At 34.7% G+C, this 242,338-nt stretch overlaps 5 protein-coding genes across 13 annotated transcripts; all 5 read left to right on the top strand.

Moving 5' to 3' along the window:
• Positions 1-5,805: 5,805 nt before the first annotated feature.
• Positions 5,806-32,114, top strand: Myd88 (myeloid differentiation primary response protein MyD88). Its single transcript, XM_069815975.1, has 10 exons — positions 5,806-6,053; positions 6,156-6,285; positions 13,893-14,077; positions 17,311-17,406; positions 18,599-18,726; positions 21,258-21,426; positions 23,113-23,278; positions 26,307-26,478; positions 29,122-29,277; positions 30,403-32,114. The coding sequence occupies exons 1-9, from the start codon at positions 5,996-5,998 to the stop codon at positions 29,245-29,247; spliced, it is 1,230 nt and encodes a 409-aa protein (XP_069672076.1). The 5' UTR covers positions 5,806-5,995; the 3' UTR covers positions 29,248-29,277; positions 30,403-32,114.
• A 9,421-nt stretch (positions 32,115-41,535) lies between these two features.
• On the top strand, positions 41,536-57,830 carry LOC138692554 (uncharacterized). 3 transcript variants are annotated; one of them, XM_069815508.1, is made up of 6 exons: positions 41,536-41,849; positions 43,784-43,949; positions 44,659-44,885; positions 46,729-46,928; positions 49,385-49,705; positions 57,696-57,830. In XM_069815508.1, exons 1-5 carry the CDS (start codon positions 41,661-41,663, stop codon positions 49,674-49,676), a joined length of 1,074 nt encoding a protein of 357 aa, XP_069671609.1. In that variant the 5' UTR covers positions 41,536-41,660; the 3' UTR covers positions 49,677-49,705; positions 57,696-57,830. The 3 variants fall into 3 exon arrangements, with proteins under 3 accessions (XP_069671609.1, XP_069671610.1, XP_069671608.1); XM_069815509.1 differs by lacking the exon at positions 57,696-57,830 and adding an exon at positions 52,463-54,450; XM_069815507.1 differs by lacking the exon at positions 57,696-57,830 and having other exon boundaries at positions 49,385-51,591.
• Positions 57,819-132,514, top strand: MFS10 (major facilitator superfamily transporter 10). Of its 5 annotated transcripts, none has more exons than XM_069815503.1 (11): positions 71,010-71,207; positions 71,299-71,511; positions 93,555-93,757; positions 100,481-100,717; positions 102,774-102,861; positions 103,492-103,712; positions 109,460-109,615; positions 111,204-111,336; positions 112,361-112,602; positions 113,739-113,895; positions 115,343-132,514. In XM_069815503.1, exons 2-11 carry the CDS (start codon positions 71,415-71,417, stop codon positions 115,354-115,356), a joined length of 1,548 nt encoding a protein of 515 aa, XP_069671604.1. In that variant the 5' UTR covers positions 71,010-71,207; positions 71,299-71,414; the 3' UTR covers positions 115,357-132,514. The 5 variants fall into 5 exon arrangements, with proteins under 5 accessions (XP_069671605.1, XP_069671604.1, XP_069671603.1 ...); XM_069815506.1 differs by lacking the exon at positions 71,010-71,207 and adding an exon at positions 80,011-80,145 and having other exon boundaries at positions 71,429-71,511; XM_069815504.1 differs by lacking the exons at positions 71,010-71,207; positions 71,299-71,511 and adding an exon at positions 57,819-57,947.
• Positions 132,515-138,105: 5,591 nt separating this feature from the next.
• Cp110 (Centriolar coiled coil protein 110kDa) lies at positions 138,106-172,935 on the top strand. Of its 3 annotated transcripts, none has more exons than XR_011330216.1 (7): positions 138,106-138,657; positions 143,563-147,033; positions 148,045-148,233; positions 152,037-152,209; positions 162,515-162,622; positions 167,648-167,745; positions 168,170-168,201. XR_011330216.1 is itself a non-coding variant. In XM_069816602.1 (7 exons), exons 2-7 carry the CDS (start codon positions 138,574-138,576, stop codon positions 168,289-168,291), a joined length of 4,137 nt encoding a protein of 1,378 aa, XP_069672703.1. In that variant the 5' UTR covers positions 138,110-138,446; positions 138,530-138,573; the 3' UTR covers positions 168,292-172,935. The 3 variants fall into 3 exon arrangements, 2 of the variants coding, with proteins under 2 accessions (XP_069672704.1, XP_069672703.1); XM_069816602.1 differs by lacking the exon at positions 162,515-162,622 and having other exon boundaries at positions 138,110-138,446; positions 138,530-138,657; positions 168,170-172,935; XM_069816603.1 differs by lacking the exons at positions 162,515-162,622; positions 168,170-168,201 and adding an exon at positions 167,923-168,146 and having other exon boundaries at positions 138,107-138,657.
• A 12,121-nt stretch (positions 172,936-185,056) lies between these two features.
• On the top strand, positions 185,057-240,996 carry LOC138693077 (leucine-rich PPR motif-containing protein, mitochondrial-like). Its single transcript, XM_069816662.1, has 15 exons — positions 185,057-185,377; positions 191,442-191,581; positions 193,778-193,900; positions 200,554-200,815; positions 206,026-206,257; positions 209,923-210,111; positions 210,527-210,740; positions 215,997-216,209; positions 220,053-220,273; positions 223,871-224,050; positions 229,966-230,302; positions 232,642-232,852; positions 238,111-238,375; positions 239,658-239,817; positions 240,673-240,996. The coding sequence occupies exons 1-15, from the start codon at positions 185,175-185,177 to the stop codon at positions 240,912-240,914; spliced, it is 3,192 nt and encodes a 1,063-aa protein (XP_069672763.1). The 5' UTR covers positions 185,057-185,174; the 3' UTR covers positions 240,915-240,996.
• Positions 240,997-242,338: the final 1,342 nt, after the last annotated feature.

Raw genomic sequence — 242,338 nt, 5'->3', positions numbered from 1 at the left:
GTAATGTAATTTTCCCTAAGATAGGTTACTAGCCTTATCGTTAGGTGGTCCAGTAGTGGGGCTGCCACTTTTAGCCTCTGGACAGGCTTGTAATGCAGCATTTCCTCTGCATATATATTCATAATTTAATTTCATATAAAATTTTAAAATACATGAACAGAGACATAAAGGAATCCGCCAAGATAAACCCTTGCCTCAAAATAGAAACATTCCTAGACTTTTACAAAAACTTATGGAACAATCCTACTTTCGATTCAAAATTCTGGGACACAAAAAACCCAGATGAATAATGCATTACAAAAGAAGAACTACAAGAAGCATTAAAGAAGACGAAAAATAGTAAATCACCTGGAGAAGATAACCTAAATTCAGAATTGTATAAATATGCAGGAGATCTATTTCAAAAAAGATTACTAAGATTTCTGACTGCCACTTTACCGGAAGAATGGAAAAATAGTGTAATTATTCCCATATATAAAATAGGAGATAAACAGAATGTTGAAAACTATAGAGGGATTAGCATCCTCAACACATGTTATAAGATATTTAGTAGGATTTTAAATGAAAAATTAAAAAAACATGCTGAAACTTTCCTTCTGGAGTGTCAAAATGGCTTTAGAAAAGGAAGATCATGTGTAGATCCATTATTTAGTATCAAACTATTGTTAGAAAAAAGAAGAGAATTTAATTTAGAACCCCATATAGCTTTTATTGATTTTGTGAAAGCTTTTGATAAAGTCCGAAGAGACCTTTTATTCGACATATTACAAGATAAAAATATTCCAAATTTGCTATTACAAAATATAATAGAAATCTACACAGACAGCAAAATAAGTGTCAAAATAAATAACTGCATATCCGAAAGAAAATTAGTTAATAATGGAGTTCGACAAGGTTGTCCACTATCACCAACTTTATTTAATATTTATATAAATGAAATTATTTTAAAATGGAACCAAATCTACACATCAGGAATCAAAATAACCAGTGCTCTAACATTAAATACCTTACTCTATGCCGATGATCAAGTTATAATTTCCAATTCAGAGGATAATTTACAAAGAGGATTGTATACATTAAATAAAATACCGGTATGCCTGCTCGAGCAAAACTCATATTCAGATGCTATACAAGAACAGAGACATAGTATGTTGTACAATATAATATAACAAATCATAAAACTAGAGTTTATGAAAAAACATAAAACATGACCAGAATTAAAGAAAGAAAATAAATAAAATAAGAGCAGTAAGATATCATTGGTATAGCAGTTATTCATAGATTTCAAAAAGACATATGACTCCGTTAAGAGAGAAGTTTTATATAATATCCTTATTGAATTTATATTCCCAAGAAACTAATTCGATTATCCATTTTGAATCTTGCATACACTACTTTTAACACTTGAATATAAGTACCGGTAATTGATTAACTAGCGGACTTACTCGTGTTAATTATGTAAGCCACACGGACTTACAGAATTAACACGAGTAAGTCTGCTAGTTAATCAATTACTTAATTCGATTAATTAAAATATGTCTGAGTGAAACTTACAGCAGAATCCGTATAGGCCAGTTTCTACACTCCATGTCAGACCAGCAAGTAACTATGCATTTGGAATAGGGAACTATTTCGCTCATTTAACAATAGCTCTTGGTTGAAATATTTAAAGGACCTTTGTATTTTGCAACTCAGCAGGTATAGAATTGTAAGCTTAAAACCACCACCGCGTCTTGATTGAGAGTTACCGCTTGTCGCTTGGCTCATGCAAACATATTACTATCCTGTTTGAAAGTGTCGATTGCCAATCTATCCGCTGTTGTAGTTTGTGTAAATATTGCGTGTTTTTTTGTATACAAATAGTTTTAAGTTTAGTTTAGTTTAGTTTAGTTTAGTTTAGTTTAGTTTAGTTTAGTTTAGTTCATCTTCAAATAGCTATGTAAGAATAAGTCAGTGTAGTACCTTCAATTAGTTTGTTCTTTCTTGTCGTACTGAAACAATGGAGAAGTACAGGGGCGGCTTTCGAAGGGGGCTGCAGAGCTGCAGCACCCCCAGACATTTGTGACTCTTGTCTCGTTTTATGTTGTGAAATACATTTATTATACAATCTCTATTTAGCGGCTCGAATTTTAAAAAAAATTTCGTCTTCACTGACATCCACGCAATCACTTCCTCCCATGGTGCTGCCAGAGCAAACCGAGAGACAAGGATGGATTGGTGAAGCCACTTCCTCCCCTGGAGCTGCCAGTCTCGTCTCGGATGCTTTGCGCGTTAGTTTTACCCCTCCCCCTGCTGCCCCTCGCCATGAATCCAGAGTTTCCAGGCGCTGCAAAATTTGCAGCAGTTTGTCAGTAGCGCGCAGTTTTAAATACATTTTCTTTAATGTTGTGAGTATAACAAGTGCAACCATGTTTCATTCTGTACAATATTTACAGTCTATTCAGTTCAGTACCTTAACAATTCTGGAGAAATGTGAAATTAAGTGCCCATCAGTTGAATCTCATAATAGAAAGAGCCGCTAAACAAAATAGCCTACAAAGCTGGCATATTTTTTGCTAATTTATCCAGTATCCCTGCTTTCTTCTCTCGATCTCTACACAGCCTGTATTAGATTAATGTGTTTCAAAGACAATTCAATCAGCTGGGGCAACAAGATGGAGTTTTAAAATAAGAACAGTAAATGTTGTTAATGAGAAAGAGCCATCGCTAGAATGTTTTCAAAATATAATGGAATCTGAAACATGTAACAATATCACAATAAATGAGGCAAGTGTCCTGGTGCGTACTCTTGAAGATCCTGAATTCAATTTCTGGCTCAGTTTTTTTCATTTATTGATGTATCATGTAGATATATTATACAACCAACTACAACATCGCCAGTTAGATATTTCTAAGGTTCAAATTAGGTACATATAAAAAAATTAAATTATGGTTTATTTCACGACACTCGCAACTGCAGGGGTTATATTAGCGTCGCCGGTGTGCCGGAATTTTTGCAACCTACAAGACAGGGCGCATGGAACTAATCTTTAAATAAGGTAAGTTGTATGGTTTATTTTTGTATGCAGCCCCCCTGAATTGAATACCCACGAGCCGCCACTGGAGAAGTCGCCAGAATGCTTAAAAAAATTGCGAACCCGGAAAAGAATATTGAGTTCCGATGAAAGAACTATGGTTTTAAACGTGTAATTTGTACTTTCGTACTGCCTTTTTATTCAATGTAACTGAAGCTCCTAAACATGTGGCGTTAATCACAAACATTTTCTTACAAACTAGTGCTAACAATAAGAAAGGAGTTTAAATTGAAGGGGAAACTTTCAACACCCGTGAAAAAAGCCCAGGCATTCAAAAGACGAGAATGCAGAAATATGACTCAATGACTTAGACTGCAATAAGGCGTCTTACTGTATGCATTCATTTTACAGGAAAAACACACTGCCAATTTAGAAGTCACTCCTCTTCCTGATTTGTGGTGTTACACTCATTTTATTATTTAATTCAATTAGTTAAATTGTGTGCGTAATGTAAAAGAAAACATATTTTTATAATGGATAGTATACACAAGGAGCCAGTACGCTCTGCCGTACTTCCCTTCCCCCACACCCCTGGACAATTACTATTACTGATTGTTTGGCTGTGGTTGTGGTTTGAGGGTTTGTTATTCCCATAAAGCCTGCAGTAACTTGCTGGTCTGACATGGAGTTTATCTGATGCTTTTCCAAATCTCTGCAGGCTAAAGCAAGGAAATGCACTATCACCTTTACTTTTTAACTTTGCTCTAGAATATGTCATTTGGAGAGCACAGGATAATAGACAGGGTTTGGAATTGAACAGCTGCTTGTTTATGCAGATGACGTGAATATGTTGGGAGAAAATCCACAAACTATTAGGGAAAACAAGTAAGGAGATAGGTTTGGAAGTAAGTTCCGAAAAGACAAAGTACCGGTACGGTATATGATTATGTCTCGTGACCAGAACATAGTTACAAAATGGAAATATAAAAATTGGGAATTTATCCTTTGAAGAGGTGGAAAAATTCAAATATCTCGGAGTAACAGTAACAAATATAAATGGCATTTGGGAGGAAGTTAAACGCAGAATAAATATGGGAAATGCATGTTATTATTTGGTTGAGAAGCTTTTGTCATCTAGTCTGCTGTCAAAAAATCTTAAAGTTAGAATTTATAAAAGTTATATTACGGTATCAGTTGCTCTGTATGGTTGTGAAACTTGGACTCTCACTTTGAGAGAGGAACAGAGATTAAGGGTGTTTGAGAATAAGTTTCTTAGAAAAATATCTGGGGCTAAGAGGGTTGAAGTTACAGGAGAATGGAGAAAGTTACACACTGCAGAACTGCATGCATTATATTCTTCACCTGACATAATTAGGAACATTAAATCCAGACATTTGAGATGGACAGGGCATGTAACACGTATGGGCGAATCCAGAAATGCATATAGAGTGTTAGTTGGGAGACTGGAGGGAAAGAGACCTTTGGGGAGGCTGAGACGTAGGTGGGAGGATAATATTAAAATGGATTTGAAGGAGGTGGAATATGATGATAGAGCTGGATTAATCTTGCACAGGATAGGGACCGATGATGGGCTTATGTGAGGGTGGCAATGAATCTGCGGGTTCCTTAAAATCCATTTGTAAGTAAGTAAATGCTCAAACATTTTGAAGCATTGTTATCACTGACAGCTTCATTACAAAAAGAAACTGATAAAAATGCCTGTTCCAACGGGTAGAAGACTCCATTTAACGTCTTTGTACGAACTGAGAAAAGGAATTCGTTGTGAAGAAAAGTAGAAAAGTCTATTTTTTTGTAAGATGGCTTCTATACATATTGTGGCGCCATGAGAAGATTCTGGTAGCGTCAGGGAGTTGCGCACGCTTCTAGCGAGAGGGAAGACGCGGGAAAACGGAAACACGAACCCTTGACGCTAGCCGCGGTGCGGATTGAGGGGGAAGAAAAAACGACTGTGACTGGGCGGAAGTAAGGAAGCATCTGGAGACCGATTGTTGCGGAGATCTAGAAGCTTCGAGACGCAGTACATTCTAGATGTTCGTGGTAAATAAATAACATCGTGAGTTGCCGACGAGAGTCAGTCGCAAGTTAGTCTTCAGTCAGCCTTCAAGTCTTGGAGCAAGGTGGACCTGAGTTCGACGTGCAGTGAACTTGAGTGAGTCCGTAACTGTGGCAGGGGCCAGGCGAGGGCGACGTACCCGATACGAGTTCAACAGTTAGCTAGAAGAACTAGTCAAGGCAAGCGAATTGTGAATTGAAAATTGACAGTTTTGTTCTGCACTTAATGCTTTGTGAACATTAATTGAAATTAGAAGCACAATGCTGTTCTTCTCAATAATACACGTTTATTGTCATTGTCGTCGTAGTGTGGAGTGCAATAACGACTCTTGTGTTGCTGTGTTGAATGGAGTACCCATTGTTGTAGGGTGAATTATTAAGAAATAAAAGTCACATTGTTGACAGGTGTTGTGGTTAAAAGTAGAATAAAAAGTTAGTATTATTAAATCATTGGTTCATTGCCAGAAGTTTGACTGAAGATGGCTCTGTCTACAGTGACTGTAGCTCTGTCAAGGCCCGTAGCCATCTGTTGTTACGTCCTTGAACTAATTTTGTTCTTAATTTGCTCTGTGACTACTTTTCTCGGACCACGTTCTGTTTATGCTGGTTGATTTTGGTTACCATGTTATCAATTATAATGAGCACTGGATATAATTATAACTATAACATCTTTTACTGGAGTGTACTCGAAAGACCGAAGCTGCTAATCGAGTTAATAATCATGCTATATCGAGTTATAATTACTGTGGTGTGTGTTGATTTCTGCTGTTGATGTGGGTCTTCGTTTGTCAGCTATATTCTGTATGTCACAGACATGGAGAGGTTAAGATTTGCAGGTGTCATGAATTTGAGATGTGAACAGAACTCACGTTAGACGTTTCGAATTAATGTTGTGAAACAGTTTTGGAATGTTGGATAAAGTTACATTGACAATTACTTGTGTCACTGTTATCAGTCCTGTAGTAGGTAATGATAGTGTGTCACCTATATGTTTACGTTAAATGTGAATTTATAATTGCAATATAGGCGTATATATTAATCATACTAATATATATTTGTCTAATTCAGGTATGGCGGGCATTCCAGATGTTGATTTGTTCCAAATTCCTCTTATTGCTCTTCGTACCTCTACAAGAGAAATCGTTTCAACACTTCTGAATCCAATGAAAGTTATTCCAAACAGTGAAGGTTTGCCTAGGTAAGTTGTATTTACCCTATGCACACAAGTAAGTTAATCCTTGTCAAATTTCATGTCTACAAATATCAGAAAATCAGAGCTCTTCATAAAATAATATTTTAATGTTATAACTAAATTACTTTACATATAGGCTATTTCAATTAAAATCTGTAAAGGGAACGCCATTAGGGGAAGTTATCTCCACTCACACGAAATGTGCATTCGACACAACACTTGCCTATCACCTAGAGTGTCTGATAAGTGAGTAGGGGAACAGTGGACGGGGTGGTGGGCGGAGCTTCTACGTTCTGCTTATTGCGATTTTCCCAAAAAATAATCTATCACCACCAAAAGATAAATTACATTTCTTTACAATAGCGTCAATTGGCAGTGATAAAAGTGTGCAATATTCGTTTAGTCGCCGCTGATACTGTAGCCATTTTTCTCTTCTTTGAGGGGGGGGGGGCGGAAGGAACTGGCAGCCCTACCCCATTATCTCCTAGTTTAATTGCCTCATGAGTGCTGCCTTATTAGTGTCACTCGTGAGGTTCAAACCTGTCTTCGGACAGTTGACTAAACAACTGTACATAGGACTCAACTAGTAACCAAATATATAAATGCGTTTTTACCTTAACGTGGTAACTTAATTGTAAAGAACTGTCAGATAAATACTGTAATATCAAGTTGCTCAACTGTTATAATATTTATATTATAATAGGTATAAGTTACAGCAAGTCTTTTAAAACTACTATAAAACTCAATTTACTTAGGCAGTTTAAGTTAATAAACAAATGATAATGCCAGTGTTTGTATATTTTCATGTATATATGAGTGAATATAAAAAAAATGTAAATATTCTCATTTATAAATGGTTGTCTAGGGGTAACATATGAATAGCAGAAAAATCGAACAAACTAGCCTAATTTAGTTTTAAATAGTATCACAGTGAACTAGTGGCTAGAACATGGATTTATAATTCTATGAACCTGGGTTCGAACCCCGGTACCCCTGATTTATAATTTGTGTAGGGCGATCGTATGGCCCAGATAACAGGTCCGGTTCCCCTGTGAAATCCCAACAAATCTGTATCTTCATCTCATGTCATCAAGGGTGTCATGTAGAGCAACTCCCTGTGGTGTACCCTGGGCAACGACTTGGTCGGTAAATTGGTCTACACAACTGTCTTCAGTGTACTTTTAATTTAATTGAACTGTCTTTGCTTGTTGTAATCTACATAGATATGTGTACATACACATACACACTGAGGAGCAAGGAGCAATTGAAGGTCTCAGAGGCAAAGGCAACTAATCACAATTACCACAAAATGAGAAAATAAGAGTGGAACATTAGAAAACCCCACAAAAATGAGTACGGTATTGATTTCTGAAGTTATTTTCATTGGTATAAATTGAATAAATATACAAAATTATCATGAATCTATAATAACGATGTAAAGTTCAAAAAGAAAAGCTTGATAATGAACTTTCAGCTAAAGATCTTCACTGTGAGTCCATGTATTGCTTGTCAGTTCTTTTCTTCGAGATGTGATCTGAAACCACTGTCTTCAACATTTTGGTCGCTTTTCAAGTTTTGGTAAAAGGGAGTACCTGGTTAACAACAGTAACATGTTATAGGCCCCAAATTTTCTAGGGCCTTCAGTAGAAAATAAAACATTAAATAGGCCTACATTAATTGAAAATAAAAAAATTAGATGTGCTTGTAAACTGTCTAGTAAAAATGGCATGCCAGCGTATTCTGATATTCTGACAATGCTGCTGTTTATGTGTCAAGAGAAATGCATGCTGAATGGTACTATTTACCATATTGTGGGTTCTGTGTTTGTGTTGACTCCTTTCTGTGTCGTGTGCTGTAGGATTGTTCTTATTGGTTTGCAGACTACAAAATGAGAAACTTGCAATTTTGAATTAGATTGTGAGGTTTAATACTCTTGCTACTTGGTGGTTGTGTGATTCATATACTCTGTCACAACAGTCACATAAGTTTGTGATTGTTCACTAGTCTTTGTGATACCATTATTTAGTAATATAAACACTGTTGTTATAGTCTTGACTTACGGTTTGGAAAATAAATTACAGACCTACATTTTCATTTCCTGAAGTTTACATCCTTATGTTGAAAAAGTGTCGATTACCATCATCTAAAATTTATTACTACATAAGCTACAGTGCTAATGTTCTAATTGTTTAGCGGTCTGTCAGTAATCTGTTTCTGCTTTCTTAAAACGCCAGGAAGCTTATCAAAAGGTGAATAGCTTATTAGGATTCCTTCTTCAATTAGTCATTTACACCTGAAGAGATTGTAAAGAGATAACCATAGGCCTATCTAATGAAATCACATCCGGAAGATCTGGAAGAAAGTCTTTATGAATTTGTGCAGTTTGCTGAACTATTGAAAATTTATCTTGCTTCTCATATTGGCGCCAAATAAGACATTGTAGAGTTACATTAGTACCATTTGATAATTGACAATTTTGTGGAGTTTCCTTTTCCAAATATAGAAAATTATTTGCGCATTTATTTACCGCTCATGGTTACCAACTTCAGAGAAAAATGCTCATTTTCAAAACTGAAAAGGATTAAAAGTGAACTAAGGAGCACCATGGATCAAAATAGATTCAATAATCTCACTTTAAAGAGCATGGAACATGTATGTACTTCTGCATTAAGCAGACATTTCCAGTATCAACAGATTTTCTTATCGTAAATCTGAAAAGTTAACTTTTAAATTTGTTTTGTTATTTTTGACATTTGGCATTGATACTTTATATAGCCTATATGTAGCTGTTCTATAGGCTTTAACTGGGGGGTGGGGTCATATTTTTATATTGACTGCTTAATTTTTCATGCATGATTCTCTTACAATAATGCGATGTTTCTATTATGTAATATAAATTTGAAATTGAACTGGCAAAAATGTCTTTTCCACTACTTTATTCATCACACACATGTACTTATTATTTTTGTGAAAACCATGCAAGACTAGAGCTGCCTGTGAACAATGTATTGACGTTTAACTGGCTGAATAGCAAATTAAAATGTTGAATTAGTTACTTTACTGTTCAATTAAATGACATATCTTATATATAGGCCTATATATGTGTGTGTGTGTACTTTTTATAAATTTTGGGCTCCTATATAATATTATGCTGTGGACCCCGCACTAGCTTAATCTGGCACTGAAAACGAACGGTACACTGGAAAAATATACTGAAGCAAGGTTATGAGATCATTGATCCTCTCAATTAATAATTTCCTTCCTGTAATGTTTAGTGTGTCTCTTGCTTTTTGTTCATATTGATTTTCATGAATTGTTTGTCTTCTGAATCGGTGTATTTTATTTTAGAGCTGTTTTGGGTTTCTTTTTTCCAGTCCCAATTGATTTATGCCACTCACTCCTTAGTTCCATCAATACTTACTTTGCAATTGGTAATATCCTCCTCAAACTTTGAAGTAGGCTTACTGAAAAAAATGTCTTGCTGAAGTAGGCTTACTGAAAAAAATGTCTTGGTCCATTTCGTTGATTCAAAAAGGGGTACTTCTTCTCTTTCCCCTCCCCCCTCCTCCTGATATTTTACCAATTCCATCTATTCATCTGTAGTAAAGATATTAGGTTTGTCGGCATTGATTTCTTAATATTGTAAGGTCCTGATCACACAGTGAAAATCTGTATAAAGAATTTCTGGTCACTTCATTTTGTAGTATTCATTCTTTTCTGCCCAAGGACAGGTCCTTCACTCCAAACTCAGCATTCTCCAATTTTTCCCTTTTCCATCTTCCTCTTAATCTTTGCATATGATTCATTTATTTTAATGTTGTTTATCATCTGATATTATCTTCTGTCACGAACTTATTTCCCCATTCATCATTCTTTCGAATGCATTCTTCAGCAGACAGTTTCTTCTTAGTCAATGACTCAGCCAATTTCTCTTTCTCTTCCTGATCAGTTTCAGCACTATTCTTTTATTTACGAATGATCATTCATAAACTAATTTTCTATGTTTGTGTTGTAAGCAAATATTAGAAGAATCGGTTTGTCCCTAAATAGGAAGGTTTGCCCCTAAATAGGAAGTGATATGCATGTTAGACAACAAACCTGGAAGTGAAGTTCTGCACGATATTTTATGCTTATGAGACTGTTACGAGTATTAAGAGCTATAATAGAATTTTTAAGTTATTCCGAGATTATCAAGTCAAGGATACAGTGTCAGGTTCTTTGGTGAAATCTTGTGTGAAAACTATTAGGTAAAACCCAGTTGTTCGTAGCATAAATACAGAAATAGTCTTATCATATCCAGTACTTTCCCATCTCAAACAGGACACTGTGCACTCTTTACTGTTATTAGATTACTATTAATTGTCTTCTATGGTATGACAGGAGTATTTCCTTTGTTTATGGCCATATCTGGTAAATTTTCTATCACTTCCAACATTTTGCTATTGTTTTCCTTTTGAAAATTTTGTATGTTTATTGTATATTACTGATCTTGTCTGTCTGCTTTGATTTTGTCGTTCATAAGAAGTCAAATGATGGCATATGTTCTTTGCTGTGTTCAGAGACATATTAATTATTCGTTTCTGACAATACATATGAGCTAGTAGCAAGGTAGAAATTTTTTTTTATATTTGCAAACCATTCTTTTTAGTCTTTGACCTCGATTTGTGAATATGTTAAAATTTTTTACATCAGTCTATCAATAGTAATGATATATATACCTAAAACATGATAGATATTTTATAGTTGAAATATATTAAACATTACCAATAACAAAATTTGAGAGGTTTTAAAAACATTCTGATTTGTGAATGAGTATAATATTGCCTATACTATATATATTTCAAACATTATTTACTTAAAATTTACGAAATTATGCTTTCTCCATTAAAGTAGTTCATTCTCTACAGTTTCAATGGCTACAGATTTCCTGAAAATTTGAAACAATTTGAACAATACAGTATATAAAACTAGAAACAAATATTTACATACAGAATACTTGATAAATTTTACAGGAGAAAGAGTTCGTCCAAAGGGCTGGACTCGGGAAGAGTACCCAAAACGCTCATTGCATTTCCACGTTGAATTGCAATACTTAAGCATTGACGCAAATAAGTAGTAATGGAGATTAAAATTTGTACCTAAATATTATATTATTAGGTTGATGCAAAAGTTAGCAGTGTGTTTTCACTGTGACAAAAGTTTTTATTTGTGATGAATAGAAGATTGAAATTAATCTGTAATATATTCTCCTATATTATCTATGACTCTTTGCCAACACTTGGATAGTTTTTCGATTCCGCATCTGAAGAAATCTGCTGGTTTGGAGCCAAAGAAGTCACCAAGCCAAGTTTGTAAAACATCTTCATTATCAAAGAACAAAAAAGTTGGAAATCTGAAGAAGCGAGATTGGGAGAAAATGGAGGATGTGGAATCACCTTCCAACTAAGCTCCTAGATGGCTGCTTTCATCATGTTAATGGTGCAAGCATGCATTATCGTGTTGCAGCAACACTTGATGCAGTCTTCCCAGTCGTTTTTCTTCAATTGCGACCACAAGGCGTCTGAGTTATTGACAAATGTCAGCAGTTACTGTTATATTCCTGGGAACCATTTCATAGTACATGTCTTCTCATCCTATCAGACTCATAACATCATCTTCTGTGGATGGACACTAACTTTTATACAGGATATTGTGTGTTGAAACAACAAAACCATTTTCTTGAAAGCTTTCTCCAAAGGCATTCTCCCCTTACGCAGCACACATATTTCGAGCCGCCTCCGCTGCCTTTGCTCCTCTATTAAAATCATACAGAAGAATATGTTGGAAGTGTTCGTTTCTTTCCACTTGACACTCCATCTTCTTCAGTCCACTAATAGCACAAACTTTCTTCAAATCCGGAAAAGTCAAGGTGTATTTACAAGCACAACACTCCAGATAACAAATGACAAACAATAAATAATCTCCTAACTATGTAGTGCTGTGTTAACAAACAAAAATGCCATGAATTCACGCATCAACCTAATATTAGACCTATATACATTACAGCAGAATGATATATACACAAGCAACATGTTATATTTGTCAACAACACGTGTATTTTCAATAAAATCCATTTGCAGTATCAAATAAAAAAAATTGACGAACTTACAGAATTCAAAACATTGACGCACAAGCAGACTAATCACACATCACTGTATTCATTTCAATTTTAATATAAACTTTGGAATCCAAATTATGACGTCTTGCAGAGATAAATCTGACAGATATAATTGCATTTTCATAGTAGCATAACGAGAACCGATCAGAGCCTCCTTAGAGAAGTATTAAAAACATTTTAACAAATCTTTCATGATCTTTGCATTGTGGGCACGAAATTCACGTCAGTGTCTTGTCACCCGAAGAATAGCTGATATATATATTATATATATATACAAAAATTGAATATTGAGGTCCCGGGATCGATACCCGGCCCCGGAACAATTTTTCCCTTGAAATTATTCAAATCTGCTTTACAGGAAGCTTTACCTGAAAGATTAGATTTGCAAGAATTGAATATGTACCCTCATCCCTGGCTGTTTAGTTAGTAGATTTCATACTGTTAGGTGCTTAGAGGATTCTAAAACTTGTGCAAATGTATCAAAAGCTTGTATTTTCCATACTGAGAATACTCGTACAGGTCATAAGTCCAGAATCTTCCACACTTTTATATTCTCATTCTTGTATCATTGCATCGAATGTCAAGTTTCAACCTTACCTTCTGCTTTATGAAGTCAGGCATGTTGCCCTTGAAATCGACTATCCAGATATATTTTAAACCTCTTCTTTATGATTACTGAATGCCTCTGCAGTTAATAGTGTTAAATTAAATCATGAAGTTTGTAACTGTTATTTCCTGGAAATGAACTGTACTGCTTCGTTTGTCAGTTTATTTCACATGATACAAAAATAACGAAGAAAATCTTTACATTTGGCTTGGACTAAATTGCCATTGTGCTTTTGATTTTCAATGAGGGTCATTGAGTTCTTTACTAAGAATTATTATATTTCATATGTATAATTTCGGATTAAATTTATTTGGTGGGTACTGAATATGAATAAAATCTGAAGGAAAAATGCTTGTACACAGATAGATGGTATATCCATTACTGCTGCTACTGAAAATATCGAAATACATTTTTTCTACGAAAGTGCGTAAAGCGCAATTTCACGCATTGTTAGCAATGTGTGAAGTGAGCCTTTTCAACACCAGTGCATGAAGTGAGCATAGTGTGCGTGAAGTAAGCAAAGTGTGCATGAAGTAATAATTTGAGGCTATTGAAGAAAAAACATTGTATGATACACATTCGTGAAGTTGTATTTTGACATTTATGTATTTGAGAAACGAGGCTTCCCTTGTTTCTCAAACCTACACTCCTGTCAAAATACCACCCACTTCACGAACTTGTATCATAAATAACTATTTGCATCATTATAATACTTTCTTTTTATATAATTAGGAAATAAAAATCTGAAATTAGTCTTCATATCATAGAAAGTCTCGTAAGCTTAAGGTAATCCGGAAATAGATATGTAATTTATGACTAATAGATGATAGTGATTTTTTATTTATACAGGGATTGGCGAGGATTGGCACAGCTGACTGGTATGAATAATCAGATGGTGATACTTATTGGCTCAAAACCAGACCCGACTGCACAGGTGTTGAGTCAGTGGCGACAAGGTTCAATAGGCCTTTTGAAGTCTTACTTAGGTCAGTTGGATCGTTGGGATGTGGTAGATGATACAGAAAATGAGATGGGTAAGTATCTTAATCAACCAAAGTAGTGTCATGTTGTTGTTGTTGTTTTCTAATGCCAGGCATTTGTCAATGAAGTCATTTGACCTCTTGCACTCCAATATTTTTCAAAGATATTATCATGACCAGCCACTGAAGCACAGATTTTGAGATGTTCCGAATCCATTTCTTGGTTTGAGTTGCACAATGGACAGTTAGGGGACTGATATAGCCTATTCCAATTCTATGCAGGTGTTTGGCCAAACAATCATGGCCTGTTGCCAATCTAAATGCAGCTACAGACGATTTTCGTGGTAAATCGGGAATTAACTGTGGATTTTGATGCAGAGAGTTCCATTTTTTCCCTTGGGATTGTGTTATTAAATTTTGTTTGTTGAAGTCTAAGTATGTAGATTTAATAAATCTTTTCACAGAGTAATACGTAGATTTAGTAACAGGTCTGTAAGTAGCAGTGCTGCCCTTCTTTGCTAAAGCATCCGCATTCTCATTTCCCAGGATTCCACAATGGTAGTGTCATAATTTGTAAGAAATTATCCTTTTCGTTTATGGTTATTTTAGGCATTTCAGCATTGTTTCTCAAAAGCGTTGGGACAAGTGTATTAATGCACATGGGCAATATTTTGAAGGGAACTAAAGTACTGTGAATGTAGAGTTCAATAAAAGTGCAAAAAAAAAAAATTCCAGTTATTTTTGGGTCCCCCCCCCCCTCATATGAGTTGCCCTTGCTTCAGCTGAGAAGTGCTATCTGTTCCTTTCCAACACCCGTACCTTCTTGGAGAGGGAGACTCTTATCTGACTACTTTACTAGACTAATGCAACCAAGAAGAGTACATGTTGACAAGGGAGCTGAGTGTGTTACATCCTAGTTGTTTCATTACTGTACTTGAATCCTTCACTTTTCTAGTGTCAACCCTAAGATTATAATGAATTACCAGTAATTTGTGTAAAACACTGAGGGAATATTGGCATGGTTGATGTTGAAAGAGAGTGGTTTCAAAGTTGCACTCTCTCATGTGGTCCTGAACTTTTCAGCTTCACACGGTTTTTCCTTAAATATTACACTTCTGGGTGAGTTAAGACGAAAATAGTCGCAATAACTGAATTCACACTAATATCATACACCAGTACCCATATTATGTCCAAGAAACCATTTTTTTTTTTTTAAGAGTTGCGTCTTGGGGGGTTTATTTCTCATACTTTCCAGTCACATATTGTATAGTCTAGTTCTATAGCCGATTTTAACTATCTCTTAGCGAAAAGACTGTCTGTCCACAGTAACAGATGTTAATTATTATTAACTAGCTGTACCCATGCGCTCCGCTGCACCCGTTAGAAATAAATATAAAGTAATTACATAATTAAAATAGGATGTTTGATCCAGGGAACATTCGTGTTTGATAGAAGGATAAATCGTTTAATATGTTACTTAATTTAAATTGTATTTAAAATATTAAAATGCGATCATTTTGATCCAGAGAACCTCATTTGGTGCAATGACAATTCCTTTAACATGTTATTAATTGTTATTACCAATTATTTTTGGAAAAGCGAAAATTAACAGAAAAATTTTGGCTAAAGATTTATTATTATGTTTATATTGTATTATATTATATTATATTATATTATATTATATTATATTATATTATATTATATTATATTATATTATATCATATCATATCATATTATATTATGTTATGTTATATTATATTATATTATATTATATTATATTATATTATATTATATTATTTTATGTAAAAAGTGTGTTGATAACGGATGTACTCGAATTAGAAAGTTTTTAATTTGTTGTGGGAGCTCTTGAATCTCAGGAGGAACAGCTTTTACAACAGCGCAACATAATCTGCTTGGTTCATTACCCAATTTTTTTGCATTGCATTTATTGCATATATATTTTATGTATTTTAACACGATTCAATTGAGCATAGTTAAAATTTGAATTATAAAATAATGGATTGCTAAGCTAACGTACTATTACTGCATAATAAATTAATACACTCTCGTTGTTCGTTAATTCTCTGAGATAAAAATGAATATGTTCATAAACATTATTTTCAGAAATACAGGAAATGAATATACAGAATAACCTATCAAGTTTTCTGTGCATAAGAAGCTATTTTAATCTTACCTGTCCTCAATTCACTCACAAGTTACTGTAATAACATTATAGCGTTATGTCCATCCAGAGAAACTACACTTTCCAATGATGAAATAATAATTAATTATACAAATCGGTTAATTTAGCTTCCTATATTACTTCATACAAACACAGAAACATTGTCTGTAGGCTATGTTTCATAGCTTTCGATTGTTGTGTCCAAGGCCCCTTATAGACGAAGTCATTTGTTTTTTATTTCAATACACCGCCTTAGATGACAGTTATTTTAATTTTAAAACTCATTTATCTCATTAAATATCAGTCCTATCAAAATTTTTCAAAGAATAAAACTTACCAGAAATCATTTTTAAAGAAACTTTTGTTATGTAACATTTTTCACTAAAATCAATAATAAGCGAGATATTTCGATTTATTTAATTCAGGCCCCCTTATAACACCCCTTTTAAATAACGTATTTTGAATGCTATATAGCCTAAAATCTAAGTTACAACGAACTTAATTTATATTCCAATTTTCATCGAAATCCGTTCAGCCATTATCGCGTGAAAAGGTAACAAACATACAGACAGACAGATAGACAGACAGACATACAAACAAAAATTAAAAAAAAGCGATTTTCGGTTTCAGGATAGTTAATTATACATGTTAACACCAATTTTTTTAGAAAATCGAAAATTACCAGAAAAATTTTGGCTACAGATTTATTATTAGTATAGATTAAAGACATCAGCTCAAAGAATTTGTGTGACCACAAGGGTCCTGAATACAATAAACGTGTACAATATGATGTGATTTGAAATACTGTTAATGTGAATTTAAATACAAAAATGAAACATACGAAAATGGTGCAATAATTGTGTCAGTGGTAGCTAAACAAACATTGCAAGAATCTGAACTTTCAGAAAGACTTCTTTTGCTCATTCAAAGAGCTACAACCTTCCAAATATGTCATAATTTTAGAACGTTCATAGCTATTGAATGAGATGAATTGAAATTCTTTCAGTGAATGATGATGATGATGATGATGATGATGATGATGATGATGATGATGATGTTTATGATAACACAATTCAATCTATGGACATTTTTGTTATTTTTGTAGAACTTGATGCCAGTCACTTTTTAAAGAGGAAGAACGAAACAAAGGCTTCAGCAGCAGAATTGGATGCTGAGATTGATAAACAGATCCTTACAATTGGTATGTATGACATTTTTAAAAGTAGAGTCTCTTCCTCTCTGTCCAACTATTGTTAGAGTACAATACAAAACCTGGAACTTTTTGTTTGACCCATCAGCAGTCATTACTGCTGCATAGTTTGCTGGAATTGGCTATGAGATCATACTGGAGTGCCAAAGATGAAGAAGATAAACCCACAGAATTCCATTAGGACAAGGACCTTCTGCATGTGCAGAGTTAACTTTCTTTGTTACTTGCCAGGAAAGCTACTCCTGGCAAGGAATAATTCATAAAATACATAAAATATAAATAATATTTACTTACTGTTGATTTAATGACACTGTTGGAAATTATTTTCTCTCTTGTCGATATTAACTCTGGAAACTTCACAAAATAAATTAGATATCTCGCATTCTACATCCAATATATATAACTTTTACACACTTTTTCTTTCAAGATTCCAAGTAAACAAAAAATGCATACATTTAGATCTGGAAAATGATATGACACAATCCTAGATCAAAAAATTTCCTAAAAGATTTTCCATGAAAAAAGTAAGTCATGTGAGACATTGCAAAGTTCTGTTGGAAGCAACAGTGCTATTTTTCCTCCAGCGAGCATAACAAAAAAGGATTCAAATATAATTTACATAATGCTCTGTATTTACTTGTCATGAAAGATATTGGATAGATGATCCTACTAGTACACTGACTGTACCAATCTCCCACTTACACTGATAGAGTGCCAGTCTCCCAATTTTTCGTCATGTAATGGAATCTGTGATGAATTGTGTGTGGGTTTTCAATATCTCAGACTCGCAAGTTTTGAAAGTGAACTATTGCATTTAAATAAGACCATAGTTTGTCACTAATTAATGACAGTGATATCAATGTATACAGATGTAAACATGTATTTACCTTATTCGGCTGCTTTAATGCATGCACTAGAGATTTTACCAGGGTGAAATTTTAAGTTTGTAAGTTCTTCTAAAACTGACATTTGCAAAATACCACATTCTGAGCTAATTGACAACTCGATTTTTTTTTCTTTTTTGTTTATTTTTATTCTTGCACTTATTTGTTTGAGCATTTCTTGAGTGATAAGATATCTTCTTGTTACAAATTGATCCATTTCCACGTAACAAATTCAAAAAAGTTCAACATAATAAGATTTAGAGTAATGTAGCTCACTGTGAACAAATTTTATATTTCAGCTGATGTGTATCAATTAGAACAGGGTTTTGAACCTCAACATTATGATGCATTCCTATTGTATGCAGAGGAAGATCAGGATTTTGCAATGCAAATTGTAGATAAAATGGAAAGAGATTATGGATTAACGGTAAGAATAACAGAACCGTACATTTGTACTTCTTAAGCGGTTCTTTTATTGGTCCTTTCAGTTACATTGGTCATATTATGATGAAGTGAAAAATTTGTTTAGTTTGCATTTGGAGTGAAGGATACTTGAAGGGTTAGGGGAAAAAATATGTCGATGTCGACCTTTTGATATTTTTTATTTAAGTAGTACACTCTGTTCTTTAGAGGTACTATGAGCCTGTCAAGTCACCATATGCTAATAAGCATCGTAGTCCTTGTGAAACAGATTTGAAGATATGTAATGTGGGGAAAGAACAGTTGATGTCAACATGTTAAAACGTCATTTTCTCGGAACAACTTATTATGGACATCGATGTTTCCTTCCCCCAACCCTTTACTTGTGTCTGTACATAAAATTGTCGCCTTCATGTGTGCCTTCCTCTCTATGCTATTCCTCCTATAAATTGTAATGATATGGTAGACGTTTTCAGAATCTTCCAAACAATGACAGAATGATAGGATGTGATTTATATTTTCTGATTGGAACATCAAAATAGTTATTAAAATATGCAGAAACTTCTTGCTCACTCAAAGAAGGAAACTTGGGCAAGAAATGCTGTATGTATCAAATGTACTGGTACTATTGATTATTGAAAGTTGATTCGATATTTCAGGCCTCATTATCACAAAATCCACTTCAAAAGTATTTCTTAAAAACAGGATTTTCCTTAAACCGGTTTCTTTAAAAGCGGAAATTAATTACATTATTCTTATGGTATTTTGGCTGGAACTTAACAGATTATTCCTTAAAAAACTGGAACATTAAAACAGGCTTTTATTGTATGCAGTTTCATTTGGACTAAATCACTACAAAGTATTGTTGATTAAAATAAAGATCTATTAATTTCTTACTGAAATTGTATATCATGTGCATCAATCTCCAATAAATTAACTTGTAGGCTGGGGCAGTTTATTGTGTCTAAAATTTGATTCTGTGTCATTAACTTTATGAGAGTGATTATGCAATGAGAGACAGAATTAATGTGAACACAGAGTATGCTGAAACAGAAACAATAACAAATGCTGCTGTGTTCATGATATTCAAATAAGAATTGCAGCAGCAAACGGAGTATGTGATGTAATTACCACACAAGCAAATCTCTGTTACAGACTTTCTGTATGTCTTTGCATTGCTTTACATATCTAATTTCGAGGGCTTCAGTAAGAATTTTTTCCTGCAACGAACTAGAAGAACAAGTAAATTTTTTCTCATTCTTTGACAACAAAAACCTACACACTGAACTTGTAACATGCCTGTTCAATTATTGTGTACTATTTTTGTATTCCAAATGTTTGCATATTGCAGAAGAGTTTGTAATCTTGATGAGAAAGGTGGAAAGCTAAAGCTCAGGCCAGTCAGTGAATAGTAGCAGCAACAGCAGCAGCATGTCTTCACATGCATCTTGACATGTTATGTATCTTCTTTCATAACTACAGACATAATCACATCTTATTTTTCTACACTACATAGATACACACTATTCTATTTCTCTACCTTTTTTTTTTATCCAAGACATAATACTTGTGCTAAATGACAGACTGGATATAAATATGGTCTTGCACAGTTTATGTACTACAAAATCACTTGATATATTATTATTTTAGCTACTGTGTACAATTTCTAATGACTTAATGAGAGGTATGTTGAATTTCGTATTACATTCTCCTTTCGAGAAGATTGCACTTATTTATACAGGGTGATTCAAAACCTCTGCGACAAACTCTGAGGGATGATAGATCTAACAATAAGGAATCTCTTTTGTTAAACAACTTATGTCTTTTGACGCGTCGTTTCGAAGTTACCATTGAAAATGGTTTTGCACGGGCATATGTCAATGTATGCAAATGTGTTTGTTTGTTTGTTTATTTGTTGAGATGTTTGTAAGAGACGAGAAGGTTGTTGTTGTTTGTTTACGTTTAATGTTCAATGCCTTTTCCTTTCAGTTCAGTCTAATCATCAATTGAGAATGGATGTCTACACTTTTCCCGAGTTAGCCAACATGGTAATGTGTTATGGGGAGCGGAAACGGAAGAAGAGCTCTCCACATGTACCAACAACAGTTTCAAAACAGAAATCACTCTTACCACACAATGTTTGCTCGACTTTATCAGCGCCTTCGAGACGATGGGTCTCTTCGTCCTTGGTGCATTGGTGGAAGACTGCGTAGACATCCATTCTCAATTGATGATTACACTGAATTGAAAGGAAAAGGTATTAAACATTAAACGTAAACAAACAATAACAACCCTTCTCTTCTTTTACAAACATCTCAACAAACAAACAGGGGTGCACACATTCGCATACATTGATGTATGCTCATGCAAAAACACTTTCAATGGTAACTTCGAAATTATGCGTCAAAAGACATAGGTTGTTTAACAAAAAGGGTTCCTTATTGTTAGATCTATCACCTCTCAGGTTTGTCGGTGAGGTTTTGAACCACCCTGTATTTTATGCACGTTTTTAAAACAACTCTTTTCTTTTGCAAACAGCTCTGCTTGAAAGATCGTGACTTAATTGGAGGCTTGACTTTCGAACATGAAGCCATCATGCGCCTAATTGCCAAGCGGTGTAACCGACTAATTGTTGTAGCTTCACCAAACTTTCTCAAGAGTGAAGCAAATAAATTCTTTGTAACATTTGCTACAGCTGTCGGAATTGGTGAGTAATAAGATGAATGATGTGTGCAATATTTTGTATTTTAATGTGAAGAAAATCAGCATAAGGTACAGAAAGGAATTAATAACATGATAACATTTAAACAAGTAAAAATATTTCTTTAATTCAATCATACAGTTGGGTGTTGTAGTTCTAATAAATGTAACAGAATTGGATTGGGAAAAAACACACTGAAATGATAGACAATATAGTAATTTTTCCAATTCTGAAACTATATCACAATGAAAAAATACTCTGGAACAGTATTACAATGAAAAAATACTCAATATTTAAAAGAAACGTTTTCCCTCTCCTTTCTCTTCATTTTTATTCTCTTTTTACTTCGGAGCATCCTACCCCATATTAAGTCATGTGGTCCAGTTACGATCTCGAAGCTTCTCTTGATTGAATTTCTGATTTGTCTTAATATTTGATTTATATTGTGAAAGTTTTGCTCTTATCTATTATATTAACATATTTTCTTAAATTTTTTTCAATTGTTTTCTGCTGTCGTGAATATTTTTATGGAATGTTACTATTATATGTTTGGTTTTATATCATATTATTCCAGGGTTTTTCCTTAACCCATTAATAGCAAATGTTGGTAACATTCTGCGCCAGACCCTGGGCTCATGTCACTGTAATTATCATCTTCATCCATCCTGCCTACTTCCATACTCAATGTTATCCTATCATATGGGACAAACAGATTCTGAATCCCAACATCAGAAAAGGATTCTTCATCATAAACTCCAAAAAAGTTGGCAGAGGTGCAAATGGCTACACGCCAGGCATTTGACAGTAAAGTCGTTTGACCTCTTGCACTCCAATATTTTTCAAAGATATTATCATGGCCAGCCACTGAAGCACAGATTTTGAGGTGTTCCGAATCCATTTCTTGGTTTGAGTTGCACAATAGGCAGTTAGGGGACTGATATATTCCAATTCTATGCAGGTATTTGGCCAAACAATCATGGTCTGTTGCCAATCTAAAAGGAGTGAAAATGGCAAGTTGTAGCCGATTTAAGTGAACACCATATTTTAACGTTTTGGTGGCTACTTCATTCACACACAACCCCCAGAATGTCTGGAGGACCACACCTGCTGTTGGTCGACGGGTCCATTGGACCTAGCTGGAAGATCTTGTTGATCACCAGCTTTTCCTCCTTAAGCCACTGGAGGACGACTTTAGTGCCATAGCAGGTCAGCACTAGGAACAGAAAAATAGAAAGAGGAGGAAGGAAAGGGAAATGAACACCAAGGCCTCGAATGCTCTAATGCCTTTGGGGTCGAAGAAAGTAAGAGTTCAATGAGAGGACTGGATGGGAAAGGGTAAAGAGGGAATTAGGTATTGAATAGAGGAAAATTATACCAAATTCGGTCATTAACTCATCAAGCTGACCAGTGCTAATTGATGAGTAGCCCCTCCCTTTAGTTCAGCTTGTAAAATTATGCTTACTAACAGCTGCACCACGGGAAGGTAGGGATGGGACATTGGATATTTGTCCAGGTTGGTTCCTTAAAGCCTTCAATGGGAAGGATTATTGGCTCTCCCCCCTGTATCCAACAGATACCCTTTTGCAACCATAACAATATTGTATGTCTAGTTTAAAATAACAAATTGTACTAAAGTAAATCTTTTTTCATTTGCATAGGATAATTTTGTAATACATCCTCTTTCCTGTCTAGATCAAAGACTACGCAAAGTAGTTCCAGTTATGTACCAGAGATGTCAGTTGCCTTCAGAATTGACGTACTACTTCTGGCTGGATTACTCACGTTCTGGAAAATTGTACGATTTCTGGACCAAGTTGCACAACTCCATACTTTCTACCACAAGTGCACAACCTGTTAAGTAAGTGAACCACTTATTTGATATTTCTATTATTTGTTTGTTTTCTTTATCAAAGTGGGAGAACTCATTTTTATATTGAGAGCATTACAAAACGTAGTCAGACAGGAAGATGTCTAGCTACACATGCATGTTTTCAGTCCACTCTCACGCTTGTCGCAACCCTACCTTAAAGTACACACTAGTGAAGAATGTTATCAGCTGTGTGTCTATTACCTCAAATACTGTCATTCCACTTCAAAATTAGAAGTTCATTGACAGTATCAAATCTGAAATCATAAGCTCCCCTTCCTTTCTTCTAAAGCTCTTTTTTGCCCTCTAGAGGATATTTCTTCATTCTATGTTCACAAATCGTTCCTGTGGTCTTGAAACTTGAGCAAAGGTTACACATGATTTCGAAAATTCTGAAAAAAAAAAAAAAATTGTCGAAAAATATTTAATGGCTTAGTAAATCTTCTACAACTGTGATGAGGCTTTCTATAACTTCTGTTCCTAGTGGAATTTTATCATTCTTATTTTGAGTCCTATGGCCGAAGTAGAAGTCAAAGTTGAAAAAAACTGTATCCATTTTCTCCACATAAGGTCCAAAACTTATAACCAAAGAATTGATTTTCCTTTCATGAATTGTTTCACATTATAATGGCCAATGTACTTTACGATCTTTTCATTCACTTATAAATGCTTCTCAAAAACTTCAGACTTCGGGAAAGCAGAATTTGCCATGTCTAACATTGGACGGACTTCGAAATTCTTGTCAGGATTTTGAGCCTCTAACAGTGCAGTGTCATTCAAATGCAGGTAAGATTTCAGCTTCTGGAATAAGGTGTATGTGTATTACTTGGCTCCAGTATGACTTTGTTTTGTTTGGCAGTCAATGTTTGGCAATGCCACTATTGTGTAGAACAAGGGGGCGTCATTTTTAATCGTTTCTGTAACACAGTACGTTGTGACTAGCTCTTGCATGAATGATTGGCTACAATACCGATGCAAAGACAGGATATGCATTGCTTACAAAGTTTGTTTTAGTATCTCTGTCTACCATAGACCTATTCTTCTGCAACATAGTTCTGAACCACTGTGTATTATATATATTAATATAAAAAATTAGTAGCAACAATGAAAACAGACATATTATAAATTCACTACTCCAATAGTGGCCATAAGTATCAAAAGAATTCTATCGTTCAGATATCCACTGTCCTCAATTGAGAACAACTATTTTTATATGACCAAAACAGACGCTGAAATATTCTTTTTCGCAAATATTTGTATATTAGCTCTATCTGTAATTCATATTGGTTATATTTATAGATTAATAATTGCGAAATTATAGCACTCCTCCATTTTATATGATATTTTCATGATAACTGTGTAGTTGCATTAAATAATACGAAAAAATGGAAATAAATTACATGAAGATATAAACTGAAATTAAGTTCATTTTTATTTCTAAAATAATGTTTAGTTACTGTCTCAAGGTTCAAAAACTCGAAACAGTTTTGAAATCGTTATAACAAAAATTAATAAAATATATCTATACTGTACTCGTTTGGGACTAAATAGGTTAAATCTATTATTGTTTCGTTGTAGTTATTGTTTTGTTACTTGCCTTTATTTTATAATTTTGTTCTTGCGGCATGACATTCATTTAGTTTTTTAACACACGAACAGATCGCGTATGTGCATCAAGTATTGGAAGAGTGACATATATGGCAACATTGCTCTCAGTATGCATCAGCTGGTGTTCACAAAGTATTTTTAATCAAAGTATAATGACCAATGCCAACAACATTATAAAATTATGCTGTTGTTTATTTACTTAAATATTTTTCACATTCAAATTGTATAGTTGTAGGAATGTTAATTTCTGATTCCCTCTCGTATTTTACTTAACTGAAAATTACTTGTAAATTTTCGAAATTGAATTGTCTATTTGTTATCAGATGTAGTCTCTTATCATTTTAGGACTAATGGAAGTGGGAAATCTGTTGTGATAGGTGATGGACGTATCAGTTTTTAATTCTTTCGTCTATGTAGAGTAATCATTAGGCTAGATTTTTATATAACATCAGTAAGTGAAATACGTGCAATCATGTATTTAAATATATAATGTCATGAAAAAGATTTTATATATATATACACACATATATATATATATATATATATATATATATACACACACATATATATATATATATATATATATATATATGTAATACTGATAAGTGGAAAGTATTGTTATTCTTTGTAGGCCTACATTTTATTGAATGCAGTTAGTTGAATTTTATATTAATAGTCTGTCCTATATTGGAGAGCAAGAGAGTTAATGGCTTTATTGCCATGAACTCAGCATTGGTTAACAACACATTAACCCTTTCATTCACTGTGTCCTCTACAGAGGACAGCAACTTCAATGCCGCTTCATGGACAATGAGTTGTTGAGAGCGAGTCCTCTCAAGTGGGACAGTTCATATCTGGAAATCCAGGCATCATGCTGTAAAAATAAGACTGTGGGCAATTCACAAAAACTTAAAAGGAGCCAAGAACAAACAATTAGATTTTTCCAAACAAAAACATAATTCGTGACTGAAAGGGTTAATAGAGCCATATTAAAAATTAAAGTACAAATACTGAATACATGAACAGGAAGATGTTAATAGTGCGTTATAGAAAGTTTGATATAATGAATTTATTTAGGAATTCATGAAAGTCACTTTCAGGTTCTACAAAAGAAAGTTTGCAGCTACCGTAACACGACACATATCCTTAAAAAGTCCACTTGTGAAAGTCAAAGGCTGTGTATTGAGTTAAAAGCATTTGCTTCTTAGACAAATTTTATTGCTACTGTTTGCTTTTACTTTGGAGATCACTACATACATGTTCGAGCTGAAATTCCATTGTGCACGAATTCTTTTATTGTACTTAAAAATTACAACCTTGTGAACAGTTGTTTACAAAAGAGGAGACAACGACCATGTTTTGAGAGAAGATAGCATTTGTGACTATTGAGTTGTGTTTCTGTGGTTGACAGGACACAGGTGCCAGCAATTAAGGCAAATGGAGAAGAAAGCATCAGCTACAAGGTTCAACCTGCATTGGAACAAAATAAAATAACTTCGCCAAATTGTGTAGATGAAAGAGATGAAAGCTCTGCAGATACTTGCAGTTTGAATACTGAATTATTGAGCATTCAGAGTGGACGGGTGAGTTTTCATATATTATTTTATTCAATTGCAAGTAAAGTAATTATTTTATAGGAATATGTGTTAGACTATTGCGTTATATATTAGCAGAAATTCTGATGAACTACTATGACTAGTATCTCGATAGAGGACATGTTCTTTTAACGGATTTTATTGATTGTTCAGCACTGTAACATTATACAGATCTATGAGAAAAGAAATAACATGACAATAATTAAATAACAGGAAGGAGGTCAGCCAATATGAGAACATGTTTTAAAGTATACTAAATGTCTGTCAAGAAGACTGAAAGCTTTTACATCTGTCTTGATTTCTCTCTTAAAAAGATAACTTTATATTAATTATTGTGCATAGCTATTTGTGTTGATCTTTTCATGATCAAAAACTTTTCCTAAAAATGTTACTAAAATTATTCTTTGAAGTACATGGTGAGTCAAAATGTGAGCGTCCCTCCCCCCCCCACCTCTCCATTTTGCGAAGAAACTTTTGTTAATACGAAACTGCAGCATACATTGTTTGAAACAGGAACTCAGAGTTTTCAGAGCACGCATGTGTTTCGATAGCTGCCACTAGGGTACAGATATAACAATTCTATTCTATACAGAAAGACAAGATAGCAACTGGACCAGAGCATGCATTACCATTGGAGTGCAGACATTACAATTCCATTGTATAGGAAAAAACAAGATAGCAACTGCACCAGAGTGTGCATTCGCATTTATATCTGGCTTGACTTGGCTTTTGAGGATCAGATCAGGGATGGATTCATGCATTTAGGCTTATAGTGGCTATTGTGCAGACTATATATGCGATAATTATGCAAGCTCAATAGGCGGCCTTGGTGGCATTCGTGAATCCGATGTTGACAGGTGGGTCATCCTTCTCAATCCTGATAAGCCAAGTTCCATCCCCATCTGATAAACTCCAGGGTGCAACGGCCCAAACTCTTCCTTTATCAGCATCAGAAATCTGTACTACTCCTAAGACTTAACCTATTTTTAACTACTCAGATGGTAGATAAAATGAGGGGGAGGTGAAGATTGTTCGTGGAATAAAAGAGGGAAATGGGAGTACCCCGAGAAAAAACCATCTGCAGGTTTGCTTCATCCACCACAAATTCCATCATGACTTGGATGAGGATTGAACCTTGGCTGCCTGAATGGAAGACTAGCGTACTAGCACTGGAATTCTTACTGAGTCACGAAGTATGCTTTTTGATGTTTAGTGTGTTGGATTTTCCTGGTAATTATTTGCTGTAAGCTCCACATAGGACACGATGCATGGGTTTTCCTTGTTAGTTTACACTATGCCAGCTACACAGTTCTACTGACACTTCATACTGTGAATCTATGTTAAAATTTCTTTTGTACATTTCACACTTATGCTTTTTCACATTTTTTTTTTCTCTCCTAAGGTCCAGGGAAAAGTGCTATACTTTTCATATTAATTTATTTTGGATATACGTTTTTCATTTATTCGTTTTTTTTTTTTTTTTTTTTTTTTACAGTAATATTTTAAACTCCATGAGTGACGAAACAATCATTTATAAATATGTTTTAAATCAATTTTGCTCGAAATCAGGTTTGTCGTCAAAATGTAAGAAACCAAAAATACAGCACGTGTTCATTGTTAAGATGTGGTCCACTTTGCAATTCGTGGAAATTCGAAATTGCCCATGCTTGCCTCCAATAATCTTGTGTCCTTTAATGATGCTGTTACTGCTTTATAAAAATGAAGCGTTTCATAACTATCATGATGTAACTGAACAAATTATGAAACAGTTATCACAATTTGAGGACATGATTTATTCCTAAGGATCAAGCAGTCCAAAATAAAAAAAAAAATTAAACAAATTCCATGTTAATAAATGCTATTTCATTTTATTAAATTAATTTCAGTTATATGGTGTTCTCATTTATGTCTTTTTTTCTTCAGATCGCCACAAAAATGTATTGATGAAGTTTTATATATATTTTTAACTGTAGTTATACAGTACAACAACGTTTCCTTGTTGAAACGTATCTACTGAACAACAAATTTTACGATTTGTTTACTCAAGTTTCAGTGGCGTTTTTCAGAGCTACACAACCATTTAAAAAGTTGTTATTTTATTTATTTATTTATTTTTTTTTTTAATCCAATGCCACCAGGTTGTCTTTTCGACATTTCTGGTCTTCTCTCCTGGCCGTGGCTTAGTTGTAACCCACTTCTGAGGTTGGGGCGCCTGGAAGGCGGAGTTACATTACCCCGATGATGTGATAGGATGATTATGATAATAGTGGCAAGAGACAGGTTTGTTCTCAATAAGAAGAAACATCCAGTGTGATTTAACAGAACGAACACTTGAGGATGTGCATGAAAGCATGAAGTTGAGCTCAAGAAAAAGAACCCATGGTCTTGCCAAGTAGGCCTAATGAACATTTCAGTACTCTGTTGTAAAAGGTTTGACCTTAGCATTTCTAAATATTGTAAGAAGAGTTCTAGTCGACTACATGCAGTGATGAAACAGTTGTTTATGTTGAACAGTTACACACATGTGTACTTATAAACAATAAATTTTATAATTTTCGCCCATGGAGTAGGCCATTTGAACTGTTTAACCGCCATTAAATTATATATTTATTATACTATTTTGTCTTACAGTTTGATATACCATTATTAAAGAAGCATAAATCGCTAAGTGTGGAGTCCCTCAAGGCCAAGTCACCCAGAAAATGGTTGAAAAAGATTCTACCAAAAAGGAAAGCACAATTAGCTGAAGCAACATGATGATTACTTTACCTGTTTATCATCATGTCGGTAAGTTCACCATCTTTAACCCTTTTCCACCAGAGTTTATAGTTCAGATCAGCTTACTTAGTACCCTGAGGGTGCAATCTAAACCATTTTCCCCCCAATTACTACATATGCTAGTGGATTATAGTGATTTTCTAGATGTCAGGTTGAATTTTCTTTACCAACTTTGATAAGTTTTACTGAATATGTATAAAATGTCATTACGTTCGAAATAAAGATATGCTGGTAAAGGAATTCATTTTTGAGATCAAAACTTCAGAAGCAATTGATTCTGTTTTAATGCAGACGAAAGTATTCATGAGGTGGAAATTTTCATTAGTCTTTCTTTTCACTCTAGTGGTTACCATACTTGCCGTTGATTCCAAAATCCGTGAGCTAATACTCAGCTGGGGGTGATGTATTTGTACAGAGTACAGTAGTGAAATCAAGGTTTATTATTGTAGATTTATGATATATGTAGAAACTCTGACTTGGAAAAAACTCGAAGTAACTCTTTTTTGCTCCACCAAGTTCTCTGTTTTGCAAAATAGATGTGTCTGTAGGATGTTTCATGAAACTACAGAAGCTTCTGACAGGTTTTAGGGAACAAAATAAAATTGGCCTGAACTCTGCTAGTTTCACAGTGTGAAGAATTTCATTTCTGATACAAGAGCCGAAGGTACAATTTGTTTCTCCTGATGATAAGACTATGTACCCATATAGAGAAGGTCGCTGAACTGCAATGTTAAATTTTTATGTGAGCCAGAAATGGGCAGTAAATTTTGCCTGAAACACTCAGATTCAAGAGCAGCATTCTTTATATGCTGTAAATCTATGGCCCATCCATTACAGCTTTTCTTTTCTTAAAGTGGAAGTCATTCCTTTAAGATCCATCACTCTGAGACAGGTTTGAACCTTTCAACCTTACACCTAATAATAAAAATAATAATCATTCTACAACCAAGGATGATAATCAGAGGTAAATATGTAGTATAAAGTTCATAAATAGGATATAGCTAATATATCTAGTTAATTGCCGAGCATCTGATAAGATTTGTTATGATTAGATTGTGCACCATGAGAGTAAAGAATGAAGTGTCGTAATTAAGATAAACTAATATATTACTAATACATTTTTATTCTTTCCAGTTTGTCATGTTTACAAACAGGAAGATGGCATATTAATTTTACGAACTTCAGACCTCAGCAGACTACTGTGGGAGTCCATATTTGTACAATTTGAGAACAGAAGAAGTGACTTTGATTAAAACCTGGAATTGGATGCTTTGGAGATAAAACAATCATGTTTTCAGTTTTAATTTAAGTCACGTAATTTAAAATGTTTTCTGTGTAAAGAGAACTAGCAGTTGTGAAGTGCCATGCAAGTAAGAGTTCAGAGGCTACTTGTTAAGAAAGGAAATAGCTGTTATCTTTGCATCACTGATGCTCTTTTGCATATTTCTACTTTGGCTAATATGTCAAAAGTAATATGTATGAATGGGAATGTGTGGATCTCGAATAATTTAGGTTAAGTTATCCTGCAGAATTTGTATGTTAAATAATAGCTGCATACCTTTATACTGGTATTTTAATAATAACTGACTGAACACATAGTCAATTAGTAGACCTGATATAGGAATCTGTTTAAATTGGGAGAAAATATTCAATACTGGTACCGTAAATTGCTCAAATTCATTAATTACAAATTTGATACAGTTTTATAGAATAGGTATCATTCAGCCCATACCCACTAACTCAACCAAGTTAGATGTGAGTTCAAAAAACAAGAATAATATTGGAAAAAGTTGAAATACTGTATATTTTTATTTTTATACTGACTGAAAATGTGCTAAGAAATTGGTGTCTTAAGAAGTACATAACTTTAATTCATGTAATGACACAAGAATGTCTTTATCTAATATTGCATTACTCATATTCATGATTCTGGTTTCTAGTAGTTCTGACTTTCTGAAGATCAAGTAGGTATAATTAGTGTGGTCACCGTTTCATTTGTGCTGACTACTTAAAGGTAATTTAAAGTAGGTAATTATTTGTTCATTGTTGTTTTATAAACCGCAATTTATCCTTCTTTTTTTCTCTCTGGTGAGTAGCATATTAAGTTATTTACTAGTGCTGAGTTCACAACTGGTAAAAATAACGGTCATTGATAGAAATAATTAGATTCTGTTATTAACATTCTTTTTTTTTCTCTTCATGAATGAACATTTAAGAGAAATGTTCTTAAAATGCTGAAATGTTGCATGTTTGTTCCTATGTTATACTGTTTGGTATCAAACTCACTTTGCTTAAGGTGGCCTAGATAATATACCTACTTCATGTTAGTTGATATATACATTGTTTTATAATAGTAGCTTGTGTCTTTTCTTGTTCTGTGACATAATGATTGACTTGTTCTCGAACAAATGAGGACATTCTTTACATCAACAATTTTCAGACTAAGACTTACATTTTAACATACGGTAAGTTATTTCTCCTACTGACATAATGTGAAATTCTCACGTTTACTTGTGGCTTACTATTCATTAATTTCGTATGAGGCTTTGAAATAAAAATAATTTCTCCCATAACAGAGTCGTATTTTGGTTTTTGAGGTGACAGTGATGAAGAATTGTTTTACATCTTCGAGGATATCAGTGAGACACATCTGTCTGTAAGGCAGGGAATATGGTACACCGAGGAATAATTAACCAATAATAAATAGATTCAAGTTAAGAGCCCTGCTGTTACAAAAAAAACATAACATAATAATACTTTTAAATTTTAAATTATTTTTATGAAATTATAAATAAGATGATTATCCTTGTAAATGATTGAATTCTGTAAAGAAATATTATCTCCGATTTTTTATTAATTATTTACTTATGTTTTTATTATATTATTATTATTATTATTATTATTATTATTATTATTATTACTACTGTTACAATTACTATTATCGTTATAATAATATAAATAATATTATGTCAGGGTCCTAGGACCTCTGATTTTATTTTCTGAAGAAAGAAGCTACAGTATAATAATTATTTTTATTGCATCTTAAAAGTTCATTACTCTCAGCTGGAGTTGAACCTGTAAACTTGGAGTCCAATGCCAAACATGTTGTTGTTTAGGTAACTGTCCGAAGACAGGTCTGAACCTCACAAGTGACACCAACAAGGCACCACTTATGAGGCACTTAGGCCAGGAGATAATGGGGTATAACAGCCAGTTCCTTTCCCCCTCCATTGCATACATCGCCAATTAGCTACATATTACACTAATCAGACTTCAGATGAATAGAAACAATTGTTCTTCCTATAAAAAATACATATATTTATATATATATATATATATATATATATATATATATATATATATATACACACACACACACACACACACACACCAGCCAGAACCTCAATAAGAGGTAATGCCAAACATGGTAGTTTGGGGTGAGTTTCAAAGTTCAGAAAGAACAAATAATCAGCCATTTTGTTATGATCTTGCATGACTTTGATGTGCTGAATTCAAATATACCACCAAAAAGTCTCTATCAGGCTCAGTTTTTTATGTATAATACTGGTGAAAACCACGCTGAAACTAGTCACAAAAGTATAGTACCTTTTAAGTTTGAACAGTTTAACACAGTTCATTATTAAAATTTGTTAATTTAACAAGTTTTAACATTTAATGACTTATTTTGTTCTCTGAATAAGTGCGTAAGTCACAAACTCAAATGTCATGAAAGAAAAACATTATAGCCACAATAATTACAGCCTACCGATCCGGAGTTTAGTTCGGGTGTGGGTTCGATTCCCGCTTGAGCTGATTACCTGGTTGGATATTTTCCGAGATTTTCCCCAACTGTAAGGCAAATGTCAGTTAATCTATGGCGAATCCTCGGCTTCATCTCTCCAAATACCATCTCACTATCACCAATCCCATCGATACTAAATAACCTCGTAGTTGATACAGCATCATTGAATAACCAAAAAAAAAAAAAAAAAAACAATAATTACATGAGCTAACTCTACTTTGACTACCTACTGAGTGACTGCGACTAGCTTTGGGCTCTTCATGGTTGTTGTCATTCTTGCTTTGCAATTTTATCCAAGTGACAGAAGAAAGAAAAAGAGTTTTGGCTTTTGCACTATCTACGATTTCATGAAAACATAAAAGTTTCATGACTGATTGTTATTTTGACTTTATGAATATTTCAGGATTTACTATTAAAACCAAGCATTTAATTATTTAACCTGGAATGGTGTCAACTTCGAAACCAATAATACATAGTGCCAGATTCACATTGAAGGGGTGGGTTTCAGAGTTCAGAAACATCCTGTCTTCAGTTGTTCATTCTACTTCAGAGGAAGAGTACTGTTCTAACAATAGTAGATCTCCACATCTTATCTAGCAATGTGAACTAAATCTCAACATGTCAAAGCAAGCCTAATTGCTTCAGAATTGCAACAGTGGAACTGGTTATAAGTGTTGTTGTGTACAGAGATCGTAATTAAAAAAGAAACTTCTTTTCACGAGATGCAAACTCGATTGTGTTGAAAAGTCATAAGCTGCTTAATGAAAACATAATTATATGAACCACAGGTGCCTTCTGATCGATTCACAGAACTGAAGTTTCAAACCAGTGCTACTACATAATGGTAATGAGATGTCAGCTATTCCTGTTGCATACACTAGAAATGAAAGAAACTTATGAGAAAGTATGGCTATCAATTTGAATGCTATTAAATATGAGAAATATTAATGAAATGTTTGTTGAGATGTAAATGTACAGAGCTATTATCATCATCGTACATCCCAGAAAAGAGTGGCTGGCCAGCTGCGCCCTGCGTGGTTTCTGCCGAGCACATAACCATTTCTTCGGCTCGTCTCCAATATATAACAGTACTAACAATTAATGTTCAATAATTTGGACTTACTATGCTCACAGCCGTTACTGAAAATGGCCCTAATTTGCCACCACACACAACTGACATCTTCTGATGAATGAATGAACAACACTGTGAAGTTCCACATCATTGATAGCTTGGTTTTCTTCTCGTATATAGTATTTTAATAATAATAATAATAATTGTTTATTTTAACTGGCAGAGTTAAGGCCATTCGGCCTTCTCTTCCACTAAACCAGTATGATAGAAAATTACTACAATGCTATGAATATAACATAATTAATACAATACAATAAAATTCAAAGCAATATAGTACTACAATACAAGACAATATAATACATAATTAATATAATACAATAACAATTCTTTTCATCTTCACAACACCAATAAAATAATTATGTAATAATAATAATAATAATAATAATAATAATAGTAATGATAGTCATACCTAAATTAAATTAAATTATTAAACTCAATCACAATTATAACTTCAATTTGACTGCGCCCGTAAGAAATCGTTTAGCCTTTTCTTGAAAGTGGTTATTGTCTGGCAGCCCCTAATCTTCTGAGGTAGAGAATTCCATTCACGGGGGACTGAGACAGTAAAAGAGGATGAATAGTGGGATGTTCTATGGGCAGGAATTGCTAGGATTTGGCTCTCCTGTGACCTGGTGTTTTTTAGTTCATCTATAGAGTGAGGATTTTTCCTATAAATCCCATCTTTTAGTGCTCCCCAAATATAAATGTCACAGATTGTTATATCTGGGCTTTGTGGAGGCCACAAATTATTACTGATTAGTTTCGTACCGAAAATACACCTCAATTCCCTCATTGACATGGTAGCTGTATGAGCAGTTGCAGAATCTTATTGGAAATAAACTGACAGTCATTCCGCATAATAACACTACGTTTTCTGCTTGATTTTCGATTTTTCACTGATCCTGTTTCTTTAAATCTTTTAGCAAGTCGTCTAATTGTTTTGGCAGAAGGCACAGGTCTGTTTGGAAACTTTATTCGAAATTTTCGTCTTGTTTTCACACACGACCTTCTGCCTTTTATGTACGTATTATACATCTACACATGTTCACACAGTGAGAATTTGTTGCTAGGCATTACCTAAATACGCAATAATCACTAAACTTTATATACTAACGTTGTACACTTGAAGAATCGAGAGTTTCATTACACGATTTCTAAGCACACTGAATGCCATATGGCTACTCGAGCTCGATTGCTCGAGAGAAACAGCTAGCGTGCGGCAGAAACCACGCAGAGTGTGGCCGACTGGCCGTCGCTCATTTCTGGTATGTATGATAATAACAGCTCCATAGTTGCCATATTACTTGGTTTGAAAGGTGCATTTACTAAAGATGTTTTCTGTGTTTGTGAAACAGCTGAAACACAAAAAAAAAAAAAAAAAAAAAGAAAAGAAAGAAAAAAACTATGTGTGTTCCATTGATTGATCTGGCTGAAATAAACTTACTCTCTCTGCTGCACTAAAATTAGGTCTGTTAAAATGTTTGTTAAGTTTTTAAATTAAATGGGTACGGATTTCTGCATCTAAGAGAAATAGTTCCAGTCGCTAATGATGCCAAGTACAAGGAGCACATTCTGATTTGTCTACAAATCAGGAAGTGTTAAGAACCAGGCTTTTGATGTAAAACTGAATGAACAAGAATTACCTGCCTGGAATCTTTAGAAAACATGAACTGCTGGATTTTGTGGAGACACAAATTATGTAAACTTAGTGAACAATGTTCTACAGCAGTGGTTCTCATACTTATTAGCACTGCGGACCCTCTTTTCATAGATCAGTATTTTCGCGAACTCCTTCAAAGTCGTCAGTGGAATGATGGGTAGGATAAATTTTGAAGTTAATATTAAGTGACTATTAGTAGTCATATGTCTCTTATATTTTCCAAAATTGAATCAGTAATAACTGTATATTTTAAATAAACAAAACGTAAATAATTGTAAGTCAATACTGTCTGAAAAAATAGTTGACCTTCATTAATATGTTACAGCAAAATTGATTTTAAAAAATAATAAAGTGAAACAATACTCTACTTTCATTACATTCTTTGTACAATATTATTGTACTGGAAAAGAAATCAAGTATACAATTTTTTTTTTTACAAGTTTCTCTGTTTCAGCGAGAATGATGGAACTGTTTGTTTTTTTCCCCTCTTCTTTTTTGCTTAAAATGTTTTTATATTTAGACTCAATGTTAGTTGTCCTTAATCTTCAGTCTATTGCCGTATTTACTCGATTTGTGTTAACAATTTTGATAATATTTACGGGTTATGTATTTTTTTCTTTGATTATTTTATATATAATGATGATTATATGAAGGTAATTTAAATACTAATAGTTTATTTTATTAGTTCTTATCAGAAAATACACACTCATACAAGCAAATCGTGGGAAACGACATTAAATATTTCAAGGCTCATTCTGATAGGTCTTTATGTTCTGCACAAAATTTTAGCCAAAAATAGAAAATTATAAATTTATTTAAAGTTTCTCAGTCACATGATATATCATTTGTTGCAAATTAATATTTGCTAATGCATCTTACTAAAGAAAATATATGAACGTTTTCGACTATATATTGATTGTCTTTAATAAGATGTATTAGCAAATATTAATTTCTAACAAATGATAAATCATATAATTGAGAAACTTTGAATGAATTTACAATCTTGAACTGATTTCTCTGAAAATCAAAATGAATTTTAAGAAAAATAAGTTGACACTGTAAACGTTTTTCCAAGAAGTGTCACATAACTCAACAAGACCTTCCTCCTTCTTGGTGAGATTGTAAGTCTCCATGCTGATAATGAGATTTTGAATCCATATAATATTAGAATTAAAAACCGGAAAATAATCTCTGAATACATCTGACATTCGTTTCAAGTGGTATGCAATTATGTCTTATTTTCTGAAGAAGATATTGTTCAAAGGTAAATATAAACTCCTGGAATATATGTAATGAAGCATAGGACTTATCATCACTTGGTTCGCCCACAACTATGTTCTCTTCAGTTTTGCTCTCCATTTGGAAATCATCAACATTTCTACCTAATAGGTCCAAATTAAGTCCATTAAAATAAAATAAAATGTCCGCCAAATATGCTACATTGCATTACCAAGAAAAATCACACTTGTCACTCATTTTGAATTTCTCATTTTTCTTCTTCAAATCCAAGACAAAGGAGTTCATAAGTTGCACCAATAACATTCAATGCGCTTCTGACATTATTGTCATATTAAAAATAAATAAAAATCCTTTTGAAGGAAAAAAAAATGACCTATCCAGAATACTTGTGGACCCCTAGACTGAGCTTCGGGTATCTGCAGACCCCACTTTGAGAACCACTGTTCTGTAGAGTGTTATAAAAACTTGGGCTTTTGCATCATATCTTTCGAACTTAATTTTCTACAATAACACCTCGACATTTTCCCTGTAAATTTGGGTTGTCAGCAATGAACAAGGAGAATGATTCCATCAGGATATTACTACAATAGGAAAACATTATTAAGGGCTTTGGTTCCCAGTTATGATGTGGGATCACTGCTGGTTTCTCAACCAAGAAACGTTCAATTCGACCTACAAGAGACAATAACAAAAACAGAACACACTTCTGATGTAATGTATAAGTCATGGTTTATTGTATGTTCCTTGCATTCAGGATGAGGTTTATTTTATATTTTTAATTAATTTATTCAATAATAACCAATATTATGAAATATGAATTGCTTATATCTGTGTTCTTAAATTTATGTAAATTAAGGCATATTATAGAGATCCATCGATAATCCAAGAATGTGACCAGATAGGAAAATTTGTTTATTTTTTCCGAATTTAGAGACTCAAATTACTTCTTAATCACATATTTTGATTAGGATTATCGAAAAAAAAAAAGTTAAAATTTGTTGTCTAATATAATTATCATAAACATTTTGTTAAAAAATGGAAATAAATATTACCAGAAAATTTCACCTGAACAAGGCATCCAACTTGTTGCCAAAATGTAATCAGTAGAATTCTCACTTAACTTCTAAACAGATCACATTTTTTTCATCATCATTACGTTGCTGTTAAAAGGTAAAGTCAACTCCATTACAGGCCAAATCAGCCCAGAGGTTGGTGCAAGGTTAAGACTCACTTTCACATACATTCAGCATTAATGGCAGTAGGAATATCGGAATGTTAGTCCTACGTGCCTGCTGCCTTTACCCCCCAAGGAAATGCTCCTGGTACGTATTTCTATAAGGGCAGAGTAAACACCAGGGCCATAGTAAGGCCAAAAGGATTAGATCAATGGAAACTCTATCGGGAATTAAATCCGTGACCTTCCATCTTTGCAGTGTTATGCTTTAACCACGATCCTACCTTGCATCCCGCATAAAACTATCATTTCAATAATAAAATTAAACTCTGTACAGTACAGAACAATTTTAGAAACTAGAAATGTCGTCATTATCCTCCTTGATGGTTAGTTCTGTTTGGATCTGTTCTGACTTAAATTCATGTGTAGAATTTATCTGTCTGTTTTCTTTTTGGATATTCCTGCTATTTCCTGCCTTTTGAGTTGTAATTTATTGCGAACTAAGTAGTCTTGTTTTGCTCTTCTTTAAATGTGTGGCATCCATTATAGTCTATACTGTAGTCTTGCAGCCTTTTTTTGCACAATATTCGTAATTATGTCTGATCGAAACGTTTGTATGAAGAGTGCTCTTTATATATACAGTATATATTTTCTGTGATCTGTTCCAGCTGAGTTTTCACAGATTCTTTCTCTGCATTGATATTGCTGTGCCACTTTGGTAGGTGATTATTCTCCATTCCTGAAAGATATTCATTTGTATCTTCTTGCATTTTAATATCCCTTTGTTAATGAGTTCAAGTTTGAACTCTCTGTTCCTAATACGATTTAACTGTATATGTCCTTCTGCTGCAGGTATAAATTTGGTTTCAGAGGACTATATAGTACTAAATGTATGCTTTTCAATATCTCGTATTCACTTTCATATAAAAACTAGGTGCTGTCATTCCTTTATAACCCTTTTTTTTTTTACCACATTTTACTGGAATCCTGATAAACTTGTTTGTATGTATTTCTCATAACTGTATTGATTTATCAGGTATACTTGTGCAGGGAGGAAAGAAGTCAATAAAAGAATTACTGCCTTTCACTATTTTCAATGTGTCTGTTGTTTTTAATTATATGTTAAATGTGATAGGAGAAATATACTGTATCTTTTTAAATGTTTGCTACATCTTGTACATAAATATTCTGTACATAAGAATTTTATTTTGGTTATTTAGTTTGAAAAATGAATTGTATGAAGTTTCCAATAAATATTACTTATGTTGAAGTTTTCATAATAGATTTAGTAATTAGCCAAGCACCCAATAATATCCTTATTGAGGTGAAGACTTTATGAGTAATATTGTGCTGCAAAATTACTCATACAGCATAGCACTACTTTCAACTGTTTATTTCTGTATTATACCGGTACTGTATTTGTATGAAGGTCTCGCAGAAAGTTTCCAGGCCTGAGTAAACTATTAGTTGTGAAGTTTAGAAACATATGTCAAGTGAAAGCTGGTCCTTTCATTACTTTTAAACATACTTTCCAGTCACTCCTCTTACTGCACCTTTAGCATTTGTTGGAACAAAGCAGAATGTCAGTAATTTGCTTACATATAATAGAGCTGGATCTCGAGCATTACCATGCAATGAAATTGTTCAATTTTAACACTGATTTAAGTCGAGTGCAGTACCTTGAAAGAATTAGATAAGCTTTCCAGGACCTTGCTCCTTTACATACAACAGTTTTCAGTTGGTATACAGAATTTAAGAGGGGCAGAACTTAAAACTTCTTAAAGCTGAAGAGAGGAGTGGAAGACTTTCCAGCAGTAACTAAAGAAAACCTCGTAGTTGTGGAGAAGATGGTGTGAGAAGACTCCCAACTTACAGTGATTTAGAGGCATTCTGTAAGGTCGGATCATGAAGTGTCTTGAAAACATTGCACTAATATTTAAGGGTTAAGAAGATTTCATCCTGTTGGGTGCCCCACAGTCTCACTGAAGATCAAAAGGTCGTTCATATTGAATGATGTTATGGAATGCTAAAACATCATGAAAGTAGGAACTTTCACCATGTGTCTGAGATCATTACAATGATGAAACGTGGATCTACAAATATGATGCAGAAATAAAGCGAAAATTGTAGTTGATAAGCCACCTACAAAAGTGAAGATGGACCGAAGTGTTGGGAATAAAATGGTGATGACTTTCTTCTCCAGTAGTGGCCATGTGGCAACATTTTTACTTCAGAATCAAAAGACTATTACTTCACAGTGGTATATCACAGCATATGTTCTAGAAGTGAAAAAGTGCGCGAAAAATGGCCAAGAACTGGCCTGAGAGGCATTAGGTTCCACCAAGACAGTGCCTCTGCCTACACAGCCTATGACACACTTAAAGTTTCTGGAAATGACTAATGAAGCTTTACCCATTCTCCCCATAATCCTGATCTGCTGTGTACTTCTTCCTTTTCCCTATAGCAAAGAACCGACTGGGGAAAGCTGTTTTCAAGCCCAGAAGAGGCTGTTGCAGCATATCAGGAGGAGTTAGCATCATTGAAGATTATGAGTGGTGTGAGTGCTTCTAGTCATGGTTCAAGAGGTTGGAAAAGTGCATAGAGGCTGAGGAAGAGTACTTTGAGAAGATGTAAAGGTAAGTTTGAAAATATCTTTATTATAAGGACCATACCCAGAAACTTTCTGAGTGATCTGTACAGTACGATTATTTAGTCCTGACAGTCGCCGGAGATGTGCGCGTGGGACAGGCGAGTCCATTTAATTACGTCAAGTGGTGTTTGGGTTATTCACTCGCCTTTACCGACCACTCTCCTTATTTCTACTCCTATTGCTTCCCTTCTTTCGCGTCGCGTCGCTGAGCTGTCAGGAGTAAATAATCGGTCTGTACCATGAACTCCACATAACGATTTTTTTTTCTTTTATCTTCTTACGTTGGGTTACACAATTACCTCTTTAAAATATTCAGCTGTCAAATAGTGACATTGGCAGCACCGATTGAGAAGAGCGATATTACGCAGTGCCGCCAATTCAGCGGTTTTCCCGCTAGATGTGACTTTTTTTTTTTTTCTGTTCAGTGTAAAATTGCTGATTCCTGATCAGAATGAGTAGCTGACTAGATCATATAGGGTCGCTTATACAGAAATTTAGCGAGTATTTTTAGCACTTAGCGGGAAAGTGATCTCATTTTAGATTGGCAATATAACAAATTTAGCGGTTTTTAAGAATCTAGTTGGCAACAAGCAAAGTGTGACCATAGACCAGAATGGCGGGAATTATTTCGGAGAATTAATATAACCATCTTAACACGTTGAAATTCGGCTGAATAGGACGTCTATAAATAAATTAAACACACACACACAACATAATTGACAGTTGTGACCAGAAATGATTTCTTCGAATGTTTTAGATATAGATCATAACCTTTCAGAAAATAGTGAATCTGTATGGGGGAGAATTGTAATGAGTGATAAAATAAGGCTTGAATTGTCGGAATTAAAATGCAGACATAAGGAAGATGAAACTTATTCTTTCAGGAGATTTTTTCGTAGGCCTAACCAAGAACTGGAAAAACAGGTGAGATGGGATCCCAAAGTTTTAAGTAAAATGTTACAATACATTGTCATCTTCTGCACCAGTCTCTCTCTATTATGATAGTATCATTTTACAATATATTTTGACAATGTTATACATGTATCACGGGTGGGCAGTGATGTGGCATTTCTTCACTATAGCGTTACCACGTTAAGGTACAAGATATTTACATTCTTGGGTCCTAGGCGAGTCATCGATATAGTAAAGAAAAAAAAGGGTTGCAAGTTGCTGTGAAAGTAGGGGATAGTGAAGAGATGCGACTAGGCGGGGTCAGTTAGTCGAGGTGGAATGAATAGACGGCATTTCCAGAGAAAAAGCGTGTTTTCATAAGGTTGAATGAGTGACAGATCAAAGTTAGGTTAGATTAGTTAAGGATTTTTCTATGCCTTGCATATACTCACAATTGTCTAAGAATGTGCCCTTTCTTCCAAGGCATACCAAAAGCTTAAACTAACTTAACCTGACACTGATTCAACCTTACGAAGATTCGTTTTTGTCGAATCATTGACAGGTTAGGTTAGATTATGCTTTTTCTATGCCTTGCATATATAGGCCTACTCACAATTGTCTAAGAATGTGCACTTTCTTCCAAGGCATACCAAAATCCTAAACTAACCTAACCTATCATTGGACCTAATGAAAACTCGTCTTTTCTCTGTGAATCAGTAAGGAAACCCACGGAAATGAGATGCATGTTTTTTCACTCCCTGTTGCCTACCCCTTCCACCTCGCTCGAGCAATCCCCCTACCCGCACGTCTCTGCCAGCCAGCACTTTTACAGCAACTTTTGACCCTTATTTTCAGTGTGAAATTGGCGTTGGCACTAAATTTTTTTCTCGTATACAATACGTATGACTCGACTACAACCCAAGGATGTAAATACATTTGTACCTTAACTTAGTAACGCTGTAATAAAGAATCACCAATAATATTTTTATTTGTGTATAGGTTAAATTGCAATATTTTATCAGCTATTGAGTTAATAGCTTGTTAAACATGTTCAGGAGTTGTGAACGAAATTAATATCATCGAAAAAATATATTTTAAATATATAAGTTAGTTCTCATTGCAAACTTTCCATATCGCAATTATTATTGATATATCGTAACCTCAGTGACATTGATCACTGTAAGGCAACTTAATATATTGTGGTACTTGACTGTCATTATGTGTTCAGCACATCACCGCCACTTCGTAGCAATGCCATATTATATGTTTGGTTCAGGAAAAGTACAGTATGGCTTTGCTCTGAAGTATCCCCTTATCTAACCCACTCTAGAACCTTGTCACAGTCCTTGCCTCCTGTCACTTAACTATCCCCTCATCTAATTCCCTGTAACCTTGTTATAGTCCTCGACCTCCTGTCACTTAGCTATCTCCTAATTTAACTCAAAATTTTTCACAGACTTCAGCCTCCTGTCACTTTGTCTAAATCTAATCTTATCACAATCCTTAGCTTCCTGTTAAGTACTTAGCTATCAAGAATCTCATAAATTCTATATCACATCAAGCTGTAAAAATTTACATCAATGGAAGTAGACTGGAAAATGGGAAAACAGGTAGTGGACAAAATAGAAGAAATTAAAGCTAAATGTCAAGATTATGCGTCAAATTATATAACATAACTTATTGCTATACAAGAAGTCCGCCGTAATTTTTCAAAATATCCCACACCTAAGGAAGTATGGATACTCATTGATAGCAGAAGCTCAATTCGACGTCTTGAAAATTATCATGCACTATACGACAGCTTATGTACAAATCAGCAGAAATACATCTACGGTGGACTGAAGGAATCAGTACTTGGAGGATACTCATCATATTTTATGATGTTGTTATTATGTAGTTTAAGAAAAGGTTCAGAAAAATTGTTTCCTTCCACTGTTCCTGTGTAACACCCTTATATGTTGTTTCAGATTTGCTCACCTGGTAGCAATGTAAGTGGTATTTCATTGGCAGACAACAGTTCTGAAAATGGTGCAGTGTCATTGAATGTGAAAACTGAAGCTCTTCCTGTTAATGTTAAAAATGAAAAGGAAACTGAAGAAAGAGGGGTAGAAATGTGTCTGGACCGAAGCATAGGTAACTTTAGCTAGCAGTTATCCTGAAATTAAATGTTACTTATATTAAAATCAGTTTGGAATTTATTCTTTCATTTCTTCTTCTTTTTAATGTCTTACGAGGAAAATTTAAAGTATACTTCGAAAGAAGGAAGAACAATTTTATTCTTACTTAATGAACACTTGTCAAATTGAAGCGTATTTATTCATATAATATTAATGTAGGTTTAGACATTTATATCACGGTGACACCATGACCCCAGTTTCAAAATTCCTTCTAGCCTATGTGGATTTCACTTCTGAATTGGATGTCTTCTTTCTTTTTCTATGTCTTTATCGAAAGCGAAACATTTTTGTGGTAGGCTTTCTTCTCACGTACATGCTAAACTTTGAAACCATGAGAAAGCATTCCAAATAGTTTATTGCAAATTTTAGATTTTGAATGTCAGTGAATTTATTTTGGTAAATTTTACATTTTATTCAAGAACTTAATTACTACATATACACTTAAATTATTTTTTAAAGCTATCAACATATAATCTCTACAATATGATTTGTAAGAATGAATTAAGCTTTAAATCACTGTTATTTTTTAGTTTGTTATCTAAAGACTCTGTATCAGCTACTAGGTTATTTAGCATCGAGTGAACAGCATAAAATTAATTTAATTTGCTTACACAGTAGTTTCATTTTTGTGATTCGATGCTTTTATTTATTTCAATGTTATTAAGGTACAGGAGACCTGCAAAGTGAGGTGCCACATTTGGTGTGCACTCTGAATGAACAGATGGCTACAAGTGAACAGTTGGTTGCAGTCTCTGACTTGCAGTTGGAATCCATTTTGTCTAAGCTTTCAGACACAGGTCTGTGTCACATATGTGCACTTATGTGCCTGATGTCACCATCTGAGCAGAACAGACTTGGGTCACTGGTATGCCAATACCTTCTTGTACCCAGGGTATGTAGCATCAATTTATAACAATGACAGTTTCAGTTTCTATTTCATAGATTGATTCAAACTTTTGGTCAAAACTTCGGGATTAATTGCATCAATCATTTTAAAATCTTCATTGAATATCATCAATCAATATTCATCTTTATAATATCATAATATTCATTGTATATTATTTATTTTTCAATAAATTTTTATTGTATTGATAGCTACCACATCTTGTCGCTGATTATTAATTTTTTTTTTTTAATTTCATTATGTATTTTTCTAACATTAATTTAAATTTTCTTTTTTGTTCATTTGAAATGCCGATATTTTAAATCCAAGATTTGGACGGCTATCAATATGATGACTCTCTCCCTAAAATTCGCTCACCAAATGTTAATAATCGTATATTTATGAATACTTAACCTTTAAAATATTTTGTTGAAATACTCCAGCTGTTCAGTTGCGCAGTCTGTCAGAGGGTTCCCATACTAGCATAATTATTCTAAACAATTTATTTTGGCACGCTGTAATATAGTGGCACCACTGGGTGGCAAATGGTGGTACTTTTTGGAGTGATAGTTCTTTCAAGTTGTTAATCACAACAACCCTGTGACCAAAGACCACCATTAGGTAGAAAATATCCATCCTTGCTCTCCATCCCCGCACCAACCTTGAGACTTATTCATTGTAAAACAGTATGGCATGAGCAGTCTGCCATGGAAATGTGAACAACTCATGTTGCCAAATTGCTACAAGTGCCAGTTTGAATCGAAAATAAAGGATAGAGGACGTGAATGAAAAAATTCAGAACTAAATAAAATCACTCACTTTTATTTCATTTGCAACTGGAAGGGCACGTGACTATGTGATCTTAAGGTAGAGCTGCTGCTGGTTAGAAGGTGATCCAAATTCATAACACAGTACTGAAAATAGAGCATCCATTTGTTGGAAGTATTCCTTCCTATTTAGATGTTTAGCTAACACTTGAATAATAATTAAAATTCATGAATTGTTGATCTCGTATTTTTTAGTGAAATTGAAAAATCCCTTTTTATACAGAATGTCAGATACTGTTATAGGCCTGTTGTAAGAAGAGAAAGAAATTTTTTCTGCACTTATTTAGGAATGAGTTTGCTGCTAATCATGCTGAATGAGTCTCTCACAACCTGAACAGTTTGCCAGCAGATATATTACTCTGAATGTTGGGGTGTTTCAGATCATTTATGGAAATATATTATTGTCTGCTTGTATTTTAACGAACATAATTAGGCACTTGTTTTGTTAAACAGTTTTTATTTGTTTCCATCTTGATATGCATGTGTGGTTATTATGTTATCAGATTACACGAAATGCACAGACATATTCGTGAGGTTTCACCTGAAAGTGAGAACAGTGTAATAACTACTTTGAGAATGGTGTTTAAGACAATTTTAAGTTGAATTTTATAAGATTATTTTATATGACTGAAATTGTTTCAGCTTTCCTTCCCTTCTAGTAGAAGCAGTAGGCCCTACTTTGAATTATTTCTCTAAAAAATCATTTGGCTTTGAACTGGCAATATTTGAGTACAGAGACGAAGTAGGATAATCATTGACGACCAAGGGCGACATGAAATTGTTTTCTGTCGGGTTTTGGTAATGATGGAACTCTACAGAACAGAGCTGCTTTTTCTGTTCATTATGTTTGTGCACTCTTTCCAGTAATAATCTTATAGTATAAAAACCAGATACAGTGAAGATTTTATGAGATTTAATTTATTTTCATTGATGAATTACATGTACAATTGTAATTTTAACATTATCTGTACAGAACAATTAAAAGCAATGTGTGACAGTAATATTTCAATTTACTTGTTATCCAGCTTCAAGAAAAGAATCGTGAAGCATGCAGTCGTGCAGTGGTGGCAGCATTAGTCGAGTTCACAAAGACTTTACCACATCTGAGTTGTGTGGAATTTTTCTTACCTCTTTTGCTATCATCACAGCCTCTTAATGAAGAAAATACATTACTCCATATCATAACAGAGGCTCTGAGTCCTCAGCATAAAGAAGACCTTCTAAGGTAAACTTATGACCTAAAAGTCTCCAAAATATGCAGTATAAAACATGCACTTATGACCTAAAAATTCCAGAAATATGCACTATAACTTAAAAAATACGACCTAACAGTATTATAATTAGGAATAATTTCAGTTGCAAAATAAATTAGTAAATCAGTTTAAGATAATTAACTATTTATTTAAGAATAAAAAGCTAATGAGAAGCAAGCTAAAGTATGGAATTTGATATTGTAGTATGCTTTTTATTTTATTAAAATTATCAGTTGTTGGCATATGCTATGATTGCTTCGCATGCTTCTTTTAGTTCAGTTTATGAGTCCTGAATTGCAATGTACAATGAATATCTTGTGCAAATTTTCAAATAAAAAATATTTTCTATTGTCAGCCAACAAAGCCTTGTACTTCGAAAAACTTCTTTCTACTTCAGCTGACACAAGAGGAGCATATTTAAAATGGGCAATATTATTTGAATCTAATTCTGAGTCATTAAGAGAAAAATTTTCTCCCGACAAAATCACTGAAATGGAACACAATGTTGTTGTTGTTTTCTAATGCCAGGTGTTTGACAATAAAGTCATTTGACCTCTTGCACTCCAATATTTTTCAAAGAATGGATGCTGCACAATATATGATACCCTTTGTTTTTCTCTAACACCTTTTCCATTTTCTTTGATACTTCTTGCCCCACTTTACCACAAACAACATCAAAGTTATTCACAGTTTTTTTTCACTAGTTCTATCTGCTTCACTAGTGACACTTCTGATTGCTCCAAAGTAGTTATAGCAGCAGAAGAAACCCAGAATTGGATTTGATATATGAAAGTTGTCCTGAAATGTCGGAATTAGACATTAATTCTTGGGCTAGTCTAATTGAAGCGGCTTCTCTGCTGTTAAACGAATCATTGATGTTTTTCACAACCTTGAAGTTCTGGCAGTAATAGTTGCAGGCATCAATCCAGGACCTCCATCTCGTCAAAATGGGATGCAACTCTTTGTAAGGCATGAGCCAAACAAGTCACATGCACCATTTTACTATATAATGCTTTGAGAGAATCTGCAGCTTTCACCATATAAGGTGCAGCATCTGTTACAAAGAGTAATACGTTGTCATACTGAATCCCTTCGGGCTATATGACTCCCATAGACCTGTCGAACAGTTTACTAATGGTGGAAAAATTGGCTTTTTCTAAATGTTCACAGTTTATTAGAAAATTTTCACCTGGATCACCTTCCAAAGTTCTCACAATAACATTTGTATTTGCAATCCGTTGTCTAATCTGTTGGCGTTTCTTGTTTTGTAATGCTTCCCTCTAAGTGGCTCTTTCATTTTGGGGAAGAGATCATGATCGCATGGACTCATATCAGGTGTGTATGGAGGATGTTCCAGTACTTCCCATTGCAGCAGCGTGGAAGATCCATCACAGTGCTAGCAGTATGACTCCTCACATTGTCATGAAGGTTGATAGGAGTCGTTTCCAGAAGGTACTATTGCTTTCTCCCTAAAGGTGGACGAAGATGATATTACAGAAAATTGCAGTATTAGGCAGCATCTACTGTCTGTTTTGGTGGTATACAGCATGGTGCAGTATTACCCCACAGATGTCATATGCCACAATGAACATCACCTTCGCACCACCTTTTGCAGAACTCACTGTCCTTAGGCGAAGAAAGCTGGGATGCTGCCATTCATTTGATTGCTGCTTCAAGCATATTTCGTATGAAAGAGCCCACATTTCGTCTGTAGTGAGGATCCGTCCAAGGAAGTTGTCACTTTCCCTCTGGTAGTGGTTTCAACAATTCCTGTGCAATTGCATAGCGCTGCCATTGTTGCACTTCACTGATTTGCTGGGGTATCCAATGCGCTGCAGTTCTGCATAACCTACGGATATCATGCAGAATGTGGCATATGCCTATCTCTGCGGCCAATTCACGTGCAGTCCATCGGTGATCAACATGCAGCAGGGCAGCAAGAAGCTGAATAGTGTGGTCGTCAATTTGGGCCTGTCCTGAACAACATCCCTGCCTTTACGAAACACTTTTCACCCATTGTGCTACTGTACGATATAACAACGCTGCATCACCACATGCTTCATGCAGTCCCTAATGACAGTCTTATGCACTACGATCTCATGCAACTCCAATTTTGATCGACGAACATTGTTCAGTATGTCGTTAGGACACTTGCACTATCCTCTTGTAATTGAAGGTGTCGCCATATTTAACTGAATATTGTACAACTGATACCATTCACTGTGTGCTCATCTGACCTTCTGTTCTCAGCTCCACAATACTCTAAGACTCTCTGACTTATGTGGCTGAGGTAGCAACAATGTTGCCATTACTTTTTATCCAACCCCGTACATCAACTCCATCCCTTGGGATTTGAGATGTGTTCAGTGCTTTGGGAATCTTTGAAATAGTCTGTTATATTGTTGTATTATTTTATCCTCTGTTTCAGGAGTTTCCTCAAATGTGAACCAGGACGGCTAGAGGATTGGCAGTTACCATTCATCCAGGAATTACTGTCTTCTGTGAGTGGTGATACTGTCACACAGGAATTGGTGCATTTGTTGAGAAGATCTGCTGATGATTTGGCTACCAATATTTGTTTTGCCAAACTACTTATCAGCGTTATAAAACAATTGGGTCCTGAGGCCCCATTAGAAATTAAAGAGCATTTGTCATCAGCAGTCAACAGTCTCAAATCACTCTTTAAGAAAGCGGCAAAAAAAGCTTTGCAAGAATTATAGCATATGGATTACAATTAGGCAATGTTGAGGTAAATAAATTTTACTTTTTCGATATACAGGGTGGAAGTTAAATAACCTTGCCAATTTTCAAAGTGAATAGCTCATGTTGTATGTAACAAAGAACTGTAATACCATATTGGTGGAAGGTTCATGGTTTTTTTTTTTTCCAGAAAAAAAAAAAAGCTTTTTCCAGAAAAAAAAAAGCTTTTTTCCCAAATGTTTAACAATCTTATTCAGTAACTATTGCGAGTAGGATCGTGATTTTTGTCCATATCAATGTAAAATCTAATAAAGAACCATTTATCCTTCTGGTGTATTTCAATAGCATGAACGGTTTTCATGTAAATTTAATTTAAAAACCACTAATTTCAAGCCACTGAATGATGCGAGCAGATTGCACCAGTAACTCACCTAGGGAGGCAGAGTTCATTGACCTCTTACATTTCTATTACGAGAAGATCGTGTTAATGGCAATGTTGCCAGACTGGTGAAACTTCCAACTTAATTTCCTAATTAACTATGCATTTAATCACAAAACGTAATATACTGTAAGATTTCTATTCATTTAAGGTACCTTAGTGTCCCTTTCAATCTGCAGGGTTATTTAATTCCATTCTATATATGAGTAGCTTAATATCAAAGACGGACATCTGTCATCTCCATAGTTTTGATCTAGAGGCAATTTTTTAATTCACAGTGTTCTTTGTAATATATAACACAATTTATTTTATAAATCTAGTGTTAGAGTTTGCATATGGTTTCACTATAACTGGAAAAAGCATGAAAAATTGTATAAAAAACCACAGCTATCTAAATTTCGATTGAGGTCAGATGTCCGTCTTTGATATTAAGCTACTCATATATTTTTTCTTTAAAGTAATCTGTATATACATATACCTATGGCATGATACGAACTTCTATGATGGATATAAAAGATCAAAAGAAGCAATGTAACATTAGGAATCGTTCAATAATGTCTCTTGCAAGGTGTAAGCCAGTATCAGGTAATCAGGCTGTCATTATTGCTTGAATTTTGATAGTACATTCGCTTTTCAAATGTTTTATGTCAACTTCTTTCTGAGAAAAGCAGTTGCTCCAACTGCTGGCTAGTAGTCAGGTAACGACTGATAATTGGGTGGTAACCTGGATAAAATTGATTTGCCAGCGCCAAATTGTCTGTTTGGCCAGAAAAAGATTGAGAAATAAATCTTCATTGATAATCCTGAGCATCAGAGACACACTCACACCCATGCATATGCTTGCACACATATGCACTTCTTTGAATCACAGTGAAATTATCACACACTGGCTCAACCATGTCATCAAGGAATGGATTTGATCCTCAGTAGATATTGTAGTTATGGTTTAATTAGGCAACTGTGAGTCAATTTTTATCTGATTACTCATCTATGAGTATTTCTGCGGTTTTTATTTATTTTCTTTAATAAAAATAAATTCCTGAATTTGAAATAACCAAATTGTAATTAATTTATATATTCACTTATGTATATGTTTACTAGGGTTGCCAAACCTCCCATATTTCCTGAGATCTCGCGTATTTAGCAGTAATTTTCAATAGTCTCCCGGCTTCTATATGTTTCTTCTCTTCGAGCATTTTCCTCCCTTATTTTATCATAATGTAGTAGCTTTATTTCAAACATTTAATTTTGCCGTGAATGAAGATGATTCACATTATGAATTTTATTGTTACAGAATTGAATTAAAATGTGCAGTCTCTATAGAAGGTAATGCTTGGCAGAAATGGGTTTCAGTGCTGACCAGATTAAAATAAAAAACGTTAATATTGGAAAATTGGTAAAATTGGTGAGTTTTGTTTTGAGCTTACCAGATAGTAATGCTGACAGAGAGAGAGAGATGGTGTGATGGTGTTTTCTCTCATGAACAATAAGTGGACAGATGTTTAAACAGGAGCACGACACATCTGAGAAAACTGCAAATCGCAGTCAACTTCAGTTAGAGAGGATTTTTTCAATTTGTGTAAAAAAAAAGAAAATTAAAAACCACTGCACGAGGCAAAATCTGTCTTGAAATACTCTTAATTTAAGCTTAACTATCAGAGTATAAAATAACGTTTTTTTTTTTTAACTGAATTAGTTGTCAGTTTTCTATGTGAAATTCTGCTGATTCCTTAGTCTCCCGTATTTTCTTCAAAAAAAGTTGGCAACCCTAATGTTTACATATTCTTTTATTTTTTTCCTCCATTATAAGTGTCCTGCTCTTTCTATTCTTTTTCTACATCTTATCCTTCCCTCATCTTTTTGTCCTCTTCCTCTATTTTCGTGTTTAATCTTAGATAAAAAAAAAAGACTGGCTGGCATATGCTAAATCCTCTTTGGAAGACTTTGGTTTCTGTGAAAGCTTATGTTTACACGTGAACGAATTTTTTATGCACAGATCCTCTCTGTTTTTCCTTTGTTTTGTTTGTTGCTTTTTCTGTCTGTTTGTAGATCAAGTGTTATAACTAATCTATAGAAAGATATATTCGAGGGGTAAATTAGGTGCAAACTAAACATCCTTTCCATAGTCTTGTGAACCAGGTGCTGCCCAAAGTGGACTTAGATAAATTCATGCTACAGGAGACCGGCAATTTTTTGTATATAAGGCTGTACATCAAGGATTACTTCTCTTGACCAGTTCCATAATTTACGAAGTATGTCCACAGTTCTATGAATTAATTAATAATTCTGTATTTACTTTTCTAGACGACTTTCTTTCATTTTTAATACATATATTGATATTTTCACTTTCTATATTTATTTTTTCAGTGAGAATTTTCTCCATATAACTGCATTCTTCGTCCAATCTGAAAATGCAGCCGACAAGGGGTCACAGTAACCTGATCTTCTCAACCTCAGAATTACATTTCTGTAAACAAAATTTTAAAATAGCCTACATATATTAATATTGGAAGTACCATAAGCTTATAGATATTTAGCTGCTTGTCACATGTTGTTTTATATGGGAATGTTTTTTATAATACCGTGTATTGCTTGCAACTTATTTAATTAATTAGTGACCAAGTTTGTATCCACTGCTTTAGATTGGGATGTTAGTTATTTGTTGGCTTGGATCCCAATATTTCCTTACAATAGCCTCCCTAATACCTAGAATTTACAAATATTGAAATGGTTTGCTTTCATATATTCAGATTCAATGCAACTAATAATTGATCTGTCTCGTATTGAATGTAAATTAGGAAAGGATGCTATTATTCAGTACGAAAAATTGATCCAACTTTCATTTAGCAATTGAAAGCTAAGAAATTTCATAGTTAACTTTAAAACTTAGGAAAGCTTTTCCTCTGAAGTGCATGAAATTAAGAAAAAAATAAATCTTCCAACGAGTAAAGAAACTCTAATTTATAAAATTAACCCTACACAAGTAATTTAAATAGAATATTATCTTCAACCAGATACCAAGAAAAGTGACACTCCAAAGGATGTCCTAAAATTGCTAACATTGGAAACTATTCATAGTAGTTTCCCTAAGAAAGAATTCTCCATATTTTCACAGATGGATCCCATCTATCCAATCAAAATGGAGCAGGTACTGGTGCTATATGTCCAATTTTCTCGTTTTCTAAATCTTTAGGTTATGGAGCTACAAATTTTGATGGAGAAGTTGAAGCCATATATTCGACACTTTAAAATCTGTTGTACCAGATCTCTTTTCAACAAGCTGTTACATTCAGTGATTATAAATCAGCTATTACTGCTACAACAACATTCTGTCACCTAAAAGTAACAAAATAATTGATGGTTGGAAAATTATACACCATCTGATGAGGCTTAACCAAAGGTTTGTTTTATAATGGATATTGGCACACTGTTGATTATCTGGTAATGAAGCTGCCGACTGTATTGCTAAGAAAGGAAGTAAAATCCTACAAAACCCTATGTCAGTCTTATCATTTAAAAGATTAATCAACTCAAAATATCAAGATATAATATCATACCACTTCCTCGAAATTTCAAATAAAATATGGAAGTATCTCAGTAAAATATAATTCCTGAGTATCCAAGGAAAAGTACAGTTGCATCCTTTCGATTACTTAAAGGATAAGACAGTTTGTCAAAACACTTGAACAAAATAGGAACTTTTCTTCACCACTTCGTCCATTGTGCAGTCTTAAGAAGAAACGGATCAGAATAATCTTCAGTGATGTCCAGCCCTTTCCTCTAAACTCACTGTATGTGAGAAATATTGGATAACAAGAGAGTTAATGGCTTTATTGCCAAGAACTCGGCATTAGTTAACAATAGATATTCAGATTCGTTACATGATACATAAGACATAAAAATTTCAACCCTATATAGATATTTTCTAATGCATTCATATTCGGTATACATTTAAATTTTGCAGGTGCCAATCTTTCCAGGTGATAAGGAGTCATGTAGCAGTTCCTGTGATTAAAGTCATCTTTGTTAGATGTCAAACCATTCTTTTGAAAATTTGTAGACAGTGTTACTTATTTAACAGTTGCATTATTTAGTATACAAACAATATATTTTTAACAATCCCTCCATTTGGATTTAAATTTAAAACTGTATAATTTTGAATTAGTGTTTATTTTTTTTCATATATGAAATAATACAGCCATATTCTGTACTCGTTATATTATTTTATTGTTTACAGAAATATTTCATAAAAATATGCTTTTCTAAAGAAAAATGACTTATATTCTATTATAATTTTAGTGTCTGTGATATTTTCAAATGAAATAATACAGCCATAGACTGTACTCATATTATTTTATTGTTTAAGAAATATTTCATAAAAAATTGCTTTTCTTAGATTCTATTATAATTTTAGTGTCTGTGATATTTTCAAAGGTTTCTTCTCCTCCTTCAGTTATGCTTAGAATGTTCTACTTCAGTCGTGTCCAACATAAGTCCCTACAGCTGCGAAAGTTGGCCATTTAAACTTTAAGATTTAATTCATAAATTTATCTTTGATATAAAATATAAAATAAATGTTGCTTGGAGTGACAAGGAGTCTTACAAAGTACTCATATGTAGTATGCAGTTGTTGCAAAATATATTTTTCTCACTTAACGGTTTGTACAGTTTTGTCAGGGACAAAAAAATATTGTAAGTAAAGCTTAATGCTCTGAAAGAAAGCTTCAGAGGGTGGTTGGAATATTACTCTTAACCTCACCCCATTTTGTATCTCCATGTGCTTATGCATGATATGCTGCCAGAACCTTTAGTCAAGTCAGTCAGTTGTATCAATTGATTTGCTGGCAAAGTATAAAGATAATATATGATGTCATTATTTTTTTATTATTTTGAACATGATGGAAATAAATCCTCAAAAAACCCGCTATCAAGTGTTCTCCCTGTGTCATTCTCAGCCAGAGTTTAATATAAAGATTGAGGGTGAATGTATCTAATGTAATGATTAGCCCAATTAGCTAGGCATCTGTATGGACCGGAAATTAAACTGGAAGACTCACATATACAAAACAGCTGAGTAAGTAGAGAACAGACTTAATATATTGAAATAGTTTGCTGGTAGTAAACGAGATTGTTCAAGATTCACCCTTAAAAACATGTTGTTGTTGTTATCTAATGCCAGGCTTTGGCAATGAAGCCATTAGCGTTCTTGCTCTCCAATATTTCTCTGTGGTGGATCCATCAGGTAGAACTTCACAGGTTTGTAGATGATCTCCCTTAAAAACATACATATAGCCTATTTTAACATTCGATTGTGAGGCACTTGTCACAGCTGCACTCAGTGACATTAACAAATTGGAAGTCGTCTTGAATCAAGCATTAAGAATTATAACTTGCGGAGTTAAATCAACACCTTTAACATCTATGCAAATTCTTTTAAATCAACACCTTTAACATCTATGCAAATTCTTTTAAATCAACACCTTTAACATCTATGCAAATTCTTTTAAATCAACACCTTTAACATCTATGTGCAAATTCTTTTAAATCAACTCCTTTAACATCTATGCAAATTCTTTTAAATCAACACTTTAACATCTATGCAAATTCTTACTGGACTTAAATCTATTGAAAGAACTATTAATAGAATGACACTGCTACAATATAAGAAAATGGTAAGATTGCCTGATAATTCTCAGTGGTTTTAAAGTACAATGATACTGATACTACTGGGCAATTAAAAACACAACTTGGATTTGTACAAAAAAGTTAAAAAAAATGCGAGAGCAATATGATTTACCAATATTTTATATAGAAAATTTAATCTTCCCATTATCACTAGTAGAACTCCCTCAGATAGAATACAGAAATGAATTAATTGAAAAGAGTGAAGAAAATGAATTACATGTGAGAGAAACTGCAATAGAAACACTACAGATGAGGTATCCTGAAGAAGAATGGTTACATATCTATACCGATGGTTCCCTGATGGAAACAGATGGACATGTGGGGTTAGGGATCCACAGTAGAATATTTTCCTTCAATCAGACTTTAGGCTCTTATTACACAAATTTTGATGGAGAAACAGAAGCTATCAGAATTGCGCTTATCCAATTAAATAACTTAAAAAAATATATATATCAAAAAGCAATCATCATCTGTGACTCTAGAGCTGCATTAAATACAGTAGCCAACATCCATGACACAAAAATAAACCACTTGAAGAATATCCAACAAAAAGTTTACTGCTTACAGAAGAAAGGCAAGGAAATCATAATATGTTGGATCCCAGCTCACTGTGGACTTCAGGGAAACAAAAATGGAGACTTGTTAGCAAAAAGAGGCACCAGAATTAAACAGATCAAGAAACCGACATTGTCATACCGTACTTTGCAGTCAAGTGTATGATTAACACAAAATTTAATGATGAATTAAAGTAGATCAATCTCATCTCATGTGAGGGAAAACTTTGGAGAATGCTAATGGACTACAAATCACCAGTATCTGAAGGACCAAGAAGAAATTCTGTGCCAGTATTCCGAACATCAACAAGACATGACTTTCTTGCTGCTCATCTACATCAGATCTCCATATTTTCTTCTCTAGAGTGTGTTTTGTGTTGTGAAAGTGGCTCAGTTATGAATAAAGATCATCTTTTTAAGTGTGCGAAGTTAAAGGACTGCCCACAGAATTTAACATCATTGTACTGTGAAGCAAGAAGGCAAATGACATTATATCAAATGCCTCGACATTAAATAAATAAATATATAGGTTTGTAATATATAGTGCTTTCTTCTGGAGAAAAAGGTGATGAAACTCTGTGTAGGATGCATTATAGCGGACAGGGAGATGATTACTGTCCAGTATGCGGGAATTTTGTCATTTTTAACCTTCTTTTTGTTCACCTTTAAGACTTTCAAGACCTAAGTAGAGTTCAAAGGAATAATGTTAAAAACATAATTTTGTTATTAACTCATTTCTCGGTTCCATGATGAAAATACAGTGAAAAGGTGCAAAACACTTCTGGTGCATTCCACCAGAAAAAAAAAAAGACACTATGTATATATAACTTAATGAGCTAGTAGTATGCATTTTCACTTTTAAATCCAGTTCTATTGAGTTGGCCCTTTGCAAATGTTGAGTTTGATATAGCTGCTGGTACTTCTTTTTTAGGAAGGTTTTTGTCTTAAGCCATTGGATTAGTGCTGTTTTCTATTATTCCTCTTTTGTCTGTTAGAAAGTGTAGTCCTAAAATGCTTTCCATAAATGTATCTAAAAATTTCTTTCTCACTAATGCTATTTAAAAGTAATGAAAATATGTGTTGTTTTACCAAGATTTACTTACTTACAAATGGCTTTTAAGGAACCTGGAGGTTCATTGCCGCCCTCACGCAAGCCCGCCATTGGTCCCTATCCTGTGCAAGATTAATCCAGTCTCTATCATCACATCCCACCTCCCTCAAATCTGTTTTAATATTATCCTCCCATCTACGTCTCGGCCTCCCAACTAACACTTTTACCAAGATTTACATGAGAAAATTTAAATAATCTGATTTTATCCATGTTGGAGTATTGGTCATTCATTTCAAATCTTTGTTCATAGGTAACAGCAGAAACAAGGAACTTTCTTCTTTCATCATAATTTATAGAAATATTCAGATAACTCAGTGTTCTGCATGATGAATACTGTGCCCTACTTTCCTAGAAAATAACATTAATGGGCAGGATGATGACAACACTTCTCCTTGTCATGCTTTGGTCACTTGGGTCTCCATAGACTTGAAGCACACCTCTTCTATGCTTCTACCTCGTTTGAGCTGCAGTTCCATTTGCTTGGAAGGAAGTAATATATCAGGTAGGTCTACACATCAATATAAACAGTATTGGAGTGATGGTTTATTTATCTAGTAGAGGCAGATTCACTGGACGAAGAGGAATTTGATATATATTTCACTCAACATATTTGGTCATGCTAGCCTTTCACATTTCTATATTCAGCCCAGCAATCCCTTCCTTATACTATTTACAAACATTATACATTGACATAGTGACTGAGTGCATGCTCTGGATTAGACTTTACTTGTCTTTTCATTTTCACTTACTACTCTCTAGAATTCATATCACTTACTATCGTACTATTGCTATCTTATTCTAATTCTCACCTACTCCTAACAACTATGATTACTATTAGATTCACTTCCTACTTGACTCCCCTATTTCACTTTAATTAATATTAACTGAAACTAACAACACTTTCCAGAACACACAAGGATAATAATACTTAAAATTCACTCTACGAACACTGACTTAACTTGATTTAAGAACTTTAATCTTAGGTTCACTACATTTATAAAAACTCCGTATTCTTGAGAAAATATATCTGTGATTATAATTTAAAAATTTCCTATACCTTATTTCTCCCTTCATCATTTATCACTTCGTAATTCCTTTTACCATACTCTTTAATTCCTTATCATATGCATTAATCCTTCCTTAAAACACAGTGTTCTGTTACTGTTACTCATAGATTATATACTGGCTTTTTTTAAGTACTACTTTAGCCGACAGATTTTTTTTTCTCCATTTGAAATTCATAGACTTTGTGGGAGAGCATGTTAGTTTTATGTTATTGATCAAATTAATGTAATTATATTCAATTATTGCGAAATCTACAGGAAAAGTAAAGTTTTTTTTCAGTAGCTAATGTAAACAATTTTAGTTCTTCTAGAAACATTTGTTTGTTCACAAATAGTTACTGCCAATTAGTGTAATCTATTTAGTTTAACGTAAAATATATTAAATGGAATTTCAGAATGGAACCGAAGAAACATGTGGTATGAATGTGTTAAGGTCCACTGTTAAAAAATAATTTATTTAGGCTCTTCGTTACCTTTAACTCTGGAAAACACTTTTACATAATATTCTCGAGTATAATATTAATAAATGTACCATAACATAATAATAACTACTACTACTACTGCTACTGCTACTGCTACTGCTTTCAAGGAATATCACTTTTGTTGACGTACAAAATTTTGTCCAATATTCTTTTGAGAAAATTAACTACGTATATGGATGAAATATCTTCTGAGGTTCTGGCTGATATGTACATCTGTTATTAGGCGGTATATCTCACTTGACGATATGTGTCAGAGGAAAACATTTGTTTGTATGCATCTAAAGTCTGACTAGTGTAATATGTAGCTAGTCGGTGATGTATGCAATGGAGGGGGAAAGGAACTAGCCATTCTACCCCATTATCTCCTGGGCTAGTTGCCTCACAAGTGGTGCCTTCTTAGTATCACTTGTGAGGTTCAGACCTGTCTTCGGACAGTTGATTAAACAAAACAATGTGGTTTTAGGTGTAATAAATCGACTATTGATCAGATTTTTTGTATTCGACAGATATTGGAGAAAAAATGGGAGTATAAGGGCACAGTACATCAGTTATTCATAGATTTCAAAAAAGCATATGATTGTAGAGAGAGAACTTTTATATAATATTCTTAATGAATTTGGTTCGATTAATGAAAATGTGTTTCATTTAAACTTACGGCAGAGTCCATATAGACCAGTTTCTCTCTGATGCTTTTCCAATTCACTGTGGACTCAAGCAAGGAGATGCACTATCACCTTTACTTTTTAACTTTGCTGCAGAATATGCCATTAGGAAAGTCCAGAATAACAGGGTTTGGAATTGAACGGGTTACATCAGCTGCTTGTTTATGCAGATGACTTGAATATGTTAGGAGAAAATCCACATACTATTAGGGAAAACACGAGAATTTTACTTGAAGCAAATAAAGAGATAGATTTGGAAATAAATCCCGAAAAGACAAAGTATATGATTATGTCTCTTGAGCAGAACATAGTACAACATGGAAATATAAAAAATTGGAAGTATATCACTTGAAAAGGTGGAAAAAGTCAAATATTTTGAAGCAAGAGTAAGAAATATAAATGATACTTGGGACGAAATTAAACGCAGAATAAATATGGGAATTGCCTGTTATTATTCGGTTGAGAAACTATTGTCATCCAGTCTGCTATCAGAAACACTACTAATTAGAATTTATAAACAGTTATATTACCGATTGTTCCGTATGAGAGACAGACACACATATCGTGTGAAACTTCGAAGAACTGGATTCATGTATATGGAATCCAATAACATAATTTAGTACCGAAATATTCTTTTGAGAAGATTAACTCCATTTGTAGATGAAATTATTGGCGATCATCAGTGTGGTCTTAGGTGTAATAGATCGACTATTGATAAGATTTTTTTTGTATTCAACAGATATTGGATAAAAAATGGGAGTATAAGGGTACAGTACATCAGTTATTCATAGATTTCAAAAAGGCATATGACTCGGTTAAGAGAGAAGTTTTATATGATATTCTTATTGAATTTGGTATTCCCAAGAAACTAGTTCGATTAATTGAAATATGTCTCAGTGAAACTTACAGCAGAGTCCATATAGGCCAGTTTCTATCTGATGCTTTTCCAATTCACTGTGGGCTAAAGCAAGGAGATGCATTGTCACCTTTGCTTTTTAACTTCGCTCTGGAATATCCCATTAGGAAAGTTCAGGATAACAGAGAGGGCTTGGAATTGAATGGGATACATCAGCTTCTTGTCTATGTGGATGACGCAAAATATGTTAGGAGAAAATCCACAAACTGTTAGGGAAAACACGGGAATTTTACTTGAAGCAAGTAAAGCGATAAGTTTGGAAGTAAATCCCGAAAAGACAAAGTATGTGATTATGTCTCGTGACCAGAATATTGTACGAAATGGACCTATAAAAATTGGAGATTTATCCTTCGAAGAGGTGGAAAAATTCAAATATCTTGGAGCAACAGTAACAAATATAAATGCCAATCGGGAGGAATGGAGAAAGTTACAAAATGCAGAACTGCACGCATTGTATTCTTCATCTAACATAATTAGGAACATTAAATCCAGATGTTTGAGATGGGCAAATCCAGAAATGCATATAAAGTGTTAGTTGGGAGGCCGGAGGGAAAAAGACCTTTGGAGAGGCTGAGACGTAGATGGGAGGATAATATTAAAATGGATTTGAGAGAGGTGGATATGATGATAGAGACTGGATTAATCTTGCACAGGATAGGGACCGATGGCGGGCTTATGTGAGGGAGGCAATGAACCTCCGAGTTCCTTAAAAGCCATTTGTAAGTAACTAATGGTGCCACTTGGTGTATCTATATCTTTATTATTACTTTACTAGAGTTTATATTTATAGATTTTATTATATGGTTTGCTGTTCCAGTAGTTTTGGTAGTACAATTTAGGTAGGCAATGTTTTATAAAGTTTATCCCGCTTCCCAAATTCAAGATCATCAACCTTGCATTTGGTCCCACAAACAAAAATGATGATGGGTCGCCACTGGTCTCGTAATTAAGTGATGTTTGGAAAAATGAATGTAAAGTTTGATTTTCCACACTTACAATTGGTTATGGAAACGATAATGTTGAATATAATGTACCATTTGACTAGTTTTATTATTACAGAAAATAGTAATGAAATTAAATCACTAATAAGCATGCATTATTTGGCACCACTGGAAAAGGAGTGATAAAGTAATATGCGGATTCACTGTCCATGCTTTAACACTGCCACTAGTAAGAAAATTTATTGCTGTTACTAATATAGTGTGTTATAAATTATAGTAATATAACATAAAGATTATTAACCATTGACTTGTGACAGTTCGAAAAATTAGTTACGCAAATAGGCAGGATGTGGTGCTGTTTAGTGTCATTTACAAGAAAGCATCCATAAATAATTATAACACATGTTTACATTTAGGCGGTGAGTCAAATGTGAATATATATTTCAGAATGACGTGTGCAACAGTATGAATAACCAACGAAACATAAATTTCCAAGTGAACTTAGTTTTATAAGGTATAACAACAACTATGCTCGGTTACTATGTTGTAAAACTGGGCCATAATTTTATTACTGGACTTTAGAATCAAGTAATTAAATCAGCAGAGGGAATTTTTTATACAAGTAAATGGTAGGAGCAAGAATTTCTTAATTTATTCTACATTATTATTATTATTATTATTATTATTATTATTATTATTATTGCATCCAGTAGTTCTTGAGTAAATGGTTCATGAAGTTAGCAAATTTAGCATTCATACTACCCTTAAAAGTATTTGGAAAAACTCAACATGACTCTAAGGATAAGATTCGAACTTAATTTTCACAGAATATGTTACGAAAAGTGTTTGAAGATGTGTTGACAGGAAAGAGCCCTTAGAATATCAAGCCCAAATCTCTTTTTAAAGTTCTTATGCGGGGACATATTGTAGAGAAAGAGTGATTTACAAAAAAAAATTGTATTTGCCAGTATTAACAGTTATACACAAAAAAAAATGTTCAAAATATAGCGTAAAATGTTCTTTATATTAGTACTTGAATAATCAGTTTACTTGTTAACGAAGGTAAGACAGATGAGTCACATGTTAAACTACAGATTGGTCACTTATACGAGTAACTCACAATTTAAATATAGTATGTAGATCATTGCCTGCTATAGGCCTACTACTTGGTATCAGTAGCTAATCCAGTATGATAAAGAACCTAAAAGGCGAATTAATTGTACTCCGTATATGACCTGCTCCCACGCCGTGGCGTCGTGGTCTAAGGCATCCTGCTTAAGACTTGCGTTACGGAATGCGCACTGGTTCGAGTCCTCATTGGGGAAGAAATTGTTCATGAAATTTCGCCAGTGTATGGGACCGGTGCCCACCTGGCATCGTGATGCATTTGGGGAGCTACGATAGGTAGCAAAATCTGGTTAAGAAAGCCAGTTATAACAGCTGGGAGATTATCGTGCTAACTATATGATACCTGCATTCTGGTTGGATGATCGTTCACTTCTGCTTCGGAATGTGGACATGAGGCCAGCAGTTGGTCATGGTCCTTCATGGGCTGTCGTGCCTCGGATTATTATTTGACCTGCATGTCTGGCTGATGAGAAGTGAAACATCACGGAGAGCTATCCAAGTAAGAGTGCTTCAATGGCCTGACAAAAAGCTACTCATATGCAGATTTTATGTACTCTGCAAGTTATTTTTTGTGCTTGACATCTTTATTGGCAGCACAGTTTTATATTTGTTTACTTTACAGCACCTCCTTGTGTACTAGATTATAAGACGAATATCTACCTGATTATTTTGGAAGATTTCCTTGTGAGATGCTAGAAATTGCACACAATCGGAAATTCAAGTTTTGATATGATCACAGAATTACACGAAATAACTGCAATCATAAATTAAAATTCTGATGTAATATTCCCAAAATTACACGAGATAATAGTATGAGTCCATATGTGTGGGAGTAACTGTTAGCGCGTCTGGCTGTGAAACTAGGTGGCCTGGGTTCGATTCCCGATTGGGGCAAGTTACCTGTTTGATGTTTTTTTCGGGGTTTTCCCTCAACCCAATATGAGCAAATGATGGGTAACTTTCGGTGCTGAACCCCAGACTCATTTCACCGACATTATCACCTTCATCTCATCCAGACGCTAAATAACCTAAGATGTTGATAAAGCGTCGTAAAATAACATACTAAAAAAACTAATAGCACGTGGTTAAGAATCAAAATGATAACATGTTCGTTAATCTAAGGAGATAAACGTAGTTATAGAGTTCAGTGCAAAGTTATAGATATTTACCAAATTACGGAATGGTTTCCTGAGCTCATTTTGTCGTAGAATATATATAAATTCTCCTTCCCAACGAAAAACTTAAAACTTTTGCTATGTTCACTCATTGTATGTAACCGATACGGAATCCAAAGGTAAACGACTGCTGAACGAAGAGATTATCACACATTTGTAACTTAATGCAGCGTTTCGGATATTAATCAGACCATGACTAATTACGTCACTGCATTTACAAGTATCTTGAATGCATGTATGACTTAAAAATTCCATCCTACGAAAGAAAAATATGGGTTAAATGCCTTTGATAAAAAAAAAACTTGTTTCGTTATCTGAACATAGTGGTCACAATCGGGAAGTAATTAGTAATATTATAGGCTACATGAAAGTGACTAAACGTGCAACACATTATATACCAGTAATACAGGCTTATCTCTAGCTTTCTTCTATTGTTTTGTAAATGTAATATAGTAGACTACATATTTCAGTTAAATGTATAAGAATCCAGATAAATTTTTATTGCAGAGCTTCCTCTAATACTTCTCACAGCATAATTCAGATTCTCCCCACATTATTTCCATAAGATAGGAGTCACAATGAATTAACTTCATCTGCCAATGTGTTCGTCTCTAAACTTTAAAATATAGGGTACTGTACCAGTATTTCAAAAGTCAGTTCAAACATTAAACCGCTATAAATATTATAATATTTGAGATAAGGAAAAAACAAAAACATCACAGTGTTGGGCAAATAACGAAGTTTACAAAACACTGGGAAGATGTCCGCCGTTCTCTTGTTCAACATACAGCGTTCTGTCTGCGATACCATGCACAGCATTTTGCAGATAATGTCTTGGAATATTAGCAATTTCTTGCGAGATGGCATCTTTCAGTTGCAGTGTGGTTGTTGAATGTGTCAGGAAAACTCGTTCTTTAAGGTAACCCCACAACCAAAAGTCGGCCGGATTGAAATCTGGAGATCGCGGAGACCACATTGTTGGAAAGTGCCTACTGATCACACGTTCGCCAAACATCTGTGTTATTGTTTTGCAGAGATAAAGATGTGGGGTGGAGCGCCATCTTGCTTGTAGATTATGTTTTCCATATCGTGATTCCTCAGTCTAGGGATGACGAAGTTCTGTAACATGCTGTAATAGCGCTCCCGTTTACTGTAACAGTCTGTCTTATTCCATTATTGTCCACACCTGTGAAGTAACAGTGCGTCTGGCCGGGAAACCAGGATTCGATTCCCAGTCAGAGCAAGTTACCTGGTTGAGGTTTTTTCCGGGTTTTTCCTCAACCCAATATGAGCGAATGCTGGGTAACTTTCGGTGCTGGACCTCGGACTCATTTCACCGGCATTATCACTTTATCTCATTCAGACGCTAAATAACTTAAGATGTTGATAAAGCGTCGTAAAATAACCTACTAAAAATTAATGTTGGAGTTAACACGCGTAATTGGGGTTCGTTTTCCGACCAAAGTCATCAGTAGGCACTTTCCAACAATGTGGCCTCTGCGATCTCCAGATTTAAATCCGGCCGACTTTTGGTTGTGGGGTTACCTTAAAGAACGAGTTTTCCTGACACATCCAACAACCCTACTGCAACTGCCATTTCGCAAGAAATTGCCAATATTCCAAGACATTATCTGCAAAATGCTGTGCATGGTGTCGCAGACAGTATGCTGTATTGAACAAGAGAACAGCGGACATCTTCCCAATGTTTTGTAAATCCCGTTGTTTGCCCAACACTGTGATTTTTTTTTCCCCCCTATCTCAAATATTATAATATTTATAGCTGTTTAATGTTTGAAATACCCTATATATCGAGAGGAAAATATGGAATTTCTGAAAAACACCTAATGATCATTTCCTATGCATTTATAGTTAATCAATAATTTTTAAAATAAATATTGAGAAAGATTTTTGGCTCCATATTCAAGAAAATGAACAGTGGCTAATTAGGAAGAATAGGAAACCTTGTACCAGAAGTTGTAGCACTAGTTAAAAGTAGAAGACTGAGTTTAACTAGGACATATAATAAGAAGAGAAGAATAATCCTTGATAGAAGTTGCTCGGGAAGAACTACCAGATGGAAGGAGACCTTTAGAAAGATCCAGATTCCGCTGGAATGACTTAGTGCAAAGGGATCTGGAACGAATGGGAGGAAATAGGACTATAGTGGGAGATACAGAAGCTTGGAGGAAAATTGTGATTGAGAGCAAAAACCTGAGGTTTTATGCGCCACAGTGATTTATTGATTGAATGAAGTAGATGGACATTACTCGAAATATTTATGTTGAGAAACATTACATTCCCTCCTATCATTTTAAAATAATTAGTATCATTGCAGATCCAGGACCATACAATAACGCACGTGCTACAAGACACACATTGAAATCTATCATAACAGCAGCCTACATCAGAACTACCTACCCAAAAATCTAGTTCTGATCACATTCACCGTGAAAACCTACAAACATGTAACAGTACATGTTCAGAATCAATATTTCCATGTAATGTCGTGCCAAGTGCTAGTTGACTCCCACTTAACTTGTTTCAGACAATTGGGATTTGCATAATCTGTGTTGAAAGAAATACATAAAGCCAAGAAATAACAGGAATTTCGCCGTCGAAAATACTGGTAGATTTTAATTTTGTTTCTGAATATCGCTGCTATGTTTGTCTTCAGCCAAGAAGCAATGCTATGTTATCACTGATCATCGTATTTATCAGTGGTGGCTCGTGGCTGAAAATGAGAGTGTGCTACAATATATAGTCCCATCGCTCTTATTTCCGGCAGCCAATCACGTTGCAGGTCGGCTACATTTAAACGTGTGCGTCATGTGATTCACTGCTGATGACGTTATGCACTTCCTAAGGCTCGATAAATACTTAGACCTAATATAATCGCTCGCCATTTTGGCTCTTTTGTTGGCATTCGCAGAAAGCACACGAGGACGTTATTTGCCGCCCAATTACAGTGCGTTTGATTTATTATCATAGGATCTATGACATGATACCTTAATGGTGCAGCAAATAGATCCCTCATTTGGTAGCTCGGCAACGAAAGAACAAAAATGGCGAACGATACTACCTACTTAAACTTTATAGAGCCTTCACTTCCTAAGGCGTAAGCAAAGAGGAGGAGTCACATCGGAAATAACAGCGACGCGACTATAATAAATTCACTTTTAAAAAAGTCGTTAAAATTTGGTTGACCTACTCGCTAATGGCGTAGTGTGAAATTCATGCTGTTCTTTTTATTGCTGCAGAAGCTATCAAATGTCAGTTACTTTGGAGTTGATCACCTCCATGTCGGCAACTATTATAGCAACCAAAATTTTTAATTCGAATAGCATTCTGGTGCATTCAGGCCATCTGTCGGAAATTGAAGGAGTACAATAGGAGTACAGCATCTTTTAATTAAATTTTATTAAATACAGTACATATTAATAAGCTAATAATAAATGTTATAAACAATACGTTTCAATTTTACAGTAAAGTTTAATAATTAACATAAGAATAAAAAAGTCGTCCCTACATTCTGTGATCAGGACTTGTAAAGTAGACAGAAACTCTCAAATGGTACACTACTGCAAATAGTCACTCACTCTTGATTGGTTGTAGATTTTATAACACGCCAATGTGAACGAGTCATTTCAATTCGCTGCTTTCTCTAGCATGGTTATTTAGTAAGTCTATGTTCTCTAGCAGCTCTCACTATTATAATGGGATACAGTATATTACGTCATAGATTAAGAGAATGTAACGAGTTGGAAAGAGATTTTCTAACTCATTGAGAGAATGTAAGCTCTGTGCGCATGTGCAACTTGTGCAAGGTTCGCTGCATTTCACTGTTGTTCATTGCAATAAGGAAATCAGCACACATTACCGACTCGGACTTGCAGACGACGTACAAGCTATAGCCCTGGTCACTGACCCTGATGTATACTGCAGTATATAAAGAGCTGCCACCACTGGTATTTACTGTTCTGAAATGTACTGCCACCCTATTATGAAAATGATATAATTTACTAGACTCCAACTTGGAGTCAAGTTCTCATTTTCAACAGTCACTATACAATTTGCTATAAATGTTTGTGTAGAGCAGCGGTGTACAACCCACGGCCTGCGGGTCACATGCGGCCCGCCTCTATATTTGCTGTGGACCGATAGTAGAGTTTCAAATTTAAAATTTGAAAAAATATTGTTAATTACTATAAATTACAGCAATCACTAATTAGTAAGACATTTATGTAAATTCTATTTTATTATTGGAGGATGTCTGCGGCCCTCCAAAAGAATATATATATATTTTTTTTTTAATATTGGCCCGCAGTATTTATGAGGTTGAGCACCCCTGGTGTAGAGTGTAAAATGTGACTGTGAAGACAGGTAAAGAAAGGATTCTCTTCTTGATATGTAGGAGGTTAGAAATAACCTTGTCAAGGCAAAGAGGTCCAGTAAAAGGTTGTTACAGTTATTATCCTGAAGGGGGTGGACGAACTCTAGTGTTATGTCCATAGAAATGAACTTTTACGTTGACCTTCAGGTAGATGCATTCCCAACCCCCACTTACGATATTAATTTCAAATGTCATTATATACAATAGAACAGAGATACAGAACTGATGAGAGAGGGATGGAAAGCATGGGGAAAGCGTTGGTTCCCCGTCCACAGTCCACCGGCGTTGAGTGACTATCTGTGGCCCGTACGCAATCACATAAGACAGACACTGAATACAAATCTCCTCTTCTACCAAGTCCATGACGCGGGGATATTTTTTCACCATAATTTAAAAACTGTTATATTTAAATATGTTAATTGAGACTTTGTATAAATAAATTGGTTAAAGTAAATTTAGCATTTCATGAGTTACGTTATACAGTTAATTAGGGACTACGTATATTGATTCTTCAAGTCTTTCAATATTAGTAATAAGGTGCCCCTGTTATAAGCAGATTTGCATTCTCATTTATATACATTTTAGAAATTTATGCAAGATTTATTACAACTTACAAAATGGCTTTTAGAGAACCCGGAGATTCATTGCCACTCTCACATAAGCCCGCCATTGGTCCCTACACTGAACAAGATTAATCCAGTCCCTAGCATCATATCCCACCTCCACCAAATCCATGTTAATATTATCCTTCCATCTACGTCTCTGCTTACTCAAAGGTTTTCTTTCCCCCACCAGGCTCCCAACTAACACTATTTGCATTTCTGGATTCGCTCATCTACATGTCCTGCCCATCTCAAACGTCTGGATTTAATGTTCCTAATTATGCCAGGTGGAGAATATAATGCGTACAGTTCTGTGTCGTGTAATTTTCTTCATTCTCCTGTAACTTCATCCTCTTTACCTCAAATATTTTGAATGATGGGTGGAACGGAGAAAAATTCTCTCTGGCACTGGGACTCGAACCCGGGTTTTCAGCTCTACGTGCTGACGCTTTATCCACTAACCAGGTGTGTTCCGATACTGGATTGAATCCTCAATTTAAGTTCCACCTCTCAGTTTCCCTTTAGTGGCAAACTCTCACACACTGTGTCACAGATGTGTGACAGTGGCACAATGTCCAAAACACTATGTGCAGAAGTCCGAGTGACTAAGTGGCCGTGATCCGATGGAATGAGTGCTGTCTTAAATCACAAAATGATTATTTACTCATATATTATTGTGATGTACCGAAGTACATATGATATTTTCGTGCAGAAATTCTGTATTACATATGATGAAGGATGAATGCAGAATTCCATAATAATTATACAAATCGGTTAATTGGCTTCTGAGATTACTTCATAGAAACACACAAACATTCTCTGTATGCTAATATTGATAAACATTTTATATATTCCTATCATCCAATTATATTCGTATAAAATAGTGTTAAATGAATAGGTTCCATTTGTTGTTATCCAAGGACCCTTATAGACGAAGTCATTTGTTTTCATTTCATTACAACCCGTTAGGTGGCGATAATAAAACTCATTGTTATTTAAAATTCATTTATCTCATTAAATATCAGTACTATCACAATTTTGCATAGAATAAAACTTATAGGAAATCATTTTTAAAGAAACTTTTTGTTATGTAACATTTTTCATGAAAACCAATAATAAGGGAGATATTTCGATTTATTTAATTTAGGCCCCCCTTATAACTTCCCTTTTAAAAAACGTATTTTAAATACCATATAGCCTAAAATCTAGGTTAGAATGGACTTACTTTATATTCCAATTTTCTTTCATATAAATCGGTTCAGCCATTGTCGCGTGAAAAGGTAACAAACATCCAGACAGACATACAAACAAAAATGTCAAAAAAGCGATTTTTGGTTTCAGGATGATTAATTATACATGTTGACACCAATTATTTTTGGAAAAACGAAAATTACCAGAAAATTTTCGGTTACAGATTTATTATTAGTATAGATTTACAAACTCGTTAGCTGCATCTACACGGTTCAATTTTCCATGCTCGTACGCATGCAATCTGGGAAGAATATTGAAGGGCAATCTGGGAAGAATATTGAAGGAATTAAGTTTAAAACGCGCATTCAAGTAAGATGCATGAAGATTTTGTGTCTACATGGCAGGGACGACGCTAGGGGGGTGCGAAAGGGTGCGCAAGCACCCCATAAAAATCGGAGCACCCCTTTCCGCACCCCAAAGGGCAATTTATTAAAAAAAATACTAGGCATAAGTTATTTTGAAGAACAAAAACAAACAATTTCTTGGATGTGAAAAAAACTACGTCCCTTAATATATCGTTATGGATATGCTGACCAATAATAATAATAATAATAATACATAGGTAGTAATATTAATAAACAGATGTATAGTATGCGCGCAAGTGCATGAGAGAACATTTTGGATTTTTTATGTATCACATTTTTACAACTCTCACCCCATTTTTAAATCTCGCACCCCCCTTGCCCTGATCCTGGCGACGTCACTGCTACATGGAGTGTCGTTTTGAACATATATTTTGCTTGAATGTGTGAAGTCTTTCGTTGTCTATTCATTGTACTCCATTGTAGATTGTAGAATAGAGGTCAGTGTGTCTACTCTACCGCGTCTCTGCCCACTAGATATAACACTGATGTTTTACTATTGAAGATTATTTAGTAGGCACTGCTTTCATTCATGATGGACTTGGGTCAAGAGGAGTAGAAATATATTTCTACTCCTCTTGACTTGGGTGTATGGCATGAAAACAAATAAACAAAATGATTACTCAGAATTGTATGATCTGTGGTTATGGTCGAAAAGAACATGCGGCAACAATTTGAAACATGACTTTATGAACGAAGTATTCAACTGGCATATGTTGCGAAAATGTCAGCTGTCAAGAGTAATAGAGTGGGAGTCGTTTCTGACGTTCTAGATAACTGAGTCACATGGTGTGCGGAATAGTTATATCAGCGAATAGGAATTATAATTTTCTATACGCTGGTTATATGGCATAATGATACATGTTTGTGTTATTTCAAGGCCAGCAGCAGAGTTTTAAGTTAAACGTTGTATAAAATAGACGGACAGACAAAAGGAAGAAGTTACACGCACATCACTGTGTTAATATAATAATAATAATAATAATAATAATAATAATGGTTAAGATAGATGGAGGTACGAGTGATAGCGAAAGAGAGTTTAATAATGAAGATGAGTTGTTACTCGATCCGTATGAAACGCAACGAATAACAGGTAGGCCTATAGTATTGTAAAGAATTGGGTATATGATATTGACATGACAACTTGTCAGTTCCATACAGGTGATGTTTGAATACAATGTATACATAGACTATTGACACCATATAATCTTTCATCAAAGTAACGTGAATATAAATAAGTTTAATATGACGAGTTATCGTTAGGCTAATGCCCAATTTTTTTTTATTCATCCACCAAGTAGTACGACTGAATCCATCTTTCAGTCCATTGTTATCATTAACGCATGTCTAAACATTGTCAGATTTATTTAGGCCTATCTCGCCACTCTCTGTAAACAGTCATATCACCATTTTCAGATTTTCCCGTTATTTAATTAGTTCCGATGAATTTGATCTATCCGTTAAGTCAAAATCATACTCCCTTTCATTTTAATTAATAATGTAATATGTTTCATTTCACTGGATAATTTATGAAAGCTTCTTAATAGCCTAGTTGTATTTTATAAATTTTAGTCTTGTTCAGTGCTTTCAAAGAATCTCGTCACTAGGCCTATTTTAAACGTAGGCTAAAGGTATTTTGATAGTCGCTTTTCATAGGGCTATTTAGTTCATAATCATTTTTGTTTATTTTACGAAATGTGTTGTTTTCTCTGGGTGCTCTGGGATTCTGGAACAACTATTGTTGCAGAGGTAGTGAGTTGGGTTTAGAAAACCTATGCTCATAAATCTGTAATAAGATACTTTATGCCTATAAATTCCGTTTATAACTTAGAGTGTGTCAAAAAATGGTAAAATCATGAAGGTGTAAGCATTTATTAGGCCTACATACGTTATTTACCAGTACATGCTTAGAGTTAATGTAAGTTAATTACAACTTAATTTATTTTAATACATGAAAGTGGTTATAATAAGATAGCCCCCTGTCCTCTTGTGCACTGCCATGGTTTCATCAGATCAGTATACGAGAGAGGAAATTTTAGATCAACTTTTATTTAAGAATCTTTATTCATTGAAACTAATGGTAAATAGAAAATGACCAAATAACTATTACCATTATTATTAAACAAACCATGGTTTACAATACTCAGTAATTCCAATTGTTACTTCCCACGAAAGATAACCACAGCATTTTCAGATTAAAAAGAAAACATCGTTTTGCAGTCTGTTTGCATAGGTAGTTGTTGTTTAGTCAACTATCTGAAAACAGGTCTGAACCTCACAAGTGATACCAACATGGAACCATTTATGAGACAACTAGGCCAGCAGATAATGGGGTAGGTTGGCCAGTTCCTTTCTTCCTCTATTGCATACATCACCAATTAGCTACATATTACACTTCAGATGTATACAAACAATAAATTGTTCTACCTCTGACACATATCGTCAAGTGAGTTGTATTGCTTGATAATAGATGTACATATAGGGTTACCAGAAGTAAAAAATTAAAAGCAGGAATTTTTTTTCTGAAAAAAGCAGGATTTTCCACAAAAAAGCAGACATATAAAAACGTGACACTAATTTTGAATGATACTGATAAGAATGTAAATTGTTGAACTTGGTTTAAACTATAGAACTGATACAAGACTATTAATAATAATAATCATCATCATCATCATCATCATCATCATTCAAACAAGTATTAAGGCCCAATGCATCTGCAAAACCAAACCTTGTGTACAGTAGTGGCAAAAAGAACCGGACCAACCCTTGTAGCTGATTTCAGAGCTGTGTTCACAGTGACAGCACGATAGACTGGTAACTAAGACTTTCGTGGTTCGAATCCTGCCTGGGAAGAAAACTTTTTTCGTTCCTTATTCAAATTTATTCCGAATACTTTTCGATTGCAGTGATATTTTACTACTTAATTAACTTATTCCCAGAACATGCATTTTACCAGCTTATTTTCTAATGGCTTTCGAAATGGACTACGTCAACAGTCGAAACTACAACAATTTCAATAGATTACTCGCTATCTTGTGAATGCGGGCATGGCATGTGCAGTGGCTCATTTCGGGGACTTTGATTATTCCTTCGGTCCGGTTTTTTTTTGCCGCTTCTGTACACAATTTTACAGTCTTCAGTGTTGCCACCAAAGATATAATATGTTAACTTACTTGTGGCATGAGATAGAAGCTGGCGATAATTAGGGTGATTTAGTTTTTTATTGACCTGTTTTTACTTATCCTCCGGACCCTTTACATCCGGAGATTACATTTGTTGTTTTATATTTGATCTTACATATTTGACATTTCGGACCCTATATATCCGAATATTTTATAAAATTTTATTGTTTTGAAATGTGATATACAATTTATCTCTGATGGCCTTAATTTTATTATTTTATTGGTTCGTTTTGAATACCACCTAGGGTCGGAGAATTGCTTACTTTCATGATTTTTTACAAATCACCTTGTGTATGCTGCATTTGTGTGCCTCGTTTTTATCGTGACAACGCTTTTTAGTTCTTTTAGCACTCTGATTATTGTATTCTTTGTGTATTTGTTTATGAAGAATTTTAGATAAGGGCGCAAATAGCCATAGTAGCTGACGTGCCCTTTTTAAACCCCACTATCTAGCTATCTAGAAGCTGGCTTGGATTCATCTATATTTACTTCAATGATATTTGACAAACTATTTAGAGGAGCATCCACTAAGAAAATCAAGATCTCTAGTGACATCCATTGTGATGGTAACTACTTCTGCATTATTTTCTTGAGATTCTTGTTTATCTTTTTTCTTTTCTTCTCGGGCTTCCTCTTTAAGGGTTTGATGTTTATTATATACATCATCACTGCTATGACCCAAATCGTGACCTACACATATGTCGCATTGATCTTTCTTCTGTGTGAATATTGAAAGATTGTGTTTGTTAAATTCTGCCCTGACAACTAGCAAGGATAGAGGTTTAATATTTTCTTCAGCACATTTCCTTTCATATTGCAAAAATAGATCAGAAAACATTTTAAGTATTGGCTCAGAATACTCTTTATTTGTCCTTGCTCGGCAATAGTGGGAAGGAAGTTTTGGAATATTTTCTAGAAAAGTTGACAAGTGAATTTTGCTCATTGATATTTCAGCAGTGACTCTACTTTTTCCAGGAGTGTCTACTAGTTCACTAGCCTTGTGCATACCAGAACCAGGCCCTAAGGCTCCATTCTTTAAGATCAAATGTGTTTAAAAACATAACTGTACATACTTGAATCTTTCTGAGCCATTCTTTAAGAAATATTTCAGTGAATTATTGCGCCTAGAGTCTTCTATACCGACAGATATTGGAACATTGTCTACTAAAGAGGCGATATACTTATGTCTTTTTCATATCCCAGTTCATATTTTTCCAAAAATTATTAAATAAGTTATTTCGTGTGTCTTCAGTAATCATATTACAATGACGTAATTTGGACTTCATACATTTAACAGATGAACATGTTGGACCAATTTTTCTTACAGACTGTTCCTGACAAAGGAAAAACTTTCTTTCATCTCCAGTTCTTTTGTAGCCTATCCCATATATGAATTACCTTCATTCTGAGACGTTTATTTTTCTCTCTAACTGCACGACTACTTGAATGACTAAAATGCTTGGCAGAGATTTCATTATTGTTACTTTCTTCATTATCTGCTATATAGGGGTCGACTTCTGTCTGATTATCATCTTCACCTATTTTCTCTATCTCTGTAACCCTTTTGGCTGGCAGCTCTTGGACCTCGGTCATTTCTATAGCTACCGGTACATCATTTTTTTTTCAATACCTATGTCTAATGTGATAAGGTCTTCTTCCGTCAATACTGGAATGTCAACTAGCAGTATAACCTTATCTTGGTTTCCTACTATCTGTGTTCCTAACTCCATATTCATATTTTCATCATCTACAAAAATTGAAAAAGTTTAAATAAATTAGAACAGCTGTGTTTCATTAAAGTCTAGACATATTATATTGCTATTATGTACATTAACCACAAATAATTAACAATTAAAAACCCCTGTTGTACATGTAATAGTTAAATCAAAATAAATTTGATGTTAAACGTTTGTAACTTTATTTTAAAAATTCATATTTTTCCGACTAACCTTATTGTTTTCACTGCAATTCGGAGGATTTTCAGTGGCACACACTCCTGCAGATACATTAAGATCTTGTGTATCTTTCACAATGTTATTAGAATTGTTTGATTCACATATTTCTTTACCATTAAATTCACAGTTTGAAGTAAGATGTAATAATAAGGAACTTCTATTGGTAAACACTTTGTTACACTTTTCACATAATAGTCTGAAAGTTACTTCACCAGTGGCCACATTAAAAATGAGTGAAGAAATGAATGGTACATGAAACCAAACAATAACAATAAATTGGTGGCTGGCTGTAATAATATCGCCAAACAATCTACAAAGGGACTGACCGGAGAAGGTTATTACGATAATAGCAGTAGGCTACTGTATTATGTCAATGAAATTAACTCCTTGCAGCTTGTATGGTTAAGAACACATAGGCCTATATATGTAAAAAGTTTTATGAATATTGTTGAGCAAAACCTCGTATTTCACTTGAAAAACATATACAAAGTTTTGTTCATAGGGCGCTATAAGTGAAAAAACTCTTATCTTAGGATCATTGAAATACGAGGTTTTGATTACTCCTTTGAGATACGAGGTTTTGAATTTACTGTTTTAACACTGACTGTGAACTTTTTTTCATAATATCTTTTCGACAAGTTGTAGATAGAGATACGAGGAATTGCTTGGCATGAAAATGTAAAAATTGCAAAAAATTCGAGATACGAGGTTTTGCACTTTCAGTATCAAAATTACTTAATATACTACTAGGTTCAAAAAGTTCCCGGAATTTTACTACCATTTTTCGTATTAATATATAACAAGGGATATTATACATTTGTTTTGTTGGTAACATTCATGATGTCATTTTCTTTAAGTGTGTTGATAATGGCGATAGTTGGTTTTGAGTTGTAGGCAATTGTTTATCATAGTGTTTTGTTTGTTCGTCGCATTTTGTAATTATGTCCACAGAGCAACGTACAAACATCAAGTTCTGTGTTTTGATACACAAAACTCCTGCAGAGACATTAAGATTGTTGGAAGAAGCATATGGCGAAGCAGCTCAAGTGTATGCCTGGCATAAACGCTTTTCTGGTGGCCGCGATAGCATCAAAGATGACGTACGCAGCGGCCGACCAACAACTGCAACAAATGAAGCAATCGCTCAGCGTGTGCGTAATGTTGTGAGGGACGACCGACGTAAAACCATAAAAGAGATAGCAGCAAAGGTCGGAATATCAGTCGGAAGTGTACACAATGTTCTTCACAAGCATCTCAACATGCATTACGTGTCTCAGAAGTTAGTTCCGAAAATGTTGTCGGCAGAACAGAAAGAAACAAGAATGACTCTTGCTGGGGACATGATCAGTATGGCTGATGAAGATGGTGATTTCTTAAACAAAATTATTGCTGGTGATGAAACTTGGTACTACTTGTACGACCCAGTCCCTAAACGACAGTCATCTGAGTGGAAATCGAAAACATCTCCTCGGAAGCAAAAATTTCCTAGGGACACTTCCAAAGGCAAAGTTATGTTGGAAGTTTTTTTCGACTCTCAGGGTCTCATCCACCATGAGTTCATTCCAGAAGGTCGTACTGTAACGAAAGAATTGTACGTAGAAATCTTCCGTCGCCTCCTGGACGCAGTGAGAAGGAAACGTCCAGAAAAGTGGGTAGAAAACAACTGGTTCCTTATGCATGACAATGCACCTGCTCATCGCGCAATTATTGTAAAGAATTTTCTTGCCAGGCACAACATAACTGCTTTGGATCACCCACCATACTCTCCTGATCTCTCACCACCTGATTACTTCCTGTTTCCCCGTCTGAAAAGTCATCTGAAAGGACGGAGATTCAATGCTGAAGAGGTTATCGCAAACGCGACGAGAGCACTAAGACGGGTCTCACAAAATGGCTTCCAGCCTGCTTCCAGGAACTCTACACGCGTTGGCAAAAGTGTGTTGTTGCGGAAGGCAACTATTTTGAAGGGAATACTGTGGAATAGTGTTTAAGGTACGTTGTTTCTATGATAATAGCAAATTCCGGGAACTTTTTGAACCTAGTATGTATAAGGTTTTCCAGTTAACTTAACAGAATCAATGGGTAAGCAACAGAATGATACCTTTGTTTAATATACCGGAGGCTGGAAAGAATGATATGAAATTCAGCCATAGCTGCCTTGGTATTAAAGTTGGCAGATCACTACAGTTGGAACCTGACAGGAATGCCTCGCAACCCTACAGTTCGCGATAGTGACTCCCATTAGTAATGTTAGCCTGTTACCAACTGTCTAAAAATTATGTTACCTACCTTGTTGAGGAAGTTTCATATCAGCATCACATTCAGGTGCAATATCACTGGTTTCACAGTGTTATCACAGTCTAGTATATACAGTCACGAAGCTCAATACGTAGTAAATATGCATCCATAGATAGTTGCTACCCACTAGGATTGCTAATATCGTCTCATTACAGACAATGTGAAATAGTACCAGCACAGTCTATTGTTCCTAGCACCCTCACAATGCAAGCTTCGTAACTGTATATATTAGACTGTGGTGTTATCTTGTGTTGTGTTGTCACTGTTCTCACTATCCTTACTGCCATCATCGTCATAAGTATTATTAATACTGTCACTATCACAATCACTGTTGTCAGTCCTTAAATTTATAGTAATATTATCAATCAATCTGATATAAGTCAATCTTTTTCCCAGTATTGTTTTTCTATATTTTCAATGTGTCTACAAAATCCTTCTCATCTTATTTTGTCACAAGTGAAAGTGCAGTTTTTGTCACTTGCATTAATTTCTGTAAATTTAAATCATCCATGACATTATTGTCCCTGACAATATGTTTCACTTTAGCCCAAGCCAATTCAATTGGAATCAACTTGCACATGTAAGACGGCAATCTGAGAACTTTGTGGTAATGTTGTTCCAAAATGTTGTCAGTTTTGTAATTTTTTTGCTTTGGCCTTGGAGGTAGAATAAGGTTATAGAGGTCGTTCTTTTTCATACTTTCATCACAGTTCATTCCTTTCTTGCGAAGCCAAGAGATCATGTCTGTCTTTATTGCATATGCAGATGGTAGTTTGTCGATCTGAAGATAGTGATACAGAGTATAGTCAAGAACAATAATTGAGGAGGAAGATTGGGTATCAGTTTTTGTATTACCCATCTTTCAAAATTTTCGGCGTTCATCTGACTGTGATAATCTCTCATTGCACTTCCGGCTTTATATATAAGTTCTGGATTAGGAAGGAAGCCATTAATTCCTCCTACATGTACCACAATCAATCTTTGTCCAGACTTTACATTCGTGTGGACACTTACAGTTTCATTTTGCCAACATTTTCGAAATGTCATATTGCTATTCACCCAGGTCTCGTCTATATAAAAAATTGAATGTTCCTTGCTCTGGAATTCATTTATTTGCACTTGATAGTATCTCGATCTCTGCTCTCTCGATTAGAATCTTTCTTTTGGATTGCCATTTCCTCCGTTTAAAACCCACACGTTTCATAATTCCTTCCAAATGCTTCTTCCCCCATGGAAAATCGATCTTCTGTTTTATTATTGGCAGAAGTTTAGGAATTGTTGGCACTCTTTTTCTTGAATGTAAAAATTCTTTATTGCCCTTCTGATGACACTCTTATCAAAGTCATCTACAAAAGTCACATTCCGTGAATGCTTTCCTCTCTTCTTTCCTGATGATTTGAGGAGTCGAGTAGGATCTGAAATATTAATTTCCTTGTACTTCTTTCGTATTCTTATTGTGGACGACCAAGATTTCCCCGAATATATACCTGCTGTCTCTGTTGTCTTGCTCAGCGATAACAATAACTGTTTTTTCCTCGACTCCTCGTCACATTTTTAAATTATGTTGGCAATAATTTCCATGCCTTCTTGGTGAATGACAACATTTTTAGGCAGCGACATTTCTCCCAGTGTACCCATGCATGTCTCTTTACCCTAAGATTTGTATGCTAAAGTTGATGTAATTCAAAATGAAAAAAACACACAAACTATCATTTGTTACTACAACATATAGAAAACACTACCGCACTGCATTTGTACACATTAGAAGAAAGAAACTAGTACTGAGGGTGAAATTATTTTCAGAACGTCTTGTAATATTGAACGCATGCAATGATGAAACACAAGCCTCAGCATATTATCTGTTGTTTTTTATTTTCTGCTTACACCCCTCTTCCACACACTGCGGGTTTCAAAATTAGAGTCTTCAGCAGTAGCTTATGATGACTGTAGACCTGGATTCATATCCTGGTGATGGTGGAGTCGTATTTATCTGCAATTTAAGAAGGGAAGAAACCAGAATTCATAACTGGGCTTTTCCTCGGTATTCTCCCTTTCTCTCTAAATTTCACTGTCACTCCTGTTTCACTCATCTTTTATCCATAGCATTACATACCCAAAGTGGTGCCTGCATGATGTAGTATTGTGACTGGCATGCAGATTGCATCAACCTGAGGAGGCTGCAGTATGCTTTCGGGGTGATGGAGGGCACTGCAGTGGGACTCCATCGGTACCTCAAAGACTTGCAAACTGAATCAACAAAGGCACCATACAGCTGAGTCACAATATCTACAGGTATGTGATCTCAAATATAATTCCTACAATAAGAGTGGTAGGGTACAATAAGCCCACTAGAGGATACAGTGCTAGTCTTCATAACAGAAGAGTAAAGTTCAGTCATCATCATCAGCATCATCACAGGTACATGACCCTTAAAAAACTCGTGTTTACTTGAAACTGATATTCACGGTATTCTTTCTGTTTTGTATCTAGTTGCTGCATTGAGTAATCAGAATTTCTCAATATCATATTAATATCATATCATATTAGATAGTGATTTTAATATGTATAGGTTGTTTTTTTTAGATTAGATTAGAGTTTTATTAGAATTACAAACATTTATGGCTTCATCAGTACACAAGAAAAATGACATAACATACAGTATAATACAAATAAACTTAACTCTAAATAAGCTTAACAAATTAATATTAAATGACATGAAAAAAAAAAAAAAAACATATAGGCTAAGCTAGATCTTCAGTCTTCACTATTCCATCCAATCTCTTCTCTGTTTAATTTTCCCTGTCTTGTCTTTAACTCTGGGTTACCTGAAACATAAAATCAAGGGCAGTATATTCATGATAGGTTGAATTTGTTTTAAAGGAATCTATGTTTTGATGAATAAAGCACACTATTTCTAAAAATATATACGCAGGGTACAGGTAAGATTTTTAGTTCTGAAAACGTTTATACTTTCATTCCGAATAGGAATTTGTTTAATGATGTTAAGTAGGCTATTCTTTTCTGCAATTTGACGACTTTTGTCACTTTTATTGAAGATCCCCAAGTAATAATACCATATGATAATATTGAATGAACATATCCAAAATAGATTGATATTAAAAATTCCATGGATGATATCTTCACAAGAACTTGAAAAGCATAACATAAGCGACTCAGCTTCTTACTTAGATGTTGTATATGCTTTCCCATGTCAGACTGGATCCTATCCATATATCTGAAAATCTAGTGCATTCTACTTCCTTAATTATGGTATTATTAAGTACGATGTGAATCTGGTCAGATGGATATTGATTAAACAGTTTTATTTACGTTTAATTTAAGCTTATTATTTGCTAGCCATTATTCTAGTTTTGTTGATGTTGCATTAATTTTTATTTGCAAATTCTCTTTTCTATTATCACTCAGTATTATGTTTGTGTCATCTGCAGTAAGACAGTTTTTTCCTCCAGTTATATGTAATGGGAGATCATTTATATACAGAAGAAATAAGATTAGACCAAGAATTGAACCTTGAGGAACACCATGGGGCATAGAAACTGATTTTGATTTTACTGAGCCAACTTGTACAACCTGTTCCCTATTGCTAAATATGATACAAACCAGTTCCCTGCTAATTCCCTTATGCCAAATTGATGTAATTTCCAGATAAGAATTTCGTGATTAACCATGTCAAATGTTTGCAAAGGTTCAGAAAAAGTCCAACAGTTTGTTCATTATTGTCTTTAGCATTGAGGATTGATTCCATAAACGATATTATAGGATTATTGATTCCTTTACCTTTTCTAAAACCAAACTGAGAATTTGACAGTAGGGCCTATATTATTATATTCTAGGAATGAGACCGATTTGTTGTACATAACCTTTTCAAGCACTTTCGAGAACCCAGATAATAGGGATATAGGCCTATAGTTCTCAATGTTTTGTTTATCTCCCTTCTTAAAAATTGGGCAAACTTTTCGTACTTTAGATCTCAGGAAATTTACCAGCAACTAAAGATAAATTACAGATATCTGCTATTGACAGTGCTAAAAGATGAGTACAAGCTTTTATTACTGCATCTGGGATTTCATCAATTCCAGATGTCAGGCTGTGTTTTAGGTTTCCCATTATTTTATTAATTTCTTCTGTGGTTACTGGTTTAAAAAAAAAAATGCATTTTTGGCTCTTATATGTTGAAAGGTGAAAGGCTGGCTGTGGATTTCTTGTTGGTGCAGTTCCTAAAGTTTGTGTAATATTTGCAAATTAGTTATTAAATGCTATATGTATGTGTTTCCAACCTATATAGGCGCTTAAAACTTAATTTTTTAGAGCCTAAAGATCTGTTGTCTATCACTATCACCTTCCAAATCACTCATCGACTATTTTTTTTTTTTTTATTTTAACCTGCCTAGTCTCGAAGCATTTTAACCTAACTTCATATTAAACCATCTGCGCATGCATCAACAATTCAGAATTTCCAGTTCTGCTCTTAATCGAGAACCAATTTCACGCATTCCGAACGAGTTGGAACAGGGAACTGGGAATTCAGCATCAGTTCGGAACCAGTTTGTCTTGTTGGAGCACACATTGAGCTACTACGCATGAGCAGGCAGTTAAGAATCGATTCCGAACCGTGCTCAAACAAACCTATTATTGCTCGGTACAAAATGGATTTGGGTGAAATATGGTCTATGTTGTTTCATTTGACATTAAAAAACAAAGAATGAAAAAAATTGATTTAAGCCACATTGTTTACACTTTGATTCTTACCGAATGGCTTAAATTGCCCCAGCAAAATAAACCAGATATAGAAAATATAAATAAAAAATACAAAAGAAATGTTTTTAAATAATTTCATGTAATTGCCCTTGGTAGTATAGTAGTCACCATGATAACATTGAATTCTACGTTTGCAGATTCAGACCCAACTGATGAATCTTTAAGGACAATAAAAATCCTTGCCTTAGCTTCGTTCAGAAGTGAAGTAAAGCCAGGACTCTCCTGTCTCTGTATGAGGTGGCGTCAGGTAAAGTTACCTGCCATTTCTTCATCCAGGCTGTTTCTCAATTAATATTCCTGTTTATATGAAGACCTTAAAAAATTCTGCAAGGTCATTAGAACTTTCACGAAGGTTTGGAACTGTGTTAACAGTGTTAGGAATTCAGGATTAAAATGGCAGGCACAACAGGTCCTTTGAGGCTGAAGAAGTCCTACTCAGAGTTAATATAACCTAACTGTTGGTCTATTTTACGCTTATTCTATTTCCTATTGTGTCTAGAGTAATTATATTTCATGTGAATATTTTCTACATGAATCGACTTACAGTATATATGTAGAATATGAAGATAATTCATCTAGTAATTTATGAGAAAAGACTGTTGATAGACGGTCAGACAGATTGTGTCAAATCCTGCCCCCGTTTTTTCAGTATCAGGGATGCTAAAATGTTAATATTTTCGTGAAAATCTCGAAATTTAGTTTGTATATTCTTATAGTATTGTTTTCTCTGTCCTACGTACGAGTACAGCGATATAAATAAGTTACATCAAGGACTTGCTGACGTAGATGAGCCTTTTCTTCCTACTCTACCAACACTAAACTTATATTCTGCCTGAAAAGGGATTAGATCTGGCATCCCTGATATTGATAATACAAGACTTCTTATTAATAAGTAAAACATATACTTAAATCGTAAATATGTCGCCATTGATATCTTTATAACCTTCAATGTCAGTGGATCACGAGTGAAGAAGTAAATGGAACAGGAAGTGTGACCACTTTTGACTTTACCGACCTTTGAGTTGTTTTTCATAACAGTCACTGATGTGTAGCCTTTGCATGTGTTTATCTGTGACCTTGGACTATGAAAACTGGTAGTATTTATAGTATCACTGCATTATATGCATAAGAGTAGTGCAGTGACATGCTCACAAAATGGAATTTACACCATATATTCTGTATTCATTAACTGATAAAAATACATACTTCTACACCTTATGTCTACCAATCTTCTTACTTTTCCTCTGCTACATGGCTAAAGTAATTATAAAAAAAAAATATTTTCTAGTTGTTATTTTGATGGCATGTAGGCGCACTTTTAGCCAAACAGAGCATTGGCTTTCCATGCTGGTAACCTGAGTCCGAATTCTGTCAAGACCAAGTGGAATTTGTAGTGAACAGAGACAGGTTTGGTGGTAGGTTTTTGCAGGATATTCCCATTTTCCCTACTGACATTCTACCATGCTCTATTAATCTTCATCATGAGGTACTATGTAGTTTGTCTCCCATATACATTGAGTACAACACCTATAGCAGCAGAAAGAACAGCTTCGACTCATCATTCCTACATGGGAACACTTGAATGAACACCTCGAAGTCAAGTACCCGCCATTGAATTAAAAGAAACATTTTGAAGGCATGTCTTCACTATTCATTGATGATATCTGTGTTATTTGTGTGTCTATAATGAAATCTTGGGTTGATAACTCAGATTACACGTCATGAAGGTGCATGGGAGACATGGTGATAGAGCTCTACAGTATGTTTTTATGATTAACACTAGAATGAGGTGGTGTGGTCAACACCACGCTTCAATTTTCTTTTACCCCTGAGAAAGATCTGGTACTGAATTTGAAAGGATGCTGAGTGGGCCCTGAGGCTGTTCTGGAAGTTTTGGCGAGAAAAATCCTACCTCCATGTGAGATTGAACCCAGGATCTTTCAGTCCATAGTCAGTTGTTCTATCAAGTGAGTTACCTGGTTGCCTACTCAGACAGTAAATAACCAGATTCTATTGAAGACTTCTACTGTACTGTGTGTAGTTACTATTTGTCCAAGACAAGTGTTTGCGATGAGAGGAAAAATAGGAAGTGTAGCTTTAGTGAGTAATAGTTGTTATATGAGGTGACCTATATAGTTAACGTCAGTAATACTGCACTTCATTTCAAAGAGTGACAGTGTCTAATAAAGACGTAGAACTCGAGAAAATATGACATGATAGTTATTTCACACAATGTTGAGAAAGCTTCATAATTACTGAAGAAAACGAAATTGTAAACAGACAAATCATTTTGGAAAAAATTAAAACTTCACTTAAACTTTCTTCTGCTCGACATATCAGACACCAGAACGAATTTTTTTATTCTTGTTGGTTATCACAGGTGAATAGAAAGTTGTTTGAAGGTTAGAAAGAGAGAGTGGCTTGGAATAGGCTTGCTGTTATCTAGAGACAAAGTGAGACAACACTTGTTTCTTGCCATATATTTTAAACGATTTATATATAGCCTATATATAACCTGAAATAACTTACGTTGGAAGAATAATTGCACCATACTCTGTCATGCTGGTATCACTTGCAGAGATGATTTGAATAAGTTGGTATGGTGATGTTTTCTCCGCATCTGTCATCTATTTCACATAATTATTTTATTTCATCACTGCTTTATTATTATTATTATTATTATTATTATTATTATTATTATTATTAACTTACATTTCTTCAGGAGCAAATTAAGATTTGGTAGTAGCTAAAGCCACTGTGGGTGGATTGTCTGTGACAACTTTGGTTCCTCATTCCACTAATTATCAATGATTTCGCCTCATCCTCTTCCACTGTGGCTTATGAATTTCATTCATCAGAATATCTAGCTAATATAAGAAACTGAGGGAATTGATAAAAAATCATAAGTAGTTTTTTTGCCATAGTTTGATATTAAAAAATTGGCGATTCCACATGAAATCCTGAATAAATTGATTCATATATATTTAATGTAAACAGAATTCATCTGGTAGCTTAGGGCTCAAACCAGAAGTAAATGTTTTAAAGACAGAGCTTTCTGCAATCATAACATACTGTATATGGACTTGTTTACATTTAGTTAATATATTTCTTTACTGGCTGTACCCGTGCACTTCACTGCACTTATTAGAAATAAATATAAAGTAATTACATATTTAAAATAGAACATTGGGTCCAGGGAACATTCGTGTTTGATAGAAGAATAAATCGTTTAATATGCTACTTAATTTAAATTTTATTTAAATAATTAAAATGCTATCACTTTGGTCCAGAGACCACTCATTTGGTGCAAATATAATTCGTTTAACATTTTTCTAAATTAGTCTTCAATGCATCCTTTAATAAATCACTCCAAATTAATAGAGGTGATTGTGTACGAAGATCATTTTTATGTTAACCTTACTGTGCATATATATATATATTTTTTTGTTAAGTTTATTTTATTCACGCCTTAACATCTGTGGTCATGTCGCGTGTTTAGAATGTGTGGGTATATCAGCAGGCCGTTTTTACTCTTGTTGAGTTCCTTTTTCTATTGTGTGTTGTAGATGGCTTGTGTTCATGTAACTGATTACAGATTTTGATTAATGTTTTTGTTATTGGTAATTGAGGCAGTGATGAATCATGGCATGCATCTTTCCAATCCGGCATTTGCCTTTATGACTAAGGGAAATCATGAAAAATCTCAGTCAGATTGGTCGGCCATGGGGTTTGAACCCGGGACCCCCGAATGCGTGTCTCAAATGTTACCGCCTGAGCCAACTCGCTCGGTTGTATATCATTGTTTATGCAAATAAAAAAATGAGGTACCCTACATAAATATTATTTAAAAAAACACAGGAAACGAATATGGGTAAATTATGAGCGCAGGAACGCCATTTCATGACACCTTTTAAAATAACTCAGCTCCAGTAGTCTCTATGGTAAAATGAGTGTATAAAATTAGAGTATTTTATGTGGACCAAATAAAGTTGCAATAATCAAGTCATACAATATTTCGACAAGTTTTCTGTGCGTACAGATTTCTTTTCATCTTACCTCAGTCCTCATTTGTAGCATTACATCCATCTAGAGAAACTACAAATTTCAAATAGTGAAGGTTACTTAGCTTCTGAGATTACTTCATACAAATACACAAAATATTCCCTGTATATTAATATTGATAAACGTCAAGGCCGCCTTAAATAGACAGAGTCATTTGTTTTGATTTAACTGTAGCCATCGTCGTCGTTCCTGCAATAACTCCTGTGTCACATATCGATTTTCAGATTTTTGCTCTATTAAATAACTTAAATAGTGATGCAGCAAATAATACAATGTACTATATATAACTTAATTATATTTCTTTCTTTCGAAAATGTAAGAATTCACGATCTCCTATGCACTACTGCCATAGAATGAATAAATTTGTTTTTCTTCCTACTAAAAAATTTAATATTGTAAATTTATTTCAACTCAACAACAATGTAACTTGATTATCTCAACAATAGGATTTGCTCTCCACACAGTAACACAGTATTCGTTAGTGCACTCCACTGACGACAATGACAATTTACTTGGACTATTACGAACAACAATGAACTGTTAATCTTAACTAATATTTACAAAGCACTATTTACAACACAGAACGGTCAGTTCTCAGTTCACAGCTCGTTTGTCTTGGCTAGTTCTTCTAGCTCAATCACTCGCGTTCGCAGAATCTCGAACCACAGACCTTCAGAGACGATCCGCTGAACTTCGAACTCAGGTCCCCCAACTGCGGTCCACTGCACTCGAACTCCGGGCTTCAGGCTCCACAGTTACGGACACAACTCAAGTCGCACTCTGGTCTCAAAGCTGGCTTCACTGCTACACAAGACTGGCTTACTGAATAAACTGTCCCAAGTTCACTCGCGTGCGTAATTTATACTCACACCACAGTTTCTGGAAAGTACGAGTTCTCGATATTTCGACGCGCGTCCAGAGAGCACTCCAGAGAAAGCACTCGAACAATCCGGACCCCTCTCCTCTCCACCGCGATCGCTCTTTCCCCTGTCTTCTCTCCGCAGCACATGCCACAGGGAGCAGATGCGCGCGCAACCCGCCCAAAACACGGCCGACTTAGCACTTCCTTCTGCTGGTCGTGAGTTCGAATCTCACGTCGCTGTCACATTGCTCCCTCCTTAGGGCTGCTCGTCCCGGTCAGTCCCTTGGTAGGCTGCTAATCGGTCCAGATGCACCACCATCATCTTCCCTCGGGGTTGTCGCTGGATGCGGTACACCACGTCATTGATCCGGGTCACCATGCGGTATGGTCCATCCCAGGCACACTGCAGCTTTGGTGATTTTCCTTTGGTCCTGGTAGGTCGATACAGCCACACCAGGTCGCCCTCCTGGAATCCTGCAGAGTTGGCTAATCTGTCGTAGTGCACTTTCATCCTGTCGCTGGCCATCTCGAGGTGCTCTCTGGCTAGTTGGTGGACTCCATTCAACTTCTCTGTGAGTTCTTCCACATAGTCAGTTGCTGGCTGGTCGGCGCTGGGTGGCGTGCCAAACAGCAGATGACAGGGCAGGCGCAGCTCTCTCCTGAAGACCATGTTTGCTGGTGTCATCCCTGTTGTATTGTGGACCGAAGCTCTGTAGGCAAAGAGGAACAGTGGAACTCTGGCATCCCAGTCTTGCTGATGGTTGGACACCACCTTCCACAGGTGCTCCTCCACGGTTTTGATGTATCGTTCCACCATGCCGTCGGACTGTGGGTGGAGGGGAGTGGTCCTGGTTCTATGCACCCCGAGACGCTCGAGCAATTCTCCCATCAGGTTGGATTCGAAGTTGTGCCCCTGATCGCTATGCAATTCCCGGGGCACCCCGAATTGGCAGATGAAGTTGTCAAGCAGCGCGTCGGCCACCGTCGAAGTCTCTTGGTACACTTCTGGCCATTTTGTGAAGTAATCCATGGCGACTAGCAGGTAGCAGTTCCCACGATCCGTGACCGGGAACGGTCCAGCAACGTCGATGGCGATCCTCTCAAAAGGAGCTCCCACGTTGTACTGCTGCATGGCTCCCCTGCTGCGTGTCCTTGGTCCGCGACTGGCTGCACAGGTGTCGCATCTTCGGCACCATTGTTCCGTGTCGGTTCTCTGATGTAGCCAGTAGAACCTCTGTCTAAACTTGTCCAGCGTTTTGTTGGCTCCCAGGTGGCCTCCAGTCACTCCAGCATGAGTCTCCTCCAGCACTTCCTTCACCTTGCTCTTGGGCAGGATAAGTTGTTCTATGTGGGTGCTTCCATCGGCCGACTCCCAAATTCTCTTCAGGATACCGTCCTTGACAGTGAAGGATTCCCACTGGGCCCAGTAGCTCTTGTAAGTGGTGCTACGGTTGGCAATATCGGCCCATACTGGTCTCTGGCCGGACTCAGCGTTGGAATGTTTATTCCAGTGGACGGACGAGGCGGAGTCATCCTTCCAGTCGCTGAAAGAGGCGCTCTGCACTGCTCCTGTACTGGGATATCCCATCCCCGGAAGGAAGTTCATGCTCGACACGGACGCTAGCAACGTAGGCATCGGCGGAGTACTCTCTCAGGAACAGGACGGGCAAGAGAGGGTGATTGCCTACTTCAGCCGAACACTATCCAAGGCTGAGAGAAACTACTGTGTGACGCGTAGAGAACTTCTTGCCATTGTGGAAGCCCTGAAGCATTTCCACAAATATTTGTATGGCCAGGAATTCCATCTGAGGACAGACCATTCTGCACTCACCTGGCTATTGGGCTTCAAGAATCTGGAGGGGCAGACCGCCCGTTGGGTTCAACGTCTGCAAGAGTACAATTTCACCTCTGAACACCGCCAAGGGAAGAAACATTCCAACGCTGATGCCTTATCACGACGCCCGAGCCCGGATGGCTGCAAACACTGCCTGAAAGTAGAAGAGCGAGATGACGCCCACGCAGTCTGAGCAATTGCCGCCCAGCCGAGCCCAGGAGGGATAATGCTGCCATAAGGAGGGAGCAGCTGGAGGACCCAAACAATCCGGACCCCTCTCCTCTCCACCGCGATCGCTCTTTCCCCTGTCTTCTCTCCGCAGCACATGCCACAGGGAGCAGATGCGCGCGCAACCCGCCCAAAACATGGCCGACTTAGCACTTCCTTCTGCTGGTCGTGAGTTCGAATCTCACGTCGCTGTCACAATATTTTGCACATAGAAGTTACGGAACAACGACACTATAATCTGAGGCAGCGGTGGAAATGTATTGTATTGTTATTTTAAAACTCTTGTATATCCTTAAATATCAGTCCTATCAAAATTTTGCCTGGAATAAAACTTATCGGAAATAATTTTTAAAGAAACTTTTGTTATGTAACATTTTTTCACAAAAATCAATAATAAGCGAGATATTTCGGTTTATTTAATTCAGGCCCCCTTATAACCTCCCTTTTAAATAAAGTATTTTGAATGCTATATAGTCTAAAATCTAAGTTACAACGAACTTAATTTATATTCCAGTTTTCATCAAAATCCATTCAGCCATTATCGCATGAAAAGGTAACAATCTTCCAGACAGACAGACAGACTTAAATATCAGTCCTATCAAAATTGTGCCTCAGATAAAACTTATCGGAAATCATTTTTAAAGAAACTTTTGTTATATAACATTTTTCACAAAAATCAATAATAAGCGAGATATTTCGGTTTATTTAATTCAGGCCTCCTTATAACCCCCCCTTTTAAATAAAGAATTTTGAATGCCGTATAGCCTAAAATCTAAGGGTGCTATTCATAGACATTTCGCAGCACGCGCTACGAGCGTACTAAGCTAGCCCTGGCTATCGACTGGTTACTAGTACAGAATTCAAATCATATCCTATCGCTAACACTGGTTTATGAATACGAAAAGTGCTGATCATCCACCGGAAACCCGCGCTAAAGATGTCTATGAATACGGCCCTAAGTTACAATGAACTTAATTTATGTTCCAATTTTCATCGAAATCCGTTCAGCCATTATCGCGTGAAAAGGTAACAAACATCCAGACAGACAGACATACAAACAAAAATTTCAAAAAAGCGATTTTCGGTTTCAAGGTGATTAATTACATATGTTAGCACCAATTATTTTTGGAAAAGCGAAAATTACCAGAAAAATTTCGCTTACAGATTTATTATTAGTATAGATAAGTTAGACCAATTTTGTTACTTATATAGAACATATGGAATGGAACTGAAATATATTCATTTAAAATTTAAATCCTTAATATAGTTAAATTTTAAAATGTTAAAATAATGGAAATTAAGACCAGAAAATTTGTATTTTTATCTTAAAATTGACACTTTCTAGCTTTTCTACTATATAAAGAGTGTCCCAACAAGAATGCCGAATTTAATAATGTGAATAAATACAATAAAACGGATAACAGCGCCACCAAACCAAAAAGACAAACAAGACAATGGTGCAATGTCTCAACAATGTCTTGTTATTGTTGGGTTGGCGGCACTGCTGTCTGCTTTGTTATCTGTTTTTGTTGCATTTACTCACATTAAATCTGACATTCTTGTTGAGACACTCTTTATGAAGTATAATTTGAGACAGTCTAAAATAAAGGCAAATATGTAGTGAAATGTATAAATACGTAGTTTAATTTGAATATTATGTTACAGTTAACACTTTACAATAGCAATTATGGGTTCCTTCGTATATTGTATTTTGTAATCACAGAAAAAAGAAAGTGCATATTTGACCATAGTTGAATTATTATAATCATTAATTACTTCCAGAGATGAATTAATTTTTGTTGGGAAGGAAAAATTTTCGCCCTAGATCACTATTTGAATTTTTCACTGGTTATACAGTGACACTGTTTTGTTTAGCTGCATGGTTTTAATTTTCCCGTCACCCACCGCTAGAAGCATATCTGCGGCCACCCGGTCTGCTGACATTGAAATATTTAGTATAGGAATTTGTACTTACCCAACTCAAAGTAGGTGTTGAAAATGTCCCCCACCAACTGCTACACACTGTTGACACTTTATGCAATTGTTAATTACTTTAAGAAGTTGTGCTTCACTGATTAACTCGTTTTCAGCTCTTATATAGTCTTTAAGCTCATTTATTGTATGCAGGTTTTTTTGCATAAGCTTTATTTTTAAATCCCCCCCCTCCCCCCTCCCCTATAGATAGAACTCGCATGATGTTAAATCTGGACTTCGTGGGGCCCACAAATTTTTACTGATAATTCTCCTTTCGAAAATTTCACGCAATTCTCTCATGGATTCTTTGGCAGTATGAGCAGTGGCGGAATCTTGTTGGAAATATACAGAGGTACATTCTCCATAAGTCAGTTCATCTGAAAATAGGTCAAGGATCTCATTCACATAATGCTCACTGATAATTGTGCCCTGAGTGAAAATAGGCCTAATAATTCTGTATCTGAAAATCTAGTCTTTCAGGTAAAGCTTCCTGTAAAGCAGATTTGAATAATTTCAAGGGAAAAATTGTTCCGGGGCCTGAAAGACTAGATTTGCATAATATATACGTCACTGTGTATGTTAACAGGAAACCACAATTCCAAGTCACACAGAGTTTGTGTGCACTCGATGTGAGTCTCTGGCATTTCATCAGCCCACGCGAGTTGTGTGGATATAAAGGGAAAAGTTGAGAAGGTGTCAGGTAGAGTTCCCGGGTAGCTCAGTTGGGAGAGCGCTGGTACGTTCAACCAGAGGTCCCGGGATCGATACCTGGCCCTGGAACAATTTTTCCCTTGAAATTATTCAATTCTCTATCTGTTCATTGCACGCCACACGCCTATTTTTTCACCATACAAAGATGTTTCAAGTACAAGATTGGGTTTCTCCTGACTTAATATCGATGATACATGTTCACTTGAATGAAAATAGGTCTCATCAGAATAATAAATTAATGCCGGATCAATTTCCTCAGAATTTACTTTCTCTAAAATCCCATTACAAAAAATGCAATCTCTTATTGGGATCTTGTTCTTTTAACTTTTAAAATACCGGATTTCTTTATGGCTATAATTTAAGTAATTCTGTTGCTTGACGAGCGGACTCGTAACTTCTGTTTCCTGCGCCAAATGCATAAGACTATAGAAGAGCGGAAATCGAGTCAATCAGTGCAGCAGAACTTCTTAAAGTAATTAATTTCATAAGAAGGTGTCAACAGTGTGTAGCAATTGGTGGGGGACATTTTCAACACCTACTTTGAGCTGGGTAAGTACAAATTCCTATACAAAATGTTTCATTGCCGGCAGACCAGGTGGCTGCTTTGCCACAGATAAGCTCTTACCCACGGTTGACAGGAAAATGAAAACCGCTCAACTAAACAAAACAGTGTCACTGTAGAAAAGAATGTGCATAGATGGATATTAAAAATCACTTTTTCTGTGTAAAGCACGTAATTTACTTTTAAATCGAAAAATAGCATCAAATTAGGTAATAATAACATATTTCTTTTATTACTTTTTCTAAAGTAAAATCACACCAAACAATTATCAAAATCATTTTCTCAGTGTAAAGCACGTAACTTACATTTAAATCGAAACTTAGCACCAAATACTTATTAATGATAATAATATATTTCTCTTATTATTTTTCCTAAAGTAAAATCACATCAGGCTATGTATTATCAACCTAGTGTACTTCTGATTTACAACTTGTGTTGGGCAAGCCCGCAGTCCAGGTAACATAGAGGTTTTCTCTGGAAGCTCCGGTATCATTGTGGCATCCCAACAAATCTCCATCTTCATTTCTTATCATCCTGGGTGTTGCATAGAACAGCCTCCTATGGCACACCCTAGGCAACAGCTCTCTTGATAAATTGATCTACACAACTGGCTTCATATGAGTGCAAGTACCTGCCATTAGAAATAAAAAAGTTAATAATGTGTATAAACTATATTCTTTGTATTTCAGTTCAAGATACCACAGAATGCATAAAAGCACGTTACATAATGGCTCTAATGGGCTTCCTGGGATTTGCCAATGTTTATGCAATGAGAGTGAATCTGTCAGTTGCTATTGTGGCGATGGTGAACAATACTGCCATTCCCAAATCAAATAGTTCAAACTTCTCTGATGTCTGTCCTGTAGAGTACTCAAATGCAACAGAATTACAGGTAAGTTCACATTTTGAGGCTGTAACTATAATAGGCCTTTCCAGAGGCTATGTGAAAAGGGAAACATGTCACATTTAGTATTGCTCATATCTGATGAGTATGTGGTTGGAAACCATGGATTCCTAAGCCGAAATCGACATTACTTCCATTTACGTCTTTTCACTTTTCTGGTGTCACTTGACAATCTCTTCTTTTCTTCTGTTCTGATATCAGGTTTCGAGGGCTGAGGTATATTTTTCTTTTCTATCATCATAGACATCATAGTTATAAATGCTCACGCCCCTACAGAAGAGAAAGACGACCATATAAAGGATAGTTTCTATGAGGAATTGGAACATACTTTTGATCAGTTACCTAGATATCACATGAAAATTTTATTGGGGGATTTCAACGCTAAAGTAGGAAGGGAGGATATTTTTAGACCAACTATTGGAAAAGAGAGCCTACACGTAATTAGTAGTGACAATGGAGTTAGATTAGTCAACTTTGCCACATCGAAAAATTTAATTGTCAAAAGTACAACATTCCCCCATAAGGATATACATAAATATACTTGGACTTCTCCAGATGGATTGACACACAACCAAATAGATCACATCTTGATAGATAAACGGAGACATACTAGTATAGTAGACATTCGAACTTTCAGGGGTGCAGACTGTAATTCTGACCATTATTTGGTAATTGGAGAATTAAGAGAAAGACTATCAGTAGCCAAGCGAATAGAGCAACAAGTTAATATTACTAAATTCAATATTTTGAAATTAAAGGACGAGGAAACTAAGCAAAATTATCAGGTCGAAATTTCGAATAGATTTGCCACGTTAGAAAGTTCCGATGAAGTTGAGAAAGAATTAGATTTAACAGCGTGTGGGAAAATATCAGAGATAGTATCAAAATTGCAGCTGAGCAGAGCATAGGTTATTATGAAACTAAGAAAAAGAAACCGTGGTTTGATGAAGATTGTTGCATTGCAGTAGAAAAAAGGAAACAGGCAAAATTGAAATTCTTACAGGATCCAGTTGAGAAGAGAGATAATTATTTCAATGAAAGACGGGAAGCAAGTCGTACACTTAGGAATAAAAAGAGAGGTTACTTGAAGAAAAAACTGAATGAGGTAGAAACAAATAGTAAGAATAAAAACATTAGAGATTTATATAAGGGTATAAAGGAATTTAAGAACGGATATCAGCCATGTAAATGTGATCAAGGATGAGAATGGTGACTTGCTTGCAGACTCTCCATCAGTCCTAAACAGATGGAAAAACTATTTTGCGCAACTACTAAATGTACATAGGCCAAATAGAAATGATCGGGACGAAATTGAAATACAAACTGCTGAGCCATTTATACCCGAACCCACGCATTCAGAAGTCGAAATTGTGATAGAAAATCTGAAAAAGTACAAGTCTCCAGGTATCGATCAAATTCCAGCAGAATTAATACAAGAGGGTGGAAGTGCATTATATAGCGAAATTTATAAACTTGTACTTGCTATTTGGGAAAAGGAAATTGTACCAGAACAATGGAAGGAGTCCATAATTGTACCTATTTTTAAGAAGGGGGACAAAACCAACTGTAGTAACTTTCGAGGAATATCACTTTTGTTGACGTCGTACAAAATTTTGTCCAATATTCTTTTGAGAAGATTAGCTCCGTACGTAGATGAAATTATTGGGGATCATTAGTGCAGTTTTATGCGTAATAAATCTACTATTGATCAGATTTTTTGTATTTGACAGATAATGGAGAAAAAATGGGAGTATAAGGGTACAGTACATCAGTTATTCATAGATTTCAAAAAGGCATATGACTCGGTTAAGAGGGAAGTATTATATGGTATTCTTATTGAATTTGGTATTCCCAAGAAACTAGTTCGATTAATTAAAATGTGTCTCAGTGAAACATACAGCAGAGTCCGTATAGGTCAGTTTCTATCTGATGCTTTTCCAATTCACTGCGGGCTAAAGCAGGGAGATGCACTATCACCTTTACTTTTTAACTTCGCTTTAGAATATGCCATTAGGAAAGTTCAGGATAACAGGCAGGGTTTGGAATTGAACGGGTTACATCAGCTTCTTGTCTATGCGGATGACGTGAATATGTTACGAGAAAATCCACAAACGATTAGGGAAAACACGGAAATTTTACTTGAAGCAAGTAAAGCAATTGGTTTGGAAGTAAATCCTGAAAAGACAAATTATATGATTATGTCTCGTGACCAGAATATTGTACGAAATGGAAATATAAAAATTGGAGATTTATCCTTCGAAGGGGTGGAAAAATTCAAATATCTTGGAGCAACAGTAACAAATATAAATGAGACTCACGAGGAAATTAAACACAGAATAAATATGGGAAATGCGTGTTGTTATCTGGTTGAGACACTTTTATCATCTAGTCTGCTGTCAAAAAAATCAGAAAGTTAGAATTTATAAAACAATTATATTACCGGTTGTTCTGTATGATTGTGAAACTTGGACTCTCACTCTGAGAGAGGAACATAGGTTAAGGGTGTTTGAGAATAAGGTGCTAAGGAAAATATTTGGGGCTAAGCGGGATGAAGTTACAGGAGAATGGAGAAAGTTACACAACGCAGAACTGCACGCATTGTATTCTTCACCTGACATAATCAGGAGCATTAAATCCAGACGTTTGAGATGGGCAGGGCATGTAGCACATATGGGTGAATCAAGAAATGCATATAGAGTGTTAGTTGGGAGACCAGAGGGAAAAAGACCTTTGGGGAGGCCGAGACATAGATGGGAGGTAAAAAGGTATCCCCATAACATGCCATGAAGGCATATGGGGGCATGGAGGTAGAGCCCCATGCTTTCCATGACCTCGGCACTAGAATGAGGTGGTGTGGTCGGCACCACGCTCACGTAGATGGGAGGATAATATTAAAATGGATTTGAGGGAGGTGGGATATGATGATAGAGACTGGATTAATCTTGCACAGGATAGGGACCGATGGCGGGCTTATGTGAGGGTGGCAATGAACCTTCGGGTTCCTTAAAAGCCATTTGTAAGTAAGTAAGTAAGTAAGTATCTTTTATCTTTCAGTTGATCTTTCTAAACTTTTCGGTGTAGTGGACTGCCTATTTGCAAGTCAGAGAAGGTGCCGAATTCAGAACAGTCTACAATCTTTGCTAAATGTTGTGAACTAAATATATGAGTAGCAGTAAATTTAAAAGAAACTAGTAAATTATTTTGGGAATGCTTTAACTTAATTTTTAATATTTGTATGGAAGAGGGGAGATGAAGGCAGATAAATGGATCCAACTAAGCCTCTCTATAGGGTTCGTCTCTTCTTCCAAACACAATGTAAAATAGTTGTAAGGAATGTCATGCCTATTGAAATGGAACCCATTAACTGACATTCAGTATTTTTATAACATTCCATATACTGAACTTCACAAATATACTATAAGAAACAAGTTCAATTGGAATTTGAAGATAGTGCAATTAATTCTCATCTTACGCAATTACTGGTGACCTGGGTATCAGTGTCAACTCTATAAAGATTCCTTTATTCTCTGGAATGTTTGGCAAAAGTTTCCTTTGAAGTTGGTCTCCTGAGAAGATATGTTGCAGTAACCAGTAAATTTCCTATTGCTTTCTACACTGATTGAATGTGAATTATGGAAAAATGATGGAAGTAATACAAAAGATATGGTACCAGTAGTATCCCAAGAAAGCCTGCCTTCAACACTGATTGTTGATTTGTCCATCACATATTCTTCTTAAACTCGGGAATTACATTTCATGCAATGTTGAAATATTAATATTCTTGTTTCAATCCTTTACTGACCTCTGAATTCTGAAAATGTTCATAATTTCCAAATAGGAAAAAGAAAAAACTTGTATTTTTGCCGTAATAACTTTATAAATGTCGCCATGTAGTAACATTGTCGATTTTGTACCTTTATGATTGTTTGAAGAATCACGAACTGTTTTCATTTTAAGTTATGTTATTGGCCTCTATATTCCCTATTTTAATGAAAGAAGTTTCTGGAAAATAGTACTAGAATCGACATGCTGTGTTCTGTGTGTTAAAATTTGAACTAGAGTTATGGGTGTTTTGGACAAAAATACTTAAATAGGGTTTCCTTCAGGAAAGAGGTAGATTACGGGATGCTATGTGATGATTTATAAAAGAACTTGATGGCATTTGCGTTACTAATATCGTAAGCAAAATTCTGAGTGCCCTTTGTATTGTTCACTTACAACTCCTACTTTCAGGTGCAGATGGCTGTGTTGGTTAATTTCTGATGGTGTCCTTTGGTATCTAAATCAGTGGTGACGGCTCTGTTGGCTAATCCCTGGTGATGTCCTTCAGTAACGAAATCATGTGCATGGCTCTGATGGCTAACACCCGACGGTGTCTTTCGGTATATAAATCAGATGCAGATGGCTCTGCTGGCTAATACCTGATGGTGTACTTCAGTATCTAAGTCAGGTGCAGATGGCTCCGTTGACTGGTCCCCAATGTTGTTTTTCGATGACTAAATCACATGCATGGCTGTATTGGCTAATTTGCAAAGATGTCCTTGATATCTAAATCACATGCATGCCTCTGTTGGCTAATCCTGAATTACGTGCATGTCTGTTGGTTAATCCCTGTTTTTATTCCTTGGTATCTAAAAACTAGTAATTATCCTCATTTATCAACTATCCTTAGGATAATGAATTCTGCTTTACAAGTAATCCCATCTCAGAAATAGATTAAAATTCTGTTTCACTAGTAAAATTTAGTTGCCTATGTTTGGGGCCATTGAAAAGCAACATGTATCTTTTACCTTTCTGTAGCATATTTTGATCACCTAACTTTTTTTTTAATAGATGATTGAAAATTATTAAGCATTTCGATACATTAATATACAGCTGTCAGGCATTTAAATATTTTTCATTATCCTAGCTGCAGAAATTTTCGTAAATAACAATCTACGAGGATTGTTTGGAAAGTTCATTAGAAATTAAACTAGGATTATTTTGAAACAATCTTTATTTTCAACGTAATCTCCCCTGAGAGTCACACACTCAGTCCACCAGTGCTGCAATGTTGCTGTACCCATCTTGTACACAGATTCCTTGAGGTCTGAAAAAAAGCCTTCTGCTGCTGTGCTAACCTTCTCGTTTGACGAAAATTTCTTCCCAGTCAAGTGGGTTTCAGTTCGGGAAAAGAAAGAAGTCTGAGGGTGCGAGATATGATGAGCAGGGGAGTGTGCAGGAACAATTTTAACCGTAGTTCGTATTGTTTAGCTACTGTGATTGCAGACGTTGAGCAGGTACATTGTCGTGATGAAAGAACACTTCTTTCTTGACCATACTCGGCCTCTTCTCGCGAATTTTCCCTTTCAATGGCTGCAGGAGATTTGAATAATTTTCTCCGGTTATTATTGTCCCCTTTGCTCAATAGTCAATCATGATTGTTCTCTTAGAATCCAGAACACAGATGTTATGACTTCCCCAGCCAATTGAACAGCTTTTGCTTTTTTGGAGGTGGAGAATCACTGTGCTTCCATTGTTTCGGCTGCTATTTTGTCTCTGGTATGTAATAGTGTATCCAGGTTTCACCAGTGATCACAAACTGCCTAAAAAATCGGACGTATTTTTCTCGAATCTGACCAGAAAATCCCTCAAATTTGACATCGGATATGCTTTTGTTCCGGTGTTAACAAACGTGGAACCCACTTTGCAGAGACCTTGGATATGCCCAAGATATTGACTAAGATATGGCGCACCCATTCAGCTGAGTTATACATACTCTTGCTAATTTTCCGCACTTTCAGTCTATGGTGATTCAACATCATATCGTGGATATTTTCTGTGGTTTCTTCACTTGTTACTGTTACTGGACGTCTGTCAACTGCAGGAGTCGTCTTCCACACTCTTTCGACCATGTTTAAATGGTGCTGCCCATTTTTTCACATTCGAAAACACTAGAACAGATTCCTGCAGTGTAGCATCCATATCTGCTTTAATTTCTGTTGGACTTCCCTTTTTGCGAAATATTTCTATATACCAGAGGTAAAGGGCACTATGTCACAAATATTGAATTTTACAGGAGAGACAATTGAAAGTGCTCTTTACCTCGATATCATATGGCACATAGTACCCTTTCCAATAGGCTAAATCACTTATTATTATGCGTAGGAGTTAGTGCTTTGTACCACTGAAAAGAGCGCGAAAAATAAAATAAAAATATACAAACATCTCAATTTCGTAAAAAAAAAAAAAAAAAAGACATAATATCTTTACCTCCGGTGCACAGATTTAATGACAGCATGAACTCGATATTTTTCATTTTTGCCAATCTGTTCTGCGCACTAACTTCAAAATTAAACTGTACAAAATGTAGTCAACAGAAAACTATGATTTTTCGTGCTTAAAGTAATGTAAAATGGCCACTAACAATGGCGGCATTGTTGACACGTTTTCAATGCCATCTATGTCTCTGGCCACGAACTTTTCAATTTCACCCCATAGAAAGAGTAAGAGAAAGATTGCATTGGTTTATAATTATTATATCCATTACATTTTTAATCTTAATTTTTATCTTTGTTTATTGTTTGAATATATTAAAATCAATGTAAGTAAATATAGAATATACATTAATAATAATCAGTTATTGTAATGTAATAAAATGAAATCAGATTAATAATTAAAAGACGTAATTCAGTAAGTAGCTAACTAATTTATATATTTTTTTTGTTACAGCCAGATGGAGAATTTGTATGGGATGAATCTACACAAGGGATAATTCTTGGTTCCTTTTTTTATGGATATGTTTTGACTCAAATTCCTGGAGGACGACTTGCAGAGCTTTATGGAGCAAAGCTAGTGTTTGGTCTAGGCGTTCTTATTACTGGCATCCTCACTATCATCAGTCCATTTGCAGCCCGACTAGGAACGTCGTTTTTTATATTCATCCGTGTTTTAGAGGGACTTGGAGAGGTAAGGCTTTAGAAATTATCTTTGTTATAATATATATAACTTAGATTAAGATGTTAGTAGAATGAGGAGTACCACAAAGAACTTTATCAACTTGAACATTTAGTGTCTACCATTACAGCTTTTCTTGATTGCTATTACATTTCTGTATAATCACCTGCTGGATAATTGAAGGGCTTGGTAAAAACTATTCTTCTTCCGCCAAAAAGAGAATCAGTACATTGAACTCGTGAACGTATACACTAGATTGTGTCTGCTATCATATTTTGCAAAAAAAAAAAAATAATAATAATAATAATTTGGTGGAAGAGTAGGATGGGCCCTTATTTCACCAAGTCCTTCAATTGTAGTTTCTTTTTATAATTACAAATGCCAACACTAACAATTAATTAAAATCGAAATACAGGAATCTGTGTACTTCTAAGAAATTGATTACACAGTGCAATACTGCTGGAATGGACTAAGTTGCTCTTTTGTCAACTTATAAGATTTAAACAATTATGATTCATTAATCATGGTAGTCAACAGCTGGTGGTGTAAACATGAATACCATACTTATTTTTTAATTTTTTCTTAAGTGATGATAAAACATTCTAATAATGTTTGTATTTTCAAATATCCTAAATTACAGACTTTTACATACACTGCAAATCTAAGGCAACCTGGGGTAATCGTGGACTCTTCCTTGCAATGCGCTCGCGAATTATGACTACTTACAGCGCCATATTTTCACCTGGTGGCAAGACTTGGAACTAATTATTTTTGTTTGCATAATTCGCGAGCGCATTGCTTTGTTAGCATATCTATGAGGTTTCACACTCCTAAGATCATTATAGTCTGTGCTGTACCACACAGAACACAGTCAATTTAATTATAACCACCTGATAAATTTTGTATTTCTGGTATGCAAAATGGAAGAGCCCTAAAATTCTTCTCTAAACACAGTTTGCTTTATATTAAATCCGGTCCTTGGCACAGCCCATGAAGGGTCAGCTGCTGATGTCATGTCCATATGCTTAGCAGAAGTGAATGATCCTTCAATCAGAATGGAAGTGTCATGTGATTAGTACGATAATCTCCCCAGCCATTATAGGTGGTTTCTATAATCGGATTTTTCTATTTATCTTGGCTCCCGAAATTCATCATGATACTGGGTGGGCATTGGTCCCATACACTGACTGAAATTTCATGAGAAAATTCCCCAGGAGGACTCGAACCAGCGAAATACTGTCTTTATAAATCACAAATTTCACTTGGTCGTACAGGGGCTTGAACCCAGGTCTCATAGTAAAAAAGTAACATAGGCCTATGGTTTCTTAATATTAACGTAAATTTCATTTCTTCTTCTGCACTCACTATAATCTGTTAGAAACCTCTCCTTCCTTCATCTCTTTTTTTTTTTTTTTTTTTTTTTTTTTACAGTCTTCTTCTCTACCTATGAATGCACTTAAAAGAAATCCTCTACAAATTTTAGATAGTGTTTCGTATTTTAAAAGTTTGGGAATAATATTAGTGTGTATTCTTCAGAGCAGTGATTGTAATATTACATTTTAAAATAATGGTAGTGGTATATTGACATTGGTTGTATATGTGTTGTCAGTTTTGTAACTTTATTTCACTTGCATAATTCATGTACTTCTGAGTTGAAAATTATGTACCGTATATGTTTTTATTCTGTGATTATTTTTATCGGGATTGTTATATTCCAGTTGAATAATAGATCATGAAAACAGCAATGATAGAAAAGTGAACTAAATTGCATGAGCAGCCTGATGTGAAGTTGACTGTAATGTGTAATTATATCTGAGAAAGAAATAGATAATAAAACAATGAATTCGAGTTACAGATGCTGTTATTCTTGTGGTATGTATTCTTTGAACAACTTGGTATAGACTATTCAGTATCTCATGAAACCTTCCTGCATATGAGGGGAAGAAAGCAAGCTAGATAGCTCGCTTACCCCCACCATAAGGTTCTTACTGTGAGCTATGGCACACGAATGCGTTTGATTTCACGAGATAACGAATTACCTATAGCCAGGCTGTATTTCATGTTGCAGGGTGTCACATTTCCTTCCATGCATGTAATGCTTGCTCGCTGGATTCCACCATTAGAGAGGAGTAAGTTTGCTTCATACGTCTATGCAGGTAAGCTTAGGAAGCAACAAGTAATTTGCAATAAAGATTAACATTTTCTGTGAAACCATACAGATGAAATGGTTTACAAAAACTAGATGAGGCCGGAGTGTGTCTGCAAGTTAAGTCGTCATGACATCTGAACAAACTACACATAGATTGGGATCTACACTCTTTTTTCCCTAATCACATAAATCCACACATGAATTATATTATTATTGGTTGATGAAAGGAGACAAACTATAATTACAGTTTAGTACATATAGTCACGAAGCTTGAGATGATGAGAGTACTAGGAACAATGGACTGTGCCGGTACTATTTCGCATTGTCTGTGATGAGGCGATAGTAGCGAGCCTAGTGGTTAGCAACTATCTATGGATGCATATTTCCTACATATTGAGCTTTGTGACTGTATATGGTAGACTGTGCTATAATAGTGTTTATCTCCCACTTCTGACTAGCTCTGCTATAAATGTCTGTTATAACTATGAGAAACATTATTAATAGTTGATTATTCTTATAAATTATTTTATTATATTTTGCATGGTACCATTAATTGATATTCCCTAAGAACCAATTTTATTTATTTATTTTATAGTTATTTGAAAGTGTAAAATGCTTTTTTTCCCCTTCATTTCAGGTGCAAATTTTGGAACAATGATATCAATGCCTTTAGCAGGTTATTTATGCTCTTTGGAGTTCCTTGGTGGCTGGCCATTATCATTTTATTTATTTGGAGGTCTTGGAGTTATATGGTTCCTAGCATGGTTTTTTTTAGTTTTTGACACACCATCATCACATCCACGCATTTCAGCTGAGGAAAGGAATTATATAATCTCACAAGTTGGTGAAAGCCATTTGGTTAGTATTTCATGAATGAATGATGAAACCCTCTGACAGCACATACGTTTTGATAAAATTTTATTGTAGTTATACCAATGTGAAAGTATGACATAAAAATCAAGGTAAGAAGGAAAAATACGGTACTTGAAAATAATTTTAAGCTAAAAATATTCACTGGCAAATTAATTTCACTATGTGGAAAATCTTGGATTTCTCAAAACGTGTGTAACGAAACTTGAACAATTTCACCTGGTCATGCTAAGATTATCATTGAATATGACACTGCTATCCAGGCAATCACTTCATTTTATCATGGAATATAAGTGAAAATTTTAAAATTCATTGTCAGGAAGATAATACAGTTTTTCATATTATATTATACGCATTTTACAACTGTTCTCTTCTTTTATAATGTTATTGATATTCTCATTTATAGCTTTATATTCTTAAACTACTATTCAAAACTTGTTCATAAATCAACCATTTACTGCGCAGTCACATTAAAAGATACATTTTTGTTTTCTGCATTACGAACAGTACGTATTTTTTATCCCATAAAGTATTATTATGACTTTATTTATTAACTACATTGTTGAAGTAGATTTACGTACATAATTTTACAAAAAAAAAAAAAGTAGCTACTTACATGTTGCAATAATTGTACCGGTATTTAATAATATTTTATTATTTACGGAAATAGGTTTTTAAACTCATTAGAAATATTAAAAAGATATACTTACTTACTTACAAATGGCTTTTAAGGAACCCGAAGGTTCATTGCCGCCCTCACATAAGCCCGCCAGCGGTCCCTATCCTGTGCAAGATTAATCCAGTCTCTATCATCATACCCCACCTCCCTCAAATCCATTTTAATATTATCCTCCCATCTACATCTCGGCCTCCCTAAAGGTCTTTTTCCCTCCGGTCTCCCAACTAACACTCTATATGCATTTCTGGATTCGCCCGTACATGCTACATGCCCTGCCCATCTCAAACGTCTGGATTTAATGTTCCTAATTATGTCAGGTGAAGAATACAATGCGTGCAGTTCTGTGTTGTGTAACTTTCTCCATTCTCCTGTAACTTCATCCCGCTTAGCCCCAAATATTTTCCTTAGCACCTTATTCTCAAACACCCTGAACCTATGTTCCTCTCTCAGAGTGAGAGTCCAAGTTTCACAACCATACAGAAGAACCGGTAATATAACTGTTTTATAAATTCTAACTTTCAGATTTTTGGACAGCAGACTGGATGATAAGAGCTTCTCAACCGAATAATAACACGCATTTCCCATATTTATTCTGCGTTTAATTTCCTCCCGAGTGTCGTTTATATTTGTTACTGTTGCTCCAAGATATTTGAATTTTTCCACCTCTTCGAAGGATAAATCTCCAATTTTTATATTTCCATTTCGTACATTAGTGATTTATAAAGATAACTCTAATAATATATTACTTAGCAAGTGACCAACCATGTAAAATAATATCCCAGTACAGACATTGCATGTAGAAATGGGTGCATTACAAATAAAAAAGGATCTGATCCTTTTATAGAATTCTACAATCATGCCTGGTTTTTTAATTACTTCTGACGATAAACTATTTTAGAGAGTACATGTTTGACTTATACAAAAAATAATTCTTTTCCTTCTCTATCTTCGTAATGGCTAAGGCAACATTAACTTTTCAAAATAATAAATTTACTTCAACGTCTTGAAGCCCTAATATATGAATTTTTCATTTGGAGGAATAATTCTGTTGGTATTATTTTTTTACAGAAAAATAAAGTCTTTCTTTTGCTCTTTTTCTATAACAGCAAGGGTTGCATTAATTTTTAATTTGAATTCGTATATGAGAGTTGGGGCATGAGTCTTGGCAACTTTTTTTGTTGTGAAAATGCAATTCAATACTTTGAAATATGCAAATGAAAGGGCAGGGAATGTGTACTAATAGGGTAGAGTAGAGTAGAGTAGAGACCAAACATCCATAAACGGCACAGCATCATGCTACTTGAAAGGGCAGGGTATGTGCATGTGCTACATAAAAGGACAGTATTGTGTTAGTGGGGTAATGTAGGATAAGATAGAGATCAAACATCCATAAATGACACAGCATCATGCTACTCATATTTACACGGCAGTCGACTCACAACTGCATTACGTGTTACATATAATATTGTTTTCTATGTGATAACCACATCACACTGTCATACCTGTTGTGATGCAACCACATACTAGTTCTATAGATGCACAGCATGGCAGTGGACTCACAACTGAATTGCCTTCTGTGCAACAATCATAATTATGCCACATTACCATCTAGTGATGCCACCATATACTATGGATGCCATATGACACATGATATATGATATCTCGTGATACCATCGATTGACTTCAGAAAAAAAATAGTTGCTATGACTTTTGCTCCAACCCTGTAGAAATGGATGCATTAATTATTTATACATTTAATTCCTAGAAGTATTAGATTGGAAGACATAACTATGTAAATAACAATTACTTTAGCTGACGCAGACATTTTTGAAGACATACTTTGTAAAACGTTTCATTTGTCTGTTCACCTTACGAAAACAAATTTTACGCAGGTGTGAAATATACTTTGAGCAAATTTTAATTTTGTGGTGCTTTTTCAAAGAACAGCTTATCAATTTATTAATAAAAATTGTTGATATTTCTCGTGCATAATTCTTGTAAGAATTGGCGTGCGGATACTGAATATGAACAAAATCTCTCCAATAGTACAGAATAAATCACTGCACACATGGTATGCCTGGAAACACTTATTCGGTGTCATTGATGCTGAAAACGTGTATTTCATTGAAAATCCCTGAATATATTAATAGATACAGATTAGACATAAAACTATCTCGTATAACAAATTAATAAAAATTCACTGCATAAACCTGTGTTTTCGGCATGAATTCTTCTCTAATTGTTATTTGTGGGATTCGGCCATTAGCTATATAAAGAGGACTCTGCTATGGCATTGATACTTAGTGTCATTAGGCATTGCTTTTCATAATAGTAATAAACACTAGTAATTCATTACCGTACACTAATCATACCATATTAGTGTGCCTACCAAAAATAATTCCATACTTAAATTATTTGTAAGGTTAACCAAACCACATTCAAAACAAACTGACTAAAGCCAGATGTGGAACATTTCAAATCTAAATACATTAACAATGCAGGGCATACTGAAGATGTGAACAATTGAAATTCAGAATCATGTCAGCTCATGTTTGTGCAATAAATGTATGTGATAGATATAGTGAAAACTAAGAATGTCTCAAAACAGGCAACAAATTTTCTTCATCACAATTACATGTACAGTTGAATTCCTTTTAACGAATCTCTGAGGAATTACTTTCTTCTTCCTTAAAAGCAGATTACATAAAATGGGAAGGAAAGGCTAAAATAACTAGTACTAACATATGTGTTACATATCAAACATAATTATTTAATTAGCCCTACAATTATTATTTACAATATATTTCATTACAATATTTTCTAACTCTTCGAATGGTGAGACATGATTGTTTTCCCGCCTGGTTCAACCCAAACCACACTGAAACTCAGCATTGAAAATTTCTTATTTCTTCTTCAGTATTCTCAGTAATGAAGTAATTGGCAGACCATGCCTTTTTGCCATATGCTGTAGTGTTATTTGGGGATTAATCTCGACTTCCCTTATTATTTTCACTTTCCGTCTGATAGTTAATTTCTTCCATTTAGTTGCCATTATAATGATGCATAAACTAACAAAAAAATTTGAAAACAGAATCCACACAACTCGCGAGAACAAACCAACGCAAAGCAAGACTATAAAGAATATTGGTGCCACATTACTATTGGTTGAGATGCACTATTGAATATACTAGTACTATTGATTATTGAAAGTCAATTCGATATTTCGGGCTTCATTATTACAAAATCCACTTGAAAAGTATTTCTTAAAAATAGGATTTTCCTTGAACTGGCTTCCTTAAAAGCAAGAATTAATTACATTATTCTTATGATAATTTGGCAGGAACTTCACAGATTATTCCTTAAAAACAGTAAAGTTAAAATGGAGTTTTACTGTATATGTGTATATTTGTAATGTGTAATTTTGCCATTTTAACTGCTAAACTGATGTTATTTTTTTCCCTAACTCATTAAAACTCTTAACACACATTAAATCCACAATAGATTACCTCCCTTTTAGTCAAAAACATGTACTATTTTGATATACGAGGGGGATCCAGGAAATAACGACCGTTTTGTTGTAATAATTAAAAAAAAAGTATTTATTTGAAAAAACAAAGTCTGTTACATAACTGAAGCTTCCTTTACTTCTCTACATAATCACCACCAACATTTAAACATTTGTCGTATCTGTTCACTAGCTTTAGAATTCCCGTGTTATACTCCTCTGCCGCCAGTTCATTAAGCCAGGTGTTCACTGTCTTCTTCAACTCTTCATCACTTCCAAAACGCGTACCACCCAGAAAGTCTTTCAGCTTAGTGAAAAGGTGAAAATCGCCAGGAGCAAGGTCTGGACTATAGGGCGGATGATCAAAGATTTCCCAACCGAATTGATCCAGCAATTCTCGAGTTGAAGCAGCAGTGTGCGGGCGGGCGTTGTCGTGAAGAAGCACAACTCCTCTCGAAAGCATTCCTCGCCTCTTATTTTGGATGACTCGCCGTAGTTTTTGTAAAGTCTCACAATAACGATTTGCATTGATCGTAGTGCCTTTTCGCATGAAATCCAGCAAAAGAACACCTCTGCGATCCCAAAAGACAGTAGCCATGACTTTTTGTGTTGAGAGAGTCTGTTTGAATTTTCTCGGTTTCTTGGGTGATGAGGGATGATGCCACTGACGTGATTGGTGCTTGGTCTCTGGGGTGTTGTGAGACACCCAGGTCTCATCACCAGTCACAATTTGATGAAGAAAGGCGTCTCCATCTGTGTGATATCGCATCAAGAATGTCAATGCTGAGGCCATTCTCTGAGTTTTGTGTTGGTCACTCAGTTGCCGTGGAACCCATCGTGCACAGATTTTGTGGTAGCCAAGATGTTGCGACACAACTTCACCAAGCAAAGAACGAGAAATGTCAGGAAAGGCAATATGCAATTCGTCGAGTGATGTGTGCCTGTCTTGCAAGATTCTGTCGTTCACTTTAGTCTTCAGGTCTTCTGTGATGAGTGATGGGCGCCCGGGTCGAGTTTCATCGTGGACATTTGTTCGCCCATTGTTGAACATTTCGCACCATTTTCTCACATTTCTTTCATTCATTACAGTATCACCATACACTTCTTTCAATTGCCGGTAAATTTCTGCAGGTTTCAAATGTCGGGCATTCAAAAATCAAATCACACTCCTCACCTCACAGTCAGCGGGATTATCAATCACGTCATTCATTTTGAAGTAACACAAAATGCACAATGGCGACTTGTTGCAACGAGTACTCACAACATTATGAGAACACATGTTAAGGAAGCCAGTTGACCTTCAAACAAGGAAGGGGAGTCAGCTGTGTGGCGGGTATGCGTGAACGGTCGTTGTTTCCTGGATCCCCCTCGTAGGAATGGTTTAGTTGAATTAAATTTGAGCCATTGAGTTGCACTACACATAAAGTCAAGAGCCAGATGGGACCTTGTTAAAAAATGGTTTGTACAAGTTATAATAATTAATTTATTTAAAATTTAGGAACTGTTGTTCATATCAATAATGATATAATTTTTACTACCATTTCTTTTTAGATGGCACGCAGAAGTATACCATGGAAACATATACTGACGTCTGTTCCTATGTGGGCAATTTTGGTGACTCAATGTGGAATGTCTTGGGCATTTTATACTCAGCTGACAGAATTACCAACGTACATGAAAAATGTTTTAAACTTCGATATTACTCAGGTAATATATTTGAAATTGTAAACTGAGCAACATAATAAGGAAACTTTTCCTATCTGTGAAAGTGTGTATTTCTTATTTGGTATATTTTATGTTTAAAATTGTTTAGGTATATTATAATATACTCTTATTAGTAAATAATTTTTATGTTAATAATTTATTTTATTTATGTATATATGGAACAAGTCATTAAAGAAAAAAATTTCACATTGAAAGAAAATTATAGATGATCCTGAGAATACTCTGTGATCAAGTTCATTTCCTTCATTGCCCGATATGATCCAATATGTAATTTGGTCATCTTTCTTCAGCTATCTGAATAACATGGCCATCCACTTTAGGAACCCTGTTTCAGTCCAAAAAAATTCTCTCCTCACCCTACTTTTCTTCTTACATATTCATTGTAGACTATATTGATTCTAGAAGCTTAGGTGCTCTACTAATGATAGTCTTTCTTTCATGTTTTTGTTTATCTCATTTTTATTTGCTTATTCTTGATTACACACTTTTAACACTTATGTATCACTAATGATCTGTTAAATTAACAACTTCTTAACTTTACTGTGTTAATATTGAAATTATTATAGTATTTTACCTTGGACTGGTTTCAGCAAGAATGTACGAGTTCACCATCTTCAGATTGCTAGTCTTTGTTCTCTCTCTTTCTCAATGCCTAATTTTCTGTCTCTCACCAAATTATAATAGTAAATGATTGATAAAATGGCAAACTTATAGTGACCATAAAACAGAAATTCAAATTTTGTTCCAGAAAGAAAACAGTTTGTCTTCAGTTAATATACAAACAAATGTTCTCTTTGTACTATCACTATAAATTATTTTGATTGTATTTTAATAGGAATGTATGCAGTAAATAAAAAACAAATTGAGTAATGAATCTCAGGACAATGTTCAGAAAGGAACAAATATCTGAAAGTTAGTCATTGGCATCTCTAATAGATTTTGTGATATTTTTTATAGATAAAGCAGGAGTTTGATAGACTTGCTTTTGAAACTTAGATTTCTTTCGTGGTTTTGTACAAGAGGACCGTTTTTGCAAAACATGCTAACTGAAAAAACTAAATTTTACAGGAGAGACAAAACGCTGTAGTAAGCAAAATTTTGCTGTAACTCTTACATAGCAGAAAGCAAGTTTTGGAAAAACGATCACACTTTGACACACTACAATGAAGAGAAATAATCAAATTTTACTAAGATGCCTTTAACATCATGTAGAGGCCTGCCTTATGTTAACGAATTCATCAAAATCTCAATTTAGCTAATTTTGCAGTTAGCAAGTTTTGCAAAAACTGTCCTCAATTGTTTGTTTCGTTGTGGTTTGCTCCATTATTGCCGAATCAATAATCTTACCAATTGAATAACTTTTGTAACGTCTTTAAAATAAAAATACAAAAATCATGTTGCTTGGACTCGAACCTTAAACTTTTTTTTTCCTATAAAGTGTTATTGAGTGTAATACTTCTCACTTCTACATAATATAAATATCAGTCGTATGGCTTTACTTATTTTCGAATCAGACAGTTAAGAAAATAGCAGGTATTTATTAATTTTAATGTTTCTTGTTATTTTACAGAATAGCATGCTGTCTACATTACCATATGTGACAGGCTGGGTGTTGGGCGTCGCATTTAGTCATATAGCTGACTGGCTCATAGAAAAGGGCTTTTTATCTGTCCTCAATTCTTATAAAGTCTTCAATTCCCTAGGTATGTCTTGACACAATTACTTTTTTTTTAGTTTGCTTTGTAGGTTTGTAGTTGTTATAGCATAGTCAATAAAAAAAACTAAAAAAAAAAAATAGAGCTACTTTTAAATTTAGACTGTCTCCGTGGTCTGTTGGTCAGCATGCTGGCTTCCAGATCTGGAGGTCCCAGGCTCGATTCTCAGTGAATTTTTTTTTTAAGAAGAAAAATTGCCTGGGTGTCTAGAGCCTGGAAATTTGTATGAATGTGAGTGTGTCAGGTTAATATTAATTAGTCAATCTTCAAAAATATAAAATACAATATATCAGGACTGCTGGGCAGTAACCTGAACACAAATTTCAGCATCACATTTTTGACAAGTAACTCCACCTGTTAGCACAACCATAAAGTGCTAATAGATGCTATAGAGTTACCGACACCGGGGGAGGGGGGGGGGCCTTTATATTTTAAAATATTAAATACATTTATTGAAATTTTATAGAATATTTGTGTATGTTATTTTAAATAACAAAGAATAATTTCCTATGATACTAATCGAACATACTGCCTGATATGTGTCAGAGGAAAAACAATTGTTTGTATGTATCTGCTGTCTAATTAGTGTAATATGTAGCTATTCAGTGATGTATGCAATGAAGGGGGAAAGGAATTGGCCATCCTACCCCATTATCTCCTAGCCTCGTTGCCTCATAAGTGGTGCTTGTCAGTATCACTTGTGAGATTCAGACCTGTCTTCTGACAGTTGACTAAACAACAACATATTGTCCGTAGTGTAATGTAAATATGTGTGAAAATATACTAAATACAAACTAAGCATAAGTGTTTATGATAATATAAACATCCTGATGCTTCTAGTTTGGTTATTAGTGATTGCTTACAAATGAATCTAAATACACACAAGCAAGCAACCATCTCTCAAAACCTGTTTAAAAATGAACTTAAAAATATTATTATTATTTCTATGTTGACAGTTGTCTTCTATACTGCTTTTGTACAATATTTAATGGTGTAATGATTTTTTTTACAGCTGCTGTAGTTCCTTCTGCAGGTCTGGTAGCTATTGCATGGGTTGGATGTGATCGATTAGCCATCATACTACTATTAGCCATTACTGGAGCATTTGGTGGTGCGACTTATGCAGGAAACCAGATGAATCACATTACACTGAGTCCTCATTACGCTGGTACCATGTATGGCATCACAAATGCTGCATCAAATACTTGTGGATTCCTAGCACCCTTCGCTATTGGCTTAATCATAAAAGGAAATGTGAGTTATAGTGCTATACATGAAGTTCTGTTTAATTATGATTAGAGATTTTTGAGTTTTTGACCAATGTCATAAATGCAGACATTTCAGAGCTATGTACTGGATCCAGCATTAGAAAAAATAGGGAAATATGAACCTATCAGGAACTATTCTCAAGAATCTGTTACAAAGGATCCAACAGATATTTTCCATTTTCCTTGCCATCACTGATGATGTAACAGATATTTATGTAGTTCGGATTTTTCTACAACTATAACATAGTTGAAAATAAAAAATAAAAATTTCGCACCATGTTGAACACTGTGAAAGTTTTAATAAAGTATAAAAGAATAATGCTAGGATTTTATTTCTAATCTTGGGTTTCAAACATTGAAGAAGTAAGCAAAATGAACTTATAGAACTGAAATGTGCTCTGACTCTCGTCCAATTCTGCGCACTTTCTATTCTCTTCATATCTTTCACTGCATATTCGTACCCACTCATTTCAAACTAGTGAAGGTGTGAATTTCCGAAATGGGTGTCTTATAGAGATATTTAAATACAACATTATGAAATATATTCAATATATTTTTGAAAAATGTTTTTGCAGAACCCAAAGCAACAGCATGGCAGAGTCAGATGTTTCATTTAAAGATATATTTAAATAAACGTATATGAGTCATTATTCAAATTACATTATTTTTTATATTGGTAAATTATAAAAACCAACGCAAACTTAAGTGAATCTTCTATTTGAGAATGTGCTGTTACAAAACTTCAACTATCCAGCAAGTGATTGAGAGATTTTTTAGAATGCTTATTCAGTGACATCATCTGTGCAACTTTTGTAAACTCGTGAGGAACTGAACATTTTCAAAGTGTGCTTTGAAACCACTTAGAGCACTCGCTGTAGTGATGATAATGATAATAATAATAATAAAGGTTTTGTAGATCAGTAGGCCTTTATTGATGAAGATTTTTTTTTACTGATTTTAGTGAATATTACCCATCCACAAAATATATAATATTTTTTAATACCCTGCATGTATAGCATTTTAAGCATTACAGTAGCTTTACAACAAACAAACAAACCAGGTGGTCATTTACTTGAATATATGGATCTAATAATACAGATGTGTCGTATTTGCTATTTGCAGGACACATTAACTCAGTGGCGAAAAGTGTTCTATATAGCAGCAGCTGTGAATGTTATTGGAAATATTTTCTATATTGTGTTTGCTTCGGCAACAGAACAACCTTGGAGTAAAGAAATCACAAATAATACGAAAGAAGAAAAAGAGAATAATACACCAGGTATGTCACTCAAGGAAATATAAATATTTTCTCTTTTCAATTAAATGGTTTTTACAATGCCTTTTAAGAATAATGGAAACAATAAATCTTTACCTGACTGTCACAGGCAGTACCCATTGCAACTTCCAAGTCTTTGTCCCATTCTGCCTTCATTATTTTGAGAAATTTTAACCAACACAAGGTGATTCACGAACAAAAGTCAAAACTTTAAGATATGATTTTTAAGCTTTTTGTGTAAAAAAGTTCTTATGAATATAGATCCGATTTAGAATGCTTATGGAACTGTGGTTATTCGATTGTTAAAAAGAACTACCTTTTCCATTACAAATGCATTACAAAACTTACAGTTTATGTTCACAGATACATGTTTGTTGTTTTAAAAATCAGAGTAGATTTTCTAAATACCACCTTCTGCTTCAATAATGTACACTTTTTCACACTCACGAGTGAATTGTATTACTCGTAAAGTTAGGACAGTTTTATAAATACTAGAAAACTAACTGATTTCATGCCAAGTTTGGAAAATGCTGCAATTATTCTATTAAAAATCATCGTTGATATTCAGCAGTAATTTTAATTGAAAAACTCCATAATCGTCATATTAGTATATTGAGCATTTAAAAATTTTAAGGCATCTTGAAAATAGAGCACTCAACTTTCCATTTTTGATCATGTTAAATTACTCAGCTTCCTTGGTGTAGTTGTTTGCAGGTGGCAGAGCAATTAACTTTCAGTCAAGGTCATGATATGGGAAGACATAGAGTGGCACATTATTCATAGCGATGAATTTATTTTTACAAAATTAAGGGACATTAGCTCCTTAACTGTTAGAAATTGGACCCTTGTTTGTATGAATTTCTTTAATGAAAAGTAAGAACATACAGAGAGAACCTAAATTTCCACGTAAGTTCTATGTAGCTCTTGTTTTCGAGAAAAAACAAGTGCCATCAGATGATGTAATATGCCTACCTTTCTTAGAAGAAGATGAGATGTAGGTATCACGTGATGAAGGATGAGATTATTTACATTACAGCAGATGCTTTGAACACCTCTTGTAAACAGTGGATTTGTATTAAATAAATAGTTTGGTGATACTTAAAAATCTCATTATTTATCACTTGATTCCTGACGTCTTGTCTCTGCCTAAGAAAAGTGGACAAGAGCTTGTAGGATATAAGTCGTATTACATTTTCTTCTCATTTTTTAACGACGAATCACACTATATAGAGCTTATAAAGAAATATAGGTTCACTCTGTACAGGTATATAACCAAAGTTTGGATAAAAAGTACCAAAATTGCATTTCTGGTAGCATTTCATGTTAGCATTGCATTTCATTAAGTATTATGTTGTCAGGAAAAGACAATGTGTGTGTCTATTGAATGTATGTAAAGTATTTTGTTCCATTTGAATTTTATTTTTATTTACATTATTTCTTTCTTTTCCAGGTCTAATTCAATAACCAAGATATTATTATAGAAAAGCAAATCAGTGTCAGCCAAATGAATTGAGATTGGTTTTATATATTTGTAAAAGTATTACTTTTCTGTGATATTGTAGAAAGGATACTAGCAGTTGTTTACCTGGAAATATTTACATTAAGTTACTAAGTACATTATTCTATATTTTATTCTGTGAAACTGTGCATTGGAAGTATTGTGTTTTAAGTAAACTTTTTAAGCATAACAAGAATAATTGAATATGTTAATGTGCGCATAGAAGTAAAACTATAGTTTTTGCATTTTGAAATCAGTTACTGAGACCAAAAGTATAGTGATTCCAAGTCAGTTGCAGCTCATAGTTTTAAAATTTAGGAAAGTTATAAATGGGCACATAACACTTAATATCACCTGTAAATTAAAGTGCTTGGTAGAAGAAGGGTCTGTTCTACTCTTGCATCAAAATTAGTTTTATATACACTGCCGAGCAAAAAAAAAAAAAAAAAAACGCAACACTTGAATAAATTTGAAATATTAAACCATAATACAAATTATAACATTACTTTGTGCTTCTATGAGCCTGTTTGTGTTAAGCAAGTGTTAATTCATATTTTGGGAAGGAAAGTATACACATTGGGTCACTTGTGACACCCGCTTTGCCACTTCCTGTCCCTTACTCTATATTTATTGCGTGTCATTAAAATTTACAACCCTAAACACAAGCAGCTAAAACAAAGTTACAACACTATTGTTTTCTCTTCTGCTTATAATGGAATTCTGTAATATTGAACTCAGTTTTAAACAACATTTAAGAAAGTTAAGATGCCATTAAGCTCCATTAAGGCTGCTAGAGTAGTCGCATTTGTAGAGTATGACCGCAGCTTACGTTATGTTGCATACAACTCCATCGACGGTTTCACGTACAGTGCAAAGGTACAGGGAACTTCGTTCATATTCTCGAAGACCAGGATATGGTAGGAAAAGGTCAACTTCTTGCAATAAATGACCAGTTCTTGTGCCTTCAAGTGCTGCGTAACTACCACACCACTGCGGTCGAAGCCAGAACAAGTGCGAGGTGTGAATGTCAGTGAGTGGACTATGAGGAGGAGGTTACATGATGCTGGCCTAATCTCCAGAAGACCTGCTATTGGCCCAGAACTTACAAGACAACATCGTCAAACTCGCTTACAGTTTGTAAGTGAACATGAGGAATGGACTGACGAACAGTGGGGAACAGTTATGTTCTCAGAGAGTCCCGATTCTTCCTCAGATCCCCAGATGGAAGAAGAGAGTGTGGAGGACTGGAGAAAGGTATTCTCCGTGCAACTTTTCATCAAGAACAGCATTTCAGTGATGGTGTGGGCAGCATCAGTTTGATTGCACAAACGGACCTTGTCTTTGTGTGGAGTGGGTCTCTTACTACCCATCGCTACATTGAAGAAATCCTTTGGCAACATGTTCTTCCTTTTGCATCCTTTATTGGTGACAATTTCATGCTCTTGCAGGACAATACACATTCTCGTGTGCCGCGATATTATGTCCTCCAGTACCTCAATAAAGAATGGATCCAACTCATTCAATGGCCATCATGCAGTCCGGATCTTAACCCTATTGATCATCTGTGGGCCATTTTAGGAAGGAATGTCCTTCACCATGCTCCAGATACTCTTCAAGAGCTATGGGGCCATGAATGCATCATCTGAGCCACATAACGTAAGCTGTAGTCATCCTCTACCAACGCTACTACTCTAGCGTCGTTAATGGGACTTAACGGCATTTTAACTCTCTTAAATGTTGTTTAAAACTCAATTCAATATCACAGAATTCCATTATATAAAAAAAAAAAAAGAAAACAATAGTGTTGTAAATTTGTTTTATCTGCTTGTGTTTAGGGTTGTAAATTTTAATGGCACAGCAATAAATATAGAATAAGGGACAGGAAGTGGCAAAGAGGGTGTCAGAAATCACCCAATGGGTATACTTGGCTTCCCAAAACATGAATTAACATTTGCCTAACACAAACAGGTCCATAGAAGAGCACAGTAATGTTATAATTTGTATTATGGCTTGATATTCAAGTGTTGCGGTTTTTTTTTTTTTTTTTTTTTTTTTTTTTTTTTTTTTTTTTTTTTTTTTGGCTCGGCATTGTAATATGATAGCAGGCATCATCTAGTGCAGTTGTTCCCAACCGGTATATCTCGACACTTTAGGGTGCCACGAGATATTTTGGGGGGAAATTTTATTGCAATTTTATTCTGCACCATCAATTCAATAATACATCTGGGGCCCACTCAAAGTACTACAAAATTAATAACTTGCTTTATATCCTGAAATTAATAAAGAACGAATAGTCATTATATTGGGATCATTATTACAATTACGTAACTAAAAACAAAATCATTTAAAACTGAACAAATATTTAATCAACACAAAAGCAAATATTAAGAAAAATATTTAAAAACATTGAATTAATTGCTCTCACGTCCACCAGATGGCAGTGCAGTTAATCATTCACAAACATTCCCACGTTTTGACTGAGCATAAATTAAAAACGGACGAGTACTTGTGCCTCCAGTTTTATCTTATCATTGTGTTGTTTCACTATATTTGCTATGGATAATAACTAGAGCCCGGATGTTAGGCAAAATACCTTTTTTTAACTGAGTGTATGTATGAAAGACCTATTAGAGATAAACACGTTTCTACACATTTGGGGACAATAGGCCCAATTTTTATTTTGCCTTTTTTAGCTCCCATTGCCTATTTTAAGGTTAAATGCTTTTTTTTTTTTAGCCTTTTTACGTCATTATTGTACATTTTCTATATTTTTAATGCATTTAAAATAAACTGCACACAAATTATATCAAAATACAAAAAAGAACAGTTGAGCAAATTAAAAATATATATTCACCTCACACAAATATTTGCTGAGAAACTTATTCTCCAGCAATACATATGTTTTCAAGAAGTCGTAAACTTTCTCCCCTACCGATTCCATCTTTTATGTCACTTAACAAAGATGTTTGAACAGTATAACCCTCAGTGCTCAGGTCACTTTGGGGTTTACCAGTGAAAGAAAGGGGAAGTATTAGAAGCAAATCTCAGGTCCTGTTACTGTTGTCGCTTGCACGCACAAGTCACGCGTACGTCGAAGTCCCTAATTCCTTCTCACACCCCTCTTTTTGAGACAATACACAGTCGGTTTTTCCTGATCTCTCAAAGGAAGTAGAGACAGTCCTTCTGAAGTAAGTTGTTTTAAGTTTGCTCCAATCACTCAGTAGAAGTAGAAAGATCTTTTTCCACCATGAAAAATGTTCTCTCTGACAGGCTGCTCACTATGACAGTGGACAACTTAAAGCATCTTGTTGTGACATGTAACCAAGGAAAGTGAGTACCGTATGGGATAGTTTATTAAGTATTTGTCTATTTTTTGTCTGTTTCCATGAATAATAAATGCCTATTTCACTGCCTATTTTTACTATTTTAGTGCCTATATGTCTGCCTATTTTAACCAAAATAAATGCCTAAAAACTCAGGCTCTAATAATAACGTAAAGAAACGTAAATTCCAGGACAGAGGATTCATTCAACTCTAAGCTGATTCCACACTCAAAATTAAGTTTGCTAAGAGTGAGGCATGAGTGGCTGCTTTTTGGCTTGGACTGGCAGAGGAGTACCCTAACCTAGTGAAGAAGGCAACATACCTATTTTTGCCTTTTTCAACTTCATACCTGTATGAGCAAGCTTTCTCTGCTATGGCGACAATAAAATCCAAAGGAAGAAATAGACTGCAGAGGATATGTGTGTTTCATTGTCAACTGTTAGGCCTGATATCAAACATTTGTGTTCTAAGCATCAATCCCAAGTCTCGCATTAATAAAGCAGAACTCGTTTGAGTGATTTTCATTGTAGACTACTTTTTTCTTAAACTGTATTAGTATGTTTTATTCTGACGTTTGTTATATCTTTCAATAAACGAGTTAAATCAGTAATGTAAGAACTTACTTGAACTTAAATTAAAAACATATAGTTTTTCTGAAATTTTTGTGGGAAAGGGAAAGACTCTAGGGTTGCCTCGTGATTTTTAATACACCACAAGGGTGCCCTGTGTATGTCGAAAAAGGTTTGGAACCACTGATCTAGTGTATATGCACACGAGTTTTTTTGTTGTGGTATATATGTAACCTTGTTATTTTAGTTGCTGAGGAAGAGGAGCTAAACTCAGTACTTCCCTTCTTAATGAAAGGATAGCCTCTTATTTCAGTCCGATTCCCAGCGGAATCAGAAATTTTCATGTAAAATTTCTACTTCGGGACTAGGAGAGATGGCAGTGTACAACTTCTAATCACTAGATTGTGCACCAATATCCCTGGATTGGATCTCAAATCTCTCTGCAGTGCATATGTTGATAGTGATTCGTCCATCGGATGGGATGTTAAGCTTGGCGGCCCTTTTGGTGCTATTCGACAGGTGTAGGCTATGTGCTGGAACTGGGTTTCCTCTTCTCCCTTCCTCACCCATTCCCCACACTACAATTACACTACACTCACCTAGTACATGACATAACTCTCCACACATACACATCATGCATAGTGTGGCCCGCTGAAGTGGTGTGCAATTTGAAAATGGGTCACAGTCCTGCCATCTATCCGCAATATGCGGAACCTGTATCACGCAAGTGGAGTGGGTAGACATTAGATACTCATATTTCAGAAGTTTAAAAACGTGGAATAGGCCCTTCTTTTACCAAGCCTCGGGGGTTGTATATTTATTTATTCGTTTATTCACCTATTTATTTTCGTAAGTAGGTACAGTAGTTAGAACAGTAAAGTTACTTCTTACTACATTATAATATGGGCATTTGACTTACCTCAATTCCTTTGATTTTGTAAATGAAATCAGCTCTCCTCTCCTGCACTACAAAGTGATGTTCGACAAGTTCGGTGATTCCAGTAGCTCCTTTCAGTAGAACATATTGAAGACGCCTTCTTTCATTGTATTTGGATGGAAGTTTTCACTCATTTAAGAGCAGAGAAGCAATGTTCCACCTCTACTATTATCTGTAAAAGTTTAATGTTCTCACACACAGTGAGAAGGAAATTTAAAAACGCACGAATATTTGTATAAATTCACCATACTTACAAAGTCATCATGCACCAAAATCTTGCTAAGTGGCATAATTGCCACGTCTTAGGTACCATAGGTTAGTGTTCTCTGACGGAATTTTTTATAAATCTGTCTTTTAAGGGATATCATATTGTTGTTTAGTCAACTGTCCGAAGACAGATTTGAACCTCACAAGTGATATCAAAAAGGCACAATATATGAGGCATATAAGCCAGGAGGTAATGGGTATGATGGTCAGTTTCTTATCCCTTCCATTCCGTACATCGCCAACTAGCTACATATTACACTAATCAGGCTTCAGAGAAGTACAAACAGTTATTATTCTTCCTCTGACACATATCGTCAAGTCAGATATACTGCCTGATATACATATCAGCCAGAATCTCAATCAGAGGTAAGGATATTATGTGTCTTAACAAATAAATACTCCTTAGGGTCCCTTCAGGTGAGGCCACTTTAGTGGTGCATTAGTGGCACTACAAACGTGCGTCAGTTGCAACGCGATCACACATCAGTGGCGCTGCTTAATACACTAAATTTTTATAGTAGAGAATTTTTCAGTCTTCCAGTGAACATGGACGTAGAGGAAGATATACTTTTGGAAACTTTGCTCAGACAGAGAAAGAATGGACGTAAAAATAAAAGAAAAGTCTGGATTCATCAATTAGTTTTGAAAAGAATCTAGGTCTGTTCCATAACTTGATTTACATCAGGATGATAAAAAATATTAACTTAAAATTACGCAAATGAGGGACAATATGGCATAAAATATATTTTTGTTTAATGTTTAAGAATTCAAAATTAAATATAATAGGTAACAAACAAAAACCATTCATAGCACCCTAGATCATGTATATAACAGACTCCTCATCGTATGTTAAAATTGGTAGCACTTTGAAGAGAACAACCGCCAGGATCGCCACCCGTCCCCCATAAATGCACAAGAGATGGCAGCAAAGTAAACCTGACAAAAGTTGTTACCGTCAAACCCTATAAGGCCGAGCAATCTGGGTATAATGATCTAGGATAGCATGTAATTCAACCAATAGGCTATACTACAATAGGTGTCTGTAGTGTAATGGTAAAGTCAAAGGCCGTGGTGTAATTTAACCCAGGTTCGAACCTGAGATAAACTAATTTTTTTTTATCTTTTTGTTAATTTATTTACATTATTTTAGATGCCTTATTTTATTTTACATGAAACAAAGGAGATTTTATTACATAAATAATATGTCTGTAATTCGCACTAGTCCAGGTATTTAGTTGTCTAGTCTATGGTTATATTGTTATTTATTATTACTATTATTATTATTATTATTATTATTATTATTATTATTATTATTATCGTCAGTCTTTATTATTCTGTCATAACACAGCCTGTATACTATCGTGATGGTTTAGGGAATTGGTGGCCCAACAGTCGTCCGTTAGCAGCGTCATGAAAACACTACTCATGTGCCACTAAAGTAGTGGCCTGGCTGTGGTCCTTCTGAAACCTACCATTTAATTCTATGTATTGTGATGAGAAGCATCACTTTTAGTGGCCGCCACTAGCAGTGAAGCCAACCACTCAGAGCATCTGCAAGCGACTGATTCTGTGGTCGTGGCTGTGTCTGAAGGCCTCCATTTAAATACATTATTCACAAGTGGCAGCGCATTAGCAGCACTTCTAAAAGTGGCCTTGCTGAAGGGAGCCTTAATCTTGTCATAGTGTTTCTGCTAAAAGATCAATTAATGACCCATCATAGAGTGGGTGAGAGAGAGAGAGACCAGAGCTTTAAAACTGAGGGTTCAACCACTCATTTTCACTTTGAATGTTTTTCATAATGTAAGCTACTAGACGTGAAATTTTATAGGGAGTAGTGAGTCATGCTGTGACGTCGGGAGCTGAGCCTTCATTTCAACATATAAGAACTGAAACCCATTGAAACCACGCCTCCCAGCTGTGTTACACAGAAAATAATGGGGCTGTCATTACTAAATGGACAGAGTGAAATTTCGAAACGTTTTGTATTAATTTCAATTCTAAATTCCATTATTAAAAATATATTTTTAGACTTGCAAGGGCAGCTCTGTCTTGTAGCCTTTAAATCTATGAGCTGTGACTGCTTCAGATAATTTTTTAACATTGTTATTATTGAATGTACAGTAATCTTATAACTTGTGCCCATCTCCAAACAAGCAGGAATTGGAATAATGAGGAGTTGTAATGAAGCAACAGACTATGGCACATATGTGAAGGAATAAACATGACAAATGAATGTGTAGTCAGTTAAAATCACACTAATTGACTGAAATACTGGTAATATGTTTTGTCTTACAATGTATGTATTTATAAAAAATAATGTGACATTTTTAATATTCATAGTTTGAAAATGAAGAAATTAGAATATTTACTCACATATAATAATTCATTGCATTTGAATTTTTATAAGATTAAGTACTCTGTAATTGAATGTTTTTAGTGTGAATGTAACATTGAAATAATATGAAGCCCACATTTAAGTAGGATAATATTCTTCAGAAAATAACTGAACCATAAAGTTTGAAAAAATTGAAACCAACCATATAATTTGTTCCTTTACTTTTATTCTATATTTTGAACTCATTTTCCTTAAAAAATTTGGGCTGATTTTATAAATGGTGCTTATTTTAAAAAGTGATTATAAAGAATGATTTGTTGTTATTTTTTTTTATCGAACATGCAGTTTAACTGTTTTTCGTTCTTTTCCTCAGTTTCATTATTGTGCGTGTTTTTGTAAACTGCCCCCCCCCCTCCAGCAGTCTGAAGATTAGTTGGAACTTTGCAAGTGATACCAATAAGGCATCACTCATGAGATGCAAAATTTTTCATATATGCACTTGTTATGTAATACACAGACAAAAAGAATGCCCTGAAAAACATTTAATTTAGATTAATACCTCCCAAGTTTTTTTACCATGTTTATTACGCACATGACATATTACATGAAACAGGAAGAAAGGTACAGTAGAACCTTTGTCACATGATAAAGCTATTTCAAAGTATGAGACAACAGTATCATGTTCTTAAAATTACAGTGAGAATTGTTAAAATGATTAACATGCTCGTATTTTATTTATTTACCAGAGCTTCCTCAAATTAGAGGCTGCCATTAGAGAAAGCATACAAAACAATAAAAGAACAAATAGATGATGAAAGATAACAGAGTAAGTGTGGGAGCATTGGATTAAACATTGACATGTGTTCATAATACATTCATAATTAAAACTTCGCAAAAATAAACTTTCAAATAACCTATATTTTAAATGCTGCAGCATAAATAGAATTTTATAATGGTTAGAACGTTTTGGTTTATTTTACATAATTTCAGTTGAATCTTAATAAATAAATTAGTAGTAACATTTTTAAAACTGTTATAAAATTCTTTAGTGTCTTCACATTACTCTGAAGTTGTATGCTGTGCAATATTACCTGGTTAATAAAATAGTCGAAAACATTACTAAAATATAACAAGATAATATTCGTAAATATTTTATCTACAAACACGAAGCTATTTTTAATAGGGAATATTCCTCTTGGTATGAAAAATATTGGTAAAATTCCATTTCACCAATAAAGATGTTGGATTCACCATCCTAATATTATTATTATCATCATCATCATCATCACCATCATTATCATCAGTACTTTTTTACTCCCGCATTTTCTATGTTCCTTCTCCATGCAAGAAATGGTTTTAATGTTTTAATCTAGCGACTTTTACATATCATCCAAGTTGTTACTTCTATTGACTTCTCTTTTGTTATGAAGAAATTCATTATGCCTTTTGGAAGAGACACTATTACAGGTAGTACAATCCATTAGTACATGGAAATCGTTAAAAATGTCGTTAAGTATATAAATAATGAAAAAAGTGGATATTTAAACATGAAAATCGTGAAGAAAAAGATATTCAAAAATGGAAATCACTTTACAAAAATTACCAACAAAAAACTCCTTCCCCTACAAACTTCCCCTCTATGAATAAGGCCAGTTACACACTAGATGTCACGTAAATATAAAAAACATAGGCCTGTGTTCATGTTCACACTATGACAGGCTGCTTGGCTGCCGAATTATCGAAATACATCCTTAATCTTTGTTGCGTACTCTTGCTGAAAATATGATAAATATATTTTACACATTTCTTCTTATTGTGTTAGTGTGTAATGAACCTAAGCAGTGCACATGCACAGCACACAGATTTTCATTTTTCACAGTTAAGCAGCAATGCTTTCCATATGATAAAACATGAAAGACAAACCCATTTTCGTACTTATTTTGATGTATCATTGTCGAAAATAAAATAATAGAATTTTGTGACCAATGAATGTGCAATTCAACATTATTCGTAAAAAATTGCCAAATTCGCAAAAAGGGGGGGGGGAGAATCGAGCAAAATTTGCGACAAATTGTGATCGTAAAACATGTCTACAGAATGAGTCTCGTTCATGTCTATAAAAATTTTAACTCTCTGATTCAGTTAGCAGAAATTTGTGAAAAAAACATTCACGAAAATTGGGTGTTCCTACTGATGAAACATCACTATTATTAGTAAGTGATAACATTTATTGAAGCGCATAACATATTGTAGATACTTCGTGAGAAAGTAAAAGTTTTTAAATGTGCAACATATATAGTATATTCATGTGACGTTGGTATTTTGGGTCCACACCTGTGAAGTAACAGTTAGTGCTTCTGGCCACGAAACCAGGTGGCCCGGGTTCGATTCCCGGTTGGGGCAAGTTACCTGGTTGAGGCTTTTCCAGGATTTTCCCTCAACCCAATATGAGCAAATGCTGGATAACTTTCGGTGCTGGACCCCGGACTCATTTCGCCAGCATTATCACCATCTCATTTAGACGCTAAATAACCCAAGATGTTGCTAAAGCATCGTAAAATAACCTACTAAAATATAAAAAAAATTGATATTTTGGTTAAGGCATTAAACTGCAAACTCGAAGGTCGCTGTTCAGTTCCCAATGGGACTATGGATTTACTCCATTGATCTAATTCTTCTGGCCGTACTATGACACTATAGAGATAAAGGTGGAAAGCACGTAGGACTAACATCCTTACTAATACTAATGGCAAATTATCTGCTAAGGTGAGAAGTCTTAACTTCCCATCATGCTATGGGTCTCGGTGACGTGTAATAGGGATAACTTTACTTTTTACTATATGGCGGTTATTAGGCAACATATAGTAAAATGAAGAAAATGTAAAATTTGATTGCCAAAGAATATTTGAATATGAGGTGCTTGTTTGTGCTCAAATGACAGAGAAATTACTATATTAATAAAATTATAAGAAAAGAATCTATCAATCTGGTTGACTAATTTTTTAAGAAAATTTATTCATATTTATTCTACTTGTTATGAATATAATTAATAATTTTGTTTTGAAGTTCTTGGTGAAAAAAAAAAATTCTGAAGTCTAGTGCATTTTAAATCATTTGATCTCAAATTTAAACTATTGTAGCTTTAAACTATAGTTTATATAATCTGCACATTTCGTTAAAGGCTCATTAGGTATAAGATTGCGTTATTGTAATGTAACTATGTACGAGGGGGATCCAGGAAATAACGACCGTTTTGTTGTAATAATTAAAAAATATATATATTTATTTGAAAAAACAAAGTCTGTTACATAACTGAAGCTTCCTTTACTTCTCTACATAATCACCACCTACATTTAAACATTTGTCGTATCTTTTCACTAGCTTTAGAATTCCCGTGTTATACTCCTCTGCCGCCAGTTCATTAAGCCAGGTGTTCACTGTCTTCTTCAACTCTTCATCACTTCCAAAACGCGTACCACCCAGAAAGTCTTTCAGCAATTCGTCGAGTTATGTGCACCTGTCTTGCAAGATTCTGTCGTTCAGTTTAGTCTTCAGGTCTTCTGTGCTGGGCGTCCGTGTCGAGTTTCATCGTGGACATTTGTTCGCCCATTGTTGAACATTTCGCACCATTTTCTCACATTTATTTCATTCATTACAGTATCACCATACACTTCTTTCAATTGCCGGTAAATTTCTGCAGGTTTCAAATGTCGGGCATTCAAAAATCGAATCACACTCCTCACCTCACAGTCGGCGGGATTATCAATCACGTCGTTCATTTTGAAGTAACACAAAATGCACAATAGCGACTTGTTGCAACCAGTACTCACAACATTATGAGAACACATGTTAAGGAAGCCAGTTGACCTTCAAACAAGGAAGGTGAGTCAGCTGCACGGCGGGTATGCGCGAACGGTCGTTATTTCCTGGATCCCCCTCGTAATATTTTAATGTAAATCTGAATTTCTCGACTTTTACATCGATTTTTGTGCCTATGTGTATTAAGTACCTATGCTTATAATAGTAAAAATTGAAACAGTGTTAGTTTCTAACCTGGTTGCAAGTTTCTGCAACTACCACTTCATTATTATATTCTTTTAATTTAATTCAGATTGAAATTATTGCTACTTCTCCCAATAGCAGTTTCATTAATCCTTTCTAAGCAGTGATTTGTTTAAGACTAAAATACCATTCTTTTCCATTTAGTACAGTGGGGTGTGACAATTGCCCTGCCCGAATTCTCATTTGTTTTTCGTGTAAGTGCATATGGCATAGCTTTTCCACAAATGAAGTCATTAAACTGTATATTGCTAGTAGTGGTGGCATTCAGCATGCAACCTTAGTAGCATAGCGTTGTTTCTCTACATTGAAGAAGATGAAAACATATGAGAGAAATACCATGGGACAAGAAAGGCTTTCAGCATTAGCAGTGATTTCAGTTGAGAAAGGCTTTATCATGAAAACTTTCAATTTCAACCGAAAAGTTATTGATAATGTCACTTATAGTAAAGAACGTAGAATGGATTACCTTTTCATGTTTTTCAGAAAGATGTTTTATTTATACAGTATTATTTGGTATTTTAATTGTTTTAGGACTAATAATAACTGATTCTGTACATAGTTATGTTTTATTCGTAATTTTGTTGTAAAAGAAAATCATTCCTCATATATTGTTACTTATTCTTTTCTGTCGGAGTTAAATCAGAATGTAAAATATATAGATATAAGTTAACTGCAACCACCTATAAATTATGCTACAAACTGTTTAAAACTTATCATTTTTATGAAATTTTCTTAAGATGGGTTCCCCTATTTAAAATTTTTTAGTTAAGGCATATAATTTAACTATGAGAAATATGAAAACTATACAATACAACCAAAATTTAATTGAGAAGTCAGGGTTTGGATTGGGACAATTTCCCATTATTGATGAATTATAAAAGAATCAGAACTAAAATGAAAAATTCGTCTAGTACTATGAACTTAACATTAATATTAAAACTTGTGATAAATTAGATGAAATGAAAGTTAAATTTTGAAGGGAAAATTGGAAATTTTACTTCATATGCTAGCATTTTAATTCTTTCTTTTTTTTTTTCCAACTAATTTTTGTAAAATTGATATAGTAAAACTTAATTTTATTTATTTTTCAAATCATGTCCTGTATTCTTTGTCATGAGTGCTATGGATATTGTTCAGTTGCATACTAATGCATATCTTTGTGTTATTATTGAAAAATAGGAAAGTATTTTTTTTATTTTACAACACGTAGATATTTTTAAAGTAAAATTTCCAGTAATTGTAATACCAAAAAGTCTTCCTTATTTTATTGTTATTATAATAGTATATAATCTACATGACTTTCAATCATTTAGAAACATCTTCCAGACATCACAGAGAAGCACATATTCTTTAATAATTCTTCATTGCACTCATATATGTTGACAGGTATTCTCCACTGGACATTGTAATTCCTTCAGGTCAAGGATTAATATTGAGTACATCAAACGTTTTTAAAGTCTTCACATTAAATAATCTATAATGTGAAGGAAAAAAAAAAAGATAATGGTAACTTACAGTCACTGGATGTGTTTGTGATGAAGTGTTGATAATTATGTTTAAATGACTGGAAATCAAATTAGTGCATGATACAGAGTGGAAGTGGTGTAACTGCAGATTGAAAAGGACAGTAGAATGCGTTAAAATAAATAAAAGAAACTATTATGCATTTTGTAATATTGTAATAAAGTGCATGGTCAATTAGAAAATTGAGCTGAAAGTCTGCATAGTTTAGCAACAGGGAATTGCCAACCTACCTATGAAACACGCACACACTCAAGCCTGAATAGCAGCATTCTGTCCCTTAGTCACTGCAGTAGGGTTGCCAGACTTTCTAATGGCAGAAAATAACGATACATGTTAATCTGTTTATTTAATTTGCAAGAAAAACGTCCATTTTATTTAAAAACTGCAAAGAGACAAGATAAATATTTCCTTGTCAGTTTTTCTAATGATAAGAGTAAAAATCGGAAGTGTACATGTAGTACTTTTCGAGTAAAACAGTGTATGTATCACATTAGTCTTAAGTAAAAGAGTATTAACATTTAGGGGAAAAATTATTTTTTTCTCAGAAAGGTATTCATTTGGGACTAATATGTATTATCATTTTTTTCTTGCACTCTAGCCAAGTAATCAGCTGTTAAAATCTGTACAGTTATATTACTTCCACTCTGTATAACAATATTTTAATAACAAGCATTCATTTTCGGACAAAGACTTTCTTTTATTATAGAAAGTTTCATGCATTTTGTTTTTTTAATTTGTAACTCTTTTCTTTTAACATTTCGTATTCCATATGTTAATTTACAAGTGCGGCAATGTGGTCGTCATGTTTTTTTTTTTATTTCAAGCTGTTATAATCAGTTTTAACTACAGTAATACAGTAAATAAAACAAAAATTCATTATCTGGCTGGAATACTTAAAAACTGTAAGAATAAATTATGCCTGGACTTGGGTTATGGAATGTGCAATCATTTGAGTCTTCATGGGGAAGGAATTTTCTCATAAAATGTCTGTTAATGTATGAGATCAATGCCCACCCAGCATCGTGATGAATTTTGGGAGCTACATTAGATAGGAAAATATGGTTTCGAAAACCAGCTATAATGACTGGGGGAATTATTGTTCTAATCACACATTACCCATCTACTTGGATGATAGTTGACCTCTGCTGAGGCATGTGGATGTGAGACTAGCAGTCAGCTGGTTGGCCTTGGCCCTTCATGGGCTGTCATGCCAAGAATTACCACTATAAGTAGTTACTCTTATGGAATTCATTGTAGTTAATATTAAGTAAAATTTTTAATATTTTCACCATGACACAAATTAGTTACTCTACAACTTCACTCTTTCTCGTATTTCTGCTAAATTATTACACATGAATTTAATGTCTAAAAATTATCATTAAAGTAACAGCATGGTCAATTCGTGGCATGTGAGGTTCATGAGTTTATCGCAACTGGTGGTGATAGATTAAACTTCTTTTTAATATATTTAATTAACAGTTGCTTTTTATTGTAACTTGTCATACAAGAGATGAAAAGAAAATGAATACATTCATTAGTCATAGTTAATGGAACCATTCACTCTCATCACTAGTTTTGTGATAATTTGTACATACAAAAATCCAAATGGCCAGTTTGAGAATGTCTCACTATGTTTGTTACTTGATGATATGATTTCATTCATATGCAAACGATCAAATTACACGAACTTAATCTTAATGATCTTAAAAGAGAATGTACACTAACAGTCGCCATTAATAAAATTGTTTGTTCCATGCTTATCCCTGTGAGAACTAACTGACACTAGATGTTCACCAGTAACAAGACTGCTTGTCATAGGCTGTAAGATATTAAATAAAAATGACATATCATTAATAACTTGTATGTGGTGTTCAAAATTAGCTAGTAGAATTGGTAGTTCCTTTATTAAAATTTGTTTAAATGATTAAATAGAATCCATGAAAAGAGACAAAGATTAGATTAAATGTGTTTAAAGATAGGATCAGGTGATAATTCCCTAAACCTTTAAGGTATATTGTACTATTTCCTTTTTTCATTGATTCTAATTGAACAGATCTTTACCCCGTATTAGGTTCAAGAGTCTGTTCACGAGATTCTTTTTAGAAAGATCCTTCTCAGGGTTAATAATTACTAGGAGTTCATACCTCTTCCTGACTAATATTTCACATTTGAAGATTATATGAGAGGCTGTTTCATTTGCAGAATGGGTTTTCCTTGCAGATTCCCATTGTGTGCAGATGTTTCCTCAGACCACACTGACCTGTTAGAAGTCCTATTGCAGTTCTCAGTAGGGGTCTAAAGAGGCAAAAAAAGTTTCGTTCTTCCTAATTTTCTTTATTTTATAGTTAATATTAAAGAGCTATTTAAATAGGAATTCAAATTAGATGCAACTTAATTTTTGCATCTAATTTGAATTCCTATTTAAAAACAAAATAGCATTTTATACTTTTACTAATTAATGACATTAAGGTTACTGGTAATTAAAAAAAATAATTGGTTGAGTGTCATTATTTTTAAGTACATCCACTCTTTTAAATATGAAAATAATTTTATCTGTACAATACTTTTATAAAATAATCTTTATAAAAACATTTAACACTGGCAGTTTTATAGGCACTTTTTGATGTGATGAAATTTCAGAACGTAAATTGATTATTGAATATCATATTACACTTTACAATTAGATGAAACTTTTGAATACATATTTTGTAAAATGTTTTTAATGTTCGGTGACATAGTAAAGAAACCTGTGTACAGTATTGCATTTATATTTGAATATTGTTCGTTTGATGCAAAGACAAATACATATTTTGTCATAGATAACTTACAGAATTTTATTACTTGTGTGTTTTAAAAAATGTTTACATACAGGCAAAAATCAATTATATGTAAGACTTTATTATGCAAATCAATTATGCAATCAATTATATGTAAGACTGTTGAAAATATTTCTGTCAACTTGTAAAAGTATTGGATATTTGTATATGCTCAAGATTTTCTTGTGATTTGTTTTTCAAACACAAAGTGTGCTTGATGAATATACATACACGGCTTCCAATCTCGAGTACCCATACTCTCTGGAAACTCCATATGGAAAAGCCCATGCATGATTCCCAGTATGCGGATGACAAGGCTGACACTGTACTTACTGGACGATCTTTGATACTTGGGAGATCAGCTGTATTAGCACAGTTGATGTAGGTTTTAAACAAGAAGTACAACAGTGTGGAACAGGGTGTGTTATTACTTTATTAACATTACTTTTGTTAAGTATAGTTAGAATATACTGTAGTGTCAATTTAGATTTGTAAGAAAATTATCTAGTGTAAACATTCTAAGCGAGTTATTATAAAGAGGTTTTAAGTTGGTATTGACCAAGAAAGCAAACAGGAGAAGGACTGTTTTAACAAGAGAATTTGGACGAAATTGGAACAGCATTAGAAAGAAGTCAAGAAAATCTCTCAATTATCTAGCTCAGGACTAGGAGAGATGGTGGTGCACAACATGCACATGCAACATCAAAATTATCATACAAAAATGTTGGCTATATAAGATTTCAGTGGTTCAAAGATTGAATAATTCGGAGAGCAACGTTAAAATTCGATTTTGTAATTTGTTTCTGCAGCCTGTACATGAAGGAATTGTCAATCCAGAACTAATATTTTTTGCTGATAAAGCATGGCAACATTTATCGGGATATGTAAGTCCCAAAACAATCGTTCTTGGGGTTTGGAAGCATCTTATACATGATATTCGTAATGTAACATTACACAAGAACTGAAGTGTTCATTAAAGTGTGTCAGTGAGCAGATGGACATTACTTTGAACATTTGTTGTAATTTGAGGTAAGATTAAACATGGTGATAACATTTAATTATTCTCTCAATCCTGTAGTTTAATCATAAGATTGGAGAGTAGTCTTAGTTTGCGTATTTCATGGTAAAAGTATGTCTAGTTATAGTGGGTGAACAGCTAGCATCAATCCGAGAAATAGCTGATGTTGGTGGCACTTGAGATTGGAAACCCTGTACAAGTTTAATATTTTATTTATGCAACTTTGTAAACATTTACATTTCAGCAAAATAAATGTTCTCTTTCATAATGTCTTATATGTTCTTGAATCTGCTTAAATTTTCCCTCACTCTTATAATTTGCTGTTGCTTTTGTGATATTTTTTTTAGTTATTTGGCGAGATGAGGCCGAGGATTTTCCATAGGTTACCCGACATTCGTCTTATGATTAGGGAAAACCTCGAAGAAATCCAACTAGGGAATCAGCCCAAACAGAAATCGAACCCGCCCGAGCACAACTCTGGAGCAACAGACAATTGCACTACTGCCTGAATTATGCCGGTGGCTTTTTGTGGTAGTGAATTAGTGAATAATGATGTTAGTGATAAAATTTACTTTCTCTCCATCCACTCCTGTGGAGTAATGGCTAGCGCATCTGGCTGCAAAATCAAGTGGCCTGGTTTCGAATCCCGGTTGGGACAAGTTACCTGGTTGAGGTTTTTCCCAGGGTTTTCCCTCAACCCAATATGAGCAAATGTTGGGTAACTATCGATGATGGACCTCAGACTCATTTCACCAGTATTATTACCTTCACTTCATTCAGATGCTAAATAACCAGAGATGTTGATACAGCATCGTAAAATAACCCAATGAAAAAAACTTTCTCTCCATTTTTGTTGCGGATAGGATAAACTAAAAATTATTTAAATTACGAAAACTAAGGATAGTTTCAGCAATGACAAGAGGAAAGAAATGAAGAGGTAATATATTTCAAGTCCTAACAAAAAGAAGTCTAGTTTTGTCAGTATTAAAAATTGTTTTTGAAGTAAAGCTTTTAGTGTCTTAACATCAAGTTGTTTGACAGTAACACAAAATTAAGGTCCATTTCTCATCAAAATATTTAAAAACCTTTGTCAGAAGCATGGTTGTATTTTCTTCACAACTGGGCATCAACTTTTCACTCTGTGGTTCAAAGAGTAGAAAGGCCAAGCAATTATAGTTTTTGAAAAGTCTTAAATTATTTGAAAGCGAATTTGGGATATAACCCAGGTATATTAGTGCACAATTTAGTGATTAGAAGTTGTGCACCACCATCTCTCCTAGTCCTGAGGTAGAAATTTCACATTAAAATTTCTGACCCTGCTGAGAATAGAACCCAGGCCACCTAATTTGGAGGCAGATGCACTACCACAGAGCTAACTCTGCAGACTGTTAGTTGATATACTATCATATATTATTATTATAAATTGATGAAGCAACCTTTGGAGACAATCAGTTTTTGCCATAAAACAGCGTCATCTGCGTAACACAATGGCCCCTATTCAGATTTTTGTTGCCCAACAGATACCCTGGTAGGTATTTTACACTATTAATCTTATCCATTACCAAATTAAATAATAAGGGACTGAGTGAGTCTGCATGTCTTATACCTGTAGTGCACTTCATTTCGTCTATTACTAATTTACGATAATACGTAATTTTTTCCCGTGGGGGACCTTGTAACCCCTATCGGGCACGTCCCTCGGTTGGCAGATGAGGGATCCCACCAGATATGGTGGGGTGGTCCGAATAGCTATGGCAATAAGGACCCGTGGACCAACAAGGAGCCCGGTTCCTAGGGGTTTTAAATACTGGGACACCCTCTCTCCAGGGGTTATAAATATGGAGGGCCCATGCCCGGGGTAACAAGGGTGAAGACCTCAACGGTAGAAGATTCTAGCGGAAGAGGCTCCCCTCTCCTTGGGGGCTTATACAAGTGAGGAGCAAGTTCGAATGCTTAGAGGTGGCAGCCCCACCATCGGACTTACTCAGCAGTAGGCTGGTTACCTACTATGAGGACAATTAAATAAACTCGAACTCCCCAAAGGAATAGCCGGATAGATAAACTGAAGACGACCTATGGCAGTAACAAGGACAAACGATTAGGAAAAACTAACAGATGGAGGATAGCAACCTGGAACGTTCGAAGCATTCACCACAAAGTAGAGATTTTAGAGAAGGAATTGAAAGCCGCCTCAGTAGATATAGCAGTAATTACGGAAACGAAGAAGAAATTAAAAGGAACAGAAGAACTAGAAGACTATTTATATATTTATAGTGGAGTCCCACAAAACAAGAGAGCCTCAGCTGGTGTAGCAATTTTCATTAATAAAAGTCTTAAGAATAAAATACACAGTTACACATGGATAAATGAAAGACTAATTTTACTCAGATTCAAACATGGAAGAGGATATATAACCATTATAGGTGCATATGCACCTGAAGAAGGAAGAAAAGAAGCCACAGACGAATTTTATGAACAATTACAAACAACATATAACTCAATAAATCCTAATGATTATGTTATTCTGTCAGGCGATCTAAACGCAAGAGTAGGAAACCAGAAAATCCCAGGAATCGTTGGAAATAAAGGAGAACAAGTAATCAATAAGAATGGTGAACACCTTAGAGAATTTTGCTCTTTTAACGAATTAAGGGTAATGAACACGTTCTTTGAACACAAAGATATACATAAATTTACAAGGACGGATGGACATATATACAGCATTATTGATTACATAATAGCTAATAGGAAAACAGCTCTCTTAATAGAAGATGTACGTGTATTTCGAGGTAAAGATATATACTCAGATCATTACTTGGTAATATCAAAATTAATAATACCAACTCCTTGGAAAAGAAGTCAAGTAAAACAAGACAACAAAAAAGAAATTTATAAAGTTAATTTGTTACAACAAGAGAGCATCAAGTATTTATATCAGAGAAGGTTAGATAATTTATTTACAGAAATGCCTGTCAGTAATAATATCAATTTGGAATGGGAAACACTAAAGAAGGTAATACTCCAAGCAGCAGAAGAAGCTCTTGGAAAGAGAATCAAAAGACATAAAAAAAGAGGGTTAAGAATATGGAATCAAGAGATTGCAGACATAATTAAAAACAAGAAGGACGCATATTTACGATATTTACAAGACAAATCCATAGAGAATAGAACTGAATATAAAAGGAGATGTGCAATTGCTAAGAGAGAAGTAAGAAGGATACATAGAAAAAGTTGGGAAACATATGTAAATGAATTAGAATGTGATTTTCATGGAGCCCAAAAGTATGCATATAAAGTCCTGAAAATGATAAATTCTGAGGAAAAAGATAAAATACAATTGAATCCAATTATAGAAAGTGAATGGCTGGAATTTTACAAAGAATTATGGACTCAACCCGATCAAGAAGATGTCTACATAAATACTGAGGAAGCACATATAGACTATATAACAATGGATGAGATGATAGAAGTAATAAAGAGTAGTAAAAAATAAAAAATGTCCTGGTATTGATAATATTAATATTGAACTGATAAAGTATGCGACACCAGCTGTATTATATCGCCTTCTTAATTTAATAAATATATGTTGGAGTCACGGATACATTCCAGAAGAATGGAAAACTGCTGTCATTGTACCAATCTTCAAAAGAGGTGGAAGAAGCAATTGCAATAACTATAGAGGTATTAGTTTACTGGGTACTTGTTATAAGATATATGCAAAATTAATAACAAGAAGATTAAATAAAATTACAGAAGTATTGTTAAAAAACGAACAACATGGATTCCGGAAAGGACGATCAACAACAGATTGTATCTTCACCATAAACCAGATAATTGAAAAAAGAAGAGAATATAACTTAGAAACACACTTATTATTCATCGATTATGAGAAGGCTTTTGATAGAGTGAATAGATCAAAATTATGGAAAATAATGGAGAAAAGAGGATACCCACAACATCTGATAAGAATATTACGTAGCATGTATCTTAATACCAATATTTGCATTGACAAAGGGAAAGGTCCAGGTAAATTAACAACAGAAGTTAATGGAGGTGTTAGACAAGGGTGCCCACTATCACCCACTTTATTTAATATATATCTTAACGAAGCCATTGATGACTGGCTGAATATTTTAAACTGTGCTTTTATCTTAGATGAAACACCTGTAAATTGCCTGCTTTTTGCAGACGACCAAGTGGTGATTGCTGATACAGAATACAACCTCCAAAGTGCAGCTTATAAACTGAGTCAAATAACCAAAGGCTATAATTTAAAAATATCACACACTAAAACAAAAACAATGGCTTTCATAGGGACCCAGCATAAAAGGTCGAAAATAGTTATTGACTCCAAAATTATTGAGCAAGTTAGTAATTTTAAATATTTAGGATGCAACATTTCTTATATGGAAAAAAGAGATATGGAAGAAAAGATGCATAGATTTCAAGGTATATGTGGAACAATTAGACAGAGCTTAGGAAAAAGAACAACGAAAGAAACACAGTTAAAACTCTACAAAACAGTAGCCCTTCCAGTACTACTTTACGGAGCAGAGACTTGGACCTTAACAGAAAGAGACAAAAGACGACTAGAAGCCTCAGAAATGAAATTCCTAAGATCAGTGGCGGGATATTCTTTATTACAACACAAGAGGAATGAAGATATCAAAAAAGAATTAGGGATAGAGGGAATAACACAAAAGTTAACAAATCACCGAAATAGGTGGATGGAACATCTAGAAAGGATGGAGGATCACCGAATCCCCAAGAAAGCTTTCCAGTATGCTCCAAGAGGAAGGAGAAATGTTGGTCGTCCTAGGTTTCGTTGGAGAGAACAATTCTAATGGGGACGGAACGGGCCTACCGGCTCAACCCGTGATGTTGATGATGATGACGTAATTTTTGTATTTGTCTTTTTCATTTCTTGTATTAAATTTAAAGATTTCCATTTTATCTTCTAATGGGACCTGATCGAAAGCTTTTGTCAAATCGACAAAGCATAAGTAATCTGAGTTCTGTATTCAATCGCTTTTTGACTATTTGTCCCCGTATAATAATTGTCTATGTATTGTGAATTCCTATCCTTATCACATATTGTGATCAGAGGTTCCAATCACCACAGCATGACACGTACTTCAGGTTGCGGATAAAGGAGACGGCCTCCAGATATGAAGGGTAGCTGCGAATATATTGAATAAACAGTCGCGGACAGCTGATAAGGGGTGGCCCTCCAGCTTGGGGATTGGGCAAAGGGCTAAGAATACATCACCGTAAAAACAACTTGTTACGAAACCCCAACATAAGGAATGGGACTGATTCTATGGCACGACCAATTTAGCTCAGGATAGGGGCTGATGGCGGACTTATGTGAGGGAGGCAATGAACCTTCGGGATTTCTAAAAGCCATTTGTAAGTATAGTAATTACATCTGTTGCGCTTTTACTGTGCTGTTCCTCACTAATATTAATACACGTTCTTGGAGCCTTTGTGAATGATCTTGCTTATTAACTTTTATTCAAAAGATGGGCCCTCGGAAGATAATAATACAATTCGTAATTGTTACTTTCCAAGACTGCCTAAGTTCAAAGCCAGTTCATCTGAAGGTGCTTACTGGAAAGGATGGAATCTGATATATAGTTCATAGCACATACGGTGTAGGCCGGGTGTTTGTGAGAACCTCCGGCCAATCACTTCTGGCTCTTTGCACTTGTTTACAGTTGCCATGGTTACAAGCTGTCTTCTTTTTATCCTCTCAGCAAGCTGTGCAGGTTGCCTTTCTACATTAATCGTGTTCTTGCTCGTCAGGTCGAACTTTCCTTTTGAATTGTGAATGGACAGTGAATCATTAGCCGCACTGCATACTATTACATTTGTTGCTACAATCTTAAGAGCAGATAATATAATTGTATTGTGATGTGTGTACTGTATCGTATTTTTTAATGTTGGTTTATTTACATACACTCTGTGGTGTAATTTTTCTAACCAAAGAGTACATACAGTCTATAATCGGTACAGTACAATGTGCTCCAACCATAGACAAATATATAACACTCGTATTGTGCATCATTAGGTTTCAAAATTTATGAAGGCGCCCTCTTTGAAATTTTGAAGTTCTGTAATATGGGTGGTTAAGCACTTTATTTGTTTGGCACCCGAAGTTGTGTTTTGCTTATTCATTTTATCATTACATCGTATTAGTAAACGGTATTAGATTTATTTATGCAAATTATAAATTGTGAAAATTAAGTCTTATACTTTTGTGCCTAATATTATTGTAACTTATGTAGCTATAGACCTAAACGAGACTGCAGTTCGTGCTGTTTTTCTTACAATGGATAAAATTGTCACTGACTGGAGAAATTCGAATTTTGTCTCCTGCATAAAGCTGAATGGGAAACCCATCATTCCTCCGCTGGTAAGTTTACGTTAAATGGACTGTAAATACATGTTTTATCAGTCTAGTAATTTGACATAGGCCTACTGTAGGCCTAAGTGAAATGTGTTTATTAGATAGCTAATTATAGTAGCAGTATGTGTTAGAATTACTGATGCTATAATAGTGAGTTGTTATTTTGTAGTAGGCCTATCGTAGACATTAAGTCACAAAAGTAGAATTCTTACTTGTTATGATGTATAATGGACTTCATTAATTAGTTATTGACACTACAAAGTTTTAGGGAGAAGCATATTATGTCACTACTGAATTTGAGAACAGAAAATGAACTGACCAAAACCTCAACTTTTTTTTTAATAGACAGTAGACCAAACTAACGTAACTTGACCCTACATATGCAATCTTTTGGTCTTAAATTCGTCCATCTGCAGCCAGGCCTATATAATTGAAACGAATTCCCACTCTCTGGCATTTGACGTTGAGAATTTCGTAGTGGGCTTAATTGTTGTTTTAACGTGAATTCAAATTACAGCAATAATAAGGGAGCTTTGTCTCGTTTTAAACCCGATTTGGCTATCGTCAGATCTAAGAGGCCTAAACTTAGACACACTAGCTTTGTGCAACATTAACTTTAGGATGCTTATGGCCATTCCAGTCATATTTCTATTGCCACCTTTTCTCTGTAATAGTCTCAGTGACTTTACGTCCGGATAGTATGGTGAAATTGTTTCTAGGCTACTTAACATTTCATCAATTCCAATTTCAGCTTTTGGTTGATTAACTTTTGTCTAATTCTAATTTTCTCATAGGCCTTTTGTCAATAAGTTCGACTTTGGTGTTTTTCCAAACTAGTCTAAGAGTAGCCTGTGCCATCCTTATAGAAACAGTTAATGCTTATAAAACTTTCTTAAAAATTAAAACTTTAAAACTCTTAAAAAATATTAAATAAGGTAATATACCTTATTGACAGATGATACTGTTTCAACACCAGTATAATGTCACTACATCAGTGTTGGAAACGGTTGGCGTAGTATCTGCCAGTAAGGTAAGTTATATTACCTTTTTCACTATTTTTAAAACTTTTAAAATTTTATAGCCTATTTTTACGCTATAACAAGTGTTGAAGTGGACAACAAAGACAATTGAGCTAATGGTTGCGTATTTAAATGTGTACCGGTACTGAAATAGTACTATCAGCCTACATCGTAGCAGTAAATTCTATAATAACTTAGGTAGATTGATCATACGTGTGGTAGTTTTCAGAATTCACTTTATGGTGGTAGTAACCGGTGCCTTTTTTTTTATTTTAGGTATGTCATGAGTAGGGCCCGGATTTTTCGAAAATGCATATTTTGAGGGTTAGTGCATGTTTCGGCATTTATTTAGTTTATGTATGATCAATTATCTGACATTTTTGAACGAACTGTAAATCTAGTAAAGAATTTGTTTATCGGACATCTCTTGGCACCACAATAACCTTCCTATTTCAAGTGAAATGTTAAAGGGGACCTTACTTCCAGTCTTACAATACATGCAGGTAGATGGACGTTGCAGACTTTTTTCACAGAAGGAATTTCTTACATTCCTTTCTCAAAGCAGTATCATCTCAAAGTTTGTGTCGACAGGACGGCAGGTGTTCATCTGTTAACTTATTTTACATCTACCAATAGTTTATGCGGTGTTCTGTAAGATTAAACTAAAAATGCTTAAAGATAAGTTCACTAAATCCTTTTTAATTAAACAGTAGATTTCAGGCAATAGTGACTATTCAAATGACGGCGATGTAGTGTATTGTCAAGTATGTGAGAAGACTGTGAAACGCGAGAAAAAGTTGTAACTAGAACAGCATTCGAAAACAACTGCACATCTCTGGTCAAAACAAAAGGGTAAGAACACGCAACAGGTACTTTTAACTCGGGTGAAATCATGGTCTGAAGTTAGAACATTTTCCGCTGACATTTGTAAAGCTTTTGTATGCAGAACATTCCGCTGCATAAATTAAATAATCCACATCTACGATCATTTCTTCAAAAATATTGTCTTAATCAGAGGAAACCGGATGAATCCACTCTTAGGAAAAATTATATACTTTTGCTACATGCTTCTATCCTAGATTCAATAATGTCTGACATAGGAGGGAACTGCGTATAGATTTTGGTTGTTGAATCAACAGATTCGTGTGGCAGCTACATAGCGAACTTCATAGTGGGTAAATTATGTCCAAAAGAACCCAGCAAACCTCATTTACTTTCATGTAAAGTGTTGGAAAAAACCAACCACAGTACAATTGCAAGATTTGGTTACCTAGTGCATATTGTTTTGTTTTTAGTGCATATTTGCATGCATATTTTAGGTGTTTTCAATGCATATATATCCGGGCCCTAATCATGAGAAATGCATTGGAAATGACTCCATTCTCATCATCGCATAGGAACTACAAATCTTTGTCAGCACTGTCATTTATCTCTACTCTAGGACATTTACACCTTTTCAACACCTACGAACTGTGTAATGTGTATGGAACTGCATTTCGTCAATATAAATGGCAGTTTCTTTTCATTGTTTTCGTTCCTTGTCAGGAAACAATAAGTACATGTGCACCAGTAGCAGCTGGTGACAGAAATCCTCGGTGAGGCCTGATGTAACTAGTTTACATAGGTCTACCTCCTACACAATGTTTATTATTGATGGTATTATTATTATTATTATTATTATTATTATTATTATTATTATTAATGAAAAATAATAAAATGTCATTCACCAAATAATTACAAGAGGTTGAATCTGTGTTCCTTTGCATACCACATGACCATTTATGTTGCCGGTGTCAGGCTGCAGTGAAAGCCCATGTTTTAAAATTATCTTCCTGAAAAACTGTTAGTGATGGCGTAGGTCTGTCTCCATTTAAAACTTCCCTTCTTTAAATATAATTTTTTCACCATGAAGGATATTCTTAACAATGAATTATATCTTCACTATTGCTCGCATCTGTTTCAGTTTCCATTTTCCCGGAAACACAATAACACTACATCACACTCACTACTAAAAGAACCCTGAAACATAGTTATGAAGTACAGTAGCACAATACTCTCGTGTAAGTCATGAACTGAGATACAAGAGAAGAGAACAGCGTGGGCTCGCTCCTGCTAGACAGTGAGAATTTTTATGTTACTTGCGTCTTATTTAGGAAGACAAGCCAACACTGCTTTACCAACTTCCTCATCCACATCCCTTCCCAGCCTTCATATGACCATTGAGAAGAGGCCCAGCCAGTCACTTGGCTTCCTTAAACTCAAAATTTGGTGTTTTTAGACGTATATTACTTTATTATATTAGTTATTTGAATGAAGCGTATAGAGTTGTAGAAGTAGAAAACTTTGTGATGTATATAGACCTGTCTTGCAGTAAAATTTGTTCCTCAGGCCTGAAATCTTCTGGCCAGGTCTGGCATTTACATTTTGTATGTTTTTGCAGGTTTTCAGGTTGCACTTCAAATGCTGCAACTGAGGCCCAATTCTTCTGGCCTGGCCAGTCCACCCACCCACCCACCGTTCTTTATGATAATTTTTAAATTGTCCTTTAATATCCAAGTCATACAATTTCACGATATTTGTAGTTGTTACAGTTTAATGTTTTATTCTCTTACCTGTGAAACTAAAGAATAATGGTACCGGTATTTTACAAATAATTTCAAATTAACTTAGTGTAACTCTGAAAATATCGAGATTAAGTCATATGTTTATATGACATTTTTTGCTCAGAATGTCTTCGGAAATAAGCTCTGTAAGTGGTGGTAAATCCTCGTGAATCAGTCTGTATATTTTTTATTTTTTCAAAATTCAATATCTCCTTTCTAGTCTTAATTGTAATGAAATTTTATCATTGTCACTATTTAAATTAATATGGCCCATTTCAATACTAATTTTTTCAACACAATTATAAAAATATAAGTTCTGTATACATCATTGAAAAAGTACAGGGTGGGTCACTCGAATTTACCTAATTTCAATTGTGACTTGTGAATGGTTGAAGCTAGAACCTTACGGTAACGTTTATATGAAAGGAAAACTCAACAAGTTTCGAATCCTGTTGGTAGATGGTGCGCAGACACGGTTTCTTTTTGTAGATTGTATCGATTGTCAAAATGGCGACACCGCAGATGAAAGTGCAAACTGTGTTGTGGTATGCGGAGTTTAAATCAATTGTTAGAGTTCAAAGGGAGTATCGGCGAGTGTTTAACCATGATGCTCCAACTGCTAAAAGCATTAAGAAGTGGCACGATACATTTTTAGCTACAGGATCAGTGTTGAAGAAGCATGGTGGTGGTTGTAGAACATCCGACAAAATGGTTGCAAATGTTCAAGCCGCATATGAGCGAAGCCCGCTGAAGTCATTAAAAAGAGCTTTGCGGGAACTTCAAGTACCAAAATCAACATTGCAACGAATTGTCCACAAACATGTCAAACTGTACGCATACAAAGTGCAGTTAATGCAACGTCTGGAGCCAGATGACAAACCCAAACGAGTGGAATTCGCCAATACGATGCTAGACCATCTTGGTGCTGATCTCCGGATTTAACACCACTTGATTTCTTCCTCTGGGGCTATGTCAAAGATAAAGTGTAGCCATCCCAGTCAGAGACCTTTGTGATCTTTGGGAGTGCATCATAGAGGCTATTGAGAACATTCCAGAAGACATGCTCCAATGTGCTTGGCAAGAAATTGTTCATCACCTCGATATCATCACAGTGGCAGCCGGAGCTCACGTAGATATATGGTAGATATCGAAACTTGTTGAGTTTTCCTTTCATATAAACGTTACTGTTGGTTTCTATCTTCAACCGTTTACCAGTCATATACAATTGAAATTAGGTACATTCCAGCGGTCCACCCTGTACGTCTATACATACATGTTTTTTCCCCTAGATGACTCCTGAACGTAGAGCTGAGATGCAGAAATATAAACAGCTAGCAGTAGCAGTGGAAGTACGACTGAAAGATATGGGTAGGAAGAGCTGCAATGACAAAAGAAGTAGTGTAGACAGTGGAGTGACTTTATTGTCTAATAATGAGCACATTGATCATTATTCATATCCTAATAGAAAAATATATGTCAATTTAGACTGTTTAAATGAATCGAGGTCAGTCATAATACAAGATGATGCAGTAGAAAATAGTGAGATAATTAAAAATCTGGTGCCTTGTAATGGGTTAGGAGGGACTGCGTTTGAACCTGTAACAAGTGATCACTTGCAATTAAGTGGAGTGAGTCAGCAGTATAATGTTGAACAAAGAAATAATAACAAATCTCCTCACATTGTGCAACATGATTATGAGTCTGAAATGGAGAACACTAAACATAATGATCCAGTGGCTTGTTTAGACCAAAGTAATTCATGTATAAATAATGATTTAGAGGTTTCTGAGAAGAGTGGTGTAGAGTATGTGAAGCAAAGTTCTGATCTGGATTCATCTAATTGCATTTTGAGTTCAAACTACACGGGTTATAAGGTATGGGAAAAAATATGTTGTGTGAATAATAAGATTAAAGACGAGAATGCATTGAAACCATACCATGAAGATTCTGATGGGAAAATAGTTAGGTCTATAACTGTAGACAGTAACAATCGCAATGAAAACTCAGTAAAAACTTCTCAGCAAGGATGGAACAACATCCCCATTCATTACAGTCTCGTTGACAGATTCATAACACCTGTTACTGAAAATATGAGACTGAATTCAAAAATATTTGTTAGTGACACTGCTGATTTTAGAGAAAAGAGTGATGTCTCCAGAATTATGTCTGGAGATGACAAACCCTATTTATTAAATAATGAGTTACAGCTTGTAGAGACATTAAAGGAAACTTCTCTTGAAACTAAACAAAATCAGAAAGCAGAAAAACTGGATTTGTCAAAAGAAGATGGACCTCGTCTCAGTGAAGAGATGTATGCTAGTGATAATGCAGACATGCTTGTGAAAATGTGTGAAGCAGTTACGGATATTTCTAAAAACTTTCAGTCTTATACTTCAGGCAGTGACAAATGTTTGAAGTATAGTTCCCGGGAATCTAATAAAAAAATTGGAGTAAATAAATTAAGACACAATTCTCCAGAATCATTCGGATTTCCTTGTTCTGCAGATTCTTGTTGTAGTACACCACATTTGTTACCACATGAAAATCTGGAAGACAGTGTGAGTTCTATTGCCCTGTCTGCTAGTACTGATCTAAATCAGTACCTGAACATTACTGGGAGTAGTGGAAGTGGATCTCCAGGTAGAGAAATAGCATCGTCCAAAACCTGTGAATGCTCTGAGCAAGATACAAGAGATTCTGGCAATTTAGCTACACTTCAGAAATTATCTTCAAAAGCCTCAAGATCAAATTTACGAATGGGAAGTTTTAGCGAGCCTGATTTAATAGCACGACATACCTTTTTAGATGATAAGACTGAGACACAAAATTGTGAACAAAATTTTACTGATGTAAAACAGTCAAATGGAGATGGAGACAAAACTAATGTTATTAAGAAATTAGTTGAACATAATGATTTGTCAGTGACTAATGTTGTTGAGAAATTAATTGAGCATAATAATATATCAAATTCACATCAAGGAAACCTTGCAACACCAAGTTCTGAAATCGTGCATTCTATACCATTTGTTGCTGTTGATTGTGTTAAAACAAGTAAAAATGATGTGATTCATAAAGCAGATCCACCGACGTGCCTTACTGTACCAATAGTGAAGCTTAAACTTGACGGCAAGTCTTCTGCTCATATATCTGATTTGGAAACATTTAACAGTACTGCATCTGATACTTGTAGAACTGAAAACAATGCAAAGAAACCATCTCCAGCAGAAACTCCACCAAAACTTGTGCGGCAGAATTCATACACATTAGATTCACCTAGTCCTCTTCTTGTAGCTCATATGAAGACACACAATGGAAAAGAATCTGTCTGTGATATGACAAAGAATTCTTACATAGCTCCAAAACCATGTCGCAAAGCCTGGGATTTCACACAAGCTAAAAGCAGGTGGGAATCAAACAGCAAGAAAGGTAACGCACTGCTTATAGTTACCAATGATAAGTCAGTCAAGAAAACAAATTCCTCAAGATGTACCTCATTTGCAAGACATAACAAGAACTGTAATTCTTCCCTTCCTGCCAGTAACATATCAAGTCCTATAAAAATTAAAACCCCGTTTGCGTCTTTGGAATGTCTGCCACTAGCTGTTTCCAAAGAATTGATAAAATCGCCCACAGTTACAAAACATTCAACTCCAAGGCAAAATAAAAAGAATTTAAAAGACTGTATTTCATCAGCTGCAGTAAGGGCAGACAATAGTGCATTTTCATATAAAAAATCAACTAAACATTTTACAAAAAATACGTCTATAACCAACTTTCCTGCACCAACACAGGGAAGTCCGAAGAAAGTGATTGACAAAGGTGAAACACCTGCACAGTTAAATTCTCATAAAGATCTTCGCAGCTTGATATCAATGATGCAATTAGAACACAGCCAGCAGATGGCGCTATTATTGGCAAAACAGAGAAAGGAACAAGAAGAATTGCGTGAAGTATTTCTTCGTCAGCAAAGTGAATTTCTCCAAGAAATCAAAAATGTTTATCCATCAGCATTTTCTTCTCCCGAATCCCAGAAACTGCTGAAACAACAAAGTCTTTCACCTAGCACCATAAATGAAGGTAACACTGCTATCAATCCTCTCTCATCAGTTTTATCTAGTAGAAGTTTGTCTTTAAAAAGTGCTAGTATGACAGATGCAGAACATGATGAACACTGCAAAAGCATTATTTCATGCACAAATTTAGGCCTAAACAGAACAGTGAAAGAACAAAATGTTCAGCCTGATGCATTTTTACCTAAAACACCAGATTCGAATAACACGAAACATTTGCAATTTATGAATAAATTACTGGAAGAAGTTAACAAAAATCAACTACAAACGTCTGACACTACATTAATACCTGAAAGTAATATAATGGATGTTTATTTGCCTTTGAATTTATCATCACAAAGTGATAATGAAAACACGAGTAATCAACTTTTAATTGAACAAGTGTATGTACAACAAAATCCGTTATGCAGCTCAGAAGAAATAAATGAAAATAAGATACCGGTAAAAAAGTGTAACATTAATACTTCCACATTGAGTGCAACACATGAAACTGCAGTATGTACATCAGAGTTCACAGAAATTGTTAATCATTCGACTGAGATGAGACAAGTGAGGTCTCCTGCCCATAGTGTGTGCAATCCCAACAATGCAGAAGCAAGTAATACACTTCATATGCAGAAGACATGCATCAGACAGCTCTTTCCAGCTCATGAAGAGAAGCAGCAAATGAGCTTCAGTGAACGTGAAAAGGTGAGTCTTGATAATTTTTACGTACATTAACAGTCTGATTATACCATGTGTATTTCAAATTATAGTACATACGGAATTAACATTGCCATAAGAAATCCATGTATAAAAAATTGAAAATGGAATTTCATGTAGCTGGCTACGTGTAATAAGTTAGTAGACCTTGTAGGAAAGAAGACTATCTACTGATTATTGCCAACTTATCATACATGATCCTTTCACATATTATCAATTTTAGGTTAGGTGACTGAAAATAATTATATCATGGTGTTACTATTACAATTTCAGTTGTGTATTTCATTTTAAAGATTTTTTTTTGTCATTACGTTTCAGTTAGTAGGATATTAATTTTCTTTAAGAAATCGGGAATTTCGCTAATTTTTACAATATCCATCTGAGGACCCTATAGGGTCTACATAAAACTTGTTTAATATTAAAAAAAAAAAAAAAAAAAAAACATATCAACCATTTCCACGAAATTTCAAATAGTAAAAGAGGGAAAGCCTCAATTTACAAAATATAATTCCTGAGTATCCAAGGAATGTATTTGCATCCTTTCGATTACTCATAGTGCATGATTGTTTGTCAAAACATTTGAACAAAACTGAAATTTTTTCTTCGCCACTTTGTCCATTGTGCAGTCTTCAGAAATAAATGGAGGATTAAAATCATTTAAACCCACTGTGTGTGAGAAATATTGAAGAGCAAGTGAGTTAATGGCTTTATTGCCAAGAACTTAGCATTAGTTAATGACGACGACAACAGCAACAACATATTTTAAAAACACACTATTTCATTGCACTGTTTAAAACTGTATAAAAATAATTTTAAAAAGTTTTTTCTTATTTTTTTAAAAATAAAACTGTTTTTTTGCCAACCCTGATTACTGGTACCACTGGTCTACCAAGGATAACAAATATTATTGCAGGTAGAGACTAAATGGAAGAATGTATGGTAGGCCTAAAACATCATTTCTGAAGTTTTTAAAATAGGTTTTCATGATTTGTCTTTTAGATTGCTGCCACTCGAATCACAGCTGCTGTTAGAGGATACCTGACTCGCAGAGTGTTTCGCACAGCACGTGTTCAGGATCTTATTTCAACCATCCGAGATACTTTGTTGTGTGCCATGCAGTTAAACCAAGAGTGCTGGCCTGATATCACACCAGAAGATGTTGCATTGCATCGTCGCCTCATTCAGCAGGTAAACTTGTGTTGCTTAATCTTATCCATTGCCAGTATTAAGATAATAGTTGGGGAAATGGATTGCATCATTTGATCTTCGTGACTGTTTGTTTTAAGACTTGTATTTCTAAACTCCAGTGATATGTTACTAATCATAATCATCTATTGGGGTTCATATGGTAAGGTTGCTGTCCCTGAAGTTAATTTTGCTCATCAATATACTGTATAAACCCGAAAGAGGGGGTATCTCTTCTGACATTCTTTTCTGTGGAATTGATAAGGTCTTCACTTTGTTATTACTATTAGTAACAAAAAGATTTTTAAATAGATACAGGAAAAATGAATCACTTACATACAACAAATAATCACGAAGATGACACTTTCTCACACATTTCGCAGCAGTGCACAGTGGACCAGAATCTCATTGTAGCTGAAAAAAATTATATTTTTCAAAGTCTCTGAAGTTGGTGTTTCTACTCTGTAAACACTAAAGAGATGTCTGCACTTCAAAAATCCGCAATGCAGAAAGGGGTTCGGAAAGGTTAACAATAATAAATGCATAGCGGAAGTTGATGATTGATAAACACTTGGGCGGTTCGCGTCCACTTGTGAGTTGGAATGATGCAAGGGAAGATCATTCTATGTTGTACTTAAGCAAAATATTTTTTAAATTCCACGTGAAAAGTCTGCCCACACAAATGTTTTTTTTTTTTTTTTTGTGAGTTCATTTCTTACACGTATGTGGAAGCTACTAGTAAGGTATTTTAAAAATTATTCAACAAATGACGTAAGTATACAGCCAAGAGGTTATGATACTGCATCTAATATGCTCTCCTGTAAAATTTTGTCTGTGTGGCTTAAGACTATAATGATTCTCACCCCTTCATGTATTCATAAGTTTTTTTATTATCGCCTGGTAACCTGGATTGTTATTGTCAGTTGAACCAACTATTACATTAAATGCTCAATAGATAGTCTCTGTAGTTTTATTCTCAGCTCTAATCAACATAACAATCCAGATTCAATAATGTATAGGCTACAAAAGTGTTCTAGTAAACTTTTCACAGCGATTTAGTTTGGTAAAAATACATACAATTCTTTTATAGGACAGACTCTGAAATAGGTCCTTATAATAATACTGTAGAGATGTTAAGCTTTTCTGCAAACTCTTCACTTGCGTGCTGTCGATTGTTAGTGAAGGAAAATTTCCTTGTAAAACAAATGCAGGAATATGATTAGTTTATGGTACTGTTATAAATCTCCTTTGGACTTCACAGTTGTGACTGTAATAATGTAAAGTTTTAAGATATGTCATAAAAATGAAAGTAGGGCTAAGAGAGAGAAAGAGAGAGAGAGAGAGAGAGAGAGAGAAAGGTGATAGAGGAGTTATTTTAAGGAGTAATACACACTAAACCCGAACTAAAGAAACAAAAAACACAACACACATGTTCAAGAACATACAAAGTTTTTTGGATCTTATGTCATCAGACCATAGTTGTGCGCACTGACAGACCATTATATTCACATCACGGAAATAACATCATTTACAACAGGGATTAGACCTTATGGGCTGTTCCAACATCAGGAGAAAAGTGAAATTGGTTTACATGGAGTTATTGGTAGTTATCTCATTCCATACAATTAAAAATATTCAGTTTCTTCCTTATATCACGCTCTTTTGATTCATGTGGGTATAGTCTGCTAGGGTTTTCAAGAATCTCTCCAAGATGGATTAATTTTCCTTCCCATTTCTTTCATCCACAAGAGGACTAATGGCTTTGTTGCCAAACATCTAGGCATTTGAACAACAATAACATTATCTTAACTTTTCCCATTTTCATTAGTGGTGATCTCTCAGTTAATCACAAAAAACCCCTTAATAGATTGATTTTCAGCTTTTACATTGAAGTTTCCACATAAAACTGATCTGTTCATTGTTCTGAGATGCAATTGCAATAGTTAATGAAATTATGAACTTTCTTCTTTCCTTCCACTCAGGAGTATATCCCTATTTTTCATCATATAACCTCTTAACTTTTTTACCCTCAAATTAATTATACGATCACTGAATAAAAGAGTACAGATCACTGAAGAATAAAAACTTATTTCTGTACGGGTATTATATTCACATTAGTAAGTATTCATGTTAAAAAATTGGAATAAGTGTAACCCATACCTGAACACATGCTTATTGTATAATATTTAATTTTCCACATTCGGTATATCTTATTTCATCTAAATAACTCATTTTGTCAGTAATCCAAAATTTTCGTAACAAACTTGAAACTGTATCTAAGATGTAGTATTTTTATAATGCACAAGAGTGATAGCAAATGTTTGTTTCACATCAGCTTTCAAGCATAACAACATGTAATTTGTAGTTAAAAAAAAGAAGGCACTATATTTCACCACTAATTACCATAGGCGCCAACTTTTAAAATTCTTGGGGAATGTTCATGTTTAGATCTCGGATTTATAGGCTCGAATAAGATAGTTTGCAACAATTTTATGTAAAAATTCCAAAAATGTATGCAACACGAGAAAAACTCGAGCAATAATATTGCCTAAAACTAAGTGCATTAAAGAATATAATATGTTTCAACCTATGCTAAATGAGCCTAAAAATCTTAGGTCCATGTTATAAACTGTGCTACCTACATTTATAAACTCGTAATATAATTTTGTGTCCTGTGCCGTGGCCTAAGTTATCTTCCTTAGAAGTTGCATTACGGAATCCGTGTTGATTCGAATCCTCATGGGGGAAGAAATTTTCTCATAAAATTTCAGCCAATGTATGGGACTGGTGCCCACCCACCATCGTGATGCACTTGGGGAGTTATGATAGGTAGCAAAATCTGGTTACAAAAGCCAGCTATAACAGCTGGGATGATCATCATGCTAGTCACACCATACCTCTATTCTGGTTGAATGATTGTCCACCTCTGCTTCAGCATGTAGACATGAGGCCAGCAGCCAGCTGGTCGGTCTGGACCTTTAAAGGGCTGTAGCGCCATGGATTATTATTTATTAATATAATTTTGTTATGAAAATATGAAATAAATACTTAAAAACATTATATAATCAATTACTCAACTACGATGATAGAATCTGGAAAGTGTTTCCCCTGACAGCTGTTTTACTGATGAACTCATTTACTAGTCCATCAATGTTAAGTTTACACCGTCAAAATTGTCACCATATATAGAAATAACATAACTATTATCTTCTAAGCCTAATAAAAACTGTTCTACTTCGCCTTATGGTTGGGAAAAACATTGGATAAACCCAACCAGGTAATCAGTCAAAGCAAGAATTGAACCCACACCCAAGAGGAACTCTGGATCAACTGAGGCAAGTGCCTCAGCCAACTGAGCTATGCAGGTGTTGCTTCAGCCAACTGAGCTATGCAGGTGACTTAATAATAATAATTTAATGAAGTGGAAAATCTTGAGCTTGTATGCTGAGCATGCCCACTTTCTTTCCCGGGTATGTCCAAGCGATCGAGCATGCCTGTAGTTGGCACCTATGCCAATTACAATATTTTTTCTCAATGAAGCAACATTTTACACCAGTTGTCACACTGAACAGTGCCATTTTTATTTCACTTGACCTTAATTAATAAGAATTGTAGAACATTCGTTGTAAGCAAAATTCTCGGCATTTTCATACCTCACCTCTAGTTCCTAAGTTCCTACCTTCAGGTGATAATAGTTCTATCAGCTAACTTGTGATGGTGCCATCTAGCATCTAAAAGTAGAAACACTGTGAAAATATCTCTGTCACCTTCAACGGAATATTGGACATATTCTAATTTCTTTCCAGGTAACAGCAGCGTGTTATTCTCTACATGACGTGTTCTTTAGCTTACCCATTCCAGAACAGATGGCAATCATTGCTGCTGATCGAGAAAGATCACGCAACTCAACTCCACGATTACCAGTGCCTCGTCCACTCTCTGCAGCTACAAGGAAAGCAATTGAACGTAAAATGCTACAGTGAGTGCTACTATTAAGTTTTGATAATTTGATTTGTTCTTGAGAACTAGTTAAATTTTGTAAAATGTTTTTGTTACGGTGCCAGAACTTTGCTTGTGAAATTTTAATTTATTTTGTAATTATATATTGTGTCCCAATGAAAGAATAAAATTTATTAATGAGGAAGTATGTACATATAGAATAATTACGTGTACATATAGAGTACTTACATATATATTTTTGTGACTGAATTTAATCTGAAATTTTATTATAAAATTTGTATTATATTACAATTCATATGCATTGGTATTGGATAGATCACATTACCATTGTTTTCACATCAAAATATATGACAAAAAACGTGCAGTCATTGTGGATATTAAAGGAGCAGTCCGCGATAAAATTCCATATTTCGATTATATTATAGGATGTTTACCAAAGTAATCCTTGGATTAACGGCGTTTGTCGCATCGCTCTATGCCTTTTAGTTTGCGAAATATTAAAGGTCTTACTGCAAGCTCTGACGTCATAACCACTGATTGCTTCATAAGACTGCGTTGTAGTTCCGTTTGACATACAGCGTTACAGTCAGTTATTATTAACACACTTAGGACCTATCACATGCATATACTGTAATAATAATAATAATAATAATAATAATAACTTACCCAGTTTGAATTTCGTACTCATAGTGATTAGAACAACTTGGGTCTGGTAAGGGTTCAAACTGAAAAGGTTTAATATGTCGATCCATTATAACCTAAGTCAATGCCTTCACTGAGTGAGTGAATGTATGTGAGACGTGAAATATTCGTTATGAATGGACTGCAAATACGTGTTTATCTCACGTCAACAATAAATTAGTACATGGTTTATATTATTCTATTGCGTCATAGTTGTTGAGTCACACGGTTTAGGCACAAAGCTATGTTTGGGGGAACCTCTAAAACATGTGGATCATCGAATTGCGGCCGTTGATAACCAGAACTACTTCCAAGACATTTTTCTGTATAGTATCTTCTCTCCACGCATTTTTCTTCCAGCTGTATGTTTTGTCTTCTACCCATCATTTAGTGGCTTTAGAGTACTGGAGTCTGGAGCCAGTTACATCTCTTTTCACGTTGTAATTATGGTCCATTATCGCAATCATAGTTCTTGTTACCATTCCACCATATGGAAAGTGTTTTCTCTTAGGAATGTAAAGCAATCTCTCGTTATGGTATGATTCAAATTTGCTGGTGTGACAAAATTGATTAGTCTGATTTAGGTGTTTCAAAAGGGCAGGGTTACATACAACTTTTTTCAGAGCATTGTAATCGCTGGATCCAGGTTCGATCCATTCCCTCTCACTATTGTATGGGTGAATGTGTGCACATTTTTTATTATGTCTCTGTTTCTCCCCATTCGTTTATACGAGTATTACAAACAAGATTTAATACAGAAATGAATCTGTCTTCTAAATCGTCAGAATCACCTTCACATGTAGCACAAGACCACATTTGTGTGGCGGCTTTAAGCTTTTTGCTATGTGCCAAATGTAAAATTGATAGCCCATCCATTCATATTTGGTCCTTATCAATTTCCTAATTCCTCTATGGCAGTCCGGTAGAAAGAGGGTAATGTTCATTTTTTCTTTTAGGCGATCTAGAACTTTTTCGCATGCTGCTTTGCCTACAATTAGACCTTTTTGCAGAACTACGAAGTATATATATAAGAATCGAGGTCCATTACACTGTAAGTTACATATTTTGCACTGTAACTAGGTGAGTCAAATTGGCCATCACCGCGATTCGCACTATTTTATCTTTTAGGGAATTGATAAGTTGTTCATGAATCTGAAAATAAGTACATCTGACTAATGGTTCTACGAATTTTGAAATTATTTTATAAAATGTTGTCTTGCCGATGAAACATAGTTGTAAAGTTTTTGAAAATATTTCAAACAATTTGTATCTTATATCGCACAAGTATAACGCAGAACTCACTGCTATGCTTCACCTCTGTTCGGACTTCCACTCCCAATTACGGGCATTCTGGCATACTGCATTAACTTTCAGCAATGGTCCTATTGTTTCTACCAAATATCTGTAAAAGAGGAATGGCAAATATTACAGAAGAAAAACAAAATTTGTAACGCTGATCAAAAAAAAAAAAAACACTTTTTGACTCCCTATTTACTTTCTGTTTCATGTGCAGCGTCCTCGGAACCTGATGAATTAGAATTTGAAGTTTCTTCTTATATTTGAAAATATGTCTCTAAGTCAGTTTCTGCTCCCCCACATCTGATTAACCACACACATTTCTTAGCGTCTCGCACCCTATCTCACACTACACAACTTTGTTTATATTAGGTTCCTGTGAATTTTCAGCCTCATCGAGAACTACACACACGTCAATATTTTCAGCTATAGGTGCATCACTGCAACTTGCTATTGCTTTTTCGTCGACCTTCTTTCATTTATAAGCAGAGGAGCGCGTAGATCAGAACTGTCTTGGGGAGATTCTCCTTTCAAAAATAAGAAACGGACAGAAGTTTTCTTAATTTTCATAGGAGTTCTATTGTCTTTCATCAAACGTCTTTTTAGTAAAGACGATTCTTCAAAATCAGTTTCACGGAAATGACTGGAACACACAAAAGTAGTTTTCGATAGTGTAAAACTTTTCTGTTGATTTTCTTATGTTTTAAATCTTTGCAGTAACTTTTCTCTGTTCGGAAATACATGAAATGGTACCCCTTCTTCATGTTCTGCTTTTGTTGTTCCCTCTGAACACGAAAAATCACAACACCACGGCATTTTAAACTGTATTACGATACAATTTCGTCTGTTTAGTCTACTGTAGTTCAAAATCGTTCATATAAAAGAAAATACGTCTACATAAAACCACAACATTGGTATGCGCTGGTTTTATGATTAAATGAAAAGCAAAACATGACTTCACACAATCATAACTAAGTCCGAAATTCTGTTCACGTTTACTACGGCGAGAGAAGATTATTTTATTTTAATACAAAGCGCTGCGCTGCACTCGCCGATGTTCTCGGTCTACTACGCACTCATACCAGTTCAGTGGCTGTGACGTCATAAGTATTTGTGCGGAATCAGTAACTCAAGAACCATGCCTCGCATTGACATGCAGCAAATTACATTCTACTTAGATTGAAAAACATGTTTGATTAAAGCCAACTTAATTTTATCGCGGACTGCTCCTTTAATGTTTCAGCTTGTCACAAACTTGTACAGGGTGATTCAGAGGAAATAGTAAATATTTTAGGTAGTATGGATATTCTAACTTTAACTTCATTTAAACCTATGTTCAGTTTTCATGGGTGTGGAGATATACCTGTTTGAATGTTATGCATAATAAGGCTTACAAATGGTATGAAGGAACAACAAATGACTGCGTACTATTACAAAGGAACAATACATTTCACTCTTCTGAAATCATCTGAGTGCAGCACAGGTCATAGTGGGTATAGAGATACAGTTGTTTGTAGTTAGTCTGTACAGATTCAATGCACATGCAAGTCTGAAATAGATGACAGTCACTCAGCACTCTGAATAACATGTGACTGCAGTTGTATTTTTATTTTGTTTGAGTATTACAAGTGTTTCTGACAATGCCTCCTATCTTTATACATGCTGAATATGCCGATATGGTATTTGTTTCTGGGTTTTCTGATGAAATGCTGTAGCTAGTTGTAGAGAGTACTGTTGACGGTTTCCTAATTGCATAGTACTCAATTCAAGAGTTTTTAGTAGTGTTTATAACAAATTTTGAGACTCATACAGTTCCCAGTAATCTTATTTTTTTCTGAATGTGCAAATGAACAAACTCGATGAAGTAGAAGGTATTCTTCATTTGGTAGACTATAGTCCTACAACAAGCAACAAAGAATTTCTGCACTTACCAGTGTTCCACAGACAAGAGTATGGTGAACATTACATCAATACAGCTTTTATCCTTTCATGTGCAGTTGGTACAACGTGTTGAATTTGAAGCTATTGACATTTTGTTGGTGGGTAATTGGTCATTGCTGATTAGTTACATTAACACATTCACTGCCGGGCATTTAAAGGGCTAGCCTTTTAACCGAACTGGGGATTTTTAAATATGAAGTACATTTTTGCAGTGATGTTAAATCGACTATGGTCGACGCTGGCAATTTTACAAATCAAATCAAAATCGACATAAGTCGACTTTGGCCATGAATGTGTTAAGACTGTTCGCCAATGAAGCTAGTTTCACTCTTGACGTACAAACAACACCCATTGGTAGTCTGATGAAAATCCACATACCCTTGTGCAAACATATTATCAACATTACTTCTCTGTGAATACGTGGTGCAGTATGGTTGTTGATCAGTTGATTGGGCCTGCTTTGTTACCGAATCATCTTACAGTCACAGCTATTTAGCCTTTAGCAAAATGAGCTTCCAGTGTTGTTGCAGGAAGTTTCCTTGACTGCAAGAATGGGCATGTTCTTCCAGCATGACAGAGCCCCTGTACATATTAGCAGCCAGGTGATACGTGACACCATCTAAATCTCACATTCCCCGAACAATGGGTCAGCTGTGGTGGTCACGTGCATTGGCTATAATGGTCCTCAGGCCTTATTTCTGTCGATTTTTGTCTGTAGTGGTGGATGAAGACGAAGTGTAAAAGCCGAAAAACAGGAGAGGAAATGATGAATAATGCTGTCCTCATGAAAGAAAGACAAAATGACTCCAGAAGAGCAACACTTACTACTGTCAGCAAAGTGGAAAAGTGCATTGAAACTGATGGTAGAATTTTTTAACCGTACGGTATAAATAGCAATGAATGTAATCATTAAGTCATTTGTCTTTCCTTTATGTCACTTGTAATGCTTATTATGCATAACAGCCAAATAGTTCTAGCTCCACACCTATTGGAAATTGGACGCATGTTTATATTCATTTTTACTCAGAATAGTCCATATTACAACCCTCTAAAATATTTACTATTCCTCCTGAATCACCCTGTAAAATTACATTTTCTGCAATAGTATGAGTTCTTGCAGACTTCACTACTAGAAGAAGCAAACATTAATTTCATAGTGAGTAATTTTAAATAATATTAGTACAGTCGAAACCAGTTATAACGATTCCAAAGGGACCACCAGTTTACGGTTGTTATAGCTGATCGTCGCACTAACCAGGTTTTTTTTTTTTTGCTAAGAATTTTATATCAGTAAATTTAGGCTGCACACTTACATGGTTAATGAAAAGTCACACATAATATGGCAATTAGGAAATGGGGAAACAAAGGTCAGCACCAAGAAGGAATTGGATGTATCACGCTCAACGATTTCTACAATTTGGAAGGTCATAGAGAAAATAGTCTCTTTTCGAACACAGATGATATATTTGACGCAGATGAAATGACTTGTTTTACAATATGACCCCAGATAAGACACTGAAATTTAAAGGTGAACAGACGAGTGGCCTACATTGTGTGAAGGTTATAAGCTGCGAGTTTTCTTAAGGTTGAGGTTTGGTTTGGTTTGTTCAGCTTTTGTATGCCTTATATATATATATATATATATATATATATATATATGTATATATATATACTTCATCTCGCGTAATGCAAAATGATAGTGGTACCATAGGTTTTGTCATTAAAGTCATTATTGTCTGAGAAAATTATCCGTCGGGCATACAAGAAACGAAGGTATTTAGGATGAATTTACAGCCAATTGGCTATCTTTTCTTTTGTGACATCTTCCCAGCAATGTTTGCCTTGACTGTTTAACAGACATATTGATTTGAAATCTACAATCTAACTGAAAACAAGAGTTTGTAAATACGTGTTACATATTGTCAGTAATCCCCAAATATGTTACAAACAAAAATCAACCTTGGACGTTATATCCGATAAATTTCTCCGAAAATTTGGTAAAAATACGTCGTTTTATACGATACGTCATAATCAGGGAACGGATTTATATGGACTAAAAATATATGAAATATGTAAATATATATGTAGTTATTTTTACCAAAATATGGAATTAAATATGGATTTTTACCAAAATATGGAATTAAATATGGACTTAAAATTATAAAAAAATGACTATGTACGTTAAATATTGGTACATTTTAATCAAACTAAACAAAAAATATAATGGACGTACCTTATCTTCCAATGTAGTTTCAACAAAACACAATTTTTATTGTCTGTTACCATAACAATAGGTTACAAACATTTCTTTCAAGTGCTGAAAAGTGAATCTTCTTCTATTGTCTCTGAGGATAGATTTATACTGACTAAAAGAGCGTTCGACGTCACAAGAAGTAACTGGTACATAATTCAATTTCACAATGTCTGCTGGGGATAAGTCCAAGTTAATCTTCACTGTTGATTCACCACTCATCACAGCAACAACCTTTTGTAGTTCTTCATATCCAGGGTTTTTTGAAAGTACAGTGTCCACCTTAGCTCTTACTGCATCTGCAACTTTACCTCTACCACGATTCAGTTGTTCCACAGTACTATTTATAATTTCAAAACTTTCAGATAGTGAAAGGTGCCTATTTTGGAGACTTTTGAGCGTTTTTATGATGCATGAAAATGTATGCTGAATGTGAGCTAAGTCATTCTTCACACTTATGTCACAGGTAACTGTTTTTGCAGTATCAATTGAGACTGCATCTTCAGAGTCCAATGCAAGGAGAACATTGTTAATAGAGTCTATATGTTCGGCATAATATTCAACTGCTTCTAGCCATGTACCCCATCTAGTTAAAATTGGCTTTGGTGGCAATGGAATTTCAGGGTACATTTCTTTCAACACGTTAACTCTACTGGGAGCTTTGAGAAATACTTTTTTCACTGATGAAATCAACAAATCTACTTTAGGGAAATTGTCTCTGACCACTTCTGCCACACGATGAAATGCATGCGCCACACAAGTAAAATGAGTCAATTTAGGATATACAACAGATAATGCTTGTCCAGCTTTGACCATATAAGGGGCAGCATCGCTAATAAAGAATAACACATTATCGTACATAATACCCTTTGGCCACAGGATACCCATAGCTTCGTTGAACAGTTTAACTATAGTTTTGTTATTACACTTTTCTAGAACATCACAATGTAAAAGAATTCGTTCAGAATATTGTTCACTTAACAAACCGATAACTACATTACCAACAAGTCTACCTTCTTTGTCGGGAGTCTCATCAATGGAAACCCAAATTGAACTATCTTTAATTTCATCTCTTATCTTCTGTATTGTCTCATCGTAGATGGATGGAGCATACGTCTTCCTAAGTGTTGACTCATCCGGGATTGTATGTTGAGTATATTTTTCAAGGAATTCCCTGAAGACCTTATTCTTTAGTTTGTAGAGAGGAATATCAGCAGAGATGAGAGAACGGCACAGGTCGATGTTAAACTCAGATCTTACATTCGATGTTGTTGGTTGTGTTAAAAACAATTGTCTCTGCTTGGAATTTAGTTGTTTGTTGGCCTGATGTTTACTAGTTGTAATGTGTTGTTGCACCAGGAACTTTTGTGTAGATGATACTGCACACTGACACAAATTACAAAATAATATTTTATTGTCAGTTGATAAACCATCTTCTTTAAATTCTGAAATGTAACTTGTTAGTTTTGATTTTAAATTGACTGAATGACGTACTTTTGGCATATTTACCGTCTTTATAGTATTATTTACATAACTGAACCTATGTGTACTCTGACTGGCATTTAACTGTTGAGCTGCACAACTGAAGTCTGTTAAAAATTTTAAATTAAATTAATACAGTTTTGTAACTTACTTTCCCATTGTTGATAGGACTGCTAATTTTCAAATAACTCTGATGTTAAAGGGATTACTGAACATGTGTTTAAATCTCTATTGTTGAAATGTATTTTTAAAAGTTAATGGAATTTTGTTTTGTTTTATTGTTAAACCTAATATAATATGGACTGTTTTATATGAAATATGGAAAATATATGGAAATTAACGAAAATATGTACTAAACTCTAAAATATGGAAAAATATGGAAAATAAAAGTAGGATTTTTCAACCCTACACATTGTGAAACATAAAGATAATGCAAAATATAAATTATATTAGCTTTATAAGTAAATATGTATTTACATATAAATCCTTTCCCTGGTCATAATAAACTATGTTGTACTAAGCAATTTTTTAATTACAGTGTTTATATAGGATTTCGATGGGACCATTAGATTTTGCCATTATACCCAATACGTCGTTAAAAGCGATGTCGCTATAAACGGTTTCGACTGTATTTAAATCTCTTACTCAAAGGAAACGAAACTTTTTACTTTATTAACACTTTGCTTCTGGCTCTCGTAATGCCGTCATGATGTTGTGGACCTGCCATTGCATCCCTTTGGTGTGGAGATGGGGAAAGGAAAAACTGATGAGTTACAGACAAGAGTGCCATACTTCAGGGTGATGAGACAGAGAAAAGAGGAAACTTGGTTAAAGTGGGTTCATTGTTTATTGTTTAGTCAACTGTCCGAAGACAAGCCAGAACCTCACAAGTGATACCAACAAGGCACCACTTATGCTGCAAGTGAGCCAGGAGATAATGGAGTCAGGGTGATCAGTTCTTTTCCCCCTCCATTGCATACATCGCCGACTAGCTACATATTACACTAATCACACTTCAGATGCATACAAACAATTTGTATTTCCTCTGACACACATGTGTGTTCATTAATTGTGTTAAATATTTTTCCACTGATTTGCTTGGTAGAAGAAGGTAGGAATACTGCAGTGAAAATAAAATAGGCATATAAGGCTCTTCTTGGGGCTTTAATGTAATGGAGACTGAGGGAGCAATAATGTGCAGAAAAAGAAGTGTAACGGGAGTGGTTTGCCCTGATATTACAATGTAGAGGAACGGAGAATCTTTGAGAGATGGAACCTAGGTTAATGGTTGGCTTTCTCTGTCGAGGCTATGCAGACCTGGCATCCAATTATTGACCACAGAAATGGGGAGGTGGATAATCTCAACTGTCGAGGCTTAACAAAGCCTGGCCTATAGCTAGCCACAGAGAAGGTCCTATGGGAAAGTGGGAATGTATGTAAGTCAGAATTAATCTTGGAAGCCAAGAAGGTTAAAGTGGTGTGTCAGAGAATCGAAGTCAGAAAGTTTAAAATGATGTGTTAAAGCCAGAGAACTTGTTGCTGCTACTAGTCCACGGAGCTACTGAGGAATTGTAGCTTGTGCACGGCTTTTTATACTAGCATCCCCTCTGTCCCTGGCTGAATGACAGGAAAACATCTGATTGGCTTAGACATACTTATAGAGAGCTTGCAGCTAGGTTGAGCAAAAATGTCGTGGTAGAGAGTATGCCATTGTGTAGAACAGGGATGGGGAAGAAGATTGAGCAACAATAGCAGGTGTTGAGAGAGAGAGAAAAAGTATCTTTCTCCTTAACTTGGTATGGTGACGCTATGATGCTTGTGAGAATATGGAATGGATTAGTAATTTCTTGTTGCCAGCATTCTGATAATGTCGCATCATACAATAAGGTTGACATAAAAAAAATAGACTATAACACTACGAACTGCAGTAGGGGACTGTTCTAATAGTACCTTGAAATACAATGACAAAACTTAAAAATCTTCATAACATGTAGTTGCATTAACAACACAAATCTTTCATTGACTATCCTGATCTTCATATTGATGACACTTTTGTGAATACACAACATTTCCATTGCCAGAGTTTCTGCTTGCTAACAAAAAGTTCCACTTTCAGTAATGCCACACTTCACTACTTCACTTGCTGACTAAGAAACCTAGAGTTAAATAATAACAGTATACAGCTGCTGCAAAGTTTTTTAGATAGTAAATTTTATTGCTCTCAGTTCATTGAATTGTATAATTTTGGCATAAGAATTTCAAATAATCTTAACGTTGTTTTTGAAGTAAATTGTATTATATTTCATGTGTATACTTCTCCATTGAGATGATTTACAGATATTGAGTGTGAAGAAAATTCGTTTTTGGTTTAGAAGAAAAGGTTGTACAAATTATGTAGATGCATGATATACCAAACCAAAGCGACATATTTCCGTATCAAGGTGTTTCAAAACTTGCATTTCCGTATAAACCTCTAAATAGATTTTTTGCAGCATCATATTATGTTTCAAATAATGAAAATAATTTTTACTAAAACCTCGAGAACTTAAATTACGACCAATTTTAGATCATATTTTTGAAGCTTTAATTCTTCCAAAATTGTAGTTGTTTTCTAATGCTGAACACTTGATGATGAAGCTATTCGTCCTCTTGCACTTGCAATATTTTTCGTAGGTGGTTTCCTTCTGGAGAGTTGGACATGTGACAAGATATTCTCAATCCATCACTTCAAGCCATATTTCTCAGTCCATCTCTTCATTCAGCCTGTACAATGGACATAAGGTGACTGGAGGATTCCTGTTCTATGTAGAAGTTTTGTCATATAGTCATGGCCTGTAATTAATCTGAAGGACTACTGCTGATATCCTGGGTGTATCCATAGTATTGTTTGGTTGTGGCATATCTCTTCCCATTTTTGTTGATTGGAGTTCTTTGTGTGTTTTGTGTTTTTGTTTGTACATCAGTTTTATTAATTTTTTGACGGAATAAAAGGGTAGTTTTACTGTCGGACTTTAGGTGGATGTGATATTTTTTTTCTACTAGTGCAGACCTGCAGAACTGTAGCTCCTCAGAGCGACTGCTTACTACCCTTTCTTACCCCATCCACCTTTTCTACCAGAGCGGTCATGGTGTTCTAGTTACGCTCGGTTGCATCAGCATTCATTCTCGCAACGTCAGGTGTACAATACGCTATCAAGAATTACAAATGAACACATAAATGAACATACCTTTAGAAAGTAAGAGAAAAATGAATGAGGGGAATAAATAAGTTAAAAGACATGTAAAATAAATTTTAAAATGTATGTGTGCATATAATGTAAGAAGGTCTATCTATGTAAATGTCGTCCTATTACTAGTAAAGCCGATTAAGTCCACTTTTTGTGTAAAATAAGTTAAGTACAGTCCCTGATTTGTCTTTCCGTGCTCTGTATTCTACTGAAATGAAATAAGTTCAAAATGTTGCATGCAGGCAACAAACCAATTACTTTATTTGAAGAATTTATTATGATTTTTCGTGCATTAATAAAGCTTTAATTTCTGTTTTTACAAAACTTGCATTACTGGTCTTAACTGGTTTTACTAGTAATAGGACGATAAATAAATTTCACATTGATAAGTGAGTGATAGCTATATGACCGGATGTCAATGCTGTCATTCAATATTGTAACGCACTCCAGCCCAATAAATAAATATATAAATAAATACACAATACGCATACTGCAGTTTAAAGAGAACTGAAACATGGCAAAATCTAAACCCGTGAAGAAATACTACTTCCAAAGGAAATGGGAATATGATTATTTTGTTGAAGACGAAAGAATTGCTTGTATACCGTGTCCCATTCAATTTATTTCTACTCGTCATTTCAATATTAAACTACATTTCAACAAAGCCCATATTAAGAATTATGGAATGCACAAACTTTCGGGTAAGTTCATTATTACGAACTGTATATTGATTATTTATTTATATACTGTTAAATTAAGGATGTCACTCGTTGTATTCATTTTGAATTGAAATTAATAGCGACTTTCAAGGTTCATTACTTAAATGCTATAAATTTATGTTTCCGTAGGTGATGATAGGAGGAAAGTTTTCGAAAATCTAAAGCAAGTTAAGTGCAAAGAAATCTCAAAGAAACTACCGACAGGAAATCTAGCATAATTGTAAACCTTGAGATAACGCATTATAAATACAATGAATTTATTACAATCCTTTTTGAAAATTACATGCCGCCACTGATGGACCTTTACACGGGCAGAGAATGTAAACAACTCTACGCGGAAGTTGATCATCTCTGATAAAAGTGGAGTGATGCTGACGTCATATTTCCCCTACTTACAGGTTCTGCTGGCCTGTACTAGTGCGTCTGCTTTTCATTTTCTTGTATTCTGCAGGTATCCATTGTAGAACTACTCTTTTATTCAGTCTCGCAATTGTAACAGCACTTTGGTGCATTCTATGATTTTGATGGATTTTATTAATGTACGTAATGCCACTATAATGATTGCTGTGTTGGGAATCATGTAGTATCACTGCATTGATATAGTAAGTTTTGGAGTGATGCATGGATAGCTTCTAGTTCTCTGTCAAACAGTTTGTTTGTTTAAGTGTTGGTGTAGGCTTCCGCGGCTGGTGAACATGGTGTGTGGATAAGCTTCAGGGCTTCTACCGCGTTGTCTTGGTGTTATTGGCTGACGTTTTGACTGCTGTGTTGTGGCCATCTTCAGAACAGTTGTTGGATAAGGAAATAGTCTGCCAGCTCTTATATATATAGTAGTCTCGATGGGGGGGAGTACTTGCTATGATAGGTCGTAGGTTCTCCTTCTGGCATCTGATTGGACAACGTAGGACCAATCAGATGCCAGAAGGAGAACCTACGACCTTTCATAGCAAGTACTCCCCCCCCCCATCGAGACTACTATATATGTAAGAGCTGGCAGACTATTTCCTTATCCAACAACTGCTCTGAAGATGGCCACAACACAGCGGTCGAAACGTCAGCCAATAACGCCAAGACAACGCGGTAGAAGCCCTGAAGCTTATCCACACACCAGTTTGTTCGTTTGTGGCTCCTGCTCCACCAACTTCCTGGTTTGACAGGGACCCATCTGTAAATGTATCCATTCCTGTCTGGGGTATCTTGTATGAATTGTTTGTAGTGCCACAGCTTTCATTTGATCCAAAGTTGTATCATTCTTTTTAATTTCTTTTGTCAGGTCAAGTAATGTTCTGTGGGCACTGAGAGAAATAGATTATGAGGAAGTGTTAAGTTGTCTTGTAAGGTTGGAATGTTTCATTGTTGTTTCAGTGCTCTGACTTTTGTGATAAAACTAGTATGGGTCTTTAGCCTGTTTGTTGGCATGTGCTAGTCCTAATTACTGTGTGGTAATCTGATCAGGTTTTCATACTGTGTTAGGCGTCTTTCTTCTATTTCCATTGTCATGCTGGGGTTATTAGTGAAGATTTCCATTGCTTTTATCCGGGGTTGTTTTGACCACTCAAGTGTTCAACATTGGGGCTTGGTTTTTCGTGTGATCCAAGTTTTTGTGGTCTGCAATAATTATATTTCACTGCAGTATATGAGAATGGGTTTTATGTACAGATACTAAAATAAAATTTTGAGCTACTCTTGAGGATGCTTATAGCGCAAGGTGCATACTACTACGTTACCTGTCCATGTAATACTGGAACCAGACCGTCGTCATGAGCTCGACATGCCACACAGATGACAGAGTTTATGTCTCATCATAATAGCTCAGTTGTCTGAGCGATATGCAGAATATCACAAATTGTTTCGGACAACTGCGATGCATGTTTGTTATTTTTTTATGTGAAATAAATTATTTCCCGCATCCCATGGAATTATATATATCAGAAGATTCAGTTTGTCTTCCTAATGAAGGAAAAAAGTTAATCATAATAAAGAAACAAAGATATAAAAAAACACTGGAGTACCTAATACTTCGTCCACCAGCCATTTGCTTCTACCACTACTCTGATGAACAAGGGTTCTTGATCCTTGTTCAAGTCTTTCCACATTTCGAGAACTAGATTCCACATGTCATCCTAATTCCGAGGGGGATTGTTTTTTAATTTCTCGCATCTCTTTTTTGATTTCTTCCACACATTCTCTATTACGTTCAAATCTGGTGACACAGGAGGCCAGTTGATCACTTCGATCTTGGGCATCCCAGCTAAGGCTTGTATGTCTCTCACTGTATGTATAGCAAAGTTATCCTGCTGAAACAATGATGTTCCTTTATGATAATGCTCCTGAGTGGGTGGGAGGGACACTTTCTCCAAAATGTGTCGGTACTGTGCTGAATGCAAACAGCCATAGACCCTCTCTATGACACCTGCCCTGTCCTGAGACATCCAGGCCGAGCATGATGATCTGGCATGTTGGTTTACATGTTGTGGGTCATACCTTGAACCTGCTCTCGATAAACTCCTACAGGTCCATTGTGATTGGTGGAAATGCTGATCTCATCAGAGAAAATAACTGTCCCCAATTGAAACGGTCATCTAAACCGGTTACAAAAGCGGGACGATCTTAAGCTTGTTCTAATGTTATTTTCTCTTCAAGAAAGTACTAATGGATGTGGAGAGTTAACAATGAATTAAAAAAATATGTTTGAAAAGATAGATATTACATGTGTTGAGCAATGAATGGTGAATTTTTTTGACAGTGTGATTATTATAGGTGGGTTTGCACTTTCATGGCACTGCCATAGAAGTTAAGGGTCAGAGCTGGATGAGTCTACGTGGGAAGAGAATCATGTTGATAGTTCATTGCCATCTATAGCCTGAAAGAATGGTTACAATTTAATCCTTGTTCAAAGTATCCTATGATCACACTAAATTTAATATGTAATAAATGCACACTAAATAATGCAAATATAACAACATAAAAATGTGCATGTCTACACATGCGGGAGAGAGAGATAGGGGAAGGAGGAAGGGAGAAGGAAACGGAGAGAGATTGAGACGGAGGCACAGAAACAGAGAGGGGGATGGAGTTTCAGTAGTGTTACTATAAGTAGGACAAGTTGTCAATTTACACAAAACTGTTTTCATAATTACCGTAAAGTGGGGTGACTTTGAACAGTAATTTAGCGCCTTTCTAAATTAAATGCTGTACCCTATCACGAAGAAACTGAACTAGTTTATTGACAACTTAAACAGTTTTATCGCAATTGGGTACAGCACTTAATTTAGAAAGGTGCTAAATTACTGTTCAAAGTCACCCCACTTTACGGTACTGTATGAAACATATAATGAAGAACTTTGTGTTAATTCGAATCGTTTCTTCTATTTTTTATTCTGTTTTCATTCATTTATTTTCGGATGTGCTCAGATTCTTGTGCTGGAAGGTCACGAAATCTGTGTAATTTATTCTGACTTATAGAAAATATGTAGGCAAATATAGATGAAAGAGTTGAAAGATGATAATATTCATATATCAGCATAAGATTTTACAGTACAGATTTATTCCGATTGTAACTTTAGCTGCATTGAAAGGATCAATTGCTCTCCTGAAGCATCACCTATATTCGAAATGAAACTAAGTTCATTAGCATTCTTTACTTTTTTTGTAACACTTACCTCTCTAAAACTCGGTATATTTCCACTAATCTCAAAATGTATTTGCAGTATGTACTTGTAGGAGTTTCATTGTCAAAACAAAATCAATGGTTCAATGAACTTGTAAACATTTATATGGTTAAGTACTCTTTGTCCCTTGTTGCATCTCACGATGGTGAGAAGATTTCTTTCTAAATAATTAATAATGTATACTTCCAGAAACAAGATAGGGAGTGCCCCTAAAAGGCGACCAGTGAGTGCTGGGTGCAGTCTTCATGTACTTAAGGACTCTGGAGTTAACAGACATGTCCGTTCTGGTGAGTGAAAAATTCATAATAATCTCATATCATTTTTCATTAATGAAAAGTTTTAAATATTACATTTGGAAGATCAAGTAATGTTAATAAAGGGTATTCTTACTAGTATGTTGTCATATTCGATTACTCTGATGTTTGTACTAATATTATCTTGGTTACATGCTTCATTTGTCTTAGGAACCTGATTAAGTTTGTCCCTTAGTGAAGATGGTACAAGCCACCAGAGTGCTGTAAATCTATGACACTGAACCTCTGATTTCACTTGCCTTCTGAAGAAAATAATGCTAAGGATTTTGTTGTTTTTTTTTTTTTTAACCCCATTACCTTTGACCAAAATCCAACAATTTTGGATCCAGTAAAAACACGTTAAACATTAGACAACCAAGATAAATTTTAGTACAATACAAATTTATAATGTCAACAGGTACTTATGAGGGAAATCGAATCTGTGTGAAGCAGAAACAGCAGCAACAAGATCAATATCAACAGGTAACAAAGACTCGGAATTCTTTGAGTGTAAGTGGTACACGGAAACCTTGGCGATAACTAACAATAGGATAAAGACTGATTAAAGTAAGATTCATATTATGCTCTGAAATTGAGAATAAAGTTACCAGTTTAAATAAGGAATTTTATTTTTATAATTCTATTTTAATGTAGCAAAAGATATTTAGAAAGCTTTTTTAAAATGTTTATGTGAAGTGCAAATATAATGTAGTAATTTATTTATTTACACAGTTACCTCACCATTACAATCTCCCACAATATAGATAGGCTTCCAAGCATTGTGATATCTGTGACTCTGAAAGATGCTTTCTGTAACTATACTGAGCAGGGATGAATTAAATAATAAAGAATGATCACATTCCATTATGTGTAAACGTGATTCATTTAGACAAATTGTCGCAGTTTGAAAACAGAATGCTTTTATTTTCAATGTTATATTAAGGGAAGAGAGAAGTATGGTTGTATATAATTATGTGAAAGTGTGTCAGTTTTCGGTTGTGTTATGTTCTAGTGCAGTGGTCATGAACTGATTTGCACTGTGCATCTCCCTAGCTCGCTCGCTTGCCCCGAACAACCGAGTGTGTGGTAACAGAGCAGAGGTTCAGTGGCGATGTCTCTATGGGACATGATTTGAATAATTGAACATCAACCTTATTATTGCATTAGAATATTTATATATTGCATAAGCAATCAGAATAAGACATTAAATAGCGGCAGCACAATTGTTCCATATTACTGGCACAATTTCAATTAAATACTTAATATTCAAATTCATAAAAACCTTGTATGTATTTCTAAATTAAACAATCATTGCCACTACATACATAAATAAGCATTAACTAAATCATGAACATAATGAATGAAACTATTTTAAATTTGGAAGGAGATAAATAATTGAAATGGGAAACTATAAATTATTTATGTAAGAAACAGAGTAAAAATAAATATTGCTACCATTTGTTAAACACGAACAGAAATTTATTCAACAATGGCAGCGATTTTTCGGGATTTTTTTTATTCTCTTTTTATGCACCAACCATAACAGTTTCAGCCAAGGTGTTGTTCTTGGATGTAAAGTAGTTCCTTTACAAGTGAGTATGATGGGGTGAGCGCGAAATTTTTAACTCCAATGAATTTGCAGGGCGCATTTCATTATTAAACATTTAGTCTGATTGGCAATCAGCTTCATTTAATTGTTTGTTATTAATATAGCAACAAGAAGAAATGAAATTTCATATAGTAAAATTGTGTCTATTATTATTTTACAAAATCATTGTCTTATTATATCCAGTTAAGAAAGAATTATATAAATTTATATAGTGTATTGTATTGTGTTATAAAATTTGGGTAGTTTCCTAGTACCCGGTACTCGTCACATAAGTCGTTTTTGTGTTTGCACAGTGGTTCCTTTTTGAAAAGAATTTTAATAGTTTGTTACTAGATGTGATTTTAGTCAGTTTGTAATATATTTTTGGTCCATGGAAAATACACATCTCTTATGAAAATACAACAATGGCTGACTTAACGGCTTGTGTAATGAGTACCGGGAACTAGGAAACTTCCAAAATTGGGTAACATAACAGTGCAAATGGCCCAACTAACCTCAGAGACTAATATCACGTAGTACTGCAGTAATTTCATTTATTTAGGAGAATGAATGATCAAATCATTGCGATGTTTTATAGTATGTATAAATTACTGCACTTACACCTGACTATAACAGCTGCCATGGTTCGAATTGCACCATAAGTGTAAAATTTTTGGAAATGGAATTAGTTCCGAAACAGTATAATATTTTGATGATTATTACGTTGTCAAATGCTTGCTGTTATTGGAACTAATACTTTCTTGGAACTGGAACACTCGGAAAAGTTCCGGAAAGAGAATGACTTTTCCCAACACTATGCTATGAAAATCTTAAAATCTGACTCCATACGTTCAAGATTTGAAATTATAAATGAAATTCCTCCCGAAGGAGATGACGACTGTTGAGACACACTACTTCTATTCAACATTGCAGCTAACTTCTGCCAAGAGTCGCTACTGAATGGGAGAAAAGAATGCATAATGCCGAGGATGAGGTAATGCCCACTTGCTCTGCACGGGAGCAGTGTAGAGCACACATGCTCGCTTTCGGTCAAGTTGATGATCACTGTTCTAGTGTCACATTTCTTGTAGTTTCATTAAATGTTGTTGTCTAGTGCCTTGCATTTGGCAATGAAGCCATTAGCAGAGTTTCATTAAATAATGTTGTGTCATTGACTGGAGATTGTTGAGTGCAATATGTGAATTCAGAATAGCAAGCATTTATAACGTGTACAATAACTGTGACGCTTCATATGCCTTGTAAAAGTTTAATTGTAAGTTTAAAAATAGAAGTTTGTATTTATATATTATTATTTTTTTTTACTACCACGAGAAAAATTAAATATTTACATTTTATAGCAATAATTTTATGTCTCTCTACATCTGATTAGTCTAAAGAATCTTTCATAGTTAACATCTGTAAGATGTACAGTAATAGAACTCGTGTAATGTCTGCCATGAACTTAGTGCAATTCATATTCTTATGCATGTGCACATATGCACAGGCATTTTAAATAGTTCGAGATTCACATTACCTTTCAATTGATGATTGGTTGGTCAGTCAGTTGATTTCTAGTGTGTCCAGAATGGTCAGCTAAAATTATAATGGAATTTGACTGACCTGACTGAATTGAATTCAATTTCTAGCGTATGGACATTTGTAAAGTACTGATTTCCTCAATGATAAGCTGATAGCAGTTGACTAGTAGAGAGAATTTTTTACGGCATTTCGACTCTTTAGATTCCAAAGGTTACTATCAGGGATTAGAGTTCTGTATAAACAGTATAATACATAATATGTTTTCAGGCTTCTTGCTAACAATGTGATCCTCTGATTGGTTCATAGATGATAGATGATCAGTAGGGAAAATTTTTACGTAGTTTCTATTAGATTACAGAAGATACCGATGCTGGGTTAAAGTTTTGTATAAACAGAATAGCACATTTATTTTCCAGGCTGCTTATTTACAATGCGATACTCTGATTGGTTCATGTAACTTCTTCCATAGTAAACATAGGACGTCATAAAGAATTGTTTTCTGAAGAGTATCTAGACATATAAATGCCACAATGTTATGCAAAGAAGGATAAGGAAGCAGAGTTCCCCCTCTTCCTTACACAAATACCTCAAGTTGAATGTGAGAAAAACAGAAGTAAAATGTGATTGGCAGTATTAAGTTACAACAATTTGAACAACAGTTTAATTAATGCTTTTTTGGAGAAAATATACATTTCCTACCTGATACATTAACAAATGAATAAAAAATAATTATAATAAATTAATTACAATATTAAATATGCATTTTATTTATTTGTTTTTTAACAATTAGACTAGACGGCATTTCGGAAGGCGGTCAGCTGCTATGTGCGCCGTAGCATTTCTGGTATGTGACGTCACAAGCTTATACAGTAGAACCAATCAGAATCAGTCTATAACAAGTACTTTCCAAGTTCGATTGTTCACGTGTGAGTGTTTCAGTACATTGAATAAATGAAACTAACATTTACTGTGTGTGCGTAAGATAAATAAATGGAAGAAGAGACTGTAAAAAGACAAGTATTGCGCAGGCAGGCGCGGAAAATAGTGTTCGAGGTGTATAATTATTTTAAAAACGTTGACGAACAGAATGCTGCCAGCCATCTTGATTCTGGCTGCAACGTTGCCAACGCATAAAAACGACTGTAGAAGCATGTGGTGTGAGATTGAGAACCGTGCAAAGAATATTGCTAGTGAAGGAAAGAGGGTTTGTTTGCTGTCATGCTTACAGTAATCAACGACTAAGGTCATTATTGTCTTTTGATAATTTAAATTCTCTCCTGCGCTATTTGTATTGCACGTGCACGTGAAGTAGGATGTGGCATTGTTGTATGCTGCCTTGCTTTCTTTACCTGTCTCTTTCGACGCAAACGCTAGCAGACTGCCACCTTCCGAATTGCCATTGACTCTAATTACATGTTATATTAATTTTGCTTTTAATTAAACGTAAAACAATTTAAACATAAAATGGCATTATAAATTATACTGCAAAAAAACTTGATAATATTTTTTCTCTATATTTTTCTGTCATAGTTTTACTAGCAGAATTATTAATACCGGATGGGGTATGTAACAAATTTTATCAAATCATTTGTAAAGTATATATGAGAGAGACAGCAGTTGGGGCTTATATATGAAGTAATAGCCATTGAGAATTGTGAAGAAAAGAAAAAAATTGACAACTGAGTGGTCAGCCGTATACTTGAAGCATGGCTCAGGACATCTCGTTTTACAAAATTTAAAATATACTTATGGCTTTTAAGGAACCCAGAGGTTCATTGCCACCCTCACGTAACCTCACCATTGGTCCTTATCCTGAGCAAGATTAATCCAGTCACTACCATCATAACCCACTTCCCTCAAATCCATTTTAATATTATCCTCCCATCTACATCTCAGCCTCTCCAACGGTCTTATTCCCTCTGGCCTCCCAACTAACACTCTATATGCATTTCTGGATTCGTCCATATGTGCTACATGTCCTGCTCACCTCAAGCGTCTAGATTTAATGTTCCTAATTATGTCAGATGAAGAATAAAATGCATGCAGATCTGTTTCAAGTAACTTTCTCCATTCTCCTGTAACTTCATCCCTCTTAGCCCCAAATATTTTCCTAAGCACCTTATTCTCAAATGCCCTTAATCTCTGTTCCTCTCTCAAAGTGAGAGTCCGGTTTCACAACCATACAGAAGAACTGGTAATATAATTGTTTTATAAATTCTGACTTTCAGCTTTTTTGAGAGCAGACTGAATGATAACTTTCTCAACTGAATAAAAACACGCATTTCCCATATTTTAAAAAAAAAAGTGCTTAGAAAATATCATGATCATTAACACTTCGTTATAAATAGAAAATCCAGATATTCAAACTAAAGATGGGAATACGGCCCAAAGTGTATTTACTTAACCAGCATTATTTTCGGGTGTTACAGATGTTGATATAGAATTTATTGAAAGGTTTATAGTTATTATAATAGCTCTAGCGTGTCAATAGTCTCGATTCTCGCTTATTTGTAAAATACTGGTCTGAAACTGCTGAAGTATACATAAAACTTTATGAGAAAATTTCATGCGAGAGAAAAAATTCTCAGACTTCCAATTTGACACACGTTTACAATAAAGCATTGGAAACTTCAGAAATGTGGACAATTATGTCTTAAACGTAAATAAACAGTCCTCATTTCAACATTCTGAGTAAAGAAAATGATAAAAATGGATGTTTTTAATTTTGACCGCAAATAAAATCATCCTGTGTTGGGATGATATAATTATTAGGCACATCCTAGAATCTCTTGTAACATCTTGTATATCAGAAATAGGCCAAGCTCGACTTTTGGCTCTACAAGAAAAGAAGCGGGTTCCTGGCTACAAGCTCTAACTTCCCTAAATATTGGAACACTGATGGATAACAAATCAGACTGTAGTTGCTCTACGTCTTGGATGCAAAATCTGTCAACCCCATAAACGTGTATGTGGGGAAGTTGTCGACACTTATGTTCATCATGCTCTGAGTTGTGTCAAGAGTAAGGGACTTTTTTTTTAGACATTCAACAGTTAACGACATAATCAAGAGAGCATTAATATTTTCTGTTATCCTGCTATTTTAGAATCACTGGGATTAGTAGCACGAATGGAAAGCACCCTGATGGATTAACCTTGGTCCAGTGAAGCAGAAGAAAATCGCTAATGTGGAATACGACATGCGTGGAAATCTTAGCTCCATTCCACTTGCCGTCAACTACTAAAATCGCAAGCTCTGCAGCAGAATCTGCCGTACATAGTAAACCTCATGAATACGTACATCTATTAGACAATTACATCTTCATCATCTTTGCTGTCGAGAAGCAAAAGACTTGGTTTCCGAAATTGGTAGAAGTTTGGTGACTATTACTGAGAGTCTTGCGGCACTAATTACCTACGACAACGAATAGGAATAGCCATCCAACGTGGAAACGCAGCCAGCATTTTAGGAATCTTTCCAGTCTCCAATTCTCTGGATGAAATTTTCTTTATTTGAATATCTGATGTTATAGTTTTCGTTAGTTAATTTAAAAATAATTAATGTAAAGGTTCTCAAAATTTCAGAAGATTATTTATTATTCATACTCAAAATGAATAGTAAAATTAATAGTTCAGTACGTGTTTAGACAGTGTCAGATATATATTCAGTTTGCACATTTGAAGTTGATGTAGATACATCACCTTGTAAAATTATTTGTGATTATATTTTGCGTTGTCTGCACTCCCTCACACAAATTATTTTCTACTCTTCTTGGGACATTTTAGTTTTACTAATTGTTTTGCTGTGTTTACTTTAATTAATTTCTTGTGTTTTTTGCTTGTGATACGAACGCATGTATTCTGTTGAAAATTGTGTAAGGAAGCTATAGGCTATTGATTCTTGTAAAAGTTTCTGTAAATTCTTTTTTTAAATTTTCCAGTATTTAGTTGGTTAATAAAACATTTTTATCACACTGTGCAGAGGTACGAACATACAAGGATGGATAAGAAAGTAACACACAATAATTTTTAACAAAAAAACGTTTAATAGTTAGACAAAAATAAAAAATACACAAATGAACTCACATCTTTTAGCTACTTTTCTACATAGGCGTGTCCACACCTGTGGAGTAACGGTCAGTGCATCTGACCGCAAAACCAGGTGGCCCGGGTTCGAATCCCGGTCGGGGCAAGTTACCTGGTTGAGGTTTTTTCCGGGGGTTTCCCCCCAATCCAATACGAGCAAATGCTGGGTAACTTTCGGTGCTGAACCCCGGACTCATTTCACTGGCATTATCACCTTCATTTCATTCAGACACTAAATAACCTAGATGTTGATACAGCATCGTAAAATAACCCAATAAAATAAAATACATAGGCGCCAAGTTTCTCAACAGATTTATCCCATTGTGGTATCAGTTTCAGTATACCCTGTTCATAAGAGTCCGTTCAGTTGGAGTATAGCCATTTGCAGACAGTTGATTATTGCACTTCTGCAGTCGCAAAGTGATGGCTGGCCAGGAATTTCTTCACTGGACCAAACAGATGAGAGTCCAATGGTGCAAGGTCTGGACTGTATGGTGGATGCTGGAGCACCTCCCAACTAACTGTGTTGGTTTTCTCACGAACAGAAGTTGCAACATGGGAGCGAACATTGTCATGAAGAAGTTTGACATCGTCAGCATTAATATTACGTCGTTTGTCACGAAGGGCATGAAGCAACTTTACCAATGTTTGAATGTAGGCTGCAGCATTCACAGTGGTCCCATGTTTAGCAAAGTACACCAACAAAACACCATGTATATCCCAGAACATTGTCACAAGCACTTTCTTAGCAGATTATGTTACTTCGAATTTTTTCTTTATTGGGGAAGCACCATGTTTCCACTCCATAGGAGCCTGCTTTGTTTCGGGTGTGTAGTGGTACACCCAGGACTCATCACCAGTGACAATTGCTTCCAGAAAGTCATGCCCTTCTGCAGCGTAACGCCTTAAGTGGTCCAAGCATGTCATTATTCGCTGACCCTTGTGGTCGTCAGTCAGGTTCTTAGGCACCCAGCGGGCACTAACTTTATGAAATTTCAATGTGTCATGCATGATATCATACACTGCACTGTATGAAATGTTGAACTGCTGAGATAAGGTTTGCAATTGGATCCACCGGTCGTTCAAAATAGGCGCCTCAATGCCTGTGACATTCTGTTGGGTTGCAGCTGTTACTGGCCGCCTGGAACATGGTGAATCACAAAGGTTCTTATGGCCATCTGCGAAGAATGCGCACTACCTGAAGATGTTGCTACAGTCTTCCCCGTACGTGCCACACATGTTCCTGTGAATTTCACTTGGGTTATATCCTTTAGCCCACAAAAATCGCACACTTCTCTGCTCTTCACAAGTTGACGACAGTAACATGCACGCCATCTTTGTTGCATAGTTCATGCTTCTCTCGCTACAGCTGCACATGCAAAACAAATTGTGTCTGTAGTGAAAACTTCAAACTATATCTCGGTGAAATGTCAACATCCCAGTCACAGTACTAACACAGAAAAAAAATTATTGTGTGTTACTTTCCGGTTCACCCTCGTATCTGCGAGAAAAGGGATTGCCATTGAACAGTATTGCTATTAGATAATGTACCCTCGCATCCAAACAGGAGTATACGTTCTAAGGATGGACTCATTGTTATAAAATTTGTGCCTCCAAATGTCACTGTACTTATACAGCCCATAGATCTAGTAGTGATTGTGTCTGTGAAGTAGCACTACAGATCTGAACTGCTAATGATTTAATGAAGCTCATTCACGAAGTTGTTGAGCTGGTCACATTCTGAAAACAGTTTTCATTGTTGGATACAATGTATGGTATGTCAGAGTTAGACTTGAAAGAAAAATTCTCAAGTGTATATTTGTCGATGTATAAGGTGGAGGCCAATGGAGACTACAGTACAATTTTGAACTTTATAAATTATACACAGAACCAGATACAGTCAAGTATATTGAAATTAACAAGTTGAAATAGGCTGACACATCATGTGAATGAGTAATGATAGAATAGCAAAAGAGTGTAAGAGAACTTAGGAGGCCAACATGATATGGAGGAATATCACTTACCACGATGTTAAACTGCTTGGAAAACTGGAAAGTTCGAATTCTTAATAGGGAAGAATGGAAGAAACTTCCTAAGAAGGTCAGTGCCCAGATGGACTGTCGAGCCAGTGATTATCATGTATGGTATGTATCACCTTTACAATGAATATGGACTAAGATTCTTCCACCTTCGAATACAGTGCGAATCATGTGCATATTGGGGAGGACACTCTTGAAATTCAGGCATTAGTAAAAGAAACTGAAGATTTCCAAAATGTTGATCAAGAAAGAATGAATGATTCCGTAGTGATGGGAATTAAACAAATTTTCGGCAACTACTGACCAGGAGATTGTAAATACTGCAGCTGGGAAGAGTAATGAGGACGAAAATGGCGAGGAAGGGGGAGAAAATGAAAATTACAGATGTCTTTCTGTTGCTTTACTTTGCGTCGAAACTTCGTTGGTTTCTATGTGGCAAAAGGGTTTTGAATGACAGCATGCAAAATGCGGATATAAATAAGGAAACGAATTGCCATAAGCAAAAATGCATGAAAGATTTCGTATGTACAGATCAAGCCCAAAAAATAAATGCAGTAAACTTAAGTAGGCCTACTATATGCATGGCGAGGCAGCCGGGTAGCTCAGTTGGTAGAGCAGCTGGCTACGGACTGGAAGGTCCGGGGTTCGATCCCAGGTGGTGACAGGTTTTTTTCTCATTGCCAAACTTTCAGAATGGCCCCGAGGTTCACTCAGCCTCCTATAAAATTGAGTACCGGGTCTTTCCCGGGGGTGAAAGGTGGTCAGAGCATGGTGCCGACCACACCACCTCATTCTAGTGCCGAGGTCATGGAAAGCATGGGGCTCTACCTCCATGCCCCCCAAGTGCCTTAATGGCATGTTACGGGGATACCTTTACCTTTTACCTTTTTACTATATGCATGGCAAATAGTTTATAATTCCAATTCATGTCTTGTATTTTATCATATTTAGATGTAAAACATTCGGTTTATGTTATAATGAATTTGAAATTTAAAGCTAAATAAATACATTGACGATTCTTGTAAATATCTACAGTAAAAGCAGGGTTCTCGGATTATTCGTATTTCCGGATTATTCAGATCCATTGTTCCAGTCATTAACCCAGATAAACTCAAATACCGGTACCCTACACTGTATTAGCAGAGTAACTGACTAAATATTTTCGGCACTGATAGTATGCAGGCAAAGTTGTGTGTGTTGTCTGCTCTCTGCTTCAGACGCTATTTCTCCACTACATGGTGTAGGGGTCTCAGGAGAATTATGAGTGATCTGTACTGCATTACACAGTCATAACCATTTTCTTTCTTTTGCTTTATTGTTCTATAATATCCTTTCTGGGTGTTACAAGCCAGTGCCTGTAGTAGGAGATAGTTCTTGGAATCACGTACAAGAAATGGAAAGTGGATGACTCCCATAGTGATGAATCAGGGTAGATGGAGCTTTCACTTTTGCAACTAGGGAAAACCGCAAGAAAAACCCACATTCAGATTAGCTGGCCTCGGGATTTGAACCCGGGTGTTCTGAATGCGAGCCTGAGATGATACTGCCTTGACCACTCCACTCTGTATTCATAACAAGAAAAAGAAACAATGATCTATATAAGAGCTGCTCCCAAATATCTCGACTAATTTTGTAATTCAAGTACAAGGTGGGCACAAAGTCCCTTTATCCCCTATCTCATAATGCAGACATACATCCCCTTTACACTAACTGTGTGTCGTAAGTGTCCAAAGGGTCAGTATGATCCCCATCATTTTCCTTACACAAAATAATGCATCGTCAGGTTTGGTGTGACATTTGCCTCAGCATTGCTGATGTAATCTCTTGCAAAACGCATTGCACAGCGTCCTTCAATTCATCAATGGTGTCGTACCATTCCTGTGCATTGTCACAGGTTTCCACAATGCTGGATTGACTGTGGACTACCCATATTACCAGTTCCTCTCAACTGACCTCCTCACAGTCCTGACCTCACAACTTGTGACATTGCTGTGTGAGATTTCAGCAAGAGCATTGTTGCACAGGAACGATACTGTACGGTATAATGGCTGGCAGCTTTTGTTGATGAAGAAACATTTCTGTTTTACTCCAAGCAAGGTAAGGTATTTTACTTCTAGTGCCTAGTGACAAGATAACATAAATCAAAGCAATCAGGTTTTCCATTGCCAAGGAATTATTCTAATCTATGGTGGGTTATATAGGATAGCAAATATGCTTAGTTATGGTGTGGAACGAGGTTACGAGATGTACCTAGGGACTTAAACATGTGCTGAACCAAGGGACGTCACTTGGTACATCATGCATTACAATTCAATCTAATGTCTTCAATATTTTTAATTTTTCACAATTTTTAGTGATGATTTTCTCTCCTCCAATATGACAGATAGAGATGTTCATCTGTCAGTTGCTGAAAGTGCTTCTTCTACTACATTGTCAACTGAGTTACCAGCAGGGAATCCTACGATGGAGGTCCCTCTGCTAGTTATTCCAGAAATGAACATGAATAATGTAGATTCTCAACATACCCCTCATTCATCAATGCTCAATAAAACTGGAAGAATAACATCTGAAGATATTTGTTCATTCTTGAAAGCAGGAGAAAGGAAGTCAAATGATGTAAAGAGGAAATGATTAAGAAAAACAAGAATATACATCTTGATTACACAACTTTTAACACTGTATCAACTCCGGAATATGTATAATATGACTTTCTTGTGTTAAATTCTATTGTACCTGGTTTACATGTTTCGACCTATTATTGATCTTCTTCAGTGTTAAAAGTTGTGTAATCAAGATTTATAATCAAGACAATACAAGTTATTTAATACACAAGTACAGGTCAGAGTGGATAAAAGCTATAAAAACCAGAATTTTGATCGACACATCACAAAAGATGGAAATTGAGGCTAAGAAACAAGGTCAATGACAGAAAAAAATATTTCAAAGAAAAAACCAACACCAGTAAGAAGATTGTATGAGTCAAGTACCTAGTGAAGAAAATGCAGATGAATTTTTAGAACTTAATGATGGTACATATTCTGACTGTGACATAGAATAAGTGTTGTCCCGTGAATTAGAACAGCAATCTGATTTTGGAAGCATTAGTGAAGGAGATTTTTCTGTTAGTTCAATACATAGGTGACAAAGGGAAAAAACATTTTGTAGCTCAAGTTTGTTCAGTACCTGAAACTAAATAATGTGAAGTCAAGTATCTAAAAAAAAAAAATGGTGAAATCTGACAAATGCTTTGTTACTGATCAGAATTCAGAATTGTTATTCTATTTTCTGAAGATATAGTATGCAAATTATCTCCCCTTGAAGTAGGAGTAGGAAAGTCAAAAAGAAAAATGTCACAATTGCAATTTCCAGTGGATTTTAGCGAATTTATTTTAGGATAAATTTTTGTAATGAGAAAAAAACTGATATAATTTAAAAATTACTTCGTAGTAATTAATATTATGTTTCACTGAGAACTGTACTTTTATTATTTAGTTACATTTGTATCGTATCAAATTACTTTGAAAGTTATCATTACAAAGGTGTAAAAAACCTAACTATTTGTGCCCCTTGGACCAACCATCTCAGTCCCTAGATACATCACATTGTTGACTTAGACATTTCCTGCTGTGTATTATTGATCTCCAGATGAGGAGGGATTATAGCTTAATATATGGTTGATCCAAAAACCTAATGAGTCATCTGTTTAAAAACTTTTGGGAAGCAGTAAAAAAAAATTGTAAAAAGTGTCCCCTGTTGTGGAACATATTTCTCACTTCTTCCAACAAGTGCAGTGTGGTATATTATATCTCCATCCATCCTAGCGACTTTTACCAGTAACTGTTATTGGGCCACGATTTCTTTTTGTTTGAGTAGGAATTTTTATGACTTTTCAGTGGCCTCTAGCGACAAAAATAAAACTCTCCATTGATCTAGCGACTTTTGAACTACCGGTACTGTTCGGCGACTTTCCGTACACCAGTGTTGTCAATTTATCGGGTTTCCCGCTAGTTCTGGCGTTTTTCACTTAGTTTAGCGGGTAAAATTAATTAACCTTGTATTGCTGATCCCAGATTACATATATAACAGATTGCCCATCCATATGTTTAAAACGATTGCATGTGGAAGAGAACAACCACCAGGATCGCCACCTTCGATTGGGAATAACCGCTAGATGGAAGAACATTTGCTCCATGCAATTCAAATGAGAGTTGTAACGTGACTTTCTTTGTAGTAGCTACATGGCAGCATAGTGAAATATTGATCAAAGTTGTTACCACAGTCACAGTCTACTACATACAGTCGCGAAGCTTGAGGTTTTTTTTTTTTTTTTTGCAAATCTCGTGATAAAGCGCTCCAAACGGTTAGCAACTAGAAACAATAGACTGTCCATGATCGGCTTTGGACTGTATCGTATTTCTATCGAGTGCTATCTCGTTGCGTATTTCACATTGATGCTTGTGAAATGTTCGTTATTGGTTGTAATGAAAATGTTAATGGCTAAAATATAATAATTGGAATAATAATATGGGACAAGGAGGAGACGTATGTAGTGATATAAATTGTGGCAACAGTAAGAGAAAGCGGCCAGAGTTATCCTTTTTCCGATTTCCAAAAGATTCAGAAAGGTTCCTGGGTTTCCACAAGAATGCTGTGCAGAAACAAAATTCTTAATTTTGAAATTCTTTATGACTGTTAGAATACATTATATCCCTAAATTTCACAATGAAATGTTTCAATCTAACCGAAAGGATATTAGATACCGGTTAAAGTTCTGTCACTTAGGCTGCTAAATTTCCAGAGAAATAAAGGTTAGGTCTACTTTTTTTTTTTCAGAGGATATATTTTTAATTGTAGCTATTAATTTTGTTATTATTTTTATGTGTTATTTTACTAAAGACGTAGAAAAAAATTAAGTTTGTTTTGATGAAATTTATTGATCACGTTTTATTTTCACTTCTGGTGGGATATTATTGCTTAGGCCTACTTTTTTTTTTTCAAAGGATATGTTTGTAATTATAGCTGTTAATTTTGTTGTTATTTTTATTTGTTGCTTTACTAGAGACGTAGAAAAAGTCTGTTACAATAAAATTTATTGATCACGTTTTATTTCCAATTCTGGTGTGATTATTATTGCTTAACCTCATCCCACTTTGTGAACTACGTAAGCCTACACTAAAAGTACCGGTACATGTAAGTTACTCCATTAATTCATATTTCCATTATTATTATTGTTTTAAAGGGAAATGCAAATTAATATTTATTGGTTTCATAGTTAATTATCGCTATAATCTTGAATGAGTGAAGCTATTATAGTATTTTTCAGTTCGTTTTGCACAAACAAAAATTATATTAACTTATTTCTTGCAGGTATCTTCGAGTTTATGGTGGAATTTAATATACTTCATTAAAATAATAAATTAACTTTATGCATTTAATATTTCAATAATGGAAGAAAGGTGTTAATTTTTCCAAAAGAACACGACAACGAATGTGTAACATATTTTGTGGTCTGCTAGGAGAGAGAGATCTGCGATGATGAGGCGATAGTAGCGATCCTAGTGGTGGGCAACTACCCATGTTTTGCATTTTTACTACATATTGAGCTTCGCGACTGTATATAGTAGACTGTGCCACAGTCTAATACATACACTCGCGCAACGCATTCGTATAAAATATGCCAACATTATTTTGACAGCTGGCGCGACAGTAGCGCTCTAGCGGCAGGCAAGTTAAAAGTTTTCAGACTACATATAACACATCAGAAAACGGGTTTTGCGTAATTTATTTTATATTTTTATGCTATACAGTAAGTGTATATGGTTCTTATTAATTTTACTTTAGAATCCTAGAAGAATTTCACACGCAGTTAATCTACAAGTTTCAGAAGCTGGGAATAAACGTAATTCTTTCTGCTCCATACAACTGAATCATGGCCCTGATCACGTATTATGGTTTCAAATAATATAATTGTTCGTACGGGAACGTTTAATTCAACTCATTCCTAAATATATTTATAAATCATTGGAACTCTATATTTCCTGTGAGAATAGTCTCAAAATTAGTAACTTAAAAAACAGGGACGCTATTTCAGTTTTCGCTTAGATGGAACAAGATTTGTATGGCATATCTCGTAGGCGAACTCCTCTCCCTATTTCCTGAGAAATTAACTATTTTCCATATCGTAAATTGGGGTAAACTTGACCGCTGAGATAAACTTGAAAATAAAAAAGTGGAGGATTTAAACCTTAATATGATAGACATTAAAATATACATATTTATAAAGTTCATTATTTTTTCCATTTCTTAAGAACCGGTATTTCTTTCATTATTTTGAGTCATAGGTAATTTTACTGATATGGTTTAATTTTTTATGGCAAATTTACCGCATTTCCAGTTTTCACACATAGGTTTAATTTTAACTTATCTTACCTATATAGTAGGTAATTTACATGCACTTACTGTTAATATGACGTAGGTGAGAACTAATAAATGAACACAATTTTGTTGAACAAATTTTAACTTCAATTAACTCAGAAAATGTACTTTTATTTTGAATAAATAATCACTGGAACTGTAAAATCAACACCAATAAAAGTCATGCAAATTATTACAGAAAAGATTGCTATTTACATCAAATTAAAAAAGGTTCTTTTATTTCTTGAGAACTTAATACGTCTGCGACATGAATCTACACAAACACATTAGAAATTTATCGACACAGTCTGGATTTATTCAAGAAGTGAATATTTTGCAAAAGGATTACAATACTCCATGAATTCTTTACAAATTAACACTATGATCCCTACTTGAATACAATATAACATTCGACTTTTGAAAAATACAAAGAAAAAAACACGAATTAAAAAATTATGAAATTATTTGCACTAAAAACTATAGATACATTATCCAAAATCGGAATGATTACACATAATTATGATCTCTGCAACAAATTAATATACTGTAACAGGTATTTACAGTGATCTTTTTTGCCTTTACCGTACATTAGAAGTACACACACTATCGATGGCGTATTAGAAGCTATTAATGCCTGTTCACAACAATTAATTTACAAATTAAATTCATTTATTAAAGCAGCCAAATTTTGTGATTCAAAATCCGCAGTTTAGGCTATTGTTTCATCAACATTAGAAGGCAATGGAGAAGGAATGCTTTATAACGGATACTTTCTCATTGTGTACTGGAAGAAAATGAAAATGTATATTTCTGACAAAGAAAGAAACCACAATCCAACAAATATTTCATTATGAGATTTCATATTATTCAGCAAATTTTTAATAAAGAAAAATTATAAAGGAACAAGATTAAATAACAGAAAAAAAGAAAGTAGTGCAAATAAATCTTGGTGTGAAAAAAAAAAAAAAACATAATAAAATTTTGAGTGATAATTCTCCAAAAAGAACACCAGTGGCTAAGTGGCTATCTTTAGAACAGCGACAGGACATGACTGACAAAATTGGAATTCATACATCAAACTGATTTCTCTGTCTACTTCACTGAGCATTTCATTAAATAATTAATTGAAATAAGTAACAAACACTAATGTAGCAAGTGTAACGGCATGGTTTCACTTAAGCAAAGGCATTAACTAACTAGTCTTTTATTTCTTAAGTTTTTATAAAAACGGAATATTTTAATATTAAAAACTTACAGCACTGCACACAAATCGCCTTTATGCCGACGCATGGTTAAAACGTTATTATAACATCTTGCATTCATTAAAAGACTTACTAAATAACAGCGTTAAAAGCACGTGTTGACTATATCAACCTGCCTGCCGCTTGGGCGCTAGTGTCGCGAATGTTGGCAAAAAGAGTGTTGAAGTTGCGCGACTGTATGTATGGTTGTTACCGTCAAAGCCTGTAAGTCTGGGTAATCTATATATGATCAGGATGCTGATATAGGAATTTAGGGGTATTCTTAGCACTCAGCAGGGAAATAATCTCAATATAGAAATTTAGCGGTTTCTGCACCGTTTCATAGCGGATTTTTTAGAACTAAGTTGGCGACACTGCCGTATACTTTAGTTGGCAGCACTGTGTGGAAGAGTGGCGATAGTGGGATTGTTAATATTTTTTTGAAAGCACCGAAGTAAAATTAGAATTTTTTTGGTATATTTCATAATGTAATTACGTGAAATAATCGAAGTGACTATAATGATGGCTTTGAAAATGTGGAAGAACAGTTCTTTCCTTAAAAACTATGGCTTTTGTATTAGAACCGTTTTCAGAATTGAAGACCGTCATATTTCCGTACATAACCGCAAATCAGTGAAGATTTGTGCGGCATTATGTACGGAGAATGAAGAAAAGCAAACTGACTTCGGTATGAAAGGCATAAAATTTGGAAATAAACCAAGGTGAGAATGATTTTGTCTTAGCTTGATAATTTGCCTATCAGCCATTTGTGCCATATCTAATTGTATTCCGGAGGTTAGGTTAGATTGGGTTTGTCCCTGGTGGTCAGTGAACTAGTCCTTCGACACTTGGGCCTGTTCTTATCGAAACTAGTACATTGGAAGTTCAGGTGATTTAGGAAGTGAAAATCGTCGAATTTATAAGTGTTCACCTTTTTGGTTACGAGTATTCCCTCTGGACAAAAAACTACGATTTTCACTGCCAAAGTCATTCGAATTTCCCGTGCGCTAGTTCCTCCCTATTCTTATGTGTCGCTTGCTTCGCGCAAAATGGATGCACGTTAAGTCAGACACTTTCTTAGATAAGTGAATGAAAGGAGACACAATTTATATTTTAATCATGTTTTATGCGAGGTTTATACACTGATAAACGTGGTTTTACTTTCCACTTGCAAATACTTTGGTAAAGGTCTGAAAATGGCTAGAATTCATAGTATGGAGTAGTAGAAATTTGATGTGATCACTAGGAGAATTGTATTCTGTTCCAACAAGCAATTCAGAACAGTGTCAGAACTAGTTCGGAATTTTACCTTGTTGGAGCGTTTATTGAACTCTTCTTTCACGGCATTCGGAGTTTCTTCTTATATTAAAATTATATTCATCTTCCGAACTTGTTTGATCATAAAATACACTATATTACTACCACCTTCCAAATCACTCATGATCGACAAATTTTTTTATTTTAACCTGCCTAGTCTCGAAGCATTTTAACCATAACTTCAGATTAAACCATCAGCGCATGCGTCAACAGTTCGAAATTTCCAGTTCTGCTCTTAATCAAGAACCAATTTCACTCGTTCCGAACGAGTTCTGAAGCACGTTGAACAGGGAACTGGGAGTTCAGTATTGGTTTGGAATCAGTTCTAGTTTTGTTGTTGTTTTCTAATGCCAGGTGTTTGACAATAAAGTCATTTGACCTCTTGCACTCCAATATTTTTCGAAGATATTATCATGGTCAGCCACTGAAGCACAGATTTTGAGGTGTTCCGAATCCATTTCTTGGTTTGAGTTGCACAATGGGCAGTTAGGGGACTGATATATTCCAGTTCTATGCAGGTGTTTCTAGTTTTGTTGAAACAGACGTTGAGCTACTGCGCTTGAGCAGGCAGTTCAGAATCAATTCCGATTCGTGCTGGAACACACACCACTAGAAAACATTACTGAAATGCCTTGAAAATGGCTAGGATTTATAGTATGGACACAGTTTAGTATATACAGTCACGAAGTTCAATATGTAGTAAATATGCATCCATAGATAGTTGCTAACCACTAGGATCGCTACTATTGTCTCAGTACAGACAATGCAAAATAGTACCTGCACAGTCTATTGTTTCTAGTAGGCCTACCCTCATAAACTCAAGCTCCGTGACTGTATATGCTAGACTGTGGTATGGACACAGTCTAATATATACAGTCACGAAGCTTGGGAATGATTTTTTGCATTTCTTGCAATAGTTGCCAGCCGCTTGGAGCGCTGTGAGTACTAGGAACAATAAACTGTGCTACTGCCATTGTGATCTAATACAGGCCACTGTGTACAGGCTGTTAGGCAGACCATGTGACTCGCTTAACCCGATCACGAAGAGCAGTGTTTCAACCATATAAATTAGTTGGAATGCATAAAGAGTAACATATATTTCTCTAAAATGTAGTGTAATTGCATTAATAAAATTTAAAACAATGATTATGAGACACTTCAGACATAATTCACTTGCAAGTTAAGGTGTAATATTAGTTGTTGGTATTTGGTCAAATTTCTTTGTTCAAAGAAACTTTAGAATCTTTGATGCAGGAACTTAGACGAAAACCATTTTGGACCATTCTTTGACAGCTTTTTGACGAAAAAATTTAAATTATGGTTTATTTAACGACGCTCGCAACTGCCGAGGTTATATCAGCGTCGCCAGTGTGCCAGAATTTTGTCTCACAAGGGTTCTTTTACATGCCAGTAAATCTACTGACATGAGCCTGTCGCATTTAAGCACACTTAAATGCCATCGCCTGGGTCAAAATCGAACCCACAATCTCGAGCACAGAAAGCCAGCGCTATACTGACCAGGATTGCCAGATGATTCCAGACCAGTGTCACCAACTATACACCAATAAGGCGCCCGAAAGTAGCCAATTATATCTGAAATTGATAGTGAAAGGAGTAATAAACTTAAAAAAAAAACCTACAGTGTAATCATGAACATACATAACCATTTATTTTCATCCATAAATTTTTTATAATATTATTTAATACAAAGATACAGGATCATTAAATGGCATTATTCAGCTATGATGTGCATCTTTGATAAGTTACTTGCATTTTGCTGTTTGTTCCAACTATGTTTTGTTGTTTACAAATATTAATCCTAGACCTAATCTACATTAACATATTACATAAAAATCTGGTCTTAATGAGAATCATGAACATGCTTTTGTGATAACCAATAGATATCAACATATAAGCTAAACATCAATGTTACATAAAGTAATTTAGCGAAGTTATTTAATGTGTTCATGTATACAGTACATAGGATTATGAAGTGGCATTATTTCAGGATAACCACAATGTTTTGTGAATAATCTGACAATATAAACTAATGATAACTATTCAAAATTCCACTTTTTCAAATACAGTATTCTAACTAAGAAGGGTTTTTCAATTCAAATAGATCCCTAAGATTATTTATATTGCCACTTGATGTAGAAACTGTGTTATTTAACACATTATTTTTTTAAGTGAAAACAAGTCTGTGTTATAACCAATAAGATTTTAACATAGGCTAAAGCTGCAGTCAGTGTTAAATAGGTTAGAATAATTTGACAGAGTTATTGGACTTAAATGATTACATGAGTAGGTGAGTTCAAAACTCTCCTTATCCACTTAGTCATTTTTGGGAAAATGCAAAAAGCTCCTAGCATGCTAATTAATGTTAACAGTGTTCTAATTTTGCACAAAAGCATTACAAATTATTACTAATTCATTCTTTAATGCTCATTGTCTACCTTTATTTCTTAAAGCTAATATTCTTACTGTATTTAATCAATATGCTTCTCAATCCCAGCTTCATAAATATTTTACTAGGAATAATCATTATATTGTAACACCTACTGACAGGTTGACAAATACCAAGAAATGGTTCAGTGTCATTTCTTTACATATGTGTAACAGACTGTCTAAGAATATCCACTCAGTTGGCTTATTTAGTTGCAAAGTTGTTTAAAAAAATGGCTTATAGATGATCCTTTATATCATATTAATGAATTTTGACAGCCATGTAAACTTGGAATTTTAATCTGATTGTGTTTCTATTGACTATTGCCTATAATTATGTAGACTAATAGTGATTCTGACAAATAAACATCATTGATTGATTGATTGATTACCTGCAATTTAAAACTACTTCCATTTAGTTCCTTAATTTGAATGTATAATTTGTTAAAAAGTCTAGTAATAATAATGTGACTGCATTCAACATTTTCAACTAAATACTGGAATGTGTGAAGTTTATTCTTAGGTAGGCCTACCTCTGATATGACTCCTGATCCTCACACTTCAATTCTTGCATAATTGAAGTCAGTTCACAAAGTGCAGGCGAAGAGAGTGGATGTGTGGTAAATATTGTCTTCAAGTAGGTTAGCTTGTTTAGCAGTAATGGGCGACGACCTAAATACCTATAGATCGTGTATAGGATGCTATAATGCAAAGCAGTGGGTCAGACGTATGAAAGGTGAAAACGCTGTCGATGTGAATAGCTTCAAGAAACTACTGACTGAGGCAGTTTTAGCGATACTTTTGATTGTTGGAAATGTGGAGATGAACCTAGGATTAGGGTCAATGAATGGAAGAGACAACGATTTTGAAATGTTTCAAAGAGAAATGAAAGACTGCATGAAGGAGATGAGAGAAGACTGACATAATGTAAGTGTACTGCTAAGAAAATTATCAAATGATTTAGATACGCTAGTCAACAAGAATATGGAAGTTGAAAAAAAGATCAAGGCTGTTATCCAGGAACAGTTTATGTTGAAAGCAATAGGTAAAAGGTGGGAAATAGTGAACAGAATAAATAACTTAGTAATTTATGATGCTGAAGAATATAAACTTAGAATTACAATTGTTAACAAAATATTTTGGTTTGAACTTGAACGAAAGTGTAGTAAATAACACTTATAGAGTCGGGAAAGGGAAGAAGAGACCTATTGTGATGAAATTTAATAGTTATTTCACCAAGGAACACATTATGACAAATGCACATCTACTTCAAGACCCTAAAATTAATATTGATAACAACTACACAAAGAAAATCAGAGAAAAGAAAGCAATTGGTGCTATTTCTAAAAGAAGTTCATAGTAAGGGTTTAAGAATAGTCCTAATAAAAGACAAACTCAAAATTAACGGCAACATTTTCGACTTAGAATTCTTAAAAAATCACAGTATAGAAGATGTATTGGGCAATGGCAATGAGAATGGAAGTAGGAAAGTTGTGACTAACAGAATTAGATCAACCTCAACACAGCACATAAGCAGAAGGAGAAGTTTTTCAAGAAACAGAAAATCAAGAAGTGTGGAAAGGAATGAGCATGAAGGAAACTTAACGGAATCACATAGGCAATCCAAAACAAATAATTGGAGAATGGTTTAAATGATTACCATTGTTCCTGCAATATACAACATTGTTACACTTGTAGAACGCCAATGAGCCTCCATGATTTCTGCAAAATTATGTAAAATGACAATTTAATTTGCTGGTGAATTTTCTTTATATTTTCTTTCTTCATCCCTTTTGTCTTCTTCCACAAATGAATAATAAAATTTAGACTTCTTCTTACTCTGTACTGTCTAATTCTTTGTGCAATTGATTTTGTCAATTTTAGCATAAAAATTTAGAAAAAACTACATTATTACGCATAGAAATAATATGGAAGACAGCTGCAGGCTGAACGAAAGAAGGAGGGGAAAGCAAATTAACGTAAAAGGGTCTATTTTACTATAAATTATTAAGTTCTTGCAACTAAAGTCATTCTGCAACAAAAAATTTCTTCCCATACCATGACATAAATTTTGTAAACAAAAACATATGAACTAGTACCTGTAATATATTAATTTTATCATCATCTTGTAGCTCTTAATGTTAGAAAGGACGATTAATTTAGTCTAACCAATAGCATGTATATTTTTTCAAGCATTGTGAAAAATATCTTGTAAAATGTTATGGAAGGGAATTTAAATTCTAGGTGTTCTCTCTCACTAATATGTAATGAAGTATGTTATTTTCTTTTACTGCAAAAATAATTGGCCTGTTAAAAATTGTACTGACAGTAAACAAACATTTCAATTAAAAAAAAAATAAAATTGATTTTTTCTTCATAACACTCAAAATCTATGTTTTTTTACTTTTATTTATTTATTTTTTATTTTTATTTATTTTATTATTATTATTATTATTTTTTTTTTTTTTGCAGTTTTAAAATTATTGTATTTTAAAAATTAACGTTAACACAGCAACTTCAAAGGCTTTACTGTCTAAATAAATTAAATTTTCGTGAGAATGTAATAGTTCTAAAATCAGTGGTCATGCTTGACCTTAACCTATTTTGATATTAATGAAATAACATGAAGTTCTGGACTTAAAGTGCTCTTCTTGGGAAAGTGTACTTAGCGGAGATAGGTTAATTAGATTACCTTGTCAGAAGTTGTCATTTCATTTCGCCTAAAGCATATGTTACTAATACTGACTTCTTGTCATTGCTTCCCTACCTCATTCTTTGTGACCATATTTTGGTTTTGTTTCAGAGCACCTGAAGTACTAAGATCAGATGATTTTACTGGTACAGGAAGATATAGTGTGAAAGGAATACACTACATTCATTTCTTAATTGTATATTTTAAGATTCTGGTATTGTTTTGCCATATATAACAGTTCACATTCTGTTGAGTTGAGGTGGATATTTTGTGGTTTGATTCTGAAGTTCTGCAATTTGTTTATGTTAAATGTATTCTTAAACTTATTCCAGGTTCAGTAGGAATGGTGCTATATACAGCAATAGGAAACAAATGAAAAGAGCTTTTATGCTTTTGAATTCGTCTATACGAAGATCAAATAGAATATACAAGGTTGATTTAGAAAAAATTTTGCAAGATGCCAAAACAGAAGGTTAGTTAGACTAACTTTATGTTTTCAATTTAGAAAATGGGTTTGAGTTTTAACTTTGTGTATGTGTTTGAGTTTGTGTATGTGTATTCGTGCGTGTGCGTGTGTGTGTGTGCGTTCATTTATTTTATACATATATTTTCAATGTGCAGTTTTTAACTTCCCAAGATGATGGATGGCTCTATGTGTGTCTCTGTTTCTCTTGCTTCTTCTTCCCTTTATCTCTTTCTTCCTTCCTGCCTAGAGTCCAAAACTGTATTTAAAATTCTTTAACATCATTGTCTCATCATTCTCAAATCAAGTATTAAACAACTGTGGACTGAGTACAGAAGACACATGTCACATGAATGGGTGTAGAAATGACCAAAGTGAAAAAGACGACGGACAAGAAGAAACAGAAAAAGAAAAGTTACACTTCACACTACATTCACTTTCCTCAGTAAACTAAAATTGCATTTCTTCAATTCAGATTTTCTTCATTTATAAGCCCTCTTCTCTGCGACAGTTCTGTAAATAAAAGTTATATACGTGCACGCACGCACACACGCACGCAAATACACACATACAAACACGCACACACGGGGCTAGACTCCTAACTGCACAGCAGCTGATTCATACATAACAATGCACCCATATGCGAAGGATTTGTTCCGCGCTTTTGCAGTTATTATTGCATAATGATGTACTTACCGAATTCACAATTCAAGTTCGAAATGACGTCCTTGTGATATCTGGCAGGCTGCACATCTCCTGAAGACATGTCCAGCAACTCGCCGCAGTTTGTTCTCCGAAGTGACTCGAATTTATGTCCTTGCTTTAGAAGGCTCTGTCAGATCAGGGAATGACTGTCGGAATTTGTTACAACTGTTCTCCAAGATTCGTATTTTACAAAATTGTAAATAAACACTCCTTGTTCAAGGCTATATTTCATAATGAACACACTACTGCACTCTAAATGTACAGTATACAGCTGCACCCTCACTGTGTGAACTAGTCTTGACTCACACTGTGTGTGTGTGTCTATATATATATATATAAATTTTTTTCCTCCCCCCCCCCCAACATTGCACTTTCTTGATCGCCAGATGAATTTATTATCATAGCCTTTTTATTGTGGCTTTTATTTAAATTTCGTTTTTTTTTAATTACTTTATTACATTCCACTTGTTGTACCTATTTTTCCTTACCGTTTCCTTCATAATTATTTTTACTAATTAAGTTGCTTATGTTATATTCTACTGTTTAGATCTGTATTTTACTCTTTCTATTAGCCTATGGTATTATTTTCATTTTGTTATGTTATTATTTTCTGTAATATGTTAGTATTTTGTTCTTTTCACTTTTTATTCAGTTTCACTGCTTATATATTTTGTGACTTGGTGGAGTGTAAGAGAAGGCCCTATGGCTTTACCTCCATCAGTATAAATAAATAATACATCCAGAGAGTGTGATTTTCATTTCTAACACTTTCTGAAGGCATGACTGATTGTGTTACGCACAATGTCTTGATTGTAATGTTGTTGTTGTTTTCTAATGCCAGGCATTTGACAATAAAGTCATTTGACCTCTTGCACTCCAATATTTTTCAAAGATATTGTCATGGTTAGCCACTGACACACAGATTTTGAGATGTTCTGAATCCATTTCTTGATTTGAGTTGCACAATGGACAGTTAGGAGACTGATATATTCCAATTCTAAGCAGATGCTTGGCCAAACAGTTATGGCCTGTTGCCAATCTAAATGCAGCTACAAACGATTTGCGTGGTAAATCGGGAATCAACTGTGGATTATTATGCAGAGAGTTCCATTTTTTCCCTTGAGATTGTGTTATCAAATTTTGTTTGTTGAAGTCTAAGTATGTAGATTTAATAAATCTTTTCACAGAGGAATACGTAGATTTAGTAACAGGTCTGTAAGTAGCAGTGCTGCCCTTCTTTGCTAAAGCATCCGCATTCTCGTTTCCCAGGATTCCACAATGGGATGGTATCCATTGGAATACAATTCTTTTATTGTAATGTAAAAACATGTTTATAGTATTGGGTGGAAACTATTTTTTCATTTCTCCTTGTAGAAACATCGTTTTTAGTCCTCCCCCATTCATTTTCATTGGAAATACTTAATATGATTTGCATTGCAGGATGAACTACTGGTTATAGTGTTAAACACGGAAGCCTTAATATCATATTTTGTGTTTCAGGAATAACAGAAGACATTCATGGTGTGTTGCTTCTTCAATGCTGTGGAGATTTGTTACCTGATGAGCATCCAGATACTAGAGTTGAATTTGCACACAAGATTTGGAATAGCCTACAAGAGCTAGGTATGTCAGAATTGATTATATTTGTCTTGAAATAGACTTCCGCTGTATGTTTATGATGGTGTTTAATTTTACAGGTAAAAGTTCGTTGATTTATATAGTTTATCTTTTTTATAATGAATTCTAGGAAAGTGTTTTAAAGCCAGTTACAGAATCTAATATCTGTTAATCTGATTTGTTTATGCTTTAAAGATTATGGAACTTGCCGGAACTTCGAACTTCTTTCACTGGCCTCAGAAAGAAGATAGTCCTATCTGTTGGATCAAAACAGAGGATTTATTTGCAGTTATAGAACCTCCCAAAACAATAAATAGTCGTCAGTATAGTCTTTGCAAAAACACAGTACTGATTGTGACAAAACATTTCCATACAAAATATGTTGATTGGGTGATTATTGAATAGCTATCAAGCATATCACTTACTAGAAAAATGGTTTGACTGTAATAAAATGTATTCATTTTAAAATATTGTTTACTGTTTTGAATGATTTGATTCGTGTTTAAAGTGAATATAAACCAGAAAACAATATGAGTTTTTAACTTTTACAATAAAAGTATTAATTAACACATCTCAATTATAAGTTTCATGTAATTTTCTCTGTGTCAACTACTGTAATGACACTAACTTTAGAGTATATTTTGAAAGTAAATAGTTGATTCATTTTATTCTTATACTGCAGAAATTGAAATCAATAATAATCATTGTTTTGTGTTCAGGTGATAGATCCCTATTTGAGATACAAGTGCTGTTAGGTTTTTTAGATCTACCTACTTCAGTTCTAGAGTTATATTATTTTTAGTAATACATTGTGACTAAATTGCAAGCAGGAATAAATAAATTTCTTACAAGTTCAGCCTACCTATGTTAAAAAAACCATTGTCATATGAGACAAAATATTTTGCAATTATTTTTGAAGCACGCTGAATTTGCTGTTTTCACACGGCATGACCCATAACTGACATTTTTATATTGAATAAAATTGTGCTGCTCACAACATTAAGTGTAATGATAAGCTAGTGCTGCTCTGTGTCAGACCAGGTGTTATTTAGACAAGTGATCACATTTTTTATTTATATTTGATATGCCATTGATAATATTGTTTCATTTTTCTTATACAATTAGTAATATACACTATAGAAATGATCGGGACGAAATTGAAATACAAACTGCTGAGCTATTTATACCCGAACCCATACTTCTGAAGTCGAAATTGCGATAGAAAATCTGAAAAATTATAAGTTTCCAGGTATCGATCAAATTGCAGCAGAATTAAAGAGGGTGGAAGCGCATTATCTAACGAAATTTATAAACTTGTACTTGCTATTTGGGAAAAGGAAATTGTACCAGAACAATGGAAGGAATCCATAATCGTACCTATCTTTAAGAAGGGGGACAAGATTAACTGTAGTAATTTTCGAGGAATATCACTTTTGTTGACGTCGTACAAAATTTTGTCCAATATTCTTTTGAGAAGATTAACTCCGTACGTAGATGAAATTATTGGCGATCATCAGTGTGGTTTTAAGCGTAATAGATCAACTATTGATCAGATATTTTGTATTCTACAGATAATGGAGAAAAAATGGGAATATAAGGGTACAGTGCATCAGTTATTCATAGATTTCAAAAAGGCATATGACTCGGTTAAGAGAGGTTTTATATGATATTCTTATTGAATTTGGTATTCCCAAGAAACTAGTTTGATTAATTAAAATGTGTCTCAGTGAAATGTACAGCAGAGTCCATATAGGTCAGTTTCTGTCAGATGCATTTCCAATTCACTGTGGGCTAAATCAAGGAGATGCACTATCACCTTTACTTTTTAACTTTGCTCTAGAGTAAGTCCAGGATAACAGAGAGACTTTGGAATTGAACGGGTTACATCAGCTGCTTGTCTATGCAGATGACGTGAATATGTTAGGAGAAAATCCACAAATGATTAGGGAAAATACGGGGATTTTACTTGAAGCAAGTAAAGAAATAGGTTTGGAAGTAAATCCCGAAAAGACAGAGTATATGATTATGTCTCGTGATGAGAATATTGTACGAAATGGGAATATAAAAATTGGAGATTTATCCTTTGAAGAGATGGAAAAATTCAAATACCTGAGTAATTCCATGCAAAACAGTATGCCGAAAAACATTCATATCTCCAAATTTGTTAAAAATTGTAAGTTACATTCAACTCTTTATGTCGTATATATTAATCATGTACAAAATTATGTTTGGGACAGCTACCGTTTAAATGTAATGGGCAGTTAAAATATTTTTATTTGAGCACATAGCTCTATTTTAAATTTGTTTTCTGACCATAAGAATAATTACAAAAAATTTTTTAAAGATATCGTTAGATAGCTTACAAAACAGGTTATTAAGATACTATAATTCAGTGTAGCTCTGAAAATTGTGTTTAAAGAAATTCAAAAATATATTTAAAAAAACGCCATTACATAAAATAGAATATTTCAATTGGCATGAAAAAAATTAACGACAATTTACTCAAAATTTTCATTAGGCTGTGAAATTTTCATAATGATATCTTAAAAAATAAGGAAGTTATAAATTAAAACAACTCGTTGTATAAAGGGTAATCTATGCCGCTGCGCCATGCGCCGGCACTGCTGCTGGTCACTGCGAGAAGCGTTTCCGCGTTGACGACGGGTTGCACGTCACAGGTCAGATTCCAACTATTCGGTACTTCTGATGAATCAGGATAGGGTTTTATTGTTAACTTTCCATGAACTGGAACCACACAGTGAACACTTCTTGTCCCGGGAACAGTCTTTGAGGCCGGCAAATCTTTGAGGATTTAGATTTTGTAACTACTTCATGTTTTTCAATGGATGTGAATGACACAATAATTCCCTGTATATTGCATTTTGACCAATCATAGAGTCCTTTAGGAGTTGAAATTAGAGTTCCTGGCTTTTGCAGCGATTCGCTTGATTGTACCCCTTACACTGTCACTGGGCCCTTTACCGTGACTAGTTCCAAAGAAATGCCACTCTGCAGGTATTTGAAAATCGTGTTCATGATTGAGTAGATTAATGGAGTTTTTTCATTCTTGTATTCACTAGCTGCTCCATCACTGAAATCATATATTTTAGATATTTCGGTATGTGTTTGTTTCAGATGCTCTATCATTTTCCTTTAAAAAACATGAACTCTCGCACTATCGTGAACTAAGCATTCCGAAATTACTGAAAAACAAAGGTTCTCTAAATTACCACCAACTGAATTTCTGCAGTATACTCTGAATGGGTGTATTGTTGCTTGAGAAGTACTCCAGTGATGACCTTGTGTAGCATCCTGAGTATTGAAACTGTAATTCTCTGAAAAATCACCAATGATAATGAACTCACCGGGCTTTATTTCATATTTCAGCTACTTTAAATAATTTTCTTGGGACTTTGCAATGAAGTTGTGTACTGTATCTTGAATTTTTTAAGCCAGCCAATGAAGTTATTAATGAAATTTATACAGTCACTTATCACTAAAATCATATTGGCTCTGTCAGTTGTTGTCCATCCCTTGTACTAAATTTCTACAAAATTTCTCTGTAACAATGACATCAATATTTCTGATAGATTTCTCATAGGTACATTTATAGTTCCTTACGTTCAGGAGCATATGCTTCTTCACTCGTTGAATTTCCCGCCTCTGTTTGTAAACATTCTTTTTCGCTTGTTGATTTGTCGACCTTACTTTCAGTCCCAGTAACTTCACTAATTATTTCAATTTTTGAAATCTTATGGAAAAAGCGTTCTCAAATAGCATCACCTACCACTAAATGCAGGACCTTTTTACACATGCTACTTGTCACTTTTCTTTTACAGACTTGTGACGAATGTTTTTAAAGTCCGAAAGTGTTACAACACCACAGATGACGCCAACTTTTCGTCTTTAATTTAGGCATATTGAATACTTACAACTTACAATGACAGAACAGATCAAAATCACTGTCTAAACTGAAGGGAAAAAGTTAAAATGACAGAACAGAACAGAATCACCCTCTAAACTGAAGGGAAAAGTTGCACTGAGATTATAACAGGAAAAAAAAAAAACAAACTCTCACGTGAAATCTATTAGCGTACAGTTGAGTGGATGTCGCAACATCTAGCATTTGTCATATCGATCGCTAAGTGCACGTGTGGATGTCTGGTATGAGCGCGTGATGTAATACACTGCACGCGACTTTGATCCTTAATGGCAACATTTGCAATTCTGGTTTATTTAATATTTCCCAAAATATTAAAGATCCCATCATAAAATTTTTGTAATAGATTAAGAAATTGTTTATCTCACTGTAAAAAAATAAAACATGGTAAAAAAAATATTCGATTTTAAAATATTAACATTTCTTTATTTTACTGTAAGTTTTAATACATGCTCGAAGTAAAAATCCATAATAACTCAGAAGTAAGTTTAAATATATAGAGTCATCATTGTATTGGCACAATTTTTACGTTGATACAATGAAGCATGTCATTTTAATAATATTTTTAACAATAATCTACATATCAACTCCCCGAATATTTCACCCCTCATTACTTTTCAAGTGTTGGTGAGATGAAGTTCATATTAGGCCATTTAATTATTTATTATTATGACATTCATTTACTAGAATATTGAAAAAATCCAGAACTTGATGTTACATATTTTAAAATTTTGTATGGAATGACCCACCTGAGAGCAACAGTAACAAATATAAATGATACTCGGGAGGGAATTAAACATAGAATAAACATGGGAAATGCCTGTTATTATACGGTTAAGAAGCTTTTATCATCAAGTCTGTTGTCAAAAAATCTGAAAGTTAGAATTTATAAAACAGTTATATTACCGGTTGTTCTTTATGGTGTGAAACTTGGACTCTCACTTTGAGAGAGGAACTTAGGTTAAGGGTGTTTGAGAATAAGATGCTTAGGAAAATATTTGGGGCTAAGAGGGATGAAGTTACAGGAGAATGGAGAAAGTTACACAACACAGAACTGCACGCATTGTATTCTTCACCTGACATAATTAGGAACATTAAATCCAGATGTTTGAGATGGGCAGGGCATGTAGCACGTATGGGCGAATCCAGAAATGCATATAGAGTGTTAGTTGGGAGGCCGAGACGTAGATGGGAAGATAATATTAAAATGGATTTGAGGGAGGTGGGATATGTTGATAGAGACTAGATTAATCTTGCTCAGGATGGGAACCAATGGCGGGCTTATGTGAAGGTGGCAATAAACCTCTGGGTTGCTTAAAAGCCAGTAAGTAATACTGATCTAAATGAGGGGTTGGAAAGCAATGGTAGATTGTTAATGTTTAGGTGAGGGGTTTGGACTTTTTCGATTGCTGGTTGTCACAATCAAAAAATTAAGACACAACATTTCGAAGGGTGGTTCTCCCTTCGTCTTCAGGTGGAAGGAAGGAGAGAAGAGAAAAAAAGCTATTATTGGGATCGTTACGTACAGCTATTCTGTATGACTGATTGTCGATTCCTGGCTTCGGTGGAGATTATAATTAAGAAAGACCCGAAGTCATTAGCAGTATGTTGGCACTAAAACCAAACGGAATAAAGAAGATGGGCATGAAGTGGCTAAAAAATTGATGAAAGACACACAAAAGGAGGGGGTGGGAAACTGAAAAAATGAACAAGTGTTATGATACCGCGATAGAAAATAATAGAAAGATAAAAAGGAAAAGGAAATACTTCAATCCTACAAACTGAGCGTTCTCTGACTCAAAGGAATACAAGGAAGCCGCACATATGAGTTTTTCGGACAATGCCATTAGTCAACCTAGTCTAATTCTTCCGGATATTTGGTTACCCATAGTTGAACAAGACATCAGAAATATTCAATACAAGAGGAAGAATGCTGTCACCTACGCCACGTAGACCACCTGGGGTCATCTCCACCACCATTAGACAACGCAACCTAGTGTTGCAGCTTATTAATTAGTAGTAGTGTCTGCTACCGCTAGGTGGCAGTAGTAGTTTTTTATCTTGTCCTTTGTTACTAGTTTTTTCCTTTTTATCTTTCTATTATTTTCTATCATGGTATCATAACACTTGTTCATTTTTTCAGTTCCCCACCCCCTCCTTTTGTGTGTCTTTCATCAATTTTTAGCCACTTCACACCCATCTTCTTTATTTCGTTTGGTTTGAGTGCCAACATACTGCTAATGACTTCAGGTCTTTCTTAATTATAATCTCCACCGAAGCCAGGAATCAACGATCAGTCATGCAGAATAACTGTACGCAATGATCCAAACAATAGGTTTTTCTCTTCTTTCCTTCCTTCCACCTGAAGACGAAGGGAGAACCACCCTTCGAAACGTTGTGTCTTAATTTTTTGATTGTGACAACCAGCAATGGAAAAAGTCCAAACCCCTCACCTAAACATTAAGTAAGTAATATACTGTATGTATATTTAGAGCTTTTGCTCTGGTTATTAATTCCTTGTCAAAGAATAAAGAGCCATAACATGATGTCAAGTAAAGTGCAGTGTTCACATTATATACCTGCCGCAATGTCTCTCAGTATGTTTCAGTCATCATCCGTCTTTTGGGCATCTAGTATTAGGAAAGGGTAACATTACTGAACTTGATAAAAGTAATACCCAACAAATTCTATTGAATGCTATGTTCTTATTATTTTCTAGGCGTTCGTTTAACTGTGGAACATTACAACGCTTTATTGAGTTGCTATGTTGAAAATGGACATGTTATCACACCTGAGTCATTCCTTGCTGATATGAAAGATGTTGAACCAAATGAGGAAACATATCATCTGATGTTAGCTTGTGTGTGTGAAGTAGGTGACATAGAACAAGCTACTGAAATTGTGTCTTTAATGAAGGCAAAATCTTTTCCTGCTAGTGAACCTGTGTTCACTGCACTGGTACGTGGACATGCAAGAGCAGGGTGAGGAAATGTTTTATTATATAATTTCATTTCCATTTCATTTATTGTATTCCATAGATCTTACATTAGCATTATAGCTTTGAAATGTAGAACAAGTCAGTAATTAGTTGTACAAAAATATAGAATACACAGCAAGCAGATTAATTCAATTTACAAGTACAAACAATTCGTAAACAATTCATCAATTGGATAAACAATATGAGTATGCAAAAATTGTGTTAATTCTGTTTTAAACCTGTTCTCTTGACCCTTCGAAGATTTAAGATAATTAGGCAGTGCATTGAAGACTGTAAAACATAATTAGTGAACTTTTTTTTTTATAATAGTTGAGTCTAACTGGGGGTAGATGGAGTATCAATATTTGTCATAACCAGGGAACGGATTTATATGGACTAAAAATATATGAAATATGTAAATATATATGTAGTTATTTTTACCAAAATATGGAATTAAATATGGATTTTTACCAAAATATGGAATTAAATATGGACTTAAAATTATAAAAAAATGACTATGTACGTTAAATATTGGTACATTTTAATCAAACTAAACAAAAAATATAATGGACGTACCTTATCTTCCAATGTAGTTTCAACAAAACACAATTTTTATTGTCTGTTACCATAACAATAGGTTACAAACATTTCTTTCAAGTGCTGAAAAGTGAATCTTCTTCTATTGTCTCTGAGGATAGATTTATACTGACTAAAAGAGCGTTCGACGTCACAAGAAGTAACTGGTACATAATTCAATTTCACAATGTCTGCTGGGGATAAGTCCAAGTTAATCTTCACTGTTGATTCACCACTCATCACAGCAACAACCTTTTGTAGTTCTTCATATCCAGGGTTTTTTGAAAGTACAGTGTCCACCTTAGCTCTTACTGCATCTGCAACTTTACCTCTACCACGATTCAGTTGTTCCACAGTACTATTTATAATTTCAAAACTTTCAGATAGTGAAAGGTGCCTATTTTGGAGACTTTTGAGCGTTTTTATGATGCATGAAAATGTATGCTGAATGTGAGCTAAGTCATTCTTCACACTTATGTCACAGGTAACTGTTTTTGCAGTATCAATTGAGACTGCATCTTCAGAGTCCAATGCAAGGAGAACATTGTTAATAGAGTCTATATGTTCGGCATAATATTCAACTGCTTCTAGCCATGTACCCCATCTAGTTAAAATTGGCTTTGGTGGCAATGGAATTTCAGGGTACATTTCTTTCAACACGTTAACTCTACTGGGAGCTTTGAGAAATACTTTTTTCACTGATGAAATCAACAAATCTACTTTAGGGAAATTGTCTCTGACCACTTCTGCCACACGATGAAATGCATGCGCCACACAAGTAAAATGAGTCAATTTAGGATATACAACAGATAATGCTTGTCCAGCTTTGACCATATAAGGGGCAGCATCGCTAATAAAGAATAACACATTATCGTACATAATACCCTTTGGCCACAGGATACCCATAGCTTCGTTGAACAGTTTAACTATAGTTTTGTTATTGCACTTTTCTAGAACATCACAATGTAAAAGAATTCGTTCAGAATATTGTTCACTTAACAAACCGATAACTACATTACCAACAAGTCTACCTTCTTTGTCGGGAGTCTCATCAATGGAAACCCAAATTGAACTATCTTTAATTTCATCTCTTATCTTCTGTATTGTCTCATCGTAGATGGATGGAGCATACGTCTTCCTAAGTGTTGACTCATCCGGGATTGTATGTTGAGTATATTTTTCAAGGAATTCCCTGAAGACCTTATTCTTTAGTTTGTAGAGAGGAATATCAGCAGAGATGAGAGAACGGCACAGGTCGATGTTAAACTCAGATCTTACATTCGATGTTGTTGGTTGTGTTAAAAACAATTGTCTCTGCTTGGAATTTAGTTGTTTGTTGGCCTGATGTTTACTAGTTGTAATGTGTTGTTGCACCAGGAACTTTTGTGTAGATGATACTGCACACTGACACAAATTACAAAATAATATTTTATTGTCAGTTGATAAACCATCTTCTTTAAATTCTGAAATGTAACTTGTTAGTTTTGATTTTAAATTGACTGAATGACGTACTTTTGGCATATTTACCGTCTTTATAGTATGATTTACAAAACTGAACCTATGTGTACTCTGACTGGCATTTAACTGTTGAGCTGCACAACTGAAGTCTGTTAAAAATTTTAAATTAAATTAATACAGTTTTGTAACTTACTTTCCCATTGTTGATAGGACTGCTAATTTTCAAATAACTCTGATGTTAAAGGGATTACTGAACATGTGTTTAAATCTCTATTGTTGAAATGTATTTTTAAAAGTTAATGGAATTTTGTTTTGTTTTATTGTTAAACCTAATATAATATGGACTGTTTTATATGAAATATGGAAAATATATGGAAATTAACGAAAATATGTACTAAACTCTAAAATATGGAAAAATATGGAAAATAAAAGTAGGATTTTTCAACCCTACACATTGTGAAACATAAAGATAATGCAAAATATAAATTATATTAGCTTTATAAGTAAATATGTATTTACATATAAATCCTTTCCCTGGTCATAACAATTCCTTTGCATGAATCGCAAGTTGAATACCAGTGAAAAGAAATTAATTAGAAGATAAAATAAAATCAGGCTTTGTTATCATCAGCTAACTGAATGATATTGCACACAGTAATCTCAAAACAGGTTAACTTCAGTTAAGAAACAAGAAATAAATATTACATTATTATGCATTTATGTCACCTAATACAATGTTGTTAGGTCCTTAGAGTACATGCTAAATAATTTCTTTATAAGTTAGATCTTCTCTTCATATATTATTAGAAGAAAAAATACATAACAAATTTACTTAAGCTCAATTACTAAATACTTCCAATGTTTGTTGTTGTTTTCTAATGCTAGGCGTTTGACAATAAAGTCATTTGACCTCTTTCACTCCAATATTTTTCAAAGATATTGTCATGGTCAGTCACTGAAGCACAGATTTTGAGGTGTTCCGAATCCATTATTGGTTTGAATTGCACAATGGCCAGTTACGGGACTGATATATTCCAATTCTATGCAGGTGTTTGGCCAAACAGTCATGGCCTGTTGCCAATCTAATTACTTCCAATAATTATTCAATCCTAGATTTAAAAAAGGCATATGACTCGATTAAGAGAGAAGTTTTATATAATATTCATATTGAATATGGTATTTCCAAGAAACTAGTTTGATTAGTTAAATTGTGTTTCAGTGAAACGTACAGCACAGTTCGTATAGACTAGTTTCTATCTGATGCAGGCTAAAGCAAGGAGATGTACTGTCACCTTTACTTTTTAACATTGCTCTAGAATATGCCATTAGGAAAGTCCAGGATAACAGAGAGGGTTTGGAATTGAATGCGTTACATCAGCTATTTGTTTATGCGGATGATGCGAATATGTTAGGAGAAAATCCGCAAACTATTAGGGAAAATACGCGAATTTTACTTGAAATAAGTAAAGAGTTAGCTTTGGAAGTAAATCCCGAAAAGACAAAGTATATGATTATGTCTCGTGACCAGAACATAGTACGAAATGGAAATATAAAAATTTGAAATTTATCCTTTGAAAAAGTGGAAAAATTCAAATATTTTGGAGTAACAATAACAAATATAAATGATACTTGGGAGGAAATTAAACACAGAATAAATATGAGAAATACCTGTTATTATTCGGTTAAGAAGCTTTTGTCATCCAGCCTGCGCTCAAAAAACTTAAAGCTAGAATTTACAAAACAGTTATATTATTGGTTGTTCTGTATGGTTGTGAAACTTGGACTTTGAGTCTGGGAGAGAAACAGAGAATAAGGTTCTTAGGAAAATATTTGGAGCTAAGAGGGATGAAGTTACAGGAGAATGGAGAAAGTTACACGAAACAGAACTGCATGCATTTTATTCCTCACCTGATGTAACTAGGAACATTAAATCCAGTCGTTTGAGATGGGCAGGGCATGTAGCATGTATGGGTGAATCCAGAAATGCATATAGAACGTTATTTGGGAGGCCGGAGAAAAAAAGACCTTTGGGGATGCCGAGACATAGATGGAAGGATAATATTAAAATGGATTTGAGGGAGGTGAGATATGGTGGTGGGGACTGGATTAATCTTGCTCATGATAGGGACTGATGGCGATCTTATGTGAGGGCTGCAGTGAATCTCCTTGTTCTCTAAAAGTCATTTGTAAGTAAATTGTGACTATTCCGTCTATCCATCCAATGCCGCTACAGTTCAATTTCGAGTCTTGGCCTTTCGTCCAATAACTATTACCTCCTGTAAAACAAAATGTAATTATCTTAATGAGTTAGAAATTTAAAAGAGTAAATCTAAATAAAAAATAGTTTTTTTTTTAACAGCTAGGAAAATGTGCCTGTAAAATATTGATCTATATAGGGTGGATCAGGGTAATTTGAGTGTAAGTTACAATTTATTGAATAAAACTTTACCTAATCTTCAGACACATGCTAATTTAATTTATATCATCTATTTCACAATTGCCTATCAGTAAGTGTTAAAACTTTGTGTTGACCACACTGTTACTGCCTGGTAAAAAAACTATTTTATTTACCAGTGTATGAAATGATACATCACATTCAAAGCAATATTGTTGGGAAACTAGCTGTGATACAGTAACCAAATTCATGCTTGTGTACATTACACATATTTAGAACATATTTTTAATAAATGTAGTAATATGTCATTAATAGTTTGTTAGTAAATTACACTTTACAAACATGGGATAATTTGGGTATAATTATAGGTGAATTAATAATTAATCTCTCTTTCATTCCAGATCATGCCATGCATACAAATTATGGATTGGTGAAAGATAGTTAAATATCCGAAATGTTTTCTGTCCCTTACTTTAATGAGAATTGTTTTAAATTTACAAAATAAATCACATCAATAACTGAAATATTGTCTGAATTTTTTATCTTGTTAGATCTAAGTAATATTTTTAAAAGTCTATCTTATCTCTGTATTCTGTTCTAGGATACATACTTGTGATTAATGAAATAATGTGAAATTGTAAACTAAGGCATCATATTCGAAAGAAATGTCATTTTCTCTTATTCCAGTATGAGATATGTAACATATATTTTATATTTAATTTGGTCATAGTTATATTGTTCTACTATCATTAATTAAAAACTACTGTTCTATTGTTCCATTTCAGAGATATATCCAGCTCTCATGGAATATTGGATCTGATGCAAGCAGCTAAAGTAACACCTACATCTGTAACATACACAGCTTTACTTCAGAGCTTTGCTGAGATCGGAGACTTTGAAAATTTATATAAGACGTACAAAGAAGCTCACTTCAAGTCTATTGTATTGAATGAAGAGCAAATAATGAAAATTGTTAAAAGTTTAGTAACAGCTGGTCACCAGAGTGCTATGAAAGACGTAAGTTTGTTAGTGTAATATCTTAAGAAGAAATGCTGTTAGTAGAAATTTATAAGTGCATTCAACTTATGAATATTATTTTTACAAATTCAACATGTTGATTGCAGTGAAATACTAGAGATACCCATGATTGTAAGATTTGTCATTAATTTGTCATTAATCCAAACAACTTTTCTTATAACAGTGTGTATTAGTTTGATCCTTTTTAATATACATTTCCAACAAAATGTAAATTATAAAACCTTGGTGTCGATGTATATTTTAACATGAAGCAACGTTATTTTTACCAACAGAGTTTTTATATCACTTGATATTTAAATATTTTATATTCAATAACATTGTGTAACTTTGAACTTCGATTGAAATTTAGACAAGAAATGTAAAAATTATATATAATAATTTTTATGTTTCTTATCTAATCTATGAACACTGTTCAATTTGCCTAATATGTGTGATTTGAATATGAAATTTATACATTTTAGCAAGTATGTAGAAATAACAAATGTGGAGGTAGACTGGGTTAAAGGTATATATAAATAACAGTGTGTTAACGCAAGAATTGTACATTATAATTTTGTCACGTAAAGCACAATCGATAGAAAATCTTTCTGAGATTTGTTTTGTCAGATTTGCAAGATCATTGTTGCGTCACCTGCCATGCAAGTGCAGAAACGAAATGAAGACATTATGGATGAGTTGTTTTCTTGTCATTCGAGATGAGGACACCACATCATAAAGAGCAATATTTGCTCTGATTTGCAGAATTTACAATTAGTTACAGACCGATTATTTAGTCATGACAGCTCAGCGATGCAAAAGAGGGGAAGTAATAGGAGTTGTGGGGAGAATTCCGGAGTAGAGATAAAGGCGAGCAGTCGGTAAAGAAATGCAGTACAGCTTAACTGTACTGAAAACACAACACTATACTGCATGTGTGACATCCGATTGCTCTGACTGCAGGCGACAGACTAACCTGAACATCCCTTGGCATAACTTAATGTGCGCCTGACTCAGGCGCACATCATTGGCGACTGTCAGGACTAAATAATTGTAGCCTACTGTACACATGTTCAGCAGTGTGCATGGAGGGAATAGAATGTAGATCCTCTCACACACAAATCCATTTAAAAGTGGGATAGAACTTTACTGGACTCTGTTATTTCTTCTTACGTGATTCAGTTTTACAAAAGTTGTTCACAGTTTCAAGTATACTGTTTTCGCTGTAAGAAAAATCCTAATGTAAACATAAGCACGTTGCTGTCATACCCGTGATTGGCTCCTAGACGAAACACTCACACGACGCAGGAAAATATAGTTCGTATTTGGAAACCATAATCTTGTATTATTTGAAAATAAAAAATTGAATTCTAGTTGTTAAATACGATGAAATATATAACTTCACTCATATGTAAAATACTATGTAAAAGAAAAACTATTTTTATATATTATTATGTGCAATGAACGCGGATAAATACCAAAAGTAACACCGCGGTAGTCTGTTCTTGTAACAAGATGGCGTCACTTGAGCTCGTAGTTGTCATAGTATGGCTTCTGCATACTCGGTGTGTGTGGTTATTAATCATAAGAGTGGAAACCCTCTCAAAAGCGGAAAAACAAATAGTCTTAAAGGTATATAATAAGTTATGTGATAATTTAATTGCAGTAATTATAAAGTAAATGTTTCCTAAGCAAACGAATGCATAGTAGTGAGGTTAGGCCTACTGGGTGAGTAACGGGAAATGTTTAACATGAAACAGAATGTACAACAGTAGGCGGGAACACGTACTGAGAATCTATGGCTCCAAATAGTGGCCAATGAAGCCTCACTTCAGTCACGTGCTATTGTTTACATTAGGATTTTTCTTACAGCGAAAAGATTATAGATCCCAACATTGCTGTTATATTGCGACAACAAACAAGTATAGGATATTTAAGAGCTACAGATATTTTTATGAATCTCTGCTAATTTTTGTATCTGAATTTTAGGATAGCGTCATTTTTTAAATCACTTCCATTTGATATTCTAAAGGGTCTCAGGTTAAAGTCATGTTCTAACCTGAATTTTTAACTTGTGTTTGGCAAGCCCATGATCCATACATCTCTGGGTACTCCAGTTCCCCTGCGAAATCCCAACATTTCTCCATCATTCATTACAAGTGTAATATGGATCTACAGCCTGTTGTACACTCTAAATAGTCTCTGACGCTCTTTTAAGTTTTCAAGGACTTTGATGTAAGTATTAGTTACAGTATTTTCACTTGGAATGATAATATGTAAACTAGGAAAATGATGAAATTCCCCCCCCCCCCATCCCCCAAAGAAACTACTGCATATAGCTGGCTCTGTGAGTCTTTTTCTTGCTGTAGGTTGTTCTAAATGTGATTTCTGACTATATTTTCAGTGTTCCAGTTTGTTCTGATGTTCTGTTCCTAAAACACAAGAACATAATATAGGAAGTGTTTAATTAATTAATAAATAACAATAATAATAATCATCATAATCTTTCGACATAAAAGCTGTATTACTAGAAATTACAATTTTGAATTTTCTACAGACCCAGAAACAAAGTTCAGGTGGCCCAGATTTTGTTTTCGAGTCTGTAGATGTTTTGAATATTAAAAGTAATTGAAGAGTTAATATTTTTACCTTGGATTTTCTTATTCTCAGCATTGTATGTAGAATAACGTCTCTGTATAATAAACTTTAATATTCCCAGTAAGACACTGGAACAAATCAGACACCGCAAATTTTCCCTTTCGAAACAACAAAAGAATTGCTCTTTCCATTCTTCATGAAATACACGTTTTTTTACTTTGCACCACTTGACTAGCTGTGATAGTCATTTCACTACTAGCAGAGTATGAATGAAAGGATAGTAACAAGACATGATCAGAACATGGGTTCAAGTATATCACTACTGTCTGTTACTCAGGAGAAGATGAGGGGCAAGAATGTGACCTTCTTGACTATCACTGTTGATTATTATAAACATCGCTCAGATAAGCATCCCAGTATCCAGGTTATTACTCGTGCAGGAAACATGAGTAAAAATGTGTATGGAAATTAAAGCTAAGTTTAACAGAAGGAGACCTAATGTTTCCGCTTACTACATTACAAATATTGACGTGTTGTCGTACGTTATCCTAAATCTCATAAGAGTACTGAAACTGTAAACAGTTACATGTTCATTCACATATAATGGAACTTTTCTTCTTTAAGATTGCCACAGTCCATTAAAATCTCTGAAAACGAGGAGAGTATGTGTATTTGCATTGATGTTTTCAAATTGCTGGAGCTTGGTTTCACACCATTCGTTCTCATGCTTCCCAGTAGAGTTCCGCTAGATCTTTTCTGTCCTTTTTCCCTGGGTCCAGTCATCTGCAATGTAACAAGTGTTCCTTGTTTGAAGCTATATCCTATCCACACAAGGAGCAGTCTGTTACTTAGGCTGTTCCCATTCTTTGAAGATATTCAGTGTTCATCTAAGCAGTCATGGCCTTAATAGCTTGAAGGACTGGAATTTCCGAATATAATTTTCTGCACAAAAAATAATAATGAATAAAACGATCTACAATAATAACCTCTGTTAAGTGACGAGTCCTCTTAATGGAATTTTCAGTAATTTTTATCACAGGCTCTACTGTATCATTCATCTGTAACTGCAGGTTCTGAAGTGGCTGCCTGAACTTGATCCAGAAAACAGCACTGCAGTGCGTAACATGATTATTCATCTACTGCACTTAGGATATGAAGATGCTGCATGCACATTGCTTGATGTCCTTCCAGCACCGACATTTGAATTTTCACCATCTTTTGGAGTCTTCCTCATTCAAGAGATGATTAGGGCAAATAGTGTAAGTATTGTACATACACAGATTTTAATGTGTTTGAGTTATTTATATATCTATCTGTGTGTATGTGTGTGTGTGTGCGCGCGCGCATGTGTGCTATGTTCATCAAAATGCAATCAAAGCATGTGTGGTTTATTGTATATTGTTTTGTTGTCTTTAGTACTGAAAATTTTCCTTTGTTATGTTGAAGTATTGATCCTGCAATTTATTTTTAAAGTTTGTTTTCAGTAGTTATGAATATTCGAATTCGTCGTTTGCCTAATTTCTATTTTTCTGATCCATAAACCAAAACATACAAAATTGTCCTGGATGTTGTGAAAGTTGTACTTATTGAACAACACTATTTTAAATTCGTGATGTTTAAGCAATAATGTAAAAATGAGTAGACATTTTCATTGGAAAGTTATTTTTGTTTCAGTCTGCATCAAGAATAGTATTACTAACAGATAAACTGGTGTCAGATGGAAGAAATCAATTGGCCTTAGAGAAAGCTGCAGGTGTGGCACTGAACCAAGGAAAGACACACATTGCACTATCATTATTTGAAGCTATGAAACATCGAAATATTTTACTGAGACCACATTATTTCTGGCCATTGTTTATGACAGCAAGCAGAAAGAATGGAGAAAAAGGTTAGAAGTATTTGAATATTTGCTACCTGCTAAAATTTGCATCCTTACATTTGTTTAGTTTATACTCGCATTTCTGACGTATTGTTGCCATATAATCAACTTTTTTCTTGTTTATATGGATGTAGTTAAAATCTCGATCTTAGTAAGATTTCTTCTGAACATAAAGTTAATGCTACCAGGTTTTCATGGAGTGTTCTGATTTTCCAATTGTCATTTCACCTTCATTATCAGTACTACAAGGCGAAGTGAATGGACTTGTCATATTGCAAAATGAACCTTCTTGCGAATGAGAGAATAAAAAAGGAGTAAAGAATAACTGTGGAATAAAATCATTGGCATCTGTAACTATATGGATGCAACAAACTAGGAATGACTGTGCATAGTGTAAATTTGTAATTATTGTCATATGCTGGACCCATGAGCCTTGTGAGGTAGGTACAAGGGGAAGAACAAGAAAGGAATGTGATAACGGAGATAAACATTTCAAAACTGTCACAGAAACATCGCCCTGTTTCATCACTTCACTTACACATACACATTCATAGTAAAGTGCAGATAGAGCTCATTAACTATCTTTATGTTCGACCATGCCGAAATGTAGTAATTATACACCTGGTAGCAGTCCTTTAATGCATGTCATTAAAGTACACCTACTCATTAAAGTACAGGTGTTCAGCCAATGACAAATCAGCTTTGTACCGTTATAAAATCGCAAGTATCGATTATTCTCGGATATGCAATCGAAAGAGAATTAGTGAAAAGTCACGGAGGCTGGAAATCCAATACTGTCGCAGAAGGTTATGTTCTGTTACTATAATAATTAGCGTTAATTGTAAATAATATTCAAATAAATTCAATTTGTCATCTCGTTTTTCAATGTCTAATTTAATTTCAATGTTATATCAAAGTTAATATGTAGTTTACTCTGTAGGTTCTTATAGGCTATCAAGGTCAATGTGGACATCTGTTCCTCGGAAAAAATCGATACTTTCGCGTCTGCGCACATCTCACAATTTACGAGGTATTGCTCAAGGTCAGTTAGATACAAATAAAGTGAATAATTTCAAGTTAGAAATATGGTCGAGCATAAAAAGTCGTATGAAACTCGCCTATAATGGTAATTAAGAAGCTCTTATGAAAATTATGAAACGAGCGCGCGCTCATTTCATAAACATCCATACTCGCTTCTTAATTACTACCATTATAGGCTCGTTGCATAATGTACTATTAAAAGAAGTGTAACGTATATGGTCAGTTCACTCATTACCAGACATCGGATTCTAGGGCAAATGCCTATTTTGTTTCTTTAGGAGAAAAGTAAAAATAATTATTAATATTTGTGTTTCATGGAAATTGAAAGGTATTCAAAGAGTTTTATAGTGCCCTAAAATGCCCTAAAACGATTATTAGAGCCTAATTTGTTAATATTCGCCTAAAAATGCCTAACTCACTGTAAAGTTTCGCATTTTACTCTTACTTTTTATAATTTATACATGCATTCACTGCGAAATTTAAGGCATTTAAAAAGTGGAAAGTTTGCTTCACACCGGCCATGAAACCATTGATAAAGGAAACAAAATGTTTTGAATCTCACGACACTCGCAATAGATTTCACCGAATTTAACATGTTTGGAGGCATAAATGCCGACAAAGAACCAACCTTAGTTTTGAAGCAGGCAACAATCACAACATGTGCTGCTACCGATTCAGAGATATACTATACTATAAAAATGACTGCTTTCGGTCTGAAACCGATTAGCTGTACTGTCCTTCAGAGTGTCATAAAATCACAATTTTTGGAGAAAGAGTGTTTTTGAAATATTTATGAAAAGTAGTAAAACTGCGAATTAGTAGGGTAAAAATATTTAAAAGAATGGCCCTCCTAGTGTTAACACTACCAGGAAATGCAACAATAAGTGGAACTTTGTATTTTTGTCCAATTGAATCTCAATAACAACGGTTCATTTGAATGCTCGTTAACAGTTGCTCTTTCCCTCAACTTATTTGTGTTGAGAAGTTTTGAGCTGTAGGACGTTTTCCTGTGAAGTTTAACGCGATAATGCCGAAAAATATAAGTGCAAAATCTACATTGATCCGGCAATGACTAACGGAATATTCAGAATTCACTTATGATGGAAAAATAATATTCTGCAAGATTTGTAGCAAACAGGTATGTAACAATAGTTGAAATATATAAATTCTATTAATTTTAATGAGCAGGCCTATAATATTTATACATTGACTGAGCTATCCTGAGGTATAATTCTTTTTAAGACCACTACACTTTAACCTTTTAAATTCCGATAGTTAAAGTATTTGCAGGTCATTAAAATTTTGATTGTTCGAACCCACTAACTTTGTGATAGAAATACGGCAATACAACAATTAGGATTTTATTTTAATTCAGTTTACTTTACATTTTTAGATTTCTCAAGAAAAGAAGTGCCACCTAAAGCAGCATGTGCAAGGAGCGGCTCATAAGGCTAAAGCTCAGCAGAAAAATCAACTGCAACAAACTTTACTAACACAGCCTACTTCATCCAATCTCAGCAGCAATTTCTATGCTGATTTAACCAGAGCGTTTGTTGCTGCTAACATTCCCTGGAATGCAATTGAAAATCCGGTTTTAAGACAGTTTTTACAAAAATACTGCAAACAAAATATCCCATCTGAGTCGACCCTAAGAAAAAATTACTTAGACAGAATATACAATGAAACTTTAGCTTCCATTCGGGAGGATATAGGTGATTCTTACATATGGGTCTCTGTGGATGAAACCTCAGATCCTATGAATAGGTATATAGCAAATATGGTAGTAGGAAAACTTAGTCCTGATGGACCTTCGATTCCACACCTCGTATGTGTTAAGGAACTTTCGAAAGTGAATAGCCAAGCCATTGCTTATTTTGTAAATAAAGGCCTACAGTCTTTATACTCTGGTAATATAGACGATTCTAAAGTTGTGTTGTTTTGTACTGATGCTGTCTCATACATGGTTGCTGCAGCTCCACTTCTTAAAACATTTTATCCTAACCTCACGCATGTAACCTGTCTAGCACATGGCCTTCACAGGGTTTCTGAAACAATCCGGAATGAATTTCCTCTTGTCAATTCGTTTATTTCTAACATAAAAAAATGTTTTTGTAAAGCCCCATCCAGGATTTCAATATTCAGAGAGAACTTTCCAGATATCCCACTCCCATCTCAGCCGGTTGTTACACGATGGGGAACCTGGATTCAGTCAGTGGTGTATTATTCTAAGTATTTTAAAGAAGTGGTCACAGTTATTGATAAATTACCTGAAACTGATAGTGCAGCGTGTGTGAAAGCAGTGAAAGATTGTCTGAATGACTCACGAGTGAAAAACGATATTGCCTACATAACATCAAACTTTTCTTTAATACCTGCAAGCATTGAACAATTAGAACTTGAAAAACAATCTCTTTGTAGCCAAATAGCAATAGTAAAGGAAGCTCAAGTGAACATACATTCTGCTTTGGGCGAAACTGGGAAAAAAGTTAAAAATAAGTGGGACAACGTATTAAATAAGAATGTAGGATTTTCATTGTTGGAAAAAGTATCAAGAGTGATATCGGGGGAAAATGTAAATGTTCCAGTAAGTATTGATGTTTCTATTGTACCTAATTTAAAATTTGGGCCTCTCACATCAGTTTCGGTTGAAAGAAGTTTTTCTGCTTTCAAAATGATTCTCAGTGACAAAAGGCAAAGGTTAACTGTGGAGAATTTAGAAAAGATTCTGGTGGTGTACTGTGCAGATAATTATAATAAAGTCTGAGCATGGAACTGAATTTCAATAACTTAAAATGAGTAATCTTGATATCAATAATCATTATTTCATTAGTTTCAATATATTAAATTTGTGCAGCTCTGTTTATAAATATAATATAATATTCTTTTTTAATGTTTAAACATACTTTTTTGTGCGTATTTTAGTGTATAACTAAAAATTTCAGTGAAAGAAATATGATACCTAAATGCCTAAAATGCCTATTTTCATTAAAATAGAGCCTAATTTTACAAATTTTGAGCTTATTTTAGGCGCCTAAAACTGAAATTTTTAGTGCCTAAAAATTCGATGTCTACTCATTACACTGTAGTTTCAAAGGCTTTTGTCAAAAGAATTATTAGAGGTGAATGTACGCCATGAAACAATTAAATATTTTATAAAGTTATAATTATTTCATTGTTAACATAATATGGGTCTGAAATGTGGACACTTACCATGAAACACATTCAACAAAATATAGAAGCAGCAGAAATGAGATTATTGCGATCTTTAACAGGGTACATTATGTTGGATTGCAAAAGAAGGCATAAAAAACATGAAAGAAGGTCAAAATGGATTGCATTTTTTTTTAAAAAGTTGCGTTTATTAACGTATTTCACCTGCAATACGTCCAATTACTTCTTCTGTGGTTTAGTCGTAGCAAGTAGCTGAAATTAGGAAAAGTATTACTGTACATGTTTTTGGGTTCTTGTTTAAACATTGTACAATTTTATTTTATGAATAAAATAAACATCATTTTTGGATAGATCAGTCTTTATTCTTTCATTTACATGCAACATGGAAAGAACTAAAAATAGATTCTATAGTTCATTTTGTTCAACAAAGGATGTCGAAAAGATGGATCACGCTAGATAAGCCTATTTACCAAGAGGAAGGAGAAATTTGGGAAGACCACGAAAATGCTGGCATGAGACCATAACGGATCCACTAAGGTCTAACATGTGAAAAACATGACTGACTGGCATGCAACACATTCCTATAAACATGCCACAGATATTAAGTTATTAGCATCCAAAGATAGTGTTGTGTTAGTGTTATGTGAAAATCTGTCCATTTCATCCTAGTAACCCCTGAATAATAACATTATTGAACTTTGAGAAATAAATGAATATACTTTGTGTAAAATTTAATATCTACAGAATTATAACTCGAGTTGAAAGCTTTGGACAAAACTTTAGGACTGAAAGATATCAGCACAAATTAATTTTCAAAATTAACGTACCTTTACCTATTATTAAAATAAAACAAAGGAAAAGGGACAGTAATATTGTCTTTCTGATCAATATGATTCTATAAAGTAAATGAAGTACTGTTGTCTATGTAGCTACGATTTTTTTTTTTTTATTCAGAGTTTTACAGGTACGAGTTTATAGTGCCTTCAGCAACATAAATGTGTGAAAATGAATTATTCCTCAAGGCTAATTTTTTTTTATGTATTGTGTGTTTAGGTATCTTTCAGATTCTGCAACATATGCAAGAGTTTGGTGTAACTCCAGACTTTGATACTTTGGCAGATTACATTCTGCCACATATTTCACTTATTGACACTGAGATGGTTATTCGAAAGCTTCAGGATTATGGCCTTAATGTTGTTACAATTCTGAGTCCCATGTTGGCTGTATTATTGAAGACTAGCAATATGGAATGTGCTGTTAAACTGTGTGAGTAAATGTCATTTTTTATTTATTGTATAATATATTTATTTTTTTATAGATACGTTGTGTATATGGTAATGGATGTTCTTTCAGTGAATGTGTACATATGAACATTACTCCTAAAATGTAGCATACTTTTTAAATGTTTTCAGATTACCTTTCATTCTATGTGCCTAGCTATAGATGCAGACTTGAGATATGGGGAGAGATATGCTGCCTTACAACGAACATAATGATAAATAAATAATATATGTATGTATGTATTTATTTACACTGCAAATGGGTTGACAGTGGTAACTAATTACACTCAATAATGAAAATTAATAATAAATCCACATTGGTTGCAGTCATCCCGAGCACAAAATAATTGACTTAAAGCATACAATTCCCAAAGTACCTATTTTTAGCATATTTGTGACCTCTGAACACTCATTTCTGTGTGTGATTTGGCATAGGCTCACAGAGGGAGGATGCATGCTTGAATAACTGGTTTTGACGATTATGTTTCGAATGGAAGTACAATAAAGTCAAAGTCTACAAGGCTAAAAATTATAGTTATTGGCTGTGAAATTAATGATGTTCTGCCTCTGGGTAACATACTTCCTACTTCTGATAGATATCTTCAGTAGCTTCGAACTTAGGCACTGGACTGTTAGAGATCCTCAATTTGAAACCATCTAGGTTTTTTCTTTCCTTTGTTGTTTCATGTTTAGCATTATTGCTGTAATTTATAAATGTGCGTGTTTGTTATATATTGGAACAAAGATATCATTTTCTTTTTTTAATATTGTCGATACTTCACCAGTCCGATATGTCCAGTAGTCCGACACGAGCTCTGGACACGTGACATTTCATGCCGCTGCTTGTCAGTGTTGGTGATGTAAATGACTGGCTGTGTGGAAACAAAGACGAAAATTGTCATCTGATGACCTGATGAGTGATTATGATATTGTCCAAGACGTTTCCACTATGTATGATGATGAAGAACAAGAAGAAACTTCGTCACAGATTCATACTGTATGACACAGTGATGCTGTGAGTGCGTTCAACACATGCGTCATGTGGGCTCAGGAAAACAACATAGCAGCAGCTGATATTTTAATTGTAAAGAGACTGCATGAGAAAGCTCTAAAAACTTCTTTAAAAACAAAAAAAAGAAACAAAGATTAACGATCTATTTTTCCAGGTTAGGCCTATTGATGTAGAAGGTGGACTTTAAAGAAATTACTGTAATCATGGTTATAAATTGCTGTTCATGTCTTTTTCATTTAATATATCTTTATAAATTACATATTGTTTTTCTTTTAATATGTGCTCTTAGCAGTACATACACAGATTGTTTACGTTTTTTTCAATATATTGCACACTTTCATTTAAATAACTCTGTTTTTTCAATGTAAATCCAATAATCCGAGAGATCTCTATAATCCAACAAGACCTGGTTCCATATATGCCAGACTACTGAGACTCTACTGTATTTACATTTAGAGGTACATTTATATCTAATGGAGGCATAGGCGTGTGTAGACGATTGTATTTGGGAATGCCTCAGGGTAGTTAATAAAGTGCTGTTAATCATTAGCTCCAAACTAGTATGTTATGAACTTACATGTGTGGCAATACTTGTCCATTTGATAAATATTTTGCATTAAAATCATTATAAAGCAAGTCTGTGAAATGAGTACCGGTTTGAAATCCTGGTTGGGACAAGTTACCGTGTTGGTTTTTTTTTTTAATATATATAAATTATAAAAACTGAAAATTGATGCTGAAAATGCAACATATACCACTTTTATTATGGTTAGTATCTTAAGGTAGGATTATAAAACTTGTATAGAATCAAATAGTGCTATTACGATACAAAAAATTTATCTTCTGCTATAATTTTTCTATCGAAGCATATATAAATTTGAAAAAAAATTAAGTCATGTGCTAGCTGCAGGGGCTTTTAAGCAGACTGTTGGTGACCAAGGTAGTGTAGCTCCCTGGGACAGATGGGACCTTGGTGAGTCATGGAATCGACTGTGATATGTTCTTCTAGTTAAGGATGCAGCAGATACAAGCACATGAGTTGCAAATAGATACCATCGATCTGAGGAGGTTGCAGAACAACATCACAGGAAGGCGGAGGATCAGGTCTCCAGTCAGGACTGGATGCTGTGGCTGAATCGATATGATGACACCATGCAGTAAATCACTTCAGAACTATCAGCCAGATATCAACTTGGCGAAGATTCTCCTGTGATTACTGAATCGGCGTTTATATTCTAATACGGAAAAACCGTTTGGCTTCAGGAAGGAAAAAGCTACAAGAGATGCAATTGAACTGCTATGAACAGTCTGTGAAAGATACCTAGATAAGAATAAAGAAGTGCATATAGTATTTGTTGACCTAGAAAAGGCTTTTGACAGAGTGGATTGGAATAAACTGATGGGGATCCTAAAGAAAATTGGTTTGGATTGGAAAGAGAGAAGGCTGTTCAATAATCTTTATATGGAACGAGTCAAAGTCAGGATAGGAGAAGAAATGTCAGAAGGAAGTGAAATAGGGAGAAGAGTACGTCAAAGATGCCCTTTATCATCTACCCTGTTCAACATCTACTTGGAGCATTTAGTGAAGAACTATTTTCGGAACATGAGAGGCGTGATAGTAGGAGAAAGAAGCATAAAGTGTATAAGATTTGCTAATGATATGGCGTTAGCAGAAGAAGAGACGATACTAAAGGATATGCTACTGGAGCTAAATGACAGCTGTGAGCAGAATGAGATGAAGATAAATGCAAATGAGACGAAGAGCATGGTCATAGGAAGAAAAATGAAGAAAGTAAACTTACGAATTCTAAATGAGACAGTAGAGCAAGTGGACAGCTTCAAATACTTGGGTTGTGCTATAAGCAGTAACATGAGCTGCTACCAGGAAGTCAAAAGGAGGATAGCAATGGCCAAGGAAGCTTTTAATAGAAAAAGGGAGAATCTTGAAAAAAGAACTAAGGAAGAGATTAGTGAAGTGCTTTGTGTGGAGTGTGGCATTGTATGTGGCAGAAACATAGACATTACGGCGAAGTGAAAAGAAGCTACTAGAAACATTTGAAATGTGGATATAGAGAAGAATGGAACATGTGAAGTGGATAGACAGAATAAGAAATGAAGCTATGTCGAAAAGAGTGGGAGAAGGAAGAATGATGCTGGAACTGATAAGAAAAAGGAAAAGGACTTGGTTGGGTCACTGGCTGAGAAGAAACTGCCTACCGAAGGATGCATTGGAAGAAATGATGAAAGGGAGAAGAGTTCAGGAAGATATCAAATGATAGATGACATGAAGTTATATGGATCATATGTGGAGACAAAGAGAAAGGCAGAAAATAGGAAAGATTGGAGAATGCTAGGTTTGTAGTGAAAGACCTGCCCTTGGACAGACAACTATGAATGAATGAACGAATGTATTTGTTTCATTTCACTCTTTACTTATGAATATTATGAATGCTCTCAGTGTGCCAAAGTAGAGGTTTTTTGAGAGACACTATACCTGTTCACCTATCTTTCCATCCTTCCAAGGCTGTACAGTCTTTAGTGACACATTATGTCCATTTCAGCAGCTTTCTGCTACTATGTAACAAAAATATGTGTGCTTACGTGCTGAAACTCAGGACCTGCACATTTGAAGCACTTTTTCATTGATTTAAAATAAAGGAATGTGTTTTTCATACATTTTTGGAGAGAATAGGAGGAGATTACAATCTCTCAGTTGATAAGTAGGCCTACTTCAGTAATTAAATTCCTGCTGCTGATATGATTGCCATTGCCAGAGAATGTTGATATGTGAATTAATATTGTTATTATTTTCAATAGGTGAGGTTTATAAGTCTCACTTACAGTCGGACAGACTGGTGCAGCCTCTGATGCTGGGATATGTAACTACACACGAAGTTTCATCAACAGTGAAAATACTTCAGTTCATGACATCCAGTCGCGGTACTGAAACCAGTGACTGGGTAGGACAGTTTGTGCTGACTGTTCTCATGTTCAGGAAAATCAGAACTGAACCAGACCAGCTGTGTGCTCTTCTGAAGGTATTTGCACTGAATTAATTCATTAGATGAGGAATTTCATTTTACGCTTATCGAGGAAGTAGACATGACAACGTGATGCTTAGAATGAAACCTACAGAGCAACAATCGGTCGGGAAAATTGTGTTTTAAAAGCACACCGCACATTATTGTATGATGCTGGCATGTTAAGTATGAGGCTGCGGAGATAATAAAATATTGTACTAGAAATATTAAAATATTGATGAAAGGTGGTATCAAATGTGTTACTAGATCTTGTGGCAGAAATAGGGAGGAAAAAAATACAGCTATCCAGTTTCAAATTTGTTGTCTTTTGTCAGTTCTATGACATTTAAATATATTTATTAAACATTATTCTCGATGTTCATTTAATATTTGCAGTGAATTTTAGGATTGAGTTGTAATATATAGCGTAAAAATCCGTGTATAACAATTTGAACACTGAGATACGATAATTTTAGGATTGAGTTGTAATATATAGCGTAAAAATCCTTGTATAACAATTTGAACACTGAGATACGATAATTTTAGGATTGAGTTGTAATATGTAGCGTAAAAATCCTTGTATAACAATTTGAACACTGAGATATGATAAATGTTAAAAATTAAGGTCTTTAAATCTAACTTTTAATAAGCTGAGTGTGATTCTCCCACAATTCTCATTTTTTTCTCTACAGATATAACCAATTGACTTAATATTGAGAGAGTTACGTCATCTAAAATAGTATAGGACTAAAATAAAATAATATCATACACTCTTTCATGTTGTTAGAAAAAGTTAATGAGGAGCACATAACTAACATTTTTGTGGACAGTATGATACAGATTGTAGAATAAAATAAAATTATGTTTCAAATAATCGTAGCCAGTTATGTAACACTGATCTACACATTAACAATAATGTACAGAAAAAGGTAAACTAAATAAATACATAATTTAAAATATCTGTGAAGTGTATCTCATTTTGTCCGATTTTGTGAATTTTAGCTATAACAGCTGTTTCTCCTCTTTGTTACTTTTTGTGTGTGTATGGCCACATACATGTGTGTGTATTTACATGTGTTTATGTTTATGCTGTGGGTATACAGTGTGTCCATAGAGTTCAGTTCATCTGGGGTTTCAGAACAATGCCATGCTTACATGGATTTAGCTGATTGTATAATAGTTTACAGGTCTTACAGTAAAACTCTTAAAAACTTTTCATTCACCTTAGTGCACATTCGTATTGAGCATAGAGGTTGGTAGAGGTGGGGTGTGACAGTGTTTTTCCGTCACAGCTCCATAAAAATTGCTGTGATAGATACTAACGATTTTGTCACAGTGTGATTTTTGTGTTCAGATGATTCTTGGCAATTGTGGAGCTCTGTTTTTTGTCTGTAAATTTCCATGTCGTCTAGAACTCAGTAGCATTTCTATTTACTTACTTCTTAACTAACCACGAGGAATATCCATGTTTCTCAACATGAGCCGACAGTTGTTTATGTTTTTCACTCAGTGTGGCGTGTGTACAAAGCATACTCTGAGCTGTTATCATGATGTGTGGGCACCTAAGATTCATCCAAGAATTTTTACAAATGATCAAGTGAATCATTCATGAAAGAATACAGCGAGTCATAGATTCAGTGTCAAAGAGTTGCCAATTTCAACCTTTGAGTGGGACGAAAATTAATTAGATCCCAGTTATGTTGTTCTTTAAGTTCTTCAGATTTGCAGTTGTCTGGATACTGGAGCTGTCACTTATACATTCATCAGTTGTCATCACTGTGAGTCATATATTGGGCAGAGATGGCGATTTCTCGGCAGTGTAGTCACAGTCGGAATCATTGACAAACCTATCACAGCAACAAAATCACAGGTCTTCAAATCACACCTCACCACTACTTGAGCACCCTTATTCACATGCTCCATGTTCAATCAATATTTAAGCTTTCGCCATGTTCTGAGTGACATGCCAGCATAAGAAGTATGATTTCATGCAGGATTTCAAGATATGGGTCTTCAGATTTTATCAGTTTCAGTAAATGGTGATATGTGAACAATAGGCGTGATATAACCCCATATGAAGAAGACCAGTAGTATTATATTCAGGAAACAAAAAGACCAATTGACAATATGAGCAAATAACTATTTTTCTTTCTAGCATCGCTGCTGTCAAAAAATCTGAAAGTTAGAATTTATAAAACAGTTACATTACTGGTTGTTCTGTATGGTTGTGAAACCTGGACTCTCACTTTGAGAGAGGAACAGAGGTAAGGGTGTTTGAGAATAAGGTTCTTAGGAAAATATTTGGGGCTAAGAGGGATGAAGTTACAGGAGAATGAAGGAAGTTACACAACGCAGAACTGCATGCATTTTATTCCTCATCTGACATAATTAAGAACATTAAATCCAGACGTTTGAGATGGGCAGGGCATGCAGCATGTGTAGGTGAATCCAGAAATGCATATAGAGTGTTAGTTGGGAGGCTTTGGGGAGGCCGAGAAATAGATGGGAGAATAATATTAAAATGGATCTGAGGGAGGTGGGTTATGATGATAGAGACTGGATTAATCTTGCACAGAATAGGGACTGACAGCGGACTTATGTGAGGGCGGCAATGAACCTCTGGGTTCCTTAAAAGCCATTTGTAAGTACAGACGTGGACAAATTATTAGACTAAAACTTTTTCTTGGAAACATAATATAATGCGTCATATCAACTATCAGTATAATTCACAGAGTCTCTGTTGTTGTAAATATGATTGTTTACATCTTCTGGTATATTTTTCCAATGGTTAAGTATATTTTTTTATGACCATGTTGGTACTACTGGTGTTTTAATTATATACTGCAGAAGGTATTCTCCCATGGCCTGCAAGAAGACCGGACATGAACGAAATTGAAAATCTGTGATCTATACTGAAGAATAAAGTGAACAAAAAGAGGTTTACAACAAAACATGGACTCATTTAAGCACTGTCTGATATCTGGCTAAATGATGCTGATATTCAAAGAAAGTGTCAAACTTTGGTGTCCAGCATCCCTGACAAAATCAACGTGTTAATTAATAAAAAATAAGGGAATGTTCATAAAATATTAATAACCTCAAGACTCAATTTTCTGTTAATTATATTTATGCAAAATACATTTTTGTTCATTATTTCTACCGATAAATACAGCTTCATTGCACATATAATTAATTTAGTACCGTAAAATGGAGTGAATAGGATCAGTGGGGGTGAATAGGATCAAAACTTTATTCTCGGTTATAAAGTTTGTTATAAACTGTAATTGAGAGGGAAGACAGTCATTGCTTACTAGAACAATAATAGTAACCAATGACTGTGATCCCGCTCAAGTACAGTTTATAACAAACTTTATAACCAAGAATAAAGTTTTGATCCTATTCACCCCCACTGATCCTATTCACTCCATTTTACGGTAATAATAATAATTTGTCCACATCTGTAAGTAAGCAAGCAAGCATCCCATTATAGCTTCGCTAAATTTCTTTCATTTACTGATGTAAATGTTACAAGACTAAAATACCAAAATTTGAATCATGAAAGTATTTATTTAGGAGTCATTTATATTTGTTTCACCAATATTTCTTTTGTTTCAGGAATTCCAATCTGCAAATTTACGTATTTCTTCTTTTGCTGCAGACTTCATAATGGGTCACTTACAGAGCAGAATGGCCTCAGAGGAGGTGGTTCAAATGAAATCTGTAGTAGATGACCTTGTGAACGCAGATTTTACTGTTCCTCCTTCTGAATACATCAGTGTTCAAATCCCCCATCCTGTATGTTTACTAATGCAAGTTCATAGTATGTACTAATTATATTTCTGTAGAATAAAATACGTATTCTCAATTACTTTTTAAGAAAGAAATGATTTACGATACAGGTGTTAAAAATGGCACTTTATTTCGTGAATAGGGATGTCTGTGAAACGAGGTTGCAGGCTTAGTCTCCACTAAGCCTGCACACATTGTGCGAAAAAAAAAAGGTCATTTTAACTGTAGCATACATTATTTTTAGGCAGCCATTTGTTTGTGCTGGTATAGAAGCAATTCTCCTGACTTCTCCATTGCTGTATCCTCTCTCCTTGTAATAGTCATATTGGAACTTTTATCACATTACAAGCATGGTGGTATAGCTCAGTGGTTGAGCATTCAACTGCAAACCTGAGTGTCTTCTGATTTTTTATATCAATGAAATAGTTGTTGAAGCAGTTGATTTAATTTGTGTACCTTTTTTTTTTTTACCAAAAACAATAACATTTAAAAGTAGGCCTGTTATTGTTTGAACCAATTTATTGATTGTTGCAATTTCTTCTATGTGACATCTGGTGGGAAGCAATTGACAATTGGCGCATACAATTGAAAGTCAGTATAAAAACTACTTTTTGCATGCTACTATATAATAGTTTTTAACACTCGTCCCTAGTATTAAAAGATCTAGTTTTAGGAATGGCTGTCTAAAAATATATTATTTGTTTCTGAAATAGTTTTAAAATTAAAAGAACCAAATTGAACAGTAGATAACTTTTGGTGCATATTAACTATGCACAAAATTTAATTAGAACTTCTAGTTTATACAGATATGTTGTTATTGTCTCAAGAAGTGAGAAATGGCTGTCACATAAGAGAGACACACAGAGATGATCATCTTATAAAGGATAATAGAATTGAATCGGGGATTTCAAAAACAACACATGTCAATATAGTGACGTGCTGTTTCTGCAATCCCCGATTCAATTAATCTAGAGGTGTGGACACTTCAGCCTCAATTGACTCATTGTATCTACTTAGTGTTAGCAATCGGTCACGTAATCTTTAGGTTCTCGCCAAATCATTGGAATTCCAAAAGTCTCTTCTTTCCTTTCTGCCACTTGGATAGAACAACAAAGCAAGAACAACAATTATCTTAGGGGTCACCTAACAGACAGCCAGAGTATTGTTTGTAAGCTTTTGTAATAATAAGTGTAATGTTTTTCTTTTGGAGTGAATTTTCCACAAAATGTGTAACAGATATTATTCGGATAGTTCACACATCTACGAAATTTAAAACTTGGCATGATGTTGCATGTTTACTTACTGTGAACCTTTACCACTATCATCATTTGCTTTTATGCGTGTTGAAATTCGTTAAAAATTAATTCAGACATAGCTAAGCTTGCCAACCATCCTGTTTTTACTGGTACAGTCCCGATTTCAACCATTACATCCCACATCCCGAAATAATTTGCTCATGTACCTAAAGTTACGATTTCATGGCATATTAGACATTTATAGCTGATTTTCTTTCCTTCTCGTACAGACATACTTACGAAATGGAGAAATGACTCTAGTACGCATGTTCAAGGCAGAAATTTAATTTTCGTTGATGTGTCAACAGAGTGCCGGATGCAATGATCATAATACACAAGTTAGGGCAGGCTTAATCACAGATTGAATCATCTATTCTCTGTGCTCATCTTATGCACTTTGACTTTAGTTTGGCGCCATTCAGTATTATGTCCACTTTGTTCCACTTGATGTGTCATTCATTGGTTTCAACAGAAAAAAAAAAAAAAAAAAAAAAACAAAGATTTATACGACCACATCTACGACAGACAGGGCTGCCGAGAAGGGAGGGCAAAGGGGGCGAGTGCATATGGGCCTGTGAGCAATAAGGGCCATCAGATTGAGTCCGATTACTTTTTATTATCATGAATAATTATTCGTAAATACATACGGGTACTATACAATTTTATAAGAATATTTGTTACATAAATTTGATGTATTAACTCAACAGTAGTAGAATTGATACAAATTACCACTTCATATGTAAATATTTGACTTTTATGTAATAGAATATCAGTTTCCCGCATGAACATTCACCGACACGACAATTGAGTGCCCCGGCATTTGCCTGAACTACGTTCCCGTCACCTGTACTGAACATGATCGATTATTTATTGGCTTGTCCTTTTTAACTACCAAACCACTGCTGGCCCATCACAATAAGCTAGTTGACTCTCTCAAACCGAAGTCGTAGGACACGTTTCTTTTTCAGTACATTATAAGTTTTGTGTCGAAACTTTCGTCTTTTCGTTGTCGTTTGTCTAGTAAATTCTGTTCATTAGTGTTACTGGTTATAGTTTAACTGCACAATGGACAAGTACAGGCATAAGTCGGGAGCTGAGAAGCACAAGGAGAGACAGAAAAATTGTAAGATATTAATATGGGTGCTAGACTGCGTGAAAAATATTATGAAGATATTAACAAAGAGAACAGTGATGAGCCGAAATATTTAAAATCAATTCATGCCTCTAATTTAGGGCCAACCCCACTGAAACCTATGAATCTCCTAAATAGTCTGAGGGAATTAAAACTGGATACTTTATTTCCATATATTTGTATAACCATTAGAATATTCGATACAATTCCTGTGACAGTTGCTGATGTTGAAATATCCTTCAGCAAAATGAAGGAAATAAAAATTGTATTCAGATAAACAATGTGTCAAGAACAACTGAGTCCTGGCCTCCTTAGTCTGGAGAGCGATCTTGCTAGGTCTTTAAATTTTTGTGACATAATTGATGATTTTGCATCAATAAAGTCAAGGAGAGTTGTTTGTTGATGTTGCACTGCAAGTTAAAAAATACAGGTATTTAAGAATAATGTTTTATGAATATAATATATTGCGCTAATGTGAAATTTTGCTAAAAGTTTTCATCGTAATAAAAGTGTATATTTTTAAGTTCGTATCAACAGAGGAAATAAGTAAATCAGACACACCAAAAGAAATACAAAAACTTCTAGCACTGGAAACGATCAATACTAGATACCCTACAGAAGAATGGCTACACATATACACTGATGGATCAACCACAGAAAACCTTACTGGAGCTGGAGTTACACGTACACATTGCTCTCCGACAATTATTAAATCTTCCCTTAAATATAACAAGACAGTAATTCTTTCAGATTCTAAAGCTGCAATTCAGGGAATATGTTCAAATGCTACAAAGAAGTCAACAAAAATAAGAGAATGCTACAAAATGTTAACACAACTCCAAAAAGTTAATAAGATTTTCTGTCTCCAGTGGATTCCAGCACACTGTGGAGTCATGGGGAATGAAACCGCAGACACACTTGCAAAGAAAGGCACAACAATAAAACAAAAGTCTAAATTTAATTTCTCATATTCCTCAATAAAACGCTTGATCACAACAAAATTTTCTTATTCATACCTACAAGAAATAGAATCAAATGCTAAAGACAAAAAATGGATTACACTACTTTCCAACCCAGATATAATCCCCCAGAGACCAAGGAAAACAGCACTTGCAACCTTCAGACTATTGACAAATCATGACTGTCTAGCAAGTCATCTCTACAGAATAGGTATCTCAGCTTCACCCTTATGTGTCCTGTGTAATGATCCAGCAGAAATGAATGAAGACCACGTGAAGACCTGTGAAGCATTAAGATCAGAAGAAACTACAGTTCAAAAGTATTGGAAAGCACGACTGCTAATGGCTTCATTGCCAAATGCAAGGCACTAGACAACAACAAGTTCGTATCTGTGTATGGTGTTATCTTTTATTTATTTTGCAAATAATTATTATGGTTAGAATAACTGGTAACTTGTAATTGTTACTTTTTTCAATGGGGGTCAGAGTACAGTATTGCATAGGGGCCCATAAATTCTGTCGGCGGCCCTGACAACAGATATAGATTGGATTAGATTAGATTAGATATAAACGAGGACAACAATAAAGACTTTATAATACCGCAGCCCTTCACGTGTGATAAGATCTCATGGCTCTGGTGATAAATCACTTAAACATCTGTGTTTTCCAAGAAGAATGGCTGAAATCTTTTGTGTAGGTAGGTTAGGTTAGTTCATGTTACATTCATATTAGATTATTAATTACATCAGTAAGATGATTCCTGTTTCCAAACGGTTAACATTTCTTTTATAAGGAATTTATACTGTTCAACTTGTTTTGTGGTCATTTTGGCAAGTTTTTGTAATTTTTTTACATATGAAATGTGGTTGTTAAAATGTACATGTACTGTTATAAGAGTTGAATATGTGGATTGATAGGTGGAAATAATTAGTGCAATAAAATTGTCAGTAACGTTTGTGTCCCTAATTTTTTACTAACGAAAGTTGGCAAGCCTTGACATAGCACCACAATAAAATAGTTTACTAGACAAAACTCGCGCTTGTTAACTCAATCACACTTCCTTAACAACTGCTTGACTGAAAAGATAGGATACTGAGCTAGGGGTTGAATGACTGCTCAGATACCATTATTCTCGTCCTCCTCTTCCAGTAAACCTTGACTATATTTATCAGGGGTTTTCGACCTTAGCACTTATTCATAGAACAATATATAAGCCCTTACCGACAAAATTATTTTTTCAGCAATCGGTGGCAGTTTTTGAGACTAAGTAATGTGCACGAAATTGTCTGGTTTTTGTATTTGTTTTCATTTATATATAAAACTTGTAACTAAATGATGGAGTCCCATAAAGATTTTTTGGTGGTATATTCGAATTTAGCGTATAAAAATCATGTATGATCACATTTTCGTTTAGGTAAAAAATTAGCTGTTGAGTAGTGTATTAGAAGTTATATTAAATGATACTTTGTGAAGCAACATCAGAGTGTGTGCTGATGACTGCCGAAATTATATGGATTAAGTCTGATGAAATCTCTCGTGAAATATAAGTGACTGATTTTAATGTGAAGTAAGTTAGCAGTCAATGTAATTGTTCATGAAGTATAATTGTTTTTCTCTTCATTGACACATCTCAAAAACCCAGAAATTACCTGTAGGTTATGAAGAAAAAGTGATGTATTTTCGAAGTTTTATTATAAGATTACGAATTGAAAAGAAGTGTATGCCTGGTTAAATAGGAAATACTGATCAAACATCTTTATATTTTGATATTCTGCCAAATTACAACAGCAATAACAGAAGAGTGTCATGCAAATACTAATGATGGGATTTTAATATAATATACTACCAGATGGTAGTGAGTTGGTCTCACAGGCTAACTCTGAGGCTGTGCTCAAGCATGGATTCAAATCCTGCTTATGCTGCTGATTAACTGGTTAAGATTTTTCCGACGTTTTTCTCAACTGTAAGGCGAATGTCAGGTAATTGCAAGCTTGGTGATACACTAGACAACGCATTGTACGAGAATAATGATAGATATTGCCCAGAATTCAGTGATAGTAGTACTGAAATAGCTGTAAACAATGTATTTTATTTTCATTTGTATGTTACTAAAGAGATTATATAACATTGATTTTTCCATTTTTTCCAATATTCATAGAGTTTGGGAGTCATTTTACATTTGGTGTCATCTTACAATCTGTTATATGGTGCATTTGTATTCTATTTCATATATTATACACGAGGAAAATTACTTGATTAATTTTATTCTATTGCACATGAGTAAAGAAATACAAGCCTACTTTAAGTCCATATGGTCTGTTCAGAAAAATGACATAATCTAAAACGTGAGTGATAGTGCGAAGATTTTCTCTAGATTACCTACATACTTATCTTTTACCTGCTAATTTCTTAATGTACACATAATTTCATATTTAATCATATTATATTGAAGCCAACCTTCGAAGTAATCTTTAATGAAACATCAACATAAATTTGTTCAATTTATATAATTTTAGTTTTATATTTGTGTTCTAGCGAGAAATGAGTCTAGAAGATTTGGAATGTCACCTTGTGGAGCTGAAATCAAAAGATCTCAACAAGCGTGGAGTGCTACGTAGATTAATTCAAGAGTATTGTCGTCAAGGAAATGTACAGAAAGCACTGGAAGCCAAACATGAATTTGAAGTTGCTGGGTATGAGTTTTCTGCTGGAATGTTGGCTATGCTCTTTGATTTAATGGTCCGTGTTGGAAATCTTGCTGAAGCAGAGAGGACTTTGAAGAATCTTAATCATGTGGCTCCAGATTTTATTCTGGATGAACACAAAATTCTAGATTTTGCAACACTTCTTGTTTCTGAAAATAAAAGTGAAGGTGAGAAGTAGTGAAGTCTTTTTTTATGATTATTTAGTTTGTATGTACTTAGTTTTAATTTTTTGTAATTTTCTCGGTAAAATCTGTTTACATTTAAAAAAAAAAGCCCACAAAGATAATGCACTTTTCTCAATATGTTTTATATGTTTCATAATTCATATTCTTTATCATTCCACAAATGTTATAATTCTTTCTAGTTTTGTTAAATATCGTGTAAAATATACAAAGTTTTCTGTTAAGAATGTGAATAAATCTCACAGCCCACACGACCTTTGCATCTTATAACATAGCTGCCTTTCATAGATAACTCAGTGCCAAATTTGCAGTTAGAAATCATACAACATAACTTATCTTACATCGGTGCTTGAAATGTCGACCCTCTGCTCAGAGGCACGCCTTAGTCCTTCAGAAAACATTACTGAAAACACGACAGAGTTCTTCTTGTGACATGGTATCAGTTTCTCGCTGGATATTGTTCTTAAGCTCCTCGAGAGTAAGAGGATTTTTTTGTACACTTTGTTTTTTTAATTCTCCCCATAAATAAAAGTTGAAAAGGTTTAAATGAGGGGACCACGGAGGCTGTAAAGCATGGCTTATTATTCTGTCTTCAAATACCGATTCGATTTCTTCAATTGAGTCATTGACAGTGTGTTGTCCTGCATGGTGTGATTTGTTTTTTTCGTAATAAGTAAGTTCTTGAAAAAATGGAGTCATTATGTTGAACCTGTACTGCTCTGAATTTATTGTGTTTTCATAGAATATGGAGCCAATAATTCTCATTTCAGATACAGCGCACTATACTCCGTTTGCTTCCCAACAAAGCATGGAAGTTTTCAGAACTCAATACTAACTGTTCTGAGACTTTACATATCCAGACAGCTGGAACCATGCTTCATCACTATAAACACCAAACTACCTGCAATAATTTATTCTTGCTTCACTGTCAGGAGGTACCACACAGTTTGTGCACTACACTTGTCTTATATGATTTCAGTTTTAGAAGTTTCGTAGCCACGTATGTGGTCATTTGTACGTATATGTCGACTTGTTGCACTAAACAATTCAAGGACTTTTAGGACTAGCTTCTAATGCAGCACCTATTTCATCCACTTCTCCTTTGTGAGTACTTGCCTTCGTCTCTTTGGCTTCACATCCAAAAACGATCTTAAAGGACGAACTTTACTCACTAATCTATAGCTCATAGATTTGTTAGAAGCAGGAAGAACAGGATATTTTCGAAAGAATCTCTTCCAACGTCCACACTTAACAAAGTTATGATAAATAAAAATATTTTGTTCTAAATTATTCCTCATGCTTTACATAAAAATGTATACAAAAACTATGAACATGTGGCTATTCAAAAGACTATGAATGCACTGCACTTGACTCAGACTTCCACAATACTGGCCACTCAGTGCTGCTGCCAGTATAAAAGTGGCAGGAACCAGTAGCTCGCATGGGAGAGTCGAAACTTTGCAGTGCCCATTGACCTTATAATGGAAAACTCTGTAGAATGGTAAAGTCAGGGCCATTTATGTGACATTGGTTTTTTCTTTTGTTCATTGGTAATATTAAGACAATCCAAAAACATGTTCTGTTTGTGGATTTATTTCGTTATGCTCTCATTATCAAAGTTACTTGATCATTTTCAGTTTGTAACAACTGTTTTGCATCATCCTATATTTAAGACATAGGCACACCATTAGCGAAATGGCTAAAGCATGGAATTTTCATACTGGTAACCCCAGTTCGAATTCCATCAGGTCCAGCTGGAATTTGTGATGGATAAAGACAGTGTTTGGTGATAAGTTTTCATGGGGTACTCCCATTTCCCCTATCATTGCTCCATTAATCATCATCATACAGTGTTATGTAGTTCGCCTCATATAGTGCACCAAGGGCAATGCCTTCATGGTGGCTGAAAGAACTACAATCTTCTGCATGTTGCCCAGTAGGTGGGGAGCTTGGGTGAATGATGAAAGTCAAGTACCCGCCATTAATTAAAAAAAAAAATTGAGACATTGCACCATTGATACTGAGTCTGGATGCACATAGAAACAAGGAGAACAGGAATAAATAGAAGTAGTAGCAGTATTAATTGGATCTTGAAATAACTATTAAAACAGGAATAGATACAAAACAAGGCATTAACATTTTTTTCGTTTGGGCCACCAAACACAGCTTTCCATTCTCCGTAGTTTTTTATTTCCCCATGAAAGATTAATTAGTTATGCTTTTTCATGTAGGCCTACAGCAGTTTTTCTGTCTTTTTGAAAGTATAAATCATTATGAGAAGACTGGTTTCTAATTTGTGATTAAATTCTATTTTAATTTCCCAGTTGCCATTGCTATGTTGAAAGAACATGCCAGTAACCACACAGTAAAGGGCGGGCCTGCAGTGTCACGTAACTGCTGGCGACTTCTCAATGCTGCAGCAGTGAATGGAAATGCAGAACAAACAAGAACTATGCTACAGAAACTTACAGAGTATGGATATTGCACCATCAATAACATATTGCTCGGACCTCTCATTAGAGCTTATCTTTCTAAGTAAGTTGTAATTATTGTTGTAGCTTTAACTAGTTAGCCCCATGCTGTTTATGTTGGTGTGCTGAATTAAGTTGGATTGAAGAAAAGTGAATGAGAATTTCTTGAAATGATATATATTGTATGTATTAGAAACATCCATATGAATTGTTCTGCAACTGTTTACGTGATGCTAGCCATTACAGAAGAAGAGCAAACAAAAGATCTGAATTTCCTGTACACAGAATTATACCTCCAATTAAAAACTTTACAAAAAACTTGCAGGGCTTAAAAATATCTATAGGAATTAATGTTTAACACTAACGTAATCCTAGTCATTACGAAAATAGAGCAACGAGAAAGGGTCTTGAAAAAATCAGGATTGTACCAAGTCTCAAAATGTATAGCGAGAATTTATTCCTCATCATAAGTATTTAAATGTCAGGAAGGGTTGCTCATTTTATTGAAATGTTACCTGCCTTTTGCCTTTAACAATCAATTGTAAATATCTACTTTAAATTGAATAGGATTTACTCATAAATTATTTTTACTTAAGTAATTGTAAGGGTTGTTTGCTTAAATAAATAATGCGGAATTGCATAGAAAAAGTTTTGAGAGTAACTTACTCATTATTTGTAATTTTGTGTTACCAAACAGAAAGACAATGCTAATCTTTTTATTCTATTTTTGATGTGTAACATATATAAATTCGACCTACATTAATAGAAAACATGAAAGGATAAAAAATTTGGTGGAACAGAAATTACACTGATGTCATTCAAATTCGGCCACCATGGAAATTCTTACGTCATATTCGGTATATGTACTCAGCACTGTGAACAAATCTATTTCTATAGGTGATGGGGGTCTGCATATACAGGGTGATTCACGAAGATAGTGCCGTACTATAGAATCTGACTTCTGACATCAATGTGACGAAAAAAGTTAATTTAAATATGTGTCATATTTTTAAAATTGAGTGAATGTTAAACATAAACGTAGAAATTATTAAGGTTTAAGCATTTAAATTATTTACGAGGATGTGTGTATGTGTGTATCCAAAGCCCACCCATTTCACTTGCATGATTCGGGTTCCGCATGCTGTGGATAGATGGCAGAACTGTGACCCATTTTCTAGTTGTACACCACTCCGGCGGGTCACATTGTACATGATGTGTATCTGTGGAGAGTTATGTTGTGTATTAGGGTGAGTATGTGTAAGTGTTTAAGTGTAGTGTCTGGAATGAGTGATGATGAAGATGAGGAAGGGAGGAGGGAAAACCTGGTGCTGGCACGTAGCCTACTCCTGTCGAATAGCACCAAGGGGGGGCACTAGGCTTAACATCCCCATCCAATGGATGAATCACTATCAACAGTGACATATGCCTTCCCTTCATATGCACTGTGAAGAGATTTGAGATTTAACCCAGGCATATTGGTGCACAATCTAGTGATTAGAAATTGTGCACCGCCATCTCTTCTAGTCCTGTGGTAGAAATTTTATATTAAAATCTCTGACCCCACCGGGAATCGAACCCGGGCGGGCTAGTCTGAAGGCAGACACACTACCACAGAGCTAACTCGGCGGACATTTACGAGAATGTTACTGAGTGTATTATAAATTCATTAAAAAACATTCACATTATTTCCCACCTGAATAATCTGTATTAAACCCAGTTTTCAAAGACCTCACCTTCTGCGGTAATGTATGAAGTCGCCCGAGTATGAACTGTTTGCGATGCATTTCCTAACTTCTGTTGTTCGAATGCTAGGTAGAAATGTTGTACTGGTGTCACGTTATCTCTAACCCTGATCTTGATGTCACGAGACTTTGTGTTGCTGCTATCAGCTCTACTGTAACACACACAGCTCCAGATGGCCAGAGAGAGAGAAATTCACAAGGATACACATTACAGAAGGAAGAACCGTGATTTTATCTAAAACTATTCAAAATCGGACACATGTATATATGAACTTTTTTCTTCACAATGATGTCAGGAATCAGATCCTAGACTATGACACAGTCTTCATGAATCAACCTGTATATACATAACCTACTTAGAAGAGTTTATTGTTTATTATAAATAAAGAAAATGGGTCACAGTCCTGCCATCTATCCGCAATATGCGGAACCTGAATCACGTAAAGTGAAGTGGGTAGGCATTGAATACATACATACATTGTTTATTATAATCCACAGGGGAGGGAGGGGGGAAGGTTACAATATATTAAAAAAAATAATATTATTCACTTGTACTTTGACATAGATGCGAAATAGACACATGCACAGTACATACATGAAGATTAGTATTACTCACATACAGCTGGATAAATAACAATAACAATATTTAAGGGTTATTCTCACGTGCTTATACACACACACACACATGCACACATAATGAACTGTAAGTAATGTCATTAATTTCAGGAGGTCATTCATTGAGATATTTCAAACAAAGTTAATACAATTTTGCTAGTTTTTGCTTCCATTTCGAGATAAAAATTGTTTTATATGAAACATTTCATGGCGTGTTTTGGGAAAGCCATTGATCAGTGCGGTTTTCGGCGTAATAGATCGACTATTGATCAGATTTTTTGTATTCGGCAGATAATGGAGAAAAAATGGGAGTATAAGGGTACAGTACATCAGTTATTCATAGATTTCAAAAAGGCATATGACTCGGTTAAGAGGGAAGTATTATATGATATTCTTATTGAATTTGGTATTCCCAAGAAACTAGTTCGATTAATTAAAATGTGTCTCAGTGAAACATACAGCAGAGTCCGTATAGGTCAGTTTCTATCTGATCCTTTTCCAATTCACTGCGGGCTAAAGCAGGGAGATGCACTATCACCTTTACTTTTTAACTTTGCTTTAGAATATGCCATTAGGAAAGTTCAGGATAACAGGCAGGGTTTGGAATTGAACGGGCTACATCAGCTTCTTGTCTATGCAGATGACGTGAATATGTTAGGAGAAAATACACAAACGGTTAGGGAAAACACGGAAATTTTACTTGAAGCAAGTAAAGCGATCGGTTTGGAAGTAAATCCCGAAAAGACAAAGTATATGATTATGTCTCGTGACGGGAATATTGTACGAAATGGAAATATAAATATTGGAGATTTATCCTTCGAAGAGGTGGAAAAATTCAAATATCTTGGAGCAACAGTAACAAATGTAAATGACACTCGGGAGGAAATTAAACGCAGAATAAATATGGGAAATGCCTGTTATTATTCGGTTGAGAAGCTCTTATCATCCAGTCTGCTGTCCAAAAATCTGAAAGTTAGAATTTATAAAACAGTTATATTACCGGTTGTTCTATATGGCTGTGAAACTTGGACTCTCACTCTGAGAGAGGAACATAGGTTAAGGGTGTTTGAGAATAAGGTGCTTAGGAAAATATTTGGGGCTAAGCGGGATGAAGTTACAGGAGAATGGAGAAAGTTACACAACACAGAACTGCACGCATTGTATTCTTCACCTGACATAATTAGGAACTTGAAATCCAGACGTTTGAGATGGGCAGGGCATGTAGCACGTATGGGCGAATCCAGAAATGCATATAGAGTGTTAGTTGGGAGACCGGAGGGAAAAAGACCTTTAGGGAGGCCGAGACGTAGATGGGAGGATAATATTAAAATGGATTTGAGGGAGGTGGGGTATGATGATAGAGACTGGATTAATCTTGCACAGGATAGGGACCGCTGGCGGGCTTATGTGAGGGCGGCAATGAACGTTCGGGTTCCTTAAAAGCCATTTGTAAGTAAGTAAATTGATTGAATTCCCAACATGTTCAGCCATTTTAACAGAGCAGTGTATTATGGTAATAAATGATTGAAAGAATTGTAGTTTTGTCGTTTAAATGTACAGAAATTTTATCCAAACAAATGTAACATTGTAAAATTCCTTTGAAGGACGAAAAGTTACATTTCTTCAGATCAGATTTCTGCACACTTAAAGAATAAAACTAAAATTCTTTCAATCATTAAATTCGTATTTATTTTAAATGTTTCATTTTCGGAAATAAAATAATGGAATGTTGTGACTGATGAATGCACAATTCAGTCATATTTGATAAAAAAAAAAATAATGAAAAAAAATTAAAATAGTGTTTAACATAAAAAAATTGCTAATTTCGCAAAAACTGGAAAAAGAACAAAATTCATGATAAATTGCTATCGTAAAATGTGTCTACAGAATGAGTCTTGTTCAGACCTATAAAAATTTTTTCCCTCTGATTGGCAGAAATTCATGAAAAAAATCATTCCCGAAAATCTGGTGTTCCTATTCATAGCTTATTTCATTACGTTCATTGAAAACACACAAATCTTACAGCAAATTGTATTTACTTATCCTAATTCCACCACCTTAATTTCTGTATAGACATAGCCCTACATGCAGTCATAGGGATTTAAGATCATTTCAGATCTTTCATTGGTTTGTTTTGTCTTCAAGATTCCAATAACTGATTACAGCACCTCTTTGTAGGTCATCATACCGATCTGCCTTTTGGTCTATAATTATTAATTAAAATTATATGTTTGTTGGAACTCATTCTTGTTATGTATTTCAAGGGGTCATTCTTATTATGTATTTCAACCATTTATTTTAGTTTCGTTTTTTGTTTTTTGTTTTTTTTTTTTTGTTGGGTTTTTGTTTTTTTTTTGTTTTTTTTTTTTGTTTTTTGTTTTTGTTTTTGTGTTTGTTTTTTTTTTTTTTCAGTTCCGAGTTTTAACTTTCTGATTTATCTCTTAATTAGGTTTATGGTCATATATTTAAGAGAGATTTTACCAATTTCATTTCTGATACCCCAATGGATTTTTCTTCTCAGATTCTAATAGTTGTTAATATTTGTGTAGCTTGTTGTCTAATTCACTTATTCTAAATTGCATTATTAATAACGATTTTTGCTTTAGATGTTTCTTACTTTAAAAATGAAAAACATAATTTTTCTTTACAGATATTTTCAAATTATATTAATTTGCAGCCCCTTTTACAGGAGAAGTATTCATGTTTAATTTTCTGAGGAAGGGCGTCTGATCTAATGTTTAGAAACCGTTTTCTTTGTCAGGGTGAGGTAGTTCATTTTTTTTTTATTCCTACCACTGTTGACAAACCTGCATATTACTAAAGAAAGAAATACTCGATTTCCAGAACTGTATTGGCTACAGCAAGTACAAAGTCCTCCTTAATATTTCCCATAATCAAGAGTATTACCTAAAAGCTGCATATCTCATGAATGGTTTTTGTTATAAATTGTGATTTGTATTTTCAGAAATGACTTTGACGGAGCTGTAAGAGAATTCAAACGATGTACAAAAGAGCACAAAGCAACACCTCTGCAACATGAGCTGCTGTGCCAGCTTGCAGTAAAAGCAGATAAGCAAGGAAGTGGAGTACCATCACAAAAGGCTGCAAATCTCCTTCAGGAAGTATTAAATGCCTGCACTAGAGTTCATGGTGTTCCAAGTACACATGTGACATTGGCTGTAGCATTAGCTGAGATGGGATTGATCAAGCAATTGAAGCACTTCCTGATGGTAATATATTTATTTTCTTAGAATGTTGATAAATAACACGTAATCTTTGCCTATATGTAAACTATACTTGTTTTTTTGAAAGATGGGACATGACAGGAGCATTGCTATCGGAAAAAAAACTGAATGTCACATAGCGTGGTATGTCTGTTGCTATGGTAACGACGGTTGAGTTGCCAAACTTAACCGTTCCCATGTGGAGTGTGCTTAATGGCTTTCTTGACGACATTTACTGTGCACACAATGGTAGCATTGGTACGTTTTGTCTTTGATTCAGTGTCGATTTTTGTTTTGTTTTCTTATCTTCGCGTCAATTGTCAATGAATGTTTTAACATCAGCCATCTTAACATCAATTGCTAGCTTCCATCAGCTGACAACGTGGTAATCCATTTTGGCAACATAGCACTGTTGTTCCAAGCTTGGCCGCTTAACTGTCATGTCCCATCTTTAAAAAAAACAAGTATAGTTAACGAATTTATTTCGTATTTACTATTAATGAATGGTTTTACATGTGCTATATTCAGTCAATTAATTAATGAATTTCCAGAAGAAGAAGAAGTTAATGGGCTATTATATGTTTAGAATGTCTGAAATGGTATTGCAACAGATCACCAAAAAGGAAGTTGAAGTGTGGATCATCCTAGAAAGAGATGGATAATTGACTGATTGTAAAATTATGACTTGTTTTAGTTGGAAAAAGTGAATAAAAATTACCTATAGTAATACTTCACTCTTAAAATATTTATTTACTGCTATCTTTTAAACAAACGTATCAAGGTCCGTCGATAAATCAGGTCTTCGCATGCTGCCATATTTGCACCAACTCTTAAGTTTGTTTACATTGCATTATGGTTGGGTTGTGGAAGGAATTTGTTTTTAAATATATATATTTCATAAAATAAGTTTCCAAAACAGATATTTCGATAACTTTAGGAGAACGTACTGCTTGACAACAGCAATTGATGGCGCAAAGATTTCAGACATAAGTGAAATGGGATGAGAGAACCTGACAGTGACATCTAGAGACCTTGAAACGTATGAATATCAAGTAGAGAATGTGCACACAGAGTAATATATGAATGCTTATTTGCTGCGAGCATATGCAACAGTATGTATTAAATTTATTTGCTTCAAGACTAGCGTAATTCTATAAAAGTCTTAATTGGCTATATATGGAGATACTGAAAATCGACCAGTAGCTTTTTAACATGATTAATCAAAAAGTTGGAAGTACTTTGTGTGTTAGGAATTAGAGTACATTTAAGTCTCTGGTATTTGTAACAGGAACCACATGTGAAGCTGAGGAGAGATCATCTCACTGCTCGCCTTAAAAGACTGGCTAATGAGAACAAGCTAGAAGTGCTGAAAAACCTGCTAGAAGCTAGCAAGAGTATTAGCACTTTTGATGTGGGTCCTGTATATATGGCGATGTTACAGCTTTATGGTGAGTGACCTATAGTAAAATATGCCAGTATTGCTTTGTGGCTGAATAATGAGCAACTTGTTGAATTTTTCACTCACAGTAAGATAATTAGTGCATTGGACCAAGAAATACATATCTTTTGAACAAATTCAATTTCCTATACTATCTAGGTCTCTTCTGTCCAATCTATTGAATCTGTATAGATACGCCATATTCTTGATAATGCATCCAGTTTGGGCTCGAACAGTAACTGTCTGTATAATTCTTGGTAGATATTTGTGTAAAATGCCTCACAGATTCATATTTCGTATAATGTTGCTTAGATGCTGATTTCATTGCATGTTCTCCAACCACTAAGCCATCTCTTCAGAAAGTATATTGGTTGTGATGCAGATTCTGTTTGGTTCCTAAATGGTACAATCTTTTAAAGGCTATTACATTAAATTTTCTGTACCCTTGTTACTTGTTGTGTCTGTGAGGTCTTTATAGTCTCACAAAATGTCGTGCAAAGATTTTGGCAACCAGATTTAAGACATTATCTTACAAAATAATCTGTCTGCAAAGCAAGGAACTCTGTTGAAATGAGGAAACAGCTGGCTGCGAATTTTGCCTAAGCCATGTTCCAGCTACTTGCTATAAATGTATAACACGAGTTTTCCAGCTTTACTTCCTTACTGATAGAAGGTGTATTAAATATTTCATCTTCTCCTTAAAATTACAGCACTGTAGCTGTGTTTGAATCTCCAACTTTGGATACATTGACAAACACTACACCACTGTAAATGACAACCTGTTGAAAAAATACTGATTGGTCAGAGTTCGGCAAAGTGGTTACAGTATAAATGATTTAAAGTTATAAGATTCGTGATTTTACAGGTCGTCGTGGTGACTGCGATGGAGCATTATCTCTCTGGACTTCCATTCAAGATGCTGATGTACAGCCATCTTCGGAATTCCTAAATATTCTAGCAGCATTACTGCGTAGCCACAAACGTGAAATTCCTTTTGTTGTGACAAATGGTGAAGAGAAATCTCTGCCTGTGCACAGTAAATCGAAAATACCGAAGCAAATCACAAAGACATCAGGGGATGCAAAGGAAAGAACGTTTTCACAATAAACAGTATTTACATTTGACAGAATCCTAAGAATGTACCATGTGTATATAAATCCCACTTAGTAAAACATTTAATCTACTTGTATTATTTAATGGAAATTATTTCAAAGAAGAATGTTGTGTATTGAGACTTAATATCTGAAATGTTTCAGAATTACTTACAGATTCCATCATCAGGATGATATTACCCAACACCTGCAAAGTCGCTGATTCTGTTGCTTTGTAGTGCGTGGCTGGCCCATACAATTGAATAAGAGGCCCATCAATCTGATCGAGTGTATATACAGGGTCCGGCAGAATGATCTGATTGAATTGTCTGCCATATAGGTTTCTTGATAGTGTCGCTTGAGTGGCATATATCTTTGAGCAGCACAAGGCATGCTATTGCAGTTACCATCATGGCATGGACAGATGAATATCGTGCATTTTGTTGTTGAGCATTTTTAAGAAAATGGTAACTGTGATTGCAGCTCTGTGCAATTCCTGATAAGAAAAACCCTACAGATATGGGTGAGAAATGTCAGACAAAAGATTCAACTTTCAAACAGAAGTCGGTCGGTAGATGTTGCAACGTTTGGGCTCCCAAGAATATCGCAGCAGTGAGGCATGCTATTATCACGACATTCAGCCATTAAACATGCTCTGGTATTGGAAATATCTGATCACAGTGTGAAACGAATCTTACACCTAGACCTCAAGTTTCATCCATACAAAGTTATGGTGGTTCAGGAACTTGGGCAACGTGACTGACTCAATGACTAAATGAATGACTAAACTCACTGTTTGAGAAGTGTATAGTTAGGACAAGCATTAGGATGATATTATCTTTAAAACAAAGTGATTTCAAAATGGCAAACATTCTTCTGTAAGATGGTAAAATAAAATTCAGAATAGGATCTATGTTGCTCTTGTTATGTATATTTCTAATCGGGGAAATCATTCTGCCGGAATCTGTAAGTATGTATATACACACAGCACAATTATATTCGATTAGCAACTCAAATGAACATAAAAACGTTTAATTTAAGTATGTGTAATATTAAAAGTAAGCTAATATAACTTTCTTTGGCATAAGTGATGTTGATAATGACAATTGCCTAACTGTAGTGACAAAGGAAATTAAATTGGCAGTAAATATCACTTAAGCAACATAGTATAAAAATACTTACAATACACTGAGTACTTACATCAGAGTGATAGTCTATATGGTGAGTTCTACATAAAACTGTTTGGCACTGAGGTGTTAAAAAGTGACATGGAATTCACAGTACATTTCAGTCTTACCGGTGCTAGGGTACTAAATTATCTCTGCATAAATTTCCCCCCCACCCCCTCTGATTTTATTCCATTATATGGACTATTCATTCTCGCGTAGTTATTATGTTCGACTACTCGGATACAGTGACATCTTTTGCTCATATAAGCCT

The sequence above is a fragment of the Periplaneta americana genome, chromosome 17, assembly GCF_040183065.1.
Source record: "Periplaneta americana isolate PAMFEO1 chromosome 17, P.americana_PAMFEO1_priV1, whole genome shotgun sequence".
Taxonomy (NCBI): Eukaryota; Metazoa; Arthropoda; class Insecta; order Blattodea; family Blattidae; genus Periplaneta; species Periplaneta americana.
Note: the sequence above shows the minus strand (reverse complement) of the source record. Positions and strands in the feature narration are given on the sequence as shown.

Bases quoted from the DNA above. Each gene is read 5' to 3' on its own strand.
- Myd88 (XM_069815975.1), top strand. From the start codon at position 5,996: ATGTTGGATAAAGTTACATTGACAATTACTTGTGTCACTGTTATCAGT. The intron at 14,078-17,310 runs GTAAGTATCTTA...TTATTTTTGTAG, and splicing joins TGATACAGAAAATGAGATGG to AACTTGATGCCAGTCACTTT. The intron at 18,727-21,257 runs GTAAGAATAACA...TTTTGCAAACAG, and splicing joins AAAGAGATTATGGATTAACG to CTCTGCTTGAAAGATCGTGA.
- Cp110 (XM_069816602.1), top strand. From the start codon at position 138,574: ATGGATAAAATTGTCACTGACTGGAGAAATTCGAATTTTGTCTCCTGC. The intron at 148,234-152,036 runs GTAAACTTGTGT...ATTTCTTTCCAG, and splicing joins ATCGTCGCCTCATTCAGCAG to GTAACAGCAGCGTGTTATTC. The intron at 152,210-167,647 runs GTGAGTGCTACT...GTATACTTCCAG, and splicing joins ATTGAACGTAAAATGCTACA to AAACAAGATAGGGAGTGCCC.
- LOC138693077 (XM_069816662.1), top strand. From the start codon at position 185,175: ATGATGGCTTTGAAAATGTGGAAGAACAGTTCTTTCCTTAAAAACTAT. The intron at 210,741-215,996 runs GTTAGAAGTATT...TTGTGTGTTTAG, and splicing joins CAGAAAGAATGGAGAAAAAG to GTATCTTTCAGATTCTGCAA. The intron at 216,210-220,052 runs GTGAGTAAATGT...TATTTTCAATAG, and splicing joins GGAATGTGCTGTTAAACTGT to GTGAGGTTTATAAGTCTCAC.
- LOC138692554 (XM_069815508.1), top strand. From the start codon at position 41,661: ATGATTTCTTCGAATGTTTTAGATATAGATCATAACCTTTCAGAAAAT. The intron at 44,886-46,728 runs GTATGTAGCATC...CTTGTTATCCAG, and splicing joins AATACCTTCTTGTACCCAGG to CTTCAAGAAAAGAATCGTGA. The intron at 46,929-49,384 runs GTAAACTTATGA...CCTCTGTTTCAG, and splicing joins CATAAAGAAGACCTTCTAAG to GAGTTTCCTCAAATGTGAAC.
- MFS10 (XM_069815503.1), top strand. From the start codon at position 71,415: ATGGTTAAGATAGATGGAGGTACGAGTGATAGCGAAAGAGAGTTTAAT. The intron at 100,718-102,773 runs GTAAGGCTTTAG...TTCATGTTGCAG, and splicing joins TTTTAGAGGGACTTGGAGAG to GGTGTCACATTTCCTTCCAT. The intron at 109,616-111,203 runs GTAATATATTTG...GTTATTTTACAG, and splicing joins TAAACTTCGATATTACTCAG to AATAGCATGCTGTCTACATT.